Source organism: Mobula birostris, chromosome 6 (assembly GCF_030028105.1).
Source record: "Mobula birostris isolate sMobBir1 chromosome 6, sMobBir1.hap1, whole genome shotgun sequence".
Lineage (NCBI taxonomy): Eukaryota > Metazoa > Chordata > Chondrichthyes > Myliobatiformes > Myliobatidae > Mobula > Mobula birostris.
In genome coordinates, this window is record NC_092375.1 from 184,383,198 (window position 1) to 184,671,555 (window position 288,358).

At 42.5% G+C, this 288,358-nt stretch overlaps 1 protein-coding gene across 5 annotated transcripts; it reads right to left on the reverse strand.

The window, feature by feature from the left end:
- Positions 1–3,716: 3,716 nt before the first annotated feature.
- On the reverse strand, positions 3,717–239,424 carry csrnp3 (cysteine-serine-rich nuclear protein 3). Of its 5 annotated transcripts, XM_072262044.1 has the most exons (9): positions 239,145–239,424; positions 208,844–209,000; positions 204,788–204,869; positions 190,068–190,154; positions 110,242–110,330; positions 40,741–40,913; positions 27,974–28,233; positions 11,794–12,090; positions 3,717–8,967 (listed from the first exon to the last, which is right to left on the reverse strand). In XM_072262044.1, exons 6-9 carry the CDS (start codon positions 40,886–40,888, stop codon positions 7,870–7,872), a joined length of 1,803 nt encoding a protein of 600 aa, XP_072118145.1. In that variant the 5' UTR covers positions 40,889–40,913; positions 110,242–110,330; positions 190,068–190,154; positions 204,788–204,869; positions 208,844–209,000; positions 239,145–239,424; the 3' UTR covers positions 3,717–7,869. The 5 variants fall into 5 exon arrangements, with proteins under 5 accessions (XP_072118145.1, XP_072118144.1, XP_072118147.1 ...); XM_072262043.1 differs by lacking the exon at positions 208,844–209,000; XM_072262046.1 differs by lacking the exons at positions 208,844–209,000; positions 239,145–239,424 and adding an exon at positions 238,929–239,099.
- Between the last annotated feature and the right edge of the window lie 48,934 nt (positions 239,425–288,358).

Below are 288,358 nucleotides of genomic sequence, written 5' to 3' on the forward strand. Positions count from 1 at the left end.
TGCAAGCAGGCTTCTTCCGTTGAGGTTGTGTGAGACGAGAACTACAGGTCATGGGTTAAGAGTGAACGGTGAAAAGTTTAAGTGGAACATGAGGGGAACTTCAGAGGGTGGTGAGAGTGTGGAATGAGCTGTCAGTGCCAAGTGGTGGATGTGGATTCAATTTCAACATTTAAGGGAAGTTTGGATAGGTACATATATGGGAGGGGTATGGAGGTCTGTGCACGTTGATGGGACTAGGCAGATTAATAGTTCAGAATGGACTCGATGGGCTGAAGGGCCTGTTTCTGTGCTGCAGTTTTCTGTGACTATGCAAGGCAGTTTATATTAGGCCAAACTGATTTAATGTTGTTGATTAAGTTAATGGCACACAAAGTTATTTGTGAATTTTGGAAATGGTTGTGCAGCAAGAGACAGAGATAACCGAAAGGAATCCCAATTATCAAGATGTGACGGCTCTGCCTTTGTGACTCCAACTATTTATTACATTTCTTCATTACTTAAATGATGAGCAGAGAGCTAATGACATTAATGAATTTCAATACTGGTAATTGTAATGTCATTCACTTGTAACCTAAAAACTGATCAAAGCACTTTAAAAAGTGACTAGGTAGAATCAAAAGAGAGTAGGGATGTATAGAGCATTCTAATTAGTTAAGCTGATTGAATACCCACCTTTATCATTGTAGAAACTAACATTATCTCACTAGTATTTAGAAGGTAAAATGTAGATAAAAATTTTTTTGAGGTTGTGACTAAACACATTGATGAAGGTAGAGTCGTAGATTTAGTGTATATGAATTTTAGCAAGGCATTTGATAAGGTACCCCATGCTAGGCTTATTGGGAAAGTAAGGAGGCATGGGATCCATGGGGACATTGCTTTGTGGATCCAGAACTGGCTTGCCCACAGAAGGCAAAGAGTGGTTGTAGACGGGCCATATTCTGTATGGAGGCCAGTGACAAGTGGTGTGCCTCTGTTCTGGGACCCCTACTCTTTGTGATTTTTATAAATGATCTGGATGAGGAAGTGGAGGGATGTGTTGGTAAATTTGCTCACGACACAAAGGTTGGTGTGTTGTGGATAGCGTGGAGGGCCATCAGAGGTTAGAACAGGACATTGATAGGATGCAAAACTGGGCTGAGAAGTGACAGATGGAGTTCAACCCAGATAAGTGTGAGGTGCAAACAACAGGAATTCTGCAGATGCTGGAAATTCAAGCAACACACATAAAAGTTGCTGGTGAACGCAGCAGGCCAGGCAGCATCTCTAGGAAGAGGTGCAGTCGACGTTTCAGGCCGAGACCCTTCATCAGGACTAACTGAAGGAAGAGTGAGTAAGGGATTTGAAAGTTGGAGGGGGAGGGGGAGATCCAAAATGATAGGAGAAGACAGGAGGGGGAGGGATGGAGCCAAGAGCTGGACAGGTGATAGGCAAAAGGGATACGAGAGGATCATGGGACAGGAGGTCTGGGAAGAAAGACAAGGGGTGGGGGGGGACCCAGAGGATGGGCAAGAGGTATATTCAGAGGGACAGAGGGAGAAAAAGGAGAGTGAGAGAAAGAATGTGTGTATAAAAATAAGTAACAGATGGGGTTCGAGGGGGAGGTGGGGCATTAGCGGAAGTTAGAGAAGTCGATGTTCATGCCATCAGGTTGGAGGCTACCCAGACGGAATATAAGGTGTTGTTCCTCCAACCTGAGAGTGGCTTCATCTTTACAGTAGAGGAGGCCGTGGATAGACATGTCAGAATGGGAATGGGATGTGGAATTAAAATGTGTGGGCGCTGGGAGATCCTGCTTTCTCTGGCGGACAGAGCGTAGGTGTTCAGCAAAGCGGTCTCCCAGTCTGCGTCGGGTCTCGCCAATATATAAAAGGCCACATCGGGAGCACCGGATGCTGTGTGAGGTGGTTCATTTTGGTAGAATATAGCATTGAGGGTAAGACTCTTGGAAGTGTGGAGGATCAGAGGGATCTTGGGGTCCGAGTCCATAGGACACTAAAAGCTCCTACGCAGGTTGACTCTGTGGTTAAGGCGGCATACGGTGCATTTGCCTTCATCAATCAAGGAATTGAGTTTAAGAGCCGAGAGGATGTTGCCTGGATTGGAGAGCATGCCTTTTGAGAATAGGTTGACTGAACTCGGCCTTTTCTCCTTGGAGCGACGGAAGATGAGAGGTATTGATCGTGTGCATAGTAAGAGTCTTTTCCCCAGGGCTGAAATGGCTAGTACGAGAGGGCATAGTTTTAAGGTGCTTGGAAGTAGGTACAGAAGAGATGTCAGGGGTAAGTTTTTTTTATGCAGAGAATGGTGAGTGCGTGGAATGGGCTGCCGGCGGCAGTGGTGGAGGCAGAAACGATAGGGTCTTTTAAGAGACTCCTGGATGGATACATGGAGCTCAGAAAAATAGAGGGCTATGGGTAAAATCTAGTTAGTTCTGAGGTAGGGACATGTTTGGCACAGCTTTGTGGGCCGAAGGGCCTGTATTGTGCTGTAGGTTTTCTATTTTACCTGAAAGAGAACTGGTAAGGTAGAGAGAAAACATGTTAGTGATTAGATCACCTAGTCTAAAAAGTAGAGTCAGGCCTTCAAGGGGTAAGTTGAGGGGAAGAAATGATACATTGTGTTTGGAACTCGAGGCAGTTAATGTCATTTGCCTATGAGTTCCACTCTTCGCTTTGGGTCCGGTAGGTCAGATTGAAAAGGTCAGGGTGTCGGGGCTGGAGACAAAGGACAGGCCAGTTCAACTTGCTTTTATTGTTTGTATGATTTGTTTTTTTTCTTCTGCACATTGGGTGTTTGATGGACTTTTTAAAAATTGGTTCTTTTGAGTTCCTTTGTTCTGTGGCTGTCTGTAAGGAGGCAAATCTCAAGGTTGTATAATATATACCTGTACATATTTTGATAATAAATAAACTTTGAACTTTCATGCTACTACTGACACATTTTTGATAATGAAAACATAGTCAGGGATAAGACAGAAAATTAGTTCAGTCATAATCTCATTAAGATGTGGAAGGCAATTGAAGGCTCAGAGACTTCCTCCTGTTCTTGTGTTAAAATCTACCTATTTGACTGAACTTTTGATTACCTGTCCATTATCTCTCCATCATGTAACTTTCAGAATTTGTGGGAGGAAATAGAAAGAGGAGAGAGTCAGCTGCACTTATGATTACTCTTAGGGCATATTCTGGAATTAGGGTATGTAGCAAATATTAATTTCAGCAACCAATCTTTAGACCCAAATCTGGATTGTAGACTAAATTTAAAATACATTGCTGGAGAATAGTTCCCTAGAGCTGTGGACAGCAGTTAATTGAAAACAGGACAAGCTCAATTAACATTGATTTTGGGTGGCTGGGGCACGCGTGCAAAGGAGATGGGAGGATTATATGCAATTCAAAGGAAGCATTGTAGATTGATTGTAACTATAGAATTGTCCTTTGGTCTTTAGCGTATAAAATGTCATGTAATATCGTGTTGAACAGGCCTTTTCCTCCAGAGCATGTCATTTGTTGAATTAAAGACTACTTTTATATCAGCTGCATCTCTTCATGACTTCGTGCATGTTACAACAATTACCACCAATTTATAAATTGTAAGGTGTTCATTATCAACTCGACTATGTTTGCCAGTGAATAATTATTGCTGAAAAAGTGTATAAAAGAAAGTACCAGATGGGAGTGATGGAAATTCATTCAGTTCTGTATTTTGGCCTCATTTCCTACAGCAACGTAGAATAATTAAGACATAGAATTTTCACAGTCTGACCATCTATAAGCAACAGCTGTATGTGCAAAGAAGACAACGAACTTCTGAAACAATACATTGTCTAATTTTTACAGGTCCCAAAGATGCAAGTTAATTGTACAAGTATCAAGTCTGCACCTTGCAATAGCTGGAATACAAACAAGTAGACATTGGAAAACTAAAGCTCATATAATACATACAGCCATAACAATTAGCACTAATGTACTAGCAACAAAAAAGGTTACAGATATGAATTTGCAATATACTGTTGCAACAAACCACAATAAATACATCGAATGTCTGCATTATTCATTCATAATAAATACTGAACAGATAAATACTACCAAGTATACAGCTATTGGGAAAAATTTTATTACAATATATAAGACCCAGCTTGATTTCAGTTCTTGGAATTGTGTAGTAGTGTCGCCTACCTTCTCTTTTGGCAAAACTGGGATCACAGGTAGACTGTATAAAATGCAATTTCCAGAATTTTTTTTAAAACAGCAATGCAAAGTATTGCCTGTATGGTAGGATCCTGCATGAGACAACTAAACTGCTTGTCAAATTTGAGTTGTAAAATTTAATGCGATATTTTAATTCCTCTCATATTTATGCAAAATATAAAGTAGTGTCCAAAAATTGTCCTTTGGAACAGCAGTCTGTTTGAAACGTATTAGCTGTCATATAAACTTAGGTCCATTTTGATCTTAAAAAAAAATTTCTATGAGCATATGGAAAACTATCTTTCTGCAGTTTTCTTCCAGGATGAATTATTGTACAATTAACGATAAAGGAATGAACAATTTGTGATTTATATATGATTAACACTTGTCATCAACAACTGGAACAACAGCTTTTTCTTTAACACACCTTTCCTTTCCCTTAATGGCCTCAGTGCACTAGACAAAGTACTGTTCAAGACCCAGTGCTTGAAGTGATTTCTGTTAACAAAGCATTGAGAAAGAAAATCTAGTTGTAATAATCATATCTGAAATTGTCCCTTGAACTACTGACCACCCAAATTATTCATTCATAATCTCTTGTATACATATCGTGCTCCTATGGTCCACTATAAACTTAAAAGGATAAGCTCTATTTAGGTAGGGCAACATGATCTAACACAGGGGTTTCCAACCTTTTTTATGCCACGGAACAATACCGACCCCAGGTTGTGAACCTTTGAGCTTCACAGGTAGTAAATCAATCATTCAGCCTGGTAGTTTTTCCTAGTTTTATTTTGAATGTCTCAAAGGTTATTGAGCCAAGGATGATGTTTGTAAATACTGCAGTTCATAGATAGGTGCTTGTGCAAAGTATATTGTAAGTTGTTTTAAAAAAATGCTGCAATCTTGATGTTGCCTGAAGTAGTACAAGTAAATCACAAATAATTTGAAAGGTAAAGAATGTTTGTAACCTTAAGCTGTAAAATATCTAAATATTAGTTGCATATGTTGGAGGTTCAGCCAATGGAATATTATACATGACAATTTTAACTATAATTCTCTGAAATATGTTAAAGGAGAGTAGATTTTCTCATCCCTACTGAAGTTTCCCTCTGGATTTCTGAGTTTGCAGCACTAATACAAGTTTATGGTAGTATTTTCCACTCTGTTGCAGCTGTCACTGTGCTATGAATCCACTGTCAGATTTATGCCTGCACATAGACAGTAGTTTCCATTCAGATGAATGGGAGGTAACAAGTGGCAGGAAATGGATAGTTTGAAATGTTAAATGCTAACATGAAATTATCTTTTACTGACTGTTAATGCAAAGTTATCCAAAACCTGTAGCATGGACCGTCATTTAGCTCAGGCAGGTAACTGGTGGAGGTGTAGCCCCCATCAAAGCTGCTTCAGAAGTGTAGTTAGACGTCTGTGCTGAGACAGCCTTTGGGTTAGGCTGAAGTTCTGGGAGCTGACCTGCCAGAAGAAAACAGACCAACAGCAAGACCTGGATCAGGCACTTACCTACACCATCAGAGCAATTAACCATGTCAGAGATGATTGCATTTGTTTGCAAATAAATTAGTCTAGCAAAATTATAGAACAGGTTAACCTCCATGTTTCAAAATGTGATTCGAAGACTTGACTACTTTAAGCAGTAATCTACTTCTGTTTTTTTTAATTCACTTTATAAAGAATACTGAAAATTAAAGCTTGTCTGCCTCTTAAAAGCTGTATTTTAAACAAATCTCTTCATTGTTAAATTAATTTTGGCCCTTTTTAAAAAAAATACAAGTTAATCCAATAATTGATATCAGATTCAGAATTTACAACTAATAAGTTTTAGTTGCATTTGGGTTTGAAATGTTAAAAAAATGCCAATTTGGAAATCTGAACACTTGTTCCAGCTGATTGGAGATAGCAACTTGTTTCCTTCTGATACAAGCACAATGTATACAAGTAATGAACAGTTATGATTGTATTCTGTTTACATGTCAAATCTGAAATAAATTTCAGTATTAATGACAAAGCTCCAATTTAGCTTTCAAAGCAATCTAGATAATTTCTCTAAGATATGTTTGATAACTGGACAGAATTTAAAGTGCATGACTATTTTAAAAAATAAAATCATACTTTGACTTTTTGAACCTTTCAATATTTTTTTGTTAAATCGCCACCTAAAATTCAAGCTTTTATACACTAATGCAACACACTGAGCAGGAGTAGTGTTTAAAGTAAGATGTATTGTGTAAAATGAACTTGTCACCAAGAAAGGATGTACTTCCATCACCTCAGGCATAACTTCACACCCCTCTGATTGCTGTCAAAAGATATCAGGAACCATATAATGAAGTGTTAAAATGAGGCTCTCAGAACAAATGACCTTCACCAGGGTTGCCTGTATATTTTCTTCCCACTCCATAAGCATTATTACTCCCTAAAGGGAATTTGTGATGCAGTGTTTTCCTGGAATGCCTTTTGAAAAGCCAGGACTTGATCAAACATTGCACGAATTGCTTCTTGAAAATTTGTCATCTCGCTACATCTGAATGTCTGCACTATTCCATTTTGTGACCTGTTTCATGCAGTTAGACATTGGCAGTACTATTTACACTGTTAATTATAAATCACAGAGGAGTGACACAAAATAGAAATACATTGCCAGATAAAACCTCTTGACTCCCTTTCTTTAAAAAATTCAATCTTAACTTGAAAAATGTTACAATAACTATAAAGAGCAGAATCTTTCTTCTGTAGTAACGATTTCACTCAAGTTTGCTTAACAGAAGTGATATACTCTTTTAGTGATTGGTGATAACAGGAATAGATTTCTCCTCACTACCACTTCTCTGTGTTTCCCACAGAAGTATTAATGTGTTATCTGCACAATGTGGTCATTAGTTGTGGGGCAATACAGGATTTCTCATTCAGCATTGCACATGCTATAAGCTGAAATAGAAGATTCTGTTTTGGGATCGTTTCCCCACACGTAAGAGACACTTTATAGAGTTTAGCTTGTCTGCCAGTTGTTCTGCCTTTACAATTCCATTGAGTACTAAATGAAAACACAGCAAAGAAAGAGCTGTCTACGTAATCAGTTCAAAATAACTCCTTAAGTGAAAATGACGTCTTGATCATTTCAAACAATCTTTGCTGTTATCACAAATTGGATTATCAGTTTCCCTTGCCATTAATCAAAGAAATATTTAACATATACCTCACGTAATTGTACACTGACTGGCATAAATAAATTCACAAATTATTTTCACGATTTTCACATGTACAGTACATAAATAATCTTTCCACGTTTCTGATGAAAACAGGGACCTTATTTAAATTTTTTTTTTGAGATTGTCACATTGAGTAAAAGCCAAGAAGGAAGATGCAACCTGGCTGACTTGGTGTCCATTATCAGTGATGCTTATTTAACAGTTAAAATGCATTAGTAAGTCAAATAAATTATTAGTGACTTAAATGGCTTACATTAAATCACAATGTTTAATGCAGTGTTTCACAGCTGTGCATGAAACTCATTTCCAATTACATTTTTGCCGTCTTTAAACCACAGAAATTAAGTGGTATTAATCACCACTACTGATCAGTTGAACTAAAGGTGATGACTGTTTAAAAACTGTAAACTATTAAATAGTTTTTTCCCCATTGTGACAGCAACTGATCAAACTAAACAGACAGAGCTTCCACTACTGATGTTTTTGATTGTCTCTTCTAACAATGCACTACCCTCTGGGAGGATGATGGCATTTTCCAGTACCTGCTTGGGTGCATAAACATCCCCGTTTGAAGCTGCAACATAATCGTCTTGCATGTGGTTATTTAAATAGCTCTGTAGCTCTGCTCGAGAGTGGCTGGGCTGCTGCTCAGAGTATAAACCGTTACACTGTGCATTGTTTTCGTGTGCTGAGGGACAACACACGATCACCGAGGGTGTTGTAATGGGGTAGTGAGCACTGGTAAAGCTTCCCTCTGGCTGCTGTTGCGTGTATTCAATGTACTGATCTGTAGCTGAACCGTAAGGCACCAAAGAAAGTGCTCCAGTCTCCTGACTCCTCTCGGTATAGTTTGAGGTTAAGGTGGCTTCTACGCAGAAAGGCTCGTTGCCACGGTCCGTGGCAGCAGTTGTGGTGCTGGTGGTAACGGCAGTGGTGGTAGCCGTGGCGTTACACTCTATCTGATAGTACAGTGTTGACGAATTAGTATAATAAGGGACAGCCTCTAGTGGTGTGCCATCATGCACAGAAGTGCCATCAGCATAACATAACACAGATGGAAGGGAAACGGCCTCAGGCTGTGCCACAACTTTGCTGTCTGCCTCTTCGTCTGACTCGCTGGCTGCCAAGCTCTGAATGCTGGAGTCTGTGATGACACTGCACAGACTACTCCCATCGTCGTCCTCCTCTTCCTCCTCTTCCTCCTCCTCCTCCTCCTCTTCCTCGTCATCATCCGCTTGCCAATCCAGATCCTCGGCTGACTGCAGGTGCATCACCGCCGTTTCCGGTTCGTTCTCAATGTCAAAGGTTTCTGTGACAGGGTAGTCGTGGGGCTGCTGGCTTGGCACCAAGTGGCCAGTGTGGGCATTCACATCTCCCGAGAAACCGTTCTCCATTCCAAGCTGCTGCTGGTTTTTTTCCAGTTCCAGCTTCATTATTGTGTGCAAAAAGTGTGTCCGTACCCTGATAGGGTTGAACTCAATCCTGCCTGCTGAATTGCTGCACCCTTCTTTTGTGCATCCACATGGAAAAGACATACGGTCCACCTAGGGAAAATGGTACATATCAATTATTATGCACGGCTATAGGTTCCATCCCTGGGGCCCCAAAAAACCACGTTAATGTCTAATATACTGCACTCTGTAGCAGTTAATGCTGTGTGCTTTCCTGGTTTCATTTCTTAGTGCAGTATGTTATGCAGCCCCACTCTCAAATCCTACTTCTCATCTGTTTTTAATGAAAAAAAACAGGTCAGTGACACGCACAGCCTCCCCGTGGAATGTGTGGGATTTCTCTGGTTGCTCCGATCTCCTCCCACAGTCCAAAGATGTCCCAGGTAGGTTAATCAGTCATTGTAAATTGTCCTGTGATTAGGTTAGGGTTTCGGGTTTGGCAGGGGTTGCTCAAAGGCCCATCTCCGCGCTGTATTGCTAACTAACTAAATAAAAAGTTGATTTTTTCTCCTTAGGATCTGGAGAGGATGTTTCCTGTCGTGGGAGAGTCTAAGACCAGAGGAAACAGTCTCAAAATAGAGGGGCATCCTTTTAGAATGGAGATGAGGAGGAATTTCTTTAGCCGGAGAGTGGTAAATTTGTGGAATTCATTGCCATGGGTGACATCCAGAGACCAATTGTTTATGCATACTTAAGCAGAGGTTGAAAGATTCTTGATCAGTCAGGGCACGAAGGGATACGGGGAAAAGGCATGAGAGGCAAAATGGTTCAGCCAAGATGAAATGGCTGAGCAGACTCGATGGGCCAAATGGCTTAATTCTGTTCCTACATCTTATGATTTTAAGTAATGATAATAAGTTGAACTCGACAGGGAGAAGCTAAGCAACTGTATTCACCAATGACCATAGAGAGAACCCTTAGCTACTGTAACTATCTCCATGACGTGGAATTTCTGTGCACTAATATCTGCCTTCAATTCACATACAGCGTTGGCATCTAACATCAGTGAGGATGAACAGCCAAATACAACTGGGAAATTTCACAAGCAGCAAATGTTGTGAAAAGCAAGATGTTTAGCTAACATTTTAAACATTTTACAGAATTTTAATAACCTTTGGAACATTTGGAATAAATGTAGGGACTGAGCTCTGACAAAAATATCTTTAAAATAGTTCACTATATTCTATAACATTTGAAATACACAAATATAAAATTACTTTTTAAAATTGCTGATTGTCTAAGTAATGATTTTATGCACAATTTAAAAAAACTCACACCCCACAGTGTGAGTTTAACACTTTTGGAGCATTTTACAATGAGGTCAACTCAGTATTTTCATTGTTTCTTAGGTATAGAAACATAGAAAATAGGTGCAGGAGTACGCAATTCGGCCCTTCGAGCCTGCATGATTCTACAGTGGCAGAATGTTTGTGAAAGAACAGGAGATTATCGGAAGTGTGTTTAGGACTTCTGTGTATTAATTCATTTTTCTTGAATTTCATGTTAGTTTTAAATTCTAATGATAGAAAAAGCTGGTGGATTTTTCATCAGTTATAAAGTATGACTCAATTAAAAACACACACAAACTGCAGAGTATTGCAGGGGCCGCTTTTTATAAATTACTTTGTTTACCAAAATCTAGGCCTGTCAGTCATTCCACTCCATAAGATATGGGAACAGAATTAGGCCATTTGGCCCATGGAGTCTGCTCCGCCATTTCATCATGGCAGATCCATTTCTCTCTCAACCCCAATCTCCTGCCTTCTCCCTGTAACCTTTCACACCCCGACTAATCAAGAACCTATCAACCTCTGCTTTAAATGCACCCCGTGGCCTGGTCTCCATAGCCACCTATGGCAATGAATTCCAGTGATTCACTACCTCTGGCTAAAGAAATTCCTCCTCATCTCTGTTCTAAATGGATATCCCTCTATATTTGAGGTTGTTCTATCTGGTCCTACACTCCCCACCAAAGGAAATATCCTCTTCAATCCACTCCATCTAGGCCTTTCAACATTTGTTAGACTTCAATGATTCTTCTACATTCCAGCAAGTACAGATGCCTTTCATTTCTGGAATCATCCTTGTGAACCTCCCCTGAACCGTCTCCAACGTCAGCACATCCCTTCTTAGATAAGGGGCCCAAAACTGCTCAAAATACTCCAAGTGAGGCTCCAGTAGTGCTTTATAAGTCCTCAGCTTTACATCCTTGCTTTTATATTCTAGTCATTCAAAAGAAAAATGAGCTAAGAACTGCGAGCATCAAAGAATACTAATCCTATTTTATTTCCACAAATCTTTTCCAATCTTTTCAGGTTCGGGGTGAGTTTACAGTAACTGATGAACCTACCTGTCTTGGGGATGTTCAAGGATACCAGAACACTCTGAAGAAACTAAAACACTTGGAGGGAAATTTCATAGTCACAGGGAGAGCATGTAAATTCCACACAGACAGCACCAGAGGTCAAGAGCGAACCCGGACTGCTGGATCTGTGAGGGCAACAGCTCTCTAAGTGGGCATTCTGCTCCACATATAGTTCATAAAATGAAATAATGTTGGGAGCAAAAGCGGAAGAGAAAACAGCGCAAGTTGTGCATGTGAACTCAATTTCGATGTTTAAGAGAAGGATAGGTATAGGGTGATAAGGGTATGGAGACCTAGGGCCCTGGTGCAGGTTGAAGCAGTTTAAATGGTTTGGTCAGAACTAGATGGGCCAAAGGGCCTGTTTCTGTGCTGTACTTTTTTATGGCTCCATAAGAAATACTCTGAACCAGACTGGGACAAGGAAACAAATGCTCATTTGATTTGCACCACATAATAAAAGTATTTGTATCATGAACCGAGACAGGAAATAATAAAAATATATTTGCAGCTATCTTAAATCTGTTGATTTTTCTACATAACAAGTTACTGCTTACCTGGCACTTAATCCCTGCTTGACTACAAGCACAAAGTTCAGGATCACAATAAATTCGACAGTCACAGCCACAATCTTCCCTGGACACTCGAATTGCACGCAGCTCATGTTTTTCTTCTCCGTCAATCTTTTTAACACCCGAAGCTCGTAACAACGCCCTCCTCTTTTTGGTTGGCAATGGCTGTAGGAAGAAATAGTCATCTACCTCCGTGTTATCCAGATCAATGTCATCATCAGAAATATCATCTAACGTGAGTGTATTGGCCTCTTCAGATTCCACCGTTCCATTTTTCGTGAGCTGCAATGAAAAAAAGTGACTTAATGACATCCTAATTCAATAAAACTTTACCTGGTTTAGTTTGCATTGTTAAATTTAGGTTTTAAAAATATCTTTAAACAAAACTCAAGCAACACCTATTCAATTCATAACATTTCTAAAGTAGTAAATTTTCATGCATCATTATCTTAAGGATTGGTTGGCAGATTGGAGATAGGTCTCTACCAAAGGAGGTGTAAGGTGCTCCTTCCCTCTGCTGGCCTGCAGGTCACCCTTGGACAAGGTGAAGCACCTGCTTAGCCCCCCCATCAGGGTCACGTGAGGCCATGGCAGCAGGAGGTAGATGGTCATATGAGTAGCTGGTGCAGATCACAAAGCCTAGTTACGTGACCACTGACGCCAGGCAATCTCTAAAGAGTACTGATAATGACTGAGGGAGTACTGATAATGACTGGGGTCACCCATCTTGTAAAGACACTGCCCAGAAGGCGGCAATGGCAAACTACTTCTGTAGAAATACTTGTCAAGAGAAATCAATTTGCCAATCGAGCAACAGCATGAAGGGGGTCTTCCCCACAGGCAACGATTCCTCGCTTGGTAGACAGATTAAGGGATGGATAAACCATGACTGTCCACATCATATGACATGGCATGTGATGATGGGGATGTTGATGATCTTAAAAGTGTTTTAATGACACAAACATGAGGAAATCTGCAGATGCTGATAATTCAAGCAACACATAAAAAATGCTGGTGAATGCAGCAGGCCAGGCAGCATTTATAGGAAGAGGTACAGGGTCTTGGCCCGAAACATCAACTGTACCTCTTCCTATAGATGCTGCCTGGCCTGCTGTGTTCACCAGCATTTTTTTATGTGTGTTGTTTTAATGACATCCTTGTTCAATAAAACTTCACCTGGGGTTAGATTTTGTGGTTAAATTTAGATTTAAAAATATTTTTAAACAAAACTTGAGCAATGTCTATTCAATGTATAAAATTTCTAAAGTTGTATATTTTATGGGTCATTATCCTAAGGGTGTAAAGCAGGGCTTCCCAGCTTGGGGTCCACTGACCCCTTGTTTAATGGTATTTGCCTATGGCATAAAAAAGGGTGGGAACCCCTGGTGTAAAGGCTATCAGCAGAAATGGTAAAATGACAACTACCATCATGGAAATCAAGGCAAAACAATGGGGACACTGAAAAGGTTTTAAATAAAAGCTGAAAATTGTGGAAATACCCAAAAGGCTAGCCAGCATCTCTGGAAAGGGAAACCAAATAAATGTTTTGGGCCAATTGCAAACGGGAGAAAATCTGCAGATGCTGGAAATCCAAGCAACACACACACAAAATGCTGGAGGAACTCAGCAGGCCAGGCAGCAAATATGGAAAAGAATACAGTGGATGTTTCAGGCCAAGGCCCTTCATCAGGACTGGAGAAGAAAAGTTGAGGAGTCAGAGTAAGAAGGGGGAAGGGGAGGAAGAAACACAAGGGACTAGATGAAACCGGGTGGGGGTGGTGAAGTAAAGAGCTGGGAAGTTGACTAGTGAAAGAGATGCATGCTGTAGAAGCCGGGGGGGGGGGGGGAGGTGGCAGAAGGCCATGGAAGAAAGAAAGGGTGGAGTGATGGGCACATAAGGTAAGAGAGGGAAATTGGAAAGGGGAATGGTGAGAGGGGGAGGGGCGTTACTGTAAGTTCGAGAAATTGAGGGGTCAGAAATGGACCAGGTAAATTTGAAGGCAGGGTGGACGTTGGAGGCAAAGTTGATGAAGTCAACGAGTTTGAAATGGGTGCAGGAAGCAGCACCAATGCAGTTGTCGATGTAGCATAGGAAAAGTGGGGGAGTGACACCAGTTTCAGCTTGGAACAGAGACTGTTCCATGTAGACGATGAAAAGGCAGGAATAGCTAGAACCCCTGTGAGTGCCCATGGAGGAACCAAAGACGAAACTATTGAGAGTGAGGACCAGTTCCACCATGTGGTGGAGGACTGGTTAGGTCTGGTGTCCAGAAAGAAACGGGTAGCTTTGAGGCCTTCCAGGTGGGGTTGGAAGTGTATAGGGATTGGACATCCTCCCAATTCCTTCAAGCAAAAGTTGTAGCCATGGGCACTCTTCGACTTCATCAACTTTGCCTCCAACCCTTAAATTTACCTGGTCCATTTCCAACATCTCTCTTCCCTTTCTTGATCTCTCTGTCTCTATCTCTGGAGACAGCTGACCTACTGATGTCTACTATAAACCCACTGACTTGCACAGCTACCTGGACTATACCTCTTCCCACCCTGTTACTTGTAAAAACGCCATCCCCTTCTCTTGACTCTTCCGTCTCCGCTGCATCTGCTCTCAGGATAAGGCTTTTCATTCCAGAACAAACGAGATGTTTTGCTACAAAGAAAGCGGCTTCCTTTCCTCTACCATCAACGCTGCCTTCAACTGCATCTCTTCCATTTTGCACGTCACCCCATCTTCCCGCCACCCCATCTGGGATAGGGTTCATCTCGTCCTCACCTACCACCCCACCAGCCTTTGCTTCAAGCACATAATTTTCCGCAACTTCTGCCATCTCCAACAGGACCCCATATCATTCCCACCCCAACCCCCCACTTTCTGCTTTCTGCATGGATTGCTCCCTATGTGACCCCCTTGTCCATTCATCCCTCCCCACTGATCTGCACCTGCCCCTACACCTCCTCCCTCACTACCACTCAGGGCCCCAAAAAGTCCTTCCAGGCTAAGTGAAACTTCACCTGTGAGTCTGTTGGGGTCATTTACTGTATTTGGTGCTCCCAGTGTGGCCTCCTACATATTGATGAGACCCAACGTAGATTGGGAGACCGCTTCGCCAAGCAACTATGCTCCGTCCACCAGAAAAAGCAGGATCTCCGAGTGACCACCCATTTTAATTCCACTTCCCATTTCCATTCTGACATGCCAGTCCATGGCCTCCTATACTGTCGTGATGAGGACACACTTAGGTTGGAGAAGAAATACCTTATACTCCATCTGGGTTGCCTCCAACCTGATGGCATGAACATCAATTTATTGAACTTCCGCTAATGCCCCAACACCCCCCACTTCACCATTCCCCTCTCTCACCTATCTCCTTACCTGCCCATCACCTCCCCCTGGTGCTCCCCCCCACCTTTTCTTTCTTCTGTGAACTCCGTGGGTTCCAGCAGCCACAATTGTTTATCGTTCATTATGAACACCCTTCCAGGGTGACACGGGAGCTCAAGTGAGTGTGCTGCCAGCATCGCCTATTGATGAGAAGGCAAAGAGCCAATGGCAGCAGGATCCAGACCTACAGGACACGTCAGGTGATGCTGTGTTTCAGTGGGCCATGTTGCACATGGGATTTCGTCCTGACTGAAGTGGCTAGACCTCTGCTTAGTGCAGATTTCCTCTATACTCAAGGACTATTAGATGATCTTAAGAAATAACAGGACTTGGAGAGGAGATCTCGTTGTTCAGTAAACAAACACGTAGACCCCGATCCTATTTATGAGATGACACAGGCTAAATTCCATACCACAATGCACAAAGTTCACCACACGGCCAATCAGCGAAGAGATTTCCACCCCTACATCACAAATGGGTTTCCGAAATCACGTCCAATCAACTGATTGAAAAGTGTTTAAAGGCCAAGCATTCAGAGGACATACCACAAAGACCATATCAGGAAAGTTGAGAAATGTAAAAAAGTAATAAATGTGATGAGATGCTTGACTGGTAGGGAATGGGGAGCAAGTTGTTCAGCTTTGAAGAGAATGTATGTGGCTTTAGTGAGATCTGTGTTGGACTATGGAAATATAGTATATGGATCAGCAGCTAGGTCTCTTATAAGGAAACTGGATGTGATTCAGGCTCAGGCCTTGAGAGTGTGCAGTGGGGCCTTTAAAACATCACCAGTGTCAGCCCTACAGGTAGAAATGGGAATAATGCCTTTGGAACTAAGAAGGATGCAACTGATGGCAAACTACTGGGCTAACTTGCAGGGGCACAATGATTCTCACCCTGCTAAAGGAGTGTTGCAGGAGTGCTGGGAAAATGGGAGGTTTCAGAGGGATACCTTTAGTTGGGTAGGGAATGATATCGCGAAAGAATGTGGAGTGTTTGATCTGAGGATAAGTCCTTCAGTAGTTTATCCGGTTGTAGCTCCATGGAAGCTTATATGGCCTGACATAGACTGGCATTTGTTAGAGGTAAAAAGGAAAGAAAGATATAAAACAGAATTGGTAAATGCATTTAACTGTCATGTGATGGAAAAGTATAGTGATTATACTCACATTTATACAGATGGTGCGAAAGAACCTGAAACAGGAGTGACACACATAAAAGTTGCTGGTGAACGCAGCAGGCCAGGCAGCATCTCTAGGAAGAGGTGCAGTCGACGTTTCAGGCTGAGACCCTTCATCAGGATGAAGGGTCTCGGCCTGCAACGTCGACTGCACCTCTTCCTAGAGATGCTGCCTGGCCTGCTGCGTTCACCAGCAACTTTTATGTGTGTTACTTGAATTTCCAGCATCTGCAGAATTCCTGTTGTTTGTGAAACAGGAGTGACAGGGTTTGGGGTGGTTATACCAGCAAAAGAAATTGGAATCAGCAGAAGAACATCTAATAAGTTAGGCATGTTTACAGTGGAGATGCTGGCGGTGTTGGTTGCGTTGCAATGGGTGCAGAAAGCCAGACAAGTCAAAGCATTGATATGTTCAGATTCATCCTCAGTTCTAGCAAGTTTAAGGTCTTTTCACACAAACAGTTGGCAAGATGTACTTTATGAAGTCCTTCAGTTAGTTACAAGAATTGCAAATCAGGGAGGTCAGGTAAAATTTCTATGGGTTCCAGTACATGTAGGGGTGAAGGGGAATGAGAGGGTGGATGAGTTGGCAAAGAGGGCGTTAAAGAAAGAAAATGTGGAAATGCACATTAGTATCAGTAAAGCAGAGGTTAAATGTGTAATCTGGGAAAAAGTCAACCGAATGTGGCAAGAAAGATGGGACAGGGAGGGGAAAGGGAGGCATTTATATCAAATACAAAAGAGTGTTGCAGGTACTAGGGTAGGTAATGGAAACAGAAGAGAGGAAACTGTGTGGACTAGGTTAAGGCTGGGGCATTGTGCATTAAACAAAACATTGAAAATGATAGGGAAACACCAGACAGGATTGTGTGAGGAATGTCAGGAAGAGGAATCAGTAGAACATGTAGTTTTGTGTTGCAGGAAGTATGGGATACGGAGAGAGATGATGAGAAATAAATTAAGGGAGTTGGGGTGCAGGAATTCACATTAAAAGGGTTGCTGGGCATGGGTGAGAGAGCACAAGTCCGAGTACTTTTAGCGTTTTTAAGGGGTACAGGGGTTTTTTATAGGATATGACGGATAAACAGGAATAGGGTACTAGGATGGTCAAAGATGGGAGGGTAAAGTGTAGGTTTGTGTGTGTGTGTGTGTGTGCGCGCGCGCGTGCACGCGATTAGGTGATGGGATTTAGAATATATGTCTAGTGCACATTCCGGAGCAGAGGGTGGCGGTAATGCACCATTAAGCTGGATGCCAACCGCCGTAAAACAAGATACAGACAGACAGACATACCACAATCAACAGTGCACTGACAAAATCTCCTCATACGGTGACGAAATGTTTGTACATAAATTGCCAAAATTGGAGAACCATCAACCACTCAAGCGACATATCTTCAGAATTACTTCCATGGACTATTTCTTTCTATATTTAGGCTGAATGGCCTGTTTGTGATGTAACACGCGTTTCCTTTATGTGATAGCTTGTTATTTAACAATTCTTCTTACTGAAGTACATCTTTCTGAAGTAATCAATAAGTGATTTGGCAAATATTAGGTGCCATGGCAGCATAGCAGTTAGCGCAGTGTTCTTACAGCAACTCCAGCGCTGTTCTGTAAAGAGTCTCTGTCTGCCCTCACTGTGGAACGAGTGGGTTTTCTCCACATCCTCCAGTTTCTTCCCACAGTTCAAACACTTACTGGGTAGCTTTGCAAATTGTCCTGTGATTAGGTTAGGGTTAATTGGGATTGCGGGGTTGCTGATGTCATGACTTGAAGGGCCGGAAGGGTCTACTCTGCACAGATTGCTAAACAACAAAATAAAGATTTCTCCTGAAGACAGTGTACTGCAGTCACCAGGTGTTAAATGTACATTAACATGAGTAACACAAATATATCTTTAGCATCATTGTTATTCTTAGAAATCTGCACCCCTTGTGTTCTGGGAACACTATTCACAGCCAGAAAGTGCTGGGAACGTCTATGAATCAACATGGCATGTTTTTTAACAGGAGCAAGGACATTTTTGGAATAATCCACAGCAGGAAATACAGTCAATACTTTTCAAAGCTGTAGGAAATTAGGTTTAATTACAAGCACATTTCATATCTTGGTTGTAACAATGTGTGGTCTCCAGAATGACAAAACCACTGACCTCACCCTGTGGTTACATCTGTAGAACATTTGATGATATGGTTCACAAGTAATTATCTGGGAAGCAAGGTGGGGGGGAGCTACTAAACGTAAGTCACTCTCTCTTTGATAACTATCTTCCCAATACTTCTCATTTACTAAAAGGTGCATAGTTTTTGCTGAGACTGAAAAATGTGCATCAAGAAATTATACTTTTAACTTGTTACTGGTCTCCAAGCAAAGTCTACATGTGATATTCTGTGCAGAGTTTTTTTTTATTGGAAATGGAACCGGTTATTTGTAACACGATGGTGGCTCACATGGACTCAGCAGCTTCTTGTCTTGTTCATCTTTTCTATGACTGAAAAACACTGCTGAACATTCAAGAACACTAAAATCTACAAGTCCACCTCACTAGTGAGCAGAATAATGAAGGTGTTGTGCAGTGGACAGCTCTATTTTCCTTCCCATTAGTTTTATGTTTTGGAGTTACAAAGCACAACAGGGGCAACAGGCAAGTTTTAAAATGAACCTGAGATGACTACTTCTTACCTGTTGAAATGCAACACACATAAAAGTTGCTGGTGAATGCAGCAGGCCAGGCAGCGTCTCTAGGAAGAGGTACAGTTGACGTTTCGGGCTGAGACCCTTCGGTCGACTGTACCTCTTCCTAGAGATGCTGCCTGGCCTGCTGTGTTCATCAGCAACTTTTGTGTGCGTTACTTGAAATTCCAGCATCCGCAGATTCCCTCGTGTTTGCTGTTGAAATGCAGCATGTTTTTTTCTTTGAAAATGAGAAGAAATGTTTGAGTTAAAAAAAAAGTAGCATAGCAAAACCTTCAAGTCTGGAAAAAAAGTGCAGCAGGTTTTTTTGTTCAGAATGTGGAGAAAGACAGTTGAGTTAAAAGAAAGGCAGAAAACAAACAAAATTTACAGGCAAACAACAGGAATTCTGCAGATGCTGGAAATTCAAGCAACACACATCAAAGTTGCTGGTGAACGCAGCAGGCCAGGCAGCATCTGTAGGAAGAGGTGCAGTCGACGTTTCAGGCCGAGACCCTTCGTCAGGACTAACTGAAGGAAGAGTGAGTAAGGGATTTGAAAGTTGGAGGGGGAGGGGGAGATCCAAAATGATAGGAGAAGACAGGAGGGGGAGGGATGGAGCCAAGAGCTGGACAGGTGATTGGCAAAAGGGATACGAGAAGATCATGGGACAGGAGGTCCGGGAAGAAAGACAAGGAGGGGGCAGGGGGACCCAGAGGATGGGCAAGGGGTATATTCAGAGGGACAGAGGGAGAAAAAGAGAGTGAGAGAAAGAATGTGTGCATAAAAATAAGTAATAGATGGGGTACGAGGAGGAGGTGGGGCCTTAGCGGAAGTTAGAGAAGTCGATATTCATGCCATCAGGTTGGAGGCTACCCAGACGGAATATAAGGTGTTGTTCCTCCAACCTGAGTGTGGCTTCATCTTTACAGTAGAGGAGGCCGTGGATAGACATGTCAGAATGGGAATGGGATGTGGAATTAAAATGTGTGGCCACTGGGAGATCCTGCTTTCTCTGGCGGACAGAGCATAGGTGTTTAGCAAAGCCTGTAAAAATTTACAGGCTCATGAACAGCGAGTACCGTGTGATAATAATAATAAATAAAAATGCAGAAATAGATGGCTACATCAGAAAGATTGATGTGTTCAATTGCATGAGAGATAACTAGATAACTGAATGAATTGAGCAGTTATGAAGCAAATGAAATAGCCAATGCAAAGTGAGCTCATGTTGCTGAGTGTGCTTGGTGGAAAGGCATAAAGTTTGCTCAGAAGTTTAACTGCTCCAACCAATCCTGCCAAAATGAGCTTCTCTGATATCATGAGAGTAATGCAGTAAACATTTAGAACTGATTGTTGATTGCAGAATGTTTTAGGTTTCATAAGTGGAATCAAAAGGAAGAGGAGTCCATTTCAGCGTACGTGCCTGAATTGAAGAGATTGTTTGAGCATTGTCAGTTCGGTTCGGTAATGGGCTTAATGATGAACTGAGGGATTGTTTAGTTTGTGGAATCTTACAAGAAAGCATTCAAAAACAACTCCTAACTGAAGCACAACTCACATTTAAAAGAACAGCTGAAATCGCCGTATCAATGGAAACAGCAGCCAGAGACACAAATGCATTGCAGTCAGGAAGTGAGCGTAAACAAAATTGCAACTTCTAAACAGAAACCTGCCTGGCCAAACAAATTGTGTTATTGTTGCAGCAGGGGCTCACGTACATCAGTCCAATCCAGGTTTAAAAGCAAAACTTGCAGAAAATGCAACCTAATAGGACACATACAGTACTGTTCAAAAATCTTAGGCAAATATATATAAACTAGGGTGCCTAAGACTTCTGCACAGTACTGTAATAATTTTAAGTACTGCAGTGTACTGCTACCACAAAAATAGAAAACAAATTTCATGACATATGTGAGTAATGATAAACCGGATTCTGATATGGGTCTTTATTATGAACTGAGAGTGGGAAGGGGGCAGGGAGAAGGCAATCATGGATGGGAATGGGAAAGGGAGAGGGGAGGGAGTGGGAAGTACCAGAGGAACATCCTGTAATGATCAATAAACCAATTATTTGGAATCAAATGACCATGTCTAGTGTCTCAAGGCTGGGTGTGTCTGCATACCCCTACCCCCACCCCTTGGCTCTGGCCCTCCTGCCACGGCACTCCAACCTTGCTATTCCCACACCCTTTGCTCCCACCAGATTCTACAAACTCACACTCCACTCCATGGTGACAAATACAGTACCGTGCAAAAGTCTTATGCACTCCAGCTGCAGTATATCTATGTACCCAAGACTTTTGCACAGTACTGTACAAAGAGCATATCAGGCAGATAAAAATAAATGGACTGCACAGGAACAGAAAAAGATAAAAAGTCAAGCTGCAGTTTCAAAAAGAGCACTAATCTGCAGGATGTTGGTGAAAAATCTGATAACTCTGAGAGTGACACAGGACTGAGTAGTCTTGAGATTTACAGTGTGAAAATTAACAATTGACAAGCAATATGGTTTACACCAGAAGTGAACAGCAAATTAATTAAAATGGAATTAGACACTGGCTCCGCTGTTTCAGTCATTTCACAAAATGAGTTTCCACGGCAAAGATACTGAAGTGAAGACTGCACATATTCAACTAAGAAACGATACTGGGGATATGCACAATTTGACCAATTGAATGATGTGACATCAAGGAAAGCCTCATTTCCCCCTGAGGAACAGGCACCCTTGTTTGGCCGCAGCTGAGGTGAAGGGGGGGGGGGGCTAGTCAGGGTAAACTCACACAAAGCTGTGGGGCCAGACAACACACCCCTCAGGTGCTGAGGGACCGTGCAGCTCAACTAACAGAGACCTTAACAGACGTTTTTAATATCTCACTGAAACAGCCTACTGTCTACGCAGGCTTCGAGGCAGTCACCATCATTCCAGTGCCAAAGAGAGCAACAATAGTCTAAATGATTACTGTCTGTGGCATGACTTCAACAATCATGATAGTTGAAGTTGGGAATGGATCACGTTATTTCCCATCTTCCAGCTACACTGGACCCTTTCCCGTTCATCTTCCACACAAACCGGTCTACTGATAATGTCATAGCCTTGGTCCTCCAGCCCATTTTATCCCATCTAGACAAAGATGCCTCAACGCCAGGATGTTGTTCATCCATTTCAGCTCAGTGCTTAACACTATCATTCCTCAGAGTACACCGGGTACACTGCCTTCGTTGGGCACACCTTCCTCTGTAACCAGCTCTTAAACTGACTGGGGTCTTCCTGTCAAGAAGTCTGAGTTGGCAGCAACATCTCCAGCTCGGTCACGCTGAGCACTGGTCCACCCCAGGGCTGTTCATATTGCTGATTCACAACTGCACTGCCAGATCCAATTCAGACTGCGTCATCAAGTTCACTGATGTTACAACAGTGGTTGGCCTCATCAGCAACAACGATGAGTCGGCACAGAGAAAGGAGGTAGAGGGGCTTCTCTAATGGTGTGAGAATAACAACCTGAGTCTTACCATGCACAAGACAAAAGAGATGATTGTGCATTGTGGCACCGGTGACCCCTGTTTCCATCCAGGGGGTCAGTGTGGACATGGTGGAGGATTACAAATACCTGGGGATATGAATTGACAATAAACTGGACTGGTCAAAGAACACTGAGGCTGTCTACAAGAAGGGTCAGAGCCGTCTCAATTTCCTGAGGAGACTGAGGTCCTTTAACATCTGCCGGATGACGCTGAGGATGTTCTACATCCTGTGGTGGCCAGTGCGAACATGTTTGCTGTTGTGTGCTGGGGCAGCAGGCTGAGGGTAGCAGACACCAACAGAATCAACAAACTCATTTGTAAGGCCAGTGATGTTGTGGGGATGGAACTGGACTCTCTCACGGTGGTGTCTGAAAAGAGGATGTTGTCCAAGTTGCATGCCATCTTGGACAATGTCTCCCATCCACTACATAATGTACTGGTTGGGCACAGGAGTACATTCAGCCAGAGACTCATTCCACCAAGATGCAACACAGAGTGTCATAGAAAGTCATTCCTGCCTGTGGCCATCAAACTTTACAACTCCCCCCTTGGAGGGTCAGACACCTTGAGCCAATAGGCTGGTGATGGACTTATTTCCTGGCATAATTTACATATTACTATTTATGGTTTTATTACTATTTAATTATTTATGGTGCAACTGTAATGAAAACCAATTTCCCCCGGGGTCAATCAAGTATGACTAGGACTATAATTTAAGGTGGCACAGGTCAAACACTCTCCATTGCCCATCAATGACTCTACTGTGGAGAGAATGAAGAGCACAAAGTTTCTTGGTGTGCACGTAACGGATGCTCTAACCTGGGCCCACAGCACATTCTCACTCGTCAAAAAGGCACCGGAGCATCTGTACTTTCCGAGAAGACTGAGGTGTGCCCCCATCCTAACAACTTTCTACAGGAGCAGCGTCAGCAGTGTCCCGTCTGCTGCTTCATTGTGTAGTATGGAAGCAGTAAAGCATTGGACCGCAAGACCCTGCAGAGGACAGCTAAAAACCACCAAGAGGGTCATCAGGGTCTCCCTCCCCTCCATTTGTGGCATTTACTGGGAGAGTTGTAGGTGAAAGGCCTGAAGCTTTGTTGAGGATCCCTACCACCCATCCCACAATCTCTGAACCACTACTAGCAGGAAGGAGGTACAGAAGCATCAGGACTAGGACTGTCAGACTGGGTAACAGCTTTTTCCCTCAGGCTGTGAGACTAATGAATAACCTGCCACAACCGAGCTCCCATCACTAAGGCAGCAAGCTGTTTACCATTTACTATACTGTTTACCTGTGCTATGCTTTTACTACATGTGTTTTGAATAATATCTTGGTTTTTGTGCCGTGTGTGATATATGTTGTGAGGGACATCGTGGTCCGGAGGAACACTTTTCATTTGTTTGTATATACGTACAGTCAGATGACAGTAAACTTGACCTTGAATTTGTTTATCGTCACATGTACTGAGATACAGTGAAAAACTTGTCTTAGACGTCATTCGTACAGATCAGATCATTACACAGTGCAGTAAGGTAGACAAGGTAAATCAGTAACAATATGGAATAAAGTGTAATAAACAACCTATATTTATAGACCAGACTAATGACCTAACAATAAACAATTCATTCACACTCACTGTGCAGCAGCAACATTCATATTCCGCCTGGGTAGGCTCCAACCTAATGGCAGGAATATTGCTTTCTCCTCTGGTTAAAAACAATTCCCTCCCCCTCCCCTCTTCTTCTGTTCCCCACTCTGGCCTCTTACCTCTTCTCACCTGCCTATCACCTCCCCCGGGTCCTCTCCTCCTTCCCTTTCTCCCATGATCCACTCTCCTCTCCTATCAGATTCCTTCTTCTCCAGCCATTTATCTTCCCACCTTCCTGGCTTCACCTGTCAGCTTCCAGCTCTCCTCCTTCCCCTCCCCTCACCTTTTCATTCTGGTGTCTTCCCCCTTCCTTCTCAGTCCTGAAGAAGGGTCTCAGCCCAAAACATAGACTGTTTATTCATCTCCATGGCTGCTGCCTGACTTGAGTTCCTCCAGCATTTTCCGTGTGTTGCTTAGGAACTAATGGAGATTTTCCTCTGGCTTTTACCCACATCTCATAGACAGAAATGACTTTCAATAAAAGGAAACCCTTCCACCATCTATGATGGACAAATCAGGACATGAGGAATGTTCTCGGCTGGCCTGCCCGGATGAATGCAGCTCCACTGTTCAAGGTCAACACCATCCATAACAAAGCAGCCCAGTGACTGGCAATTCATCCACCACCCCAAGTACTCTGTCTCTCTATTCTTGTCACTCAGTGGTTGTAGTGCAAGCCATCTGCATGAACGTACTGCAATTACTGAGGCTACTTCGAAAGCAGCTCCCAAACCTATTAGTTCCAATACCAAAACCAGCAAGAAACGAAGGCAGCGTAGGAACTCTACTAAAAGACTCCTTTCCTGCAGCACTCCATCTTCAGGTTTCTGAGGCCTCTGTTGATCAGGGTCAACCTTGGATGTTGTGTCCCAGTTGTCTAGATACACAAAGCCAGGGCAGTACAATATGGAGAGCAAACTGTTACCCATGTAGCAAGCACCTCCCTCTCCATACATCTCATGAACCTGAAGGAACGCCAGAGACCGATACAGTTTGGAACCAGCAGCGTTGCAGGAGTTACCAATCAGCATTGAACTCAATGTAGGGTGCATTAGGGACTCCACCTCTGGACTTTTCCTCGCGGTTAACTCCCAAAGCCTTCCCCGTGAGTGGGTATAGCTGCAAGGCAGCGGATGTTTGAGATCAGAGTTTTCCTTTTCCTAGATGGCCATTGATGGCTGACGAACCCCATCCGTCCAAAGCGAGTGGTTTTAAGGTATGAATAGCCTGCCCTCGCCCTTCTCCTGTCAGTAGAAATGGTTCCACTGGGGTTAGTAGCTAAGCCACACGTGCAAGCCAGGAGTTGCACACGATTGTTAGAGGCTATTTAATGCACACTCCATGGGGAGCATTAATAGGTAGTGGGAGCTTATCCCCATTACCACGTCCGGCTATAACAACCTTATATACCACTGCCCTTCTATTACCACTGGTGTAACTCCTGGAAATCCCTTCCGCACAGCCCAGTGGGAGTACAATCAGGGAACGGAGTGCCACCACTACCTTCTAGGAGAGGGCTTCCCAATCTGGGATCCATGGCATAAAAAAAGGTTGGGAATCCCTGTTCTAGGGCAAGTAGGATTGGTATTAAGTTCTGCCCTTGCCAGAAATGAGAAGACACCAAAAATGTTGACGTAGAAATACGCCAGTTCATGGGCTGCCGTTACAGTGTGCACTAGGATGCTGATCCAAAGGTGTAGCTAAAAAAACTGCAATCAATTCCTTTCTTTGGTTGGTTACTGCTCTGATCAGCCAAGTGAGAGATATTACAGTTCGAAGAAGATCAGTGTTGCCTGGGATTAGTAACAAGACTTTTGATTAAACCATGGCACATTCATGTTTCTGTTCATGTAGATTTGGGCCCATCGGAGACAAGTTCAAAAATTTTGTGAAAAATAAGAGACCACTCCAATAAAAACTTGCAAACAATCCTTCAGGTTTTTAAAAATGTGATCTCCACAGACTATAGAACTTCCCACCACTGCATATATTTCAGGTAAGGATATATAATGAACTCTTGACAACCCAGTACCTTTGAGGCTTTGGTGGCATCAAACCAGCAGAATCAGAATCAGGTTTATCATCACCAGCATGTGACGTGAAATTTGTTAACTTAGCAGTAGTAGCTCAATGCCATACATAATATCGAAGAGAAAAAAAAATAAAAATAATAATAACAAATAAGTAAATCAATTACAGTGTATGTATATTGAATAGATTTTTAAAAGTGCATAAACAGAAATATAGCATATTAAAAAAAATTGATGTAGTGTCCAAGGGTTTAATGTCCATATAAGAATCGGATGCCAGAGGGGAAGAAGCTGTTCCTGAATCGCTGAGTGTGTGCCTTCAGGCTTCTGTATCTCCTACCTGATGTTAACAGTGAGAAAAGAGCATGCCCTGGGTGCTGGAGGTCCTTAATAATGGACGCCGTCTTTCTGAGACACCGCTCCCTGAAGATGTCCTGGGTACTTTGTAGGCTAGTGCCCAAGATGGAGCTGATTAGATTTACAACCCTCTGCAGCTTCTTTCGGTCCTGTGCAATAACCCCTCCATACCAGACAGTGATGCAGCCTGTCAGAATGCTCTCCACGGTACATCTATAGAAGTTTTTGAGTGTATTTGTTGACATGCCAAATCTCTTCAAACTCCTAATAAAGTATAGCCGCTGTCTTGCCTTCTTTATAACTACATCGATATCTTGGGACCAGGTTAGATCCTCAGAGATCTTGATACCCAGGAACTTGAAGCTGCTCACTCTCTCCACTTCTGATCCCTCTATGAGGATTGGTATGTGTTCCTTCGTCTTACCCTTCCTGAAGTCCACAATCAGTTATTTCATCTTACTAACGTTGAGTGCCAGGTTGTTGCTGTGGCACCACTCCACTGGTTGGCATATCTCACTTCTGTACGCCCACTACCAACAATGGTTGTATTGTCAGCAAATTTACAGATGGTATTTGAGCTATGCTTAGACACATAGTCACGGGTATAGGGAGAGTAGAGCAGTGGGCTGAGCACACAACCCTGAAGTGTCCCGGTGTTGATTGCCAGCAAGCAAGAGGTTATCACCAATCCAATTAATCCAATCAGTCCAATTAATATCCACACATAGTCCGAATTCACTTTTTTTTAAACACAAGATCATAAGATATAGGAGCAGAATTTGGCCATTCGACCCATTAAGTCTTCTCTGCCATTTCATCATGGCTGATCGATTTTCCCTCTTGGCCCCAGTCTCCTGTCTTCCCCCTGTATCCCTTCATGTCCTGACTAATCAAGAGTCTGTCAACCTCCGCCTTAAACATACTGAATGACTTGACTTCCACAGCTGCCTGTGGCAATCCATTCTGCAGATTCACCACTCTCTGGCTAAAGAAATTCTTCCTCTTCTCTGTTCTAGAGGGACACCCCTCTATTCTAAGGCCGCAACCTGTGTCTTAGACTCCCTCCACTGTAGGAAACATCTTCTCCACATCCACTCTATCAAGGCCTTTCAACATTCAAAATGTTTCAATAAGGTCCAATGTTGCACACAATGCACAGTAGCATAATAAATGTTCCAGTGAACCTGGTGGGGTTAAAATGAGTGAGAAATAGACAAGTATTCCAGATGCCTGGCTCTGGCCAAACACAGGGATTACTTTCTGGACCCCTGGCTCACATTCTGGACCAATGAATAAGCTAGATAGATGGATCATCAGGATTTCTAAACCACCAGATTCCAGAGTCTTAATGTGTAAAGAAATGATCCTACCTTCAGTTTTAATGAATTCAATTTCTCCTCCTTCAGATGTTCTTTCAGCATTTCTCCATGGAGTCTCTCTTGTTCCAGTGCAAATTCCCCCAGTGTGTATTGTCGTACGCACTTGTGCCTCTTGGACATCCCCAGCGTGCTGCCCCCTTGGCTGGGAACGCTGGTGAAGCCCTGTCTCCGTGTGAAGTAATACACAGTCACGTAATCAAAGCGAACATTCTTTGTTCTCATCCGCTTCTCCCTTTTCAGAATAGATGACGCTAGAAGTTGTAAAAGGATAAGTTAGTTCAGACACAATTTTCCACGTAATAACCACAATCGATGAAAGGTAGTTAGTTTACAAATCCCAGCAGACTCTTGAACCAAAGGGGACAAATTCACTCAACTTCGCATGCCCCATCATTGAAATGGACTCACTTTCAAGGACTCTTCATCTCATGTTCGATATTAATTGCCTATTTATTTATTATTATTACTTCTTTCTTTTTGTATTTGCTCAGATTGCAGTTTTCTGCACTCTGGTTGAACATCAAGTTGGTGTGGCCTTATGTCCACAAGAAAAAGAATCTCACGTTTGCATATGGTGACAATATATACTTTGATAATAAATTTACTTTGAACTTTCTTTGTTGGCAAAGTTTGCTGCCACAGAACAACAAATTTCTTGAGAGATGTCAATAATAATAGACCTGATTCAGATTTCTTTCTTTATTAAATTGGCAACACATACTCTACAGGGAACATCTAAACCTGTGGTAGATGCTATATATATCGTTCTCTGACTTAGTGAATGAAATATACTGTCTGGTGTACTTTTAGCTGCATGGATCGGGAACGTACAATGCTGAAAATCAAGTTTGTGCTGATTTGCCGATCTCAGTCAGGACCGTAATTGGCAATATCATTTCCTTAGTGTCCTCAGTGTACAGAGAATAAAATCAGTCAGTATTCCAACTTGCAAAGTTCACAAGTTCAAAATAAATTTATTATCAAAGTACATACATGTCACCATTTTCCTGCAGGCATACTCAATACATCCATAGAATAATAACCATAACAGAATCAATGAAACAATGTACCAACTTGGGCATGTAACCAGTGTACAAAACAGCGCAAAATCAAAAATAAAGAAATAGCAATAATGAATAAATAAGCAATATATATCGAGAACATGAGATGACGAGTCCTTGAACGTGAGTCCATTATTTGTGGAAACTTTTCAATGATGAGGCAAACATTACTTAATGTAACTATCCCAGAATTCCAGCAAGGGAAACTATGCGATACCCACGTCTAACTGACAGGTATTCTTTTACTGGAATCATGAAGAGACACCTCCAAGAGGACCACAGCCTTGTTGTGGGGTTTGGAGGCTTGCATGCCTCAATGACCTGGAGAGCTATCTTGGCTGGAGTCAGGGCTTTATGCTTGAGCTCTTGGTAGGGTCACCCATGCCAAACAGGTCAAAGGGTTGAAGCCAGACTAAGAGTAGTCCACCGGTCCTCCAGGTTCGGGTGTTCAGTTCAGGTCTAACAACCCTGACTGGTCAAAAGAGATTGTTACTGAACCAGCAAAACAAATAGCTGCCCGAAACACCAGTGGCGTAACAGACAATAACTAATATATATGAAGGGAATGTACTCATACCGAGTAATGTTAACAGTTGGCAGAACAGATATGGCATCAGCTGAAATTCTATGCACCTTTACTATTCTGTGCTGTTGAGCTTGCATCTATTTATGAAGCAAAGTTTGTATTTTGCAAAACGATGCAAAGGTTAAGCACAGTTCCTGATGCTTTCATTTGATTTTGTCTCTTGTAATGTTTATAACATAATTTTTGGTTAAACTTATTAAAGTACTTGGGTGCAGTGTATTATTAAATTTTGTGATATAAACCATATTATTAAAGCAAAGTTGATCCAATAGTTCATACATAACCCCAGGCATTCCACATCTTTAATACCTACCCTTCTGCTTCTGTATTCAATGGAATCTCTGCAAAATGTGAGCAGAATTGAGATGCTGATGCAACTATACATTACGATAAGCTTAATTTACTTGAATGTAGTTTAGAATAACTTAAATCTATCCTCTTAGAAATTCACCTGTACTTCCTTTACAGTTTTAAATCAGCAGTAATTGTCACTATAATCACATTTTAAAAATCTAGTGAAGAAAATTGTAAAGTTCATTAAGGGCATATTCAGAAATAGCAAGGGTCACTGGTTGAATTGTCTTTGTGAAAAGCACGTTTTCTCACTTTTCAATCTCTGGAGGTATTGAAATATCCTTTAAAGGATCACACCATAATAAAATCAGCACTTTGAGGAGTTCTAACAAGGTTGAACGAGGATAGAAAAGCTCCAGACCAGCGTTGCTGAACCTTCCTGAAAGCATGAAAACTGTCAATAATCTAAAAAAAATCACTAACGTGCTGTGCTAATTTTGAGAAGAGAACATCAGTGACTAATGAATTAATAACAATTATGACTTTTTAAGGAAAAAGGATGTCCTGTTGCTTATTTAAATGTATTCAATGCTATACTAGTAATAAAAGTATAACAGAGGCAGACTGAAATAAATGAACCATTTTAGAAAACATATTCAAAAATAATAAATCTTTTAAAAAACAATTGAAGAGTAACATTTCTAAATTATATTGTTATTGCTGCTCGTATGTAACAAGAAACCTGAACATGAAATCATAAGCATACTTTACTTTCTTGTCCTTGATCTTTTATGAACAGTGAGATGTTTGTTGCTGCACTAACAATGATGAATGCTTCATATCCAGCTTATACTTGGTAGTTTTGAGAGCTGTGTACGCAGTGCCAATTTCATCAGTAAGCCTACTCAAATAATTGGACTTGACCAAGGCCATTACTGAGAACAATGACTCACAAGAATGTTGATGAAAGTGTAAGTTGATATTGCCACTGCAAGATTATTTCAACAGTTAGAAGTTTCTGGAACAGAATTCCAGAGATTCAGAACCTGATCTCCATGGTCATCTTGTCCTTAAATACCACCCCATCAGCCTCCGCATCCAACAAATTATCCTCCACAACTTTTGCCAACTCCAAAGGGATCCTATCACTGAACACATCTTTACCTCCCCCATCTCCACTTCCCTCAGAAATAGCTCCCTCCGTGATTCCCTTGTCCATTCGTCCCTCCCCATTAATCTCCCTCCCAGTACTTATCCCTGCAAGTAGCCCAAGTGCTACACCTGTCAATATATCTCCTCCCTCAACACCACAGTCCTTCCAGGTGAGGCAACACTACATGTGCAAATTTGCTGCGGTTATCTATTGTGCAGTCTCATTTACATTGGCGAGACCAGTTGTAAATTGGGAAACCACTTTATAGAGCACCTCTGAATCATCCATCACGTGGGACTTCGCAATGGCTTAACACTTTAATTGTGATTCCCATTCCTGTTCCAACATGTCAATCCACGGCCTTCTCTTGTGCTGAGATGGGGCCACCTTCAGGATGGAGGAGCAACACCTTATTTTCTGTTTGGGTAGCCTCCAACTTGATGGCATGAATATCCATTTCTTCTTCTGGTAAACAAATTCCACCTCCCCCTCCCCCCTCTATTCCCCACTTACTTCTCACCTGCCAATTACTTCCCCAGTTCCCCTCCTCCTTCCCTTTCTCCTGTGGTCCACTCTCCTCTCCTCTCAGATTCCTTCTTGTCCAACTCTTGATCTTTCCCACCCACCTAGCTTCACCTATCGCCCTCCAACTATCCTCCTTCCCCTCCTCCCATAGTTTTGTTCTGGCATCTTCCCCCTTCCTTTCCAGACCTGAAGGCGGCTCTGGGCCCAAAATGTCAGCTGTTTATTCATTTCCATAGATGCCGCCTGACCTGCTGAGTACCTCCAGCGTTCTGTGTGTGCAGCTTTGGATTTCCAGCATCTGCAGACTTTCATCTGGAATTTGATGCCTTCAGAACCTCTTTGGATTTTGATGCTTTGCTCCAATCACGAACTGACCTCTTTCAATATTTTCTAACTCAGCTCTAAGTTGACAAATTTTTGCCTACAGATTGAGTGGCTTTACAAATCAATCAATTGCATCTCAAATGATCCCGATCACTTCATTGCAATGTTTCCAAATTCAGTCTATCTAACTTTACACTGCAGCATATGCTAATCCAGTTTACCACATCATCATCCAAATCATGAATATTGATGTGAAACAACAACAGACCCAGCAACATTGCTTGCAGCACACCGCTAGTCACCTGCCTCCAGTCAGACAGGCAACCATCTGCTACCACGCTCTGGTTTATCCTGCGAAGCCAATGTTCAAAGCTCAAAGTAAATTTATTATCAAAGTACATATATATCACCATATACAACCCTGAGATTCACTTGCTTCTGGCCATACTCAATGTATCCAGAATAGAACAACAACCATAATAGAATCAATGAAAGACCGCACCAGCTTGGGCATTCAATCAAGGTGCAATAGTCGGCAAACTGTGCAAATACAAAAATAAGGAAATAATAATAATAAATAAGCAATATATATCGAGAAGATGAGATGAAGAGTCCTTGAAAGCCAGTCCATTGAGTGTGGGAATATTTCAATGATGTGGCAAGTGAAGTTATCCCCTTTGGTTCAAGAGCCTGATGATTGAGAGGTAATAACTGTTCCTGAACCTGGTGCTGTGAGTCTCGAGGCTCCTGTACCTTCTTCCTGATGGCCGCAGCAAGAAGACAGCATGACTTGGGTGGTGGGTCCCTCATGATGGATGTTGGTTGTCTTCGACAGCATTTCATGTAGATGTGCTCAGTGGTGGAGAGGGCTAAACTCGTGATGGACTGGGCCACATCCACTGCATTTTGTTGAATCTAATTTACTACTTCATCCTGAATACTAAACAACTGATCCTTCTGGACCAGTTTCCCATGAGGGACTTTGTCATGTGCTCCATGGTTACACACTTCACATGGATTTTGTAAATCCTGAGTTCAGTTACTGGCAACTCAATGTGAATTCGGAACTGACTTTTCCTGATGCTATTAGTGGGATAGCTAACTGACTGAAGATTTGTCTAAAGCAAGTTGACTTAATGGTTTAGCAAATGCATCTCTTCACACACCTACTGTAAATAAAACTCTGCAGTACTGTGATATCAATCTGATGTTTAACTGGGATAACATGGTACTGTACAAAAGTCTTAGACATATATACAGCATATAGCTAGGGTGTTCAATCTGATGTTCACTGGGATGACAGAGTACTATGCAAAAGTCTTAGGCACATGCAGTATTACTTGTTGAAAGTCACTTAAGTCTTCCTCCTCCCAAAGATATTCCAATAGAGAGTTACAATCTCATTACCAAGGGAAGCATAAGTACAAATATCAGATGTTGCTATTATTTAAATTCTTGGTTAATAATCCAATGTTAATGAATACATAATATATTCCACACATTATTGTGGATGTACAAAAACATCCTATTCCAACAGTATTCATTTGGAAAAAAAAAGGTGCCAGTATCAGTTTTTAGGTGATTATTCTGGACTTGAAAGACAATCTAGAACATAATTTAAAACGTCTACAACAAAACACACAAAGATGCATGCTGGTCAGCAGGTTCTTCAATATGTGGGATACAATTTATGTTGTAATGACAACTTACTTTTTTTAATGTCTATTTTTAAGCTTGGTCATACGCTATCCGTGATTAAGCAACCTGCTATCAAACCTCAACCAAAATCCAAGGTTCATAAACAGTTTTTACCCCTCAACCATCAGGCTCTTGAACCAGTGGGGGATAACTTCCTTCAACTTCACTTGCCCCATCATTGAAATGTTCTCACAACCTACTTTCAAGGACTCTTCATCTCATGCTCTTGATATTAATTGCTTATTTATTTATTATTATGATTTCTTTTTTTTCTTTTGCATTGCACAGTTTGTTGTCTTTTGCACACTGGTTGTTTCTTGCCCTGTTGGGCATGGTCTTTCATTGATTCTAGTACAGTTCTTGGATTTAATGAGTAAGACCTTAGCACCCCATATCACAACCATCTATGTACCTATCCAAACTTCTCTTAAACATTGAAATTGAGCTTGCATGCACCACTTGTGCTGGCCGCTCATTCCACATGCTCATGACCCTCTGAGTGAAGAAGTTTCCCCTCATGTTCTCTTTAAACTTTTAATCTTTCACCCTTCACCCATGACCTCTGGTTACAGTCCCATCCAACATCAGTGGAAAAAGTCAACTTGCATTTACTCTATCCATACCCCTCATAATTTTGTATACCTCTATCAAATCTCCTCTCAATTTTCCACCTTCCAAGGAATAAAATCCTACCCTATTCAGTCTTTCCTTATAACTCCAGAACCGGCAACATTCTTGTAAATTTTCTCCACACTTTTTCAACCTTGTTTACATCTTTCCTTTAGGTAGGTGACCAAAACTGCCCACAATACTCCAAATCAGGCCTCACCAACTTCTTGTACAACTTCAACATAACATCCCAGCTGGACCTGTACTCAACACTTTGATTTATGAAGGCCAATGTGCCAGAATCTTTCTTTATGACCCTATCTGCTTATGATGCCACGTTCAGTGAATTATGAACCTGTATTCCCAGAGCCCATTGTTCTACAACACTCCTCAGTGCCCTGTACCATTCACTGTGTAAGACCTAGGTCCCACCGAAATGCAACAGCTTGCACTTGTCTGCATTAAATTCCATCTGCCATTTTTCAGCCCATTTTTCCAGCTGATCCAGATCCTGCTGCGAGGCATGATAGCCTTTCTCATTGTTCACTACAACCCTAAACTTGTGTCATCTGTAAATTTGCTGATCCAATTAACTACATTATCATTCAGATGACAAACAGCAATGGAACCAACACTGATCCCTGCAGCACTCCACTAGTCCCAGGTCTCCAGTCAGAGGGGCGACTATCGACTACCGCTCTCCGGCTTCTCCCACGAAACTAATTTGCTACTAAAAGCCCTTTACACTTCCAACAGTGATGTGATTGCTGATATTTAAGTATAAAAACGATGAAGATTTTGGTTTGCATGTCTTGTAATTATTTGAAGAAATATTTAGATGAAGATATTTTATGGGGAATGTGCAAACCACTTAAGAACTAATTCTGCAAGTCGCAGGTGCTGAGTACATATTTCAGGGACAAACAATAGTCATGTATATTTAAGGCAGAGGCTGATAGATTCTTGATTAGTCAGGGCAGGAAGAGATACGAGGAGAAGACAGGAGATTGGGACCGAGAGGAAAATTGGATCAGCCACGATGAAATGGTGGAGGAGGCTCGATGGGCCAAATGGCCTAATTCGGTTCCTATATCTTATGGTCTTACAATACTGGGAGTGGGGGCAGGGAGCAACCAGGGAAAAGAAGTCTCCACTCAAAAGCAAAAGACTGACCCGGATCTGGGCCGTACCCTCCAAATATCCGGACCTGCCTCTCAGTTTTTTTGCACTACCTTACTTTCTATTTTTGTATTTTGTATTTATGATTTATAATTTAAATTTTTAATATTTACTGTCGATGCGGGAAGCGCAGAATCAAATGACGCTGTGATGATTGTACGTTCTAGTATCAATCGTTTGGCGACAATAAAGTAAAACTAAGTTGTAATAAAACAAAATAACTAGAACTGAAAATACACCAACAAGATTTAGATCAAACAAAAAGCATCATAACTATTAAAAATTCAAGATAGTGATTGGGGTTGAGGAAAATAATAAATTTAACCATAATTGAGTGACGGACCAGATTCAATCAGCTGAATGGTCTGTAATTCTGCTCCTATGTATGATGGTCTTACGAAGAATTTTCTTTTAATACTGTTTAATAAACCAAGCACAGAATGCTGATAACATATCCTTCCACCTCATACCTTAATATGCATTATACGATAGATATAATCAGATATCTATACATAAACATGTTTGAAATAAGAATACTTTACTAGGAAGGAATTAAAACATAATGTCATGCAAATATATTTATAGATACAAGTACTTGTCGGTCCCAAAGGAAAATTTTTATTCAGTATGTATTATTAATTTAGCAATGCTATTATTAAGGAGAATTCTGAATGTGACCTCAGTGACACATTATTATACAGCTAAAACTTATGCCTCATTGTCCAGTCAGTTAATGTTTAGGATAAAATTTCATCTGCACTCAAATGAATATTGACACTTATGCCAAGATGAGGCCACCCTCAGGCTGGAGGAGCAAAGCCTTATATTCCATCTGGGTAGCCTCCAACCTGATGGCATTAATATCGATTTCTCCTTCCAGTAAACAAAGTTCACACCCCCTTCCTCTATTCCCTACTCTGACCTTTTATCTCTCCTCACCTGCCTATTACTTCCATCTGGGTCCCCTCGTCCTTCCCTTTCTCATATGGTCCATTCTCCTCTCCTATCAGATTCCTTCTTCCCCCCCCCCCCTCCACCTTTCCCAACCACCTGGTTTCACCCATCACCTTCTAAGCTAGTTCTCCTTCCCCTTTCTTTCCAGTCCTGAAGAAGGGTCTCGGCCTGAAACATCAACTGTTTATTCATTTCTATAGATGCTGCCTGTCCTGGTGAGTTCCCTCAAGCACTTTGAGTGTGTTGCTTTGACACATATGCAGACATCCCACCCTGCAAAAACTCATTTCAGGGAGGTAGCACCATCAATTTGCGGGAGACTTCCAGGAGAGGTGGAATGTCTGCAATAGAGTAGCTCCGTAGCAGCCAACCAGCTAGTTTAAATAACCTTAGCTATACTAATGAACTAATGACACCTGTTAAACTCACCTCAGCCTTAACCCACCATGGGCAATAGAAAAGTCACTGTTGCAAACAGCGCAGTGAGCAACACTGTCATTATTTTGACCCCTATTAGGCAGGGGTACACTTCAGTGTCGTCTGGGGTGACGTACTTTTTATATTTTCTTTTTTTGGAAAACTCTGCCATGGCGCGCGCGTTCGTTCTCTTTCTCTGTCGCTCACGCGCTCTCGCTCTCAAAAAAATTGATTTCCGTGATATTGTATATAATTTGCGGGCATCAGGGAGCCACTATTAATATGCGGAAGACTCCCAGAACTTCCGGGAGAGGTGGGATGTCTGCATATAGTCAAATATATGCCTTGTGTTTAATTCCGAGTCCTAAACAAGCAGAACGAAGGCTGCAGAAATGTTATACCAAACTAATCGTTTTAATTTGGTATGGTATCTTTAATGAGTCTTAATACATGACAAAACAATAGGTAAATCACAAAATGTTTAGAAATATAATGGAACTTGATGATGTGTCCAAACACTACATTACTGTGCAAAAGTCTTAAGCACCTTGGATTTTTCAGATGGTTTCAGATTGCATAGCCTCTGCAGAGCCCAGATCTCCACACGATCGAGGCTAACTGCAATTACCTGCAGAGACGGAGGACAGAAGCAAGCAAGACAGCCAAAGTCTGCAGGAGAACTGTGGCAAGTTCTCCAAGATCCCTGCAACAACCTAACCAGTTGTTTTCTTCTCAAACTGCACATCAGTGCGTGTAAGAGAGTTGATGCAGTTTTAAAAGCAAAGGGTGGTCACACTAAATATTAGAAACATAGAAAATAGGTGCAGGAGTAGGCCATTCAGCCCTTCGAGCCTGCACCGCCATTTATTATGATCATGGCTGATCATCCAACCCAGAACCCTGCCCCAGCCTTCCCTCCATACCCCCTGATCCCTGTAGCCACAAGGGCCATACCTAACTTCCTCTTAAATATAGCCAATGAACTGGCCTCAACTGTTTCCTGTGGCAGAGAATTCCACAGATTCACCACTCACTGTGTGAAGAAGTTTTTCCTAATCTCGGTCCTAAAAGGCTTCCCCTTTATCCTCAAACTGTGACCCCTTGTTCTGGACTTCCCCAACATCGGGAACAATCTTCCTGCATCTAGCCTGTCCAATCCCTTTAGGATCTTATACGTTTCAATCAGATCCCCCCTCAATCTTCTAAATTCCAACAAGTACAAGCCCAGTTCATCCAGTCTTTCTTCATATGAAAGTCCTGCCATCCCAGGAATCAATCTGGTGAACCTTCTTTGTACTCCCTCTATGGCAAGGATACCTTTCCTCAGATTAGGGGACCAAAACTGCACACAATACTCCAGGTGTGGTCTCACCAAGGCCTTGTACAACTGCAGTAGTACCTCCCCGCTCCAAATATTGATTTGTTTCAGTTTTTTTTAAACTGTTTACTGCTCTTTATCGTAAATCCTTTGATATTTAGCAACTTCTCATTTCACTGTTTTTGAAAGCATTTTCGCTTTTCAGAACTTTTTTTTACAGGTGCCTAAAGCTTTTGCACACTACTGTACGTTGCACAAGGATTAATCAGTGTCGCTTAAGAACCATTTTCTAATGTGTACAAAATATAATCTGACACCTGCACAAATTACACGCATCCTTATCACCTACACTACTTACAGAAACTGCACAAAAAGCGAAGTCACATGAAGTATTTATTGAGACACAGTGTGGAGTAGGCCTTACTGGCCCAGCAATCCCCGATTTAATCTTAGCCTAATCACGGGACAACTTACAATGACCAATTCACCTACCAACCAGTACATCTTTGGACTGTGGGAAGAAACCGGAGCACCTGAAGGAATCCCACACGGTCACAGGGAGAATGTACAAACTCCTTACAGGCAGAGTGCGAACTGAACCTGTGTTGCCTGTACTGTAAAGCGTTGTGCGAAGCACTACGCTACTGTGCCACCCCAGTTTTATAAGGAGTATGATTACCAGCGAGGAGTGTAATTAAGGTATCAGTTCCCAAACAGTGAGATTGCTTTTTCTGTGAGTAATCGACAGGTAAGAGCACCACTCATGTCATAAAGTTGACGCTACAATGTACCAGTGAAAAAAGGCATCCAGGGCATGTCCTTTGTCTCAAACATCTACCCACGTGTGCACCTGCTAACCCTAACGACAGGCAGGCCAGATGAAAAAAATGAAGTTATAAATGGGATTACGGTGGAAACAAATTATAATAACTTCAATATTCCCATATGAAAACCTCTGCTCATCTATCACAGGATGAGAGATAAGCAGTTTTACAGACAAGAGATAATGAACCGTGCTGATGAGCTGGAGCTGAGTCCAGTCAGCCTGTCTGTCGAAACTAATGTTGCGATTTCACATGAAGTCAGCGAGGGGTGGTGTGTGGCCAAGGAATTCGGCATCCATAAGTGAACAAGCTATTTAGTTGGCTTTGCCATCCCTCATCTGGTGTCACAGGACTCGGGAGATTCGAATGGAATCAAACCAGAATGATGGATCTACACAATATACACAAAATGCTGGAGGAACTCAGCAGGTCAGGCAGTGTGGTAAACTATGTATATAGGTTGTAACTGGGTTACCTGTCTGGACACGCCCCTCTGCTGACTGCTCCTGTGGCTCCTCCCACAGACCCCTGAATAAAGGCGATTGTGTCACTGCTCCTCCCACAGTCCAGGACAGACGTAAAGCATGGACGTGGATCCACTTTACTGTTAATAAAAGCCTTTCAGTATTTACTCTACTTCCAGTCTTTCGGAGTAATTGATAGTGCATCAATTTTATTAACAGTAAAGTGGATCCACGTCCATGCTGTATGTCTGTCCTGGACTGAGAGAGGAGCAGTGACACAATCGCCTTTATTCAGGGGTCTGTGGGAGGAGCCACAGGAGCAGTCAGCAGAGGGGCGTGTCCAGGCGTGTCCAGACAGATCACCCAGATACAACATATATACATGGTTTACCACAGGCAGCATCCTTGGAAATGAATAAACAGTCGACGTTTCAGGCTGAGATCCTCCTTTAGGACTGAGAAGGAAGGAGGAAGGTATCCGAATAAAAATGTGGGAGATGGGGAAGGAGGCTGGCTGGAAGGTGATAGGTGAAGCCAGTTGAGTGGGAAAGGTTAAGGGCTGGAGAAGGAGGAATCTGATAGGAGAGGTCATTGTAAATTCTCATGTGATTAGGCTAGCACTGAATCATGGAATGCTGGGTGGTGTGACTCGAAGAGCCAGAATAGCTTATTCTGCGCTGTATTGCAACAAATAAATAAATAAATAGATAAATAATCAAATATTTTAACTGGTACTTCCTACTCAGCATGGCTCAATTAGAATCCTTTTCTTTTCTGTGAAGCTTACCTTTTTCACACAGGTTCTGGATTCCTCACGAAGTACATCATGGTGTTTCAAACATCTAATCAATGCTTTCCAGTGCAAATCCTCACAGTCAGTCTGATGAACCACTCAAAGTCAAATGGACCACAAACGCTGTTTGATCATCGTTGACTGCATATTCCAGAATATTAATAATTAGCTCAAGGGATGCAAACCTCCAGAAGGACCAGACCCTTTGGAGGCGTGTGTGCCTCAATGACCTGGAGAGCTATGTTGGCTGAAAACTGGGCCTTGCCTTGTGTTTTGGCAGGGTCACCTATGTGGAAAAGTTCAAAAGTAGAGGCCAGACTAAGGAGAGTGCACTGCTCCTCCAGGTTAGGGGTTGAAGCTCCGTGCTAACAATGCTGACTGGTAAAAAAAAAAGTTGTTACAGAAAGAGCAATGAAGAACCCTTCTATATCTGTGTGCGACAGTATGGATGGACAGAGATGAAGGACCTTCATTGCTGCCCCAAACGTAATGGGTAGTGAGTAAGGGGATGCAATGAACACTGGCAGTTCTGAGATAGAACATTTTAAAATATACTTACGAGTAAAGTGGCTGGAAGTGGATGGGTTGACGCTGTCACCACTCTCAGCACTCTCACTCCCAGAGACTTCATCGTCTGACTCCCTTACAGAGAAACATGGTGAGGTTCCTTCTACATCTTCAAACTTTCGCTTCAGAATTCCACTCATGGTGCTTTTAAATTATTTACAGCAACTGCAACAAAAGGTACAGTAGGTTGAATAACATTTCATTTTGAATTCAACAAGAAAAAAATCACAGCCCATCACAGATCACAACTGCAATATGTGAACTGCTATCTACTGCAATAAAAACAATTAATACTGCAGTAATCTATTAATAACCAAGCCAAGACTGTAATCAAATAATAGATTTGCTTCAGTGCTCTCTATTTTTAACGCAGATAAATGAGACACACAAATTGGAGTGTGAGGTAGCACTTAGTTCCCTCTGTTAATTCTGATCCTAGTTTCCACAATCAGTAAGATCTGTAACAGTTTAATATACAGATCAGTAGTACAATCGTACAAGTTGCACACCCACTCGAGTCCGTGAGGAAAATTACAGCTCTTTAAAATTGGTGTTTTTTCCCCTATGCACTCCTAGGAATGGCATTGTTTTAGGGGAGTTAAGTGCATTAATTCATGAAAGAAAATTAGTATTTGCAATTCCTGAAAATGTGGGTTTCATTTAATTGTTCATGTTTAATTTGATCCCACATTTGGTCAATAAGCGAATATTGTGAACATTTATAATATTCAAATTGGGCACTGCAAATGGTACCATGTTTTGCAAAATAAATACAAATATTCCTGAGGTTCCTCACTTGAATGTAACTTACTACTGAATGAAAAGCCATTCCACACCCGAGTAAGATGGTTAAAATGCTGATGTGCTTCTAATTTGCAAAATAAAATGAAAATTCAACTGAATTGAATTGACTTTATTTCTTGCATCCTTCACACACATCACAAGTTAAAATCTTTACATTATATGTTTAAATGTGCAATGTGCAATCATAGAACAGTCAATGTAACATGGAAATACACTCAAATCAGCATGAGTTAATCAGTCTGATGGCCTGGTGGAAGAAGCTGTCCTGGAGCCTGTTGGTCCTGGCTTTTATGCTGCGGTACTGTTTCCCGGATGGTAACAGCTGGGATAGATTGTGGTTGGGATGACTTGGGTCCCCGATGAACCTACTGACCCCTTTTACACACCTGTCTTTGTAAATGTCCTGAATCACGGGAAGTTCACAACTATAGATGCGCTGGGCTGTCCGCACCACTCTTTGCAGAATCCTGTGATTAAGGAAGATACAGTTCCCATACCAGGCAGTGATGCAGCAGGTCAGGATGCTTTCAATTCTGCCCCTGTAGAAAGTTCTTAGGATTTGGGGCCCATACCAAACTTCCTCAACCATCTGAGTTGAAAGAGGCATTGCTGTGCCTTTTTCACCACAGAGCTAGTGTGTACAGACCACATGAGGTCCTCAGTGAAGTGGATGCCAAGGAACTTAAAGCTGTTCACCCTCTCAACCCCAGATACTTTGATGTCAATAGGGTTTAGCCTGCCTCCATTCCTCCTGTAATCCACAACCAGCTCCTTTGTTTTTGCGACATTGAGGGAGAGATCATTTTCTTGATGCTACTGTGTCAGAGACATGACTTCTTCCCTGTAGGCTACCTTGTTATTGTTTGAGATTAGGCCAATCAATGTAGTGTTGTCGGCAAATTTAATTAGCGGATTAGAGCTGTGGGTGGCGATACAGTCATGGGTATACAGGGAGTAAAGAAGGGTATTTAGTACACAGCCCTGAGGGGCTCCAGTATTGAGAGTCAAAGGGGTGGAGGTGAGGGAGACCACTCTTACAGCCTCCTGGCGATCTGACAGGAAGTCCAGGATCCAGCTGCACAAGGCCGAGGTCTCTGATCTTCTTGTCGAGCCTGGATAGAATTATGGTTTTGAATGCTGAACTGTAGACCAAGAACAGCATTCTCACACAAACATCCTTCTTCTCCAGGTGTGTAAGGACGGTGTGTAGAACTGTGGTGGATAATTTGAAGTAGGTGGGCAATGTACACTTTATTAAACTTATCTGAACTTCAGTGGAACAGAATATGTGGATTAAATACTTAATTTAACCCCCACCAATATTTTTTACTGTTTACAAACAGACAAATCCACATTAGGCACCTTTGGAATTATATGAAAATCCAACAAATTCAGCAAATAAATTCCAATGACCAAAACTTATATTTAACAACCTATTGAAGTACGTGGATAGTAACTTGATTATTTCAGCTAATTCATTATAAACTTCCAGGACAATAGGAAAGCAACATACAGAAAACACTGGAGGAACTCAGCGGGTCAGTCAGTGTCTCCGGATGGAAGTAAACAGTCCACAGCAGAAACACTGTCTGTTTATTTCCCTCCAGACATGCTGTCTGACTGCAGAGTTCCTCTATTAAATTTTTTAAAAAATCAACATTTTATGAAGAAACATGAATTTATTAACATATTAAATGAATTTTTGAAATGGTAATTGTTAATAATACTGGCTCTATTAAATGGATCTGAATTAACATACACTGTATTTGAGCTAAGGTCTTAGAACTTAAGAATTTGAGTACAAAAGTAGTAACTGAACTTGTCACATTTATACAACTGATGGCTTTGCTTTCTAACAATGCACATCAATCCACTTCATGGATATTTTTCCACCCTTATTATTTTTTCATTTCTTTACCAAATTCTTCAACGATGAGATTAAATGACCTGAAAAGTGACCTTGATTGTGTACCTGGTAGTGCACTGAAAATCTGTGCCAACCAAACTGGTGGGAGTGTTCAAGTACATTTTCAGTCTCTCACTGCTGCAGTCGGTGGACTCCACCAGCTTAAAAAGAGTAACAATCATACCAGTGCCCAAGAAGAGCAGGGTGAACTGCCTCAATATCTATCACCCAGTTTTCTACCATGATGAACTGTTTTGAGAGGTTAGCCGTGGCCAGAAATAACTCCTGCCTAAACAACGACCTGGACCCACTGCAATTTGCTTATCGCCACAGGACGTCTACAGGAGATTAAATCTGACTTTCCTCTTGGCCAATAGCAACACCAACAGTATATTAGGCTGCTGTTCATTGATTACCGCTCAGTGTTCAACACAATCATACCCTCAGTTCCAATCAACAAGCTTCAAGACCTGTGTCTCTGTACCTCACTGTACAAATGGATTCTTGATTTCCTCAACAGGAGACCACAATATCTCCCCCTTACTGTCAATCAACAGTGGCGTACCTCAAGGATGTGTGCTTAGCCCACTGCTCTACACTCTTTATATCGGCGACTGTGTGGTTAAGTACAGCTCAAATGCTAGCTATAAATTTGCCAATGGCATAACTATTGTTGGCAGAATTTCAGAAGGTGTTGAGGAGATGTACAGGAGTGATCAGCTGGTTGAGTGATGTTGAAATAGCAACCTTGCATTCAACGTCAGTAAAACCAAGGAATTGATTGTGGACTTCAAGAAGGGAAAGTCAAGGGAACACACATCAGTTCTCATTGAGGGATCAGGAGTAGAAAGTGTGAGCAATTTCAAGTTCCTGGGTGTCAACATCTCTAAAGATCTATTCTGGGCTCAACATACTGATGCAATTACAAAGAAGACATGACAGTGGCTAGATTTCATTAGGAGCTTGAGGAGACTTGGTATGTCAACAAAGACCCTCACATATCTCTAAAGATGTACCGTGGAGAGCATTCAAACTGGTTGTATCACCGTCTAATACGGAGAGGCCACTGCACAGGCTCAGAAAAAGCTGGAGAAATTTGTAAACACACCCAGCTCCATCATGGACACAAGCCTTGGATACCTTCAAAAGGTGATGCCTCAAAAAGGCGGGGTCCATCCTTATGGACCCCCATCACCCGGGACATGCCCTCTTCTCCTTGATACTATCAGGGAGGCGGTTCAGGAGTCTGAAGACACACTCAATGTTTCAGGAACAGCTTCTTTCACTCTGCCATCTGATTTTTGAGCTGAGAATGAACACATAGTAGATTCCAACTAAATGAGACACATCGAGGCCAGTACGTTTTGGCCTAATTGAGTGGCTGTTCCAATCAGCGAAAGTTTCATGAAAAAGATATAAAAAAAAATACCATTTAACTGAAAAACAAATCATATACTAAAATAAAATACAGAACCAACTAGAACAATACCAATCTTACTACTGTACTATAAAACTGTGTATTAGTTACTAATAGTTAATGATGGAAGAATTACCATAGAACCATAGAAACTACAGTAGAGAAACAGGCCCTTTGGCCCTTCTTGGCTGTGCCGAACCATTTTCTGCCTAGTCCCACTGACCTGCACACAGACCATATCCCTCCATACACCTCCCATCCATGTATCAGTCCAATTTATTCTTAAATGTTAAAAAAGAACCCGCATTTACCACCTCGCCTGGCAGCTCATTCCATACTCCCACCACTCTCTGTGTGAAGAAGCCCCCCCTAATATTCTCTTTAAACTTTTCCCCACTCACCCTTAACCCATGTCCTCTGGTTTTTTTCTCCCCTTGCCTCAGTGGAAAAAGCCTGCTTGCATTCACTCTATCTATACCCATCATAATTTTATATACCTCTATCAAATCTCCCCTCATTCTTCTACGCTCCAGGGAATAAAGTCCTAACCTATTCAACCTTTCTCTGTAACTGAGTTTCTCAAGTCCCGGCAACATCCTTGTAAACCTTCTCTGCACTCTTTCAACCTTATTTATATCCTTCCTGTAATTTGGTGACCAAAACTGAACACAATACTCTAGATTCGGCCTCACCAATGCCTTATACAACCTCATCATAACATTCCAGCTCTTATAATCAATACTTTGATTAATAAAGGCCAATGTACCAAAAGCTCTCTTTACGACCCTATTTACCTGTGATGCCACTTTTAGGGAATATCGTATCTGTATTCCCAGATCCCTCTGTTCCACTGCACTCCTCAATGCCTTACCATTAACCCTGTATGTTCTACCTTGGTTTGTCCTTCCAACGTTCAAAACCTCACACTTGTCAGTATTAAACTCCATCTGCCATTTTTCAGCCCATTTTTCCAGCTGGTCCAAATCCTCTGAAAACCTTCCTCACTGTCTACTACATCTCCAATCTTTGTATCATCAGCAAATTTGCTGATCCAATTTACCACATTATCATCCAGATCATTGATATAGATGACAAATAACAATGGACCCAGCACTGATCCCTGTGGCACACCACTAATCACAGGGCTCCACTCCGAGAAGCAATTCTCTACTACCACGCTTTGGCTTCTTCCATTGAGCCAATGTCTAATCCAATTTACCACTTTTCCATATATACCTAGCGACTGAATTTTCCTAACTAACCTCCCATGTGGGACCTTGTCAAAGGCCTTACTGAAGTCCATGTAGGCAATATCCACTGCCTTCCCTTCATCCACTTTCCTGGTAACCTCCTCGAAAAACTCCAATAGATTGGTCAAACATGACCTACCACGCACAAAGCCATGTTGACTCTCCCTAATAAGTCCCTGTCTATCCAAATGCTTGTAGATTCTGTCTCTTAGTACTTCCTCCAATAACTTACCTACTACTGACGTTAAACTTACTGGCCTATAATTTCCCAGATTACTTTTTGATCCTTTATTAAACAACGAAACAACATGAGCCACTCTCCAATCCTCCGGCACCTCACCTGTAGACAGCGACATTTTAAATATTTCTGCCAGCGCCCCCGCAATTTCAACACTAGTCTCCTTCAAGGTTCGAGGGAACACTCTGTCAGGTCCCGGGGATTTATCCACTTTAATTTTCCTCAAGACAGCGAGGACCTCCTCCTTTTCGATCTGTACAGTTTCCATGATCTCACTACTTGTTTCCCTTAATTCCATAGACTTCATGCCAGTTTCCTTAGTAAATACGGACGCAAAAAACCTATTTAAGATCTTCCCCATTTCCTTTGGTTCCGCACATAGCTGACCACTCTGATCTTCAAGAGGACCAATTTTATCCCTTACCATCCTTTTGCTCTTAATATACCTGTAAAAGCTCTTTGGATTATCCTTCACTTTGACTGCCAAGGCAACCTCATGTCTTCTTTTAGCTCTCCTGATTTCTTTCTTAAGTATTCTCTTGCACTTCTTATACTCCTCAAGCACCTTATTTACTCCCTGCTTCCTATACATGTCATACAACTCCCTCTTCTTCTTTATCAGAGTTGCAATATCCCTTGAGAACCAAGGTTCCTTATTCCTATTCACTTTGCCTTTAATCCTGACAGGAACATACAAATTCTGCACTCTCAAAATTTCTTTGAAGGCTTCCCACCTACTGATCACATCCTTGCCAGAGAACAACCTATCCTAATCCACACTTTTTAGATCCTTTCTCATTTCTTCAAATTTGGCCTTCTTCCAGTTAAGAACCTCAACCCTAGGACCAGATCAATCCTTGTCCATGATCAAGTTGATTCATCCAGTGTATGCTGCCGTGCCCATTTGCTAGACTCTAAATGAACAAAATCAGCACAGACTTCTAGTGCAGAAAATGGACTGCCTTCATTCAATGCTTTATGTTTTGTAATTCCAGAAATTAGTAGGAACAAAAACATGGGAACCCAGGAAAACATGTTTACTTCGGTTCACTTTAGTGAGGTGTGCACATGACATGGTGCCGTTATGACGTATGCCATTCACATACTTCTTACATATAACTCATAATGAATTATGTAAACAAAGAATGTTTAATCAAACTTTATATTTACAATATTACTTAAATATTAAATACACAATACTTTCAAGAATTGTATCTTAAGCTTCATTTTCTTTGTAAAATTCCAGATGATTGTTGTTACCTTCAAATTCTTTGTAGTTCCTAACTTGCTGAAGTACTGAAATTGTTTAATTTTCACTCCTTTTTGTTTCTGGCATCTCCAAGTTTGAATGCTTGAAACCACACTGAGCAAAGCAGTTCTGAATTGCCTTAATGCTTATTTCTTGCCAACTATCAATGACAAAAATCACTGCTTTTTGAACACAAACACGCACAACTGCAGTTATTTAAAAGCTGTTCAATCTAAGCACAGTGTAGTGTCTAACAGCCACACAAAGTGGACATGACTGCTGCCAGTTAAAAACTATTCGACAACAGTCTCCTGTCCCTATTAAGTAGCATAGTGCCCCAAATATACGAAGGCAATCCCATTTTTTGCTTATTTAACAGCTGTTCCAAATAAGCGGATACCCCAATTAATCAAAGGCCCAATTAACCAGAATCGACTGTATATATTTCTTATTCTAATGTATAGCTATTTTTATTATTATATACTGCAATGTACTTTGGCCTCAAAACAACAGGTTTCACAGTACATGCAAGTGATATTGAAACTCGATTCCGATCCCGAAATAAAATCTCTGACACGGATATAGTTCCTGAACTGTGAGGAGTGCCTGAGAGGAAGAGGGTAATATATCTGTGATATATCATTTGGCCACAGCAACTTGCAATGTATGAATCAATTACACTGGACAACAAAGGATTTGCTTCCTGAATACTTTTGGGTGTATCTTGTGGAATTTGGGCTGCTGGTCATGAAAGTTGGCATGAGATTTCCCGAACACACCCCTTTTTTTGAAAAAAAATTGCATATATGTGTTATTTCAACTCATCATTCAGGTCAATTCAAATGTTGTCCACAATATAAGCTGAAAAGTTTTCTATCTTGTCCAGGCATTCCTGGGCATGGTGAGGCAGGGCAGATGCTGTATGGCAGGGCAGATTTTAGAAAGGCTATAATTTCTGTGAAGGATTTCTATATTTGAGACAGATGTTTCCTAGAATAAATTATGGCAAGATTAAGGAAGGCATTTTTCGGTGGTCCACAAATCAAACAGGTTATCAATGATAGGCAATTCGAAGAACTTCTAGTGGGATTGGAGAAAATCACATAGAAGGCACTCAAGGATGTTGTTGAAAATTTTCTTGGCAACTACAGAGCACCAAACTACATGCATCTGGTTGACAGCAATCTTGGATGATTATTGTTGGACACTTAATTGACAAACCTCAGACACTGAGTACAAATGAAAATCATCAACAAAACATTTTAGCTCAGTTGAACTATTGCAAAACATCAACAGCATTATGCAATTAAATACATTATATTCAATAGAAGTTAATTCTTGTTTCTCCAAATTCCTATGTGATACAGGCAGTCTTAATTATATTTACATTCAGTATCAAGCAGTCTATCATAAACAAAACAATTCTGAGGAAGCGATACTTCTGAAAAAATTGTTGTCCAGTGCTATTTTACTCTAGTGTTTTTCTTCAACCATCCTTAGTCAATCAATAATTACTTAATATTTCTGGGTGGAAAAGCTTCCGGCAATGGTGTAAGTTTAATCCTTGAATGGAAAGTGACCCTCAACTTTCAATCATGTTTAGTTGACCATTTCTTGTGAGTAGATATCAGATTGTCCATTCTTCAGAGCATATCCACCATAGGTCTGGATATATCATTAACACAACTGCAAGAGTAACTTAACACCTCTCTCTGCTGCGTGGGTCACCCAGAGGTCAGGAATCCAGCAATTAAAGACGCAAGAGCTGTGGCGCCAGTAAGAGACTTCTCCAGCCCTCTACCATAGCCCGTCATGGATCCTTCGAACTTCTCTTTTCTGCAAATCCACTTTCCTGCACACTGTCACTATGGAAGATGGAAACATAGAAAACCTACAGCCCAATATAGGCCCTTCAGCCCACAATGCTGTGCCGAACAAGAACTTACTTTGGAAACTACCTAGAGTTACCCACAGCCCACTTACCTATCCTAGAGTCTCTTAAAAGACCCTATTGCTTCCGCCTCCACCACTGTCGCCGGCAGCCCATTCCACACACTCACCACTCTGTGTATAAAATTTACCCCTGACATCTCCTCTGTACCTACTTCCAAGCACCTTAAAACTGTGCCCTCTCATGTTAGCTATTTCAGCACTGGGAAAAAGCCTCTGACTATCCACACGATCAATGCCTCTCATCATCTTATACACCTCTATCAGGTCACCTCTCATCCTCTGTCGCTCCAAGGAAAAAAGGCTGAGTTCACTCAACCTATTCTCATAAGGCATGCTCTCCAATCCAGGCAACACCCTTGTAAATCTCCTCTGCACCCTTTCTATGGTTTCCACGTCCCTCCTGTAGTGAGGTGACCAGAACTGAGCACGGTACTCCAAGTGGGGTCTGACCAGGGTCCTACATAGCTGGAACATTACCTCTCAGCTCTTGAACTCATTCTCACTGTTGGTGAAGACCAATACACTATATGCCTTCTTAACTACGGAGTCAACCTGAGCAGCAGCTTTGAGTGTCATATGGACTCGGATTCCAAGATTCCTCAGATCCTCCACACTGCCAAGAGTCTTACCATTAATACTATATTCTGTCATTATATTTGACCTACCAAAATGAACCACCTCACACTTATCTGGGTTGAACTCCACCTGCCACTTCTCAGCCCAGTTTTGCATCCTATCGATGTCCTGCTGTAACATCTGACAGCCCTCCACACTATCCACAACACCGCCAACCTTTGTGCCATCAGCAAATTTACAAACCCATCCCTCCACTTCCTCATCCAGGTCATTTATAAAAATCACGAAGAGTAGGGGTCCCAGAACAGATCCCTGAGGCACACCACTGGTCACCAACCTCAATGCAGAATATGATCTGTCTACAACCACTCTTTGTTTTCTGTGGGCAAGCTAATTCTGGATCCACAAAGCAAGGTCCCCTTGGACCCACACCTCCTTATGTTCTCAGTAAGCCTTGCATTGGGTACCTTATCAAAAGCCTTGCTAAAATCCATATACTCTACATCTACAGCTCGACCTTCATCCATGTGTTTAGTCACATCCTCAAAAAATTCAATCAGGTTTGTAAGACACAACCTGCCTTTGACAAAGCCATGCTGACTATTCCTCATATTATGCCTCTCCAAATGTTCATAAATCCTGCTTCTCAGGATCTTCTCCACCAACTTACCAACGACTGAAGTAAGACTAACTGGTCTATAATTTCCTGGGCAATCTCTAGTCCCAACAGCTGTAATCCTTCAATCCTCCGGAACCTCTCCCATCCCGGAGAGGCTCAGCAATCTCCTCCCTCGTCTCTCACAGTAGCCGAGGGTATATCTCATCCTTTCCTGATGACTTATCCAACTTGATGCTTTCCAAAAGCTCCAGCACATCCTCTTTCTTAATGTCTACATGCTGAACCATAGAACCATAGAAACTACAGCACAGAAACAGGCCCTTTGGCCCTTCTTGGCTGTGCCGAACCATTTTCTGCCTAGTCCCACTGACCTGCACACGGACCATATCCCTCCATACACCTCCCATCCATCTGTCCAATTTATTCTTAAATGTTAAAAAAGAACCCGCATTTACCACCTCGTCTGGCAGCTCATTCCATACTCCCACCACTCTCTGTGTGAAGAAGCCCCCCCCTAATGTTCCCTTTAAACTTTTCCCCGCTCACCCTTAACCCATGTCCTCTGGTTTTTTTCTCCCCTTGCCTCAGTGGAAAAAGCCTGCTTGCATTCACTCTATCTATACCCATCATAATTTTATATACCTCTATCAAATCTCCCCTCATTCTTCTACGCTCCAGGGAATAAATTCCTAACCTATTCAACCTTTCTCTGTAACTGAGTTTCTCAAGTCCCGGCAACATCCTTGTAAGCCTTCTCTGCACTCTTTCAACCTTATTTATATCCTTCCTGTGTACCAAAAGCTCTCTTTACGACCCTATCTACCTGTGACACTTTTTAGGGAATTTTGTATCTGTATTCCCAGATCCCTCTGTTCCACTGCACTCCTCAGTGCCTTACCATTAACCCTGTATGTTCTACCTTGGTTTGTCCTTCCAACGTGCAATACCTCACACTTGTCAGTATTAATCTCCATCTGCCATTTTTCAGCCCATTTTTCCAGCTGGTCCAAGTCCCTCTGCAGGCTCTGAAAACATTCCTCACTGTCTACTACACCTCCAATCTTTGTATCATCAGCAAACTTGCTGATCCAATTTACCACATTATCATCCAGATCATTGATATAGATGACAAATAACAATGGACCCAGCACTGATCCCTGTGGCACACTACTAGTCACAGGCCTCCACTCAGAGAAGCAATTCTCTACCACCACTCTCTGGCTTCTTCCATTGAGCCAATGTCTAATCCAATTTACCACTTCTCCATGTATACCTAGCGACTGAATTTTCCTAACTAACCTCCCATGCGGGACCTTGTCAAAGGCCTTACTGAAGTCCATGTAGACAATATCCACTGCCTTCCCTTCATCCACTTTCCTGGTAACCTCCTCGAAAAACTCCAACAGATTGGTCAAACATGACCTACCACGCAGAAAGCCATGTTGACTCTCCCTAATAAGCCCCTGTCTATCCAAATGCTTGTAGATTCTGTCTCTTAGTACTCCCTCCAATAACTTACCTACTACTGACGTTAAACTCACCGGCCTATAATTTCCCGGATTACTTTTCGATCCTTTTTTAAACAACGGAACAACATAAGCCACTCTCCAATCCTCCGCACTTCACCCGTAGACAGCGACATTTTAAATATTTCTGCCAGGGCCCCCGCAATTTCAACACTAGTCTCCTTCAAGGTCCGAGGGAACACCCTGTCAGGTCCCGGGGATTTATCCACTTTAATTTTCCTCAAGACAGCAAGCACCTCCTCCTTTTCAAGCTGTACAGTTTCCATGGTCTCACTACTTGATTCCCTCAATTCCATAGATTTCATGCCAGCTTCCTTAGTAAATACAGACGCAAAAAACCTATTTAAGATCTCCCCCATTTCCTTTGGTTCTGCACAAAGCTGACCACTCTGATCTTCAAGAGGACCAATTTTATCCCTTACAATCCTTTTGCTCTTAATATACTTGTAAAAGCTCTTTGGATTATCCTTCACTTTGACTGCCAAGGCAACCTCATGTCTTCTTTTAGCCCTCCTGATTTCTTTCTTAAGTATTTTCTTGCACTTCTTATACTCCTCAAGCACCTGATTTACCCCCTGTTTCCTATACATTTCATACAACTCCCTCTTCTTCTTTATCAGAGTTGCAATATCCCTTGAGAACCAAGGTTCCTTATTCCTATTCAATTTGCCTTTAATCCTGACAGGAACATACAAACTCTGCACTCTCAAAATTTCCCCTTTGAAGGCTTCCCACCTACCAATCACATCTTTGCCAGAGAACAACCTGTCCAACCCACACTTTTTAGATCCTTTCTCATTTCTTCAAATTTGGCCCTCTTCCAGTTCAGAACCTCAACCCTAGGACCAGATCTATCCTTGTCCATGATCAAATTGAAACTAATGATGTTATGATCACTGGAACCAAAGTGCTCCCCTACACAGACTTCCATCACTTGCCCTAATTCGTTTCCTAACAGGAGGTCCAATATTGCATCCCCTCTAGTTGGTCCCTCTATATATTGATTTAGAAAACTTTCCTGAACACATTTTACAAACTCTAAACCATCTAGACCCCTAACAGTATGGGAGTCCCAATCAATGTATGGAAAATTAAAATCCCCTACCACCACAACTTTATGTTTCCTGCAGTTGCCTGCTATCTCTCTGCAGATTTGCTCTTCCAAGTCTCGTTGACTATTGGGTGGTTTGTAATACAATCCCACTAATGTGGCCATACCTTTCCTGTTTCTCAGCTCCACCCATAAGGACTCAGTAGACAAGCCCTCTAATCTGTCCTGCCTGAGCACTGCTGTAATATTTTCCCTAACAAGCAATGCTTTTCAGTTCACTGTAAGTCATCCCTACAATTGCCAAGGTCCTTTCCCGTAGTGAATATTAAAGCAAAGTATTCATTAAGTACCTCCTCTACCTCCTTCAGTTCCATACACACTTTTCCACTGTCACATTTGATTGGTCCTATTCTCTCACATCTTATCCTCTTGCTCTTCACATATTTGTAGAATGCCTTGAGGTTTTCCTTAATCCTGCTCGCTAAGACCTTCTAATGGCCCCTTCTGGCTCTCCTAATTTCATTCCTAACTCCTTGTTAGCCTTATAATTTTCTAGATCTCTGTTATTACCTAACTTTTTTGAACCTTTTGTAAGCTTTTCTTTTTGACTAGATTTTATTTTTGACTAGATATTCTACAGCCTTTGTACACCATTGTTCCTGTACCCCATCATACTTTCCGTCTCACTGGAATGTACCTATGCAGAACATCATGCAAATATCCCCTGAACATCTGCCACATTTCTGCCATATATTTCCCTGAGAACATCTGCTCCCAATTACAGCTTCTACGTTCCTGCCTGATAGTTTCATATTTCCCCTTACTCCAATTAAATATTTTCCTGACTTGTCCGCTCCCATCCCTCTCCAATGCTATGGTAAAGCAAATAGAATTGTGATCACTATTTCCAAAATGTTCTCCCACTGAGAGACCTGACACCTGACCAGGTTCATTTTCCAATACCAGATCAAGTACAGTCTCTCCTCTTGTAGGCTTATCCACATATTGTATCAAGAAATCTTCCTGAACACACCTAACAAACTCCACCCCATCTAAACATCTTGCTCTAGGAAGATGCCTATCAATATTGGGGAAATTAAAATCTCCCATCACGACAACCCTGTTATTGTTGCACCGTTCCAGAATCTGTCTCCCTATCTGTTCCTTGATGTCCCTGTTACTATTGGGTGGTCTATAAAAAACACCCAGTCGAGATATTGACCCCTTCCTGTTCCTAACTTCAACCCACAGAGACTCAGTAGACAATCCCTCCATGACTTCCTCCTTTTCTGCAGCCGTGTCACTATCTCTGATCAGCAGTGCCACGCCCCCACCTCTTTTGCCTCCCTCCTTATCCTTTCTGAAACATCTAAAGCCTGGCACTCGAAGTAACCATTCCTGCCCCTGAGCCATCCAAGTCTCTGTAATGGTCACAACATCATAGCTCCAAGTACTAATCCACGCTCTAAGCTCTTCCACTTTGTTCATGATACTCCTTGTATTAAAATCGACACATCTCAAACCATCAGTCTAAGCGCTTGCCTCCTCTATCACCTGCCTATTCTCCCTCTCACACTGTCTCCAAGCTTTCTCTATTTGTCAGCCAACCGCCTCTTCCTCCATCTCTTCAGTTCGGTTCCCATTCCTCAGCAATCCTAGTTTAAGCTCTCCCCAATAGCCTTAGCAAACCTTCCTGCTAGGATAGTGGTCCCGCTTGGATTCAAATGCAACCCAACCTTATTGTACAGGTCATGCCTGCCCCAAAAGAGGTCCCAATGATCCAGAAATCTGAATCCCTGCCCCCCGCTCCAATCCCTCAGCAATGCATTTATCCTCTACCTTACTCCATTCCTGTACTCACTGTCGAGTGGAACAGGCAGTAACCCAGATATGACTACCCTTGTGGACCTGCTTCTCAGCTTCTCTCCTAACTCCCTGCAGTCTGTTTTCAGGACCTCCTCCCTTTTCCAATCTATGTTGTTGGTACCAATATGTACCACGACCTCTGGCTGTTCACCTTCTCACTTCAGGATTTCGTGGATGCGATCAGAAACATCCCGGACCTTGGTACCTGGGAGGCAAACTACCATCCGTGTTTCTTTCTTGCTTCTGCAGAATCACCTGTCTGACCCCATAACTATAGAGTCCCCTATCACTGTTGCCATCCACTTCCTTTCCCTACCCTTCTGAGCCACAGGGCCAGACTCTGTGCCAGAGACGTAACCACTGTTGCTTCCCCAGGTAGGCTGCCCACCCCCCCCCCCACAACAGTACTCGAACAGGAGTACATTGCTAAGGGGTACAGCCACAGGGGTACTCTGTAGTATCTGACTCTTGCCCTTCCCTCTCCTGACTGTTGCCCACTTCCCCGTCACCCCAGGCCCTTGTATGACTATTTGCCCATAGCTCCTGTCTATCACCTCATCACTTTCCCTGACCAGACGAAGGTCACTCTGATACCCTGCATCCTCATGGATAACCTGCCTGATTCCAACCCCCACCCCTTATGGTGGGAAATCTATCCAGCCTCTACCACCAGAGACGGTCTCCTTCACCGTCTACCACTGTATTGTAAACGTGCTGCACTCCAGCCTCAGCGTGGACACACTGCTCAGCAACTCCTCACTGTCACTGTGAACAATCTTTTCCCAGCTGCACAATGGAGAAACATTCTTGCTCTCGGTTGTCATGAGAAACTTATCCAGCTTCCACAACCATGGACAGTCATCCCACACTCAGCCAAACTGCTTCATCAATTTTCTTCACTGACAAAATGCCCAATATTACTTCCTATTTGATACCATGTCCACACTGCATTTGTATTGACTAATTTTTCAGGGTCAGTGTCACTGGCAAGGCCAGGACCCATAGCACACCCATCATTTCTCTTAAGAAGGTGATGGCGGACGACTGCTCTTCTTTTGATGTCTGCGACAGAGGGAGTGGCAGGATTCAAACCCAGCAGTCTTGAAAGACTGTTGACTTATTTCCTGGTCAGGATGATCTGTAGGGAGTGCATCATCTCAGGCAATTGCCTTTGCCCTCCATCACTGAAAGTGATACAGCTCCCTGGTGAGGTTGCACCTGGAGTGTCATGTCCCTCCTTAAGTAAAGATATACAGATTCCTGTCCATTATTTGTCTGGTTAACCATCTTCTGTGTGGGAAATGGATTGAATTCTTTGCTTGAATCACAAATTTTCTAATTTTGTTGAGTTACACACTGAATAATACAATACAGTGAGTTATACACTGTTCAGCTCAGTTCTCCATGTCAGCCAAGATTCCCCCCGAGCCCATCTCATCAGCCTACGTTTGACCCATCTCCCTCTTACTGCCACCATTAGGCGGGAGGTGCAGGAGCCTTGAGTCTCACGTCACCAGGTTTGGGAGTAGTTGTTGCCCTGCAGCGGTTGGGCTCCAGGATCGGCTTCACGCGCCTCAGCACTTAAGCTCCTTCGTGCTAGCCTTATAATCTTCTAGATCTCTATCATTACCTAGTTTTTTGAACCTTTCGTAAGCTTTACTTTTCTTCTTGACTAGGTTTTCAACAGCCTTTGTACACCATGGTTCCTGTACCCTACCATCCTTTCCATGTCTCATTGGAACGTATCTATGCAAAACTCCATACGAATATCCCCTGAACATTTGCCACATTTCTTCCATACAGTTCTGAGAACATCTGTTCCCAATTTATGCTTCCAAGTTCTTGCCTGATAGCCTCATATTTCCCCTTACTCCAATTAAACATTTTCCTAACTTGTCTGCTCCTATCCCTTTCCAGTGCTACGGTAAAGGAGATAGAATTTACCGTATGAGAGATGACCTGATTTAACGTATGAGAGGTGACCTGATAGAGGTGTATAAGATGGTGGGAGGCATTGATCGTGTGGATAGTCAGAGGGGAGGAGCTTGTTGAGCCTCTGGCAATGATCTTTGCATCACCAATGAGGATGGGAGAGGTTACGGAGGATTGGAGGGTTGCAGATGTTGTTCCCTTATTCAAGAAAGGGAGTAGAGATAGCCCAGGAAATTATAGATCAGTGAGACTTACTTCAGTGGTTGGTAAGTTGATGGAGAAGATCCTGAGAGGCAGGATTTATAAACATTTCGAGAGTCATAGTCATACTTTATTGATCCCGGGGCAAATTGGTTTTCGTTACAATTGCACCATAAATAATTAAATAGCAATAAAACCATAAATAGTTAAATAGTAATATGTAAATTATGCCAGGAAATAAGTCCAGGACCAGCCTATTGGCTCAGGGTGTCTGACTATCCAAGGGAGGAGTTGTAAAGTTTGATGGCCACAGGCAGGAATGACTTCCTATGACGCTCTGTGTTGCATCTCGGTGGAGTGAGTCTTTGGCTGAGTGTACTCCTGTGCCCAACCAGTACATTACGTAGTGGATGGGAGACATTGTCCAAGATGGCATGCAACTTGGACAGCATCCTCTTTTCAGATACCACTGTCAGAGAGTCCAGTTCCACCCCCACAACATCAATGGTCTTACGAATGAGTTTGTTGATTCTGTTGGTTAGCCTGCTCAGCCTGCTGCCCCAGCACACAACAGCAAGCATGATCGCACTGGCCACCACAGACTCATAGAACATCCTCAGCATCGTCCGGCAAATGTTAAAGGACCTCAGTCTCCTCAGGAAATAGAGACAGCTCTGACCCTTCTTGTAGACAGCCTCAGTGTTCTTTGACCAGTCCAGTTTATTGTCAATCTGTATCCCCAGGTATTTGTAATCCTCCACCATGTCCACCCTGTCCCCCGGATGGAAACAGGGGTCACCGGTACCTTAGCTCTCCTCAGGTCTACCACCAGCTCCTTAGTCTTTTTCACATTAAGCTGCAGATAATTCTGCTCACACCACGTGACAAAGTTTCCTACCGTAGCCCTGTACTCAGCCTCATCTCCCTTGCTGATGCATCCAACAATGGCAGAGTCATCAGAAAACTTCTGAAGATGACAAGACTCTGTGCAGTAGTTGAAGTCCAAGGTGTAAATGGTGAAGAGAAAGGGAGACAAGACAGTCCCCTGTGGAGCCCCAGTGCTGCTGATCACTCTGTCGGACACACAGTGTTGCAAGCACACGTACTGTGGTCTGCCAGTCAGGTAATCAAGAATCCATGACACCAGGAAAGCATCCACCTGCATTGCTGTTAGCTTCTCCCCCAGCAGAGCAGGGCGGATGGTGTTGAACACACTGGAGAAGTCAAAAAACATGACCCTCACAGTGCTCGCTGGCTTGTCCAGGTGGGCGTAGACACGGTTCAGCAGGTAGACGATGGCATCCTCAGCTCCTAGTCGGGGCTGGTAGGCGAATTGGAGGGGATCTAAGTGTGGCCTGACCCATAGGCCGGAGCAGCTCCAGAACAAGTCTCTCCAGAGTCTTCATGACGTGGGAGGTCAATGTCACCGGTCTGTAGTCATTGAGGCCTCTGGGGCACGGCGTCTTCGGCACAGGGACGAGGCAGGACGTCTTCCACAGCACAGGAACCCTCCGGAGCCTCAGGCTCAGGTTGAATAGATGGCGAAGTACTCCACATAGCTGAGGGGCACAGGCTTTGAGCACCCTGGTGCTGACACCATCCGGTCCTGCAGCCGTGCTTGGGTTGAGACGTTTCAGCTCTCTTGGGTTCAGAGAGGCATAATATGATTAGGAATAGTCAGCATGGCTTTGTCAAAGGTGGGTCATGCCTTATGAGCCTGACCGAATTTTTTTGAGGATGTGACTAAACACATTGATGAAAGTAGAGCAGTAGATGGAGTATATATGGATTTCAGCAAGGCATTTGATAAGGTACCCCATGCAAGCCTTATTGAGAAAGTAAGGAGGCATAGGATCCGAGGGGACGTTGCTTTGTGGATCCAGAATTGGGTTGCCCACAGAAGGCAAAGAGTGGTTGTAGACGGGTCATATTCTGCATGGAGTTCAGTGACCAGTGGTGTGCCTCAGGGATCTGTTCTGGGATCCTCTACTCATCGTGATTTTTATAAATGACCTAGATGAGGAAGTGGAGGGATGGGTTAGTAAATTTGCTGACGACACAAAGGTCGGGGGTGTTGTGGATAGTGTGGTGGGACATTAATAGGATGCAAAACTGGGCTAAGAAGTGGCAGATGGTGTTCAACCCAGATAAGTGTGAGGTGGTTCATTTTGGTAGGTCAAATATAGTATTAATGGTCAGACTCTTGGCAGTTTGGAGGATCAGAGGGATCTTGGGGTCCGAGTGCATAAGACACTCAAAACTGCTGCACAGATTGACTGTGTGGTTAAGAAGGCATATAGTGTATTGCCCTTCATTAATCCTGGGATTGAGTTTAAGAGTCGAGAGGTAATGTTGCAGCTATATAGGACCCCGGTCAGACCCCACTTGGAGTACTGTGCTCATTTCTGGTCACCTCACTACAGGAAGGATATGGAAACCACAGAAAGGGTGCAGAGGAGACTTACAAGGATGTTGCCTGTATTTGGGAGCATGCTTTATGAGAATAGGTTGAGTGAACTCAGCCTTTTTTCTTTGGGAGCAACAGATAATGAGAGGTGAGCTGATAGACGTGTATAAGACGATGAGAGGCATTGATCCTGTGGATAGCCAGAGGCTTTTTTCCAGGGCTGAAATGGCTAACGTGAGAGGGCACAGTTTTAAGATGCTTGGAAGTAGGTACAGAGGAGATGTCAGGGGTAAGTGGTTCCCATTTTCGGTTGATGCCCTGTTAACATGCTCTGATACTGCAGCAATTGGAGATTGGTGGCCCTCATGCTGAGGCATTATGGAGAGAAATATCGCAATCACTTATGACTGAATAGGTGGCACTGAATTGGAGTTTTATTTGAGAGTAGCAACAATGCTTCTGTTGGGCATACATAAAAAATGAAACTTTCCTGGGTCAACTATTGAGTGTCAGCAGTGATCCTCTTGGTTATTGATTTATTTATTGACATACAATGCAGAACAGGCCCTTCCAGCCCTCTGAGCTGCACCGCCCAGCAAACCCCCGATTTAATCTGAGTCCAATCACTGGACAATTTACAATGGCCAATTAACCTACCAACCGGTACGTTTTTGGATTATGGGAGGAAACCAGAGCACCCAGAGGAAAACCAGGCAGTCAGAGGGAGAACGTTCAAACTCCTTACAGGCAGTGGCGGGGATTGAACTGGATCACAGGTACTGTGAGGCTTTGTGCTAATCACTACACCACCACGCTGCTAAATGCCTCTTAGCACTGATCCAGTGCAATCACAGATATTCCTGAATTTGCAATTTAAAACTAAACATGATTCATTCATCCCAGAATCATTAAAAATACCTTGGTTCCTAAGGAGACAAGCCCAACAGTTCGTTTAAACTGCACCGCTCTGCACCTGGCGTTTGACAAAATGCTTTACATGTAAGTGGAGAACTGTGGACCTTCTCGGATCCACAATTTCTTGGAAAATTTAACAGTGATTTATTGCAGTGATATTATTCACTTTTAGTAGGCTTAATAGATTTACTCTTATTACTTTGCAGCTTGAGTTTTGGCTCTATGATCTAATGACTGGTATTGGACATGCTGAATAATGCGTCCATTAACCCTCATTTATGAGAACGAGATAAATCCACAGTGCTATAACTTAGAAGCACAAATGCTATTTAAATTATTATGGTCATGAGATATCCAGGACAATTTTTACATCTACATTTTGATGGTGTGTTTTCAGGCTGACTGAGTGATCAGATGTATACTGTCTCTGAGGGATTGCAGGCAGGTTTTGAGCAGAGTGTGCTGTCCCAAGGCCAAGAAGCCTGAAGACAGGGCGGTAGCCTGTGATTGACTCCGTTTCTTGCCAATCTCACCAAAGCGCTCCCCCGTCCGCCGTTTGGGAAGTCGGATCACTCTTCCATCTTTCTTCTGCCGACGTACAGGCAGAACCCGAAACAAGAGGCGGCCATAGTTAGAACCGTCCACTGTTGGTCCGACCAATCGGTCTCCATGCTACAGGACTGCTTTGATGACGTCAACCGAAATGCCTTTCGTGATGAGGATGTCTCCGAGTTCACCGATGGGGTCATGGGCTTCATTGGGAAGTGCATCCAGGATGTTGTCCCCCAGAAACCGGTCACGGTCTATCCAAGCCAGAAGCCCTGTATCAACAGTTCTGTGCGAGTAGCACTAATCATGTGAGTCAGAGCTTACATTGCCGGTAACCAACAGGAACTCAAGAAATGCAGCTACGATCTACGCAAACTCATCAAGGCAGCAAAATGACAATACCGGGACAAGACCCAGACACAACTCTCCACCAGCAAGACATGCAGCTTATGGCAAGGCCTGCACACCATTGCAGACTTCAAAGCTAAGCACAATGGTGCTACCAACATTGCCGCCTCTCTCCCAGATGAGCTAAATCTTTTTTACGTTCAGTTCGATGTTGCCAACACGGAGCCCCTGCGGAGAGCTGCAGAAGCGACTTGCATCTTGGTCATCTCTGAGGCTGAAGTATGCAGGTGTTTCCAATGAGTGGACAGTCACAGGGCTGCGGGACCGGACAGCATCCCAGGGCAGGTACTCAGGATGTGCGCAGCACAACTGGCAGGTGTGTTTACAGACATTTTTAATCTCTCCTTCTCCCAGTGTAGAGTGCCCTCCTGCTTCAAAACATCCACCTTTGTCCCTGTACCTAAAAAGACCAAGGTAACTTGTCTGAAAGACTGGCGTCCTGTCACACTCACCTCAATAATAAGCAAATACTTTGAGAGGCTGGTCAAGGAATACATCTGCAGCTTGCTACCACCCAAAGTAGACGCCCTACAATTCGCCGACCGACACAACCAATCGACAGATGACACAATAGTCACAGCTCTACCCAGCGTCCTTACACATCTGGAGAAGGATGCTTGTGTGAGAATGTTGCTCTTGGACTACAGTTCAGCATTCAACACCATAATTCCCTTCAGGCTTGACAAGAAGCTCAGAGACTGCGGCCTTCACCACGCCTTGTGCAACTGGATCCTGACCTTCCTGTCAGATTGCTGGCAGGTGGTAAGGGTGGGCTCCCATACCACAGCATAAAAGCCAGGACCAAGCAGCTCTGGGACAGCTTATTCCACCAGGCCATCAGACTGATTAATTCACACTGATACAATTGTATTTCTATGCGATATTGACCATCCTGCTGTACATACTATTTATTACAAATTACTATAAATTGCATTTTGCACATTTAGACAGAGACATAATGTAAAGATTTTTACTCCTTGTATATGTGAAGGATATAAGTAATAAAATCAATTCAGATGTTCCACAACTTAGTGGTAGCCAGCTGGCTATGGCAATGAATTCCACAGATCCATGATGCTCTGGCTCAAGAAATAACTCCTCATATCTGTTTCACAGTGATGTCCCTCTATTCTGAGGCTGTGCCCTGTGGTCCTAGACTCCCCCACTATAGGAAGCATTCTCTCCACATATACTTTTTCTAAGCCTTTCAATGAGATTCCCCCTCATCCTTCTCAACTCCAGCAAGTACAGTCCCAGAGCTATTAAATGCTTCTCATACATTAATCCTTTCATTTTAAGAATCATTTTCATGAACCTCCATTGGACTCTCTCCAATACCAAAACAAATTTTTTTTAGATTAGGTGTCCAAAACTGCTTACATCACTCCAAGTGCAGTCTGATCAATGTCTTATAAAGGCTCAGCATCTAATCCTTGCTCTTATCATAGTTCAAAGTAAGTTCATTTGCAAGGTACGTATATGTCACCATATACAACCCTGAGATTCATTTTCTCGTGGGCATACTCAATAAATCCACCATAGAATAACAAACATAATAGAATGAATGAAAGACTGCACCAACCAGAGTGCAAAAGACAACTAACTGTGCAAATGCAAAAAGAAAGAACAATAATATAGATAAATTAGCAATAAATACCGAGAACATGAGATGAAGAGTCTTTGAAAGTGAGTCCATAGATTGTAGGAACATTTCAGTGATGAGGCAAGTAAAGTTATCCCCTTTGGTTCAAGAGCCTGATGGATGAGGGATAATAACTGTTCCTGAGCCTGGTGGTGCGAATCCTGAGACTCCTCTACGTCTGTGAGAAGACAGCATGTCCTGGATGGTGGGGGTCTCGGATGGTGGATACTATGTCTTATGCAGTTAGTTTCCAACAGATGTCTGTGCTAGAATTATGCTGCAGGAAGTATTGTAACCCAGAAGGTAAATAAGCTGCAATTTTAGGACCAGTGGAAGCTGTCTCTCGCAATGAACTACCACTTTAGACAGTCTGAGCAGGATAAATATCTAGGCCTTTCTACTCACAGGCCTCTGTTCCCAAGGTAGCACATTTTATGGCATTAACGGTTATACCCTCTCTACCAAGCATATCACTTCAGCCATTTGAAACAAGATACAATTGGTTGGGTTGAACCAATTACCCTCACAAAAATAGAATTTAAACAGTGTCACAAGAGTGCACATTATGTTTTTAAGTCATGGTATTGCTTTAAAATGGGATCATTAAGATGAATGAATCCTTTGGGTCCCCTTCATAGTTATTACCTTATTCCCAAGATGAATGGCAATTACTGATTATCTTGATCGCTGCATTTCAGATAGAAAATTATAAGGAAGCTTTAAATATACACAAATATTTAAGGATGCTAGTTTGCATGAAATTACATTTTGCACTACAAATATTATTAATTTTAAAAATACCAATCTTTTTTCATATTCTCATCCTAGGATTCAGCTATTGTTGATCATCTTAACCTAATCACTGTTTCAGATGGTACATATGACTTTTCTTCACGAGTAATTTACACAATAGCTAAAAGTGCCAAGGCTTTAAAATCTGATCTCAAAAACATAGAAATTGCATTTATTTATATGGTGACTATGAATATCTTTTGTTATCTTGAGGCACATCACAGAGTAACTGTTCACTGAGCCATGCGAAGGTGTGTGAGGAAGCACTGGTCTAGGAGCCACTTAAAGAAAGTAATGAGTAATGAGATGTTTGTGAAGGAAATCTGAAAGATCAGAGGCCGGTAGATGAAAGACATGAAGAAATGCTGCTATAATTACAATTTACGATGGCCAAAAATCTGAAACACAAGGAGCACTGACAGTGGAAGGGGTTGCAAAGACAAGGGCAGCATATTAGGAAGCAATACTCCCTCTAATTTTTTTTAAAGCTGCAGAATCTAACCATTGCTTTGAGGAGGAAATTTTTACACATCCTGAAAGCTGCACGGCACTTCAAATGTTTTTTTTAATAATATGCATACAATGAATGACTAGACAATGTTAATGTTCAGCAGGCCCCTGGTTTATTAACAATGAGCTACTGGCTTCCATTCTGTGTTTATTGTTACAATTTGTAACAATGTTGTAACTTGAAACACTGACAATGTAAGTACATTGAACCTCTAAAATGCTTTTAAGTAAAGGTTGAAGTACTTATATTATTTAGAAATTTTCTGGATTATATTTATTAACACAGTTAATTGCAGGGTATCTCACAATTATATTGACATGTATATAGCTAGGGTGCCTAAGACTTTACACAGTACTGTATTTGTCAACATGGTTTGTAAATCTGTCGGGAGTTAAGGATGTTAGGAATAGAGAGGGTGGCGTGCCACGGGAGTGGTGTGGGATAGGTGGAACAGAAGGAGTGCCAGGGGCAGAAGTTGACATAAACCTTGAGACAGTAGGCAAGGTCATTTGATTCCAAACAGTTAGTTTACCGATCATTACAGAATGTCTCTCTTGTGCTTCCCACTCCCACCCCTCTCCCTTTCCCATTCCCCAACCATGATTCTCCTCTCCCTGCCCCCTTCTTACTCTCAGTCCACAATAGAGACCCATATCAGAATCAGGTTTATCATCACTCACGTATGTCATGAAGTTTGTTTTTTTTTTGCAGCAGGACAGTGCAATACACAAAATTACTGCAGTACAGTGTAAAAATCTCAGGCACCCTAACCATATATATGCACCTAAGCCCTTTGCAAAGTACTATTTATTAGCATAATTTCAAAATTATATTAACAATGGCAAAATTATAGTAACATTACATAAGAGAAAATATTGGCAATAAAAGCTACGTGTATGCAGTCATTTCAGTCTCTGCACAGCCATGCAGCAGTGCAGCTTAGAGGGAACACTGCAGGGAAACCTCAGAAAAAGTGCGAAAATTATAAAATAAAGGAGCTAGTGTCGCTCAGCCATTATAATAGTGAAGGGCAGATAGGCCTCAAAGCGAGTAAGGTCAAATAATAAAGCTCTCTAACACCTCACATTTTAGCAGAACATTAGATGTTGACACTGTCAAGGGTATTGCAGCGGTTAATCTGATGCAGCAATATGTCATATGGTTATAGAGTTGAAACCGAGTGGCATACGGTAAATATGTGTTCAGATGGTGTTTATTGTTCAAGGAGCCAGACAAACTGAGTGAGCTGTACAATACAAAACATTTTTTAAACAGGTACTTCTGAGACAATGGGTACAGTTAAATGAACATAAGGGTGGAATCCTTAAAAAAAGTGCTTTATGAAACATTCCCCTCACGGTGGTTTCCTTTGTTTACATAATGGTAAATCGACGAGCAGTTCAACAAAGGAGGTGGCACCATGTTTTCCAGTACATGCGACCCAGGTTCGATTCCCACCACTGCCTGTAAGGAGTTTGTATTAGGGCTGCATGGCAGTACAACACTTTACAGTACAGATGACCACGGTTCACTTCCTGCCACTGTCTATAGGGAGTTTGCACCCCATGACCTCCAGGTGCTCTGGTTTCCTCCCGCATTCCAGAGGCATACCGGTTAGTGGATTAATTGCTCGTTGTAAATTGCCCTGTGATTAGGCTAGGGTTAAATTGGGGGTTGGTGGGCAGTGCCACTCGAAGGGCCGGAAGAGCCTGATCCGTGCTGTATCTCAACAAATAAATAATTTCCTTTATATTTAAAATGTCCAAGTTAAATGCATGATATCTTTTAATAATGACTGGATTGTAAACTCTGTATAATGGAGTTAAGCAAACTGGAGTCAGCCTTTGATTTCTAAACTGTCAAATAGTGATATCAGGCAGGGTAACAACACTGTTCGTACAATGCACGACAACTGTGACAAAACGCAACCTCATTCAGTCCGCATTAATGAAACAAATAGACATACAGTACATATTGAATGCCAGGATAAGTGTACAGATAAAGACTCACAGCATTTTCCCAAAAGCTTGGATGCTAAAACACTGCAAGTGCAGATCTGCACACTGAATTTGAAATGTGAGGGAATTTATTGATCCTTTGTGCACTGCCAAACTTGAATGGAATGTGCAATACACGGCATCATTTCCATGATAGTTAGTACATAGTAATTGTCTGCTTTCAGTTGTATCTCTGCTGTTACAACTTCATTAACAGTACTTTGACACTAACAAAATGTTGTTTGTATTGAGGTAAATCTGAATTGCAAAGCACTACACTTCCTTCGATTAGACTCTTCAAAGAGACGGCACAGTATTGTTGTGGCTAGCACAACGCTTTACAGTGCAGGTGACCTGGGTTCAATTCTCGCCACTGCACATAAGGAGTTTGTTCGTTCTCCCCATGTGACTGTGTGGGTTTCTTTCGGGTGCTCCCGTTTCCTCCGCCGGTCCCAAAGACACACTGGTTGGTAGGCTAATTGGTCTTTGTAAATTGTCCTGTGATAAGGTGTAGATTAAATTGGCGATTGCTAGGTGGTTTGTCTTGAAGGGCTGAAAGGACGTATTCTACGCTGTATCTCAATAAAATAAAACAATTTAAAAAATGAGGGAACAGTTGCTGTAGGTAGAAAACCACATAGTGACTTTTACCGGTCCTCTTAAAACATCATTTTCTTTATCACATTAACGAGAGATGTACAGTACCTTGTGTAACTTGGATTCATTGAGGTCCACAGGCACCTCCTCAGATCTGAAACCGTTATGCTCGCCGGCACAGAGAAAAATACAAGCACCATATGCTGTTATTGTTTAATGACAACAGTAACACACTGTACAAGGGCTCATTAGCTTCTGCTGCCTGAATAGCTCCAGTCTGACTCAGACTCCCTGTGCAATCACTTGGGAGGAATGTCTGAAACGGCCCGACATGCCAGCGTTCCACTGCCTGGGGATATTTTCAACAGCTCAGGGAAACATACGACGACGGTCAGCCATTATTCCACCTGAATAAATGATAGGGGCTTCCTTTGGTGTGCACTGACCCACAGAGTCTCCACTAGGAAAGTGGCTGTGCTAAAGTCGGGGAAAAAGATGAGCTTATAGCACAAATGTTGAAAAGCAAAGGAAATTTGTCAGGATTTTGCTTCAGTAACTGGATTTTCTTTGTAAAAATCTACCCTGGGTCCAACCTATCAATGCAGCAAGACAGCAGCTATATTTTGTCAGGAGTTTGAGGAGATTTGGTATGTCACCAAAGACATTCGCAAATTTCTGCAGATGTATCATGGACAGCATTCTAACTGGCTGCATCGCCATCTGGTATGGGGGGTGGGCATGCTGCAGAGGGTTGTAAACAGAGTAAGCTCCATCATGGGCACTAACCTCACCAGCATCCTGGACATCTTCAACAAACAATGCCTCAGAGAGACGGCATCCATCACTAAGGACCCCCATCACCCAGGACATGTCCTCTTCTCATTGCTACCATCAGGGAGGAGGTACGGGAGCCTGAAGGCACACACTCAGCAATTCAAGGGTCACTTCCTCCCCTCTGCCATTCGATTTCTGAATGAGTATTGAACTCATGAACACTACCTCACTACTTATTTCACTTTTTTATATATATATATATATATATGCCTCTTACAGTAATTCACAGTTTTATTACGTATTACAATGTACTGCTGACACATAACAATAAATTTCACGACATACGCTGGTAATATTAAACCTGATTCTGATCTTTTTAAAGTGAAATGCATGATGTACAAGAATGCCACTGTCAGCTGAATTCATTTACATTTGAACTTTTATCTTCAGCTTTTGGAAAGGCTCCACATTGCTCTTACTCTTTTTGTTGCTCTTCTAGCTGTAACAGATCTGGCCAATGGGAACAGTTAGATAAGTTTCTCTTGGTCTGCTTATATCTAGAGGGACACTGAAGGCCACATCTTCATCTTCTTGGCAGTGCTGCATAAATAAAATCTGCAATAAGAAAGGTAACAGGTAGCCACTGGGGGTTTCTTGCTAATAATTCTCCAGGATTATACTTTAACTGTGATAATTTGATATTTGGTTTGAAGATGGAATCTCAGCTCCAATGACTGAAGTCACTTGGATAAAAGCGACTCCCCCACTCAATTCTGGTCTGTGTTGTTTGAAGTTCAAAATACATTTATTATCAAAGTATGCATACATTATGTAACTTTGAGATTTGTCTCCTTACAAGCAGAAACAAGACAATGAAACCCCAAAAGAATCCATTAAGAATAGACCATCGAACACCCAATGTGCAGAGGGAAAAAGAAAACAAATCACGTAGACAATAAAATGAAGCAAGTAGAGTTCAGAATTGAACTTTTACGAAAGACATGAAAGCAAGCATCACGGCAGCCGGAGCAGGCTACCACCTCAGTCCATCGCAGAGCGGAGTAAACGTCGCGAGGTACATTAGCTAGAACGTCTATTAGCAATCCCACAATCACTGTTCCGCGCAGCCACGCAGTAACTGAAATGCTCCCGAGCACTTAGCCTTTGTTGCTGCACAGCTGGGATTTTCTTTTATAAAACGTCAATATAATTTTGAAAATACGCTAATATAACTTTGATAAGTATGTCAACACTGAGTCATGTCATCTGCAGAAATTCTCTGATCACTCACCGATAGTTGGGTGTATAAAGGGAGGACAGAAGGATGAATACAGGGCCCTGGTGGAGGACTTTGTCAAATGGTGCAAGCTGAATCATCTGCAGCTCAACATCAGTAAGACAAAGGAGATGGTGATGGACTTTAGGAAGTCTAAGCTTGCACAGTTCCATTGTTACTATTGATGGTGAAGATGTGGATGTGGTGAGGACCTACAAGTATCTGGGGGTGCACCTGGATGACAGACGAGTGGAACACCAACACAGAGGCTGTGTACAAGAAGGGTCAGAGTTGTTTCTACTTCCCGAGGAAACCGAGGTCATTTGGAGTATGCACGCCTCTCCTTCACATGGTCTACCAGTCACCAGTGCAATCTTCTATGCGGTGGCGTGCTGAGGCAATGGCATCAACAGTTTCAATAAAGTGATTAGAAAGGCTGGCTCTGTTACAGGGGTCAAACTGGACACACGGGACGCTGTGGTAGAACAAAGGACCCTAGGAAAAATCCTGGCGATTCTGGACAATGTGCCTTACCTTCTGCGTGCCTTCCTGGCTGAACAGAGGAGCACTTCTAGTAATAAACTAATAGACTGACAACTGCGCTGCTGCAAAAAGCGCTATGTGAGGTCATTCTTACCCTTGGCCATCGGGCTCTATAATTGGTCAATCTAGATCCAGGGAAGGGATGACCCTCCCTCCTGTTAGACTATTTGAGGTAACTCATTTTTTAATTCTTCTTTACTTCTCTTCCAATGTTTGTAATGCTACTGTGACACTGTAATTCCCCTTGGGATCAATAAAGTATCAATCTATCTACTTAATACAATTGTGAAATATCCTGTAATTAATTGTGTTAATGAATATAGTGTACACATTTTCTAAATAATGAACATACCACAACTGTTACTTTGAAACAGTTTAGCTCTTCAATGTATTTACATTGTCAGTGTTTCAAGTTACAACACTGCTACAAATTGCAGCAATGAATACAGAATCAAGTTGGTGGTTCATTGCTAATAAATGGCTGGCCCGCTGAACGCCAATGCCATCTAGGTTTAAAAGTTTATAAAACGTGAAACTCTTTCTCTGTTGTACTGTATTTCATTATACCCTTCAATTAATAGGTAAAATCAAAAAACTGTGATTTTCAATTTTCATAGATTGCATATTACAAAAAAAAAGACATTGAAAGTGCCGTGCAGTTTTCAGGCCGTGCAACAATTTCCTGATCAGAACAATGGTTGGTCCGTGCAGCTGTTAAAAAAAAATTAGGGAGAAAGTTGCATCACAATTTATGAGACCAACCAAAAGATTGTTTATTCACTCCCTGCTGGAAAATTTGGGTGATTGCTTAATAAGAATTAAACTAGACTCAGTTGTAATGCTGTTATAGTTGAATAGTTTTCATGTATTTAAATAGCCTGCCAGCACCATAAGACTCACAGATGAAGAAAAGCATTTGGGCAAAGTACCCAAGATACTTGCCAACTGTAAAACAATATCCCAATAGGAGTCAACACATGCACAAAGATGAAAGGAACATGAATCTTAGTAAAATAAAATTCTAATCTCATTGCAGAAAGCCCTGCAGTTCCATGGTATATTTAGTTATGCTTGAAGCCTTGGAAATCACTAATGTGCATAATAAGCACATGATTAGCATACCGTAGCCTTCACCCAGAAGATCTATGAGATCACTTTCAGAATTTAATTTAAACAGCAAAATTATTCCTCTGCACCTAAGAATAACTACGAGGCCCAAATTCTGCCAAGCATTCTGAATAATTTTAAGATATACCTGAAGCTAATTAATCAACCAACCAGGAAAAAATCTTATTTTATTCATTAAGTGAAGACTAAATTATTTTACTTTTATGCTTAATCAGTTCAACTGAATGAAAATAGGAATATATAAAAATATAAAATCTGAATCAGGTTTAATATCACTGGCATATGCTGTGAAATGTTAACTTTGTGGCAGCAGTACAATGCAATACATGATAAATATGGAAAAAACTGAATTACAGTAAGTATACAACTGAATTAAATCAGTAGTGAAAAAATGGAAATAGAAAAGGTAGTGAGGTGGTGTTCATGGGTTCAACGTCTATTCAGAAATCAGATGGCAGAGGGGAAAAAGCTGTTTCTGAATTGTTGCGTGTGTATCGCAGGCTCCTGTACTTCCTTCCTGCTGGCAGCAATGAGAAGAGGGCATGTCCTGGGTGATAGGGAGTCCTTAATGATGGATGCCACCTTTTTGAGGCATCGCTCCTTGAAGATGTCCTGGATACTAAGGAGGCTAGTGCCCATGATGGAGCTGACTAAGTTTCCAACTCTCTGCAGTTTATTTTGATCCTGTGCAGTAGCTACCCCCGTCCCTTTCCAGAGGGCGATGCAGCCAGTTAGAATCTGTAGAAACTTGTGAGTGTTTTTGGTGACATACCAAATCTCCTCAAGCTGCTGATGAAATATAGCCACTGTCGTGCTTTCTTTGTAGCTGCTTTGATATGTTGGCTATGTTGTCCACTGAACATTAAAATATAAATTCTGAATTACGTATCAGCAAGTAGATAATTGAATTGAAACATTAACTCTTTTTATCCCTCCAGCAATGTTGATTGTTTTATATGGCTGACTGCTTATTTATGGTATCACTTGCATACTTGTTAGATTAAAATCGGGTTTCTATACTGTAAGGCACTGTCCGGTCTAAAGTCATGGCCGTACCTGATCAAAGTAAACTCTATCAAATACTGAGGTAATTTGAACCTTTTCTACTCAACAGGATTTTCTGATTCTATTTATGCACCAGTTGAGCCATTGAAAACATGGCCACCTGTCTCAGGGCTGAATATGGTCAAGGTTTAATGGGATTCTGGTCACACTTTAACCTCTGTGTAATCAGTGAAGCTAGATTGTTTTTTCTGATAAATCCAGCTCTGCAGCTGGCAAAATGACAAATGCACCATCCATAAATTAAATAAAACTCTCAGGCTCTGAGACAATAACATCACAACTAAGCTTCACGAATTGCCTACTTGCCAGTGAATTTTCCTTTGATACTCATCACCTACTGACTTCTGAAACTCCACTGCTGTTTGCCAGCTTTAAACTGAATTTGACCGGTGAGTTGATCTGTCACATTCTGCTTCTCAAGAGTTAAAATACTAAGCTTTGGACATGAGCCTGTGTAAGCATTCTGCCCTCTCCATGACCCTTCCCAAAGATTCACCTCCACTTTACACACAGCCTGCCTGTATTGTGGGGCGACGTAGTTTGCAATCTTTCCTAACATTAGAAACTTATGTCATAGATAGGTCACTTTTACATTGAAAAGCAATTCTGAATAACAGAATTAGTTATGCTCTATTTTCGCCATGATGTTAGAAACACAAGAAAATCTGCAGATGCTGGAAACCCAAAGCAAAACACACACACGAAATGCTGGAGGAGCTCGGCCGCTCAGGCAGCAACGATGGAAAAGAGTACAGTCGACATTTCGGGCTGAGACCCTTCAGTAGGACTGAAACTTTTCAGCAGGATGAGCAGGACTCATCTCAGAGAATCTGTCCAGGGATCAGCACTTTAAGTGTCAACACAAAGAAGGCACAGCCGCACCTCTACTTATGAGAAATCTTTGTGGATTCAGCATGTCAACTAGAACTTTGACAAACATCTACAGATATACAGCGGAGAGTATCCTGACTGGCTGAAAACACCAATGCTCAGAAACAGAAAAGGCTTCAGAAAATATTGGATACAACCTAGACCATCACAGGCAAAGCCCTCCCCATCATTGAATACATTTACAGGGAGCACTTCTTAAAGAAAGCAGTATCTATCATGCAAGACCCTCACCGCCCAAAGACACGTTTCAAGTTCCTGGGTGTCAACATTTTTGAGGATCTCTACTGGGCCCATAAAATTGATTTAATTATGAAGAGGGCATGCCAGCGGCTGTATTTCATTAGGGGCTTGAGGAGATTTTGTATATTACCAAACTCCCGAGCAAATTTCCACAGTTGTACCACGTAGAGCCTTGTAACTGGTTATATCACCGTCTGGTATGGAGGCTCCAATGTGCAGCATTGAAAGAAGTTGCAGATGATTGTAAGCTCAGCAGCTTCGTCACAGGAACAAGCCTCCCCTGCATTGAGGGCATCTTCAGAAAGCGATGGCTCAAGGCAGCAGCCATTATTAAGGTTCCTCACTATCCAGGTGAGTATCAGGATGGAGATGCGTCTTTACCAAAGGAGGTGAGGCGCTCCTTCCCTCTGCTAGCCTGCAGGTCACTCTTGTGCAAGGTGTAGCACCTGCTTAGCCCTCTAACCAGGGTCATGTGAAGCCATGGGAGCAGGTGGTGGATGGTCATGTGAGCAGATGGTGCATATCATAAGTCCTGGTTATGTGACCACTAACATGAGGTAGAGAATCTCTGAAGAGTATTGATAATGGCTGGGGTCACCCATCTTGTAAAGACACTGCCCAGAAGGCGACAATGATGAACCACTTCAGTAGAAAAATTTGCCAAGAATAATCGTGGTAATGGACGACCATGATTGCCCATGTCATACGACATGGCACATAAAGATGATGATGATGGTGACTATCTAGGACATGTCCACTTCTCATTACTACCACCACGCAGGAGATACAGGAGCTAACAGCACACACTCGGTGTTTTTGGAACAGTCTCTTCCATTCACCATCAGATTTCTGAATAGTCCATGAATGACGTGGGCGATCATGGCCCTCCATGACCATGATTGTTTTTGCCAAACTTTTCCATCGAAGTGGTTTGCCGTTGCATTCTCCTGGGCAGTGTCTTTACAACCTCAGCCATTATCGATAATCTTCAGGGATTGTCTGCCTGGTGACAGTGGTCACCTAACCAGGACTCATGACGTGAACACCACCTCACTAATCCCACTTTCACACTATATTTATTTTGCCGCTTGATGTAACTGATAGTATTTTTTATGTGTTACACTGAACTGCTACCACAAATCAACACATTTCATGACATCAGTGATAATAAACAGGATTACATATATATTTTGAGAGGTAAATAATAAAAAAATTAACAGCAGACTACTCTAACAACTGTTGTTGAGAAAATACTCCACGATTAATGAAGAAGTGACCAAGCACTTTGAAAATGTCAGAGGATAAAAGAATGCTGGCGTAGATTTTAAAAAATGGAGGTCACGTTTGATGAACCTTATTGAATTTCTGACTAAAGTAATGGAGTCTATCAAGGGATGTTATTTATTTAGATTTCCGGAAGGCTTTTGACAGGTAGACTGTTAGCTAAAGCTGACATTGAAAAGTAAAGGCAGATTATTGACCTGGTTCTAAAACTGGCTGAGTGTCTGGAGACGAATGAGAAATGGGCACTTTCCTAATTGGAGGAGCACGAGACTCATGTCCTGCACTATTCAGGGCTCAACCAGTCACTGACTTTTAGGAGCAATCTGAAAATAAGTCAGTGTTAAAAGTAATGGGTTGGATTTAGTTGTAGTCAAAATTATGTGGTTATGAGAGCTTACTATTATTTTTAAAAAATTTTGTTCATTTATTGAGCTAAAGTGTGGATTAGACCCTTCTGGCCCTTTGAGATGTGCCATCCAGCAACCCCTGATTTAACCCTAGCCTAATCACAGGACAATGTACAATGACCAATCAAGCTACCAACCAGTATATCTCTGGACTGTGGGAGGAAACCAGAGCACCCGGAGGAAACCTCACACAGTCACAGGGAGAACAGGCAAGACAGTGGTAGAAATTGAACCTGGGTTGCTTGTACGGTAAAGCATTGTGTTAACCACCACACTATTATCAAAGTGTAAATTGAACACCAACATTCACAAACTTTCAGACAAATTTAAATATAAGAGTAAAAAAAACTGCTGTCTCGGTTGCTCATTCCTCCACTCGCTTTGCTATTTCACCATCCTGTCATACGGTTTGAATGTAGTTGCTTTAGCTAAATTCACTAAGCATACCAGGAAATATCAGCGATTATCCATTCTACTACTATAAGTTAAAATAAAGTAAGTGTAATAAATCTTAAAGATAACCAGATAACCGTTTTGCATTGTGAAGTCACGTTCTTCTTCAGCAATCCTGTGCTTCTATGCTAGTACTACAGATTCAGTACACAGGTGGAGGAATTTCTGTAGCCAGGCGGTGGCGAGTCTGTGAAATTCTTTGCCACAGGTGGATGTGCAGGCTAGGTCACTGGGTATATTGAAAGCAGAGGTTGACAGATACTTGATTAATCAGGGTGTTGAAGGTTATGGAGAGAAGGCAGGAGACTGGGGTTGAGAGGATTGATAAATCAGTCATGATCGAATGGTGAAGCAGACTTGTGGGTCGAATGGCCTAATTCTGTTCTTAAGTCTTCTAGACTTATGGTCTCTCTGGTGAATGATGACATCCATGAGGAACATGTGAACTCTGCCATAGGCTGGGTTAATGGTGCATTATGTTGTACATGGTTGGGTGGGTAGTATAGGAGATGGTATCTGTGTGCTCACAGCAATGCGACACAATGTCCTTTGTGTGATTCTGGATACCTCATTTCGAGCAGTCAAGGACCAAGGAATCACACGAGTCAGTGAGAATGTTATATTTCATTAAGAAAGCTTTGAGAATGTCCTGTAATGTTACTTCCCTGCCTTTGGTAATTCTTGTCATGACAAAAATCAAAGTGGGAGCCTGGTGCCAGACATAAAAACTATGTGGCCCACTCATTGGACGTGGTTGAATGTAATCAGAGCCTCAACACTGGACATCCAGGCCTGCAAGGGGAGTCCAAAGATGATTCAGTCATCCTTCTAATGGATTTGAGGGAATTCACAGAGATAGTTAACAAGATTGAAAAGCATTTTTCCCCCAGAGTTTTATCTCAAAGTTCAAAGTAAATTTTATTATCTTAAGTACATTTATATCACCATCTACAACCCTGAGATTCATTTTCCTGCAGGCAGGCTCAGCAAATCTATAGAATAGTACTTGTAACAGCATCAACAAACTGTGCAAATGCAAATATAAATAAATAGCAATAAATAACGAGAACATGAGATAATGAGATAGAGTGTCCTTAAAGTGAGATCACTGATTGTAGGAACCTTTCAACGATGGGGCAAGTTATCCCCTTCTATTCAAGAGAGCCTGATGGTTAAGGGGTAGTAACTGTTCTTGAACCTGGTGGTGAGAGTCCTGAGGCACTTGTACCTCCTACCTGATGACAGCAGTGAGAAGAGGGCGTGACCTGGGAGGTGGGGATCTCGGATGATGGACGCTGCTTTCCTAAGACAGTGTTCATATCGATGTATTCAATGGTTGGGAGGGCTTTACCTGTGATGTAATGGGCTGAATCCACTACCTTTTGTACAATTTTCCACTCTTAAGGCATTGGTGTTTCCATACCAGGCCGTGATGCAACCAAGCTCATGCTGTCAAGTTTGAAATATTTACCTGGATTTAGGAAAAGGTGTAATACAGATAAATAATTAGCCTTTGCTGCTTAAGTACCATGAAAGTGCCAGCAGTTTCTAAAGGCTGCAAATAAGGTTAGGCAAGGAAATGCTGAGGTTGATGTTAGTAATGTCCCACTGTTCCACAAATTAACCAATGCACGTTTGCAATAAAAAAAAATAGCCTCAACTTTTTTATAATTCATTTGTGTGTTGAAAACTCTTGAAAATGTTATCAAAATATCTGCAGGCCCTTGAATTTGAAATGAAAGTAAAAAGTGGTGGGAAATCCCAGCAGGTAAGGCAGAATCTATGGAAACAGAAACAGTTAATTTTTCAGAATTCTGAAGAAAGGTCACAGACCTGAAAAATTAGCTGCTTTTCTCACCACAGATGCTATCTGACTTGTTAAGTTCTTTTTCTTGAAAATATTATGCCTTATGGAATGAGATGTAATGTAACGTTTAATACTACAGAGAGCATCCTACCCAGATGTATCACAGCAACACACATCAAATTTGCTGGTGAACACAGCAGGCCAGGCAGCATCTCTAGGAAGAGGTACAGTCAACGTTTCGGGCCGAGACCCTTCGTCAGGACTAACTGAAGGAAGAGCTAGTAAGAGGTTTGAAAGTGGGAGGGGGAGGGGGAGATCCAAAATGATAGGAGAAGACAGGAGGGGGAGGGATGGAGCCAAGAGCTGGACAGGTTTCAAATCTCTTACTAACTCTTCCTTCAGTTAGTCCTGACGAAGGGTCTCGGCCTGGAACGTCGACTGTACCTCTTCCTAGAGATGCTGCCTGGCCTGCTGCGTTCACCAGCAACTTTGATGTGTGTTGCTTGAATTTCCAGCATCTGCAGAATTCCTGTTGTTTGCAGATGAATCACAGCTTGGTATAGCAACTGCCCCACCCAAGACTATAAGAAATTACAGGGTTGAGGACACAGCTCAGTCTGTCAGGAAAACCCACCTCACTTCCACAAACCCAACAGAATCAGAGGCTTTATTAATGATGACATATGTCATGAAATTCATTGTTTCGCGGCAGCAGTACAGTGCAAAATATAAAAAATACTTTCAGTTACAACAATATATAAAAATAAATAAAAGCATAAAAAGAGAGTAGAATAGTGAGGAAACATTTTAATTCTGATTCCCATTCCCATTCTGACATGGACTCCTCTTGTGCCAAGCTGAAGCCACTCTCAGGGTGGAGCAGCAACACCTTTTATTCCATCTGGGTGGCCTTGAACCGGATGGCATAAATATCCATTTCTCTTTCGGGTAAACAAGTTCAGCCCCACCCTCCAATTCCCCACCCTGACCTCTTACCTCTTCTCACCTGCCTATTACTACTCCCGGGTCCCCTCCTCCTTCCCTTTCTCCTATGGCCCACTCTCCTCTCTTGTCAGATTCCTTCCTCTCCAACTTTTTACCTTTCCCACCCACCTGGATCACCTTCCAGCTAGCCTCCTTCCCCTCCCCCCCACCTTATTATTCTGGCATCTTCCCCCTTCCTTTCCAGTCCTGAAGAAGGGTCTTGGCCTGAAACGCTAACCGTGTACTCTTTTCTGCAGATGCTACCTGACCTCCCCCTGGCTTCCCCCTCCCCCTCCCCCTTTTCCTTCTCCCTGGGCCTCCTGCCCCATGATCCTCTCATATCCCTTTTGCCAATCACCTGTCCAGCTCTTGGCTCCATCTCTCCCCCTGCTGTCTTTTCCTGTCATTTTGGATCTCCCCCTCCCCCTCCCACTTTCAAATCTCTTACTAGCTCTTCCTTCAGTTAGTCCTGACGAAAGGTCTCAGCCCGAAACGTCAACTGTACCTCTTCCTAGAGATGCTGCCTGGCCTGCTGCGTTCACCAGCAACTTTTAAATACTGAAATGGTTGACTGAACACTGGGCTCAAGGACAGCTTCCATCCGGCAGTTGCAAGACACTTATGTGGACCTATTGTAGGATAAAGCTGAATACTTGCTGTCACAATCTAGCTCGTTATGGCCTTACTCTCACTGTCTTAGTGCACTGTGTTTTCTCTGTGACTGTAACTGTGACTGTATTCTGCATTCTGTTATTGCTTCTCTCTCGAAACCTGGGGTTCGCAACCCTTTTTATGCCAATACCGTTATACAAGGGGTCCGTGGACCCCAGTTTGGGGACACCTGCTCTGGTACTATCTTGATCTGTATGGACAGCATGCAAAGCAAGATCTTCCACTGTTCCTCAGTACATGTGACAATAGTAACTCATTTACCAACAGGAGAAAATCTGCAGATGCTGGAAGTCCGAGCAACACACACAAAATGCTGGAGGAGCATCTATGGAAAAGGGTATACAGTCAACGTTTTGGACCGAGCCCCTTCACCTGTCCTGATGAAGGGGTTCAGCCCGAAATGTCAACTGTTTACTCTTTTCCTTGGATGCTGCCTGATCTGCTGAGTTCCTCCAGCATTTTGTGTGTATTGCATGAATCATTTACTGTTTATTTCAAAGGAGTCCAGTTGAAGTACCTAACACATGGAGCAGTATCTTTTGGGGGAGATATGACATGTTACACCTGAATTTGAGGGGCACCAATATCCTTGTGGGCACATTTGCTGGAGTTGTTGGGGAGTAGACTAATTTGGCAGGGGAATGGGAACTGAAGAGAGAGAGGGCTGGGGATGGGGCAGTTGGCATACAAGTAGATGCAATGTACATTGAGACTGCAAGGAAGGACAGGCAGATGTTAGGGCAAATTTGCAGTCAGTGGGATGAGTTGAAGTGTAACAGGGAGGGTAAAATTGAAAAAGGTAATGAATACAGGACTGAATGTGTTATATTTGAATGCACACAGTGTACAGAATAAGGATGATGATCTTGGAGCACAGTTAGAGATTGGCAGGTATGACATTATGGGCATCACTGAGACTTGGCTGGGACCTTAATATCCAAGGACACACATTGTATCGAAAGGACAGGCTAATAGGAAGAGAGGTTGGGTGCCTCTGTTGGTAAAAAATGAAATCAAATCCTTAGAAAGAGGCGACAGAGGATTGGAAGGTGTGGACTCTTTGTGGGTAGATACTGTAATGGTAAAAAGACCCTGATGGGAGTTATATACAGGCCTCTGAACACTAGCCAGGATGGGGGCTACAAATTATAACAGGAAATACGAAGGTAGATTGGGAAAACTTGGATTACAAGAGAGGCAAAAAGCATACAAGATGGCTTTTTAGAGCAGGTTGTGTTTGAACCCACTAGGTAAAAGGCAATTATGGATTAGGTGTTGTGCAATGAAACAGATTTGATTAGGGAGTTTAAGATTAAGGAACCCTTAGAAGGAAAGAACATAATATGCTAGCTAGAATTCACTCTGCTGTTTGAGAAGATGAAGCTAAAGTTAGATAATATCAGTATTATAGTAGAGTGAATTGAATTGTAGAGGCATAAGAGAAGAGCTGGCCAAAGTTGATTAGAAGCAGACTCTAGCAGGGATGATGGAAGAATGGCAATGGCTGGAGTTTCAGAATGTAATTTGGAAGGCACAGGATAGATATATCCCAAAGATGAAGAAGTATTCTAGAGTGAGAACGAGACAACCGTGGCAAGTCAAAGACAGCATTAAAGGAAAAGAAAGGGCATGTAGTATAGCAAAAATTTGTTGGAAGTTAAAGGATCAAAGCACAAAGAGAGAAAAAATGAGCATAAGTTCAAAGTTCAAAGTAAATTAATTATCAAAGTACATACAGTATATACCACCATATACAACCCGGGGTTTTATTTCCATGTGGGCATACTCAATAAATCTATTGAATAATAACCATAACAGAATCTTTGAAATTCAGCCAACTTGGGTATTCAAATCAGAGTACAGAAGACAAAAAGGTAGCCAATAATATAAAAGTGGATTCAAAAAGTTGTTTCAGATATATAAAGAGAGGCAAGAGTGGATATCGTACTGCTGGAAAATGAAGCTGGAGAGGTAGTAATTTATTCGGTTTCGAGCCACACCACTCAGCAACCTACAATTTAATGCTAGCCTAATCACAGGGCAATTTACAATGACCAATTAACCATTACGTCTTTGGACTGTGGGAGGAAGCTGGAGCAACAGAGAAAACCCATGCATTCCTCAGAGATGATGTTGGAATTGAACTCTGAACCCCAGTGACCCGGGCTATAATACTACCATGCTAACCACTACACTACTGTGGAGCCTCGTGGGGGCCATAACAAGTCTGAACACTTAATTAGTTTGACTGATCATATCCGTAAAGAAGTGGCTAAAATATATCAATCTGATGGATGGGCTTTCTCTGATTGGGTTCATTTAGGTCCTGGAAGCTGGGGTACTCAATGTGATGTCGTATTATTCAGACTAATATACTTTATCATACTTTACATCTCTTTTACTTGCATAAGAATCATTAATAGACCAGTTCAAATTCATGTAAGTCTGCCTTTTAATCTGCCAAATAATGACATTATCCTATAAATACTTTGAAGAATATACCCTATACCGACCTTGAACACCTAATGATCAAATGCCATCTGTTCCATATACCAAGGGAGCTCTCACCCATGATTCTGACCGCTGTTTGCATACCACCAGCAACCAAGTGCTTGAGATACCGCATGATGCCATCTCCAAACAAGAAACAGCCCATCCTCACACATTTCAAATCATAGTCACATTCAATCAGGCACATTTGAAGAAATCCCTGCCCAGTTACCGTCAGCATATAACCTGTAGTACCAAAGGTCCCAACGCACTAGACCACTGTTACATCAAGATAAGGAATGCCGACTGTTCTGTGCCCAGACTGCATTTTGGGAAGTCTGCTCTCTTGCCAGTCCCTCTCTTATCTGCATTCTGGCAAAGGCTAAAGAGCAAAGTCCGAGACATCGGATTAACAAGGAGGTGTTCTGGGAGGCAGAGGGGCTGGTCGTGGGATTGCTTTGAGCTGATGGCCTGGGCTGTGTTCAAGGGGCAAGAATGAAGAAAATCTTTAAATTTCTGTATCCAAGCTTAGTCACTGCAGGACAAAGATTGATATCTTCTTAAATATTATGGGAATCAAGGGATACAGGGCGAGTTCAGGAAAATGGTACCAAGGTGAAAATCATTCAAAGGTGGAGCAGGCACAAAAGTTTGTATAGCCCACTTCTACTCCTACGCTCTCAGATATTCAGATGTTTAGAAGCTGCACAACTGATTAACAGGGACAAACACTGACACTTCTAGAAATGCCAAGATGGAACAGAGAAGCAGAAAAAAGCAGCCAAGTGACCTACTCCCTTTTCTGCTATTGGGCAGCACAGTAGCGTAGTGGTTAGCACAACACTTTACAGTACAGGCGACCTGGGTTCAATTCCCACCACTGCCTGTAAGAAGTCTGTACGTTTGCCCCATGACTATGTGGGTTTCCTCTGGGTGCTCTGGTTTCTTCCCACAGTCTGAAGACCCACCAGTTGGTAGGTTAATTGGTTATTGTAGATTAGGCTAGGGTTAAATCGGGGGATTGCTGAGTGCCAGCTCGAAGGACTGGAAGAGCCTATTCCGCACTATAGCTCAATAATGAACTAAATAAAATTTTTCTTATGCCCTAATGTTTTAGTCATTTCCATTTGATATAAAAAGAGAAAATAGTAGAAACACTCTACATAGCAGACAGTGTCTACTGAGAGTGAAAGAGGCTAACATTTCCATTCTGCAAAGATGCTTTCAGATATACTGTATTTATGAGACAATATGTAGGTTACACGGTCGGCACAACATTGTGGGCCGAAGGGCCTGTAATGTGCTGTAGATTTCTATATGCAGTTTTATTTCTATATTAACTAATTCTACTCAGGAAGTAATCCACATTGTAGTACCAATTCCAATTGTATCTCTCTAACTGCAGAGTCATGTTTTCAGAGACTCATACGTATCAAAACCAAATGCAACTTCCAAGTCAATCATTTTGCCCCGTTTTTTAACCCACTTCAACATCTACGTGTGGATAGACGAAACTACGCAATAGTACAGAAGTGGTTTTGGTATTCAACTTTAAATAACAGACATCCCACCTCTCCCGGAGTCTCCCGCATATTAATAGTGGCTCCCTGATGCCCGCAAATTATATACAATATCACAGAAATCAATGAGAGTGAGAGTGAGAGTGAGAGAGAGAGAGAGAGAGAGAGAGAGAGAGAGAGAGAGAGAGAGAGAGAGAGAGAGAGAGAGAGAGAGAGAGAGAGAGAGAGAGAGAGAGAGAGAGAGAGAGAGAGAGAGAGAGAGAGAGAGAGAGAGAGAGAGAGAGAGAGAGAGAGAGAGAGAGAGAGAGAGAGAGAGAGAGAGAGAGAGAGAGAGAGATATGTTCCACGAAAATATGCAACGTACAGCACCCCAGACTACACTAAAGTGTACCCCTGCCTAATAGGGGTGAAAAATAATGACAGTGTTGCTCGCTGCACTGTTTGCAACAGTGACTTTTCTATTGCCCATGGTGGGTTAAGACTGTAAAAGACATGTTGAGGTGAGTTTAACAGGTGTCATTCGTTCATTAGCATAGCTAACGTTATTTAAACTAGCTGGCCAGCTACTAAGGAGCTACTCTATTGCAGACATCCCACCTCTCCCGGAAGTCTCCCGCAAATTGATGGTGCTACCTCCCTGAAATCAGTTTTTGGAGGGTGGGATGTCTGAAATAATTTACAATCAGAAAAGAAACTTAGGGTTGATAACATATGATTTAATATCTCAAAAAAATTGATGAGAAAAGAAACACAAGCTTTCAGTGACAGTTCTCTTGTCACCATGACACACACAAGAGATCAAGTAACAATAGTGATGGTTCCTGGAGACATGTATGTTCATGGTTTGAGGGCAGGTCAGTCCATTGTACCACAGATATAAGGGCTAATGCATAGCACTGTAACCAGTCACTTACACACAAAGAAATTCAAAGAGACAGCAGGCTCCATCTGCTCTTATGGCAATTGGGTATGTGGCTCTAAAACACGTTACCACTCAGGAGCCACTATTAAACATTCGAACAGTCAGAAATGAAGGTAAGCAGTCAAACATTAGAGTAAGGATTGTGCAAGGGATGGGATTACAGGAGATGAACATTATTTTGTGCATACACTGAATTTAGTGACATATAACGCACTAGAGAAGTAGAGGAGAAATACATGCCAGTACACCAGTGCTCTAAACAACTGTCCACATTCAAAACCCTTCCAAGAGCCAAAGAATAGAAAGCATCAGATAAAAAAAAACTCCCAATACAAAATGTACAGCTACCTAGATGAGGTGTTCCTCTATAGGATTGCTTTTATTAGGTGAAGCACTGAGTTCAAAAGTCAGGAGTTTATGATGCAACTTTATGAAACTGTGATGAGGCCACATCTGGAGTATGGCATTCAGTTCTGGTCACCCCATTACAGAAAGGACGTTGAGAGGGTGAAGAAGAAATTTACCAGGATGCTGCCTGGTTTAGGGGCTATCAAAAGCAGTTGCATAAACCTGGGTTGTTTTCTCTGGAGCACTGGAGGCTGAGGGGAGATCTGATAGAGGTTTACAAGATTAGGAAAGGCACAGATAGAGTGATTAGAGAGTATCTGTTCCTAGGACTGAAATGTCTAATACCAGAGGGCATGTATTGAAGGTGAAAGAGGGTAGGTTCAAGGGAGATGAGAGGAGTAACTTTTATACTCAGAGAGTCGTGAATACCTGGAGTGTGGTGCCCAGTGTGGTGGTGAGGCAAATACATTACAGGCTTTTGAGAGACGTTTGGGTAGGCACATGGATGTGAGGAGGATGAAGGGTTCTGATTTGCTTTTTAGTTGGCTTGGCACAATATTGTGGGCCGAATGGACTGTTCCTGCGCTGTACTCTTCTTTGATCTATGATTAGTTGTTTGTTTATATGACTGTGGCAGGTTTAAATATACTGTACGTGTTCTTGTTAATACAATAATATAAAAACAATATTGTAGCATTTCATACAAAGACAGTTATTCGAATGCAGACATACAATTCAGGTTATTTCTATAATCAGGGAGAAATTACTTATTCTTATCCTGTAAATGGACCGCAACACAGGCATTCTCCCTAGTCTCTGCCCATGAAGACCGAGAGGGCACAAATTTGACTGGGTGTCATTGAAAGTCATGGCAAAAGCAAACATGCGTTATGCAAGAGAATTCCTAGAATCATGGATTTCCACAAACAATTCTGTAAACAGATATGTAGACCTCAATCCTATTTATGGGCCAGCTTGGGCAAAACTCCAGACCACAACGCACGGGAGTTCACTACACAACCAGTCAGCAATGAGATTGAGTTTCTGTAATGATAACCAATCGGCTGATCGATAAGTATATAAAGGCCAAGCATTCAGAAGAAACACCACAATCAACCTCGCACTGATGATATTTCCTCATATGGTGATGAAATGTTTTGCAAGTAAACTATCAAGATGAGAGAACAACTCAACCCAACAATCAACCACCCGGGCTACACATTTTCCGAATTATTTCCAACACACGCATTCAATTAGGGTCTATCTTGGATACTGGTAGAAATCTCTGAACACCTACCAATCCAATCCATTGTTGAATAATTGGAATCCAAGGGTGAAGTGTTGATATGCTGAGATACCCCAGCACTATAGAAGTATCTGTCTTTCACATCCCACACTCCCATCCTACACTAGCACAGGTTCAGAGATCCTATCAATTTGTATGGGGGTTCATGACCTGGAGTTTAAGATTAAAAGGTTAAACTATTTATTTTTACTCTTTCCTTATTTTGTTTTTTTTAATGTATTTCGGTTCTCCATGACCACACCCACCAACCCCTCCCCTCCCCCACCCACACCAAACACCCCAAGGAAAATACAGGTTAGGAAATCGATTCGCTACTGTAAATTACCACTTGTGTAGTGGTGGTAGGAAAATCAGAGGGCAGTTAATGAATATTGAAAAAAAAAGAGGTTTTAATGAAAGAAGTGCAGGAATGGGATTAAAGAGGTTGTTCTGAGGACTAGCACGGACCTGATGAAGTAAACAGCCTCCTTCTCTCAGGAAATATAATTGTTTTTAAAGTATAAATTAGGAGCAGGAGCAGATCATGACATCTAAAGGCCTGCTCTGGCATTCAGTGAGATTAGGGCTGATCTGATTGGTAACTCAGCTCTGCATACTCATCTTCCTGTGGTAATCTTTTCAAAACCTTATTTATCAAAAATCTAATTGCCTCTGCTTGAAAAAATATTCAATAGATGCTTCTAGCTTATTTTGAGGAAGAGAATCCAAAGACTATTAGAAAAAAATCTACTTATTTTCATCTTAATGGATGACCCCATTATTTTTAAATAGTGACTCATAATTCCAGATTGTCTCACCAAATTAAACATTTTCTCCACTAACACCTTATATTTACATTAAGATTCCTCTCACCCTTCTAAACTAAGGAACAATTGGCCTAGCCCGGCCAACTGATCCTGAGAAAGCAATCCACCTACTCCAAGTACATACATCTGAAAAAATCCAGGTACAGTAACATGGTTCCATAAATAATACTATATACTCCAGTGAAGATTAGTTGGCAGAAATATTCACAAACAACTTTAACCACTCCCTGCTCCAATCTGTGGTTCCTATCTGCTTCAAGAAACTTCCCTCATCGTGGTAACAAAGAAGAATTCAATTCAATTCAACTGTAGAGGAATACCCATGAATAGTTGAATGAAACAGCTTTACTCTGGGGCCAATGTGCCTGCATGCGCGAGTCCATGATGATGTCTTTTTCATGGCTTTTACAAGGCGCAGAGCGAGAGAGAGACTGTGTGGCGCACCATTCCTCACACAGACACTTTCGCAGTATTTTTCCCTTTTATTTTACGAGGTCGAGTTGCGATCTCAACACTCAACCTGGCACAGATGGAAAGTGTACTCGGGAGCGGACCCGACTGGTTTCGAACGTCTGGCGCCGATGTCATTGCGCCGCCAGCCGGCCCAGGAAGAAGCATTCTAAAGACACAACTGTCATTAACAAGAGAAATCAAAACCAACATAAAGGGCAAAAAAAGGACATACAGAGCAAAAATCAGTGTGAAGTTAGAGGATTGGGGAGCTTTTAAAAAAAACACAAAAGGCACTGAAAAGTCATTAAAGATGGAATACAAATGTGAGCTCGCCAATAATATTAAAAAGTTCCGTCAGATATATAAAGTGCAAAATAACACTAAAGTGGATATCAGACCGCTGGAAAAAAAATGGCGGAGAGATAGTAAGGTGGAATACGAAATGGCCGACGAACAAAATAAGCATTTTGCAGGTCTTCACTGTGGAAGACACTAGCAGAGTGGTGGAAGTTCCAGGTCTCAGGCGTCATGCAGTGTATGAAGTTACCACAACTAGAGGGAAGGTTCTTGGGAAATTGAAAGGCCTGGGCCAGATGGTGTAGGCTCCAGGGTTCTGAAAGGGGTGGCTGAAGAGATTATGGAGGCATTAGTAATGATCTTTCAAGAATCACTAGATTCTGGAATAGTTCAGGAAGACTGGAAAATTGCAAATGTCATTTCATTCTTCAAGAAGGACAGAGGCAGAAGAAAGGAAATTATAGGACAGTTAGTCTGATGTCAGTGGTTGGGAAGATGTTGGAGTCGATTGTTAAGGATGCGGTTTTAGGGTACTTGGATGTAAATGTTAAAATTGGCATAGTCAGCCCGGTATCCTCTAGGGAAAATCTTGTTGGACAAATCTGTTGGAATTCTTTGAAGAAATAACAAGCAGGATAGACAAAGCAGATTTGGTTGATGTTGTGTACTTGGATTTTCAGAAGGCCTTTGACAAGGTGCTACACGCAGCTGCTTAACAAGCTACGAGCCCATGGTTTTAAGACCATAGGATAGAGGAGCAGAATTAGATCATTTGGCCCATCGAGTCTGTTCTGCCATTTCATCATGACTGAACCAATTCCCTTTCAGCCCCAATCTCCTGCCTTCTCCCTGTAACCATTGACACCTCGATTAATTAACCTGACAACCTCTACCTTAAACATACCCAATGACTTGGCCTCCACTACAGGAGAGATTCTAGCATGGATAATGCAGAGGCTGATTGGCAGCAGGCAAAGGGTGGGAATAAAGGGAGCCTTTTCTGGTTGGCTGCCAGTGACTAGTGGTGTTCTACAGAGGTCTGTGTTGGGACCGATTACTTGTACGTTATATGCCAATGGTTTTGATGATGGAATTGATGGCTTTGTTGCAAAGTTTGCAGATGATATGAAGATAGGTGGAGGGGCAAGCAGTAGATACAAAATGCTGGAGGAACTCAGCAGGCCAGGCAGCACATACAGAAAAAAGTACAGTTGACGTTTCGGGCCGAGACCCTTTGGCCCGAAACGTTGACTGTACTTTTTTTCCATATGCTGCCTGGCCTGCTGAGTTCCTCCAGCATTTTTTGTGTGTGTTGCTTGAATTTCTTGCTTCTGCAGATTTTCTCTCGTTTATAGGTGGAGGGGCAGGTAGTTTTGAGGATGTAAAGAAGCTACAGAAGGACTTCGCTTAGGAGAATGGGCAAAGAAGTGGCAGATGAAATACAGTGTCGGGAAGTGGTCATGCACGTTGGTGGAGGAAGTGAAAGGGTTGCCTATTTTCTAAATGGAGAGAAAATACAAAAAATCTGAGGTACGAAGGGTCTTGGGAGTCCTTGTGCAGAATTCCCTAAAGATTAATTTGCAGGTGAAATCTATGGTGAAGAATGCAAATGCAATGGTAGCATTCATTTCAGGAGGACTAGAATATAAAAGCAATGATGCAATGTTGAGACTTTATCCATTACCGGTGAGGCCTCATTTGGAGTATTGTGAGCAGTTTTGGGCCCCTTATCTTAGCAAGGACATTTGGAAACTGGAGAGGTTTCAAAGGAGGTTCAGGAAAATTATTGCAGGTTTGAATGGTTTGTCATACGAAGATCATTTGATGGCTCTAGGCCTGTATTCACTAGAATTCATAAGAATGAGGGGTGACTTCATTGAAACCTATCGAATAGTGAAAGGCCTTGATAGAGTAGATGTGGAGAGAATGCTTCCTATGGTGGAAGAATCTAAGACTAGAAGACACAGTCTCAGAATAAAGGGGCGTCCTTTTAGGACGGAGATGAGGAAGAATTTCTTTAGCCAGCGAGTGGTGAATATGTGGGATTCCTTGCCACAATCAGCTGTGGAGGCCAAGTCTTTATGTATATTTAAGGCAGACATTGATAGATTCTTGATTGGTGAGGGTATGAAGGGATATGGGGAAAAGGCAGTGGACTGGGACAGAGGAAATTTGGATCAGCCATGATGAAATGGTAGAGCAGACTCGATGGGCCAGATGGTCTGATTCTGCTCCTATATCATATGGTTATGGCTTCTGGTAAAACGTAGCTGCTACAATTATTTTATGCAGTTAACCTGCCAAAATACAGTGGATTCTAGTTAATTGGGACACATCAGGACCAGTACATTTTGGCACAATTAAACAGCTGCCACAATTAGCCACACATCAAAGTTGCTGGTGAACGCAGCAGGCCAGGCAGCATCTCTAGGAACCTGACCATTTTCTCGATTCGTTTTTAAGGAAGATTTATTCCAAATATGCAGCTGTCCCGTTGAACTGATGGTCCGATTAACCAAAATGCATTGCATACACTGACGTGCTTTTGATTCTGCAAAAGGTTTGCTTGCCGTGTTTGTGATTTCATTAGAACAATGTGTTTACCATTATATTTTATTTTTAATCAATTATCCACCTTAGAAGGAAAACAGAATGTTTCTTCAGACAAAACCATCAGGCCAGACAGATTTTTTTTCTGAGACATGCACTTCCTTGTCTCATTCTCAGCAATAAGCACAGCCTCATAAACTACAGAGTCTCTTCATATATCAGACTGCCAATTATAATAGATTGTCATTATAACTAGACCTACAGGCAGAGTTGATGGCCTCTAATTTAATAAATAAACTCAGTTCTTGGTAATTCTGACCCTAGCAGATATTTTCTAAAAGAAAGCAATACATAAAGTTATAATCACATATTTCCATTTTTTCCAATATTCCACACTTTTTCAAAAAAGTTTCCCTTTTTTTCTTACTAAGATACAACATTTCAAACTGCAGAGTACCTTGGATAAATCCTTCACGTCTGAAATCAGCAGACTCTTTGGACTGTTCATCGTGTTCAAGCCATTTCTGACGTAGTTAATGGCAAGACATTCCAATGAAAACCATTGAATAACAATCAAGAGAAAGTTTGCTGCCTGATTTTCCTGTCTCCATCCTGGGGATATTGAAACCAGTTGTGGCCTCAACCATTTCCCCGACTGAAATCATGTAACTTAATACAGGTGAGGATTAAGTTGTGACTAACTGCAAAGTCTTTCCCGTTTTAGTTTGGTGCCAGAAATGCTGACAAGTGTTGGACATACTTTGAAGATCTGATGGCTTACTACATAATCACCTACCTCATCTCAGAATCAAAATGGCTGAAAAACATCCCTTGGTTATCGCACCGCTTGCAACAGACAACTCCATTGCATACTTTTTAAAAAGTTGAACATGTGAATCAATTCACATTTCAGTGGTTGTTAAATATTCGTTTCCACTTACTTCTGTATCATATTACTGAGCACATTGTTTGACGTAACTAGGACATTAGAAACTCTAAATAGAATAATTATTCTGTGCTGTTCAATTACTGAAAATATCTGTTAACATTTTACCAAAAGCAGAACATTATACCATTTCAAAGATCAAAGCTTTTGTCATCTACGCGCTTGACTGGCCGGTTCAGAATTGCATTTCAACACAATGCCATAATCCTGTAGGTAAAAATACTTCGTGTCTTACATTCTGAGGGAAAAAAGGCCAAAGGATTTGGGAAGAAAAACAGACACCAGCTTTAAATACAAACAAACTTGCTTTCACCGATTTTTAAATTACATGCTAGGAGCAACAAACACAAAATGCTGGAGGAACTCAGTAGGCTAGGCAGCAGCAATGGAAATTGTAAACAGTCGACATTTTGGGCCAAGACCCTTCATCAGAACTGGAAAGGAAGGGGGAAAGATGCTAGAATAAAAAAAGTTGGAGCAAGGGAAAGAGGATAGCTAAAAGGTGATGGGTGAAGCCAGATGGGTAGGAAAGGCAAAGGGATCTGCTAGGAGAGGAGAGTGGAGCATCGAAGAAAGGGAAGGATGAGGGGACCTAGGGACAGGTGAGGGGCAGGTGAGAGGCCAGAGTGGGGAATAGATGAAGAAGTGAGTGGGAGGGAAAAATTTTTTACTGTAAGGAGAAATCTATATTCATGCCATCAGGTTGAAGGCTACCCAGATGGAATATGTTGTTCTTCCACTGAAGCTGGCCTCATTGTGGCACAACTGGAGGCCAAGGACAGACATGTCAGAACAGGAATCAGAATCAGAATTAAAATGTTTGGCCACTGGGAACTTCCAGATTGCATGTGGCAGTTAAAATGTGTCAACTATGAAACAGCATAACTTTCAAAATCTCTTATACTGACTGAAAATATGCTTTCACCTGCCATTATATTGTTGCCACAAGGGATTTGTCCATGAGCATACAGAATTTTATGTATAAAGAAATGGAATCAAGCTTTTTTTCCAGTATTCATAAATTTTGTTCAATATTTTATCCAGACACATGCTACTTCAAAACAAAAGGTGATTAATTTTCAAAGATGCTGCATTAAAGAAGTTTGCTCTTCATTTGGATTTCCTTGTACAATGCACATCTATTACATGTCTTTTACAGCAAGTGTGGGCTAACATCTTCTTCCCAGCGGCATAAGAAGGTAACCTAAAGAATCCCAGGCAGCTACACATTGATGTCCTATATAATACGACCGCCAAGTAAAACCTAATGGAACTTTCCATTTGCTTATATAGAAGTTACAAGTTGTTCTCTTTATCAAGGTTAATAGCAACATCTCTTTTAAACACTACTTTTTCCAATTCCCCATACAGTTTTTGTAATTCCCCTTTTCTTCAAACTTCCTTCATCAGCGTCCATCATGAGTGATCCCCACCACCCAGGCCATGCTCTCTTCTCATTGCTGCCATCAGCAAGGTGGTACAGGAGCCTTCAGAGTCACACCACTGGGTTCAAGATCTAAAAACTAAAGCACGTGGAGGCTATGGAAAGTACTGTGCAAAAGCCTTAGGCATTATATATATAATTGCACTATACTACTCCCACAAAAAACAAATTTCATGAAATACTGTATGTGAGTGATATAAACCTGAAACTGGTATGAACTGATAGTATTGTGGACTGAGAGTGGAAAGGGGGCAGTGAGAGGGGAATCATGGTTGGGAAAAAGGGAAGGGAGATAGGAGGGAGCAGGAGGCACCAGAAAGACATTCTGTAGTGATCAATAGACCAATTGTTTGGAATCAAATGACCCTGCCTGGTGTCTCAGGGCTGGGTGTGCCTGCACCCACACCACCCTCTGCCCCTGGCACTCCATCTCTGCCACCAGTCCCACACCCCTCCCGTGATGCTGCACCTCACCTTTCCCAACATCCTTCACTCCTGCCAAATTTACAAACTCACTCTCTGCTCTACATTAACAAATACAGTACTGTGCAAAAGTCTTAGGCACCCTAGCTAGATATATGTGCCTCAGACTTTTGCATAGTGCTGTAGGTTTAAGAGCGAGAAGAAGTGGTGGGTGCCTGGGACTTGAGTTTTTCTACTTAGGGAACATTGATATTGGTGGAACCTTAATACAGTATTAAGACTAACTGCAGTATTTCTCAAAGTTACAAGTTACTTCACTAGCTCTAATCCAATCACAAACAAGAGAAATTCTGCAAATGTTGGAAATCCAATCAACACACCCAAAATGCTGGAGGAACTCAGCAGGCCAGGAAGCATCTATGGAAAAAGGTACAGTCACTGATTTGGGCCGAGACCCTCCGGCGGAACTGGAAAGGAAGGGGTAAGACATCCTGCCAAAGGGTCTTGGCGCGAAACATCAAAGGTATTTTTTTTCCATAGATGCTGTCTGGCCTACAGCATTTTGTGTGTTTCACTCGCTGTAAAGTATTTGATGTTGTGAAAAGTTAATACTTAAACAAATTGTTTAGTAAAACAAGCTGACTATTTGGTCAGGGCATGAAGGCGTATGGCAAGGCGGCAGGAGATTGGGGTTGAGAGGGAAATGGATCAGCCATGATGAAATGGTGGAGCAGACTTGATGGGCCAAATGGCCTAATTCTGCTTCTATATCTTATGGTCCAAGTCCTTTACTTTCATTACATGCCAAGGTCAGGTGTGGTTATGGAGAAGATCAGTAGCCAGATTTGTATGGACTATCCTTTCGTTCTAACTGTACTCTGTCCTTCTGCTCTCAGTGTTCACTAACAGCAGCATGTCACAGCTTTTGCAACTGAAGGTAAAAGGCAACAGCCTGTTATTGCACAAAGAATCAGATCTGCTTTATCATCACTGACATGAAGTGAATTTTGTTGCTTTTATCTATCGCGTACAGTACAATACATTAAAATGACTATCAGCTACAATAAGAGATAAAAACAAGACCTGTGTTAAAAGAGATGAAAATAGTGAGGTAATGTTGGTGCTCCATTCAGAAAACTGATGGCGGTGGGGAAGGAGCTGGTTTCTAGAACTTTTGAGCGTGCATTTTCGGCTCCCCCCCGATGGTGGTAATGAGAAGAGAGAACACCCTAGACGATGAGGGTCCTTAATGTTTTTACCACCTTCTTGAGGCAACGCATTTTGAAGGCGTCTTTGATGGTGGGATGGCTCTTGTCTGTAATGGAGCTGGCGGGGTTTACAACTCTGCGGCATTTTTTTCCCAATGTCTTGCCTGATATTACTGGCTTGATACTCTTGCAACTTCTGGCTGTTATGGGTATTCCTTTCTGAAGACACGCAGTTGTTCTGAGTTTCAGTGCTTTTAGTACCTTATACATAAGGCCATAAGACATAAGCAGAATTAGGCCATTCAGTCCATTGAGTCTGCTGCATTTCATCATGGCTGATCTATTGCCCTCTTAACCCCATTCTCCTGCATTCTCTGCCATAATCTTCCATGCCCTGACTAATCAAGAACCTATCAACCTCCACCTTAAAAGCACTCAGTGACCAGGCCTCCAAAGCCACCTGTGGCAATGCATTCCACAGATTCACCACCATCCAGCTAAAGAAACCCCTCCTCATTTCAGTTCCATTTTGAGGCTGTGCCCTCTGGCCACCAAAAGAAACACTTTTTCACATCTATCCACTCTCTCTAGGCCTTTCAGCATTCAATAGGTTTCATTGAGATCTTCCCTCATTCTTCTAAATTCCAGCGAGTACAGGCCCAGAGCCATCAAATGCTCCTCAAATGATTAGCCTTTCAATACAAGAATCATTTTCATGAAGCTCCTTTAAACCCACTACAATGTCAGCACATCCTTTCCAGCAAATATAGGCCCAGAGCCATCAAACACTCCTCATTTAACCCTTTCATTCCCAGAATCATTCTCAATTTATCCACATCATCTGTGTAGTTGAACATGGCCTTTACACGAGAATGCAGTCCAAATTGCAAAGGCATGAACTCTCTCCTTATGGAAAGAAGATGACTTATTTCTCAGCCTTGGGCAAGCTATGATTTATAGTCCAGAGATCCTGTTGAAGGAGGTTTCAAAGAACTGCGATCATCTGGAGAGGCACTGAATTCTTCTTTCTTTGATCTAGGAAGGTGATGCATGACTGGTAGACCCTGTGCATTGAATTTAGAAGCTGCATATGGAGTCCCTCAACTACTTAGTATTTCATCCACTATCTTCAGAGTTCAGATACTGGTGATGGTGATGACAATTGAAGATATAATTGACCCTCCACGTATTATGCCTCTCAGAAGAGAGCAGCAAGAATGGCTTTCATTATAGGTAAAGAGACTAAAGGGATGTGAAGCAACAATATATAAAAATCATGATCTGTACACTGGAATTTGTCCTGGTGATTAAAACCAGAATGATGGTAGTGTGTTTCTGTGAAACTAAGCCCCTTTTAACTGCTGCACAAATTCTCAGATTCCAGCTCTGGTAGCTTCTGTGCATCAGGAACAGTGGCGTATCTAAGGTATGGCAGGTATGGCACATGCCCTGGGCGCCACTTGAAGGGGGTGGGGGGGCGCCACTGAGCAGTTTCTATTAAAGTCAGACAAGCCATCCTCGGATAGTGAAAAAAGAATTTTCTTCAGATGTATGATCTGTCTTTGATTATCATGGGTGAGAAGCACTGGGATGGCCTTATTTCAGAGCATTGTGTAAGAAGACCATGAAACGTTTCTTCATGAAGAAGGAAAGTGGAGTTGAAGGACGGAAGAGACAAAAGTTGGAGGCGGAGGAGGAAGCCAAGAAGTCGAGCAAGTTCTTTATGCCCTTCTTTGAAAAGCCCGGAACAAGTAGTTCGACACGTTCCAGGAGTCACCTGCACCTGCTACAAGTCTGTTAGAATCCGAACGTGGATCAAGTACAAATGCGTCACAAGCCAAGGAGGAAGTCAAGTCAGATAAATCAGAGTATGATGAGATTAAGAGTGAGGCTGCCACAGAGAATGTGGACATGACAGGAGGGAAAGATGATGGAGGTGGTGGTGATGTTGAGTTTATTGATGAGATTTTACCTGACGAGATTGAACCTGACGACACTGAACTAGAGAACTGGATGGTGTCAAAGAGCCTCGAAGTGTCACACCGGAAGTGACTGAACAGCATGACATTGGACTTCTGAAGTTCCACAAGGATACAGGAAAAGCAATTCTGCCTGATGCGCTGGGAACAGAAATAATAAAGCTGGGTTCAAAGTATTTCCAGAACAGTGAGGGGCCTTTCCCACCAACAAATAACCGCTCGATGAAAAAAACTTGGTTCGAGAGGAAATTGGGAAATAGTCATGGTGAGGAAGTGACCTGCTCGTGGCTGGTCTATTCCCCTTCTAAAAAGTTTGCATTTTATATCTGTTGTCTTCTCTATTCCCAGTCAGACCATCAACCCTCATTGGAGCAGGAAAGTGGATTCAACCAGTGGAAAGCACCTGAAAGGATTAGTGTTCATGAAAATGCCAAGAATCATTGGGAACGCCTCACACAGTGGAAAGAAATGGAAAGAAATTTAGCTGGACACAGAGGAGTTATTGACACAGTATTTCAGTCACAGATTGAGAAGGAAAAGCAGAAGTGGCGTGATACCTTGACGAGAACCCTTCACTGCATAAAATTCCTTGCGACTTTGAACCTGGCTTTGCGAGGGGACAGGGAGTCACTTCAGCTAGACGAGGACGCCAATGTGGGAAATTTCCTTGGCTTACTGAAACTACTGGCCATCTTTGACCCTGTCATAAAAGAACACCTTTCATTTGAAAATTATCCTGGATCCACGTCTTATCTTTCACCGGGTGTCCAGAACAAATTCATCCACATGATGGCATCCACTGTTTGCCAGAGTTTACTGAGAGGCATTCGTAAAGCCAAATACTATGGTTTCATGTTCGATTCGACTCCTGATCAGGCACACCGTGAGCAGATGTCAGAAGTAGTGAGATATGTGAAAGTTGATTTTGAGAGGAAAACAGTCCGCGTTAGAGAGTCCTTTCTTGGTTTTATCCAGATTAGCCAGAAGGATGCTGAGAGCTTGGCTGAAGACATCTTGAAACAGCTAGAGAAGGACGAAATGGAACTACAGGACTGTCGGTCACAGTGCTATGACAACACTGCTGTGATGGCTGGACATAGAGGTGGTGTTCATCAAAGAATAAGTGAGAAAAACAACTGGCAGTGTTTGTGAATTGTGACAATTACTCACTCAACTTGGTGGGTGTACATGCAGCCAAGCAAGATACAATGGTGGCCACGTTTTTTGGAACCATCGAAGCTCTCTACGTGCTTTTCTCTCGTTCAACACAGCGATGGGAAAAACTCAAAAACGCCGTGCCTGTGGTTGTTAAGTTGAAGTCCAAAATCAGGTGGAGTGCAAGGACAGAAGCAGTGAAGCCCGTCAACAAGTACCTTGGAGATACTTCAAGTTCTCCAGGACATGATAGACAGTAAAAATGAGACCAGTGAACAAGAAGTGACGCAAGGCAGCTGTACAACCGCATGTTGAGTTACGCTTTTCTGATTTTGCTAGGATTTTGGAACAAGGTACTCATTCACATTGACTGTATTCAAAAGAGGCTGCAGGATCCTAGCATGACCTTCCACGATGCTGCCCTGGATTTGAAAGCCCTCCCAGATTATTTTTATGATGAAAGAGAAGTGTTGGTCAGTGAGTCACTCGAAGAAGGTGTCAGTCTCTGTCAAGAATGGAATATTGAAGATGAAAGACGTCAAAGATGAAAGAACCGAATGGCTGATGAGAACTCGAGAGATGCTGGGTTAACAGCTAAGCAGGAAATAGAAAGAATCATGAAGGGAACACTCGACAGTCTTCACATAGAAATGGACGAAAGGTTCTCTTGCTTGCACGACACTGATGCCAAGTTTGGGTTCCTTCTCGATGTGGACTGTGTTACGGCACCAACAGTAATGACCTAAAGAAGTACAAAAATCTGGGTGAATTGTACAGCTCTGATGTTGATGGACAGCAACTATATGAAGAAATTTTGGATTGCAGAATGTTGCTAGTGGGTAAACATGAAAATATCAAGACCTGAAGAGCTTCTTGAGTTTATGTTCAGTAAGGAGATGAGAGTGTCTTCCCCAATCTTTGCATTGCTATTCAGATAATGCTAACCATCGCAGTTTCCATCACCAGCTGTGAGAGATCATTCAATAAGTCAAAACTAATAGTTTCGTATTTGAGAGCCTCCATGGGTCAAGGCAGACTCTGTGATCTTGCTCTGCTGAGTGTAGAAAGAGGAGACACTGAAAAAACTGACTTTGATCACATCATAGACCAATTTGCATCAGTGAAAGCAAGGAAGGTGCAGTTATAATTTTCATGTAGTGCCATAATTTATTAATTAAAAGATTAACATGCGTGACTTGTATTTTTGAGCTGATATTATGGGAAAGTTATCTAAAGGATGGGTGTCAGATGTTTGGACAGGGGCGCAATTTCAGTGCTTGCCATAGGCACTATTTACAGCAGATACGCCCCTGATCAGGAAATCAAGTTAAACACAATGGTAACCAGCATAACATCACTGGAGAATGTTTTCTAATTAGAAGTCTGCTTCCCTGTGTCTGAGGTCTGAACCATAGCCCTAAATGTCTTTTAAGATCTTATGAGTTGGGAGTGTGTGGGGGTGGGGGGGGGGGGGGTGGTTGAATACTTAAAACCAGTCTTCTCAGTGCAACTGAAAAGACTAATTTCACTCAAATATGCACACTGCAACATAAGTTGTTCTTATTGGAAGGGAAGGGGTCACAAGGGACTGTCAAGTTAACAGTCAGCTATTTTTAACAGCAGTCACTCAAGCACTTAAATCATTATGGAAGTACGAGCCACGTATCTATTTTCTGCCTGAATTGTATTTTGTGTTATGCATTTATAATGGGTAATATGCCATGTGGGTTGCAGGAGGTAGAAGTGAATGAGTGTGGTTTGATACCCATGTTTTGTCTAAATCAGTGTAGTCTGGTTAGAGCCAGCCAGGGGGTTGGAGGTGATTTATTTTTGTTGACCTCAAATGCTTAAGTTCACTATTATATTGTTATTAGTGGGCTTATTTTGTTATATCGCTAGTTTCAGTACTTTTGTACAATATCATGTTACACTACAAGAATCTGGAAAACTACAAAAATCCTAGCAGAAACACAAACAACAGATGAAGTGAATTCTTAGAAGCTTGGTTCTCAACAGAAGACTCAATTAACAAGTATATTGAACTGGATGCAATTTACAAACCTATGTGTCTGCGGGATTGGGACCAAGGGATGAGCAGTGGGCACCTGAAGAGCCAATGCTCACAATGACTGATAACCAGGGATACAGGCCAGCGGAGATCACTCAGCTACACAATTGGCTGGGACCCAGTCTGTGAACCAACCCACCAGGACAATGAGTCAGGCCAATATAAACGCCAGCACTCCTCAGAAACAACGCTCATTTGCACACCGATGACGTCACCTTGACTGATGACAAAACGTTTGCAACGTAACCTCCAGGCTCAATGAACGAATTACAAAGAAGATTTTATAAGTTGCAATGAGACTACCTCTCATTCTATTCAATGTACCCTCAAACTAACAACCTGACATCACTAGACCAGTACAGTGAATCTCTGCTACACTCCCTCTATGGGAAGGGAATCCTTTCTTCATTACGGAGTGCAAAGCTGAACACAATACTCCAGGTCCAGTCTCAGTAAGGCTCTATGCCATTGTAATGAACTACTTCTTTGATAATGGTTATTGTTATGTTTTGTAGCTCCAAAAACTACAAAGGGTGATTGATAAGTTTGCGTCCTAAGGCAGAAGGAGTCTAACTAGCACACTTATTTTTCAACATAGTCCCCTCCTACATGTACACACTTAGTCCAGCAGTTGTGGAGCATACGGATCCCTTCTTTGTAGAAGTCGGCGTCTTGGACCTCCAGAAGTGGTCCGCAGCAGGGGTGATTGACACATTCGTGGCCTAAGGTAGAAGGAGATGAGTTATTAACTTCAAACTTTCTCCAATTTCACTCAAAGAGTTGAACTGCATATGCATGTAACAACAGCGTATAACTCATCTCCTTCTACCTTAGGCCACGAACTTATCAATCACTGCTGCTGTGGACCACCTGGAGGTCCAAGACGCTCCCATTACATGCACGTGCAGTTCAACTCTTTGAGTGATAACGCAGAAAGTTTGAAGTTAATAACTCATCTCCTTCTACCTTAGGCCATAAACTTATCAATCACCTCTGCAGTGGACCACTTCTACAAAGAAAGGATCCGTATGCTCCACGACCGCTGGACTAAGTGTGTACATGTAGGAGGGGACTATGTTGAAAATTAAATGTGCTAGGTTTTCTAAAATTGACTCCTTCTACCTTTAGGCCACAAACTTCTCAATCACCCCCCGTAATTAAAAGAAAAACACAGGAGCCAGGGATAAACGTGTCTACTTCAAAGATGCTGGAGGAATTCAGCAGATGAGGCAGCATCTATAGAAAAGAATAAACAGTCAACGTTCGGGGCCGGGACCCTTCTTCAAGACTGAGAAGGAAGGGGAAAGGCGCCAGAATGAAAAGGTGGGGGAAGGGAAAGAGGCTAGCTGGAAGGTGATAGATGAAGTGAGGTGGCTGGGAAAGGTCAAGGGCTGGAGAAGATGGTGGAGAAGGCAAGCTCCCAGGAAGGATATCTGGCTGTGGCCCCTCCCTCCATCTTTTCACCCTTCCTTCTCAGTCCTGAACAAGAGTCTCTGCTCGAAACTTTGACTGTTGCTTCATTTCCATGGATGCTGCCTGACTTGTCGAGTTCCTCCAGCATTTTGTCTGTGTTGCTTTGGATTTCCAGTTTCTGCCAACTTTCTCAAGAGTATGTCTACTTGGTTTAGTTTTACTTTGGTGAGGTGCACACACGTGATGTGGTGGCATAATAACAGATGCCAGTCATGTACATTTACATGTAACCCATAACGAATTATGTAAATAGTCGTAAAGTAGTACAGCACAGAACCAGGCCAATCGCCCCATCGAGTCCATGGCAAAACCATTGAAACTGCCCTCTCCCATCAACCTGCAACCGGGACCATAACCCTCCACACCCCTACCATCCATGTACCTATCTAAACTTCTCTTAAATGCTGAAATTGAGCTCGTACGCACCACTTGTGCTGGAAGTTCATTCCACTCTCTCACAACCCTCTGAGTGAAGAGGTTTCCTCTCATGTTCCCAATAAACTTCTCACCTTTCACCCTTAACCCATGACCTCTTATTGGAGTCTCAGTGGAAAAAGCCTGCTTGCATTTTCTCCCATCCATACTCCTCATAATTCTGTATACCTCTATCAACTCTCCTCTCAATCTCCTACGTTCTAAAGAATACAGTCCTAATCTATTCAATCTTTCCATATAACTCAGGTGCTCCAGACATGGGAACATCCATGTAAATTTTCTCTCTACTCTTTCAACCTTATTTGCATCTTTCCTGTAGGTAGGTGACCAAAACTGCACACAGTACTCCAAATTAGGCCTCACCAGCATCTTATAGAATTTCAACATAACATTGCATCTCCTATACTCAAACATTGATTTATGAAGCCCTAAGTGCCAAAAGCTTTCTTTACGAACTTAGACGTCACGCTTAATGAATTATGAACCAATATTCCCAGATCCCTTTGTTCTACCAGACTCCTCTGTATTTCTTTGCTTTGTGGCCGTCTGCAATAAGAAGAAAATCAAGGTTGTATACTTTATATATACTTTGATAATAAATGTATTTTGAACTTTGATGGTGCACAAAAATTTTGTTTCAAACTTTACAGCATCAAATGAGAGTCAAACTGACCAATATAATTTAAAATTACTGCACGTGATTTTATTTGGGCCCAAGACCAATCAAAATTCCAAGCAATCGCAGTAGAAAATAACCTCTATATTTTCTTGGTGAGAAAATACAAACTTTAATTTTCCTTCCCGCTCCTATTCTGACCTATTGACCTGTGGCCTCCTTCCTGTAGAGTCACAACGAGGACTGAAGCAGACTTACGGATCAGCATATCATACTTCATCTGGGCACACTGAAGCCTTCTGGACTCCATACCCAATTCAACAACTTTGGTAACCTGATTTTTGTCTGTATCTATTTGAGACAGTCATTCAACCTGTTTGTGTTTTCCTTCTTTTTCCTCCTCTGGCAGTGGAAGACATGCCCTGCCTGGTCTACTGGTCATCTCTTCCTGATCTATACTTTGCAACTCCTACATTCTTTTACTGATGTTCCACTTCCTGACGGCTCCCATTCAGTGACCAGATAACCTATATATAAGCTCATCAACTTTTCCCCTGTCAGAAACATTCCACCACCCTGTCCACTCTCGCTGCAGTTAATCAACTTTCTTTTATCTCCTTCTCAGTTCTGACAAATTACCTTTGAGATGAAAAACTACAATATTAAATCTTATCACCAAACATACCATTCCCTCTCTCCACCCCCCCCCCCCCAACTTTCTGTAGGGATCTGCGTTTCCTTGTCCATTCATCACTCCCACTATGCCGGCTATGTAGAAGTCTATGCTTGAAGACTTCCCCAGTAATACTCTCCAATTCTTCGACAATAAGACACTGGAGCAGAATTAGGCCATTCAGCCCCTCGGTTCTGCTCCGCCATTCCATCATGGCTGATCCCGGATCCCACTCAAACCCATACACCTGCCTTCTCACCATATCCCTTGATGCCTTGGCCGATCAAGAAACAATTAACTGCCTTAAATATACCCATGGACTTGGCCTTCACCACAGTCTGTGGCAGAACATTCCACAGATTTACTACTCCCTGGCTAAAAAAGAAAATCCTCCTTACTCCTGTTCTAAAAGGTCGCCACTCAATTTTAAGGCTGTGCCCTCTACTTCTGGATACCCCTACCACAGGAAACATCCTCTCCACATCCACTCTATCTTAGTCCTTCAATATTCGGTAGATTTCAATGAGATTCTCACGTATTATTCTAACTTCCAATGAGTCAAGGCCCAAAGCTGCCAAAAGCTCCTCATATGTTAACCCCTTCATTCCCAGAATCATCCTCATGAACACCCTCTGGACCCTCTCCAATGACAACACATCCTTTCCTCTTCTCCACTGACGACTGCATTGGTGTTGGTTGATGTACCCATGCAGAGCTCGTCAACTTTCTCAAATTTCCCTGTAGTTTCTACTCTGCCTTTAAATTTGCTTGGTCCATCTCTGACACCACCCTCCCCTTTCTTGATCTCTCTGTCTCAATCTCTGGAGACAAACTGTCAACCGACGCCTTTGATAAAATTACTGACTCCCACGCTTATCTCGACTATATCTCTTACCGCCCTGTCTCCTTTAAAAATGCTATTCCCTTTTCTCAGTTTCTTCTCATCTGCATCTGTTCCCTGGATGCTGCTTCCCATTCCAGGACATCAGAGATGTCCTCCTTTAAAGAACAGGGTTCCCTTCCTCCACTGTTGATGCTGCCCTCACCCACATCTCCCCCCCTCCACCCTCCTTCTATTCCCCACTCTGGCCTCTTACCTCTTCTCATCTATCAGCTGCACTTGGTGCCCCTCTTCCTTCCCTTTCTCCTATGCTCCACATTCCTCTCCTGTCAGATTCCTTCCTCTCCAGCCCTTTACCTTTACCTTTTCTACCCACCTGGCTCCATCTCCTAGCTATCCTCTTTACCTTTTTCACTCTGGCAACTTTCCACTTCCTTCTCAGTCCTGGAGAAGGGTCTTGGCCTGAAACATTGACCGAACGCATGACCAAATCATTTACATGAACGCTGCCTGACCTGCTGAGTTCCTCCAGAATTTTGTGTGCGTTGCTTTGGATTTCCAGCATCTGCAGACTTTCTCATGTTTAATATTAAACCTATTTCGCTTCTCTGTGTGTGACCAAATCTGCTGAGTGTTTCCAATATTTTCTGTTTCTATTTCAAACTTCCTGCGCGTTTAGTTTTTTCTCCCAATTTTCAAAATAACTAGTCAAGTTTGCAAAGTACAGTTCCATGGTACACTATTTATTTAAAATAAGATAAAACTTTATTTGTCCCAAAGGAAATTATGGTTGCAAGGTTGCTCAGTCAGAAATATATACTTTAAAATATGATATGTAACATTGAGGTATGAAAAAAATACAAAATGTGAATTTAAAAGTAATAGTGTAAAATAAAGATGTGTAATGCAACCATATACTTATATATTTAGGGAGGAGGAGTTGTAGAATCTTATAGCCACGGGGGGAAAGGATCTCCTGTGACGTTGAGTGGTGAACCTCGGTGGAATCAGTCGGTGACTAAAGGTGCCAGTGTTTGTCCAGTATGTCATGGAGGGGGTGAGAGGGATTGTCCATAATGCTCCATAACTACTGCAGCATCCTCCTCTCAGACACAACCATTTATTGAGATACAGCACAGAACAGGCACTTCCGGCCCTTCGAGCCACGACACCCCACAGCCCGATTTAATCCTGGCCTCATCACATGCAATTTATGATGACCAATTAACTTACCAACTGGTACATCTTTGGACAGTGGGAGGAAACCGGAATACCCAGGGGAAACCCACACGGTCACAGGGAGAACGTACAGACTCCTTACAGGCAGTGACGGCCAACAAGCTCTGGTTGCTGGTAATGATAGTGCCGTGCTAACCACTGCCCTATCATGTCACCTTTTCGATGAAAGTCTATCATACAAAGAGAAAATCCATCATATTGCTGCATAAACTCTGTCAACCACTGTGGAACTTCTGCTAAATCCAGGAAGCTCATTTATTGAAATAATGACAATTCTATGTACAGGGTCCATTTATTCTGTCTGATCTCAAGCTTGGTATTTTGTCTTCTGTTGATATTCTCAGTGGTAATAAAATCTCAGTTGTTTTTATTCAACGAGAACCATGGACTTTGCTAAGTTATAGAATTATTTTAAAAACACTACAGTGGTAACAAAGCAGCAGCAACAAAAAATATTTTTAAATATTCACAAGTATCTAATTTCTTCTTTTAAAAATATATTCATGTTATGGAGAAATTTTCTGGCAGTTGTAAAAGAATTGTTTACAGAGAGATTCCCTGAATAACTTTTAACTGACATGATGGACTCCACTGGTTGTGGTCGACCATGGCTGTTGTGCCCTAGCTGTTGAAGTCAATATGCGAGCCAGGATGGTGCGACTTGCGATTTGGAGAGCAAGTTGTTACCCGTGCCGCAAGCTCGCCTCTCCATGCAGCTGATGAATCTAAAGGCATGATATAGTGTGAACTCAATGTAGGACGACTGCCTTAAGGACTCCAGCTCCGGAATTTACCTCAGGGTTTACTCCGGAAGCCTTCCCCCTGAGTGGGTATAGCTGCGAGCCAGCAGAGGTTTGAGGTAAGAGTTCTCCTTCTTCTAGGTGAGCCAACAACTACGGCTGACAAGCCCCATCTGCCCGAAGCACCAGTAACCCGCCTTTGGCTCTTCTCCTGTCAGTTGAAACGCATCCAGCAGGCTTCGTGGCCAGGCCACATGTGAAGGCCGGGAGCTGGGCTTGGTTGTCAGAGGCTATTTAAGGTGCACACCATTGGGAGCATTTAATAGGTAGTGGGAACTTATCCCCACTAGACCCCCGGATATAATAACCTTAAGGAACCTAATTAACAAAAGGTCTATGAAATACCCAATGATTGTAAATTTTGTTGTTGGACATATAAAGGATTACATTATATAAAAAGAAAATAATGACTTTAAACATGTGCCTTGCCTTCAATTTTCTTTTGCTTTCTGCTTGCCATAATGAAGGATTCATCTTACTGCCAGAAAGCTGAGTTGTTCACACAGTTAAAGCATCTTCGATGTACTGCACATTTTGTATAATGTATAAAAGGACGAGGAAAGCAACAGGGCACTATGGTGAATTTAAATTAAATACATTATCTTGTAAATCAGGTAAGTGCCTGATTTGTGAACTTTTAAACTACCCAGGCAGAATACATTCAAATTTACAAACCTTCCTCAAAAAATATAATTTGATTAACCCATTTCATTGCCCTATTTATGATCCTCAAACCAAAATGAGGTTTTTGCTTAGCATTACAACATTAACCTGCCAAAATGAAGAAAAACAATTTGAAGTCTGCTACCAAATCGACTAAAAGCTCAAGCTGAGTTTAAACTCTGAACAAAACATCACTAAAATTGTGATGTCAAACCAATCTATTTGTAAACATATAAAGCGTTTCCAATCAGCTTGCGTCAATCAAAAGGGAAATTCAGCTCCTAAATATTGGCCTGTCCCTATTATCAACATTTTTTCACATCATTATTCCCGAGGAAGGTCAAATTATGAGCTACTAGGCTTATGTTTACTGAATGAAATTGTAATATCCTTGCTGGTCTGGTGCCAGCTCAGAGGTTCAAGATTGTTTGCTGTCATTGTTCAGTACATGAGTGTAAAGAAGAACCAAGTTATTCTGGATACGATGCAGCATAAAATAAATATAACCATAAAACAATCCTACAAAATACAATGTATAAAATCAAAAATGGCAGCACACAGAGACGCAGCAGCTTCTCCGGCTCCCATCAGTGGCTCTTCAAGATGTCACCAGTGATCAATGTGACCCAAGGTGATGTCCTGCAGACAGGTCACAAAACTGCTATTTCTACTTCTTCTTCTTCTTTCAAATATGCTTTTACTACTAAGCTGCGTGTGACTGGAACCTGTGACTTTGGGCTGATTGAGCAATCTGGTACCTTGCTGTCTCTGATGGAGCTTGGTGAGGTTGGGACCAGAGCATGCGGCCAGAAGCCTGGAGATGGGCCGTGAGCCATTGATTTCTCTGACTGAGGCGTTGAGCTAGGATGAAGTCGACGAAGGTGACAGTGGAGGATGAGCAGGTGCTTGGTGCCATCTGCCTGTGTTTGACTGGTCCTCTCTCTCGCTAGCTACTGTCAGAGGAAAGTGGAGGAGTCTTAGGTTACATGTTATAAGGACTGATTGGCAAGGCTCATGACTGGAATCATTTTTGGGGGGAACTTTGATACTTATGTTGCATGTGTTTCTAGATTCTGGTGACATATTTTTGCAGTTTTTGAGTTGTTTGATCCGAGACAATTGGTGCAGACTGGGGCACTTCGGAGAAGACAGATCTGCAGTCACCTTGTGGCATGGAGCTGAGCTGATCCAGACTGAATACTACTGGACTGCTGGTTTGATGTTTGATGTTCTATGTGTTGTTCACTTGCTTTTTGTTGTTTACGCAACTTGTTCTTCTTTTCACGTGATGGGTGTTTGATGTTTTCTTTGAACGGATTCCATGGTGTTTCTTTGTTAACATAGAATAGTACAGCACAGTACAGGCCCTTCAGCCCACAATGATTGCCTGCAGGACAAATCTCCGAGTTGTATTTTGTAGACATACTTTGATGATAAATGTACTTCGAACCTTTGGTGCTAGTCTTAAATTCTTAGATAGTGTTTCAAAGTTTCTAGCGAGGAATTTCAGTCAACCAACGCTCTTGCACATACGGCACCACCGAACTCTTAGACAAAATTACTTATAATCCATCAGCCACAAAGTTACCATATATTCTGGAGTATAAGCCGACCTGGAGTATAAACCAACCCACCCCCCCGCCTCCATTTTCAAGGTTAAAAAAGTGACCTTTTCATGTTATCTTTGTATAAGCTGACCCCTTTTGTAGAGGTTTTTGATTTAACTAGAAAAGATCACAAGATCTCACATGCTGGTACTCAGCTTTGCTGGATCCGGAACCTGGAAATTTTGCGAACCAGTACCTGCTAAGAAAACAGGCCTACACATTGTAGAGCGTTATAAGCGAATTCTTAATAAATAAATCAGGGAGGGAAATTTTGGATTAGGTCTCCAATGGTAAAGAATCCTCTGGAATGTAACCCCTGTGAAACTATTTAGCGCCCATCGTAATCTCGCTAAAACATAACATGGGGTGTCGGGATCAGTACATGTACTCAGTATTGAGTTTGCGACCACCATGTACAAAAGACTAAAACAAATGCGGTATGATGCTGGCTTCAAGCTGAAGGTTGTTGATTTTACTAAAGGAATGAATAATTCTGCAGCTGCTAAGAAGTTTAGTGTAAACGAGGAACAAGTGAGAGAGTGGAGAAAGACAGAGGACACGCTGAGGGAAATGTCAAAGACAAAATGTGCAAACTTTGGGAAAACATGCCAGTGGCCAGAACTGGAAGAAAAAGTTTTAGAGTGGGTGAATCGCCAGCGATCGTCTGGATACATTGTTACCAGAGAAATGACTCGAGTTCAAGCATTGAAATGGGACGAAAAACACCGTGAGGGCAGTGAAACTTTCAAAGCTACGTGAAGCTGGTGCACCCGATTTATGAATAGACGTGATCTTGTGTTGAGACAAAAAACAAAGGTTGCTCAGAAAATTCCCACAGGGTGTTGTTGTTTACCTCCAAAAACACTACTGGACGGACGAAGCGGGTTGCTTAAAGTGGGTTGAAGAGGTATAGCGTCGACATCCCAAAGGTTTTGGGAAGGAAAAGTCGCTACTTGTCTGGGACATGTTCAAAGTGCACTTGTCAGGTGAGACAAAAGCAGCATTGAAAGCTGAAAATACGGACATTGCAGTCATCTCCGGTTGTTTGATGTCCGTGCTCCAGCCACTAGATGTGAGTTTAAACAAACCATTCAAGGAATTCATGCGTCGACAGTGGAATGAACTTGACTCAAAAACAGCCGATAAATACAACCTGTCTTCCGTGTATTCATTTTTCCAAAGTTGACATCCTCTGTGTAAGCCGACACCCCTAATTTTACGACCAAAATTTAGGGCCAAATTTTCGGCATATACACCGGAATTTATGGTAATAGTGGTGCCCAAGGGGCTAGGGATTCTATGGATACCAGGCCCGTTGACTGCAACCTGGCCGAGGCTGCTTAGCCAAAGGGCGCGGCAGATGCAGAGGGTGCGAGGGGAAGCAGAAAGGTCACAAGAAAGTCGGGGTTAGCTGGGCTCTCCCAACCAGGTACTATCACCTTTCCCGGCCGATGCCCACATGCTAGAAAATAAAATGAACTCACTGAGACTGAGAATGAATGCTCAGAAAGAGATGAGAAATTGCCACATTCTGGTTTTCACCGAAACATGGCTAAACAACAGCCAGAAAGTACCCACCCTCGCCCCCCCCCCCCAGTCCCCTTTCAGGTGAACAGTCACTTCTTGTAACAGCAGCAGACGTGAAGAGGACTGCAGGGAATCAGCACCAGTAAGGCTACAGGGCCAGACATCATCCCAGGCCGAATACTCAGGGATCGTGCACACCAGCTCAGTGATGGACATTATCAACACTTCACTCATCCAGGCTACTGTCCGCTTCATGTCATCTACCATCATCCCTGTACCAAATAACTGTACAACTTCGGAGCTGAACGACTACCGCCTGGTAGACGTACAATCAATGCACATCAGCTGTCTTATGTAATGATATCTATTGTGCTTTTTTACTTGTGTTCTTTAAGTCATTGCATTTTGTTTTGTGCTGGGTTGGATCTGGAGCAACAATTATTTCATTATCCTCTGCACTTGTGCGCTGGAAATGATATTACACAATCTTGAATCTTGAATGTACAAGTAACGTAGCAGAGTGTGTTGGGGTGGGGGATGAAGGGTGCTGAGCAGCTGTGGAGAAGAGTGGCCTACGTGGATGTAGTGGAGATGTTGATCAGCTTGAAGGTTTGGTGGAAGTAACCACTTTTGTGTCCAATGGTGCGGGAAGAAGGATTTGGAGGCTGACGTGCCTGATCCGTTTTGCTTGTTTTTTTTGTGCAGGAGGAGGGATTTGGGGAGGATTGATGTGCCTGATCCATTCTGTTCATTTTTTTTTTGTGGGTGAAGAAGGATTTGGGGGTCGATGTGCCTGATCCGTTTTGCTTGGATTTTCTGTATGGAAGGGAATTCGAGGGTCGATGTGCCTGACCTGTTTTGTTCATTTTTTGTGTAGGAGGAGGGATTTGGGGGTTTATGTGCTGGATCCATTTTGTTTTGTTTTTGTGCAGGGAGGGAAATTTGGTGGGGGTCGATATGCCTGATGTGTTTTACTTGGTTTTTGTGTGTGAGGAGGGATTTTGGGGTCAATGTGGCTGATTTGTTTTGTTCGGTTTTTGTGTAGGGAGAGGGTTGATGTGCCTGATCTGTTTTTGCTCAGCTTTTTTTGCGGGGATCTGGGACTTGGGCAGGATGATCATGCTACCCTTCTCTTCTTTTCTTTTCTTGGCTTCATGGCGACCTGGAATTGAAGAATTTCAGTGCTGTATACTTTGTTAGTAAATAAACTTTTGAACATTTGCTGTGGATACTGCATAGCCTCTTCTCTGATGGGAGCAGGACAAACAGTCCATGAATAAGCAGGATGGGTGTGATCTTTCATGATACCTTTTGTAAAGCTAATTTTGGTATAATTATTAAATCACAATATAGTGAAGCTTATCAATTACCTTTCAGATCCATCTGAGTTCAACTCCCCATCACAATGGGCTGGATGTTCTCACTATAGTACAGTGCATTGAGTCCTGTCTCATTGAATTTATTGTGTTCCCAACAAGTCTTCTTGGAATGAAGGTCACTGAACAGGCAGGGGAAGGTGCTCCAGTGGGATTCCTGTCACCACAAGGAGTCCGCCAGTCAGGAAGGGAAATCCTGTTGGCATTCCATTTGTAGTCAGAGAGCAGGAACATAGCACCATTGAGCCCTGAGAAGAATTCTGGTAAACTATCCTCACTGACGGCAGATGCAACTTGAGACCGTAATATCCCAACCAAAATGGTTCACTTGAATAATCGGAGTAACTCATTTGCAACTCAAAGCAGACATTATTAATATTTCATGAAAGTGAGCTCACCTTTGAAACTTGATAATCTGGATCTCACTGAGATTTCCCAGTTAGTTCCCGCTCTTTTTCTGCCTTCATCCTTCTGCTTCGTGTCGCACCTGAAATAGCAATTTAAATATTAGCTAACATGCTGCCACATTCAAGTTCACAGTTCAAAGTAAATTTATTATCAAAGTGTATATACATGTCACCAAATACAAACCTGAGATTCATTTTCTAACGGGATACTCAGTAAATCCAGTAACAGAATTAATGAAAGACTACACAACTAGGGTGTTCAACCAATATGTAAAAGACACAAACCGTGCAGATATAAAAGGAAATAAATAAGTAATAGATACCAAGAACATGAGATGAAAAGTCCTTGAAAGTGAGCCCATATGTTGTGGGAACATTTCAGTGATGGGGCAAGTGAAGTTATTCACTTTGGTTCAAGATCCTGATGGTTGAGGGGTAATAACTGTTCCTGAACCTAGTGGTGAGAGTCCTGAGGCCCCTGTGCCTTCTTCCTGATGGTAGTGGTGAGAAGAGAGCATGTCCAGGGTGGTGGGGGGGGGAGGACTCTGATGATGGATGCCATTTTCCTGTGACAACGTTTCGTGTTAATGTGCTCAATGGTGAGGAGGGCTTTAATCATAATGGTCTGGGCCATATCCACTACTACTTGTAGGATTTTCCGTACCAGGCCACAATGCAGGCAGTCAATACTCTCCACCACACTTGTATTGAAGTTTGTCAAAATTTTAGATTATCATGCCGAATCTTCACAAACTCTTAAGTAGAGGCACTGCTGTGATTTCTTCGCAATTGCATCTTTTGGATAAGCAGTAATGAGATTGCTTTATAAGTATATGTCAAGCTTTGACAATATTATTCATCCGCGACTTTAGCTGTTTTATATTCACTGAGTCCTCTCAAATTTATTTTAAAGCACCTATTATCCGCCAAGCCTACAATTTGTTACATTGCATTTGAGGAACAGACAAAAGCCTAAATGGCAAATCAAGACTGAAAAGTGGGGGCTCAATTTGATTTCCTAGCAGGAAGTGAATGGGTCAAGAGTAATAGCCACTTAGGTAAGTGATGTTCATGCTGAAGGTTAAGTAATAGTACGAGATGTGCTACCCACAGGCAGTCATAGTTGTAGGCCTTTAAGATTTACGATAAGTTAAAAAGAGATGAACAGAAATGCAGTTCCTTAAGGTTGTAATAGCAGGGGGAAGATAGTGGTGATAAGCTCCCACTACCTACTAAAAGCTCCAATGGTGTGCGTCTCAAATAGCCTCTGACAACAAATCCAGTTCCTGGACTTCATGTGTGGCTTAGTTACTCTGCCCAGCACTGTTCCTACCGACAGGAGGAAGGGCAAAGGCAGTTTACTGGTGCCTTAAAGCTAGTCACTTTGGGAAGAGGAGACTTGTCAGCGGTGGTTAGCAGCTAAACACTGATCTCAAATTTCTGCTGCCCTGTGGCTATACCCACTCATGAGGAAGGCTTCAGGAGTAAACCCCGCAGAAAAGCCCGGAGCTGGACTTGCTAAGGCAGTCCTGTGTTGAGTTCAACACTGGCTGGCAACTCCTGCCACGCCGCTGGTGCCGAACTGTATGGGTCTCTGCCGTTTCTTTGGGTTCATCAGCTGCGTGCAGAGGGGGAGCCTGCTGTACGGGCAACAGCTCGCTCTCCGTATCGTACTGCCCTGTAGGCAACTGAGAGGCAACATCCATTGTTGACACTGACCAATGGAGGGTCTCACGACAAACAGAGATGCACATTTTATGGTAAAAAGACAGAAGCACCGTGGAGATGCCAGAGGATGGTGAAATGCAGCAGGATTTCTAGCGAAGGTCTGAGCTTCTCCAAAGAATACTAATGAAAGAATTGAGAATAACAAGCCGGTGTCCTTTTCGACCAGCATAATTTTGTTCATTTAGATTATGAAGACACACAGTCCTCTTTTATTGTCATTTAGTAATGCATGCATTAAGAAATGATACAATATTTCCTCCGGTGTGATATCACAAAACACAGGACAGACCAAGACTGAAAAACACTAACAAAACCACATAATTATAACATATAGTTACAACAGTGCAACAATACCATAACTTGATGAAGAACAGTCCATGAGCACAGTAAAAAGTTCAAAGTCTCTCAGATGTCCCACAGATGTCTCTCAGATCTCATGCAGACGGGAGAAGGAAGAAAAACTCTCCCTGCCATGCCCGACCACAGTCCGACTCTGAGTCGTCCAAAAACTTCGAGCCTCCGATCAGCTCTTCAACACCGAGTACCGAGCACCAACTCTATCCGAACGATTCGACCTCAACCTCGGTCGCCAACAGCAGGCAAAGCCGGGGATTTTGGGGCCTTCCCTCCGGAAGATTCTCGATCGCGCAGTACAACAGCAGCGAACCTGCATTTCAGAAATTTCTCCAGATGTTCCTCTGTGCTTTCACGTCTACGTCTCCATCAAATCACAATTGTCCACAGCCCCTATTTAACGAATACGATATCATTTTCACCGGAGGGCTGCACACGTGGTTTAGCTCGATTCTCAGCTGTTTTGTCATTGTTAAGGAATCAATAAAAATGTTTTTTTTTCTTCAATTTTCAAGGATCTACCATTAGCCCATTAATACTTCTCCAAACATGCTGCTCTCAACAACATCATAGTCAGACAGCACAGAAACAGGTTCCTCAGTCTATTACATCCATGAAAGCCATCGGATACAGTACTGTGCAAAAGTCTTCGGCAGATATATACAGCCAGACTTTTGCACATACTGTAGTAATTTTACGTATTGCACTGTACTGCTGCTGCAAAAAAAATCTAATTTCATGGCATATGTGAATGATGATAAACCTGATTCTCATATGGGTCTCTGTTGTGGTCTGAGAGTGTAAATAAATAAATACATAATAGAGCAAAAGAGGAATAGTGAGGTTGTGTTGATAGAAATCTGATGGCAGAGAGGAGGAGACCATTCCTAAAATGTTGAGTGTGGATCTTTATTCTCCCGTGCTTCCTCCCTGACGGGAGTAATGAGAAGGGGGAAGGGGCATGTCCTGAGTGGTGAAGGCCTTTAATAACAGATGTCATCTTCTTGAGACATTGCGTTTTGAAGATACTGTCGACGGTAGGGAGCATTGTGCCTGTGACGAGACTAGCTCAGCCTACGACCCTCTGCAGCTTCCCATCTGCATTCAGTGATTCACCTTTGAATCTGGATGAGCATGCTGCAGTTGTTACTCACTTAATTAAAAGCTGCGTGGATGAGTGGGTGCCTACAAAAACTTGCTGTATATTCCCAAACCAAAAGCCATGGATGAATCGGAAGGTTCATCGTCCACTAAGGGCTGGATCTCTGGCATTTAAATCTGGCGACCCAGGTCTGTACAAGAAAGTCAGGTATGACTTGGAGGGCTATCTTAAGAGGAGCGAAGTTGGAAGCTACATCGGATGCACGTCAATTCTGGGAGGGTCTTCAGGACATTACTTCCTACAAAGAGAAACCCAATAGCATGAAAGGCAGCGATGCTTCACGACCAGACAAGCTCAATGCCTTCTATGTCCACTTTGAAAGGGAGAATATAACTACAGCTGCGAAGATCCCTGTTGCACCTGGTGATCAGAGGCTCACGTCGGGATGTCTTTCGGGAGGGTGAACCCTTGCAAGGCAGCAGGCCCCGATAAAGTATCTGGTAAGGCAGTGCAAACTTGTGCCAACCAACTGGCAGATATTTTCAAGGACATTTTCAACCTCTCACTGCTACGGACAGAAGTTCCCACCTGCTTCAAAAGGGCAAAAGTTGTACCAGTGCCCAAGAATAGTAGTGTGAGCTGCATTAATGACTGTCACCTAGTAGCACTCATATCTACGGTGATGATATGCTTTGAGAGGTTGGTTACAGCTAGAACCAACTCTTGCCTCAGCAAGGACCTGGACCCACTACAATTTGCCTATCACCACAAAAGGCCTACAGCAGATGAAATCTCAATGCCTATTTACACCAGCGGTCCCCAACCACCAGGCCGCGGACCGGTACCGGGCCGCAAGGCAAGCGCTACCAGGCCGCAAGGAAACAATATGATTTGGCGATATGAGTCAGCTGCACCTTTCCTCATTCCCTGTCACGCGCACTGTTGAGCTTGAACGCATGCGAGGTCATTACCCGCGCGTCGTCCATGTCAGCGCGGGAAGGAGATCAACTCCTCGAGTTTGCAAATGACGGTGGGCTGAAAATTATGTTTGACATTAACATCTCTGCCGGCATTCTGGATCAAAGTCAAGGGCGAATATCCTGAGATAGCCACAGAAGCACTGAAAACGTTGCTTCCATTTCCAACATATCTCTGCAATGAATGCAACGAACACTAAATTGCAGATTAGACTGGACATGAGGAACCCATTCGAGTATCGCTGTCTCCCATCACCCCTCGATGGGGCCGTCTTGTTGCAGGGAAACAAGCCCAGGGCTCCCACTGATTCAGCAATATTGGTGCGTTGCAATGATTTTATATGTTCATACGGGGAAAATATGCACTGTGTGTTTAATATCCAAACGTTACTTAAAATGTTATGATGCTATTGACTTACTTATATAACCATATAACAATTACAGCACAGAAACAGGCCATCTCTGCCCTTCTAGTCCATGCCGAACGCTACCCTCACCAAGTCCCACCGACCTGCACTCACCACATAACCCCCCATTTCTTTCCTGTCTATATACCTATCCAATTTAACTTTAAATGATAATATCGAACCTGCTTCTGCCACTTCTACAGGGAGTTCGTTCAACACTTATTTCAAGACCCCCTGTCCTCCCCTGATAATTGACTTATCGCTATATTCATGCGAGGAAAATATGCGCTGTGTGTTTAATATTAAATTTGTTAGATAAACCCTTTTAGAAACAAAATTGAGTCTATTAACCACTTAACACCGATATTCCAGTCGTGATTAACAACCCCCCACCCGAACAGAATTACCAAAAACGATTTGTAGCAAAAAACGGCATGCGCACGCATACGCAAGTCACGCATGCGCACTGGTGCCCGCGCAAGGCTTCATGGTCATTGTAGTCTATTCGGGGTAAACACAACGTATTTGACTGCTACTGTACTCTTGTCCGTTGGCAACCATCAACCACCCCCCCACCCCCCACTCGGCCGGTCCGCGAGAATATTGTCAATACGAAACCAGTCGGCACTGCAAAAAAGGTTGGGAACCCCTGATTTACACGGCCCAAGATCACATGGACAACACAAACATCTTTGTCAGGATGCTGGTCATTGTCTATAGCTCAGTGTTTAACACCATCATTCCTACAGTCCTGATCAATAAGCTACAGAACCTGGACCTCTGTTAGTCCCTCTGCAATTGGATCTTCACCTTCCTAAACAGAAGTCCACAATCTGTGTAGATTGGTAATAATATCTCCTCCTTGCCGATGATCAACAATGGCCCACTGCTCGACTCTCTCTGTACCCATGACTGTGGCTAGGCATAACTCAAATGCGGTCTATAAATTTGCTGATGATACAACCATTGTTGGCAGAATTTCAGATGGTGATGAAAGGGCATATGATGGTGAGATATACCAGTTAGTTGAGTCATATCGCAGCAACAACCTTGCACTCAATGTCAGCAAGACCAAGGAGCTGATTTCAGGAAGGGTAAGATGAGGGAACACAATCCAATCCTCAGAGGGATCAGAAGTAGGGAGAGAGAATAATTTCAGGTTTCTGGGTGTCAATATCTCTGATAACCTACTGCTGCTGATGCCGCTACAGAGAAGGTAAGAGAGTGGCTAGATTTCATTAGAAGTTCAAGAGATTTGGTTTGTCACCTAAAACACTTGAAAACGAAAGGAGGTGAAAAAGAACACAAGGGTTATGGCAAAGGACCTGCAAAAGTCTCTGTTCATGGAAAGACACCACTTAAGAAACCACTGCTCTTCAAAAAGAATTTTGCTGCACATCTCAAGTTTGCAAAAAAACACCCGGATATTCTACAATGCTTCTAGGACAATGTTTTGTTGGCGAGATTAGACAAAAGTTCAACTTTTTAGCATACCACTATGTTTGGAGGGAAAAGGGCACCACACACCAACACCAAAACCTCATCCCAACTGTGAAGCGTGGTGGAAAGAGCATCATGCTTTGGGGCTGCTCTGCTCCCTCTGGGCCTGGACAGTTTGTAATAATTGAGGGAACAATGAATTCAAAATTGTATCAAGACATTTTACAGGAGAATGTCAGGGTAGTGGTCCGTCACCGGAAGCTTAATAGAAGTTGGATGATGCAACAAAATAATGATCCGAAGCACAAGAGTAAATCAACAACAGAATGGTTTAAAAAGAAGAAAATATGTGTTTTGAAATGGCTAAGTCAGAGTCCAATCCTTAACCCAATTTAGATGCTGTGATATGACCTGAAGAGGGCTGTTCATGCAAATGCAAGGTATCCCAGAAGAACTGATGAACTGAAACAGTTTTGTATGGAGGAATGGTCTAAACTTCCTCCTTCGCATTGTGCAAGTTTGATCAGAAGCTACAGGAAACATTTGGTGGAGATTAATGCTGCTAAAGGAGTTTCCTCCAGTTATTAAATATATACTTTTCCCACCCTGGACTGTGAATAATTAAACAATGTGTTCAATAAAGACATGAAAAGTACAATTGTTTGTGTGTTATTAGTTTAGGCAGACTGCGTTTGTCTATTATTGTGACTCAGATGAAGATCAGACTATATTTTATGATTAATTAATGCAGAAAACCAGGTAATTGCAAAGGGTTTACAAACTTTTTCTTGCAGCTGTGTGTATACTTGCTGTAATTGATTTTTTTACATTATCATGTATTGTATTGGATGTACTGCTGCTGCTAAATTAATACATTTCAGACTTGTCCCAGTGACGTGAAACATGATTTTGATTCAAATTCATTCAAAATTTATTTCAGATCCTGCAATATCACCCAACTCCTTCCCTGCCTTGGCTCAACTGTATCTGGAAAGTCTGATCCCCACCCTTTTCACCTTTGGAGTCTTAACAAAGCCCAATTATCCAAAATTAATATTCGAAATCCCATTTACTTACACCCTTTGATAAATATTTGTTAGTGGAATCTATTACACAACGATCATCGCAAGCACAGGTGAACATTTGGAAAGGTGGCATCATATGGGGAAATTGGAATTAATCAACTTTGATATTTCATGAGATCATAAGACGTAGGGACAGAATTAGGCCATTCGGCTCATCAAGTACACACCACTATTCCATCATGGTTGATTTATTATCCCCATTCTCCTGCCTTTTCCCTTTGACACCTTACTAATCAAGAACCTAACAACCTCCGCTTTAAATATACCCAATGACTTAGCCTCCACAGCTGCCTGTGGCAATGAATTCCATAGATCCATGATGCTCTGGCTCAAGAAATTCCTCCTCATATCTGTCCCACAGTGATGTCCCTCTATTCTGAGACTGTGGCCTCTGGTCCTAGACTCTTCCACTATAGGACACATCCTCTCTACATCCACTCTATCTAGACCTTTCAAAACTCAATAGGTTTGAATGAGATCCCTCATCATTCTTCTAAACTCCAATGAGTACAGGTCCATAGCCATCCAACGATCCTCCTATGTTAAACTTTTCATTCCCTGGGTCATTCTCATGAACCTCCTCTGGACCCTCTCCAATGCTAGCACATCCTTTCTTAGACAAGGAGCTGAAAACGACTCACCATATTCCAAGTGCGCTCAACCAACACTTTATGCACATCTTGATACTTTACTCCATCTGCCACTTCTTTGACCATTCTCCATTACCTGTCCTTCTACCTTTGTATCGTAGTACTCAAAAGATCAGTACTAATGCTTCCACCATCACTTCAGCTACCTCTTTCAGGACCCTGGGGTTGTAGTCCATCAGGTAAGCCCAGGTGACTTATCTACTGTACCTTCAGACCTTTCAGCTTCCTAAGCACCTTCTACTTAGCAACAGTGACCACAGTCACTTCTGTCCCCTGACACTCTTGGATATCTGGCATCTTAAGACTACCATCTTAAAAGTATTGCAAGGGTTGAAGGGCTGATGTCTCAGCAAGATCCAGAAAAACTCATCCATGCATTTATTTTTAGTAGGCTTGACTACTATAATGACGTTTTCACAGGTCTCTGTAAAAAATCTGTCAGACAGCTGCAGCTCATTCGGAACGCTGCTGTTAGAGTCCTCACTAAGACCAAGCAAGTAGAACTCATCACTCCAGTTCTCAGATCACTACACTGGCTTCCTGTCCATCAGAGGATTAACTTTAAACTATTACTACTGGTTTATAAAGCACTGAGTGGTCTAGGGCCAAAATACATCTTCGATCTCTTGCTGCATTGTGAACCTTCCCGAGCTCTCAGGTTGATTGGGGTGGGTCTGCTTATCGTCCCCAGGGTCAAAACTAAACACGTGAAGCAACTTTTAGTTACTATGCTCCATATATCTGGAATAACCTTCCTCAGGATTTGAAGTCAGCTCCAACTTGAAGCTCTTTTAAATCGAGGCTTAAAACTTTCCTTTTCACTGTAGCTTTTAATTAGAATCTCCTGCACTCTAACTTTTATTGCTTTATTTTTATGTGTGATTTTATTTTCTTTACATTGTCTGAAATTTGATATTTGACTTTTATATCTTTTTTTTTGTAAAGCACTTTGAACTGCCTTGTGTTTGAATAGTGTTATACAAATAAACTTGCCCTGCCTTGCCTTACTGCTGGTGTCTTCCACAATGAAGACTTATGCAAAATACTTATTCAGTTTATCTGCTATTTCTGTGTCTCACATTTCTATCTTTTCAGCAGTCCAATATCCACTCTCGCCTCCCTTTTACTCTTTATACAGTATACGTATATGTAAACATTTTTAGTGTCCTGTTGTATATTATTGGCTAACTTACCTTCCCATTTCATCTTTTCTCTCATTTTTTTGAGTTGTTTTCTGTTAGCCTTTAAAAGTTTCCCAGTCCTCTGATGCCAGTAATTTAGCTATATTATATGTCCTCTCTTTTGCTTTTATGCCTTGACTTCTCTTTTCAGCCATGGTTACTCCATTTTCTCATTAGAATACTTCTTCGTTGGGATGAATCTATCCTGCAGCTTCCGAGTTACTCCCAGATACTCCAGCCATCATTGTCCTGCCATCATCCCTGCTAGTGTCCCCTTCCAATCAATTTTGGCCACCTCCTCTCTCACGCCTAATTCCCTTTAATCCACTGTAATACTGATACATCTGATTTTAGCTTCTCTCTCTCTCTCTCTCAAACTGCACAGTGAATTCTATCATATTATGATCACTGTCTCTTAAGGGTTCCTTTACTTTAATCTCCCGAATCAAACCTGGTTCAATACACACCACCCAGTCCAGAATTGCATTCTCCCTAGTGGGCTCAACCACAAGTTGCTCTAAAAAGCCATCTCGTAAGCATTCTACAAATTTTGTCTCTTGGGATCCAACATCCAACCTGATTGTTCTAGTCTACGTGCATATTGAAATCCCCCATGAGCATCGTAACCATGTCCTTTTTACAAGCCTTTTCTATCTCCTGTTGTAATTCATATCCCACGTTCTGGCTACTATTCGGAGGCCTGTATCCAACTCCCATCAGGGTCTTTTAACCCTGCTGTTTCCTTAGCTCTTTCCACAAGGATTCTACATCTTTCACCCTATGTCCCTTCTTTCTAAGGACTTGATTTAATTTTTTAATCAACAGAGCCACACCACCCCCTCTACCCACCTGTCTGTTCTTCTGATAAAATATGTATCCTTGGACGTTAATCTCCCAACCGTAAACACAAAATACTCTGCAGATGCTGGGGTCAAAGCAACACTCACAACACACTGGAGGAACTCAGAAGGTCAGGCAGCATCAGTGGAAACAATCAGTCAATGTTTCAGGCCGGCCCGAAACGTTGACTGATCGTTTCCACGGATGCTGCCCGACCTGCTGAGTTCCTCCAGTGTGTTGTCAATCTCCCAACTGTGATCTTCTGTCAGCCACGACACAGTGTCATGCCCACCAATTTCTAACTGCACTAAAAGATCATCTATTTTATTCTGTTTGCTGCAAGCATTCAAGGTTTAAGGTTCAGAATTCAAGGTACATTTATTATCAATGTATGTACGCTGTATACAACTCTGAGATTCGTCTTCTCCAGGCAGCCACATAGCAAAGAAAACCATAGAAGCCATTCAAAGGAAAAACATCAACTCCCTCCCCCATGCACAAAAAATAAATTGTGCAAACGGCAAGAACATCAAACCCCCCCAGCACAAGTCACACAAATGACAACAAGAGCATTAAACTCCCCCATACGCAAAAAAAATTCCACAAACGGAAACAAGAATAGCAAACACCCCCCCATGTGCAAAGAAGCAAATTGCTCAAGTGGCAACAAGAATATCAAACCCTCCATGCATTAAAAAAACTAATCACGTAAACAGCAACAAGATCATACCCCGCCATGAGCAAAAAAACCAAATCGCTCAAACGGAAACAAGAACATCAAACCTCCCCAATGCGCAAAAAAACGTAAACAGCAACAAGATAGAACGGCAAACACAAGATATAAAAGAGAATTGAAAGAGTCCAAGCGAACTACAGTCCAATCCATATAACACTTTCCAAATCTAACACCTTTCGGCCTTCATTTCTCATCTGATTAATGAACATTTGTTAAATTTTCAACACTTGTAAGATAAAGTAGCAATTAGCAATCATGCTGAAATAATTTTATTTTCCACAACACTAAAATTTTGTATTTCCGATTTTATTTTTTCTCTGCAAGAAGCCCATGCCATAACTAAATAAATGTCATGATGTCCTTGGTCACGAGCCACATCACAAGGCGAACTATGCATTTCCTCTTTAACTGATAGTTCAAGTTTTTGGAATTCACAGTGCTGTTATGTTATTCCTTCTCTCACTCTGGAGGGAGCTGTCTGGCACAGCATTGCCTCTCTTCAGCAGATGCCAATTCACAAGCAGATGCTGGCAACCCCAAGTGATTGGTAGCCCTGGTGATTAAACCCACCGCCATCTGGTTTGAACGTAGATGCACAATCATCTGCAGGGTCAGGTTTTACTCGCAAAAATTAGTTTGACTTACTGCTGTCCGTGCTCCAAGTTATCCTTAAATCCTTTACATTTCTACTAATAGATGATTAAAAGTGCCAAAAAAAAAAACAGGCTATAATTATACAAAGCAACACACACAAAATGCTGGAGGAACTCAGCAGACATCTTCAGATGCTGGAGGAAACCAACTCAGTCACAGGGAGAATATACAAGCTCCTTACAGACTGGCAAGATTGAACCCCGTGAGGTGATGCACTAACCACCTGTCTGAGAACCTCACAGATTATCAGAGACATTCACTGTTTCATAGTACTGTACATGCAATTCTGTGTCTAGACAGTTACACGCAAAGATGTTCAGTCCTTGGTGTAGCAGTTACATTAAAACAACTAAAACTGCTCCGAGACCAAGTACAGGTGGGGGGGGGAGGGGTGATACTATATGATGCACGCAACACACCACATCAAAATTGCTGGTGAACGCAGCAGGCCAGGCAGCATCTCTAGGAAGAGGTACAGTCGACGTTTTGGGCCGAGACCCTTCGTCAGGACTAACTGAAGGAAGAGTGAGTAAGGGATTTGAAAGTTGGAGGGGGAGGGGGAGATCCAAACTGATAGGAGAAGACAGGGGGGGGGAGGGATGGAGCCAAGAGCTGGACAAGTGATTGGCAAAAGGGATATGAGAGGATCATGGGACAGGAGGTCCGGGAAGAAAGAAAAGTGGGAGGGGGGAAAAAACCCAGAGGATGGACAAGGGGTATAATCAGAGGGACAGAGGGAGAAAAAGGAGAGGGAGAAAAAGAATGTGTGTATATAAATAAATAACGGATGGGGTACAAGGGGGAGGTGGTGCATGCACTCTCCTTTTGATCCTTTATTGAGAAACCAGCAAAGACAAACTATCTTGCAATGATAAAAGTCACAAAACTAAATAAACTGTCTAAGCGTATTCAAACGTGATTAAGCGTTAGCAGAATTAAACATCCTAAGCCAGGTACTGCATTCTTAAATACATATAAACGATAAGTGAAGTGATGAACAAAAAATATAATTTCCCCCGACGTACTCTCTACACCAACCAGACTAAAAAGTGAACCAAAGACAAAACATAAATACTTAACTATACTCCTCATCTCTACCATGCTCCCCCCAGCCATGACACAAATTACCCATAATAAACATACAACACAAAATAAAAAAGGCAGAAAATAGATGCACGTCTCCTACACTCAGGCAATCCGGGGAGAGTCAGCCTCCTAGTGAAAGAAAGCGTCCAATGACCCACTCCCAAGTACAAGGGCTTTCAGGGTAGGTGACAAAAGAGTTTGGGTAATCTCCAGGTAATGGACAATTCTAGTCACTAAATCATTATGACTGACATCGTAAATCATCCGTTTCCGTACTGGCACCATAATGGCTGAAGAGGCTGGGTTAGAGGGGCACACGTGGGGAGACACCCGCTACCAGCAGGCTGCGCTTCAGCCAGAAGGATTTCCTAAAGGATCTAAGCACACTGCCCTTGAGGACTCAAATGATTGTCCTGTATATAGAAAGGTTGATGCAGATGCAGGTAAAAAAAAATGCACTTGGTATGTTAGTCATTACTCAGCCTGTCTGACAGAGTGCAAGAGATGTCAAGGAGCAGAGGGGAGTTCATCGCTAAACTCTCCCAGGAATCAGTGTGAAGTCTGGAGCACATAATTTCCAGTCTGGAAGCGTCAGCCAGCATTGAAACTCCATTGGGACACTGGTAGCTGGAAAAGGTTTCTATTTCCTTTAAGCAATAGGCAGAGTCATACAAAACTTTGTCTTCAAGGAGCAGTGACTTAGCAAGGCCGTGTCCATCATTAAGGACCCCCACCACCCAGGACATGCTCCCTTTTCATTGTTATCATCGAGAAGGAGGTACAGGAGCCTGAAGGCACACACTCAGTGATTCGGGAACAGCTTCTTCCCCTCTGCCATCCGATTTCCGAATGGACATTGAACCCATGAACACCACCTCAATACTTTATTTACTTCTGTTTTTATTTTGCACTACTTATTTTTAACCTAACTATTTAATAGACATATAGTTATTTTAATTATTTTTCTTTCTCTATATTTATTTATCGTGTATTTCATCGTCCTGCTGCCGTAAAGTTAATGAATTTCATGACATATGCCCGTGATATTAAACCTGATTCTGATTCTCATTGGAGTTTCAGACCATTTCCATTAGGATTGGAAGCTTTTTGCTGGATTGGTGATCAACATATCATCTCAAACATTTACTCTCTCTCTGTACAGATGTCCAACGAGTTTTCCAGATCTGGGAAGCGTATCCTTATTTCAGCTAATGCTCAAAACATGTGGTTCACGGCAAATGCCAAGCCTCTGATATCACTGCAGGTTGAATTACATGAACCACACAATTGTCACATGGGGTCTATGATTTTGAAATTCATGGGTGAGAAAAATACTGATTTTTAACAAGTGCTGCACTTAAGGCCAGAATCAAAATCAGAATCAGATTTAAAATCACAGGAATATGTCGTGAAATTTGTTGACTTTGTGGCAACAGTAAAATCCAATACACAATAAAAGAAAAACAGCTATGAATTATAGTAAGTATATATATAAAAAAAAAGTTAAATAGGTAGAGAAAGTTAGAAATAAAAAGCAATGAGGTAGTGTTCATTCAAAAAGCAGATGGCAGAGGGGAAGAAGCAGTCGCTGAATCACTGAGTGTGAGCCTTCAAGCTCCTGATGGTAACAATGAGAACGAGGTATGACCTGTGTGACCGGGGGGGGGGGGGGGGGTCCTTAATGATGGATGCCACCTTTTTGAGGCATCATTCCTTGAAGATGTCCTGGAAACTACAGAGGGTAGTGTCCATGATGGTGCTGACTGAGTTAATGACTCAATGTAGCTTATTTCCATCCTATACTCGTGTAGGCACGTGACCAAGTGGTTAAGGCATTTGACTAGCGATCTGAAGGTTGTGAGTTCGAGCCCCAGCCGAGGGAACGTGTTGTGTCCTTGACCAAGGCACTTAATCACACATTGCTCTGCGACGACACTGGTGCCAAGCTGTATGGGTCCTAATGCCCTTCTCTTGGACAACATTGGTGTCATGGATAGGGGAGACTTGCAGCATAGGCAACTGCTGGTCTTCCATACAACCTTGCCCAGGCTTGCGCCCTGGAGAGTGAAGACTTTCCAGGCGCAGATCCATGGCCTCGCAAGACTAACGGATGCCTTTATTATTATCCTACACAGTAGCTCCCCCCCACCTCCCATACCAGATGATAATGCAGCCAGTTAGAATGCACTCCAAGGTAAATCTGTAGAAAATTGTTCAATATTGTCTCATTTCTGAGCAACAGTTTATTCAGGTTCTTTTATATTTAAACATACAAATAAATAAAGGTGATTTCACCTTGCCCCTCCCCCTCAGTCTGGGGCAGACACTCAGCATGGAAGTATTATTGTACAGCGAATAAAAGCCTTTCAGTATTTACCCTACTTCAGTCTTTTGGAATTATTGAAGGTGCTTCAAAGGTCAAAACCCACGATAAATTCTGAAAATGCTGGGAATTCAAAACAACAAAAACACACCCAAAATGCTGGAGGAACTCAGCAGGTCAGGCAGCATCTATGGAAATGAATAAGCAGTTGACGTTTCAGACCGAATTTAAGGTGCAGGGGAAGAGGGAAGGGAGTGGAAGACAGAAAACAAATGAGGCCTACAACAAATGGAGATCAGAGGAGATTAAACAACAGTGCAGGGTGACAGAAGGCAGGAAAGGATTGGTGAATAGTAAAGGACAGGGTGGAGAAGTAAACAATCATTTAAAGCAGGGGTTCTCAACCTTTTTTGTGCCATGAACTCCTACTGTTAACTAAGGGGTCCATAGACCCCAGGTTGGGAACCCCCGTTCTGAAGTAGCAAAATTGTAAAACACAAATGCTAAAATTGTTGACCAACTGAAAATGTTGAACTCATCAGGTCCAGATAACAGTTGGAATGAGGTGGTTTTTTTCCTAAAGGTACATGCAGCCTCACCAAAGCAGACATCTCACCTCTCCCGGAAGTTCCAGGAGTCTCCCACATATTAATAGTGGCTCCCTGATGCCCACAAATTGTATATACAATGTCCCGGAAATTGATTTTTTTTGAGAGTGAGCGTGAGAGAATGCGTGAGAAAGAGCGAGACAGCGAGCGCAAGAGCAAGAAAGCAAGCGCGAGAGAGCGAGCACGAGTGAGAGAGCGAGAGAGCAAGAAAGCAAGCGCGAGACAGTGAGCATGAGAGCGAGAGAGAAAGAAAGCAAGCGCGAGTGAGAGCGACTAGAGAGAGAGCGCGACAGCAAGCGAGAGCAAGAAAGCAAGCGCGAGAGAGCGACAAGCAAGAGAGCGCACGCGAGAGAAAGCAAGAGCAAGAGTGTTCCAAAAAAAGAAATGAAACGTACGTCACCCCAGACTACCCTAAAGTGTACCCCTGCCTAATAGGGGTCAAAAATAATGACAGTGTTGCTCACTGCACTGTTTGCAACAGTGACTTTTCTATTGCCCATGGTGGGTTAAGACTGTAAAAGACAGGTTGAGGTGAGTTTAACAGGTGTCATTCGTTCATTAGCATAGCTAACGTTATTTAAACTAGCTGGCTGGCTGCTAAGGAGCTACTCTATTGCAGACATCCCACGTCTCCTGGAAGTCTCCCGCAAACTGATGGTGCTACCTCCCTGAAGTGAGTTTTTGCAGGGTGGGATGTCTGCCAAGGCAGCCAAGAAAATCCGGGCCAGAGGGCCCAAAATGAGTGTGGGGTGGAGATAGAAAGAGGCAGCTCACTGCAAACTCAGAGGATGCAACTGATGTCTGGTACAGGAGAAACCACATCCATTGGAAAGGAAATGGAAGAAGAAATCTCCAGAAAGATTAGGATACAAATGTATTACTCTGGGAAAATTTAACTATTCACCTAGAAGGCGTCCTTGAACTGCATGCTTGTGTACTTGCATCTGGAGAGGTCTCTACAGTTTCAGATGCAAGTAATGAAAATAAACTGCTGGATGAGTTACTAGGACAATGTGCAAGATTAAATTAGAAAGATTTATTATGAGTATTATTCCACACACTCTATTGTCATGTCAGCATATTATAGTCTCCAACCTTTCCTACCCACCTGGTTTCACCCATCACCTCTCAGCAAGCCTCCTTCCTCTCCACCCTCCACCTCTTTATTCTCGCGTCTTTTCCCTTTCCCGTCCTGAAGAAGTGTCTTGGCCCGAAACGTCAATTGGTTATTCATCTTCATAGGTGCTTCCTGACCTGCTGAGTTCCTCCAGCATTTTGTGCGCGCTCATAAGGCCAAAACTCTTTAACATTCACACAGCCAAAGAGAGAACACCTCATGCTGTGTTGTGGCTCATCTAGTAGTAACAAGAAAATGGCTCACTTATAACATGTACTTGCTTCTTAAAACCTCCCAAGCCAATGGAAATGAATGAGTTATTGCAGAGAATGAGAATAATCTTTTTATTAAAGATAATTATTATAATAGAAAACACTAATTAATTTAAATTTTTATACCATGTATAAATTATAACACCTTACCTCACTTTACCTCAGCATAACTACAAATGGATCCTCTACTTTCACCACTGAATACAGAACTGGACATATTTTTTAGATTAACTCAAAGGATTGATTAAAGATATTAATTAAAAATTCCAACACTGAAAATATATTAGTGTGAAATTTATTGGGGTTGGATAATTAAATTGACATTTTATTGTTACACATTTTTCTTGAAAGGTGGTATTTTAAAATAAACCAATAATCAAAAGAATGTTAATTGTCATAGTGTGATCAACTCCGTAAGGTGCTTTTTTAATTGTTTTTGATATTCTTAATTATTATTCTTGTATTCTTCCATACAATTAATCCTGCCACCCTCCAGTAACTTGCTTTCGGCAGATTCCCATCGATTTTAATTTAATGTTGGTGAATTATTAATATATTACCAGACTATTTCTGATGTTAGAGTTAACCTATTACAAGGTTTGAAAGAGAGGAAATATTATTACTAAATCTTGGATTATCCCTTTCAGTGTTACACATTGACAAATTTATGCAGGTAAATACATTTTATTTCTTTATCCGGTTTAAAAATAAATGCTTGGAAGTCTGCATCTAGAGCATAATCAAATAAAAAAAATGTATTTTCTCCTAAACTGACATAGTGTCATCTATTGGTTGCTAGGCAACACAATGCAGTGCCAATACTATGAAGATGGTGTGCATTTTGTTGAAATTGTTAGTTCTGACACCTAATTTATCATTTCAGCTTGGTAAGCATTCTGAACAAGCAAACCATTTCACTGAATGGTCAGAAGTTTTAGCTTTTTTATAACATAGCTGGTCTAATGCACATTGCAATGATTTTAATATTCTGCTGACATGCCTTGATGAAGGTCTCAAACACAAGAAAATCTGTAGCTGCTGGAAACCCAGAGTAACATTCACAAAAAGCTGCAGGAACTCAACAGGCCAGGCAGCACCTATGGAAAAGAGTAAACAGTCGATGTTTCATGTCGAGACCCTTCATCAATTTACTTACGGGGAAAACAAGAGGTTAGATCTGAGAGTTTGAATCTCCAGGACTCTCTAATCATGGATATTAATACTGATACTTGCAGCCACATAAAAGCCAACACATCCTGAATGGAACAATTGATTAGCGGTAAGATGGTGATGTGCTCGGATACAGCAGCTTCTATGGGGCCAATCAAAGGTGTTATTGACTTTTTTAAATGTATCTTTTTTTTTACAATCGCAAGTCCCTGCTGGGCATTAAGAACTTAAAGTACTGCAGTTCTTCCCCCGTCAGTGAGTTGCTCGTTGGTGGAGAAACTGAAGGAGTTGGACCTTGTGCAGACTGTATGGTTGTCCGTGTCAGAGAAGCGTCAGAGGAGTTGATGCATGAAATGGGTGTGCAGTCTAACAGCAAGTGATCACCCAGTCACTACTCTTGTGATTGCAAGACCCTGTTGGACTTGGTTAACGTGGAATGCTGCAAGTCTGTTTCACTGATTAATTGGTGGACGTCAGGGGAGCAGTGCGGCCTCGATCGCGGGGAGGACTAGACCTGAAACTGCGGAGTCACCTGTTTAGAGCCGCCAGGAGAGAGGTAGTCATAGTCATACTTCATTGATCCTGAGAGAAATTTGGTTTTGTTACAGTTGCACCAACAAGAACAGAGTATAAATATAGCAATATAAAACCATAAATAATAATAATATGTAAATTATGCCAGGAAATAAGTCCAGGACCAGCCTATTGGCTCAGGGTGTCTGACCCTCCAAGGGAGGAGTTGTAAAGTTTGATGGCCACAGGCAGGAATGACTTCCTATGACGCTCTGTGTTGCATCTTGGTGGAATGAGCCTCTGGCTGAATGTACTCCTGTGCCCACCCAGTACATTACGTAGTGGATGGGAGACATTGTCCAAGATGGCATGCAATTTGGACAGCATCCTCTTTTCAGACACCACCATCAGAGAGTCCAGTTCCATCCCCACAACATCACTGGCCTTACGAATGAGTTTGTTGATTCTGTTGGTGTCTGCCACCCTCAGCCTGCTGCCCCAGCACACAACAGCAAACATGATAGCACTGGCCATCACAGACTCGTAGAACATCCTCAGCATCGTCCGACAGATGTTAAAGGACCTCAGTCTCCTCAGGAAATAGAGACGGCTCTGACTCTTCTTGTAGGCAGCCTCAGTGTTCTTTGAACAGTCCAGTTTATTGTCAATTCGTATCCCTAGGTATTTGTAATCCTCCACCATGTCCACACTGACCCCCTGGATGGAAACAGGGGTCACCGGTGCCTTAGCCTTTCTCAGGTCCACCACCAGCTCCTTAGTCCTTTTCACATTAAGCTGCAGGTAATTCTGCTCACACCATGTGACAAAGTTTCCTCCCGTAGCCCTGTACTCAGCCTCATCTCCCTTGCTGATGCATCCAACTATGGCAGAGTCATCAGAAAACTTCTGAAGATGACAAGACTCTGTGCAGTAGTTGAAGTCCGAGGTATAAATGGTGAAGAGAAAGGGAGACAAGACAGTCCCCTGTGGAGCCCCAGTGCTGCTGATCACTCTGTCGGACACACAGTGTTGCAAGCACATGTACTGTGGTCTGCCAGTCAGGTAATCAATAATCCATGACACCAGGAAAGCATCCACCTGCATCGCTGTCAGCTTCTCCCCCAGCAGAGCAGGGCGGATGGTGTTGAACGCACTGGAGAAGTCAAAAAACATGACCCTCACAGTGCCCGCTGGCTTGTCCAGGTGGGTGTAGACACGGTTCAGCAGGTAGACGATGGCATCCTCAACTCCTAGTCGGGGCTGGTAGGCTGTGCGCGACAGTGGAGCGCCAGGAGCATTGTGGCACAGCGTCCATACTGGAGTCGTTGCTGCCCTCAGTGTTCTCCGCTGAAAACAGGCCATATCATGTCTGGCTGCAGACAGCCGCGACAGTCACGGACTCAGGGTCTTTTTGTGTGCCTGTATTTTACTGATATCTTAATTGTGCCTGCTATCTTATATGTGCTATATATGCCTTGTGCTAGTACTGTGTTTTGCACCTCGGCTCCGGAATAACACTCTTTCACTCAGCTGTATTCATGAATGGTTGAACAACAATTAAACTTCAACTTGAATTCGATGAATCAAACCTAAACACACTGATGAAACAGCGTTGTCTGCTATGCTATGCACAACGTGTGCTTTTTCCGTGCACAGTTTAAATATCTCATTTTATTGTCGATTCCAGATACCAATGGGTGATATTTATCAACTCTGCCAGCACTTTGCCTTGCATATCCCCGAAGACCAGTCTTCCAAAATCAATATACTGAAATATTTTTAAGATGTATATTAAGAATTACACATTTCATATATATGCAATTCAAAAACAACCTGCTAGCACGGATCCATATTTAATGTTTTTATTGTTGCAAAGATGAGGAAAAGTTTTATAACTGAATATATAACCATCTATGATACATAGCATATTTCAATTACTGAGAAATCATCTGGACAGGGATGGCGAGGTGTTTTTACTTTTATTGGTTTACACGTGCATTTATATTGCCCCTCTATTATTAATGATTATTTAATCGCACATCAGATTTAAAACCTGAAGGTTTTAAAAAGTTTGAGAATAAAAATAACAGAGTCAGAACTAGGTGAAAAAATCTGAGCCCCATCATCAGAATCCATTCATAGCAGATAGAGGAATTAATGGCATTAATAGAAAAAAAAGGGTCTGAACCTCCACAGCATTTGGTGACCCTGTTTTCTCTGCCTCAGAGGCCGATGTCACAACATTCTTCAGGAGGGTGAACCATTGCTAAGTGTCAGATCCCGACGGTTTACCTGTAACAGCGTGCCAACCAACTAGCTGCAGTGTTCAAGGACACCGTCGTTCACTGCCATGGTCTGAGGCTCCCACTGCATCAAAAGGGCAGCAATCATTCCCGTGCCCAAGAAAAGCAGGGTGAGCTGCTGCAGCGACTATTAACCAGTAGCACTCACATCTACCGTAAGGAAGTGCTTTGGGAGGTTTGACATGACTAGAATTAACGCCTAAGCAACACAGATCAGGCCAGCGAACGTTCAGCGGCATCTACCAGCCTCTCACTCGCTGCTGCTGGAGAAAATGTCCGTGTGTGATGGTCTCTCTCTTGCTGCATCAATGCAGTAAGGTTGTTGCGTTCAGGTGCTCTTTCCTCCCCTCGATGCTGTTGGAGAAAGTGTCCGCGTGTGGCGGTCTCTCTCTTGCTGCATCAGCGCAGTAAGGTTGTTGTGTTCAGGTGCTCTTTCCTCCCCTCGATGCTGTTGGCAGATGGTGCCAGAGTTCCTGGGCAAGGTTTACTCAATGCAGATTATAGGTTGGACTCAAATTCAGATTTTAGGATGGGTTTTTGTTTTACTTCTGGTTGTTCCTTTTTCTGACTACTCTTGGGCAATTTTTGAATCAGGGTGGCCTGCAGATAATGAACTTCACTGAAATATGCCTTTTGGTTTTGTGTTTTTGCTAGTTTTTGTTTGTTGTCGTCTATGCTATTTTTTTTGCATGTGGGGGGAAGGAGGGTTGATATTTGATATTTTTCTTTGAACTGGCTGGTTCCATGGTTCATTTTGTGGCTGCTTGTCGGGAAGCTGAACCTCGGGCTCTATACTGCATACATACTTTGATAATAAATGTATTTGGAATCTTTCAATCTATGGAAGTGAATAGTCTACATTTCAGGCCAAGACCCTTCTTCAGCACTACTTATTCATTTCCATAGATACCATCCAACCTGCTGAGTTCCTTCAGTATCTTGTGAGTGTTGCTTTGGATTTCCTACATCTGCAGACTTTCTCATGTTTAGAATTAATTCCTGCCTGGACCCACCACAATTTGCCTGTCATTGCAACAGGTCTACGGTGGATACGATCTCATTGGCTGATCACTTCGAGTTGGAGCACCTAGACAACAGCAAAACATGCACCAGGTTGTTTATCGATTACAGCTCAACATTCAATACCATCATCCTTCAATATTAATCACCAAGCTTCTAAACTTGGGCCCTATACCAGCTTCTGCGACTGGATCCTCAGCTTCCTCACTGAGGGACCCCGGTCCGTACAGAGCAATATTAACATCTGCTTTTCACTGATAATCAACACTGGTGCACCTCAAGAATGCATGCTTAGCCCACTGCTCTACTCCCTCTAATTCCATGACATTGTGGCTCAAACACTATAAATCTGCAGAAGAGACCACTATTGTTGGCAATGAGGCGGTGTGAGGCATCATCAGAACCTCAAGAGAACACACCCCGGTCCTCATTCAGGGTCAGTAGTGGAAAGGGTGAGCAGCTTTAATTTCCAGGATGTCAACACTGCGGAGGATATAACCAGGACCCAGCACATCTATGCAATCGCGAAGAAGATACGCCAGCGGCTCTACTTTGTGAGGAGTTACAGGAAGTTTGTTATGTCAACAAAGACTTGTGCTAATTTTTATACAAGTACAGTGGAGAGCATACCGATGGGCTGTATCACAGCCTGGTATGAAGCCTCGAATAGAGGATCACAAGAGGCTGCAGGGGTTTATACACTCAACGGGCTGCATCACAGGCTCAACCGGCCCCACCATCGAGGGCAAATTCAAGAGGCAGTACCTCAAGAAGGCAGCATCCTTCATTAAGGACCCTCGTTCTCCAGGGCACGCCCATTTCTTATTACGGCCATCAGGGAGGTGGTATAGGAACAGGAAGACTCGTACACAAAGGAGATTCTCACCCTTGCCATTAGATTTCTGAATAAGTCAATGAATGCTACCTCATTACTCCTTTTCCTTGATTTTGTAATGTAGAGTAAATAAGGTTGAAGAGTAGAGGGACAATTTACAAGGATGTTGCCAGGTCTGGAGGACCTGAGTTATAACAAAAGTTTCAATAGGTTGGGGCTTTATTCCTTGGAATGCAGAAGATTGAGGGGAGATTTGATAGAGGTTTGCAAAATTATGGGGAGTACAGAGAGGGTAAATGCAAGCAGGCTTTTACCACTGTTGTTGGGTGGGATTACAATCAGAGGTCATGGATTAAGGGTGAAAGGTGAAAAGTTTAAGGGGTACATGACGGAAACTTCTTCACTCAGAGGGTTGTGAGAGTGTGGAATAAGCTGCCAGCATAAGTAGTACATGCAAGCTTGATTTCAATGCTTAACAGAAGTTTGGATAGGTACATGGATAGTAGGGGTATGGAAGGCTATGGTTTGGGTGCAGGTCGATGGGAGTAGGCAGTTTAAATGGTTTGGCATGGACTGGATGGGCTGTACTTTTCTATGACTCTAATTTGATGTCTTTGCACTGTACTGCTGCAGCAAAACAACGCATTGCATGTCATACAAACTTGATTCTGGCCCAATAACCATAACAAAGATATGACCATAGAACAAGCAAGAATAGAAATTAAATATGCTAAAATAACTATAAATATAGGAGATTAGATAAATGGGAACAAAGAGGATCAAACTTGAGAATAAAGGATGGAATAAAGAGTCCAGAGAGAAAGGAACTTTGCTTGGAAAGGCAAGTAGTTGAAACAGATAGAGTGGAGCTAAGTAGTAGTAATGGTTACGTGGGGCATAACACTAAGAACAAAATTAGAGGCACCTGTAACAAGGGAAATACAATATTCACAAGGGACTTTAATCTTCATATCAATTGAGCAATCTATATTAGCAGCAATACTGTGGAGGAAGAATTTATAGAATATATCTGAAATGTTTTTTTGTCTCAGTATTAAGAAACCAACAAGGGAATAGATGATTTTATTTATAATAATAAGGTTTGAGAAAGGTTAATTAAGAATGGTAGTAAGTGGCCTTCAGGGAAGAGTGATCATACTACGGTAAAATAATTTATCATGATCGAAATCGACTTAGCTCAATCCAAAATAAGGGTTCTATACAGTATCTCTCTCTCTCTATATATTATCTTTATCTCTCTCACTCCATCTATATATATATATATATATATATATATATATACTATATAATGTATTGCAATGTACTGCTGTTGCAAAGCAACACATTTCACAATAATTGCCAGTGATAATAATCCTGATTCTAAATCAAGGACGCTACAAAAGTTATGAAGCATAACCTGATTATGTAAAATTGGTAAATACATTGAAAAGTGGGACAGTGAACAAACAGCTGACATTGAATAATTAATATATAGCTTACACTAATATTCATACCTCAGATAAAATGGATAATCAAAAACATACAATGTACTTGTGGGTAATTATAAAGTTATAATAAAGCATAATAATTTTTGAAAGGCAAATCTGACTCCCCTTTGCATACTAAATCTGTGCTCTACAAACCCAGTTGAAACCAGTGGGGCTTTGAATTCTGGACTTAGTCCAATCACTGAAAAGGCAGTTTCCCTGAAAGATATTACAGAATCTCTAAGTCTAGAATTGCTCCCACTTCCCATCCTCCCCCAGCCCCATATCCCTTCCCTTTCCCACAACCCTCCCACTGGACTTCACGTTTCAACTTCTGAATGCCAGCAAATCAGAACCACCGACAAAAGTCAGCTGGATCCAGCCACTCTTTACAGAAAGTAGCTCTGTCACTAGGCAACCAGCCATTAAATTATTGCACAAAGGCAAATAGTGGGATGGTGAACAACTGACATCAAATAAAAGCATCATTGACAAACCTGTGCAATATACTGCTGGTCAACACACACCCGTTGAACATTAAGACAATGGTCATATTTATCACAAATTAAACCCCTGATTTCAAACAGCAGGATAGTAGCTAGGAAATTTATGCTTATACAGCTTTAATATTTTTGCAGAAGCAAATAGGATTATTTTACACCAAAATTTAATAATACCCAACTTTCATCCATAATTGTAAATGAATAAAATTGCATATTTCAAAGTGGTGTTGGTGAAATCTGTCTAAAACCTCTGTTATTGGAATGGACAAATGCCAATTTAAACTAAAGGAGGATTTAGTGCCAAGCTCAACGCCACCTCCAAAACAAAATGCAGTCAGTATATTATTCCTCCTACCAGCTGTACATCCAGCCCTCTGTTTCATCCCTCTTGATCACTTGCATAATACTTACCATCTGTTCAAACCACTCTAATTGAAACCTTCCAAAATAATAAAACACTGTTCAGGCACACTAATGTAAACTGTGCCCACAAATAGCACCTGGCTTTTACACTCTGTGGTGCATAGGCAAAAAAAAATATTTTAAGAAGAAAAAGTTATGAAAGAATTCTAGATGATTGGAGCATTTTAAACCATGGGATTTCACTTTGTCCACATTTCTATGCAATCATAAGATATAGGAGAAGAATTAGGCCATTTGGTCCATCGATCCTGCTCCACCGTTTCATCATGGCTGATCCATTTCCCCCTCAGCCCCAATCTCCTGCTTTCTCCCCATGTCCCTTCATACTCCGACTAATCAAGAATCTATCAACCTCTGCTTTAAATGTATCTAATGGCCGCAACAGCCACCTGTGGCAATAAATTCCACAGCTTCACCACTCTCTGGCTAAAGAAATTCCATTCTAAATGGACAGTCCTCTATTCTGAGGCTGTGTCTTCTAGCCTTAGATTTCCCCACCATAGGGAACATCCTTTCCATATCCACTCTGTCGAGGCCTTTCAACATTCAATAGGTTTCAATGAAATCCCCCCTCATTCTTCTGATTTTCAGTAAGCACAGGCCCAGAGCCATCAAACACTCCTCATATGACAAGCCTTTCAATCCTGGAATTATTTTCATGACCTCCTTTGAACCATCTCAATTTAAGTTAAAGCAATAAAATTTTATCATTCTCATATCTGAAATGTGATGTCAAGTTATCCTGAACATAATTGGGAACTGAACTTAATTTATTGCTTCCCCTGATACACCAGGTCAGATATAAACAAAAAAGATTCTGCAGATGCTGGAAATCCAGAGCAACACACACAAAATGCTGGAGGAACTCAGCAGGCCAGGCACTGTCTATGGAAATGAATAAACAGTTTATGTTTCAGGTCAAGATCCTTCAGGACAAATCAGGTATAAAACAGGTCTTTGAGACATCATGATGAAAGAACCAACAGGGAGACATAGAGAAGAGTCTCGGCCTGAAACGTCAACAGTTTACTCTTTTCCATAAATACCACCCGGCCTGCTGAGTTTCTCCATCATTTTGTGTGTGTTGCACAACCCCTGTATTTTGTTCTATTTGGCTGTGCATTTTGGAAAGTTTGGCTTGGAGGCAGGAGAGAAGCCTTATGGGGAACCTCAGTGAGAGGCAGTTAAGGTGATGTGGGTCAGGAAGAAGAGGCAATTTAACTGGAAATTGGATGAGAATTCTCAGGATAACCGGAATCCAAAGCCAGATTTGACACAACCTCAACATGAGGCAGAGACAGTCAAAACCAGCACTTGGAAGGAAACGCAAACACGAGGAATTCTGCAGATACTGGAAATTCAAGCAACACACATCAAAGTTGCTGGTGAACGCAGCAGGCCAGGCAGCATCTCTAGGAACAGGTACCGTCGACATTTCAGGCCGAGACCCTTCGTCAGGCCTTCCTTCGCCCACACCTCAGCGAGTTCCATGTTCCCTTCGCCCACACCTCAGCGAGTTCCGTGTCCCCTTCGCCCACACCTCAGCGAGTTCCGTGTCCCCTTCGCTCACACCTCAGCGAGTTCCATGTTCCCTTCGCCCACACCTCAGCGAGTTCCGTGTCCCCTTCGCCCACACCTCAGCGAGTTCCGTGTCCCCTTCGCTCACACCTCAGCGAGTTCCATGTTCGCCATGATGCGGAACTTTTCTTCCGCCGTCTCCGTCTCCAAGTCTACTTCTTCGGCAAGGACTCTTCCATCCCCACCGATGACCCCTTCTCCCACCTTCAACCCTCCTCTTCTTCATGGACACCCCGCCCTGGTCTTCTGCCTGCTCTGGATCTCTTTATCGCTAATTGCCAACGGGACATCAATCGTCTCGACTTCACCGCACCTTGTCCCCATTCTAACCTCACTCCTTCGGAACGCTCTGCTCTCCACTCCCTCCGCACTAATCCTAACCTTATTATTAAACCCGCCGATAAGGGGGGTGCTGTTGTAGTCTGGCGTACTGACCTCTACCTTGCCGAGGCACAGAGACAACTCGCGGATACCTCCTCTTATTTACCCCTCGATCGTGACCCCACTAAGGAGCACCAGGCCATTGTCTCCCACACCATCACCGACTTTATCCGCTCAGGGGATCTCCCATCCACTGCTACCAACCTTATAGTTCCCACACCTCGCACTTCCCGTTTCTACCTCCTACCCAAGATACACAAACTTGCCTGTCCTGGCCAACCTATTGTCTCAGCTTGCTCCTGCCCCACCGAACTCGTTTCTGCATACGTCGACACGGTTTTATCCCCCCTTGTTCAATCCCTTCCGACCTATGTTCATGACACTTCTCACGCTCTTAAACTTTTCGACGATTTTAAGTTCCCTGGCCCCCACCGCTTTATTTTCACCATGGATGTCCAGTCCCTATATACTTCCATCCCCCATCAGGAAGGTCTCAAAGCTCTACACTTCTTTTTGGATTCCAGACCTAATCAGTTCCCCTCTACCACCACTCTGCTCCGTCTAGCGGAATTAGTCCTTACTCTTAATAATTTCTCCTTTGGCTCCTCCCACTTCCTCCAAACTAAAGGTGTAACTATGGGCACCCGTATGGGTCCTAGCTATGCCTGCCTTTTTGTTGGCTTTGTGGAACAATCTGTGTTCCGTGCCTATTCTGGTATCTGTCCCCCATTTTTCCTTCGCTACATCGACGACTGCATTGGCGCTGCTTCCTGCACGCATGCAGAACTCGTTGACTTTATTAACTTTGCCTCCAACTTGCACCCTGGCCTCAAGTTTACCTGGTCCATTTCCGACACCTCCCTCCCCTTTCTAGATCTTTCTGTCTCTGTTTCTGGAGACAGCTTATCCACTGATGTCTACTATAAGCCTACTGACTCTCACAGCTATCTGGACTATTCCTCTTCTCACCCTGTCTCTTGCAAAAACGCCATCCCCTTCTCGCAATTCCTCCGTCTCCGCCGCATCTGCTCTCAGGATGAGGCTTTTCATTCCAGGACGAGGGAGATGTCTTCCTTTTTTAAAGAAAGGGGCTTCCCTTCCTCCACTATCAACTCTGCTCTTAAACGCACCTCCCCCATTTCACGTACATCTGCTCTCACTCCATCCTCCCGCCACCCCACTAGGAATAGGGTTCCCCTGGTCCTCACCTACCACCCTACCAGCCTCCAGGTCCAACATATTATTCTCCGTATCTTCCACCACCTCCAACGGGATCCCACCACTAAGCACATCTTTCCCTCCCCCCCCCTGCATTCCACAGGGATCGCTCCCTAAGCAACTCCTTTGTCCATTCGTCCCCCCCATCCCTCCCCACCGATCTCCCTCCTGGCACTTATCCGTGTAAGCAGAACAAGTGCTACACATGCCCTTACACTTCCTCCCTTACCACCATTCAGGGCCCCAAATAGTCCTTCCAGGTGAGGCAACACTTCACCTGTGAGTTGGCTGGGGTGATATACTGCGTCCGGTGCTCCCGATGTGGCCTTTTATATATTGGCGAGACCCGACGCAGACTGGGAGACCGTTTTGCTGAACATCTACGCTCTGTCCGCCAGAGAAAGCAGGATCTCCCAGTGGCCACACATTTTAATTCCACATCCCATTCCCATTCTGACATGTCTATCCACGGCCTCCTCTACTGTAAAGATGAAGCCACACTCAGGTTGGAGGAACAACACCTTATATTCCGTCTGGGTAGCCTCCAACCTGATGGCATGAACATCGACTTCTCTAACTTCCGCTAATGCCCCACCTCCCCCTCGTACCCCATCTGTTACTTATTTTTATACACACATTCTTTCTCTCACTCTCCTTTTTCTCCCTCTGTCCCTCTGAATATACCCCTTGCCCATCCTTTGGGTACCCCCCCCACCTCCTTGTCTTTCTTCCCGGACCTCCTGTCCCATGATCCTCTCGTATCCCTTTTGCCTATCACCTGTCCAGCTCTTGGCTCCATCCCTCCCCCTCCAACTTTCAAATCCCTTACTCACTCTTCCTTCAGTTAGTCCTGACGAAGGGTCTTGGCCTGAAACGTCGACTGCACCTCTTCCTAGAGATGCTGCCTGGCCTGCTGCATTCACCAGCAACTTTTATGTGTGTTGCTTGAATTTCCAGCATCTGCAGAATTCCTGTTGTTTTTATTTCTGAGTGGCCATCCAGTTCAACTCAGCTTTCCATTCCCATACCAATGTGTCTCCACTGCCACAATATGGCCAAATTCAGACACGAGGAAATCTGCAGATGCTGAAAATTCAAGCAACACACACAAAAAATGCTGGTGAAGCGCAGCAGGCCAGGCAGCATCTATAGGAAGAGGTACAGTTCAGGTTGGGGCAGGAACAACTCGGTCTTAGTAGTCTTCAACCTGATGGCATGAACTTCGATTTCTCTAACTTGTTTTCGAAGGGTCTCAGCCTGAAACATCGACTGTACCTCTTCCTAGAGATGCTGCCTGGCCTGCTGCATTCACCAGCAACTCTTATGTGTGTTTCTTGCCCCTCCTCCTTGTTTTACCTTATTTTGGTGGCCCTCTCACCTCTTTTCTTATCTTTCCCCTCCCTCATGACCTGTTCATTACCTCCCACTGGTTCCCCACTGCCTTCTCTTAATTCCATCATCTACTAACAGATTCCTTCTTCTTCACCCCATCACCTCCCAGCTTCTCACATTAATCCACCTTCCCCTTCACCTGGACTTACCTATCACCTTCCCCTTCACCTGGACTTACCTATCACCTGCCGCTGTGCTCCTCCTCCTTCCCTACCCCCACCCCCACCCATTTATTGCCTTCTGCACCCTTCTTTTCCAGTGAACATTGACTGTTCATTTTCCTCCATGGCTGCTGCCTGGTCAGCTGAGTTCCTCCAGCATTTCATGCCTTTTATTATAATTTAAGAAGTTGGAATCTGTTAACATTAATTTCACCTGGAAGTCACTATAAACGAATAAAATAAATAAAGAGATGACTAAGTATTTAGCTGAGTGCAAATTACAAATGGAGCATTTGGCTGCTGTAGTACTACTGCTGTTTAAGCATCATGGAGCTGTATGTATTGATTTAAGATTCTGGAATAATGAGGTAAATGGCCCGACTTAGCTTCCAGCCTCATAAACCTGCGCAATACTGGAGCCAACTGAAAGAAACATGTTCCAACAATAAAACAATTGCAATCTTACCCAAGTAGATTGATTCTCCGCATCAGCCTGAATCATGCTATCGTTACCAGACCTGGAGATAATCTACAACTCCCGATGCCTAAGGCGCACTCGTAACATCATTAAAGACCCATTCCATCCTGGACACTGTCTGTTCAATCTCCTGCCATCTGGTAGGAGATACAGAAACATTTTAGCCAAAACAGCTTCTTCCCAACGACTGTTGTGTAGCTATACCCCAGCTTGCCAAAGGCCTTTGAGTGTTATGGACTATCAAAGTCAGTTGTTGCACATAAATATGGGAAAATATTATTTTTTAATTAAACCATACTGCAAGCATTGTAAATATCTGTTTTGCCCAGACTGGAGTAGCATCGTAATCTCATTGTCTTGAGTAATAAAGTTCTGTTCTATTCTATAGTACCGTAACTTGACGAAATTGAGGATCTTACAGTTTATAATGGTCTACTTCATGCCGTTAATCCAGGTTGAACACACAGGTTCATACTGCAGTTAATACTGTACCAGCAGCTCTCACACAGCAAGTGAGCGACTGCCAGGTTTTGCTTTTGAAAAGTTGTCTGGCAAAGAAAGCCAGCTAGGTCTGATGTTAGTATCACTACATAACAACACAATAAATAAGGGGGCAGACTTCATTTCAAACGCCAAAAATGCAAATGCTAAATTAATGTGCAAACAGCAAGCAAGATGTACTGTCTACTCATTGTTTACTGGTGGTTTCTGAATTTTAATGGCTGCAATACAAATTTCCTCTGAAAGAGCCAAACTAATGAACAGTCTCATCAGGTGTCAAGGTTTGAACAGGAACAAACAAATTGAGAGAAAATATTAGCTTGTGACACGGTGGTATGATCAGTGTCATTGTTTAAATCATACTAGAGCCCAATTAGGACCAGAAAAACATAAGATCGAGGGGCAGAATTAGGCCATTTGCTCCATTTCATCATGGCTGATCCATTTCCCTCTCAGTCCCAACCTCCTTCCTTCTCTCCATATCTCTTCATGCCCTGACTAATCAAGAATCTATCATCCTCTGCCTTATACATACTCAATGATTTGGCCTCCATAGCTGCCTGTGACAAAGAATGCCTCAGATTTACCACTCCCTGGCTAAAGAAATTCCTCATCTCTGTTCTAAATGACATCCCTCCGTTGTAAGGCTGTGCCCTCTTGTTTGAGACTCCCCCACCACAGGAAACATGCTCTCCACATCCATCCTATTGAGGCCTTTTAATGTTCGATAGATTTCAAGATCCCTCCTCATTCTTCTAAATTCCAGTGAGTGGAGGCCAAGAGCCATCAAACAATCCTCATATGATAAGCCTTTCAAACCCAGAATCATTTTTATGAGCCAAAATTGTGAAAAATACAAAAAAGTAAATCAAAACATTTTTCAGTAGTTGCAAACGATTGAACTAGTTCACCATAGAGAGTGGATTAACAAGCTGGATTTTGGATTGCTAGACAGGAAGCCTGGAGATTGCTCATTCCCTGCATGCTGTGGAGTTTTAACTCAACAGCCTGTATGTTATGTGCTTCACAGGTTTCCTGGCCAAAAGTCAACCTGATTACAATACTTGGCTTTCATTCAGGTGGGACAGGCTCTGCAGCACACCAAAGGAGCAGGCAGCTTCAAATCTCTGACTTTGGCAGGATCGTATCCTAAACTGGTGCGGGGAGGTTAGTCTATATTGCTAGAGGAGCATGCCTGCTCTTCCTACATCACGAGTGGAGACTACTTACTGAATCTGTGATCTCCGTCCTCCAGCTATTGGGCATGCTGAAGCCCAGAAATACTTGCTGGCAACTACTATATCTTCCAAAATTAAAATGTTCAAACAATACTCACATAGATCCCTTGAGATAAATATCATTTCATCAAGGGAAGATGTGGCGTGCTCACAGAAGATCTCTCTGGACATACAGCCCGGTTGTATCTAAAGGCATTGTAGTTTATTTGAAGAATCCACTCAACTAGGGGGACAACCTGATGGAAGGCCACCGCAATGAACAATCAGCAACAAGATATCACTGTGCCACACTGATCCGGCTTATGGCGATCTGTATCAGAGAAGTCCCGCTATTTGTCTCCGATCTTGATAAGTGAGAGATGATTTCAGTAGCAAATATCAGAGGTGGGTAATCAGTTGTCTTATTTATCTGCTGAAGCCCAGATTACAGGAATACCAGCATGGCTCAAAGACGCAGGCAACAATGAATTCAGCAGTTGGAGGCTGAACGTATGCAGAAGAGGTCAGATCCTCCATTCCAGCACCCGTACTCTTTACCTGTGATGGACTGGGCCGTATCCACTACTTTTTGCAGGATTTTCCATTCAAGGGTTCTGATGTAGCCAGTCAATATACTCTTCATTACATATCTATAGAAGGTTAACAACATTTTAGAGGACATGCTGAATATTCACAAGCTCCTAAGGAAGCAGAGGTGCTGTTGTACCTCCTTTGTAATTGCACTTACAGTACATGCTGGGCCCAGGACATGTCCTCTGAAATGATAACACTGAGGACTTTAAAATTACTGACCCTCTCCACCCCGATCCTCTGATGAGGACTGGCTCATGGACCTCTGCTTTTCTCCTCCTGAAGTCAACATTCAGCTCCTTGGTTTACTGACATTGAGTAAGAAGTTGTTGTTGTTGTGGCACCACTCAGTGCTTCCCATGAGTGAGATTCTCCATCTCAGCCATTTTTTTTTTACTGTCACTACTCTCTTAGTGTGGAAAAAGCCTTAAACTTCCATGTGGAAAGCTTTGCATAGACACCTCTGTGGAACTGTAGTGGGACTCCCCATCCATCTCGACATCTCACAAGACTCTTGGGCAGGCCAAACAATATCCCATATATTCCCATGCCTCTTTTCATTGGTCTTTGTGCAAGCATTGTACATGATGCTCCACCATTATCCTCACTTTGATTTCTCTGGGCCAAAAATTATGGTTGGCCCTACCTTTGGGAAGCAAGCACATGGATAACCCTTGTGACCTGACTCCATTCCACATACAGGACCCAGCTTGGAATCGCCGACTATTGTATGGAATGTGTATAGATCAGAGTATGTGGATGGGATAAACAGATTGAGTCAAATTTAAGGTGGAAGTTGATCAATTCCTGATCAGTTAGGGCGTCATAGGAAATGGCGAGAAGGCAGGTATATGGGGTTCAGTGGGATCTGGGATCAGCAATAATGGAGCAGACTCAATAGGCTGAATGGCCTAATTCTAATATGTTTTATTGTCTTATGTGCATCTGATTCCTCCTACTCTGATCCCTTGTGGTTTCTGTTATGTTTTGTAACTTCGAAACATTAAGCTAATTCCAAGGAAGGCATGAGAGTCTAGGAATATGGGTGCAACTTCGAGTTTACTTTAAGCGATGTGTTCACATATCATCTGGTTCTTTTCAGATTATTATTGTTGCTGGTTTTTTTCTGTGGGGGAGTGGGTAGGGGATTCTGGGGTCTGTGAGTTTTGTTTCTTTTACTTTTTCATATTTCATGGCTATCTGGAGAAGACAAATATCAAAGTTGTATTGTACATGCATACTCTGACAATAAAATGAACCTTGAATCTTGGTAGCATGAAAGAGTATGCATGATGGTATATGTATTTTTACATATAGTCCACTTCTCTACTCTCTCTTCACCCATGACTGCACTCCTGCTTATGCTACAAACTCAGTCATCAAATTTGCAAACTATTCAACTATGATTAAACAAATCACAAACTTCAAGTCTGTACATAGAGAGGAGGTGTGGAAATTATCCAATTGGTGCAGGAACCACAATCTATCACTCAATACCAAGACGACAAAAAAAAAGATAATTGACTTCAAGAGGGCAAGAGGTCCTGAACAAGTCCCACGATTCATAAATGGTGAGGTAGTGGAAAGGGTCTCTAGTTTCACATTTCTGGGCATGAAGATCACTGAGAGCTCTCTTGATCTGTCAACACAACCTTAAGGAGAGCTAATCTGCTCCGAAAGTTTTATCGATGTGCGACAGAGAGCATACTGACATACAGAATGATACTGTGGTACTCTGGCTGCAGCAAGACAGATCACAAAGACGGCTCAGCACTTCACTGGGACTCAACTACTGGACCTGCAGACCATCTAGAACGTTTGTAAAGTTAAAGACCCATCCCATCCCAGACATTGTCTGTTCAACCTCCTGCCATCGGGTAGGAGATAGAGAAACATCTTAGCCAAGACTGTAAGACTGAGAAACAGCTTCTTCTTGAGGACTGTTGTGTAGCTGAATAATACTATACCTTGGCTTGCCAATGGCCTTTGAGTGTTTCCGACAAGTCACTTGTTGCATGGAAATATGGGATTGTTTTAAATTAGGCCTTACTGCAAATATCTGTTTTACATGGACTAGAGTAGCACAGCAATTTTGTTGTCCTCAGCAATGAAAGCTCTAATCTAGTACATTCTAATCTATTCTAACTGGATGTCTGCATGACTTCTTGTGGAAACATCGTAACTGTTTCAAGTGCAAATGATGAAAATAATCTATTGGATGAGTTAACACGATAAAGTGCAAGATTAAATGAAAAAGACTTAGTATTAAGCCATGCCAGCATATTATAGTGTTTTTTTTAATCCATTCCACCAACTTCAGTGAAGCAATAAAACGTGGTAGGTAAGTTGATGGAGAAGATCCTGAGAGGCAGGATTTATGAACATTTGGAGAGGCATGATATGATTAGGAATAGTCAGCAGGGCTTTGTCAAAGGCATGGTCGTGCCTTACGAGCCTAATTGAATTTTTTGAGGATGTGGCTAAACACATTGATGAAGGTAGAGCCACAGATGTAGTGTATATGGATTTCAGCAAGGCATTTGATAAGGTGCCCCATGCAAGGCTTATTGAGAAAGTAAGGAGGCATGGGATCCAAGGGGACATTGCTTTGTGGATCCAGAACTGGCTTGCCCACAGAAGGCAAAGAGTGGTTGTAGACGGGTCATATTCTGCATGGAGGTCGGTCACCAGTGGAGTGTCTCGGGGATCTGTTCTGGGTCCCCTATTCTTCATGATTTTTATAAATGACCTGGATGAGGAAGTGGAGGGATGGGTTAGTACATTTGCTGATGACACAAAGGTTGGAGGTGTTGTGGATAGTGTGGAGGGCTGTCAGAGGTTACAGCAGGACATTGATAGGATGCAAAACTGGGCCGAGAAGTGGCAGATGGAGCTCAACCCAGATAAGTGTCAGGTGGTTCATTTTGGTAGGTTAAGTATGATGGCAGGATATAGTATTAATGATAAGACTCCCGGCAGTGTGGAGGATCAGAGGGATCTTGGGGTTCGAGTCCATAGGACACTCAAAGGTGCTGCGCAGGTTGACTCTGTGGTTAAGAAGGCATATGGTGCATTGGCCTTCATCAATTGTGGGATTGAGTTTAGGAGTTGAGAGGTAATGTTGCAGCTATATAGGACCCTGGTCAGACCGCACTTGAAGTACTATGCTCAGTTCTGGTCGCCTCACTACAGGAAGGATGTGGAAATCATAGAAGGGGTGCAGAGGAGATTTACAAGGATGTTGCCTGGATTGGGGAGCATGCCTTATGAGAATAGATTGAGTGAACTTGGCCTTTTTTTCTTGGAGCGGCAGAGGATGAGAGGTGACCTGATACAGGTGTATAAGATGATGAGAGGCATTGATTGTGTCGATAGTCAGAGGCTTTTTTCTCCCCAAGGTCGAATGGCTAGCACGAGAGGGCAGTTTTAAGGTGCTTGGAAGTAGGCACAGAAGAGATGACAGGGGTAGTTTTTTTTTACACAAAGAGTGGTGAGTGCGTGGAATGGGCTGCCAGCGACGGTGGTGGAGGCGGATATGATCGGGTCTTTTAAAAGACTCCTGAACTGGCACATGGAGCTCAGAACGATAGAAGGCTATGGGTAAGCCTAGTAATTTCTAAGGTAGGGACATGTTCGGCACAGCTTTGTGGGCCAAAGGGCCTGTACTGTGCTGTAGGTTTTCTATGTTTCTATGTGACTCTATAGTCTGTTTACTGACACCAACAAGGGATTGCAATAGACCGGAATGGGATATACTTTAGCAGACATCCCACCTCTCCCAGAAGTTCCGGGAGTCTCCCACATATTAATAGTGGCTCCCTGATGCCCACAAATTATATAGAATATCCCAGAAATCAATTTTTTTTGAGACAGAGAGAGACAGAGAGCAAGAGAGCGTGAGAAAGAGTGAGCGCAAGAGCAACCATGAGAGAGAGTGAGCGTGAGAGAGAGAGAGAGCGCAAGAGAGCGTGCGCGTGAGAGAGCACAAGAGCGAGCGCCATGGGAGAGTGTTCCAAAAAAGAAAATTTATAATGTACAGTACGTCACCCCAGACTTACCCTAAAGTGTACCCCTGCCTAATAGGGGTCAAAAATAATGACAGTGTTGCTCGCTGCACTGTTTGCAACAGTGACTTTTCTAATGCCCATGGTGGGTTAAGACTGTAAAAGACATGTTGAGGTGAGTTTAACAGGTGTCATTCGTTCATTAGCATAGCTAACATTATTTAAACTAGCTGGCCAGCTACTAAGGAGCTACTCTATTGCAGACATCCCACCTCTCCCGGAAGTTCCGGGAGTCTCCCGCAAATTAATGGTGCTACCACCCTGAAATAAGTTTTTGCAGGGTGGGATGTCTGCTTTAGAAAAGTGAGGAGAAAAATCAAATGAATGGAGGCATGAAGAGAAATGGACCAAAGAGTTGAAAGCATTTTTGTTTACAAAACTGAGAGAAATGCAGAATGTTAAAGATTATTTTAAATTGCCGAATGATATGGAGTAATAAATGTGACAAGTACAATCTGAATGTAGAACTAAGTAGTAAAACTCAGAATATTGAAGAAAATGTTGATGAGAAAGAGCATGTGTAGTAACATTCAAAGTTCAGGGTTCAATGTAAATTTATTATCAGACTTCATGTACATCACCTCATTTTCTTGTGGGCATACTCAAGAAGTCTATAGAATAATAACCATAACTGAATCAATGACAGATCGTCCAACTTGGTTGTTCAACTAGTGTGCAGAAGGCAACAAACTGTGCAAATAGAAAAAGAATAATAAAGAAATAAGCAATAAATATCAAGAACATGAGATGCAGGGTCCTTGAAAGTGAGCCGCTAGGTTGTGGGAACAGTTCCATGATGAGTAAGTGAAGCTGTGTGAAGTTATTAGCATTAGAAGAGTCATTTAAACTAAAGAGACACCTAAGTGGCAGGAGCTGATGGGAAACATTCAATGGCAGAACTCATAGAGGTCTTAAACATTATATTCCACAATCGTATTGAGGTTTGATGAGTGTTGACGGTCTGGAAAGTGACCAACATAATACATATTTTAATATAATTAAGTCTTGGGGCTAACCCGGTCAAAGTACCATTAAGCGGTTGTGGAACAGAAAAATTTGAAGCCTTTAAATATCCAGATTAAAATTGAATTAGTCGAAAGTGGGGGGAAAAAAACGAGATTGGCCTTAATAAACTAGATGGAAAATGAAAATTACATTATGGGAAGAGAGATCCATTCAAGATGCTACAGAGAAATATGAATACTTCCACCACTTGGTCTCTTGCTATAGAGTATGAGAAATTACTACTGGCTTTGTGTACTCAAAACCACTTAAACTCTGAGTGCATTACAGAGGGAGCATATTTAAGATGTTGTATATATTTCATTTACCTGCTCGGAAAACAGATAGAAGCACTAGTTTATTGTTGTTTTGTGGGGGAAAATGTTGCATTATAACACTTAAGATTTCCTTACTAGAAAATAATGTCAGAATTGTGGCAACTTTGTTAGTATTAAACATTAATTATTCTAGTACTGCTAGTGAATACGAAACACTGTAATGAAAAATAACTAATGAGGACACAATCTGTAAAATCATAAAAATAATTAGTAAAGGGAAAGAAGGTTATGGGGAGAAGCAGGAAGATTGGGTTGAGAGAGATAATAATTCAGCAGTGGTCCAATGGAAGACCAGACTCAATGGGTTGAATGACCTAATTCTGCTCTTATGGAAACATAGATTAGTTGGTATTGACACAACCTCATTAAAAAAAATTTGTATATATTATATATTATCCAGTCCTGGCAAAGGCTCTCAGCCCGAAACATCAACTGTACTTTTTTCCATAGATGCTGCCTGGCCTGCCGATACGCTCCAGCATTTTATGTGTGCTGCTTGGACTTCCAGCATCTGCAGATTCTCTCGTTTCAGAATGCATTAAGTTTCTTTTAACTCAGAATACAGAAGCACTGAGCTGCTGTTTAGTAATTTTCTCTGATTCATTGCTAATAGATGCAATCACAAAATAATATGTCAAGATTAAAACACACAGATCAAGGATGATTGTTTTTCCCCACAGCCACCCTAACTGCTTGTAATCAAGGGAACAATGAAAAGCTGAAGTTCCTTTCACAAGTGCACTGTTAAACACATGCATGTCTGCCAGAGTGACTCATCTATTTATTTTGTATTAGATGCAAGCGACTGTGACACAGAAACACTGCTGGAAGTAAATCAACTAAATTAGCATTCATTCCGTTTCCTCTTCCAGACTATTTGATCAATTTTGTTTCAATTTTTTAAAATATGTGTCTAACTATTTACTAGCAGGTAAATCTTTTCAAAAACCTTCTTAGGATGAATGTTTTCAATTTATTGAGAAACAGCTTTTGGAATAGGCATTTCCGGCCCTTCGGCCTGTGCCGCCCAGCAACCCCGATTTAACACTAGCGTAATCACGGGGCAATTTACAATGGACAATTAACCCACCAACTAGTACGTCATTGGACTATGGGAAATAAACCTAGGTCGCTGGTACAGTCAAGCATTGTGCTAACCACTACGCTACTGTGTCGTCCATATAATTCGACTTAACTTTCACCGTAACCTCCTCCTTTATGGTGAAAACTCTCAGTTAAGAGCTTTAATAAATAAACTGGTGGTACACCAAAACCACCAATATGTCCTTCTTGAAACTCAACTACTGGTTCTCCTCCAGGTTGTGTTTGAGCTAGAGAGGGCGCAGAAAAGATTCACATGGATATTACCAGGAATGGAGGCTTGAGCTGTTATAAGAGACTGCAAAGGCTGGAACTGTTTTCCCTGGAGTAAAGGAGGATGATGAATGACCTTAAAGAAGTTTATAAGACCGCAAGATACAGGAGCAGAATTCGGCCATTTAGTCCATCGAGTATCAAGTCTTCCCCTAAGTTTCATCATGGCCAATCCATTTCTCTCTCAGCCCCAATCTCCTTCCTTCACCCCATACCCTTTCATGCCACAGCCGCTCCTCATAAAGTGAGGTTTTCAATTCCGGAGTCATTTTCATAAACCCCCTTTGAACGCTCTCAAATGCCCTCCCCCGCTCTCCTTCGCCATTCTGTGCACCTCATCTCCTTAACCTGCCCGTCACCTCCCACTGGTGTTCCTTCTCCTTACCTTTCATCCATGGTCTTCCGTCCTGTCTTATCAGATTCTCCCTTCTCCAGCCCTTTCTCTTTCACCAGTGGGCTTCCCAGCTCTTTACTCCGCCCCTCCCCACCTCCCACTTTCACCTATCACCTCCTACCTTGTAACACACATCAAAGTTGCTGGTGAACGCAGCAGGCCAGGCAGCATCTCTAGGAAGAGGTGCAGTCGACGTTTCAGGCCGAGACCCTTCGTCAGGACTAACTGAAGGAAGAGTGAGTAAGGGATTTGAAAGTTGGAGGGGGAGGGGGAGATCCAAAATGATAGGAGAAGACAGGAGGGGGAGGGATGGAGCCAAGAGCTGGACAGGTGATAGGCAAAAGGGGATACGAGAGGATCATGGGACAGGAGGTCCGGGAAGAAAGACAACGGGGAGGGACCCAGAGGATGGGCAAGAGGTATATTCAGAAGGACAGAGGGAGAAAAAGGAGAGTGAGAGAAAGAATGTGTGCATAAAAATAAGTAACAGATGGGGTACGAGGGGGAGGTGGGGCATTAGCGGAAGTTAGAGAAGTCGATGTTCATGCCATCAGGTTGGAGGCTACCCAGACGGAATATAAGGTGTTGTTCCTCCAACCTGAGTGTGGCTTCATCTTTACAGTAGAGGAGGCCGTGGATAGACATGTCAGAATGGGAATGGGATGTGGAATTAAAATGTGTGGCCACTGGGAGATCCTGCTTTCTCTGGCGGACAGAGCGTAGATGTTCAGCAAAGCGGTCTCCCAGTCTGCGTCGGGTCTCGCCAATATATAAAAGGCCACATCGGGAGCACCGGACGCAGTATATCACCCCAGTCGACTCACAGGTGAAGTGTTGCCTCACCTGGAAGGACTATTTGGGGCCCTGAATGGTGGTAAGGGAGGAGGTGTAAGGGCATGTGTAGCACTTGTTCCGCTTACACGGATAAGTGCCAGGAGGGAGATCAGTGGGGAGGGATGGGGGGGACGAATGGACAAGGGAGTTGCGTAGGGAGCGATCCCTGCGGAATGCAGAGAGAGGCGGGGAGGGAAAGATGTGCTTAGTGGTGGGATCCCGTTGGAGGTGGCGGAAGTTACGGAGAATAATATGTTGGACCTGGAGGCTGGTGGGGTGGTAGGTGAGGACCAGGGGATCCCTATTCCTAGTGGAATGGTGGGAGGATGGAGTGAGAGCAGATGTACGTGAAATGGGGGAGATGCGTTTAAGAGCAGAGTTGATAGTGGAGGAAGGGAAGCCCCTTTCTTTAAAAAAGGAAGACATCTCCCTCGTCCTAGAATGAAAAGCCTCGTCCTGAGAGCAGATGCGGCGGAGATGGAGGAATTGCGAGAAGGGGATGCCATTTTTGCAAGAGACAGGGGGAGAAGAGGAATAGTCCAGATAGCTGTGAGAGTCAGTAGGCTTATAGTAGACATCAGTGGATAAGCTGTCTCCAGAGTCAGAGACAGAAAAATCTAGAAAGGGGAGGGAGGTGTCGGAAATGGACCAGGTAAACTTGAGGGCAGGGTGAAAGTTGGAGGCAAAGTTAATAAAGTCAACGAGTTCTGCATGCGTGCAGGAAGCAGCGCCAATGCAGTCGTCGATGTAGCGAAGGAAAAGTGGGGGACAGATACCAGAATAGGCATGGAACATAGGTTGTTCCACAAAGCCAACAAAAAGGCAGGCATAGCTGGGACCCATACTCCTACCTTGTACTTCCTGCTCCCCTCCTCCCACCTTCTTACTCTGGCTTCGCATCTTTTTTCAGTCCTGACGACGGGTCTCAGCCCGAAACATCAACTGTTTACTCTTTTCCATAGATGTCGACTGACCTGCTGAGTTCCTACAGCACTGTGTGTGTGTTGCTTGGATTTCTGGCATCTACAGATTTTCTTGTTTGTTGTAGCTTGTTAATGTATATTAGAAGACCCAGCCGAACTGTACATGACAACAGCACATCACATTGGACACTTTTTTTAAGAAAGACTGCCGTACTTTTGAAATAAATGCTCTCGATTTTTTCTCAGACTAGGATGGATAAATCTGGTTAAATTACTCCATTGTTGCTGATACCAATGCATATGTCAGAATTCAAATATGTATTGAGTTGAAGCCATTTTGAAATCTCCCAGCTTCTGAACTGCTGTGGTACAGCTTGAGCAGCAGATAGTCGGGGAAAAAAAAACAGAATGGGCACTTTCTATTCATCTCCTTTGAATGGAATTAAATTGCATTTTAATTATTCACCATGTACTGAAATAGGATTTAGGAATACATTGGACATCACAGGAACTAATAAAATGAATTAAGGCAATCAAAAGTTTATTGACATTCTGAAATCCGATTGCTCTATATTGATCGGTTCTGTGCTAAATTGAAAATTCTCTCAAAAGAAATTGCTTGCTAGAGGATGAGTGACCACAAATTTCAAGAAACTAGCTTTCTTCTTGCCAGTTCATAAACCATATTTTAAATCCTGGGCTCCATGGACCCCACATTTCATGGTAGTGGGTCCATGACATAATGTTGAGCGTGTGCCTTCAGGCTCCTGTACCTCCTTCCTGATGGTAGCAATAAGAAAAGGGCATTTCGTGGGTGATAGTCATCCTGAAAGATGGATGCTGCCTTTTTAAGGCGTTGCACCATCAAGGCGTCCTGGATACAATGTAGTTTAGTGCCCATGATGAAGCTGATTAAGTTTACAGCTCTCTATCTAAACCGCACAATGTTCTGCTGCTTCCTGCTTTGTACTGCTTCATTTTAACGGGCTAAGAGTAAAATAATTTCCTCCCAGCAAATTAATATTTTACTGTGACATAAAAGAACATATATTTACCCATATATGTCATATTGTCTTCGGTACAATTTTGGGACCATCTGTAATAAAAGCTGTTAAGGGTATTTTTCTAATGGTATGTAGCTGGACTAAGGACTACAAAAGAGGAGCCTCCAGCATAGAAATTAGCTGTTGCTAACACTAGCAACAATTGTGTTTGGAAATCTTCTTTCTACGATTTAGCAGACAATTTAATCTATTTAAATAACAGCATATGCCCACGTTAAAGTAATGGACAAATGAAAAATTCAAAGTAAATGTTTTATCAAAGTATACATATGTCACCATATACAACCTGCAATTCACCTTCGTGTGGATATACTGAATAAATCCATACTTCATACTTTATTGTTGCCAAACAATTGATACTAGAGTGTACAATCATCACAGCAATATTTGATTCAGCTCTTTGTGCTCCCTGGAGTACAAATCAATAGTAAATATTAAAAATTTAAATTATAAATTATAAATAGAAAATAGAAAAGGGAAAGTAAGGTAGTGCAAAGAAACCAAGAGGCAGGTCCGGATATTTGGAGGGTACGGCCCAGATCCGGGTCAGGATCCGTTCAGCAGTCTTATCACAGTTGGAAAGAAGCTGTTCCCAAATCTGGCCGTACGAGTCTTCAAGCTCCTGAGCCTTTTCCTGGAGGGAAGAGGGATGAAAAGTGTGTTGGCTGGGTGGATCGTGTCCTTGATTATCCTGGCAGCACTGCTCTGACAGCGTATGGTGTAAAGTGAGTCCAAGGACAGAAGATTGGTTTGTGTGATGTGCTGGGCTGTGTTCATGATCTTCTGCAGTTTCTTCCAGTCTTGGACAGGACAACTTCCATACCAGGTTGAGATGCACCCCAGAAGAATGCTTTCTACGGTGCATCTATAAAAATTAGTGAGGGTTTTAGGGGACAGGCCAAATTTCCTTAGCTTCCTCAGGAAGTAAGGGCGCTGGTGGCCTTCTTGGCAGTGGACTCTGCTTGGTTGGACCAAGTCAGGTCATTTGTGATATTGACCCCGAGGAACTTGAAGCTTTCGATAACAGAATCAATGAAAGACCGCACCGACTTGTGCATTCAACCAGTGTGCAAAAGGCAACAAATTGTGTAAGTACAAAAATAAATAACAATAATAAATAAATAAACAATAAATGTTGAGAATATGAAATCAAGAGTCTTTGAAAGCGAGTCCACAGATTGTGGGAACATTTCAATGACGGGGCAAGTGAAGTTATCACCTTTGGTTTAAGAGCCTTCTTTCATGTCAAAGTGTTTCATATAGATATGCTCAATGTTGGGCACATGGCCAAGCGGTTAAGGCATTCGACTAGTGATCTGAAGGTCCTGAGTTCGAGCCCCAGCCGAGGCAGCGTGTTGTGTCCTTGAGCAAGGCACTTAACCACACATTGCTCTACGACGACATTGGTGCCAAGCTGTATGGGTCCTAATGCCCTTCCCTTGGACAACATCGGTGTCGTGGAGTGGGGAGACTTGCAGCTTGGGCAACTGCCGGTCTTCCATTCAACCTTGCCCAGGCCTGCACCCTGGAGAGTGAAGACTTTCCAGGCGCAGATCCATGGTCTCGCAAGAATAACGGATGCCTTTATATATGGGGAGTGTTCAATAATAGACTGGGCCATATCCACTACTTTTAGCAGGATTTTCCATTCAAAAGCATTGGTGTTTCTATACCAGGCTGTGATGCAACCAGTCAATATACTCTCCACCACACATCTATAAAAAATTGTCAGTTTCAAATGTCATGCATAATCTTCACAAACTCCTAAGGAAGTAGAGGCACTGCCGGACTTTCTTCATAATTGCACTTACACCCTGGACAGGTCCTCCAAAATGATAATACCGTGGAATATAAAGTTTCTGGCCCTCTCCACCTCTGATCCTCCAAAGAGAACTGGTTCATGGGCCTCTGGTTTCATTCTCCTGAAGCCAATAACCAGCTTCGTGGTCTGGCTGACATTGAATATGAGGTTGCTCTTCAGGCACCACCCAGCCAGGTTTTCAATCGCCCTCCTATATGCTGAAGATTTTCAATCTCCCTCCTGCATGACGGTCGCTAAAGAGAGAAGTCAAAACCAACTCAAAAGCCAAAGAGAGGGCATATAATAGAGCGAAAATTAGTGGGAAGTTAAAAGAATTGGGAAGCTTTTAACGACCAACAGAAGGCAACTAAAAAAAAGTCATTAAGGTAAAGATGCAATATGAAGTAAACTCGCCAATAATAGAACATAGAACAATACAGTACAGGCCCTTCGGCCCACAATGTTGTGCTGACCCTTAAACCCTGCCTCCCTTATAACCCCCCACTTTAAATTCCTCCATATATACCTGTCTAGTAGTCTCTTAAATTTCAGTGTTCAGATGATTAAAGATGTTAATAAAGATGTTAAAGATATTAAAGATGATACCAAAAGTTTCTTCAGATACATAAAGTGTAAAAGAGACAAGAGTGGATATTGGACCGCTAGAAGACGATGCTGAAGAGGTAGTAAGGGGTCAATGAAATGGTAGATGAACTGAATAAACATTTCACATCAGTTTTCACTGTGTATTTTGTGTCCGTCTTCACTCCCTCCTATATGCTGATTCATCCCTATTTTTGATTCGGCCTCTGACAGTAGACACAGTTATAAGTGTAAAACGAGCAGCATCGGGGGCTAAGCACACAGTGTTGTGGTTGAGGTGTATTTGCACTGATGAAATTGTGGAGATGTTGCCAATCTGAACTGACTGGGATCTACAAGTGAGGAAATCGCAGATCCAATTTCACAAGGAGGTATTAACTCCTAGATCTCGGAGCTCATTGATTAGATTTCAGGGGATAATAATATTGAATGCAAGCTGTAATTGCTAAGGAGCATCCTTATGTATGCAACTTTGCTGTCCAGATGTTCCACAGTTGAGTGGAGAGTCAATGAGATGGTATCTGCTGTGGACCCGCTGTGGTGAAAAGCAAATTGGAGTGTACAGAAGTTGTTTTTCAGGCAGAAACTGATACTTTTCATCACCAGCCTCTCAAAATACTACATCATTATGGATGCAAGTTCTACTGGACGATAGCCATTGAGAAATGAAAACCATAAACTGCACAAAGCAAGTCACACTGACTAACAATGGTTTCTAACAACTGGTGGGAAGTGAAGGCAATGACATGGCCCATCTGTATTGTACAGAAATTGCACATTTGATCAATAGATGACAGAGAAATGTGAACTATTCATTCAAACATGGCTCTTGGATCTCTAGCCAAGGTAGAAACTCTAAGTGCTAGCATAAGAAATTAATCTGAAGGATGAAACTCAGACAGCTCACTGTGCATTGTAATACACATGACCGCCTTGCTTTGCCAAGAAACACTTAAATTAACATTTCTACCAGATCCTAATTCTCTAAGTGCAAGAGAATGAACAGAGATCATTAACTAACCCAAGGCCTGATGCATATTGAGCCCCTTTAAAAATTATTCCTTATTTCCTCCTTGTTTTGCTTCTTTTATGTCTGTTTTTCGCCTTAAATGTGTTTCTGGGACTATTGGAACCCATGGAGATCACTAGAGTGATCCAGTGCTTTCCTGTCTCTGAGAAGATTCCGGGAAGTGAGTGTGTATTTGGACAGCCTCAAGGCAAAGACACCGAGAGAGGATGCGTGCTGATGTTTGACTCCATTTCACCGGTCAAAGTGACCATCAATCGTCAATTAAAGTGTCAAGGAAGATTGAGATATCAAGGCGAATGCGGAAGGTGACAGAGAGTTTAGTGCCCACTGCCTTCCTTTTGATCAGTGCCGGAGGAGTGTGGAAGCAGCCTATCGCTGTATGGCTCACTGGGGCAGGTGGGTAGGCCCCTCTGCTTCCGGCGGCATCCCTCTCTTTCAATGAATGTGGGTGATAGCGTAGGACGATATAGTGGTTCTGCGTTTATGGACAGTGGACTTTTTCAGACCTATGGTTTTTATATTCTATGTTTTAACACCCGTTCCTTTTCCATTTTGTTGTGTGAGGGGAGGGGGTTTGGGGGTTGATGTTCTGTTGTGTTCTGTTAGTTTTTTGGTGTGGGGGAGGGGTTGTTTTTTGGTGGTAGATGCTCCTGTTCTGTTTCGTATGGGGGGGTGGGGGGCTTGGGAGTTGATAATCAGGATAATAATGGTCTCATTTCGGGCCAAGACCCTTCATCAGGACTAACTGGAAGAAGAGATAGTAAGAGATTGGAAAGTGGGAGGGGGAGGGGGACATCCAAAATGATAGGAGAGGACAGGAGGGGGAGGGATGGAGCTAAGAGCTGGATTGGCAAAAGGGATACAAGGCTGGAGAAGGGAGAGGATCATGGGACGGGAGGCCTAGGGAGAAAGAAAGGGGGAGGGGAGCCCAGAGGATGGAGAGCAGGCAAGAAGTTATAATGAGAGGGACAGAGGGAGAAAAAAGAGAAAAAAAACACGGAATAAATAAATAAATAAATAAGGGATGAGATACTAAGGGGAGGAGTAGAGAAGTCAATGTTCATGCCATCAGGTTGGAGGCTACCCAGACGGAATATAAGGTGTTGTTCCTCCAACCTGAGTGTGGCTTCACCTTGACAGTAGAGGAGGCCGTGGATAGACTTATCAGAATGGGAATGGGAATTAAGATGTGTGGCCACTGGGAGATCCTGCTTTCTGTGGCAGACAGAGCGTAGGTGTTCAGCAAAACGGTCTTCCAGTCTGCGTTGGGTCTCGCCAATATACAGAAGGCCACATCGGGAGCACCGGACGCAGTATATCACCCCAGCCGACTCACAGGTGAAATGTCGCCTGACTTGGAAGGACTGTCTGGGGCCCTGAATGGTGGTAAGGGAGGAAGTGTAAGGGCATGTGTAGCACTTGTTCCGCTTACAAGGATAAGTGCTGGGAGGGAGATTGGTGGGAAGGGAAGGACTGGTCTCCCCTCCCCCTTTCTTTCTCCTTAGGCCTCCCGTCCCATGATCCTCTTCCTTCTCCAGCCTTGTACCCCTTTTGCCAATCAACCTTCCAGCTCTTAGCTCCATCCCTCCCCCTCCTGTCTTCTCCTATCATTTCGGATCTTCCCTCCCCCTCCCACTTTCCAATCTCTTACTATCTCTTCTTCTAGTTAGTCCTGATGATGGGTCTCAGCCCAAAATGTCGACTGTACCTCTTCCCTATAGATGCTGCCTGGCCTGCTGCGTTCACCAGCATTTTTTGTGTGTGTTGCTTGAATTTCCAGCATCTGCAGCTTTCCTCGTGTTTACAATTCTCTTTTGTATGGTGGGGGTTGGAGTTTGATGTTTCTGTCTGACTGACTTTCATGTTCTTTCTTTGTTCTGAGGCTATCTAGAGAAGACAAATCTCAGAGTTGTATATGGTTACATATTTTGATAATAAATGAACCTTTGAAGACCATAAGACATAGGAGCATTTGGTCCATCAAGTTTGCTCCACATTTTCATCATGGCTGATCTATTTCCTTTCTGCCCCAATATCTTGCTTTCTCCCTGTATCCCTCGATGCCCTGACCAATCAAGAAATTATCAGCCTCTGCCTTAAATATACCCAATGACTTTGCCTCCACAGCCAGCTGTCGCAATGAATTCCATAAACTCACCATCTTCTTTCTAAAGAAACTCTTCCTCCTCTCCATTTTAAAAGAACGCCCCTCTATTCTGAGTCTGTGTCCTCTGGTCTTTGACTCTCCCACCACTGGAAACATCCTCTCCATATCCACTCTATTGAGGTCTTTCAACATTCAATAGGTTTCAATGAGATCCCACCTCATTCTTCTGAATTCCAATGAGTACAGTACCGGCCCACAGCCATCAAACTTTCCTCATATGATAAGCCTCATCACATACTAAGTCAATTTGTTACTGGGGAAATGTGGTACTGCTGGAAATGTTGACTTCCACTTGAGAAATTAAACCAATGGCTTTGCCCACTCTCTTCTGTAAGATTATTTCAGAAAACAGCATAGAGCTATATCTGACGCTGTGGACAATATCTAACCTTCAATCAACGTGACTAGAAATGACTCCCATTGCTGTTTGTCAGCATTACCCACATTCAAATTGACTGCCACATTTCCTATACGACATCTTAGATTGGGTCTGGATTGTAAAATGTTTGAGGCTACCTGTTAGGGATGTGAATAGTGATATACAAATGCAAGATTCTTCCCGTTCTCTCCAAAGTTACCGTCTTTCTGATAGTCCTCAATCAGGCATTTAATGCATTTCCCAGAAGCTTTCATACATCATTAATATTTCCACTTTTTCCTTTGCTTTGTCTCATTTATTATGTAAGCAATTTGTCATAAATCTTTTTGTTTCAATTCACACACATACTCAGACCCTTCTCATGGTGCAAATGCCTGGCCTCATCCAGGTTCAACCAGGGACGATGAAATGGCTTCCTGATAGCAACATATAGATGCTCCAGGAGAATGATTTGCCTCTGACTGACATTAACGCATCTGAAAGAGAATGGTTACCTGAAAGCAGTTCAGAATAACACAAAACATCGGACCATCGTATTCTTATTGCAATTATATAACAACAATTATTTTAAAATTTCATAATCATCTTCATAATCATCTTCTTTCCCTATTTATTAGATCTAAACTCTCTCCCCTTTCCTTTGACCCTCATGTCCAAATGAATACCTTTCATCATCGGAGGGGTTAGCCAGGCAGTCTATTGCCAGCTTTGTTCATGTTGCTCTGTAACCAGTTGCTAGGAGATAAGTCAGAGCAGTGCAAGCTGCCTTTCCTAGTACTCTCATTTTCAGTCCTCCATCTGAGAACAAAATCTGTTGTCAGCATTTCCTTCCGCCAAATCAATGTCCTGAAACTGCCACAGTAATATGGAGCACGTACAGTGCTGTGCAAAAGTCATAATACAAATGGCCCAAGACTTTCGGACAGTACTGTAGCAGTTTTATGTACTGCACTGTACTGCTACTGCAAAAAGAAACAAATTCCATGACATATGTGAGTGATGATAGACCTAATTCTATTGTGGACCGAGAGTGGGAAGGGGCTGGGGAGCGGGGAATCATGGTTGGGAAAAGGGGAAGAGAGAGGGGAGGGAACAGGAAGCACCGGGGAGGTGTTCTGTAATGATCAATACACCAACCGTTTGGAGTCAAGTGACCTTGCCTGGTGTCTCAGTGCTGGTTGAGTCTGCAGCTGCACCACCCCCTCCCCAGCGCTCCCTCCCTACCACCTGCACCACCCCTTCCCACGGCACTTCTCCCCTACATCCTCCCCCCACCCCCTCCCACAGCACTCCTTTCCTACTTCTTGCCCAACGCCTCCCACAGCACTCCTTCCCTACCTCCTCCCCCCACCCCCTCCCACGGCACTCCTTCCCTACCTCCTCCCCCTACCCCCTCCCACAGCACTCCTTCCCTACCTCCTCCTCCCACCCCCTCCCACGGCACTCCTTTCCTACTTCTTGCCCAATGCCTCCCACGGCACTCCTTCCCTACCTCCTCCCCCCACCCCCTCCCACGGCACTCCTTCCCTACCTCCTCCCCCCACCCCCTCCCACGGCACTCCCTTCCTACCTCCCCCCCCACCCCCCGCGGTGCTGCACCTTCACCATACCCAACATCTTTTGCTCGCGCAGGATTTTCAAACTCGCTTTCCACTCCAGGTTGATAAACACAGTACCGTACAAAAGTCTTAGACACCCTAGCTATATAACGTGCCTAAGACTGTAGATAGCTGCAGACACAAGTACACACAATCATCACTTCCTTATCCCCACAATAATTCAGCAATTGGTAGATTTAGACTAAGGTTCCAACTATCATGTGACTAACAGAAGCATAATAGTTTTACTGTATTCTAGATATCTGTTTATTTAAGATATAGCAAGGAATAGGCACTTCTGGACCTTGGAGCTGGCTGCCCAGCAATCCCCTGATTTAACATAGCCTAATCACGGGACAATTTACAATGACCAAGCAACCTACTAATCAGTACATCTTTGGACTGTGGGAGGAAACCCGTGCAGTCATGGGGGAATGCATAAACTCCTTACAGTCAGTGACAGGAATTGAAACACTGGCTCCAGCTTATGTTCAATTCAAATATAGCTACTCAAAATGGCGACTTCTCTCTGTTCAAGCACAAGAATCCCATGGGGATATGCACTAATTAATTCATTTATAGCCCTTTTTAGGAAGAAAATTGATCCAAAGATATTCAGGGGATAAAAATCAGCCACCAAATTATTAGGCTAGGCCTGCAAGGAGCACATTGAAAGGATGAGGAAGGTTGGAAGGTCAGGGACATGGGGGTGGGGGGGTGGGCAGTGAAACAATGGAAGAGGTTGGGAGATTCACTTTTTATTAGAAATTCTATAATTAGGATCATAACAGATAAAGGTATACCACAAATGACAAATGAGAAGTACAAACATTTATTTATTTATTGAGATACATCAAGCTGCATCATTCCGCAATCCCCCAATTTAACCCCAGCCTCATCACGGGACAATTTACAACGATCAATTAACCTACCAACTTGTCTTTGGACTGTGGGAGGAAGCCAGAGCACTTTAAGGAAACCCACACAGACATGGAGAGAATGCACAAACCCCTTACAGGCAGTGTGGGAATTAAACCCGGGAAGTCTGTAAAGTACTGTGCTAATCACTACTCTACCGTGCTGCCCCACAGTATACCTGATCAAAGTCTTGATCAACTATGCAAAGGTGCATATTTTTCTCCCGTTTTCCTCCATTTTTACATACCCGATAATTCCTGCTGTGGATAGCAGACGTTTCATCCCTCACTGTAGGGTGTTTGAGGACTTCTTGCCTCAATTCCATTCCAACATCAACAGACACAGATTGTGGAGGAGACTAAATAATTTGAGGCAGTGCACCTTAAATTTTATTCCAGTTCATTATTTATACTGCTAGGTTTCTTATGAACAGATAAACAACTAGATAACACCAAAGCAATGATGTTTGCAAGCTGCAACAATAGGCAAACAGCAAACCCAGGCCCAGAAACCAACGTCCCACCTGCATCCTCCACACTAAATGTTCAACATCTGGCTTGCCTTCTTCTTGTCTTCCACTTATTTGCTCTCACTATACAGAGGTTTATGTTAAACGTTCATTTGCAATGAAACATGATTTGTTTTATTGAATCTAAATATCACAAGCATTTTCTTCTCAATTTTGAAAGGTGGGTCAGGGGTCGGGGCGGTGAAAGTGCCAGAACGAAAAAGCCCTGTGGAATTTCAACCCTTTTCCACGTCTTGGCTCAACTACATGCTCTAACCCAGCAGGTACTGGCACTTGGCCAATTGATGGCAGAACAGAATGTTAGGTAGCTACAGGCCGTTTTCAAAAGCAATGGAGTCCATCGCTATAACATAGAGACAGGACTTCGATCAGATTTCACCAGCACGGAATGATGGCGATTTGGGAGAAGACCCAAAGGCACTCCCAAATTTCTGCAGATATACCATGGTCAGCATTCTAACTGACTGCATCAACATCAGGTATGGGTGGGGACACTGCACGGGATCAAAATAAGGCTGCAAGGAAGTTGTAAACTCAATTAGCTCCATCATGGGCACTAGCCCACCCAGCAAAAAGGCGGTGTCCATCATTAAGCCCCTCCCAATGCCCAGGACATGCCCTCTTCTCATTCCTACAATCAGGGAGGAGGTACAGAACTCTGAAGATACTCACTCAAGGATTCAGGAACAGCTTCTTTCCCTCCGGCATCAGATTTCTGAATGGACGTTGAAGCCATAAACACTACCTCACTACTTTTATGCACAATTAAATATAAAACAAGAAATTTCACAACATGCCAGTGATACGAAACCTGATTCTGATTCTGAAATATTCCTCACTGAGACCATGTAATCAAATTGTGGGAAAGCATATTCAATTAAGTCAAGAGTGCTCCACGTACAGATTCGATGCTCACATGTAGTGATTCATAAAATATTGACAGGATGGGAAGAAGGGCCCATTTAACAATATGTTCATTTTATTTGGCAGCTTTGATAAACTTCGTCTTTCTTCCTATATTTCCTGTGGCACACAGCTGCTGCCTGTGTCAGTAATAAACTACAAAGCCATCAGCTGCAAAAAAAGCAATGTCAGTTTTAAAGGCTCTCTGCCAAAACCATGAAAACTGTTCTTGAAGGACACAAATCACTAATATGAGGCCTGTAGATGGAATGAAAGGACTTTTGCCAGCTTTTTGCATTACTGAATGGATTTGAGTGCTTGATGTGACAACAGTGGCTGTGAATTTGGTAAAAAAAAATTGACTAAGGTGTCATATGCAATGTAATCTACGAAGGAAAGGCCTTAAGGATGATGTGTTCTGGATGCTTTCTCAGCCTTTCATAAGAACACAAGTTATAGGAGCAGAATTAGGCCATTTGGCCCATCAGGTCATCTCTGACATTCCATCACAGCTCATTTATTATCCTTCTCAACCCCATTCTCCTGCCTTCTCCCCGTAATCTTTGACATCCTAGTTGAGAACCTATCAACCCCCACCTTAAATGACTTGGCCTGCACCGCCGTCTGCGGCAATAAATTCCACAGATTTACACCCCCTAGTTAAATAAATTCTGCCTCATCTCCATTCTGAATAGACATCCCTCAATACTGAGGCTGTACCCTCTGGTCCTAGACTCCCCCACTATCAGAAGCATCCTCTCCATATCCATTTTATCGAGACCTCTCAATATTCAACAGGTCTCATTGAGATCCCCCTCAATCTTCGAAGCACTTTAATTATACCTTAGATTCAGATTAATTTGTATAGACACGTACATCAAAACATACAGTGAAATGTGTCATTTGTGTTAAGGACCAGCACAACTGAAGGATGTGTCGGCAGCAGCTCGCAAGGGGCAATGCACATTCCAGCACAACATAACAAACTTACCATATTCACAGAACACACCAGCTAAACAAGCCTTGTTAGACAAATCTTACACCTGAAGAATTATACAATGCAGGTTTTACGATACTGTTTTGAACAACTTCTCAAAGAATTAATACATAAATTATAGTTTATTGATTGAGATACAGCGCCACCCAGCAATGACCTGAATTAACCTGAGCCTAACCACAGGACAATTTATAATGGCCAACTAACCAGCAAGTCTTTGGACTGTGGGAGGAAACAGACGCAGTCATGGGGAGAACGAACAAATTCCTACAAATAACGGCAGGATTGAAATACTGGTTCCAATTAATGTTCAACTGTGAAACCACTTAAATATAGCTACTCAAAATTGTGACTTCTCGCCATTCAAGCACAAGGATCATGTGGAGATAGGCACTAATTAATTCATTTAATTATTACAAATCTTTGAAATTAGCTAAATTATACTGAACATTCACACTTACATAGCCTTTTTAAGGTAGAAACTCAATCCAAAGTAATTCAGAGTATAAAAATGAGCCACCAAATTATTGAAGGGGGGTATTAAACTAGTCCTAATACTGTATCAGGCAGCAGCGGGAATTGTACCCAGATGGCTGGTACTGTAAAGCAATGTGCTAACCACTACGCTACCGTGCCAACATAGTTTTTGTTTGTTTATTTATTATCCTCTAGCATAGAGTTAATTAAATCAAAACAATTCCTTGCATCACATTATCCACAGAATAGTTTCAGGAAATAATTCTCCAGTGTTAGGCCCTAGATCCATTGTCTGCAGAATCTATCTGGTTCATATTACAAAGCAACTTTTAGACTGGCCAGAAAGATTACTGGATCCCCTGTTTGGCTAAAAACATTAACCCTCAGAAGACCATCAACCCGTCTATAGGATATAGATTTTACATCAACTGTTAGCTTAGTATTTTTCTATGAGGAGCAATCTAGAAAATGGGATGTGTCTGATCTCGACACAGACATAGACAATTTATGTTTGCACCACTGACCTACATCATGTTTTTTAGTGATGCTTTGATTAGTCTTAGTGACGCTCCCAGCCCAAGTTGATTTTTTTGGAAAGATTATTGTATTGGTGATATTAAATTACGTAGTCTAAAAAAATTCTAGATAAAATAAGTCATTAGTTTGGATCCAGATTTTGACTGATATTCCACTGAAGTGCTGGCAATATTTTGCCACACAAAAATGGATCCCTGCATGGTAAACAGAGTCTGTCAAATATTTGGGCATCGGTATGCCAAAAGATTTGGCAAAATTATCAGAATGCAATTATCAGCCTATATATAAAAAATTAAGGAAGATATAACAAGATGGAACCTAATTCCTTTTCTTGGTCTCAGTTCAAGGATTGAATCTATTAAAATCAATCTACTGCCCAGACTACAATATCTCTTTCAGACCCTACCAATAAAGATCAACCAAACTCAATTCAATGAATGGAACAAGATGCTATCATGATATATATGGCAAAGTAAAAGGCCTAGAATTAGTCTCAAAATTTTGCAATTAGCCAAGGAAAAGGGGGGATGGGGCCTACCTTCTCTTAGAAATTACTATTTTGCAGCACAGTTGAGAGCTGTGATATGCTGGTGCAATCCATCATATGGCGCTCAATGGAAAAACATTGAGGAGAGGATACTTTCCATCCCCATACAGGCAATTTGGGCTGATAACAACCTACAAAGTTACATAAATACTATTGATAACCCATGGGTGAAATGGACTCTTAAAATATGGAAAACTATTATAAAAGAATATAAACTGGAGAGAGACATTGCAATTCTTAAATGTTGTGCATATGACTCGGATTTTACGCCGAACAAACTGGATGCTAGATTTAAGGACTGGACAGCTAAAGGAATAATAGCTATTTGCAATATAATGAAAGAAGGAACACTGCTCAGTTTTGAAATGCTCAAAGAGAAACACTTATTAGAAAAACAAGACTTTTATCGATATTTATAAATGCAACAGTATGTTAATATGATGGTTAAAATGTAACCAAGGCAAATACATGCTTGATAGAGCTATCTAGAAAACCATATAATTCAGACAATGGTAGTAGAGTAATTTCAAGCGTGTATAAGGGTTTGTCAAATCTTAAAAGACATTCGACTTCATACATTAAAACAAAATGGGAGAAGGAAGGAGGGATAATAATATCTGAGGAAGAATGTACAATAATATGGAGGTATCAATGGAAGTGTACCATTTCACAGAAATGGAGGGAGTTCTGGTGGAAAAACTTGATAAGATATTTTATTACACCCTCTCAGAAATCCCATTATGATAGTAACCTCCCCGTTTGCTGGAGAAATTGTGGAAATCAAAATGCAAACCATTATCATATTTTCTGGGAATGCCCCATTATCAAAGACTATTGGAGTGGGATACACAATGCCCTACAAGACACCTTTAAATGTGAAATACCCTTACAGAGTAAGACCATATAGTTTGGGTATGTACTTCAAGAATGGTTGAAAAGAGATAAATATTTAATGAATATACTGCTGGTGGCTGGTAAAAGACCCTTATCAGGAAATGGTCATCACAGGAGAGTCCAACTTTAAATGTATGGATGGAAATTACAATGGGCATTTACAAAATGGAGAAGATAACAGCATCTGTTAATCATAAGTTGAAGCAATTTGATTCATACTGGGAAAAATGGTTTAACTACATAACACCTCATAGGCCTGATTTTATTCTCACAAGTCAATATGTTGTAAAAAAAAATCACTCCCTACTTTGTACATAGTTTTCTTCTTTTGATTGTTCTTTCTTTCCTCTCCTTTCTATAAGTGTATACCTCAGATAAATATTATGTGGGGATTTGTGACAAATATGACTATATGATATATATGTACAGTATCTGAAATAAATCTTATGGAAAGTTTTGTTTGATGATGAACTTCAATAAAAAATAAATTACAAAAAAAAATGGACCCCTGGTCCCCTCCCCTCTTCCCTTTCTCCTATGATCCACTCTCCTCTCCTGTCAGATTCTTCCTTCTCCAGCCCTTGACCTTTTCCACCCACCTGGCTTCACCAATCATCTTCTAGCTAGCCTCTTTCCCTTCCTCCAACCTTTTTATTCTGGCATCTTACCCTTTCCTTCCTTCTCAGTTGTGAAGAAGGGTCTCAGTGTAAAACTTTGACTGTTTATTCAGTTCCACTGATACTGCCTGACCTGCTTGTGCTCCTCCACCTTCCTGTGTGTGTTTCGAAATAAATGCAACTTCATTTTGTTACTGTTATGTAATGTAAATTTTCACTTGGAGACAACAGTTTTCGTGAATTTCTCTTTTCAACATGAGGTCTGTGTATGGATTCCAGAGCCTAAGCTCTCCCTTCCCAGGTTGATTTGAGTATTTGCATGTCAGTTCCAAACACTCAAGGCCAGGTTCTTTTTTACACTTCATTAGATTGTCTGTCATTTACTTTGTTTAATTATTAATCTTAACCACCCACTGTTTCTTCTTCAGAGAAAACCAAAGCAAAGTCTCCATTCCATAACCTCACGATGTTTGTATCATATTCCTCGCTTGGTAACCTTATCCCTTTATTTTGACTAGTATAATGCCATCACAGGTAAAGCCGTCTCCATCATGGAGCACATCTACACAGAACATCGTCGCAGAAAAGCAGCATCCATCATGAGTGATCCCCACCTCCCAGGACATGCTCTCTGCTCACTGCTGCCATCAGGAAGGTGGTCCAGGAGCCTCAGGACTCCCACCACCAGCAGCAGGAACAGTTATTACCCCTCAATTATCAGGCTCTTGAACCAACATGGATAACTTCACTCAACTTTATTCACCCCATCACTGAAATGTTCCCACAACCTATTGACCCACTTTCAAGGACTCCATCTTACGTTCTCAATATTTATTGCTTATTTATTTATTATTTATTTTTTTCTTTTGTATTTCCACAGTCTGTCATTTATTTTTTGCACAATGGTTGTTAGTCCATCCCTGCTGGGTGCAGACTTTCATTGATTCTATAATGGTTACTAATCTATTTTGGATTTACTGAGTATGCCTGCACGAAAATGAATCTCAGGGTTTTATATGGTGACATACATGTTCTTTGAACTTCAGTGTCACAGATTCCCACATTGCCTGTTTCATTCCCTTTGATATCTTATTTATTTTACTGTCTGGTGAAATCTATAACAACATACTTATTCATTATACTGGTACCAACACAAAACTTATAATGTGAGCAGATTATTTCAGTTTTGAGAACTGTACAAAAAATACTTTATAATTTATTGTCACCAAACAATTGATACTAGAACCATACAATCATCACAGCGATATTTGATTCTGCGCTTCCCGCTCCCTGGAGTACAAATATTAAATATTAAAAATAGTAAATATTAAAAATTTAAATTATAATTCACAAATAGAAAATAGAAAATGGAAAGTAAGGTAGTGCAAAAAAAGCGAGAGGCAGGTCCAGATATTTGGAGGGTACGGCCCAGATCCGAGTCAGGATAAAAAGTGATACAAGCATGGCAAATAATAGATAATAATTTTTGAAGCAGATGAACAAATAAGCAACTATGTTGCTGCGTGTTTCAGTTTTTTCTTCAAATTATTTATTCTTATCTGCATTTTATTTCTTGACACTTCATCATGTAAAAGTGCCACTATTGCCTCAATAAAATATTTAATATTAGAGAGAAGCACAACATGGTTGATGCTCAAAATTAGTTTTCCTGGATTAGGGCAGACAGAATCTCAAGGTAATGAGTTTGTCCTTTTTAGGGCTGAAATTCCTTCATTCTGAGCACTGTAGATCTTTGAAATTCTCGACAGCAGAATGCTGTGGATTCCTACTGCTATTTACTCAAATCTACAAGCAACAGCCTTTTAGACTCCAACGAAATGAAGGGATTTGGAGATTGGTTAGTAAAGGTTCGTTGAGGGCAAAATCAATTATGATCTAAATGGCGTGCCATAGAGACCATGTGACCTGCACTCACTTCTATTTCATATAGACCTAATTTTTGCATGAAAATCCCCTACAAATATTGACATACTAATTATTCCAATTCATTTTAATTTTAAAAGATAGGATCAAGTTTGAAGTATAATGATAATAAAGTGGCATTACCAATCCCACACCTCCCACCAGGAAGGTGGCTCACTATTTCCTCAAGGGCAAGAAATGTTTGCGTTATACAAATCGTTCACACATTCTTGGCCAAATATAAAAGGCATGATCCAAGCTGTTTAATTTTTTACCAGTGCGTGCATAAATGTTGCTGTGAAGCATCAGGTCATTTAAAATTTTTTTCAACATACCACTCATGGGAGAAAAATCTAAAATTAATTTTGAAACAAAATTCACTGCCACAGACCCCGTAAAGTCTATTTTGTGAGAGGAGAGATCAAGATTGAAAGAAGATACAGACAGCAAATAAAGAAGCAATTGGTGTAAATCTGAATGTGATACACACACTGAGTAGCTCAGAGAGCATCATGAATAGAGAGAAACTGTTTATGTTTCAGGCTGAGAATACTTAATCCAAGACGTTGGGCAAGTATGTACATCACTGGGTGATAACCTGGTCAATTCTAAAACTACAAGCAAAGGAGCAAGTTGGGGTAGTGATCTCATAGTCATACTTTATTGATCCGGAGGGAAATTGGTTTTCATTACAGTTGCACCAACCAAGAATAGAGTATAAATAAAGCAATATAAAACCATAAATAATTAAATAGTAATATGTAAATGCCAGGAAATTAGTCCAGGACCAGCCTATTGTCTGACCCTCCAAAGGAGGAGTTGTAAAGTTTGATGGCCACAGGCAGGAATAACTTCCTATGACGCTCCGTGTTGCATCTCGGTGGAATGAGTTTCTGGCTGAATGTACTCCTGTGCCCAACCAGTCCATTATGTAGTGGATGGGAGACATTGTCCAAGATGGCATGCAACTTGGACAGCATCTTCTTTTCAGGGACCACTGTGAGAGAGTCCAGTTCCATCCCCACAACATCACTAGCCTTACGAATGAGTTTATTGACTTTGTTGGTGTCTGCTACCTTCAGCCTGCTGTCCCAGCACACAACAGCAAACATGATCGCACTGGCCACCACAGACTCGTATAACATCCTCAGCATCGTCCGGCAGATGTTAAAGGACCTCAGTCTCCTCAGGAAATCTCAAGAACACTTTGCATTTAATCCATTAACTGAATATATGAACAATTGTAACTTCTTCTCAATATTTTGGCCATGGAACTTTCTCCATCAGAAGCAGTGCTCTTGAGATCACTACCCCAACTTGCTCCTTTGTTTTACAGCTCTAGTATATGTGGTGACTATGTAAATAGTCATTTCAACCATTATGAGAAGCAAACTATAATACTAACAAATATCCAAGACTATTATGGTGAACTCTTATTAACTTGCAAGACAAATAAGATTTCCATGTTGTTATCACAATAGATATCGAGAAAAGCATCAAGGATTCAAGCTTTATAATTCTTGTACTCACTGGAATTCAGAAGAATGAGGGGTGACCACATTGAAACGTAACAAATGTTAAAAGGCCTCAATAGAGTGGATGTTTCCTATGGTGGAGGAATCTGAGACCAGAGGAGGCTGCCTCAGAATAGATGGATGCCCTCTGACAACAGAGATGACAAGGAATTTCTTTAGCCAGAGAGTGGTGAATTGGTGGAATTTGTTGCCACAGGCAGCTGCAGAGGCCAAGTCATTGGGTATATTTAAGGCAGAGGTTGATAGATTGTTGATTAGTCAGCGAATGGATAGGGGGAGAAGGTAGGAAATCGGGGCTGAGAGGAAAAATGGATCAGCCATGATGAAATGGCAGAGCAGACTCGATGGGCCAAATAGCCTATTTCTGCTCCTATATCTTATAGCTTATAACAATGACAAATTAGGTTCAAAAATGTTGGATGCTATTATTAGTCAATTTTTTGTGGGTGCAGTCAAGTGATTATCAACAGAGCACATGCAATACTGCACCAGTTCAACGCAACAGACGCAATAGCATCTTTAATTGGTTATGCAGTCACAAGTAATCTCCACCAGTGATTAACGTCATCAGTCATTTGAGCTGTAAAAATTAGCAACGTGTCTAGGGAACTGGCTTGCAATAGATTTCTATACATAGATAGGAGTTACAAATTTCAGTAAGCAGACAGCTACACTGAGGTCCAGGGGAGCAGCTATGTCAGACTGATCATTCTTCAAAAAGCAATTTGTTGTTACTAATTTAGTAACAGAAGGTTCAAATCACTGCTTACCAACCTTTTAGCATTGTATATGCAATATTTCAGAATTTTATGGGATATAGTCAATATGCGATAATTATGCATTATATCTTTTTTGCTACTTCTAAATTTTCATTGAATAGACAAAAACTGTTAAGCAAAGTTATTTTGCCAAGTGATATTACATCAGTGATCATCTTTGCAACTTCAAGGCTAGCAAAACTTGGAAAATTTCATAGGACCATCTGAACTTTAAATAGAGCAACTTTAAATTCCTCAGTGTTCTAATTTCAGAGGACGTGTCCTGGGTCCAGCACACAAGTGCAATTACGAAGAGGGCATGGCAGTGCCTCTACTTCCTTTGGAGTTTGTGAAGATTCAGTATGATATCTACCACTTTGACAAACGTCACAATGCGTAGTGGCAAGTATACTGACTGGCTGCATCACAGCCTGGTATGGAAACACCAATGCTCTTGAACAGAAAATCTTGTGAAAAGTAGTGGATACGGACCAGTCCATCACAGGTAAAGCCCTGCCCGCCATTGAGCACATCTACATGAAACGCTGTCATTGGAAAGCAGCATCCATCATCAGGAACCCCCACCACCCAGGACATGCTCTCTTCTCGCTGATGCCATTAGGGAGAAGGTACAGGAGCTTCAGGGCTCACACCATCAAGTTCAGAAACAGTTACTACCCCTGAACCATCAGGCTCTTAAACCAAAGAAATAACTTCACTTAATTTCGCTTCATCAATGAAATCTTCCCACAACCTATAGACTCACTTTCAAGGACTCTTCATCTCATGTTCTCAATATTTATGAATTTTTTAAAATTACTATTTCTTCCTTTTTGCATTTGCACAGTTTAATATCTTTTGCACCCTGGTTGAGCTCCCAAGTTGGAGTGGTCTGTCATTGATCCTGTTCTGGTTATGATTAAACCATAAGAAATAGGAGCAGAATTAGGCCATTCAGCCCATCGGGTCTGCTCCACCATTCCGTCATGGCTGATCCTGGATCCCACCCAACCCCATGCACCTGCTATCTCACCATATCCTTTGATACACTGACCGTTCAGGAAACTATCAACATCCACCATAAATATACCCACAGATTTGGACTCCGCCACAGTCTGTGGCAGAGCATTTCACAGAGTCACTACTCTCTGGCTAAAAAAAATTCCTCCTTATCTCTGCTCTAAATGGCTGTCCCTCAATTCTGAGGCTGCACCCTCTAGTTTTGGATACCTTCACCATAGGAAACATCCTCTCCACATCAAACCTATCTAGTCCTTTTAACATTTGGTAGGTTTCAATGAGATCCCCCCACATTCTTCTCAATTCCAGTGAGTGCAAACCCAAAGCTGTCAAACGCTCCTCATATGTTAACCCCTTCATTCCTGGAATCATCCTCATGAATCTCCTCTGGACTCTCTCCAATGGCAACACATCCTTTCTGAGATATGGGGCCCAAAACTGTTGACAATACTCCATGTGCAACCTGACTAGTGTCTTATAAAGCCTTAGCATTATCTCTTTGCTTTTGTATTCTATTCCCCTTGAAATAAATGCCAACATTGCATTTGTCTTCTTTATCACAGACTCAACCTCTGAATGAACCTTCTGGTAGTCTTGCACAAGGACTCCTAAGTCCCTCTGCACCTTTGTTTGAAACTTCTCCCCATTTAGGTAATAGTCTGCACTATTGTTCCTTTTACCAAAATGCATTATCGTACATTTCCCAACACTGTATTCCATCTGCCACTTTTTTGCCATTCTCCCAATTTGTCTAAGTCCTGCTACAATCACATTACTTCCTCAGCACTACCTACCCCTCCACCGATCTTCATATCATCCACAACCTACAGATTTATTAAGTATGCCCACAAGAAAATAAATCTTAGGGCCGTACATGGTGATATATATGTACTTTGATAACACACTTACTTTGATCTTTGAATATGCAGTCCCATTACACACATTTTTGATAAGACAGACTTTTTCGAAGATCTTAGTAATGATGAAAAGAATTCTACAAGGGGTGACTGATAAGTTCATGGCCTAAGGTAGGAGGAGTCAATTTTAGAAAACCTAGCACATTTATTTTTCAACATAGTCCCCTCCTACATTTACACACTTAGTCCAGCGGTCGTGGAGCATACGGATCCCTTCGTTGTAGAAGTGGTCCACAGCAGGGGTGATTGATAAGATTGTGGCCTAAGGTAGAAGGAGATGAGTTAGCAACTTCAAACTTTCTGCATTATCACTCAAAGAGTTGAACTGCCCGTGCATGTAATGAGAGCGTCTTGGACCTCCAGGTGGTCCACAGTAGGGGTGATTGATAAGTTCGTGGCCTAAGGTAGAAGGAGATGAGTTATACAGCTCTTGTTACATGCACGTGCAGTTCAACCCTTTGAGTGAAAATGCAGAAAGTTTGAAGTTTCTCCTCATCTGAGTTGCAAAGGAGCTTGGGAGTCCTCGTGCAGGATTCCTTAAAGTTTGGGTCAGTGGTGAGGAAGGCAAATGCAATGTTAGTTTTCATTTCGAGATGACTAGAATATAAAAGCAGGGGGATGTAATGTTGAAGCTTTATAAAGTACTAGTGAGGCCTCACGGAGTGTGGTGAGCATTTTAGGGACCCTTATCTGAGAAAGGATGAGCTGACATTGGACAGGGTTCAAAGGAGGTTCATGAAAATGATTCTGGGATTGAAAGGCTTGTCATGTGAGGTGTGCTTGATGGCTCTGGGCCTGTACTCACTGGAATTCAGAAGAACTAAGGGGGGGAAATCTCATTGAAACCTACCAAATGTTGAAAAGCCTTGATAGAGTGGATATGAAGAGGATGTTTCCTATGGTGGGGGAATCTAGGACCAGAGGGCACAGCCTCAGAATAGAGGGACGTCCATTTAGAATGGAGATGAGAAGAAATTTCTTTAGCGAGAGGGTAGTGAATCCATAGAATTCATTGCCACAGGCAGCTGTAGAGTCCAAGTCATTGGGTATATTTAAGGCAGAGGTTAATAGATTCTTGATTGCTCAGGGCATGAAGGGATACGGGGAGGTATCTTATGCAATGTAACAATTACTATAGTAATATCAGTTTACTAAATTTCATTAATTTATTGAACTAATATATCGTTAGATCTTTTAAAATTAGACATTTTGTAAATCATTTTCAGCCCAAGTACCTGATGATGAAATGTTCATGAGTTTGAGTATGCTACCTCAACGAGACAAATTCAAATGAGCTACGGATATATTTTGCAATGTTAACAGAAGCAGTCAACATGTTACCATCATGCAATATAATATCTGGGGTGTATGGGGTGGTTTGGTCCTGACTAAATATCAGGAAATGCCAATAGTGATTATATAGCTTCTCCCACCCAAGACAACTCCGCCTTCATGTAGGACTTAGGTCCGGGTGCACCCTGTCTCGCTGAAGAAGCTCTGTCTATGGGGAGTATTTGGCACCAGAAAAATAACCAGACCAATGGTGGTGGTGTCACCTAAAATCACTGAAGTCTTTGGCAGCAGGGAGATGGATTCCAAGCTTTGGTGGAGGATTGTCTTTGTACAACAACAGCAGAGGTTGGGCGACGTCCAGTGTATGATTCCCAATCAGGAACACCAGCAGAGGTCAAATGCTCTAGTTAGATGAGCGCTGCGGCAACAGAAGGCAACGGCAAACCACTGTTGTAATTTCTGCCTAGTCAATCATGGAAAGAAACAAAAGAAGGGAACCAGACAACAGCGTGAATGGGTTGATTCTAATCCACAGAACAACACCTCGCTCGGTAGGGGTAGTCATGTGCCGCAGGTGACACCAGACCGTCATCCAGAGACCGTAAGCAATAGGGAAAGGCTAAGGGTAGCAACATGGAGCATCCATACACTTTACCAGAGAGGAAAGTTGGACAACACATTAAATGAAATAAAAAGGTTGCAAGTTGATATCTTAGGCCTATCAGAAATTAGATGAACCGACAGTGGCAAATTCACTAAGAATAGTTCTCTGATAATATATTCTGGAGGTCAACAGCATATGTATGGAGTTGGAATTACTTTAAACAAACAAGTATCAAAATGTCTTCTGGGATATTGGGCCATATCCGACCGGCTGCTTTTAGTTAAATTAAGGGGTAACCCTTTTAACATTAGCATAATCCAAGCCTATGCGCCAACAAATGATGCGGATGATGAAGATGTCAACAAGTTTTATGAAGATCTCGACAATGCTTATGAGCAATGTCAATCTCAGGATATAAAACTAGTCATGGGAGATTTTAACTCCAAAGCTGGACAGGAAAGGGTTGATAACATCATAGGAACTTTTGGATGAGGGGAGAAAAATGAAAATGGAGAAAGATTTACTGATTGGTGTGTCAGAAACAACCAAGTGATCACTAATACTTGGTATAAAAACCATCCACGTAGATTGTGTACATGGATTAGCCCTGGAGATAGAACAAGGAATAAAATAGATTTCATTGCTCTACTTTTCTTTATTATCGCCAAACGATTGATACTAGAGCGTACAATCATCACAGTGATATTTGATTCTGCGTTTCACGCTCCCTGGAGTATGAATCGATGGTAAATATTAAAAATTTAAATTATAAATCATAAATAGAAAATAAAAAAGGGAAAGTAAGGTAATGCAAAAAAAAAGAGAGGCAGGTCCGGATATTTGGAGGGAACGGGCCAGATCTGGGTCAGGATCCGTTCAGCAGTCTTATCACGGTTGGAAGAAAGCTGTTCCCAAGCTGTTACCATCAATGAACACCTTGGAAATAATATCACAAATTCTAAAGCCTACCCAGGAGCAGACTGTGGTTCAGATCACCAGCCAGTAATAACTACCACCAAAACAAAATTGAAGAAACTTAAACGTGGAAAAAAAGAGAAAGAAGTACATGTTGGGAGAATTTAAAAATGATAGCATAGTTAAGCAACAATTCAAGACAACTGTAGAAGAACAAAACAACACCTATTTGGGACAGATTTAAATATGCTATACAGCAATCAGCAGAGGAGATAATCCCAGTACAAGAAACCCAACACACCAACAAGGGGTGGATAACCCAAGAAATTCTAGATTTGATGGAACAAAGAAGGTTAGTGAAGAATAATGCAGTGCAATACAGAGAGCTAGACAGACAGACCAGACAATGGTGCAATATTGCAAAGGAAGAATGGCTGAATCAAAGATGCAATGAAGTAGAAGGCCATATTAACAACAGCAAAGAAATGCACAAGAAAATTGAGGAAATTATTGGAATTAAGAAAACCTCCTCTACAGAATGCATAAGATCAGCAGACGGATCCATACTATCAGATCCACATAAAGTATGTGGGAGGTGGATTCAGTATATAGAGCAGCATTTTGAAGATAATAGAGGGGAACCCCCAGATATTAGACACTCTAATTCTGGCCCACCTATCACCAAAGAAGAAATAACTAAAGCATAAAGCCACTGGACCTGATGAAATTTCAGTGGAAATGATACAAGTCCTAGAAGATCTGGGCATAGATATTCTTTTTGAACTGTTTAATGTCATATATGAGTCTGGTATATTGCCTAACGATCTCTTGAAATCAATATTTATAACTCTGCCAAAAATTCCTTGAACTATTGACTGCGAAAATTATAGAACAATTAGAAATCGAATGCCTTACATTACAAGGCCGCATGCCTGGGAAACGTGGAAGAGGAAGGCAAAGAAGAAAATATATGGCCACTGTGAAAGAACTAACAAATCTAAATGTGCGAGATATCATTGACACTGCGAGGGATCGTTCTATGTGAACAGCCATGATCGCCCAAGCGTGTAACGCGCAAGGCACGTGAAGAGGAAGAATATAATATCCATATCTGTGTTTTTTGCTGCTTCTAAACATCTTGGATGTAGTGACAATTATAAGCACTGAAAATGATACTGTTAAAGTAATATTGTGAAAGGAATACGGTATACTTTATTCATTAAAATGAAAACATTTTCATGAACAGACAGTAAACTAACATGACAAAGGAATGAGTTACACAATGAGTTTGAGTGAACAGGTGATAAAGCCTGATGGGGTGGTGGAAATAGATTTAATAGGCTAGATTACACTGATTTTAAAGTAGCAGTTCTAAAAGGTAATGCACTCTGACTTCCAAGCTTTTGTGAAGAAAAGCAGGAGTCAAGGGTATTCTGCAGGTTAAACCTCAGAACAGACAATGTCTTCCTCAGCTGCCACGCTCTGCAGTGAATCCACGATGGAGCTTAGCTGTGATGAACTGAGGGGCCAGGAACAGTTCACATCCATACACCCAACTCTATACAAGAACCTGGCTGCCATATTGAATAAGACCTTATTGATCTGAAAGGAATCAGCGGCCTCAATTGAAAAGGAAAATTCAGATATGCATTTTTAAAATTTACAGTTGAATTAATGGCCAAAACTTAAATCTTTTCCTAGGTTAAGGGTTGATAGTGTAGCAACTCCTTGAAAACAATCTAAAGGTTCTTGAGAAGCGAGGTGAGGGAGTATGACACGCTTCCAACTGAATTCCGCGTCAAAAAAATATTTTAATCCCTTATTAAGAACCAACAATAAAATCATTTGACTCTTCCATAATTTACATCAAAGTAATTGGATCAAAGAAGAGTGAACTTGTTGTAAGGAACGTCTGGCAGCTCTTGGGCTGTATTCCCTGCAGTTCAGGAGAATGACAGGGGATCTCATAGAAACATTCCAAATGTTAAAAAGCCTGAACAGATTAGATATGACTAAGTTATCTCCCATGGTAGGGAGTTCTAGGATGAGAAGGTACGACTTCAGGATTGAAGGACGTCCATTTAGAACTGAGATACAGAGAAATTACTTTAGTCAGAGGATGGTAAATCTGTGGAATTTGTTGCCACGAGAGGTTGGGGAGGCCAAATCATTGGGTGTATTTAAGGCAGAGATAGATAGGTTCTTGATTAGCCAGGGCATCAAAGGGTATGGGGTGAAAGAAGGGGATTGGGGATGACTGGATGAAGTGGATCAGCCCATGATTGAATGGTGGAGCAGACTCGATGGGCCAAATACTTCTGCTCCTAAATCTTATGGTCTTATGATATTAGAAATTAACAAACTAAATTAGCAGTATAGCGGAATAAGAGTAACTAGCATTCAAATTAGCATAATTACATGGTCAACACAAAAAATATCAGCCCTATCCCTGGCTAGATCTAACTAACAAACTAAACTAACAAACAAGGACTACTATTGTGTTCTTCCCCCCACCCCACCCACCTTTTAACTCTACTCCTCATCTTTTTTTCTCCAGCCCCGCTGAAGGGTCTTGGCCCAAAACGTCGACTGTACTCTTTTCCATAGATGCTGCCTGGCCTGCTGAGTTCCTCCAGCATTTTGTGTGTGTTGCTTTGGATTTCCAGCATCAGTAGATTTTCTCTTGTTCGTACGAGGACAAAGCACGAATACGTAACTGTACTCACTTGCTTCTACAACGCCCCGACCCAAGTGACAAATCAGCATGACCCATAATAAACGCCCAACACAGAATACAATACAATCAGAAAATAGACATGTTGCTCCTATCATGAGCAATATACATAGTATGTGCAAGTCAAATTAAGTACAATTTGTAGCAAGTTAGAAGGAACAATTCAGTGAATCTTTGAAGGGAAAATTGTACAGAGCAATGGTGACTGAGCAAGGGGTGTGATTCACTGACTGACTTTACCAAAGAAACGGCGCAGGGACGATCACTTCATTCTGTGCCACATCTCAGAGCGTTCATAAGGGGTTGAAATCAAATGTGACAGATTACAACCAAACAGAACATAATACAGCAACAGAGTACAAAACCGGAGGGCATACATTTCAGGCGAGAGGGCCATTTCAAAGGAGATGTGCAGGACGCCGTTTTTTAAATACAGAGAATGTTCGGTGCCTGGAATTCCCTGCCAGGGTAGCGGTAGAGGCAAATATGACAGAGATGTTCAAAAGAGATGTTCTTGGATAAGAGCATGAATGTGCAGAAACTGGAAGCATATGGATATTGTAGGCAGGAGGGATTAGTTTTGCTGCACATTAATAATTTAATTAGTTCAGTGAAACATTGTACTCTGTTGCTATACTATACTGGGAAAAATACACAGGCTGTCTACTTAATGCCTCTCACCATCTTATTGACAGTTTATTTATTGAGATATGGTGCGGAACAGGCTGTTTCGGCCCTTCGAGCCAGTCCTTCAATTAACCCTAGCCAAATCAAAGGACAATTTACAATGACCAATTGACCGACTAACCGGTACATCTTTGGACTGTGGTAGGAAACCCAAGCAGTCACGGGGAGAATATACAATCTCCTTACAGACTGTGGTGGGAATTTGTAACTTGAGTCACTGGTACAGTAAAGTGTTGTGTTAACCACTGTGCTACCATGCAGCCCCAAACCTCTAATCTTATAACCCTCTAATAGATCTCCCATCATTCCCTGACACTCCAGAGATAACAACTCAAGTTTGTCCAACTTTTCCTTATAGCACATGCCCTTTAAACCAGGTAGTATCCTGATAAAACTCTTCTGAACCATCTCCAAAGCTCGACCGCCTTCCTATAATGAGGCAACCTGAACAGATTGCAACACTCCAGAATCAGAATAAGTTGTGAAATTTGTTTTTACTGCAGCAGCACATTGCAATACATAATAACAGGAAAAAATGTGAATTATAGTAAATATATATTAAATAGTTAAATTACATAAGTAGTACGAAAATAAAAATTAAAAAGTACTGAAGTAGTGTTTATGGGTTTAATGTCTGTTCAGATATCAGATGGCAGAGGGGAAAAAGCTGTTCCTGAATCATTGAGTGGGTAGGATCCAACTGAGTTTTATAAAGTGAGAACAGAATTTCTGAACTCTTTAACTTCGTGTCAGACTAATAACGTCCCTTGGAGACTTGGATGCCACAGGGGCAGGAATGGTTACATCAAATGCCAGGCTTTAGATGTTTCAGAAGGGACAGGGAGGGAGGCAAAAGAGGTGGAGGCGTGGCACTGCTGATCAGAGATAGTGTCACGGCTACAGAAAAGGAGGAAGTCATGGAGGGACTGTCTACTGAGTCTCTGTGGGTTGAAGTTAGGAACAGGAAGGGGTAAATAACTCTACTGGGTGTTATTTTATAGACCACCCAATAGTAACAGAGCCATCAAGGAACAGATAGGGAGACAGATTCTGGAAAGATGTAATAATAACAGGGCTGTCGTGGTGGGAGAATTATTTTCCCAAATATTGATTGGCATCTCCCTAGAGCAAGAGGTTTAGATGGGGTAGAGTTTGTTAGGTGTGTTCAGGGAGGTTTCTTGACACAATATGTAGATAAGCCTACAAGTGCAGAGACTGTACTTGATCTGGTACTGGGAAATGAACCTGGTCAAGTATCAGATCTCTCAGCGGGAGAGCATTTTGGAGACAGTGATCACAATTCTATCTCCTTTACCATAGCATTGGAGAGGGATAGGAACAGACAAGTTAGGAAAGTGTTTAATTGGAGTAAGGTGAAATATGAGGCTATCAGGTAGGAACTTGGAAGCATTAATTGGGAACAGATGTTCTCCGGGAAATGTATGGAAGAAATGTGGCAAATGTTCAAGGAATATTTGCGTGGAGTTCTGCATAGGTACATTCCAGTGAGACAGGGAAAGGATGGTAGGGTACAGGAATCGTGGTGTACAAAGGCTGTTGTAATTCTAGTCAAGAAGAAGACCTTACGAAAGGTTCAAAAAAAAAACAAAAAAAAAAAAACTAGGTAATGATAGAGATCTAGAAGATTATAAGGCTAGCAGGAAGGAGCTTAAGAATGAAATTAGGAGAGCCAGAAGGGGCCATGAGAAGGCCTTGGCAGACAGGATTAAGGAAAACCCTAATACATTTTACAAGTATGTGAAGAGCAAGAGGATAACACCTGAGAGAATAGGACCAATCAAGTGTGACAGTGGAAAAGAATATATGGAACCAGAGGAAATAGCAGAGGTACTTAATGAATACTTTGCTTCAGTATTCACTACTGAAAAGAATCTTGGCGAGTGTAAGGATGACTTACAGCAGACTGAAATGCTTGAACATGTAGATATTAAGGAAGAGGATGTGCTGGAGCTTTTGGAAAGCACCAAGTTGGATAAGTCACTGGGACTGGACGAGATGTACCCCAGGCTACTGTAGAAGGTGAGGGAGGAGATTACTGCGTCTCTGGCAATGATCTTTGCATCATCAATGGAGACTGGAGAGGTCCTGGAGGATTGGAGGGCTGCGGATGTTGTTCCCTTATTCAAGAAGGGGAGTAGAGATAGCCCAGGAAATTGTAGACCAGTGAGTCTTACTTCAGTGGTTGGTAAGTTGATGGAGAAGATCCTGAGAGGCAGGATTTATGAACATTTGGAGAAGCATAATATGATTAGCATGGCTTTGTCAAAAGCAGGTCATGCCTTATGAGCCTGATTGAATTTTTTGAGGATGTGACTAAACACATTGATGAAGGCAGAGCAGTAGATGTAGTGTATATGGATTTCAAAAGGGCATTTGACAAGGTACCCAATGCAAGGCTTATTGAGGAAGTAAGGAGGCATGGGATCCAAGGGGGCCTTGCTTTGTGGATCCAGAATTGGCTTGCCCACAGAAGGCAAAGGGTGGTTGTAGATGGGTCATATTCTGCATGGAGGTCAGTGACCAGTGGTGTAACTCAGGGATCTGTTCTGGGACTCCTACCCTTTGCGATTTTTATAAATGACATGGATGAGGAAGTGGAGGGTTGGGTTAGTAAATTTGCTGATGACACAAAGGTTAGGGGTGTGGTGGATAGTGTGGAGGGCTGTCAGAGGTTACAGCGGGACATTGATAGGATGCAAAACTGGGCTGAGAAGTGGCAGATGGAGTTCAACCCAGAATAGTGTGGTGTGGTTCATTTTGGTAGGTTAAATAGAGGATCAGAAGGATCTTGGGGTTCGAGTCCATAGGACACTCAAAGCTGCTGCACAGGTTGACTCTGTGGTTAAGAAAGCATATGGTGCATTGGCCTTCATCAATCGTGGGATTGAGCTTAAGAGCCGAGAGGTAATGTTGCAGCTATATAGGACTCTGGTCAGACCCCACTTGGAGTACTGTGCTCATTTCTGGTCGCCTCACTACGGGAAGAATGTGGAAACCATAGAAAGGGTGCAGAGGAAATTTACAAGGATGTTGCCTGGATTGGGGAGCATGCCTTATGAAAATAGGTAGAGTGAACTCGGCCTTTTCTCCTAGGAGTGACGGAGGATGAAAGGTGACCTGATAGAGGTGTATAAGATGATGAGAGGCATTGATCATGTGGATAGTCAGAGGCTTTTTCCCAGGGCTGAAATGGCTAGCATGAGAGGGCAGTTTTAAGGTGCTTGGAAGTAGGCACAGAGGAGATGACAGGGGTATGTGTTTTTTTTTAAAATACAAAGAGTGGTGAGTGTGTGGAATGGGCTGCCGGTGACAGTGGTGGAGGTGGATACGATAGGGTCTTTTAAGAGACTCCTGGATAGGTACATGGAGTTTAGAAAAATAGAGGGTTACCCATAGCCCTAGGTAATTTCTAAGGTAAGGACATGTTCGGCACAGCTTTGTGGGCCAAAGGGCCTGTATTGTGCTGTAGAAATTCTATGTTTCTAAAGGCAAGCATGCCATACGCTTTCTTTTCCACCTGATCATCTTCTGGCTACTTTCAGAGAGCTATGGATTTGAACCCTAAGATCCCTCTGCATATCAACTATGTTTAAGGGTCTTACCATTTATGGTATACTGTCTCTTTACATTTGAACTCTCAATGTACAACACTTCACATTTACACAGGTTAAACTCATTCTGCCAACTCTCTGCCCATATCTGTAACAGATCTATCTTCTACTGTATCCTTTGACAGTCTTCTATGTTATCAACCATACCGCACATATTCATATCGTCCGCAAAGCTACAAATCCATCTATATACACTTTCATCTGGATCATAAAAATCAGAGGTCCCAGTAATGGATCACCAAGGAATACCCTGAGTCACAGACCTCAAGCCAACATTAGACCCATTGACCTTGAAATGGATGGACTATATCAGCAGAAGATCATGAACATACACAGAATTAAACTACATGCAATACCTCTCTTAGTCATCCAGAAGGTTACATTAAAAGGTATCTTGTGACAGGAAGTAGGCGGCCAAAAAAAAGCATCATATTCTGAATATAATCATCATCATTATGTGCCATGTGATATGACATGGGCTATCATGATCTTTCATCTACCTTTAATCTGAAAAGTTCTAATAAGCTCTTCTATACTTTTGCCTGTCCATCCCTTGATGTAATTCAACAATGTCATGCACTGTAACTACAACTTTTTCCTTCATAAGTTTTTCCTATCACTGCAAGATGTTCCAGCTTCTCTTTCCTCGGTACGTGTCCCAGAACATAATATCAATTCTAAAATGTGAGATCATTGTAAAAAAAAGATCAGTTTGCAGACAACAGAAAATAGTGAGGATATAGATAGTGAATATAGTTTATAAAGGGTACAACAGGATTTATGCAAACACGAGAAAATCTGCAGATGCTGGAAATTCAAGCAACACACACAAAATGCTGGTGGAACGCAGCAGGCCAGGCAGCAGCTATAGGAAGAAGTATAGTCACCAAACCTCCTGTACCTAATAAAGTAGCCACCTAGTGTTTGTTCATGGTCTTTTGCTGCTGTAGCACATCCACATCAAGATTTGCCTCATTATAGGGAGGATGTGGAGGCTCTTGGATTATTCAAAGTTCAAAGTAAATTTATTATCAAGTGCTTCAAAGTACATTATCAAACACTGCACCTACTTGGGTGTTTAACTACTGTGCAAAAGATGACAAACTGTGCAAATACAAAAAGGAAAAAAATTAATAAGCAATAAATATTGAGAACATGAAATGAAGAGTCTTTGAAAGTGAGTCCATAATTTGTTGGGACATTTCAATGATGGAACAAGTGAAGTTGAGTGAAGTTATGCCCTTTGGTTAAAGAGCCTGATGGTTCAGGGGTAATAACTGTTCTTGAACATGGTGGTGTGAGTCCTGAGGCTCCTGTACCTTCTTCCTGATGGCAGCAGTGAGAAGAGAGCTTGTCTGGGTGGTAGGGGTCCCTGATAACTAATGCTGCCTTCCTGCTCAGTGGTGGGGAGCGCTTTATCCGTGATGGACTGAGCCATATCCACTACTTTTTGTAGATTTTCAATCCAAGGGTAGTGGTGTTTCCACACCAGGCTGTGATGCAGCTAGTCAATATACTCTCCATCATACATCTAGAGAAGTTTTCAAAATTTTAGATGCCATGCCAAATCTTTGCAAATTCCTACAGAAGTAAAGGCTCTGTCATGCTTTCTTTGTGAAAACACTTACGTGCTGGGCCCAGGACAGGTCCTCTGAAACGATAACACTGAGGAATTTGAAGTTGCTGACCTTCTCCACCTCTAATGCCCCAATGAGGACTGGGTTATGCGCCTCTGGTTTCCTCCTCCTGAAGTCAATAACCAGCTCCTTGGTCATACTGACGTTGAGTAAGTAGTTATTGTTCTGGCACCATTCATCCAGATTTTCAATCTCTCTCCTATATGCTGAAGATCTTCAATATCCTTCCTAAATGACACAACCATGGCTAACAAGGTAAGTCAGAGCCAACATAAAAGCCAAACAGAGGGCATATAATTGAGCAAAAATTAGTGGGAAGTTAGAGGATTGGGAAGCTTTTAAAAACCCACAGAAGGCAACTAAGAAAATCATTACGGTAAAGATAGAATATGAAAGTAAGTTAGCCAATAATATTAAAGAGGATACCAAAAGTTTCTTCAGATACATAAAGTGTAAAGTGACGTGAAAGTGGATATCCGACAATTGGAAAACGATGCTGGAGAGGTAGTAAGGGGGAAATATGAAAAAGTAGATGAACAAAGTATGTTGCATCAATCTTCACTGTGGAAGACACTAGTATAATGGTGGAGTTCCAAGTTTCAGGGCTCATGAAGTGTGTGAAGTTACCATAATTAGAGAGAAGATTCTTAGGAGACTGAAAGGTCTGAAGGTAGATAAATCACCTGGGCCAGATGGTGTACGTCCCAGGTTTCTGAAAGAGATGACTGAAGAGATCATGGAGGCATCAGTAATGATCTTTCAAGAATCACTAGATTCTGGAATGGTTCTGGCAGACTGGAAAATTGTAAATGTCACTCCATTCTTCACAGAAGAAAGGAAATTATAAGCCAGTTAGTCTGACCTCAGTGGTTGGGAAAATGTTGCATTAAGGATGATGTCTCAGGGTATTTGGAGGAAATGATAAATTAGGCCATAGTCAGCATGGTTTCCGAGGGAAAATCTTGCCTGACAAATCTGTTGGAATTCTTTGAAGAAATAACAAGCAGGACAGACAAAGGAGATTCTTTGGATGTTGAGTACTTGGATTTTCAGAAGGCCTTTGACAAGGCACCACATGAGGCTGCTTAACAAGCTACGAGCTCATGGTATTACAGGACAGATTCTAGTACAGATAAAGCAGTGGCTGATTGGCAGGAGATAAAGAGTGGGAATAAAAGGAGCCTTTTCTGGCTGGCTGCGGTGCTACTGGTGTACCACAGGGGTCTGTATTGGGGCAGATTCTTTTTATGTTCTATGTCAATGATTTGGATGATGGAATTGATAGCCTCATTACAAAGGTTGCAGATGATATGAAGATAGGTGGAGGGACAGGTGGTTTTGAGGAAGTAGAGAGGCTACAGAAGGACTTAGATTATGAGAACAGGCAGCAAAATGGCAGATTGAATACAGTGTTGGGAAGTGTACGGTTAGGCACTTTGTTAGAAGAAATGAACAGGTTGACTACTTTCTAAGTGCAGAGAAAATATAAAAAACTGGGGGGCAAAACTGGGAGTCCTTGTGCAGGATTCCCTAAAGGTTAATTTGCAGGTTAAGGCCTTGGTAAGAAAAGCAAATGCAATGCAATGCAAATGAAAGGACTAGAATATAAAAGCAAGGATGCAATGTTGAGACTTTAGAAAGCACTGGAGAGGCCTTGGAGTATTGTGAGCAGTTTTTGGCCCCTTATCTTAAAAAGGATGTGCTGACACTGGAGAGGGTTCAAAGGAGGTTCATGAAAATGATTTAAAGATTGAATGGCTTGTCATATGAAGAGCATATGATGGCTCTGGTCCTGCATTCACTAGAATTCAGAAGAATGAAGGGTACCCTCATTGAAACTTATCCAGTGGTGAAAGGCCTTGATAGAATGGATGTGGAGAAGATGTTTCCTATAGTGGGAGAGTCTAAGACCAGAGGACACAGCCTCAGAATAGAAGGGTGTCCTTTTTAGAATGGAGAAGAGGAGGAATTTCTTTAGCCAGAGGGTGGTGAATCTGTGGAGGCCAGGTCTTTATGTACATTTAAGGCAGCTGATAGATTCTTGATTGGTCAGGGCATGAAGCAATATGGGGAGAAAGCAGGAGATCGGGGTTGAAGGGAAAACTGGATCAGTCATGATGAAATTGCAGATCAGATTCGATGGGCCAAATTGTCTAATCCTGCTCCTATATCTTATGGTCTTATATGCATCACTAGGATGTGCTAGGAGAGGTTGGACCAGCTAGTTTTGTATTCTCTGGTGTGCCAGGGGATGAGAGAAGATGCAACAGAAGTATATGATATGAGAGACACAGATAGGACAAGAGTCTTCTTATCCCCAGGGTGGAAAAGTCAGATAGCAGAAGGCAGAGCATTAACATTAAAGATTTACAAGCTAGTTTTTTTATAATGTGAACACAGAGTGATAGATGGCTGCAACATGCTTACAGGAGTGGTGGCAGAAGCAAATATGGTATAGTAGTGGCATTTAGACAGATAGGTGAACAGGGAGGGAAAGAAGGGAAATTGATCCTGTGTAGCAACTGGGGTTAATTTAATTTGGCATTGTGTTTGTCACAGACATCATCCTCTGAAGGCTTTGTTCATGTGCTATACTCTTCTATGTTTTTGAATGGCTGTCTTTGCCCTTAACCATGACTTTCTCTAAGATAGTGGACAGAAACCTGATTGTATTTGTGGCCCTCTCCACCAACGTCCACCTCACCCTCAAGAAAACAAAATATCACCTTTCATCTATGTTTTTTCCAACCCTGCACAACTCAATGTTGGATTTTCCAGCTTTAAGTATGCAAAGAGCAGGTTACCTATCCGTCATTCCCTATTTGCCTGCCATTCGTCTCCATCGTCACCCACCTCTAACCCAGCTGCCCAATATGCTTTCATTTGGCACATCTCAGTGTAGCAGACTATTACATTAAACAGACTTTACATTACCAATACATTGCACAAGCAAAGGACCTTGACTGTCTCTTATCCCCACATTATTTTACATTATCACTCTCCCCCAACCATCCCCCACCTTCTCTGCTACTGACAGTGACTAGTAGCCCCCTTTCTCAGTTCTGATGAAGGGCTCCAGATCTGAAGCACAAACTGCTACTCTATCCTCACAGCCTAGTTTACCTATTGATCTGTGACAGTATTTTCAGTTTTTTTTAAAAAGTTCATTTACATTTAAACTGTAAACTACTTTGGTCATATGAAAGTAGAGTATAAAAGTTTTGGTCAACTCAAAATAGAGTTTAACAAATTCTCCACAAGAGACACTTCATGTTTTCAAGCTGCTAGGTATTTAGAAACTCAGATATTAATAAAGTTAATGCATTTTCCTTCTCACTGCATTGCTAATGTCTGCTGGTGAGGAACATTGAATACATTTTTAATATTTTCATAAATTAACCAGGCTTTGTGATTGATAAAATATATTATTTTCAATAGTTATATAGTCATGTACTCAAATGAAGCATCTTACTGCCAGTTACGCCGCTGCAGTTTACTGCCAGTCTACCTTTGGCCATTCAGACATAGGATTCTTCAGTGCTCCTTCCATAACAGCCTTGATTTACCAGTCAGGTTTGTCAGACATGAGCTGAACCCCCGAACCTCGAGGACTGGTGGACACTCTTGGTCTGCCTTTTTTCCCTTTGACCTGTTTGGCATGGGTGACCTACCAAAAGTCAAAGCATAAAGCCCTGACTCCAGCCAACATAGCCCTCTGGGTCATTGAGGCACACAAGCCTCCAAACCCCACAACAAGGCTGTGGCCCACTTGGAACAAATTAAGCATCATTTTAGGTTAATCTGCAAAAATAAATTACAGTGCAATTATATATAAACTGTATCTTGTTTTTTCTGATCCCCCTCAATGACATATTTGGCTAATATGAACTCTCGATTAAACATGAAGTATTTTACTTTTTATAACTCAAGTTGTTGAAATTTATCATGCAGCCAACAAAAGACAAACTGATTGGGTTTCACTGATCAAAGAAAGCAAGTTATAGAGTGAGAGGATAGATTATGTGTAATTAAAAAGTGGGACATGGTAGATGAAATGAGGTTGCTTTCAATAGTTGAGAAATAAAAAGCAAATGGCTAGAGATTCAATACTAACTGCAAGCAATTTACAACAAACCAAAGATACTTTGCAGAGAGTGGTTAGGCTGGGAAATTGGCTTCAAATATTAATTGAGGCAGCAAAAATGCCAGTAATCAGCATTTGATTCAAATGGTGGATCAAGTAATTTTGGGGGGGGGGGGGGGAGAGAGTGAATACAGTCAGGACTGCTGTACATCTGTAGGGTTGACATGGGCCGGTTGCAATGAAATGTCCAAGGATTGCATTCAATTCCTGGCACCATCCTTACAAAGATATTAAAACTTAATGTAGTTGAGTGGTTTGAAGTATTCATGACTTCATCAGCAGAAGAGACTACTGAAGCAACTATTATTCTCTTTAGAGCAGAAGTTCTGCAGCCCACAGAAAGTCACCGATGATCGCTGGCGCCATCTTGTCACCAACCTATTCTGTAGATTTGTTGTGTATGCCATAGGAAAATGAAGAAAAGAAGAGAAATTGCCTTTAAACTCATGAGAGAGCATAGGCCATCAACTTTTTGCTGTTGATGTTTCTGTAGCAGGCAATTTCTTTTTTATGAGGTGGAGTTGCTAGTTCGACACTCAACCCAGCACGGATAGAAAGTGTGCACAGGAGCTGGCTGGATTCGAACTCAGGACCTTCCTCCCCAAAGTCCAGCACTGATACCACTAAGCCACTCGCCGGCATAGGAAAATGAACCTCAGGGTTAAATGTTTATTTTTTTTTTACTGAGATACAGTGTGGAATAGACCCCTCCAGCACTTCGAGCCACACCACCCAGCATCCCCCTCCCCACCCCACCAATTTAACCCTAGCCTAATCACAGGATAATTTACAATGACAAATTAACCTACCCACCAGCAAGTCTTTGGACTGTGGGAGGAAACCAGAGCACCCGGAGGAAACCTGCGTGGTCATGGGAAGAATGTACCAACCCTTACAGGCAGCGACAAGAATTGAACCCGTGTCACCTGTACTTTAAAGTGTTATGCTAACTGCTAGCTACTGTGACACCCTTTGCAGGCAGCCACCAAACAAAGTAACATAATAGAACCCATACAAAAAAAGACCATCAGACACCAATGTGTGAAAAAGAGAACAAATCATGCAAACAATATAAAAGTAAACTAATAACACACAGAACATGAACTGCAGAGCCCCCGAGAGTGAGCACAAACAGACACGGAGATAGTTCAGCGCTGCAGATGGTCCAGGAGTCTGAAGACTGCAGACCACAGCCATGGAGCCAGTTCAGTGCTGAGGCAAGTGAAGCTGGTCCAGGAGGCCGAAGGTTGCAGGTCACAGCCACGGAAGCAGTTCAGTGCTGAGGCAAGTGAAGCTGGTCCAGGAGGCCGAAGGTTGCAGGCCACAGCCACGGAACCAGTTCAGTGCTGAGGCAAGTGAAGCTGGTCCAGGAGGCCGATGGCTTCACACCACAGGCACAGAGCCAGTTCAGTGCTAAGGAAGTGCCAATGGTTGCAGGCCACAGCTGCAGCGGCAGCTCAGGGCTGAGGTGAGCAACTGGATACTGTAAACTGCTCCAGATAAGCGGAAGAATTCCAAGAATTTGTGGGAGTGGGGGGTGACACTAATGGAAATGTGGGAATAAAGGGGGATGAGTGCAAATGGATGCTTGATGGTCAGCAGACAATCAGTGGGCTGAACGGCCTGTTTCCATGCATCAGATGCATCAACAACCAGACGGCAAAAGCAGAGATTAGACTTATTTTTAATTAACATACCGTATTTCTTCGATTAACTCATACAAGGGATGTGGATGTTACTGGCAAGATCTTTGAACTTCAGGGCTTCATGAGATAGTTATAAACCTGGAGTCAAATAGGATAAAGACTTTCTTTCAAAGATGTAACTTAACCAAATGAATTTTTATGCATAAAAAAGTGATTTTTAAAGTCATTATTACCAATACCAGCTTTCCATTATATTTAACTAATAGAATATAAATTCTTCAGCTACAATGGTGCAATTTAAACTCAGACACCCAAATCAAAAATTCAATACATTTAAGACGCTAGCCGATTGCTTATTGACGACAGCTCCACCAGACTGCAGCTTGACTCAGGCTCAGGAACCAAAGAGGATAACTTCACTCGATTTCACTTGCCCCATCACTGAAATGTTCTCACAAACAATGGGCTCATTTTCAAGGACTCTTCATCTCATGTTCTCAATATTTATTGCTTATTTATTTATTATTTCTTTTTTTATTTGCACTCTGGTTGAGTGCCAAATTGGGAGTCTTCCGTTGGTCTTGTTATGGTTATTATTCTACAGATTTATTGAGTATGCCCAATAATTCAGATTGTATTCATTAGAGTATAGAAGAATAAGAGGGGATCTCATAGAAACATTTCGAATGTTGAAACGGTTGTACAGAGTAGATGTGGAAAGGTTGTTTCCCTTGGTGGGTGAGTCCAGGACAAGAGGCCATAGTCTTAAAATTAGAGGGTACCCAGTTAAAACAGAGATGAGGAGAAATTTTTTTAGCCAGAGGGTCGTGGATTTGTGGAATTCGTTGCCACATACAGCTGTGGAGGCCCGATCATTGAGGGTGTTTAAGGAGGAGATTGATAGGTATCTAATCAGTCAGGGTATCAAGGGATATGGGGAAAAAGCCAGAAAATGGAACTAGATGGGTGAATAATTTAGCTCATGGGGGTGCTGCGGAGCAGACTCGATGGGCCGAATGGCCTACTTCTGCTCCTTTGTCTTGTGATCTTGTGAAGAAAACGAATCTCAGGGTTGCATATGGTGACGTATATGTAGTTTGACAATAAATTTATTTTGAACTTTGAAGCTGAATTCCAAGCAAACTCATCTCCAAACTTCAAGACCTGAGAATCAACACCTCCCTTTGCCACTGGATAGTCTGCTTCCTGACCAACAGACTGGTGCCCCATAAGACCGTGTCATCAGCCCTCAACATTATTCCCTATGCACTCATACCTGCGTGGCTAGATTCTGTTCGAACGTCATCTGCATGTTTGCAGATGACACCACAGAGGGCTGAATCTGAAATAACTGAGCTGGAGTAAAGGAAGGCGACAGAGTGCCCAGCGACATGGAGTCACGACGCCCACCTATCCCTCGATGTTAGCAAAACAGAAGAGCTGGTTATTGACTTTGAAAAGGGTTGGTGCACATGCTCTGTTTACATCAGCGATGCTGAAGTTGAGAGGGTTGGGAGTTAAGTTTCTTGGAGTGAACATCGCCAACAGACTGTCCTGGTCCGACCACAAAAACAGCATAACCAAAATTATGCTGGAGGAACTCAGCAAGTCAGCCAACATCTATGGACATGAATAAGTAGTTGATGATTTGGGCAGAAAGCTTCTTCAGGACTGGAAAGATGCCACAATGAAGAAGTGGGGAGAGGGAGGGAGAATAGTTAGAAGATGACAGGTGAAGCCTGGAGGGCTGGAAAGATAGAGTGCTGGAGAGGAAGGAATCTGATAGGAGAAAGGGAAGGAGAGAAGTGATAAGCAGATGAAAAGAAGCAAGAGGCCGGGGGGGGGGGTGGGGGGAAGAGAACAGAAGGAGGGGATTTTTTAAAAAAAATATACACACATAAGTAAATGGAAGTGGGTGGGGCGGGGGGGGGGGGGGGGGGAGACGACATTCATGCCTTCAAGTTGGAGGCTACCGAAACAGAATACAAGGTTTTGATCCTCTGGCCTCACCTTGGCACAAGTTGAGGCCACGGAATGACATGTCCGAATGGGAATGGCATGACCATGAAAGCTTACATCACCTCTATTTCAGAAGGCTAAAGAGATTTGGCATTTCCCCTTTGACCTTCACCACTTTCATTGCGGCACCACCAAAAGCACTTTTTCAGGACGCACCAGAGCTTGAGAGAGCAACTGCCCGTGACCAGAAGAAATCAGAGAGTATTGTGGACATCCCTCAGCACGTCACTGAAACCAGCCTCCTATCCTTACATTTCCTACTACCCTGGTAAAGGAGCAAGACCCCACGCCCCCTCCCATCAGGCAAAAGATACACAAGCCTGAAATCACCTACCACCATGGCCAACTGCAGCTTCTGTCCTGCTGTTATGTGAACAGACCCTAGTATGAAGAAATGGACTTCTGACCTCATAATCAGCATTGTTATGACCTTGCACCTTATTGTCTATCTAAATAGCACCTCTGTAACATTTTATTCTATATTCTGTTATTGTTTAACCTTGGAGAGCCTCAATGCATCATTATAATGAATTGATTGGTATGAACGGTATGCAAGGAAATATTTTCTGTACACTTCAGTAAATTTTCTTAATTTGGTAACAGTGTATTTTTTTTATAAATTCTATTCTTTTTTTTTTATTTTCCTGTAAATGCCTGCAAGAAAATCAATCTTAAGGTAGTACAGTCGTCGCTCGGTATGGACAAGGGAATGGCCCCCCCCCCGCTTTATTTTCACCATGGATGTCCAGTCTCTCTATACTTCCGTCCCCCATCAGGAAGGTCTCAAAGCTCTCCGCTTCTTTTTGGATTCCAGGCCTAATCAGTTCCCCTCTACCACCACTCTGCTCTGTCTAGCGGAATTAGTCCTTACTTTCAATAATTTCTCCTTTGGCTGCTCCCACTTCCTCCAAACTAAAGGTGTAGCTATGGGCACCTGTATGGGTCCTAGCTATGCCTGCCTTTTTGTTGGCTTTGTGGAACAATCTATGTTCCGTGCCTATTCTGGTATCTGTCCCCCACTTTTCCTTCGCTACATCGACGACTGCATTGGCGCTGCTTCCTGCATACATGCTCAGCTCGTTGACTTTATTAACTTTGCCTCCAACTTTCACCCTGTCCTCAAGTTTACCTGGTCCATTTCCGACACCTCCCTCCCCTTTCTAGATCTTTCTGTCTCTATCTCTGGAGACAGCTTACCTACTGATGTCTACTATAAGCCTACTGACTCTCACAGCTATCTGGACTATTCCTCTTCTCCTCCTGTCTCTTGCAAAAACGCCATTCCCTTCTCGCAATTCCTCCGTCTCCGCCGCATCTGGTCTCAGGATGAGGCCTTTCATTCCAGGACGAGGGAGATGTCCTCCTTTTTTTAAAGAAAGGGGTTTCCCTTCCTCCACCATCAACTCTGCTTTCAAACGCATCTCCCCCATTTCACGCACATCTGCTCTCACTCCATCCTCCCGCCACCCCACTAGGAATAGGGTTCCCCTGGTCCTCACCTACCATCCCACCAGCCTCTGGGTCCAACATATTATTCTCCGTAACTTCCACCACCTCCAACGGGATCCCACCACTAAGCACATCTTTCTCTCCCCCACCCCCTCTTTTCCGCAGGGATCGCTCCCTACGCGACTCCCTTGTCCATTCATTCCCCCCATCCCTACCCACTGATCTCCCTCCTGGCAATTATCCTTGTAAGCGGAACAAGTGCTACACATGCCCTTACACTTCCTCCCTTACCACCATTCAGGGCCCCAGGCAGTCCTTCCAGGTGAGGCAACACTTCACCTGAGTCAGCTGGGGTGATATACTGCGTCCGGTGCTCCCAATGTGGCCTTCTATACATTGGCGAGACCCAACGCAGACTGGGAGATCGTTTTGCTGAACACCTACGCTCTGTCTGCCAGAGAAAGCAGGATCTCCCAGTGGTCACACATTTTAATTCCACATCCCATTCCCATTCTGATATGTCTATCCACGGCCTCCTCTACTGTAAAGATGAAGCCACACTCAGGTTGGAGGAACAACACTTTATATTCCGTCTCAGTAGCCTCCAACCTGATGGCATGAACATTGACTTCTCTAACTTCCGCTAATGTCCCACCTCCCCCTCGTACCCCATCCGTTATTTATTTATATACACACATTCTTTCCCTCTCTCTCCTTCTTCTCCCTCTGTCCCTCTGACTATACCCCTTGCCCATCCTCTGGGTCTCTCCCCCCACCTTTTCCTTCTCCCTGGGCCTCCTGTCCCATGATCCTCTCTTATCCCTTTTGCCTATCACCTGTCCAGCTCTTGGCTCCATCCCTCCCCCTCCTGTCTCCTCCTGTCATTTTGGATCTCCCCCTCCCCCTCTCAAATCTCTTACTAACTCTTCCTTCAGTTAGTCCTGACGAAGGGTCTCGGCCTGAAACGTCGACTGTACCTCTTCCTAGAGATGCTGCCTGGCCGGCTGCGTTCACCAGTAACTTTGATGTGTGTAATCTGTACATGTTCAGTACAGACGCAACCATCGTAGCTCTTCTGGGACGCTGATGCTGCCTCGGCATCAGCCGCTGCCGATTCTCCCGCGATCTTTAAGTTCTTGAGGCTGTAGCACTTTACGTAGCCAGCCAGCCATCCCTTACTGGCCTTAAACTCCCTCCTCTCACTCTCAACACCAGTAGCGAACGAACGAGACGCGAGGTGAACAATGCTCAGACAACGAGTGCTGGAGAGAGACTGAGGATCTGTGAAATGGTTGGAGGCTACAGCAGGATATGTATGCCTACACATCACTTCATTCGCGTGGATTCAGCGTAGTGCTCGGCGCACGGCAAACTCAAGTTTTGCTTTTTGGAATTTCCTGGAATTTTTTTCAAATACTTTCAATCCGCGGTTGGTTAAATCCACCAATGCAGAGCCCGTGGATATGGAGGGCCGACTGTACATGGTAACATATGCATACGGAGGGGGGGTGGTGGGTGTTAATCATGACCGGAGTACAGGTAATAAGTCAACTACAAGTCACTTATAAGTGGCTAATACACCCAACTTTGTTTCTAAAGGGGTTTATCTCACGAATTTAATATTAAACACACAGCGCACATTTTCCTCACATGAATATAGTGATAAATCAATTATAACAGTGGTCGCCAACCTCTGGGCTGCAGACCGATACATTGCCGTGAAGAATACAGCAGTGGTCGGAGCATACCCAGTACATCTTTAGGAAAAAAACCAAAATAAACAAGCTATTTGATTAAGTGCTGCCCGGCACGTAAATGTTGGCCCAGATCAGAGGCAACGCAATCAGCAATCGCCTCTGAACTGGGCCGACATTTACATTCCGGGCAGCACCTAATTAATTAGCTTGTTTATTTCGGCTTTTTTCTTAAAGATGTGCTGGGTGTGTTCCGGCCACCGCTGTACCCCTGCATGCTTCACAGCCCGGAGGTTGGGGACCACTGATAAGTCACTTATAAGTCAATAGCATCATAACATTTTAAGCAACGTTTGGATATTAAACACACAGCACATATTTTCCCCGTATGAACATATAAAATCATTGCAACACACCAATATCGCTGAATCAGTGGGAGCCCTGGGCTTGTTTCCCTGCAACAACACAGTCCCATCGAGGGGTGATGGGAGACAGCGATACTCGAAGGGAGTTCCTTATGTCCAGCCTATTCCACAATTTAGTTTTCGTTGCATTCATTGCAGAAAACCCCACTTCACAGTGATATGATGTTGGAAATGGAAGCAACGTTTTCAGTGCTTTCATGGCTGTCTCAGGATATTCAGCCTTGACTTTGATCCAGAATGCTGGCAGAGATGCTATGTCAGACATACTTTTCAGCCCACCGTCATTTGCAAGCTCAAGTTGATCTTTTTCCCGCGCTGACATGGATGATTCACCGGGGACATTCACAAACCCATTCCTTTGCACATCTTGGGTCATCTGCATCTAGGGTCACTGATGACCTCGCATGTGTAATGACCTCGCGTGTGTTCAAGTTAAACAGGGAATGAGGAAAGATACAGCTGACTCATATCACCAAATCATATCGTCTCCTCGCAGCCCGGTGGCGCATACTTTGCGGCCCGGTGGTTGGGGACCACTGTCCTAGATGAGCCACCAACCATGGCAGACAAGCCCAAGGTGACTGGTTTTAAGGCACCAGTAACCCACCTTTGCCCCTTCTCCTGTCAGTAGAAACTATTCCACCTATTTTATTAGCTAAGCCGCGCATGAGAGTCAAGAGTTGGACTTGGTTGTCAGAGGCTATTTGAGGCACACGCCACTGGGTGCATTTAATAGGTATTGGGAGCTTATTTCTCCTAACTTCCATGGCCATGCCAACCTGAAGGAACCAACCAATAGAATCAATCTAACCAAGCAGTGGTTTGATCCTTTTGTAACGTCCTTATTAATTGGTTCCTGATAGTTATTGAATTTATCTTCTCATCAGGATAAAGAATAAACTCTGCCCATTTCAGCATATATTTCCTCTACTGATTTAGTCATTACTTGTTTTTCAGACTGGAAGTTTTGCACACAATTGAAGGTCCAGGGTGTCTCAGAGCGGCTGCAGAAGATTATCAAGAGGGAGGTTTCTCCCCATCCTATTACTGCTATCTTTAGATTACATAAAACTTCCAGTAATCTTTCCCCTTCAGCCCGTAGAATAATTGCATTTCTTACTTTAATGGCGAAAATATGTATTTTACAACATTGGAAGGAGATTAATGCCCCAACTACGTTTTTTTGGTTTTCTCAAACGATACTATGTTTAAATTTGGAAAAAATCAGAAGTAATCTTTATGATACTTCAGTTAAATTTGAACAGACCTGGAGATCTTTTATTCAACATTTTCATTTAATGTAACTTTTTTTTTCTCTTTGACCATATTTACATTCCCTTCTTGGTTTTTAACTGTTATTAATGGAGGTCGGGTTTGAGGACGTGATTGTTTAAGTTGCTTAAGTCTACTTGGTACCTAGTTAGCCCATTGCTTTGCTTTGCTTTTTAGGTTAGTTGCACAGCGGGTTTTTTGGGGGGGCATTTTTTGGGTTTTTTTCTTCTCTTTATTGATATATATGGAAAATTAGTACTCTACTATATTACCTCGTTATTTTATAACTAAACTGCACTGTTTGTACTTTTGTTATGTATTAATATCTCTTGTAAATTTATATTGCAACAGTGTATTAGTTTCTATATGTTTTACCTTTTGTGTACTAATTCAATAAAAAGATTTAAAAAGAAAGAGGGAGGAGGAGCTAGAGGTCATAGTACACTTTGACACCAATGACGTAAGTGGGGGGGCTGGGGAAGAGGTCATGCGCAGTATGGTGTCTCAGAGATGAGAAAGAAAAGCAATACTTTCAAAATAGTGATTTCTGGATTACTCCCAGTACCACGGCTAGTCAGGGCAGAAACAGGATGATAGTACCGATGAGTGAGTGTCTGTCTGAGGGAGTAGTCCAGAATTTCATATTTCTTGATCATTTCTGGGGAAGGTATGACCTGTACAAAAAGGACACATTACCCTGAACCCAAGGGAGGGGGATGGATCAATATCCCTGCAGGCATACAAGGATACAGCTGTTGGGGAGGGTTTAAACTAATCTGGGAGGGGGGTGGGAACCAGGGTGATCGGGCTGAGGATGGGGCAGTTGGGGTACAAGTCAATGCATTGTGTTGTGTGCCAGTGATGAAGGACAGGCAGATGATAGGGCAATATTGCAGTCATGGGATGAATTGAAGTGTGACATGGGGGCAAAATCAAAAAGGTTACTGAGTACAGGGCTGAAGGTGTTATATCTGAATGCACACATAAGTAGACGATCTTGTGGCACAGTTAGAGATTGGCAGGCATGACGTGGCAATTACCGAGTTGTGACTGAAAGCAGAAGATAGTTGATAGAGTCTTGGCTAACCAGGGCAAAGGTTATGAGGAGGAGGCAAGAGAATGGGATTGAGAGGGATAATAAATCAGCATTAGTGGTGCAAACTCAACGGGCCAAGTGGTCTAATTCTGCTCCTATGTCTTATGTAAAGGACAAAGGGCATCTCTCCAATACAGCGAGACTGAGGTTCTTCTGTAAATACTTCTTTTGAAATATAATCCTTTTAAAAAAATTGAAAAAATATGAAACTGGGTTTGGGAAATTAACTTGGTAGGTTTAATGTCATAATTCATTTTCTAACACTGGCTTTACTCATTACAAAATAGTAAACTCTTGCTACTAATGGATAACAGTCAAATAGAAATAATTACTTGGCCTGATTACAAAATCTTACTGTTCTTCAGATTCATCAAAACCTTAATCATCTAAACAATTCAAGTCACATCAATACAAGGTGAGACAGTGAAACCCTGTTTAACAAATACATGCACTTCTCCCTCATTTGCAGATATAAAAACACTATACAGGTGTCCCCCGCTTTTCGAACGTTCGCTGTTACGAAAGACCTACATTAGTTACCTGTTTTCGCTAACAGGTGTTTTCACTGTTACGAAAAAAGGCAGCGTGCGAGAAAAGCAGCGCGCGCCCCGAGCAGCCACTCTCCCCCGGATTCGGAACGGCATTCTCATCGGCATTGCTTAAACACGTGCCTGTGAGCATCCGTTAGCAAGATGAGTTCTAAGGTATCGGAAAAGCCTAAAAGAGCTCGTAAGGGTGTTACACTTAGCGTAAAACTAGACATAATTAAGTGTTTCAATCGTGGTGAATGAAGTAAGGACAAAGTGAGTTTGGCTTATGGAAGTTGACGAAGATGATGTTGAAGAGGTTTTGGCATCCCATGACCAAGAACTGATAGATGAAGAGCTGATGCAATTGGCAGAGGAAAGGATAACAATCGAAACAGAATGCAGTAGCGAACGGACCGAAAGTGAAGTCGTCCAGGAACTGAACGTGAAGCAACTGCATGAGATTTTCGCTGCAATGATAAAGTACAACTTTACTTTTGAAAGGATACATAGGTTTAGGGTATATTTGCAAGATGGTTTGAGTGCTTACAAAGAACTGTATGATAGAAAAATGCGCAAGGCTAAGCAGGCAAGCATACTGTCGTTTTTCAAGCCTTCCACATCAGCCACAGCAGATGACGAACCTCGACCTTCAACATCAAAGCAGGCAGACATAGAAGAAGATGACCTGCCTGACCTGATGGAAACAGACGATGATAAGATGACACCACAGTGTCCCACCACCCCAACCCCCAGGCTGAGGACTGATACATTGCCGCGGAGAATGCAGCGGTAGCCGGGACGCACCCAGCACATCTTCAAGGAAAAAGCCAAAATAAACATGCTAATTAATTAGGTGCCACCCGGCACATAAATGTCGGCCCAGATCAGAGGCGATTGGCAATTGGCAATGATTATAGAAAAGTATTTCTACTTTATATAGGCTGTGTATTTATCATATCATTCCTGCTTTTACTATATGTTACTATTATTTTTGGTTTTATGCGTTGTTTGGAATGACTTGGTAGGTTATTTTTTGGGCCTGTGAACACTCACAAATTTTTCCCATATAAATAAATGGTAATTGCTTCTTCGCTTTACGACATTCCGGCTTACGAACCATTTCATAGGAACGCTCTACCTTCGGATGGCGGGGGAAACCTGTAAAGTTACATCAGTATTAGGTTCTGCTCGCAAAATTTGCCTCAGAACCTACTGACTGGGGATACATTTCTTGACAATTCTTTGCTGATTTGAAATTAAGTAAATAAATAGTAACTGACATATTAAGATATAATAATCATCAAGACAAACCACTTTGAATAATTTTGCTGCTTTGCAAGGTCTCAGGATGGTTGCAGAGAGATTCACCAGGATGTCACCTGAATTTTTTTTTATCTTATTGAACGAACAGGCCCCTCTGACCGTTATTTAACCCTGGTCTAATCACGGGACAATTTACAATGACCAATTAACCTACCGACTGGAACGTCTTTGGACAGTGGGAAGAAACCAAGGTTCCCGGAGAAATCCCAGGCGATCACAGGGAGAGCGTACAGCCTCCTTGCAGGCTGTGGCGGGAACAAAGAGCATGAAGTACAAGAAAACTTAGATCGCTTTCTCTGGAGCACTAGAAGCTGAGAAGTGACGCGATTCAAGGGCCGATCGCCAGCGCCTTCTCCAGGTGGAAAAGACAAATACTGGAGGGCATAGCTTTAAGGTCAAGAGTGAGAAAGTTTAAAGAAGATTTACGAGGCAAGTTTGAAAAATAAGTGCTCGGTGCCAGGGGGGAGAGGTGGTGTTTAAGAGGCAGTTGGGCGAGCATGTGAACGTGCAGGGCAAGAAAAGTTTTAGACCAGAGGTTCCCCACCAATTTTATACCATGGGCCAATACAATTAAGCAAGGGGTCCATGGATCCCAGGTTGGGAACCCCTGCTTTAGAAACAAAAAGATAGGACGTTATTTAATTTAGCATCCTAGCCAACAGACTTTGTGGGCCAAGGAGCCCAACTGTGTGTTGTACTGTTTTATTGTCAAGTTCCATTCTGATTTGCATCACTTGGCATAAAATCACTTAATTATTTTTAATCCATTTTTTTCTTATTTTAGCGATATAGTGTAGAGTAGGTCCTTCGTGGCATGTTGCCCCAGCAAACCCTAACAAACCCAAACAACCCAAAACTAATCACAGGACAATTTACAATGACCAATTAACCTACCCTTACAATGACCAATTAACCTACCCAGGACATCTTTAGACTGTGGAAGGAAACCGGAGAACCCAGATGACACCCATGCCTTCAGAGAGGAGAACGTTTAGAGACTCCTTGCAGAACAGCATCGGAATTGAATTCCAAACTCCAGAACACCCCACCATAAATTTGTGCCTCAAGTGAAAAAGTTGTAGACCCAACCCTCACTTCATGGCCGGGAACAAAAAAGAGTTATCATTCATCTAGAAGGAACATTGTGGTTTCAGATGTTCCATTCTTTTAGTAACATATTAAATAACAAATTGATGCTCGGTTTATAGGTGGACAGTTGCCAAAACTCAAAGAAAACTATGTAATTTCTCCTGGTGTCAGGGTTGGATTCACCCCTTAACTAGCAACACTAAAAATTAATTGTACCATATAGCCTACCGTATAACATGGGACTATTTTACATCGTAGTAACACGTTATTGAGCATGCGCTATGAGGTGCGTATTGATCTGTATTCAGTTCGGGTTCTGTAAGTAAGAAGCCCCTGTTAACTTAGCTCCAGTCTCTAGTGTTTTTATTTACAGTTTTGTTGTGTAACCCGACCACATACACAACAAATTGGCAACGAGGTTAATGAACCTGCATCGTATCGGAACACCGTTTTAGTTATTAACGGCACTCAGAAGAGGCAGGGTAAGGCCGCGAGTCTGAAAAGAAGCGAGAGTTCAGCCAGAGTCGGGAACGTCAGAAGACTGAAAGACAGAGTCGGAGCCGCGACGCATCCAGGTGAGACTAAAGCCGGCACTGAACCCCAGGGCTGAGGGTCTGCCTGCCTCAGGAGGGAGATTGAGGACCCACCTGATGTACCTGTGGAGGCTAATTCCCCAAATCAAACGTTGCACAGCAGACGTTACCCAGAGAGGCAAAGAAGGCCCCCCCAGAGATTTGAGTTCTAATTATAATTATTATTACGTTATTTTGTTATAATTTCATATTATTACAATACTAATTAAACAGTTGGCGGGCATTTGTATATTAAGGGCACACATACAGTATTTGTTTCGCGTAGTGCCCCCGTTAACTTAAAAAAGTTGATACACTTTTAAAATAAAAGGGAAGGAGTGTACCATATAGCCTACTGTATAATATGGGACTATTTTATGTCGTAGTAACACGTTATTGAGCATGCGCCATTAGGCGCGTATTGATCTGTATATATGTGTTCAGTTCGGGTTCCGTAAGTAAAAAGCCCCTGTTAACTTACCTCCAGTCTCTAGCGTTCTTATTTATAGTTTTGTTGTGTAACTCGGCCACACACACAACACTGATTAACAGGTCAATCATCTTATTACAGCTTGTGGGATATTGCTGAGTGTGAATAAATTAGCTAGTCACAGAAAACAGAATGCCAAGTGTAGTTGCTGGTTGTCAGATGGTTCAGGACTGACCATGAGGCAAATATGACACATTGTGTGGATCAGTGTGTGAAGTCATTGACCAAGCAAGGGAGCTTTGTACTTAGTCAACACAGATAGTTATTCTCTGCGGCACATATTTTGCAATTGGCAGTGAAACAATAGAACTCACCTCTGACCCCAGGAAAATTTCCCAGTGAGGAGCTGATGACCTCTTCAGTGATAACATCTCTCTTTCTACTGGCTGGTACTAAAAGCTGTCACCAAGCTGATTTAGAAGCAAGTTACATGGAAAAATTCTCACAGATGTTAAAGTCGGAAGGAACACTATAGATCTGAACATGTACAAATGAATAAAGAAGAATCCGGAAGGGGGAAAAGTAGTATTTTAACATTGATTATACTTTCAATTGTGTATATGAGAAAATAAGACCATTTGCTTTTGATTCGAGAGAGCATGCCAAGTAGAAATTATGGCTTAATACACCACGAGCAATTCACAGATCTCGTGCAATAAACCACTTGAAAAAATATGGTGATACAAAGATACGTGGAGTGGCAGATAGTGTTTAGGAAGCAGGGATAGATTAGGAGAATGGGCAAATAAGTGACAGATGGAAAACAGTTTCAGGAAGTGACTGGTCATGTGCTTTTGCAGAGGAATAAAGGTGCAGACTATTTTTCTAAACAGGGAGAAAGTTCAGAATACAGCAGTGCAAAGGGACTTAGGGGTCCCTTACTTATCATGTATTGCATTGAACTGCTGCCACAAAGTCAACAAATTTCACAGCACATGCCAGTGATATTAAACCTGATCTGATTCTGAAGTGTTGTATTCCCTAGAGAATAACGTGGGAAGAGATGGTAGTTAGGAATGCAAATGCAATGTTTGTTTTCATTTCCATTGGACTAGAATACAAAAGCAAGGATGTAATGCTGACACGTGAAAATCTGCAGATGCTGGAAATTCAAGTAACACACACAAAATGCTGGTGGAACGCAGCAGGCCAGACAGCATCTATAGCCCGAAGTACAGTCGACGTCCTGATAAAGGGTCTCGACCCCAAATGTCGACTGTACTCCTTCCTATAGATGCTGCCTGGCCTGCTGCGTTCCACCAGCATTTTGTGTGATGTAATGCTGAGACTTTTAAGGGTGTTAATCAGACCACATTTGGAGTATTATGAACAGTTTTGTGCCCCATAACTAAAGAAGTATCCTACAAAAAGTAAAGGGTACGGCCCAGTGCATTACGGGTAAAGCCCTATCTGAGTTCATGGGGTAGAAATTTGGGCAACTTTATTCTAGATACGAGATGCCACATCTCAGAGGGAATTGAGCATTTGGTGAGCAATTCCAGTAGTTTTGCTGCTTTTGTGTTTCCTAAATATCCAGTGACTAATCAGGAAGGAGTGCATTAGTACCTCCCTGCATTACAGAATGGCAAAGTGGTGGATGCTGCCTTGTGGTGGGAGGTGCTATGATACAGTTCTGAGGATGGTGTTTGAGGTTGCACACTGGACCAACGGGTCAGATTGCTGAATTTGTACGAGGATGCCATACCACAGCGTGGAAGGGATGCCACTGATACTGAACACTTTGACAAAGAAATACTGTTGGGGGAAATTATCTGGCTGCTGGGGTTTCCGCATTTGGATTTGGTGGGGGTGGTAGTCTATTTCAGCCAAACTCAGCCCAGGGTATGATAACAAACTTAAGGGACTGAACTGCTCCTGTAGCGTAAGTGCTTTAAGGGCTGGTATTTCCCTACGTATCATTTGTTTAATTAGAAGGTCCTGATTCTTAAAGTGATTTCCGCACCCGACAGAGTGTTGGCGTAGGTGGTATGTAGAGTACAGGTACAAGGTGGATGGCAAGTGTGAGCAGGAACAGTATCCTGGGACGGCTGTAACTATGCCTAATGGTGTTGTGAAGGTGGGCATTTTCTGGGTGCTGAATGGCACTTACTGGATATCTAGTTCCTAAGCCTACCCATGGTTCCCACATGGTGATGCCATTGATATTTGGAGCCATATGTATGTCACTCCAGTGCCCAGGATGAGCACTTTGACCATGCTGGTTGGTGAGAGGGCTATTACAAAGGAAGGCAGAGTCTGAATGACAGCCTTTCTCAGCATGGTACGGCCAGACTGTCCCGGGAACTGATTTCGATGACCTTAGATTATCACAAAGGAAGGTGGCACTTGTACTGTTCATAGTCATAGACCACGATCACCTATGTCATAATGAGGATGAGTTGCAAATACAACTGATAGCATAATGGTCAGATTAAGGATGAATACACATTTGTTCCTAATTGTTTTGCATTACCCGTTCTCAATTACTCAAATTGAAATATTAGTGCAAGGGCTGATCTATTCTGGCTGTGTATCAACAATAAAGAAAAAGGGAAAAAATGGCACAAGGCAAGGAAAGCTACACCCAGTTAATGACCTTATTATCCATCCACTGTTGAAAACAAAATCACTGTACTGAATGGAGTCTGGAAAGAGATCTCTTAACATAAGTAGGTGTTCTTAGCATGTTCTATTTTCAAAGTGCCCGGTCACTCACTATAGTTGCTAAAGCTGTAAGAGAGATTATAGTGCAATTCAATCCCATACTTCTTTACAATATTTAGTTTTTATAAACACAGAACAATAAAGCTACCTCAATTCTCCATTAAACTTGACTCCCTTCAGTTGGCATATTCTGTTTAGTCCTGGTATGGCATTTGAGTTCTGTTTTTCATCTAAGAGAAAGAGAAAAGAACAAGGAGATTACTCTAATTTCCATGGAAGCAGGCCAACATTATCTATAAAGAACTCAGCAGTGCAGGAAATACACTTGAAGGAAACATTTCTTCAATATATAACAGCCTGGAAGATTAAAACAAAATTCAAAGCATTGAGTATGTACCTATTCCTACAATTATTTTGCACAACATGGGAAGATCATCCTCAAATGACTGGAATTAAAGAACAACATTATTGTCATACTTTGCTTCTGCAATTCTGTTCTTTAAGTCACTTTGATCGATTTTCAAAGACGGAGAAGAACATGCTACATCTACCATTTTGCATTAGGATTAGGCCACGAGACCATAGGACATCGGAACAGAATCTATCGAGTCTGCTCTGTCATTCAATCACAGTTTATCTTCCCTCTCATCCTCACTCTCCTGACTTCACCACATAACCTTTGATACCCTTACTAAGTACCCAACAACATCCACTGTAATATGCCCCGTGACTTGGCCTTGATGGCAAAGAATTCCACAAATTTACCACCCTCTGACTGAAGGAAGTTCTCCTCATCTCTGTTCTAAAGGGACATTCTTCAATCCCTGAGGCAGTGCTCTCTGGTCTTAAAGTCCCCCACTATAGGAAACATCCTCTCCTCATCCACTGTCAAAGCCTTTCAATTTTCAGAAGGTTTCAATGAAGTCTCCCCATTCTTCTAAACACCAGTGAGTAGAGGCACATGACAATGATTAATACATTAACAAACATAAATTAAACCTTTCATTCCTGGAATCATTCTCATAAACCTCCACTGGACCCTCTCCAATGCCAGCACATCCTTTCTCAGATAAGGGGCACAAAACCATTCACAATATTCCACGTGCGGTCTGACCGATGTCTTACAAAGCCTCAGCATTTATATGCTTTTATATGTCAATCCTCTCAAAATGAATGCTCACATTGCATTTGCCTTCCTCACCACTGACTCAAACTGGAAGTTAACCTTTAAGGAATCTTGTACCAGGACTCCCAAGTCTCCAAACATCTGACTTCTGAATTTTCTATTTAGAAAATAGTCTATGTCTTTATTCTTTCTACCAAAGTGCAAGACCATCAACATCCTCACACCGTATTCCATCTGCCACCTCCTCGCCCATTCTCCTAATCTGGCCAACTCCTCCTCAGACTACCTGCTTCCCCAACACTACTTGCCCCCAGTACTGTACTTGGAAATGTCAGAAGTCTTTTCAGTCCACAGCGAGATTTTACTCATTCTGAATGAAGCCATTGTGATAAAGTCCTGGTACTGCTGCTCTGTCACAATCTGTTGTTCATGTGTCTCACTTTACAGATGGCCACACAGAATTTGCAATCATATTGATAGTGATACGACTGGTGTTTACTTTCATTACTCTGAGAGAATGACTGCAGCTTCAAGATTTCTGCATTTTAATCTGTTAATGAAAAGAGCCCACTGTTTCACTATTTCTTTACAATACTGCTTGATAACACCTCCTCTATTGAATATAACATGGAGAGCAACCAAATCATGTGAACTTGGGTTAAGAACTTAACTATTCCAATGCTCTCCAGCAAATCTGCACGGCCCATGGAGAGGAAAAAGTAATGGAAGAAACATGAGAAAAAAAAATAAGGAGGTAGATTCTAAATACTTGTATCACTGATTATCAAAAGAGATGATATAATACAATGCAAAAGCCTTCAGCACATATGTACATAGCAAGGGTGCCTAAGACTTTTGCACAGTACTGCATCTGTCAACATGGACCGAAGAGCGAGTTTGTAAACTGACAGGAGCAAAGGGTGTTGGGATTGGTGAGGTTGGAGCGCGACAGGAGGGGTGTGAGACAGGTGGCAGGCGGGCTGGAGGTGGTGCAAGTGCAGACACACCAAGCCCTGAAACACTAGGCACGGTTATTTGATTCAAAACTATTGGTTTATTGATCATTACGAAATGTTTCTCCAGTGCTACTCACTCCCTCCCCCCTTCCCACCATGCTTCCCCTCTCCCTGCCCCTTGCCGCTCTTAGACCACAATAGAGACCCATATCAGAATCAAGTTCATTATCACTCATATGTCACGAAATGTGTTTTTTTTTTGCAACAGTATAGTGTTGTAATGCATAAAATGACGACAGTACTGTGCAAAACTCTTAGGCACCCTATATATGGTGTTACGTACCCCGTAACTGGGTTGCCAAACCAGCAGAAATGGATCACTTCGTTGGAGTCTGGATTACTAGAACTAAGAAAGTTTTATGAAAGAAACAAGCAACACAGTACTCTAATCAAAAGGATAATGAATGCAACAGTTCAGCAATGATAAACATACATGTACACAGAATTAACATAACAGGATCAATCAAGCTCTATCGTTGTCTAGGAGTAAATGACCAGTTTCAAAGTGACGCAAAGTTCAGTTCAATTTAGTTCAGTTCAGTTCGCAGTAATCGCTGCCGTGGCGATGGACAGTGGGGAGAAGGGGAGAAGGAGAGAGAGAGAGCAAAACGAATGAATATTCAAGGCTTCCACACAGACCTTCGCAGTCAGCTTTCGGGCGAGTCCTTTGTGATGTCATCTGAGGTCACCAACCGTGACCCCACCGTTTCCAGATACGATCGTTTACGATCGTTTCCCTGCGGTGAACCTGGCACCCAGGCAAGGGTGGATACACACCAGGTTCCCGCCGACCGTGCCTTTCCACCCTGTGCATCCATGGCCCGGTACTTCCCACCGACTTGTGAGAGACGCACTGCTTCCAGGGTCTTGTTACCTCGGGTGTCGTGTGTGTGTCTTGCCTTAGCGAACCTGTCCCTTTTTATCCCCCTGCTGGGGTATCACCTGTCCATCACTTCAAACAGTTCAGGGTTCAAAAGGGGAGCCGATCTTGACAGCTCTCCTTCCCCTTCATTAACATCTCCAAGTGCTGCTCCATTGTTTCCCTTATCTCGCTCTCTCCTGAAGACAGATGGCAGACCAACTGCTGATCCCACTGGTGCCAGCACAGGACAGCTACATCTTAATCTATGTGTATTCTTGTCACAATGAGGCTAAGACTTTTTGCACATTACTGTAATTCATGAAGAACACTTTTCAATATTTATGAACGATATCAACTAACTGCCATGGGTGGTGAGAAAAGTAGTCAGAAGCAAATCATACTTGCTCAGATACACAAACTTAAGTTACAAACATGAGAGAATCTGCAGATGCTGGACAGCCAAAGCAACAGACGCAAAGTACTGGAGGAACTCAGCAGGCCAGGGAGCAGCTATGGAAGGGAATAAACAGTTGACAGTCGGAGCGGAGCGGAGACCCTTCATTAGGACTGCCTGACCTGCTGAGTTCCACCAGCATTTTGTGTGTGGTAAAATCAGATTGTTTATCCAGGGGCCACTGAAGCCAAATGCAAGAGTGCAGATGCTCAAGTGGTTTTGTCCAATTTTAACTCACTTATTTCACCAGCTTCTTCCCTTTTAACCCAATGAGAAGGTCTATTAAATATTATTACCTTTCAGAATCCAGTATTTGAAACTCTTCAACGTGTTCCCTACCTTCTGCTGTGCTAACAAGGGGAATCTAGAGTTGTTAGAGATGTATTAAAAATTTCCAAAGAATGTTAATGATTTTTTTTAAATGTTTGTTTTTTTTTAAAATAGTATGAGGATATTTTAGCACTGCACAAAGTGTGATATCTGCTACATTTTGTTACTGTTTTCTGCTGGGTTTTGGACCTGGTTGCCTTTCGTCATATCATTTCTCTGGCAGCATAATACTATAGCACACAAGGCACCACTATATCCTTTCTTGGAACGTGCCTCCATTGCCAACTTACTCCAGTTGGCTTTAGGCCCTTTTGTCTATCACCTGTCCAGCTCTTGGCTCCATCCCTCCCCCTCCTGTCTTCTCCTATCATTTTGGATCTCCCCCTCCCCCTCCAACTTTCAAATCCCTTACTCACTCTTCCTTCAGTTAGTCCTGACGAAGGGTCTCGGCCTGAAACGTCCACTGCACCTCTTCCTAGAGATGCTGCCTGGCCTGCTGCGTTCACCAGCAACTTTTATGTGTGTTGCTTGAATTTCCAGCATCTGCAGAATTCCTGTTGTTAATATTTTGTTCTGTTGGGTGGAGAATGATTCAAAATAAGAATAAAACTTTAATTCGAGATACTGCTCAGTACTGTCAGCTCACTGGAGACCACAAAATCTAGGCCAATATCAAATTTAGTTGACTAGTGGTAAATTTGATTTGATCCTTCTTATTATTGATGGCATTTTATTTTATAAGTCTTTTTATTACTATTTAGATTATGAAGACACGTAGTCCTCTTTTATTGTCATTTAGTAATGCATGCATTTAGAAATGATACATTATCTCCTCCGGTGTGATATCACAAAACACAGGACAGACCAAGACTGAAAAACTAACAAAAACCACATAATTATAACATATAGTTACAACAGTGCAACAATACCATAACTTTATGAAGAACAGTCCATGGCAGAGTAAAAAGTTCAAAGTCTCGCGAAAGTCCCATAGCTCACGCGGACGGGAGAATGAAGAAAACTCCCTGCCATGCCCGACCACAGTCCGACTCTGAGTCATCCGAAAACTTCGATCTCTGATCAGCCCTCCGACACCGAGTACCGAGCACCATCTCTATCCGAATGATTCAACCTCAATCTCGGTCGCCAGCAGAAGGCAAAGCCGGGGATTTTGGGGCCTTTCCTCCGGAAGATTCTCGATCGCGCAGTAACAACGGCAGCGAACTGGCGTTTCAGCAATTTCTCCAGATGTTCCTCTGTGCTTTCACGTCTGTCTCCATCAAATCAGAATTGTCCACGGCCCCTATTTAACGGATACGATATCATTTTTCACCGGAGGGCTGCGCACGCGGCGAGCTATCTCATCCTCCTGCCTATTATTGTTCAAATGGAAAGAAAAAATAAATAAGGGCATGCGCTTACTACTGTTTTCTATACAAAGTAAATATTATCAGAGTGAATGTGTATATATTTAGTGTAGTGATCGCTGCAGGACCACTGTTCGGCTTGCCATGCAGGTGGTCACTCACAAATGGCCTCTCCTACACTACTGTGTCCACAGCAAGGCCTTCACATGATGTCCCTGTTCTTTTTTATTTGCGTGTGCCTGTGTGCGTGCAAGTCTGTGCGTGTGCGTCTGTGATGATGTCTTTTCCTTGGCTTTTTCAAGGCGCAGAGAGAGAGAGAGAGAGACTGTGTGGCACACCACTCCTCACACAGACATTTTCGCAGTATTTTTCCCTTTATTTTACGAGGTCAAGTTGCGATCTCGACACTCAACCCGGCACGGATGGAAAGCAAACTCGGGGGCAGACCCAACTAGTTTCGAACCCGGGAACCTCCGCTCCCGGGTCCGTCGCCAATGTCGTTGCGCCACCAGCCGGCCGTGATGTCCCTGTTCTTATTGAGCTTGCAATGTCATGACGTGACCGAGTGTCCAATATATAACTGGGCAGATGGTCTGGGCTCATCAGCTTTGGCTGGCACCCAGCCTAGGAGAAGGACAACTCCGATTCCAAACCTGGGGAGATGGACTCATTAGCCTGGCCAGGCGGTCTGTCTAGGAGAAGCAATACTCAACCCACAGCCTTGTGGTCGCCACAGTCGCTGCAGCTCGCTGTGTCATTGTGGAATGCTCCCTGGCCTGCACGCACCGATCCTCACAATAAACCTACGGAGCGTAGGCGGGAAGAAAAGTCCTACAGTGATGGAGTTACATACATGTCACTACATACAGCCCCGAGATTAATTTTCCTGTGGGCGTACTCAGCAAACCTGTAGAATAGTAACTATAAACTGGATCAATGAAAGATCAACCAGAGTGCAGAAGACAACAAACTGGCAAATGCAAATATAAATAAATAGCAATAAATAATGAGAACACAAGATAAAGTGAGACCACTGGTTGTGGGAACGTCTCAGTGGATGGGCAAGTGAGTATAGTTATCCCCTTTTGTTCAAGAACCCACTGATTGTAGGATAGTAGCTGTTCATGAACCTGGTGGTGCATATCCTGAGGCTCTTGCACCTTCTACCCAATGGCAGCAACAACAAAAGAGAATGGCCTGGGTGGTGAGGATCTCTGATGATGGATGCTGCTTTCCTATGACAGTGTTTCACACAGATGTGTTCAATGGTTTTTGTAGTAATTTTGAAAACAACTACTTGGAAAGCAAATGTAATGACCAGTCGTAGATAACTCCGAGATCAGCACTGGAGTTGGACAAGTTTTGTCATCATCATATGCCACGTCGTATGACGTGGGCGATCACGGTCCCATGACCATGATTGTCCTTGGCAAATTTTTCTACAAAAATTGTTTGCCAATGCCTTCTTCTGGGAACTATCTTTACAAGATGGGTGACCCAGCTGTTACCAATACTCTTCAGAGATTGTCTGCCTGGCGTCAGTGGTCACATAATCAGGACTTGTGATATGTATCAGCTGCTCATACGACCATCAACTACCTACTTCCATGGTGTCACATGACCCTTATCAGGGGGGCAGAGTGCTAAGCAGGTGCTTGACTTTACCCAAGGGGGCAGCAGCACCTTACACCTCCTTTGGTAGACATACCTCCAACCTGCTATCCACGATTGAGTTTTAAAAAAAATGTTTTAAAAAATTAAAGTAGAACTTTCAAAATGCAGCAGTTATGGGACTACACATTGAGCACCCCTTATATGAAATTCCAAAATCAGAAATATTTTTGAGCGCTGACATGATGTCCCAAATGGAAATTCCAGAAGGCACTGGGAAGGTTCCCAGGCAGTTCACAGCTCTCTGCATACTACAGACAGTTCTGAGAAGTGACCTCACGTTGTAATGAACAGAAGTTAATGAAAAATATAAAAATATTGCGTAAAGCAAAAAATGAAGATCTCGATCCTTTATTGAAAGAGTGGATTCATCAGGGCTGGAGTGAATATATGCTGCCTAATGGTATGCTGATCATGAAACAAGCAAAGATCTATCACGACAAACTCAAAGTTGACGGTAATTATGAACATTCAGCAGGCTGGTTGCAAAAATTTTTTAAAAATGCAGTGCACAAAACTATTAAAAATGTTATATGCAACTACCTTCAGGGTATATGTACAAGCTGTATGTGCAAGTTAAATGGACTTCGTGTTTGTACGTGGATCCCATTCCCAAGGTATCTCATTATATACTTTATAGTCGCCAAACAATTGATACTAGAATGTACAATCATCACAGCGATATTTGATTCTGCGCTTCCCGCTACCTGGATTACAAATCGATAGTAAATATTAAAAAATTAAATTAAATTAAGTTAATTACGTATGGATGTAAGTATTCCAAAATCTGAAACACACCCAGCGCCAGGCATTTTGAATAAATGGTGCTCAGCATAAACTAGTCTGTGTTGTTAGGGATCCAGAGAGGACAGCCCTGATCAATATGCATAGTCACAAATCAGAGGCCTGCTGTTTAGCCATGGGAGAGTACATGGAGAAACTGGTTACATCTGTGAATGAGTGATGGGACATACTTTACCAATTGGTAAATGTACAGAAGATTAGATTACAGTTAGAAAGAGCATCAATGTGAATTTATTGCCTTAAATAATCAGTGAAGTTAAATGAATGATTGCAATACAAAGAGGAGTTATGATAATTTATGCAATTCAGGGTCAGATTACAGTTAAAATACAGCAACAGATAGTTCTGGATACCACATGTCGGAAAGGATATATTGATTTTAAGGACTGTAGTTTCAGTTAAATCTTCCTAGGCTTCAAAAGGCTAACTTATGAGGAAAGATTACAGAAACTGAGATTGCATTTCCTGCCTTCAGAAGGTTAACATGCTTGGTTAAGTTTTTCCAGGTTTTAGACCACGAGACCATAAGATACAAGAGCAGAAATAGGCCACTTGGCCCATCAAATCTGCTTCATGGCTGATCCCTTTTCCCTCTCAGCCCCAATCTCCTGCATTCTTCCCACATCCCTCCATGCCCTGACTAATTAGGGATCTACTAACCTCTGCCTTAAATATACCCAATGACTTGGCCTCCACAGCTCCTTGTAGCAATGAATTCCACAGATTCACCACCCTCTGGCTAAAGAAATTCCTCCTCTCCATTCTAAAAGGGCACCCCTCTATTCTGAGGTTATGTCCTCTGGTCTCAAGACTCTCCCAGCATAGGAAATAGCTCTCTACATCCCAGGCCTTTCAACAGTCGATAGGTTTTGATAAGGTCACCCCTCATTTGACAGGCTTTTGAGGAATGGAGAAGAAATAACTAAATGCTGATTGGCAAGTTTTGGACAAAGATCCATGATCTGCAGCTGGAGGATAGCCATTCAGGAACACCAAGTCAAGCAAAAGTTCTAAAAGAAATGTGAATGAAATTCGAAACCCTCTACCTAAAACAAACATTGCAGGCCAGGCAATGGATGACTTTCAACCTGGACTGATCTTTGAGAACAAAAGCTATTCTGAGAAAAGAGGAAAAGGCAGGTCAATGAAGTTAAGTTACATAGTCAGCCATGATATCACTGATTGTTCACTTATTCAATGGTCAGCTTGGGCCCATGTACCAAGCAGTCTTTTCTATTTTTTCTTTGCACAGTCTTGCCATAATACTTCTTCTCTTGTTTCTCCTTTTTTTCCCCATAAATTAACACTAGCAGTTAGTAAACTGGTGTTGCTGGAGTACTGCGAAAGTTAAAACGCATTTTCAATTTTTTTATTATTCATCTTCAATTGTGGTGACATTTTTGGGACCAACTAATTTTAACAAAACTTTAATTATCAGGGTTATTTTTAATACTGATTTTTATTCAATTATTTAAAGAAAGTGACTGCAGCAATCTCAAAGTTCAAAGTACATTTATTATCAAAATATGTATAGTTTTTATAAAACCTTGAGATTCATCTCCGAACAGGCAACCACAAAACAAAGAAACACAAAAGAACTGTGGTAAACCATGTATATATAGGCTGTAACTGGGTTACCTGTCTGGACACGCCCCTCTGCTGACTGCTCCTGTGGCTCCTCCCACAGACCCCTGAATAAAGGCGATTATGTCACTGCTCCTCTCTCAGTCCAGGACAGACATACAGCATGGACGTGGGTCCATTTACTGTTAATAAAAGCCTTTCAGTATTTACTCTACTTCCAGTCTTTTGGAGTAATTGATAGTGCATCAAGAACCCATCAAAAAAAAAATGGACAAATGCCCATGTAAGAAATAAAAGTAAGGAAATAGCATTTAGAATGGAAGTGATTCCTCAGGCATGAAGCCTGGAGCAGGCCACAGCCCCAACCTCAGTTCATCGCATAGCAGAGAAGATGTCGCGGAGCTCGCAGACACGGAGTCCGGAGCCACAATTTCAGGGTCAATGTAGTGAAGAGCTGAGTAAACATTACGGAGCAGTGAGCAAAGCCAGCTTGACCCTTGCCTCTGGGCCCGACACCCTGCCTTTCAATCCATCTGGCCAGGTGTTTAAATCACCCCAACATCATGTCGCTCCTCATTCTGGGCCCTGGGCCCTGTCACATTAATACAATCTGGGCCTGGACCCTGCCACCACATTTTAGCCCTTTCCTGACCTTTCCAAATCAGTCCGGCACTTAGATTGGTCAAACCTTCCTCTAGGATTAGGTGGACAGGCCTCAAATCTGCCTCCCCTCCACTCCACTCCGCACACCCCGACTTTGTTTCAAATACGCCTCAACCTACATTATAATATAGACCTACAATCTGCATTTCGGGTGTCATTTATATTTGCCTTGCTAATGTCACAGTCCAAAGCGTTCAACCTCCTGGCCAAATAGCAAATATAGCTACAGGATTTAAAGACGAATAAATTTTAATCATGAAGAACCACCAGAATATTCATAGGCCACTTCACAGCAGAAACAATATAGGAGGTAGAGGCTGATGAAATTGCTGCTTAGAATTCTGAAAGATCACTTGGTGATTCTGAGAGCTGGTGCATAAATATGCAAATCACAATAAACTCTTTACATAACATTACCTTTGGGAGTCATAAGATAACTATGTAATAGTGAAGGGCCCACTGTTACAAGAATGTTTGTGTACTTCTGTTATTAAAGAATCATAAATAAAATCTGTTGTATTATGAGCTTCCTGTAACAGTTTCTCTTAAAGACTGCAGAACCCTACTCCAGTGATTTTCCATTGTTGACTTTGTCCTAAAATAGTACTTGCTCGGGCACTGTCATCTTCCCTTTGTTGTGCAAATTTATAGTGCAAAAATAACTGAGCTCTTCCAATAAATCATCTCTGCTTATTGTGTAGTCTCAAACGACTGAATTCACATTGATTTACTTACTTTTTGATTTAGACACTGCCCGGAGTATGATAAGCATCTTGATGTGTACATTACAAGGAATACATCTTTTACCCTACAACTGGAATTAAGATGCAACTCATGAAATAAAACGTAGGTTAATATTGGTAAATTGAACTAAATTTCTGAGGAAAACTTTCAATAATTATAGTTTCCAAAAAAAATACTGAACAATAAAAAGTGTTTCTCCCCTCCATTTAATATCGGGACTTTATAAGTCAAGTTTATTGTAATTTAACTATATACATGTACACCATCAAATGAGACTATGTTTCTCCAAACCAGAGTGCACTTTAGTACACATAACACATAATAACTTATGAAAGTAAGGATGAAATCGACAGATGGGTTACACATAAATAAACCGAAGTGCATTAATTAAATATTGTAAGGTACAGCGCAGAATAACCAGTGACATTTTGAATATGACACGGCAGGGAGTTCAGAAGCCTAACGGCCTGAGGGAAGAAACTGTTACTCATCCTGACCATTCTTGTTTTTATGCATCGTAGTCTCCTGCCTGGTGGTGGAAAGTCGAAGACGATGCTGGATGGATGGGTGGGATCCTTGACAATACTACGGGCCCTGCATATGCAGCAGTCCTGACAAAGGTCTTTGATGGATAGTTGGGAGACTCCCATGATATCGTCAAGCCACTCTCAGTCCTTTTATAGGGACTTGCAGTCCCATGCTAACTTAGTACAAAGCTCCTGGTAAATGCAAAAGGAAGACTAAATGAATACTCCTTCCCTAGTAGGAAAATAATCCCTTTCTTAATGGATAACAATTCAGACCAAAACCACATCTTTGTTACACTCTGCTAATACTGTAAAATCTCTGTATTAGGATTTACTTTGGATTAGGACTATTTTCAAATGCAAGTTATCCAAATACTCAAGAGCACTTAAAATAAAAGCATAACATATTGGTGTGTCTATTGTGAGCATAAAAAATAGCTTTTAAAGAAAATTGAACAGGAAAAAAAAGACAATAAAATGGATAATTTGTGCAATATTTAATACATGCAATAACTTTTTAAAAAATTTCTTAGCCCTACAAAAAGCCAGCACAAGAACGCGAGAATATTGTCTAGAATTCAGATCCAGTAGATGGGTGTCCAGTATTTGCAGAGTGCACTATTTCCTAAAATAGATCTGGAGCAGGAAGTTAGATAAATGATAAACTCAAATAAAGAATGCTTTTTTTCCCTGTTTTAAGTGATAAATTATATTCCTTCATTTGTCAGAAATGCAATCAATTTTACATTAAAATTCAGCTTCAGTGGTGTACTACTTTCGACAAATCAACCATCTCACCCAATATTCCTTTCTAGTGACCTAAATAGTCAGATCTAAGATGAGCAGCCAATTTATTGTAACCCCATTTATGTGTCCACTGAAGTTCAATTGTTGTGCATTTGTAAGTGATGAGAGAAATTGAAATTGGGACTGGCTGCTCTGTTTAGATACTTGTGGGAACTTTAGTTGATTCTTAAAACATTCTATGAACAGAGTTATACAACTGTCACAGCACAGAAAGAGACCATAAAACATAGGAGCAGAATTAGGCCACTCAGCCCATCAAGTCCACTCTGCCATTTCATCATGGCTGATCCTGGCTCCCATTCAACCCCATACACCTGTCCTCTCATCACACCCCTTGATGCCCCACCCACTCAGGAATCTATCAACTTCCGCTTTAAATATACCCACACACTTCGCCTCCACAGTCTGTGGCAAAGCATCCCACAGATTCACCACTCCTTGGCTGAAAATATTCCTCCTTACTTCTGTTCTAAAAGGTCACTCCCCAATTTTGAGGCTGTGCCCTCTAGTTCTGAATACCCCCATCAGAGGAAGCATCCTCTCCACATCCACCCTATCAAGTCCTTTCAACATTCGAAAGGTTTCAATGAGAGCCCCACACATTCTTCTAAATTCCATTGTGTACAGGCCCAAGGCCGCCAAATGCTCCACATATGTTAACCCCTTCATTCCTAGAATCATCCTTGTGAACCTCCTCCGGATTCTTTCTAATCATCCTTTCTGAGACAGGGGGCCCAAAACGGTTGACAATACTCCAAGTGCGGCTTGACTCTCGTCTTATAAAGGCTCATCATTATCTCCTTGCTTTTATATTCTATTCCCATTGAAATAAATGCCAACATCGCAATGCCTTCTTTACAGACTCAATCTGTAAATTAACCTTCTGGGAGTCTTGAACAAGGACTCCTAGGTCCCTCTGCACCTCTGATGTTTGAATTTTCTCCCCATTTAGATAATAGTCTGCACCATTGTTCCTTTTACCAAAATGTATTATCATATATTTCCTAACGCTGTATTCCATCTGCCAATTTTTTGCCCATTCTTCCAATTTGTCTAAGTCCTGCTGCAAATGCATTGCTTCCTCAGCACTTCCAAGAGGCCAAACAAGAACAAAATCTGCAGATGCTGAAAATCAAATTAACACACACAAAATGCTGGAGGAACTCAGCAGGCGAGGCAGCATCTATGGAAAAGAGTAAACAGTCAAGGATTCGGGTCAAGACCCTTTATCAGGACTGGGAAAATTTATACTTCTTCAGAATAGACATTCGTGGAAGAGATTTCGCAGTGTGGTAGCCAATACGCAGTCCAGCTGAAGGGGACTGAGTATCGGCCCGAAACGTCGACTGTTTACTCTTTTCTGTAGATACTGCCTGGCCTGCTGAGTTCCTCCAGCACTTTGTGTGTACTACAGAAAGAGGTCAGTCGGATTACTAAGTGTATGCCAACTCTGAATAAAGAATTTCACAACACAGACAGCTGACATTGTCCTCTTTACTAATCAATTTCTATATGTGTGACCGTGTCTCTACACCCCCATCTCCTACCGGGTTAATTACTTTATTTCTCTATATTGCTTCTACAACACCTATAAAAAGTACTCAACCCCCCCCCCCCACTTTAGAAACTTTCATGTTTTATTATTTTATAACCCTGAATTGCAGTCGATTTAATTTGGCTTCTTTTGACACTGAACAACTGGGGGGGGGGCGGTGAATAATTTTTAAATTGGCACTGTATTTATCCTCTATGCTATTTTTCTTTCTCTGGTTTGACCTCCTGCTCCGATGCTCAGTTTATAACGTGATAGTTGCTTTATAGAGAAAGCTGTGATGCAGCACAAAAGGGTGTAGTAGTTAGAAATAATTCAGAAGAGGTGTAGCTCAGGTGACTGATAGTTGGGTAGAGTTGGGCTGTTCTCCGATCTTGGCAGTCTACTTGCAAACATTTCGTCACCATGCAAGAAGTATGAAAAGCATATAAAGGCCAAGCAATCAGAGGACACACCACAGTCAACATCACACTATGTCTCCTCACACGGTGACGAAACATTGGCAAGTAAATTGCCAAGATCACAGAACACTCAACCCAACCAGGGTATAGTTGTCTTCAAAATACAGATTTCCAAATCAGGATCATGCTATGACCAATGTGACCTGTGTAATGCAAACTGTGTTCCCTGATCCATCAATCACATTATAACCAATTTGCATCATGGGAACACACGAGACAGTGGATCTGTATGGCAGACATCCCACCCTGTAAAAACTGACTTCAGAGAGGTAGCACCATCAATTTGCCGGAAACTTCCGGGAGAGGTGGGATGTCTGCAATACAGTAGCTCCTTAGCAACTAGCCAGCTAGTTTAAATAACGTTAGCTATGCTAATGAACGAATGACACCTGTTAAACTCACCTCAACAGGTGTTTTACAGTCTTAACCCACCATGGGCAATAGAAAAGTCACTGTTGCAAACAGTGCAGCGAGCAACACTGTCATTATTTTGACCCCTATTGGGCAAGGGTACACTTTAGTGTAGTCTGGGGTGACGTACGTTTTATATTTTTTTGGAACACTCCACCATGGCGCGCTCTCTCTCTCAGTCGCTCGAGTGCTTTCGCTTACTTTCTCTCTCGTTCACTTGCTTGCTCTCTCTCTCGCTCACACGCTCTCGTTCTCTCTCGCGCGCACGCGCGTTCTCTCTCTCGTGGTCGCTCTCATGCTCTCTCTTGCTTTCTCTCTCTTGCTCTCAAAAAAATTGATTTCCGTGATATTGTATATAATTTGCGGGCATCAGGGAGCCACTATTAATATGAGGGAGACTCCCGGAACTTCCGGGAGAGGTGGGATGTCTGTGTATGGACTTAAGTACTTTTATTGTGACTTGTAAATATGTCTTTTCTACCTCTCCTTAGAGCTAAGTCTGCTCTTCATTTTCCAGTTGTTATTTATGAGTCTATGGGATTCACAAATATTTTTGTATTTTTTTGCAAATTTGTTTATAGTTCTCTTTGGTTTCCTACATTTAAGTTTTTTTTAAATTATGAGGACACTCAGTCCTCATTTATTGTCATTTAAAAATGCATGCATGCATTAAGAAATGATAAGATGTTCCTCCGGAGTGAAATCACACAAAAAAAACAAGACAAACCAAAGACTAACACTGACAGAACCACATAATTATAACATATAGTTACAGCAGTGCAAAACAATACCATAATTTGATAAAGAGCAGACCATGGGAACGGTAAAAAAAAGTCTCAAAGTTCCGATCGACTCCTGACAGTCCCCATAGCAGGTGGCAGAAGGGAGAAACTCTCTCTGCCATAAACCTCCAGGCACCGACAACTGTCGATGCATTGGAAGCACCCAACCACAGCCGACACCGAGTCCGTCCGAAAACTTCGAGCCTCTGACCAGCCCTTCGACACCGAGCACTATCTCTGCTGAGCACTTTGACTCTGTCCCGGTCATCGAGCAACAAGCAAAGCCAAGGACTCGGGGCCTTCCCCTCCGGAGATTCTGAATCACACAGTAACAGCGGCAGCGAAGCAGGCATTTCAGAAGTTTCTCCAGATGTTCTTCCGTTCTCTCATGTCGGTCTCCATCAAATTAGGATTGTGCACGGCACCCTACTTGACAGGTAACAGATGTCATTCACAGAGTGGCCGCGCAAGCTGCGTCGCGCCGCCATCTTCTCCTGCTGCTCGTTGTTTTGTTTCTTTTCTAACGTCTTTTTATCTTGTGTCCTAGCACTAAGCTTTTTTTCCTCTGTCTGCACAACTTATTTAATTTTTAATATATACTTACTGTAATTTACATTTTATTATCATTTGCTATGTACTAACTGTCTCCTTACAGGTAGCCAATTAAACAAAGAAACGCAAAAGAACCCATATAAAAAAAAGACCATCAAACACCCAATGTGCAGAGAGAGAGAAAAATCAAATCATGCAAACAATAAAAGCAAGCAAATAGCACTCAGAACAAAAGTGAATGCTTAGACATGAAGCCGGGAGCAGGTCACAGCTCCAGCCTCAATTCAGAGCAGAGCTGATTAAATGTAGCAGAGCCCTCCGACACGAGCCCAGAGCAGGCCGCAGCCTCACTTCAGCCCAGAGCAGGCCGCAGCTTCATTTCAGCACACAGCCGAGTAAACATAGTGGAGCCTTCAGATGAGCCCAAAGCAGACCACAGCCTCATTTCAGCCCACAGTGGAGTAAGTGTAGAGGAGCACTCAGACACGAGGCCAGAACAGGCCGCAGTCTCATTGCAGCCCAGAGCAGAGTAATCACAGTGGAGCACTCAGACATGGAGCCAGCCACTGTCTCATTTCAGTGCACAGCCCAGCAAACGAAAAGGAGCACTCAGACATGATCCTAGAACAGGCCGCAGCCTCGTTTCAGAGCACAGTAAACGTAGTGGAGCGCTCAGACACGGAGCCAGCCATAGCCTCAGCCTCACTCAGCGCAGAGCTGAGTAAACATCTAATTCCATGGCATACGCCAGTGATATTAAACCTGAGACACGAGAGGTACTGCAGATGCTGGAAATCGACAGCAATAAACGCAATGTGCTGAAGAAGCTCAGTAGGTCAAGCAGCAGCTATGGATGGAAATAAACAAGTTGACGTTTTGAGCTGAGACCCTTCATCAAGACTCACGACGAAGGGTTTTGGCCTGAATCGTCGACTGCTTATTCCTATCCATAGATGCTGCCTGACCTGCTGAGCTCCACCAGCACAGTGTGTGTATTAAACCTGATTCTGACTGATTTTTTTTCGCCCCTTAAGCATTTTAGTTCAAAAATGATTTCATAATTAATTTAAAATTCCATGATTAATTAGTTGTCTATTTCTACATAAGCTAATTAATCATAGACATTCTACATTGATTTTGAAGTTATTGATAATCTTTTTCCAATATTTTCTACTGCTGCTTTACATTTTCATGCATTGTGGGTATTATAGATTCAATAAATAGAATGGCTCCATTCCAAGGACCAAGCCTCCCTACTTCACACAGAACCCAACTCTGCTTCTTCAAATGCCTTGCTGGCTTAATGCCAAGAGCTTACTGCACTCATGTTGAAACAGCAGAAAAATACAATGCCAAATTATTCATCTTGATCCTACATGGAGACTGCATATGTAACTGAAAAGAATGTATTTATGAAAGTGACCTCTCACCTTAGTAGACGAGATCCCACAACATTGTGTTTAGGATACAAAATTAAATGCTGAGAACAGCATTAACCCTGTTTCAAACAAACATGGCACTACAAAGTAATTCTATACTTCTACACCTTACTCTGCACTTACCAGTGCAAAATTATGAACACTTACAAAATACATATAATCAGAATCAGGTTTAATATCACTGGCATATGTCGTGAAATTTGTTAACTTTGCAGCAGCAGTACAATGCAATGAGAGAAAAACTGGATTACAGCAAGTTTACAGTAAATACATATTAAATAATTGAATTAAGTAAGTAGTGTTCCTGGGTTCAATGTAATTTCAGAAATCAGATGGCAGAGTGAAGAAGCTGTTCCTGAATCGAGTGTGTGTCTGCTGGCTTCTGTACCTCCTTCCTGACGGTGGCAACGACCTGGCTGATGGGGGCCCTTAATGATCGACGCTGCCTTTTTGAAGCACTAACTCTAAACAAGAGTATACAGGATAGATGCAGAATATTCTAATATTAATTCCCTAATCCCACTACATTTATGACAACAGATTTTTTGATAAGTTAATTATGTAATTGCACCTGAAAAGATGACATTCCAGCCCTGTAGTATTTTTAGATAAAGCTCAAGTAAAGACTTGAAATAATTTGGAGCAATAAGAGGTAATTTTCATTTTAGGTCAAGTTATTATAATCCTGCTCTACGTTAAGGAGGACTGAACCAATGTATTGACCTTGTTCGAAGCAATGAAGTTATATTGAGTGAAGATAAAATTATGAGCTACTGATTCAGCTAACCTCCACAGTGAGGATTTTTATCCAATGCTGGAGGAACTCAGCTGGTCAGGCAGTATCCACAGAAATGAAGAATTCAGGCTGATACCTTTCATCAGGACTGGAATGGAAGGGGAAAGACGCGAGAATAAAAGGCAAGGGAGGGGAAGGAGGCTAGCTAGAAGGTGATAGATGAAGCCAGGTGGGTGGGAAAGATAAAGGGCTGGAGATGTCCCTTCTATGAAGTCTGGGAAAGGAAAGCCTCATCCTGGGAACAGATGCGGCAAAAACAAAAGAGCTGATTAAATGGTTGCAATGGTTGGAAAAATTACAAGAATTTTAAGGGCATCTGGTTAGAATCATTTTCCCAGCTATCATATGCAGTTTATGTTCTTGTTAAACAATGTTAATGTATGTAATTATTAAATTTCCTTAATGAACATCACACATATATGGCAGGTCTCATTCTGCAATCTTATTCCACTGAATAAAAAGGCAAAATATATTTTCTCCCAACCACACAGATAATAGATTAGATTACATTCAACTTTATTGTCATTGTGTGGAGTACAGATACAAAGCCAGTGAAATGCATTTAGCAACTGACCAGAAATGCAAAGAATAGTGTTACTTACAAAATAACTGCGAATAAAAAGTAAGTGCTACAGCACACAAATATAAAAGTACTGAGACAGTACAATATGGATGCAATACTGCTTAGCGCTGTGATGTGAGGTTCAGCAGTGTCACAGCCTCAGGGAAGAAGCTCTTCCTGTGCCTACTGGTGCGGGAGCGGAGGCTCCTGTAGCGCCTACCGGATGGGAGGAGAGTAAAAAGTCCATGGTTAGGGTGAGATGCATCCCTGATGGATAACTGATTTTTTAAAAAAAAAAGAGTACTGGGAATTATTAACTTGTTTTATTTTCCCAAGGTTTACAATAAGATTTAATGAATTTTACTTAGTACCTTTATTTCAGAGCTTGCCCTCAGTACATTTGGTATTGCACATGATACCAAATCCTTGAATGATAATGATCAAGCAGTTGGCATTCATTGGATGATAACATGTGTACATTTTAAAAAGGATTACTGGAATACTGCATCTCTTGCTTTGGATTTTGCAAATACACACTCAACAATAAATCTATAAAGCCAATTTGAAAAATAACACAGATCTCCTGAATATCATTTTAAAACAGAAGTAACTGTACAGACGAGCAGACACTGGGAAGACTCAGTGAATAAATAATTGTTTCGTCATCATTGTGGTAGGGACAAGAATGATTGCTTAATTAAAATGTTTTAGAGTTTCCATTAATCCAAGCAGGATATTGTTGAAACTCGCTGAATTCTGAATCGATTTTGTGTAACATTCCTGGAATTTAGCACAAAGCATTTGGCTTAACATTAGCCAAGAGACCAGATAAAGCTGACCTCTTCTCTGCAGTATAGTACCACAAAGTACTGTATTTTAAATGAACTACTCCCTCAGTTACATTTGAAATGTTACATTAGCAGTCCTAGGGAGCAGATCAGAAAGTAAACAACGTGGAATAAAAGGCATGACAAAAGGATGTATCTGGAGACAACACTGACAAAACTTAGAAAATAATAAACACACCAGCAATTAGCTAGAGTCAGAACAATTTACAAAATAATGTTTAAAAAATGAAAACTATAAAAAAAAGTAAAATCTGCATATAGTAAATGAGCATCTTATCAGATTTATAACTTCACCAATATATTCAAAATTGGATCCAAAATTAGACCTTTAAAACTATGTCACTTTGAAAACCATCTTTTGATTTCATTTTCCTTAGTTTAATCATGCCTGTCTAAGCACATACGCAACAGACAAGCCACCTACAGTCTGTAACAGAATGCAGATGACTGAGGGGCCCAGTAATGCCAAAAGTTAAAATGTCTGCAATCACTGGTGTACTCAGTTACCTCTGCTATTCATATCTGGTTTAAAATCAGTTTTCCTTCCCTGATGGAGATCATGCTGAATCGAATACACCATAACCAACGCCAATGACTTGCATTATCATCAAAATATTTCTTTTAAAAAAATGCACCCACATTTTACATCTGACACCTGTTTTTTTTTAAAAAGTGACGGGATCACATAAATTTAATTCAGTTAAATACATTCTGCTAATGTATTTATCAAGCTGAATCCAGAATGAATTAAAACTGGTATATAGAATGGAGTTATTGTTAGGCATTTCAGTTCTAAAAAAAATAATATTGGTCACTATTTGCAAAGAATGTAAAAGGAAGACTGAATCATGAAGTAAATTTACCAAAGTATATTTATAACCATGAAGAGGAAAGACATGGCAAAACTATTTCCATCTGCAGAGAAGTCAAGTTCAAAGTAAAATCATTGTCAAACTATATGTATGTCAGTATATTTTCTTGCAGACATACTCAATAAATCCATAATGGAATAATAACCATAATAAAATCAATGGAAGACCACACCAACTTGGCTGTTCAACCAGTCTGCAAAAGGCAAACTGCGCAAATGCAAAAAGAATGAAATAATAATAACAGTAAATGTGATAAATATTGAGAACATGAGATGAAGAGTCCTTAAAAGCGAGTCCATAGGCTGTGGGAACATTTCAATGATGAGGCAAGTGAAGTTATCCGCTTTGGTTCAAGTGTCTGATGGTTGAGGGGTAGTACCTTCTTTCTGATGGTAACGCGAGACCAGAGCTTGTCCTGAGAGGTGGGGGGTCCCTGATGACGGATGCTGTTTTCCAGCATCAATGCGTCATGCAGATGTGCTCAATGGTGGGGTTGCCTTTACCAGTGATGGACTGGGATGTAAAAATAATTAAGTATAAATTGCTGGTGATAATCTAACATGATCCCATGAACTGCCACAATGGGAGCTCTTTAGCAACATACTTCCAACTTACAAAAAAAAACCTGATTTGGTATGAAAGAGTTTACATTTCCAGTGAAGCTTGAATCTCTTCATTTATGAGACTGGCTCAACAGCTGAAGTTGTGGAACATTTTGGGTGGCATTCTTCCCAGGAAAACATGAATCAATGCAGTGAGTCAGTTATTTATTTATAATCACACTAACAGTAAAGCTTATTGTGCAGTACCACACTCGCCAGTCAGAAGATTCTTGACATTTTCTTCACTGCCCTGAGTACAGTCAATAACTAAAAGGTTCTCATCCTAGAAGTCGTCACAGATCAAATACGTTCTTCATGATCTCAGAAGTGCTGTACTTATCAAGCAATATGCTGTATTATTTCTATAATGTGTAAAAAAAAGTAAAGTTCCTCTCTGCACCTTGTCTGCTGCATTGCGTGGCGAACTTGCTGTTTCTTTAACGTTTGTCTGTTTTACGAGCCAAGTTACTTGCTCAGCACTCAATCCATCATGATGGAAAGCATGGAACACACATCAAAGTTGCTGGTGAACGCAGCAGGCCAGGCAGCATCTCTAGGAAGAGGTGCAGTTGACGTTTCAGGCCGAGACTGAAGTTAGTCCTGACGAAGGGTCTCGGCCTGAAACGTCGACTGCACCTCTTCCTAGAGATGCTGCCTGGCCTGCTGCGTTCACCAGCAACTTTGATGTGTGTTGCTTGAATTTCCAGCATCTGCAGAATTCCTGTTGTTTATGATGGAAAGCATGCAAGGAGCCGGCCAGATTCAAACCAAAGTCCAGGTGTGAATATGGCTACACTACATCACCAGCACAGCCTCCATAATGTGACATAGTCATTAATTTTCAACTAAATTTGCATCATTACCTTTACATGAAAATTTACAGAATTTTTAAAAATTTCTCTTTACACTACTTTAACAATGCTGCTGTTTTAAATTGTGCTGGCTTTTCATGAAGAATACAAAATGTCTCTACACACGTCTCATCTACATGATTGGATAAAATGGTTCATCGAGAAGATGCAAGCCTGACCTCATTAATTAGCACACATTGAAAGCTTTCCCCATCTGTACCACACGTACTCTTCACAGACCAATCAATCACAGCTTTTGCAAGAATCATTCAAACAGCTGACGAGGAATGGCAATGTGTGTAGGCGCCCTGCTGGCATTATAGGAGGTTCTGAAATCTGCAGAGCAGAGACTCTGCAGTTAATCAAGCTTCACACAGCCTAAATCCTGTGCATAATGCCGGGATGGACATGCTGCAGTACACTTACTACAAAAAGGTTAATGGCAAAAGACAGTACACAATATCAAACATTTAAATCCTTCAGTATTAAGAGGAGCATTGTTACACTCACTTCCAAAACGTCACAAAGCCAGAGTGATGACAACTTCAATAGACTAAAGTTGCAGGCTATCACATCTGTAAACATACAACGCAAATATAGGATGCAAACTTTTTAAATAATTAGTAATATTTTGTTATTCATAAACTTTAGAAGTTCACCAGCTTAGCTGACTGTATTCTGGCTTTTGACCCTGATAATGACCTGGCTGCCTCAACAGAGCCACACACACCCCCCCTGCCATCTTCCACCCCCAAATCCTCATTCATTCAGAATTCACCTATCGGTATCCCAACCCAGCTGACATTGAGATTGCCTGCCACTCTGTATTCCATATTAGTTTGGCTTACCCCAAAATAAATTCTTATCCCCACTGGAAAGCCTCCTGATGGCCTCAACCCTAATAGTCTATCTACAAAATTTAAGTCCCTCTTCATTATGACACAAAGTGCTCTCCCTGTGGCATTTTCCTCAACTACGTAATTCTGCCTCTTGTGTTTTGCTTCCCATACCTTTGATGTCTCTGCACTCCAGCTCTCCACTACTTACTCTTTCAAACCTCATCAATTAACCATGGGTGGTGGGGTGGAGATACGCCTCTACCAAGAGGAGGTGTAAACCACTCCTTCCCTCCGCTAGCCTGCAGATCATCCTTGGGCAAGGTGTAGCACCTGCTTAGCCCCCGATCAGGGTCACATAAAGCCATGGGAGCAGGCGGTGGATGATCGTATGAGTAGCTGGTGCATATCACAAGTCCTGGTTATGGGACCAGCGATGCCAGGCAGACAATCTCTGAAGAGTATTGATAATGGCTGGGAACAGCTGTCTTGTAAAGACACTGCTCAGAAGAAGACAATGGCAGACCACTTCTGTCGAAAAATTTGCCAAGAATAATCATGGTCATGGAAAGACCACGATCGCCCATGTTATATGACACAGCACGTAATGACGACAACAACTATTGACCAGGATTTGAGGCACCCAATCAGCTACCACCTTCTCGGTTTGTTGTTTTTATTTCTGCAAGCCCTCATTCGGTTCTTAGCTGGGACAGAGATCATATTTTATCAAAAGCAACCAGCTTAACAGTGTATTAACCTCTGTGTTAGTAGATATGTGGATGGATATATGACCCTGCAAAATTGCAATTTCACCCTTTCTTGGTATGCCAAGCATGCATTGAATGTAGTTCTTACACCCAATCAGGTTGCTGCAAGCGAAAATGGAGAAACTGGAGGAAATCTCGTAAGGGTCACAGTATTGAAGGAAACCATTTGGCTCATTCCATGCTGAATTTGTGAAAGCAATTCATCTTGTTCCCATGCCATTTCCCCACAGCCCTGCAAATTCTTTCTTTTCATACACAGCCTGTACTGTTCTATATTCTATATACTCATCCACTTCCTGTTCGAATGTCACTAATGGACTCACCTCAACAACTACCCACCTCCGTGCCAAATTAGTTTCCTCATGACATCTTAAAAGCACACAAGGGTGCATAAATCCACTGGTCCTGACCAAGTGTATCCTAAAGGATTGAGGGGAAACTAAGGAAGAAATTACTGGTGCCCTGATACAGATATTTGGTCTGTATCATTAGTCACGGATGAGGAACCAGGAGATTGGAAGGTGGCCATTGCCATGCCTTTGTTGAAAAAGGGCTGCAAAAACAAACCAGTGTGGGAATTTAATGGAGTGGATTCTGAAAGGCAGGATTGATTAGTAATATAAAAAGCAAGGATTGATTCATAATATCAAAGGCAAGAATTGATTAGTAATAGCCAGCATAGTGTCTCATAAACCTACTCATTTTTTTCTTTGAAGAGAAGATCAAGAGGACTGACTCTTGGAGTACTCTGTGCAGCTCTGGTTACCTACCTATAGGAAATAAGTCACTAGGTTGGAAAGAGTGCAGAAATAACTTATGAAGATAGGACTGGAGGGGAGTGCTTGAGTTATAAGCAGAGTCCAACCGTACGTCCCCGTCATGAGCGGTGGAAATGGGTAAGGCTGGCCAACAGGGGTCTCATGAAGCTGTACAGGCCAATCTCCTGTACAGTGGATACAATGGATTATAGAAACATTGATGAACTCCAACCATACCATCGACTTCAGAGGACGATGAGATGGGAGGTCATGGCCTATGCTCCACTTGAAGCCAAGGGCCCAAGCCAATAAGGATAAGCTGGGGCATTTTTCCCTGGAGCTTAGGAGGCTGAGGGACGACGTATAGAAATACACAAAATCAGGAGAAGCAAAGACAAGGTAAATGATCACAGTATCTTTCCAGAGTAGGTAAGTTTAAAACTAGAGGGGAAAGGGCCAAGGTGAAAAGGGAAATAGTTAAGGCATACCTGAGTTACGTCAAAGGGTCTCCTTCCATGAGCTGTAACTCTTTTACTTTTATTCTCTTTACCAGTCATTCTTAATCCAGATTCCTAACACTTTCAAATTATTATTTCAGAGGATCTGTCCTGGGCCCAGCACACAAGTGCAATTATGAAAACACGGCAGCACCTCTTTTTCATTGTTAGAGAAGATTTGGCATGACATCCAAAATTCTGACAAGTTTTTATAGATGTGTAGTAGAGAGTATACTGACTGGCTGCATCACAGCCTGGTATGGAAACACCAATGCCCTTGAATGGAAAATCTTACAAAAAGTAGTGGATAAAGCCCAGTCTACCATGGATAAAACACTTCCCACCACTGAGCACATCTACATGAAGCATTGTCGCACGAAAGCAGCATCCATCATCGGAGAACCCCATCACTCAGGACACGCTCTCTTCTCACTGCTGCCATCAGGAAGAAGGTGCAGGAGCCTCAGGAACAACACCACTGGGTTCAGCAATAGTTATTACATCAGGCTCCTGAACCAAAGGGGATAACTTCACTTGCCCCATCATTGAAATGTTCCCACAACCTATGGATTCACTTTCAAGGACTCTTCATCTCATGTTCATATTTATTGCTTGCTTGCTTATTTATTTATTTATTATTTTCTTTCTTTTTATATTTGCAGTTTGCTGTCTTCTGCACACTGGTTGAATGCCCAAGCGGGGGCAGCCTTTCAATGATCCTGTTATGGATATTACTCTATGGATTTATTGCGTATGCCCATAAGAACACAAATCCCAGGGCTGTACATGGTGATATATATATCCTTTGATAACAACCTTGCTTTGAACTTGACTTTTTTGCAGATGGGAACAATTTCTCCATGTCCATTCCGTCTCTGCTCTACATTCTTTTAAATTTGCACAAGCCTAATTTTTTCAAGAAACTAACTCCAACTTTTCCAATCTATCCCTGTAATTTAAGTCACTCTTCCCTGGAATCATTTCAGCAGTTGTGTCTGAACCAATGATTGTAGGAAGGGAAATGAAGGCGGCATTTGGAATGCACGTCTTCAGAGGCTGAAGCAATGAGCATCACACTTAGGATGTCAGTTTCAGACTGGGGTGGATGAGATCTACAATGAGATCTACAGTGAGATCCGACGGCCAGGTTGGCAGGACTGCAATGCTCCATGGACAGCGACGGGCATGGCGAGGAACAGAAGACATAATGGTCATCCACTGCAACCAAGGAAGACCGCAGTTTGTAATCCTGGTTTGTACCACCTGGACTTAGGAGGTCGAGGGAGTGGAACTGTCTCAGTGTAACGTCTTTTCCACTTTAAAAAAAACCGTCACGCACAGGCTTCCTGCCGCCGTCCGACACAATGGCCAACCCGCTGTTGCAGCTGAACAAAACTTTGTTTAGACTGCACTTGGAATATTGTGTATACTGTACCTCTGCTTGCCAATCCACTAAAGATGTGGTAGCAAGCATTAAAAAGAGCGCAGAAAAGATACACAAGCATTTTCTGTGGAATGGAGGGTTTTAGTTACATGGAGAGATTGGATAGGCTGGGATTGTTCTCACTAGAACGCAGAAAGATAGTGGGGGGGTGAACCTTATCAATATTTGCTCTCCATCTTCCTCTAGTGCTCCCCTCCCCCTTTCTTTCTCCCCAGCCCTCCCGTCCCATGATCCTCTCCCTTCTCCAGCCTTGTATCCCTTTTGCCAATCAACTATCCAGCTCTTAGCTTCATCCCTCCCCTCCTGTCTTCTCCTATCATTTTGGATCTCCCCCTGCCCCTCCCATTTTCAAGTCTCTTACTATCTCTTCTTTCAGTTATTCCTGATGAAGGGTCTCAGCCCGAAACGTCGACTGTACCTCTTCCTATAGATGCTGCCTGGCCTGCTGCGTTCCACCAGCATTTTGTGTGTGTTGCTTGGATTTCCAGCATCTGCAGATTTTCATGTGCTTATCGATATTTATAAGGTTACGAGGGGTTTAGATAAGATAGTTGTTGAGAGTTTCCTCCCCCAGGTTAGGGAAGTCCAAAAACTAAAGAGTATAGGTTTAAGATGAGAGGGAAGAAATTTAAAGAAGATCTGAGAAGCAAATTTTCCCAAAGAGAGGGTGGTAGAGGCAGAAACGATTACATTTCAAAGACGTTCGGACAGGGAAGGAGAATTGGGACAAGGGCTTACTGCAGGCAAATGGATTAATATGCGAAAGGTGTTGCACTTTGGGAGGACCAACCAGGGTAGGTCTTACACAGTGAGCGATAAGGCAATGAGGAGTGCAGTGGAACAAAGGGATCTGGGAACACAGGTCCATAAGTCATTGAAAGAGGTGTCACAGGCAGGTAGGATCATAAAGGCGGCTTTTGGTACATTAGCCTTTATAGATTTAAGTACCGAGTACAGGAGATGGGATGCTATATTGAAGTTGTATAAGATGTTGAGGCCTAATTTTGAGTATACTGTGCAGTTTTAGTCACCTACATAGAGGAAATGTGTAAATAAGATTGAAAGAGTACAGTGAAAATTTACAAGGATGTTGCTGGGATTGGAGGACCTGAGTTATAAGGGAAGATTTTACAGGTTAGAATTTTATTCCCTAGAACATAGAAGATTGAGCGGAGATTTAATGGAGGTATACAAAATTATGAGGGTTATAGATAGGGTAAATGCAAGCAGGCTTTTTCCATTGAGGTTGAGTAAGACTACAACTAAAGATCATGGGTTAAGAGTGAAATGTGAAATGTTTAAGGGAAACACAGAGGGAAACTTCTTCACTCAGAGGGTGGTGAGAGTGAGCCGACAGCATAAGTGGTGCACGCGATTTTGATTTCAATGTTCAAGAGAAGTTTGAATAGGTACATGGATGGGAGGGGTATGGAAAGATGGAGGGCTATGGTCCAGGTGCAGATCGATGGGAGTAGGCAGTTTAAATGGTTTAGCATGGACTGGATGGGCCAAAGGGCCTGTTTCTGTGCTGTGCTTTTCTATGACTTTAATATACTGTAGATGGTGATCACAGTCAGTATGAATGAGTTGTACCAAGGGGCCTGTTTTCTGTGCTGCACAGCTCTATGTCTCAACTCTAATGGTTTATCATGACTTCCTTGCTTTACCTCTCAATGCAACTTACATTTCATTTGGAATCACTTTCTCAAACTTTCTGTCACTGCCAACAAATTGTGCTTTGGCACCCCACTGATCTCTCTGTTTTTGTCTCTTTTTAGAATTTAATAACCCTGTATATTTTCCCAGGTTATAACATTAAGGTGAAATTCACAAATTGTGTATAGTTCCCAAATTCATTTGCTTGTAGGTTCGTATTTTAACAGCCATGTCGTTCCCACTGTGTATAGGAGCATTGTTATCTCTAAGAACTTCTCACCATCTGCAGAAAAGGCTTCTATGGCCTTGAGAGAAACTACTAGACAGGGTGGGGTAGGGGGGGGGGAAGATCAGGAAAAGAAATTTCTTCTCACAGGATTAGTAACCTTTAGAGTTCTCTACTCTAGATAGTGGCATAGACTGAATCATTGAATATACTCAAGCCTGAAATGAACAGATTTTTGTTCTACAAGAATGTCAGAGGTTATGGGAAACACTCAGTGACGTGGAATTGAGGCATATCATATTGACTACAATCTTACCTAAAGGCTGGGTGCACAAGGAGCCACGACAGCAATGTTGGCTGGCTGACTTCTTACGGGACACACAGCATTGTTGTTAAGGTTCCAGGATCGGTGGAATCCAAAGTGCAAAGTAATGATGCAACCATGGGTAGGTAACTTGTAAATCACATCTCTCTGCTACAAGACCTGCTCATGATTCTTTTATGAATTTTACTGGTTGCAAGTTGGTGTTTAACAGCAATCACTTTTGAAGAACATGGAAACAGTTATCACACACTAGATATTATCAATAAATCAGAATCCAATGCCGGGAAATGTCAAGCCTGGCAAGTTGAATTGAGCTGAGAAATGTCCATTCTAATTTCCAGATGGCAACTAAACAGCTGGAAATTATGGCTAGTGTGGTCAAATGTGCGCAAAATGGCTTTATGGACACTTTTGCATGTAAAGCGCACACACAACTTGGTCCAATGTTTAGGCAGTGACATGCCGCCAAGAGGATAACAACCTTGATATGGCTTGGAGGCTTGCATGCCCCAGTGACCCAGAGAACTATGCTGGCTGGAGTCAGGGGTTGTTTCTTTGGCTCTTGGTAGGGTCGCACATACTAAACAAATCAAAGGAGAGGCCAGACTAAGAGTGGCCCACCAGTCCTCCAGGTTCGGGGTTCAACTCAGGGCCAACAAGGCTGACTAGTAAAACAAAATTATTAAGAAAGCAGCAATGAAGAATCTGTCTGATTGTGACGGTATCCACCTCAGGAATACCATCACTCGCATGACTGACAGTAGTGAAAACCAAGAGGAAGCTATTGACATGATGAAGAAAGCCATGAATGCTGCCAGAGATGGAGACCAGCAGCATAATGGGCAGTAAGTAAGAGGTGCTTTCTGTTAAATTGTACAACAGATAACCAGAAGCATCTTCTTTGCTTGTCCCATGTCCCTTTACCTCCATATTTGCCTCTTCACCTCCTTCACCCATTCATAATGGGCCATGTCTTATGACATGGGCAATCATGGTATTTCCATGACCATGATTGTTCTGGCAAATTTTTCCATAGAAGTGGTTTGCTGTTGCTTGCTTCTGGGTAGGGACATTACAAGATGGGTGATCCCATGCATCATCTATATTCTACAGCGATCGTCTGCCTGGTGTCAGTGGTTGCATAACCAGGATTTGTGATATGCACCAGCTGCTCATTCTACCATCCATCACCTATTCCCATGGTTTCACATGACCCTGACTGGTTGGGTGGGGGGGGGGGTGGGAGGCTATGCAGGTACTACACTTTGCCTAAGGGTGACCTGCATGCTAGCGGACAGAAGGAGCTCGTTTGGTAGGGATACATCTCCATCCCGCCACCCTCTTCGTCTTCTACGGTCCCTATAATAAGTCGGGAAAGTGTCTGAAAATGATGCAGATTTTATTCTTTATTTATTGGTTATTGAGATACAGAATAGACAGGCCCCACCCCCGGCCCTACAAGCTGCGCTGCCCAGCAATTCCCCAGTTTAACCCCTAGCCTCATCACAGGACAATTTGCAATGACGAATTAACCTACTAACCATTACTTCTTTGGACTTTGGGAGGAACCCAAAGCACCCAGAGGAAACCTACATGGTCACAGGGAGAACATACAAACTTCCTCACAGGCAGCATCGGGAGTTGAACCCAGGCGCTGTGTTAAACACAGACAATTGAGAAAAAATTCTCTCGATTTATTTCATTCATAAATTTCCAATACCAATATTAATCAAAAAGATTCTTATTTCTCACTACCACATTATCAACTGTAGAGTACCAGAAACCTAATATGCTGTGGTGAACACCACAGACAGAAAGACACAAGGTCAAAGTATCAACCTTTACTGTCAAAAAGGGCTATTGGCATAAGAACACTAACACCAGGCAGCAGACAACATTTGAGCTTTTAAGAGGCAGGGGCAAAACAGGAATGCAGAGGTCATGGAAAGGAACGCTTTGGAACTTCTACAAGAGCAAAACTACCTATTCGACCTTCTGAACTAAACACAATTTTGGAAAATACATTTGCAACTCAACTGTTAGGTGGCCGGCACTAAGATCAAGGAATCCATTTTTATTCAATTTAAGATTAATGACCTGCAGAGCTTTGCTGGAGGTCTCCATAGTGATCACATACCACCTGATCATGATGTTATGGTTATGTTGAATTCAAAACTCTCTCACAAATTCATACAAACTTGGAGACTGGTACCTGCAATAGCGTATACAAGTCCTCAGTTTAACCTAGAAACACAAGTTTTCATTAGTTTCTGAGACCAAAAGATGACAGATCTTCAGATAACCAATACTTCATGATGAAAACACGAGGAAATCTGCAGATGCTGGAAATTCAAGCAACACACACAAAATGATGCGTTCACCAGCGTTTTTTGTGTGTTACTTCGTGATGAAGGCTGGTATTAAAGAGTACAGAATTTATAAAGATTATAAAATGCATCGGATGTGAAGTAATGTTCAAAAGGACAGTAAAGCACAATTTGAAGGTAGAACAGAACAATCTACAACAGGGGTTCCCAACCTTTTTATATGCAATGGATCAATATCATTCAGCAAGGGGTCTGTGAGCCCCAGGTTGGGAACCTCTGATCTAGAAAGTATGACTGTGAAATAGGGGTTCCCAGCTTTTTTTAATGTCACTCACCAATATCATTAAGCAAAGGGTCCATGGACCCCAGATTGGGAAACCCTGCTGTAAAGTATGAAAAGGGTAAGTGTCTATCTGTGGTGCTATGATATTGTCCATGAACTTCATGTAATAAACCTTTATATTTATAAAGGTTTGTCCCATGTCTGATCCTCCAGTGTCTACAAATAAATAGACCACATCTTGTCAGGTATTACTCAAGTTATACTAGTACATTAATTTGAGGCCTCCATTGGTCAGGATTTTTCATGGACACTGCATCCAGGGCAGTACAATACAGAGAGCAAGCAGGTGCCCACGTAGCAGGATCCCCCTCTTCACACATCTGATGAACTCAAAGGAACGGCAGAGACCGATGCAGTTCGGCACCAGCAACGTTGCAGGAGTTGCCAGTCAGCGTTGAATTCAACATAGGACTGCCTCAGGGACTCCAGCTCCACATAGCCTGAAGGCAGTCGAGGTTTGAGACCAGCGTTTGCCTTCTCCAGTACATTCATACATTACAATTAATTGCTGATTAAGATCACTAATAGTATGTCAGCTTCACGTAAAAAGTGCACAATACAAATTTACATTGGAATAATAAGCAACAAAATGATGCAAAAAAAAAGCCACCTCAATAACTAATAATCAGAGTCAGAGTCATAAACACAAGAGATTCTGCAGATGCTGGAAATCTTGAGCAAGCAGACACAAAATGCTGTACGAACTCAACAAGTGGAGTGCACTAAACAGTCGGCATCTTGGGCCAAGAAGGCCTCCATTGGTCAGGATTGTTCATGGACATTGCATCCCAGCTGTCTAGATATGCAAGCCAGGGCAGTACAATATGGAGAGCAAGCAGGTGCCATCTAGTCAACTACTCAATCCTGTGCTGCCTGACTTGGCAAGTTCCTCCAACACTTTGAAAGTCAGACTCATGCACCATGGACGTAGGCACTTGCCCATGTTTGCCTCAAATCTCTCCAAACCTGTCTTATTCGTGCACAATTTTGCTCCAAACATCTGAGAACTGCAGAAGGAAGAGTAAGCAATAAAGTTTTTCCAAAAAATGACAACTATTAAGATCACAAACAAGAAAAAAATTTGCAGATGCCAGAAAGCCAAGCAAACACACACAAAATGCTGATGGAACTCAGCAGGCCAGGCAGCACCTATGGAAAAGAGTACAGTTGACGTTTTAGGCCAAGACCCTTTGCCAGGACAAATATTAAGATGGTGACTCAAGACTACAATTTTCTGTAAGTTTGAGTTCCTGATCTCCTTTCATTATTGAAAGAAAGCAGTAAGCAGAACCAGGCATTTTTCCATTACTGATAGAATGGAAGTCAACAAACAAATTGCCCTCATGCACTCAGTTTAAAGGCCAATTCAACAACATTACAGTCAGGTGACTGGAAAGCAATTAAATTCCATTTTGAATCCATATTTTGCTGCAATGCATTTTATCAGATCAATCACTCTCAAAGTAATGTTAGCATGAATGATCTCAAAATAATTACTGTATAAGCTACTCTAAAATATTTACTAAACACGAGAAAGTCTGCAGATTCTGCAAATCCAAAGCAATGCAACACACACACACAGAATACTGGAAAAACTCAGCAGACCAGGCAGCATAGAATGATAGAAAAGTACAGCACAGAAACAGGCCCTTTGGCCCATGTAGTATATGCTGAAAGGATTTAAACTGCCTACTCCCATCGATCTGCACCCGGACCACAGCCCTCCATATCCCGAAGAAGAGTCTCGGCCTGAAACGTCAACTGTTGATTCATTTCTGTAGATGATTCAGCATTAGTTCTATAGGTCCTTCAGCATTCCACATGTGTTTCTAAGATATTTAATTTGAGAATCAATGTTAAAATATACTTACAGAAAGAAAAAAACCATCAAATTTTAACACTGAAGCTGACATATGTTGGTCGGAAAGCTCAAGTTGCAATTTGGTCAGAATCTTGATCAACATGGCCCATAAGAGTGGTCGAAACAATGAGTGTGCGTACATAGAACATCTACCTGATCAACAAGCAATAGTGCTGGAGGAACCCATCAGGTAAGGTAACCTCTATGGAAATGAGTAAAGAGTCATCATTTCAGGCCAAGACCCTTCTTCAAGACTGAGGGGGGCCAGATAAAAAGGTGGGGGGTGGGGGAAGAGGGTAGCTGGAAGGTGATAGGTGAAACCAGGTGGGTGGGAAAGGTCAAGGGCCAGAGAAGAAGGAATCTGATAGGGGAGGAGAGTGGACAATAGGAGAAAGGGAAAGAGGAGGGGACCCAGGGGAAGGTGACAGGCAGGTGCGAAAGTCAGAGTGGGGAACAGAAGGGGGGAGGGGGGATTTTTTTAAACTGGAAGGAGAAATCTATATTCATGTCATCAGTTTGGAGGAATAAGGTGTTGCTCCTCTACCCTGAGGGTGGCCTCATCTTGGCACAAGCGGCCACTCATTAACAAAGTTGCAGCACGAGTCCAGAGCCCATGCCAGCTCAAACACTTGCAAAAACATTGTCTGCTTCTCATTATGAAGAAATACTCTCCAAACTATCAGCTGCCACTTTTCTGTTCATCTGATTCTTAAAGAACAGTAGCCGTGTCACTGTTTATAAATCGTTTATCCTTTGTTTTAAATCAATGATGTAAAATAATGGGACTGATTATGATTACTTATTCAAGAGTAAACAACGTATCATACAAGTTACAATTAGTTTATTCTGCCACGGCATTGATAGAATGCAAAGAGTGTATAGGCAATGGGAATAACCCTATTGCCCACAGTACAGCTTTTTTTAAAACTGCATTTAGAAAAGCAAGGGCCATATTTTTAAAGCCTTCGGTATTACAGATGATAATTTCTAGCTGGATACAGTTCTGTTGGTAATCTTGTTATGCTTTCATAGGACTGAGGAAAATGTACTGCAGAGGGAGCGAAAAAAAAATAAAACCGCCCTACTAATTATACTGCTGCAGCACTGAAATAAAGCTGCGTTATTTCCAGAATATGCAGCTCCAGTCTGCAGGTTAAACAGCAAGTGAAGCTGAGGCTGCCTAATTCCAGGAAGCACAGCCTGCGACCCGACTGCGGGCGCACTTAAAACAAAACGCCTTAAACATCTTGCGCTTTAACATCCTGCCGACTGTTCGCTATAAAACAATGTCAAAGAAAATATGTTCCAAACTCGCACACTTGTAACGCGAAAATACCTAGTAATTAAATACAAAATGCACTTAAAAGCTTTTAGGGAGAAAAACGACCACTGGAAGACTCATTCAATTCCCTTGCCTTCAACTTTCATCCCTCCAATTAAAATCACTTAACTTCGATCTCTTTTTTTTTGGAAGCAAGTTTATAACGATGAAGCTAATTTGACTCCTTTCACTAATCACTTGGTGAATTGATGCCTCTGTCCACGACTGCTTGACATACTTACCAATGATTCACATGCTAAAACCTCCGAGTTTCAATGGTTACTTTCATTAGCACCAGATGGCCAGGTTGACAAATCGTTCAGGAGTCACCAGCAACAACGCAGCCCTGGATAAATAATCTTCCTCCTCTTTAATATTTAAATAGCGTCAACCCCCTAAAAAATTTAAAATATTAGTAAAAGATAAAAGTCTGACTCTATCCAGTCGACATTACGTACTTTTTGCTGTCTTCCCCTCCCCTTGAAGAAAATCCTGAAGATCAAATGTTGAACAGGAGCTTGGTCACGACGTACAGGCAAGCCCGAGGCTGCTGATCCGAATCTGCTTTTCACATCGATCTTTGCCTTTTTTTTAATGTGCAAAAGCATTAGTCTGCAAGACGTGACAGCTGCAATTTTTTCGTCCCTTGTTCTTACAGACTTCGCGGCGCGCACATGAAGGGAAGTAGCCCCACACTGACACAATAATCCCAGCTGGAAATAGGAAAGATCTTCCGCCTCTCAATCGAAACAATGGAGCGACTCTGCATCGGTAGAAGAGCAGTAGGCTTCAACGTGACTCACCAAGAGCCAATCAGGACCGCCTCAGATGAACTATATAGGAGGCACTTGGTTCACATGAGTACTGTGCTTTCGGTGCTGGGCTATGGAACGAGCCGGAGCAGAAGGCTCTGCAGATGTCCATGCAGCGCCTCGAAATCACTGAAACGGCACTGTTTTACTGCAATGTACAATGAAATTATTATGAGACCACTAGCCAGTTTTCTTTCTCCAGGTCGTATTCTCGAATCAGGTTTATTATCACTGATGTATGTTATGAAATTTATTGTCTTGAGGCAGTAGTACAATGTAAAACATAAAAATAACTATTAGTTACAAAAAAAGTTCAACAAATATATTGTTCCAGGGTTCATGGACCACTCACAAATCTGGTGGTGAAAGGGAAGAATCTGTTAAATGTGGGCCTTTGGGCTCCTCTACCTCCACCATGATGGTAGTATTGAAAAGAGGGCATGTCCTTTGATGGTGAGGGTCTTTAATGATGGATACTACCTTCTTGAAGCACTGCCTGCTGAAGATGCCCTCCGTGGTGGGGGAGGGACGTGCCAGTGATGGAACTGGCTTGGTTTACAACCCTCACCAGTTTCTTTTGACACAACACGTTGGAGCTTCCATTCCAGGACGTGATGCAACCAGTCAGAATGCTCCCCACTGTACATCTGCAGATATTTCCGAGTTCGGTGACATGCCAAATCTCCTCAAACTCCCAGTGAAATAGAGCCACTGGTGTGCCTCCTTTGCGATTGGATTGATGCAGTGGGTCTTAGACAGATCTTCTGAGATGTTGATGCTGAGGATCTTTAAGCTGCTCAGCCTTTCCAGCACTGACCCCTCAATAAGGACTGGTGTGTGCTCTCTCAACTTCCCCCTCTAGGCCTACAATCAAAGGTGGAGAGGATTAGATTCTTTGGCAATGCCATTTCAGAAGATCTATCATGGGACCAGCACGTAAGTCCCATTACAAAGAAATCTCTACAGTTCCTCTACTTACTTAGAAGTTTGGGCTGGTTCAGTGTGTCACCTAAAACTCCAACAAACTTCTTTAGCTGCACAGTGGAGAGTATCCTGACTGGTTGCATTGTGGTCTGCTATGGAAAAAAACAATGCTCATGAATGGAAAAGCCTTCCAAAAGGAGTGGATCGAGCCCAGTCTATTATAGGAAAAGCAGCCACTACCATTGAGCACATCTACTAGGAGTGCTGCCATAAGAAAACAGCATCCATCACCGAGGACCCCCACCACTCAGACCATATTATTTTATTGCTGCTGCCATTGGAAGCAGATACAGATGTTTTAGGTCCCACACCAACAGGTTTGGGAACCGTTACTACCCTCCAACCATCAGGCTCCTATTTACACAGTTTGTCTTCTTTTGCGCATTGGTTGTTTGTCAGCTTTTGTGTTCAATTTTTTTATTGATTCCATTGTATTTTTTTGTATCTACTGTGAATTGCCACAAGAAAATTCATCTAGGGGTAGTATTTGTGACACACAGCACTGTGCAAAAGTCTTAGGCACATATATATAGCTCGGGTGCCTAAGACATTTATAGTAGTATTTTTATGTATTCTGATTTATGATTCTGATATGGGTCTCTATTGTGGACTGTGAGTGGGAAGGGGGCAGGGAGAGGGAAGCACCAGAGAAGACATTTTGTAAAGATCAATAAACCAATTGTTTGGAATCAAATGACCCTGCCTGGTGCCTCAGGGCTGAATGTGTCTGCACCTGTGTCAGCACCACCCCCATCCCAGCACCCCTTCTCTGCCACCCATCTCACAGCCCTCCCACCCTCACCACTCCCAACATCCTCTGCTCCCACCAGATTTACAAGCTTACTCTCCACTTCACATTGACTCATGCGGAACTGTGCAAAAGTCTTAGGCACCCTAGCTATATGACTTTCGCACAGTACTGCATATGTGCTCAGATATTAAATCTACTGAGAGCTTTGAAATTCCATGATTTGCTGATGGTGAGTGCAAGGTTGTCAATGCGATACCACCCAACCATCCAGTCTATCTCACTCCCGTATACCTCCTCATCATAACCTGGTATTCTTACTGTGATATCATATTGTACTGAAACTACTGCCCAAACCTAGCTGTTACACCACGTTCCATTGTAAAATAATAAATAAGTTGCTCCCAAAATGGCTACTGTAGCTCTGAGTAATACAGTTTGAGAAATTTACTTTTAAGAGGAGTTGTCTAAATCAGCTTGCTAGTTTAAGGTCACTTTTAAATCTTGTAATTTTAGACAGAAATAGAGATGTGGTTACATTGTAATACCAAATGTTTCTCACGGTGACTATTCTTCTAGGAAAGTTGAAACATGATATTATGTTTTGAAACTCCAGAAGCTATCAAAAGAAAAACAGGAGCTGGGATACTTGTCTACTTAGCTTTTCTCTCCCGTCTTTTTTAGTGAGGTGCTCAATATGATGTTTGCGTAATGACATATACCATTCATGTACTTCTAACATAGAACTCATAATGAATTATGTCGTCATCATGGCTATCCCTCGAGGTCGAGCATGATGGTCTTCGTTCTGAAGAAGTGGCCCACAGAGTGAAGACGCCTGTGCATGTATTTGTTTAACGTGTACTTGATGCTGCACTTTAAGAAGCAAGCGATACTTCACAAATCAACCAACTGATTCCAATAGCATGGAAACCACAATGATTGGAGCTGATGGATTTATTGCAGCCTTCATCCGCCTTCACAGCCGTTGAGTTCGAAGTAACTTCGTCCGTCTGTTCCACCGTTGAGGTCTTGGTTGGATTGTTCTTTGTCAGGGATCTCACCCTCGACCTTACCGCCATGGGTGACCCTACCAGGAGCATAGCTCCAGACGGTATCGCTCTTGGGATCACAGGACCACACAAGCTTCTCCACCACAACAAGGTGACAATCCACAGAGTGGATTGTGTAAACCGAATGCTTCATCAAACAATATGCTTATAATATTACTCAAATATTAGTAAAATATTAAATACACTACTAATGAGTTTAGAGATTTGCTCTTGTTCTGTAAGTTTGGATGAGTGTCAGTCCCATATAGCATATCCAAGGCCGGAACCCTTCGTCAGGACTGTAGGGAGAAGGGGCAGAGGCCCTATAAAGAAGGTGTTGCTCCTCAACAGACAGGATCTCCCAATAGCCACCCACTTCAACTCTGCTTCCCACTCCCATTCAGATATGTCCATACATGGCTTCCTCTACTGCCATGATGAGGCTAAACTCAGGTTGGAGGAGCAACACCTCATATACTGTCTAGGTAGTCTCCAGCCCCTTGGTATGAACATAGAATTCTCCAACTTCCGGTAATTCCCTCCCCCTCCCTTCCCCTATCCCTATGTCACTCTGCCCCCTCCCCCAGCTGCCTACCACCTCCCTCATGATCCCGCCTCCTTCTACTACCCCTTGTGTTTTCCCCTATTCTTTCTTCACCTTTCCTGCCTATCACCTCCCTGCCTCCCTTCCCCCACCCCTTTATCTTACCCCTTACTGGTTTTTCACCTGGAACCTACCAGCCTCCTCCTTCCCACCCTCCCCCCACCTTCTTTATAGGGCCTCTGCCCCTTCCCCCTACAGTCCTGATGAAGGGTTCCGGCCCGAAACGTCGACTCATCATTTCCACGGATGCTGCCCGAGCTGCTGAGTTCCTCCAGCGTGTTGTGAGTGTTGCTAGTGCAATTGTTGATGGATTTGAAGAGTGTTAAAATCTTGTTGATGTCTCTGACATCTTAAGGTCTACACAATCAGGAAAGCTCACCAATGCCTCTACTTTCCGGGGAGGCTGAAGAGAGCTGGACTATGCAGATCTATACTCACGTCATTCTACAGTAGAGAGCACCCTATCAAGCTGCATTGCTGAATAGCATGGAAACTGCACCGCAGCAGACAGGAAGGCTCTCAATGGCCAAAGCTGCCCAATGTCTTTCTGCCATCAAGAGCATACAGTACTTACAGACAGATGCCCAAAACCATCATGAACGATCCCACCCACCCTGCTGATGCACTCCCATTAGGGAGGAGGCTACTTAGCATCCATGCCAGGACCACCAGGCTCAAAAACAATTCCTTTCCCCAAGCAGTGAGACTGATCAACACCTCTACCCACCAACACACCCTTCCACTACTATGTTATCATTTTCTGTCAGTCACCTAATGTACAGACACTCCTGTACCTAGCATCACTTATGGACATACAATCAATCTGTATAGGTAAGCTATCCTATGTATTTATACGTATTGTATTTTTATGATTATTGTGCACTTTATATGAGACCATGAAATAGGAGTATTCAGCCATTCGGCCCATCAAGTCAACTCTTATTGTGTTTTAATTTGCTGCATCAGATCCAGAGTAACATTTATTTGAGTCCTGACGAAGGACCTCGGCCCGAAACGTCAACTGTTCCTCTTCCTAGAGATGCTGCCTGGCCTGCTGCATTCACCAGCAACTTTTATGTGTGTTGCTTAACATTTATTTTGTTCTCCTTTGCATTTGTGGACTGGAAATGACCTTAAACAATCTTGAATCTTGACGTTCCAAATCATTTAAAAATTCAAAAAAGCAAACTGTGAAGTTATATAAAGAATTCATCACTGGAACACCAAACAGTTAAATATGTTAAAACCAATCAGTCAAATATTTAATTAAAAACATAGTAACCTCACTCAGAAACTTTGTAATCACACTCCTTCAAGCTGTTCTCTTCATTCAACGGTTAAAGTAAATTTATTATCAAAGTACATATACGTCAATATATACAACCCTGAGATTCATTTTCTTGCGGGCATACTCAGTAAATCCAATAACCATAATAGGATCAATGAAAGACTGCGCCGTCAGGGCAGACAACCAAAGTGCAAATGACAACAAATTCTGCAAATACAAAAAGAAAGAATAATAATAATAAATAACTAAGCAATAAATATCAAAAACATGAGATGAAAAGTCCTTGAAAGTGAGTCCAAAGGTTGTGGGCTGTGTTCAATGATGGTGCAAATAGTTGAGTGAAGTTATCCCCTTTGTTTCAAGAGCCTGATGGTCGAGGGGTAATAACTTCCTGAACCTGGTGCTGTGGGTCATGAAGAGAGCATGTCCTGGGTGGAGGGGGTCTCTGATGATGGATGCTGCTTTCCTGCAACAATGCTCTGTGTAGATGTGCTCAGTGGTGGGGAGTGATTTACCCATGATGGGCTGGGCTGCATTCACTACGTTTTGTCGGATTTTCCATTCAATGTCATTCAAATGAACGGGCTACTGTGCCAATTCAAGACCACTACAGATTTAGTAGACGGATGGCCAGAATTAAGTATTGTAATCATTGGATGTTCACAAACCGGCCTGATCTCCATGAGCATCCAACATTGGATGGTCATCAGAAATTACTGGCAGTAGATCAGTGATTAGGCTGATCAATGCCTCCACCCATTAACCCATCCCTCCACACTCCCCAACACCACTATTTTATCATTTTCTTTCAGAATTCTCTTATGTACAGATACTCCTGTACCCGCTGTCACTTTACGTACACACCGTGATCTATGTATAAATAAGCTAATATCTTGTAATTATATTGTCTGTTTTATGCTTACCAATCCTCATAGAGGGATCAGAAGTGGAGAGAGTGAGCAGTTTCAAGTTCCTGGGTGTCAAGATCTCTGAGGATTTAACCTGGTCCCAATATATAAAGAAGGCAAGACAGCAGCTATACTTTATTAGGAGTTTGAAGAGATTTGATATGCCAACAAATACACTCAAAAACTTCTATAGATATACCATGGACAGCATTTTGATGGGCTGCATCACAGTCTGGTATGGAGGGGCTACTGCACAGGACAGAAAGAAGCTGCAGAAGGTTGTAAATCTAGTCAGCTCCATCTTGGGTACTAGCCTACAAAGTACCCAGGACATCTTCAAGGAGCGGTGTCTCAGAAAGGCAGCGTCCATTATTAAGGACCTCCAGCACCCAGGGCATGCCCTTTTCTCACTGTTACCATCAGGTAGGAGATACAGAAGCCTGAAGGCACACACTCAGTGATTCAGGAACAGCTTCTTCCCCTCTGCCATTCGGTTCCTAAATGGACATTGAAGCTTTAGACACTACCTCACTTTTTTAATAAATGGTATTTTTGTTTTTTGCATGATTTTTAACCCATTCAATATATGAATACTGTAATTGATTTACTTATTATTTATTATTATTATTTTATTTTGTTTTTTTCTTCTATATTATGTATTATATTGAACCGCTGCTGCTAAGTTAACAAATGCAACATCACATGCCGGTGATAATAAACCTGATTCTGATTGTGAATGTCAGGTTATGACGTGGAGGTGCACAAAAGTGGTTGAGTGGTGTCGCAATGATAACCTTGCACTCAACATCGGCAAGTCAAGGAATTTCAAAGTTCTCAGTAAATTTATTATCTAAGTACATATACAGTACTGTGCAAAAGTGACTTTTGCACAGTACTGCATTTATCAATGTGTAGTGGAGAATGAGTTTGTAAATCTGGTGGGAGCAAAGGATGTTGGGAATGGTGAGGGTAGGAGGGGTGTGACAGGAAAAGGGTGCTGGGGGCTTGGAGTGGGTGACGATGGCACGGGTGAAGACATGTCCAGCTCAGAGGCACCAGGCAAGGTCATTTGATTCCAAACAATGTCTTCTCTGGTTCTTCTCTCATCATTTGAGGGGTTGATAGTGTTGACTGCAGAGCTGTAGTCAGTGAAGAGCATCCTGATGAATGCATCTTCACTATCCAGTGAGGAGCCAATGAAACAGCATCTGCTGTGGGCCTGTTGTGAAGGTAGACAAATTGGAGTGGATTCAATTACTTTTCAGGCAGGTGCTGAAATGTTTCATCGTCATCCTTTCAAAGCATTTCATCACAGTGGATGTCAGTAATACAAGATGACAGTCATTGAGGCAGTTTAACACATTCTCGAACCCCAATATGATTAAAGCCTGATTTAAGTAGGTGGATACTTCCGACTGCTGAAGTGAGAGGTTAAAGATGTTAGTGAACAGACAGTTGACTAGCAGAGGTCTTCAGTTCTCAGCCAGGTGCACTGTCTGGGCCAGAGGATTTCCATGGGTTCACCCTCTGAATCTTGCAGAAAGCTCTCATGTTGGCCTCAGAGACAGGGTTGTTGGGGAGATGGGAGGTCATGAGGGTGCCTCCATGTTCTATCTGTCAGGGTGAACATAAAAGGCATTGAGTTCACCTGGGAGCGAAACCTTGTTGCCAACTCTGTATTAACTTTGTCTTACTTTGTAGGAGATGGTAGCATTCCAGCCTACCACAGCTGCCGAGCATCCTTCTGTGATTCAAATCTGGTCCAGAACTGCCACTCTACTTGTAAGATGGCCTACAGGAGGTCGTACCTGGACCATTCAAACTTCCCTTGATCACCAGAGCTGAACACCAATGATCCAGCCCTCAGCAGATTGTGGATGTCTTGGTTCATCTCTGACTTCTGGTTGATTCAAAGATTCTAAGTACATTTATTATCAAAAAATTTATTAATTATATGACCTTGAGATTTGTTTGCTTGCAGGCAGTCACAAAGCAAGGAAGCCAAAAGAACCCAATTTAAAAAATAAGATCTACCCCCAATGTGCACAGAGAAGGAGAAAAACAAGACAAAAACAGATCACATAAATGACAGAAGTGAGCAATGACAGCATTCCAAACCAAATTGAGTCCTAAGATCCAAATCCCTGGAGCAGCCTGGAGCAGGCCTAAACTATCAGTATTCAGTTCATCATACTAGCGGGGCAAATTGCTGCAAAGTTCACAGACGTAAAGCACAGCTGCCAGAGGCAGTCTCACAGCCTTAGTATCGTGGAGAGAAGATCCTCCTGTCTGTCTGGAATGATGTTTCAATTGTTCAAACAGTGGATCATACCTTGCATTATGGCCTGGGCTCCGCTGCAGTGAATCGCTCTGGGCTTAGATTTCACTGCTGACGAAGCCGCTCTCGACCTCTCCAAATCAGCTCGGTGCCCAAAGCGATCCAACCTTATCCAACTCTCGACCCCCTGCTGGTGTTTAGTCGATCTGTGCTGGCATTTAAATTGTCCAAACAGCGAATTGTGCCTCGCCTTAGGACCTGGGCTCCGCTGTGGTGAATGGCTCCAGCCCTAGAACATGCCGCTCTGGACCTAGGTTTCACAACTGAAGAAACCATTCTTGACATCTCCAAATGGGCTCATTGCTTTGAACGGTCCACCCTTGGACCTGGGCCAGGCGGACGGGTAGCGGAGCTCTGCTGCCTCGTCTTGTCCTCTCCGAATCATTCACTTGAACCAGCTCGGCTCCAACTCCAAGTGTGTTGATTTTGCCGGACACTGGCAGGGCACATCCCACAAACTCACTTTGCCTTCACTCATCTCTTCATTGTTTGTAGTGATAGTTTACCACAATTTACTTCAAAAAAGTGTTATTAATAATGTTTTTAGTCAAATTCCTTTGCTTTTGAACTACCAGTAAAATCCCACAAGCCTTCAGAAGTGCTATCTTAAACTGGAAAGATTGAGTGATAATGTAGGAACAGATTTGTCCGTGAGGGTTTCTATGAAGTCCGTGACACTGTGGTGTATTCATTCAGATCCTGTGATGAGTCCTTGATCATGGCCCAGTCCGCCGACTCAAAGCAATCTCAAAATCTCCTATGACCACCTCTTTGTTGCCGTTACCTCTGGTGCCTTGCTCTTTAGCCTCTGCCTATATCGAGGTGGGAGGACAGCCAGATGATCAGATTTCTCAAAATGTGGTTTTAGTGATGGAATAGTAAGCGTTCCTGATTGTAATGTAGCAGTGATTGAGTGAGATGGGACCCCCGGAGCTGTAGGTGACATGTAGATGATAATTGGGAAGAGATTTCTTTGAGCAAGCCTGCAAACAAACAAGCTCCAAGATCTTGGCCTTAATACCTCGTTGTGCAGTTAGAACCTCAATTTCCTCACTTGCAGACCCCAGTCTGTTCGGATTGGTAACAACATCTCCTTCACAATCTCCAGCAGCACAGGTACACCACAAGGCTGTATGCTTAGTCCCCGGCTTTACACGCTCTGCACTTATGACTATGAGGCTAAGCACAGCTGATAACACTGCTGTTGTAGGCCAAATCAAAGATGGCGATGAGTCAGCATATAGGAGGGAGATTGACGATCTGGCTGAGTGGTGCCATAACAATAACCTGTTACTCAATGCTAGCAAGATGAAGGAGATGATTATTGGCTTCAGGAGGAGGAAACCAGATGTCCATGAGCCAGTCCTCATTGGAGGATCAGTGTTGGAGAGGGTCAGCAACTTTAAATTCCTCTGTGTTACTATTTCAGAGGATCGGACCTGGGCCAAGCATGTAAGTGCAATTATGAAGAGTACACGGAAGCACATCTACTTTGGCATGACTTCAAAAACTTTGGCAAACTTCTACAGATGTGTAGTGGAGAGTATATTGTCTGGCTGCATCACAGCGTGGTGTGGAAACACCAATGGTCTTGAACAAAAAATCCTATAAAAAGCAGTGGATACAGCCCAGTCCATCATGGGTGAAGCTCTCCCCACCACTGAAACTCTGGTGCAGGAAAGCAGCATCCCTCATCAGGGACCCCCACAGCCCAGGACATCCTCCCTTTTCACTGCTGCCATCAGGAAGAAGGTACAGGAGTTTCAGAGGAGAATGGGAAAAGAAATGTCAGATGGAATATAGTGTAGGGAAGTATCTGGTCATACACTTTGATAGGAGGAATAAAGGCATAGACTATTGTCTAAATGGGGAGAAAATTCAAAAATAATACATGCAAAAGCACTTGAGACTCCTTGTGCAGGATTCCCTAAAGGTTAACTTGCAGGTTCAAAAGTTCAATGTTCAAAGTAAATTGATTATCAAAGTGCATATATGTCACTATATACAACCCTGAGATTCATTTTCTTGCGTGCATACCCAATAAATCCAATACCCATACCAGCTGACCCTCTCCACCTGACCACCCCCCCCCCCAATGAGGACTGGCTCATGACCCTCCGCTTTCCTCGTCCTGAAATCAATGATCAGCTCCTTGATCTTGCTGACAGTGAATAAGAGGTTGTTGCTATGGCACCACTCAGCCAGATTTTCAATGTTCAAAGTTCAAAGTATGTATGTTATCAAAGTGTGTATAAATTGTACAATCTTGAGATTTGTCTCCTTAGAGGCAGCCACAAAACAAGAAACCCGAAAGAACCTAATAAAAAAAGACAAACACCCCATGCAAAGAGAGAGAGGAAAAAAACACAAATAGTGCAGCCAACAGCTTCAGCTCTGAAGTGAATCCAGAGACATGATGCCTGGAGCAGCCAGAGCAGGCCAATGCCTCAGCCTTAGTGCCATGGAGACCGGAATGAGTGTCGCAGAGCAGCAAGCAGAACAGGCCCGACCTGCACCTCCGGTCCCAACACCCTCCTTTTTCAATCTGTACAGCCCGGCATTTAAATTGTCCAAACACCGATTGTCCCTCGCACTAGGACCCAGGCCCTGTGGTATCGATACGCTCCGGGCCCAAACCCTGCCAATTATTAATAAAGTATTTAGTTGTATTTCCTGCTTGATGAACCACCAATAAGCTGTCACCTGTCTTCAGTAGCGCGACCCTAAACTGGGTCAATTTCCTGCCTATGAGCTGATTCATCGCCACCTTTGATTCAGCCTACGACAGTGGTGTTGTCAGCAAACTTCAATATTGGCATTGCTTAGCCACACAGTCATAAGCGTAAAGCAGGTAGAGCAGGGCTAAGCACACAGCCTTATACCGTCTTACTCCTTAGACAGCCTTAGACCACACATGCATTGACCACCAAAGCATGGAGGAACCATCATAAACTCCACAGCACCTGGTGATCCTTTGATTTCACCCTCTGAGGCCGAAGTGTGAACACCCTTTTGGAAGGTGAACCCTTGAAAAGCATCCAGCCCAGACGGGGTACCTGGCCAAGTACTAAAATCCTGTGCTGATCAGCTGGCTGCAGTGCTCATTGAGATCTTTAACCTCTCACTTTGGCAGTCTGAGATTCCATAGAGGGTAACTGATTTTTTTTTTTCTCCATTAGGTATCAGAAATGTTAGAGTCTGTTTCTACTTCAGAAACATGGTCAACTTTACATCAATGCCAGGGTCTTTCTTGTTATTGGTGTAAAGTCTGATTTGTAATTGGAGCCTGGCCCTGAAAAGGGATGGTAGGGTTAGTATTGCAATCAATGCCATGCATTGATCAAACATTCTGCTTGTCACAAATCTTTTTGCAATGGATTAGGATGCGTTCAGTCTAAGGTCAATTTCCACATTGGAAGTATTTACTCTACTCCCTGTACGTGCATAACTCTGTGGCCAGATTCTCCTCTAACTCCATCCTCTAAGTACGATGAGTTGATGGCGCTAGCCAGGAGTCAGAGAACATTTCGGGAGTGCAGTGTTATGTGTTTTACTGAAACAGGGCTGCATGAGGACATACCCGACCAAAAGTTTTCCATGGAGGGCTTCCAGACCATTCAGGCTGACTGGAAGTGCACTGAGAGTGGTAAGCGTAAAGGAGTTCGGGGCTTGCTGTTCTGGTTAACAACGGATGGTGCAATCCTGGTCATATTACGATCGAGGAACGTGTTTGTAGACCGGATATTGAACTTTTTGCTGTTGGACTCCATCCATATTCCACCGAGATACAACACTGGGTGTAATGAGAGGTTGTTCCTGCCTGTGGCCATCGAACTTTGCAGCTCCTCCCGTGGAGGGTCAGACACCCTGAGCCAATAGGCTGGTCCTGGACTTATTTCCATCTGGCATAGTTTGCATATTGCTGTTTGATTGTTGGCGGTTTTTGTATTGCTATATTTATGCTCTATTCTTGGTTGGTGCAGCTGTAACGAAACCCAATTTCTCTCGGGATCAATAAAGTATAACTATCTACTATCTATCTGTAAGTTTTCAGATGAGACCATCTGTAAGTTTTCAGAAGTGTGCTGCATCTCAAATAACGATGAGTGGGAGCACAAGAAGGAGTTGGAGAGCTTTGTGACATGGTGTCACGAGAATAATCTTTCCCTCAATATTAGCAAAACAAAAGAATTCAGAGAAGGGGGCAGTGCGCAAGCTCTTGTCTACATAAACAGTGTTGAGAATGAGATGGTTAAGAGCTTCAAGTTCCTCGGTGTGAGCTTCACCAATAGACTACCTCCAAAGTTCAAAGTAAATTTGATTATTAGAGTATGTCACTACATACAACCCTGAGATGCAATTTCCTGCAGGCATTCTCAGCAAATCTATAGAATAATAACTAAAAGGGTCAATGAAAAATCAAGTAGAGTACAGAAGACAACAAACTGTACAAATGCAAATATAAATAAACAACAGTAAATAACAAGAACATAACATAACTAGCTAAAAAAAGTTCTTAAAGTGAGATCATTAGTTGTGGGAACATCTCAATGGAAGGGCAAAATGAGTGTAGTTATCCCCTTCTGTTCAAGAGCCTGATGCTTGAGGGGTAGCAACTGTTCTTAAAGTTGGTGGTGTGAGTCCTGAGGCTCCTACGCCTTCTGCCTGATGGCATAGTCCAAGCATGTTGACAAGAAAGCTCACCAATGCCTCAACTCCTTGAGGAGGCTAATGAAATCCGGCACGTCTCTGTTGACTCTGACCATATTTTATTGAAACAGCATTGAAAGTATTTTGTCTGGATTCATAAGAGCTTGGTATAGCAACTGCTCTCTACATGACTACAAGAAACTGCAGATAGTTGTGGACAGAGCTCAGTGCATCACAGGTACTTGTCTCTGCTCTGTAGGCTCTGCCTACACTCCTCACTGCCTCAGTAAAGCAGCTAGCATAAATTAAAGACCCCACCACCCTGACAATCTCTCCTCTCCCCTCTCCAATCTTGCAGAAGATACAAAATTCTAGAAGCACATACTGCCAGGTTCAAGGCTTCTATCTCTCTGCTATCTGAATCTTCAGTAGACCTCTTGTATGATAGGATGCTCTCACAACCTCCCTTGTTATGACCTTGCACTTTCCTGCACTGCATTTGTTCAGTAGCATCTACACTTCGTTCTGCATTGTTATTGTTTTACCTTTTTCTAGCTCAATGCACTGTGTAATGTTTCAATCTGTATGAACAGAATGCAAGACAAGGTTTTCACTGTATTTTGTAAAAGTGACAATAATAAACCAATCCCAATTTTGTTACTGCCAATGTCAACAGAATAGGTGTTTGTCTCTGCCTCCTGGGAACTGATAATTATCCAGATATGCTGGCCATTTTCAATGAGGCTACTTGTGTAATGTTGGTGAATACTGTGACACCATCACTGTCAGTCCTCTCCCACACAACCAACAAAATCAGTGAGCTTGTGTTGTAAGAGAAACCTTGAAATTTTCCTCCATTGGAGAATGGAATCCAACTTATTACTGCTTGGACCTCAGAGAGTCGCAGGGTAATACAGCACAGAGACAGGTCCCACAGTCCATTATATCCTGGCAACCATTGTAATTATCTATCTATACTCATACCATTTAGCAGCATTTTTCTGTGCTCTATTTTTCTATGACTTTATATGGCCCAAGCAGTAAAAATTTGAGTCTAGATACTTCTTAAACTTTATGAGAGCGTCTGTCTGCGCCAGCCCTTCAGGCAGTGTGATCCAGATTTCAACCATTGTCTGAGTGAAAATAAAGTTCATTTATTTATTGATTGATTGACATATAGTGTGGAATAGGCCCTTCCAGCCCTTTATGCCGCAAGGCCCAGTAATGCCCCAATTTTTAAAAAAATCTTTTTTATTAATTATTATTGAAAATCAACGTCAAAGAAAAATTCATCAAGGTAATCAAGATAACATATCCATATGTAGAATAAGAGTTAAACTATCAACCAAACTGAACAGTTTATCAATAATAATAAAAAAAATCAAAATGGTAAAGCTATTTTTTTTTGGAAAAAAGAAAGAAAGAAAAAAGAACCCCTACTAACTAAAACAAAAAAAAACCCTAATAACAAAAAAACGGGGAGAAAAAAAACATTTGGAGCACAAACCCGGAGCTATACGCCATACAAGCTTCCATAAAAAAAGACATCAATCCGCCAACCAAATCCATGTATCCAAGCATCAGAAAAGGACCATCTTAATTAACTCAAATCAAATGATAATAACGGGCAAGAGAACCCCACCTTTTCTCGAAGTCAAATCTAGGATCAAAAGTTTGACTTCTAATTTTTTCCAAACTAAGACATAACATCACCTGAGAGAACCATTGTATCAAAGTGGGAGCAGAGGCACCTTTCCATTCTAATAAAATAGCCCTTCTAGCCAATAATGTGACAAATGCAATTACATGTTGGTTCCCCAATTTAATCCTAGTCTAATTATGGTACAGTTTACAATGACAAGTTAACCTACCAACTGGTACGTTTTTGACTGTGGAAGCAAACCAGAGCACCCGGACGAAACCAATGCAGCCATGGGGAAAACATTAAAACTCCTTACGGGCAGTGGTGGGAATTGAACCCTGGTCACTGGTGCAGTAAAGTGTTGTGCTAACCATTATACAACTGTGCTGACCCTTGTACCTCACCTGAATCCCTCTGGTTATAAACACTCAGGGGAAAAAGTTTCTATCATCTACTCTATTTATGCCTCTTATAACTATTTATATCTGGTGTTGATGGAGAACATTCTTGTGTGTGTTCACATTCAGCTACCTGATCTTCTCATTGACATTTAGCTGAGGGCTACGTGCACCAACAGAAGGCATCTTGACATCAAATGTGACCTTGATTTATTGTCCATCTCCCCAGTCCAGTGAAGCATTAACTTACTTCAACAAGATAAAACAAGAGCTCAGAGATTCAGTACCTCCAATAATTTTGCAAGAACTCTGCCTATAACCTCTCAGTCGGAGGCATGGTCATGACAGATGCTGTCGCCGTGGAAATCCCCCAGAGTGATAAGCCTGGGCTGCGATGAAGCCAAGAAGCAGGTGTGATCTGCTTCTTCTCTGGCAAGTGGAAGCAGAACCGATGGAAAATCTTCACTGCCTGCACACTGCACCAGTGCCAACTGCCACTGATGTTCTTGTACCTTCTTTTATGTCTCTAGATGCCAAATGGCCAAAATGATTAAAGCTTTAAAATCTGTAATTGGGACCTTGTATTTGTGCAGAGACATTTCAAAGTATTTCACTCACTGTTGTCATAGCTACTTCAATACCTAAGCAGAGGCAGTAGCCAATTTGTGCTCAAACAGCATTAAAGTCTCATTGCAGACTTTCCACATAGACCACACCTTGCATGGCTTCTTTCTTCTTTGTTAATGGTGTATAACAGCTTCCCTGAGATGGGATGATATTGTAATGACATGCAAAACTGAATACAATAGTATTCAACTTAATGCATTACAATCAATGTTATTGTATTTCAGGGGCGATAGGGTGAAATTTTTTCACTTCATTTATTGTGGCTCTTCCTCATAGGAAGCAGAACCTTGGGAATATTTTTAAAGCTGAGATTGACAAATTCCTGTTAAACAACCCACACAAAATGCTGGAGGAGCTCAGCAAGTCAGGCAACATCTATGGAAATGAACAAACAGTCAATGTTTTGGGCTGTGACCCTTCATCAGGACTGAAAAGGAAGGGGTAAGATGTCGGATGGGGGAGGGAGGAGAAGGAGGATAGCTGGAAGGTAATAGTTGAAGCCAGGTGGTTTGGAAAGGTTAAGGCTGGAGAATAAGGAATCTGATAGGAGAGGAGAGTGGACCATAAGAGAAAGGGAAGGAGGAGAGGACCAGGGGGAAGTAATAGGAAAGTGAGAAGAGGTAAGAGAGCAGAGTATGGAATAGAAGAAGAGGGGTGGAGGAGGGAAATTTTCTTTTACCTGAAGGAGGAATTGATATTTATGCCCACAGGTTGGATGCTACCCAGACAGAATATAAGGTGTTGCACCTTCCCCCAAAGGGTGGCCTCATTGTGGCACAAGATGAGGCCACGGACCAACCTGTCAGAACGGGAATGGGAATTAAAGTGTTTGGCCATTGGGAAGTTCCGCTTTTGGTGGATGGAGTGAAGGAGCTCGATGAAATGGTTCCTCAATTTATGACAGGTCTCACCTGTGTCGAGAAGGCTGCGTCGGGAGCACCAGACACAATAGATGACCCTAGCATATTCGCAGGTGAAATGTGGTGTCACCTGGAAGGTCTGTTTGGGGCCCAGAGTGGAGATGAGGCAGGAGGTGAATGGGCAGGTTTAGCACTTTGGCTGCTTGCCGAGATAAGGGCCAGGAGGGATGAATGGTCAAGGGAATCACTGAGGGAGTGATCCCCACGGAAAGTGGAGAGAGGGGTAAGGTAAAGATATGTTTGGTGGTCAGATCTCTTTGGAGAATTTGCAGGGAATGATGTGTTGGATGTGGAGGCTCATGATGTGGTAGGGATGTACAAAAGGAACTCCATCTCTGTTAAGGAGGCCGGAAGATGGGGCAAGCGTGGATGTCTGGGAAATGGAAGGGATGTGAGTGGGAGCAGCATCAATGGTGGAGGAAGGGAAAACCTGTTTTTTGAAGAAGGAGGACTTCTCTGATGTCCCGGAAAGGAAAGCCACATCCTGGGAATGGATGTGGTGGAGGCAAAGGAACGGAGAAAAGGGAATAACATTCTTACAGGAGACAAGGTGGGAAGAGGTATAGTCAAGATAACTCTGGGAATCAACAGGTTTATAAAATATGTTGGTTGACAGTTTGTCTCTGGAGATGTAGACAGAGATTGAGAAAGGCGAAAGAAGTGTCAGAAATGGAAATTGCTGTTAAACAAGGGGTTAAAACGTCACCTTGGTTAGATGGTAATATGGAGTTAGTGAAATTATTGGCCATGATTTTATCAAACAGCTGAGCAGATTTGACTGGCTGAGTGGTTTACACCTCCAAATTCACATGTTTACATATATTAATTAAATAAAATATGATGGAAAAAAAATTACTTCATAGCAAGAGATGCCAAAATTTCACTGATGGATTCAAATTTACATGCACATATCATTAACGTTCATCATACAGTTGCTTCTTTTTCAGGAACAGGTGAGAGTGGACTTGCCTGGCTAGCTTGCAAAACTTGTTTTCCTACTTCCCTCTACATCACCAGCGTGATACTGTATTTCTGAGCGATTTACTGCCAATCCTCTGACTCTTTTGAAGTCAATATCAAGGTGAGGTAATGAGTTAGATTCCACGACGTTGTTGCATCTTCGTTTCTGTATGTGCTTCATGTCCTGATCTCATATTTAACCGCTGTGTCAGCTGCTTTTCAGGTGAGAAGTCTGACAAACAATATTGTTGTTGAGATGTAGCCAAGCTACCTGCCAATGAATAGAATGAGCCAAATATGTTCCTTACTTAACAGCTGCTTTCCTACAGGCAAAACTAGATATGCAAACACTGCAGTTTTACTTCCAAATTCACCATCAGATTGCTCCTATTTTATGCAGTTTTAAAGCCAATCACCATTTAAATAAGTTCTAATGTAAATGCATTTCACTATAAGACCATAAGATACAGGAGCAGAATTAGGTCATTTGGCCCATTGAGACAGCTCCAGCATTTCATCATGGCTGATCCATTTCCCTCTCAACCCCAATCTCCTGTCTTCTCCCCATATCTCTTCATGCTCTGGCCCATCAAGAATCTATCAACCTCTGCCTTAAATATACCAAACAACTTGGCATCACAGCCACCCGTGGCATTGAATTCCACAGATTCACTACTTTCTGTCTTAAAAAAAAATTCTCCTCATCACCGTTCTAAAAAGACGCCCCTCTATTCTGAGGCTGTGTCCTTTGGTCTCAGACACTGACGCCATAAGAAACTTCTATTCCACATCCACTCTATCAAAGCATTTCAAAAATAGGTAGGTTTCAATTAGGTCACCCTTCATTCTTCTGAATTCCAGTGAGTAGAGGCCCAGAGTCATCAAACACTCTTCATATGATAAGCCTTTCGATCCTGGAATCATTTTCGTAAACCTCCTTTGAACCCTCTCCAATGTCAGCACTTCCTTTCTTAGGTAAGGGGCCCAAAACTGCTCACAATACTCCAATTGAGGCCTTAAAAGTGCTCACCAGCATAACATCCTCACTTTCATATTCCATTTTTAATTTTATGTAGTGTTAAAGCCAAATGCCACATACAAGGGGTGATTGATAAGTTCATGGCCTAAGGTAGAAGGAGTCAATTTTAGAAAACCTAGCACATTTATTTTTCCTACATGTACACATTTAGTCCAGCGGTTGTGGACCATATGGATCCCTTCTTTGTGGAAGTCGGCATCTTGGACCTCCAGAGAGTGGTCCACAGCAGGGCTGATTGATAAGTTCATGGCCTAAGGTAGAAGGAGATGAGTAATTAACTTAAACTTTCTCCAATTTCACTCAATGAGTTGAACTGCATATGCACGTAACACGAGCGGTATAACTCATCTCCTTCTACCTTAGGCCACAAACTTATCAACCGCCCCAGCTATGGACCACCTGGAGGTCCAAGACGCTCTTGTTACATGCATGTGCAGTTGAACTCTTTGAGTGATAATACAGAAAGTTTGACGTTAATAACTCATCTCCTTCTGCCTTCGGCCACAAACTTATCAATCACCCCTGCTGTGGACTAGTGTACTTTTACAAATGGAATCCGTATGCTCCACGACTGCTGGACTAAATGTGTACATGTAGGAGGGGACTATATTGAAAAATAAATGTGCTAGGTTTTCTAAAATTGACTCCTTCCACCTTAGGCCACGAACTTATCAATCACCCCTCGTAAATAAGCTCACTCAGGAATTTATACTGTCAATACATTTCTATATGAACCAAGCATAAATTCTTGTCTTTTTCAGATAAAAGCAATCTGGAAATTTTATTTAAAAGTTTGGCTGTGAGATGGGTTCATAAACTGTCAGAGAAAAGCTTAACTAATTTTCTGTTGTTGGTTAAATTTTGAATTAAATTTGTTGTTCAGTTTGGAGCCTTGCATGCCTCAATGACCCGGGAACTATGCTGGGTGGAGGTCAGGGCTTTAGGCTTTGGCTCCTGGTTGGGTCACTCATGCCAAACAGGTCAAAGGGTAGAGGCCAGACTGAGAGTCCTCCAGGTATGGGGGTTTGGGGGTTTAGCTCAGGTCTAACAATGCTGACCGGTAAAACCAAACTGTTATGGAAACATCAATGAAGAATCCTTCAACATTGAGGGGATGGTATTCCTGAGTCTCCTCCCGGGACTTGCATGAGTGACAGTAGTGAAACCTGAGGGGAAGTGACTGAAATGATGAAGGAGGCCCTGGACACCGCCAGAGATGGAGGACCTTCATTGCTGCCCTAAATGCCAGCGACGTAATGGCCAGTAAGTTAAATTGCAATGCATATTGTTAGTTTTGCACCAATTAAAACAATTGCTATACCTTTAACTAGGGTGGTGGGGTAGAGATATATCTCTACCAAAGGAGGTGTAAGGCACTCCTTCCCTCCACTAGCTTGCAGGTCAACCTTGGGAAAGGTGTAGCACCTGCTTTGCTTCCCCCCCCCCCCCCACCCCCAACCAGTCAGGGTCAGGTGAAGCCATAGGAGCAGGTGGTGGATGGTCGTGTGAGCAGCTGGTGCACATCACAAGTCCTGGTTATGCGACCACTGATGCCAGGCAGACAATCTCTGAAGAGTATTGACAATGTCTGGGGTTACCCGCCTTGTAAAGACACTGGCCATAAGAAGGCAATGGTAAATCTCTTCTGTAGGAAAATTTTTCCAAAATCAGTCATGGTTAAGGAAAGACTATGATTGCCTACATCATACGACACGGCACACGACGATGATGACGATGCATTTATCTATTATAAGCTAAACAATATATTGTTCAAAGATCATTGATAATATATAAACTCATAAAAATTAATTATAGTTATCTATCAAGATCTAGTATTTTTTAATGTTTTGCAATGTACTGCTGCCACAAAACAACAAATTTCATGACATATGCCAGTGATATTAAACCTGATTCTGATTTGAGATCTGCTTCAAGGGCAATATTTAATTGCAACAATGTTTTGATGGGATTGCAATAAAACATATGCATTAGCTGTCATTGTATGTATAATTGGAAAGGTGCTCTGTCTATATTCCAATATATTGGCTTAAATCTGTACAAGATTAGTGCCTACTCATATATCAGCCAAAGTTCAGTGTTAGCTCTAGTAATGAACTCATCAGCTGAAAACATTCCAGATCTTACCAGGACTAGAGTATAAAAGTAAGAATGTAACATTGAAGCTTTATAACACACTGGTGAGACCTCACTTGAGCAACGTGAGCAGTTTTGGGCCCTTATCTGCGAAAGGAGGTGTTGACATTGGAGAAATTTCAAAGGAGGTTCACAAGAATGATTCTGGGATTCAAAGGCTTGCCGTATGAGGAGCTGAAGAATGAATGAAGAATGAACTTTAGAAGAATGAGGGGTGATCTCATTGAAACCAATTGAATGTTGAAAAGCCTCGATAGAGTGGATGTGGAGAGGATGTTTCCTGTGGTGGGGAATAAGACCAGAGGACACTGTCTTAGAATAGAGGGGCATCCTCTTAGAACAGAGATGAGGAGGAATTTCTTCAGCTAGAGAGTGGTAAATCTGTGGATTCATTGCCACAGGAGGCTGTGGAGGCCAAGTCATTGGGCATATTTAAGGCAGAGGTTGTTAGTTGGGGCATGAAGGGATATGGGCAGCAGGCAGGAGATTGGGGTTGACAGGGAAATGGATCAGCCATGATGAAATAGCAGGGCTGATTCGATGGGCCAAAGGCCTAGTTCTGCTCCTATGTCTTATGGTCTAACATTAGTGTCTTCTAAGGCAGAGACATATCTTTTCCCAACACCCCTCCCTGCCCATAACCTCACATCTCAGTCGTCATTGCCACTGACTTGTTTCCTTTTCTATGGCGTTCTCTAATGATCTTTCCAAGCACTGAAAGCATGTGACTCTCTGACCTTGGAGAGTATACTCTCATTCATTGTGAAACATTTTACAAGGTATTTCCCATGGCTCTGGAAAACACATTACATTTAATAGCCATCCACAAGCTCTTGTGACAAAGAGGTCAGGTGGCATGCTGTGAGTCTGCATTTCGTAACAGCTCTATGTTATGGTTTCCAGCTGGCAGACAGACTAAAGCTGTGTATTACTTCTAATGTTCCAATGATATTAAAATGAACATTCATATATTGCTAAAATGTTACGCTTTCGATGCAATGCTTAATTAATTTGTAGGACAATAATATGGATCTTTGGATATAGTAAACAACACAACTGCATCTTTTGATTTGGTTTACAAATGCCATATTTGAAGTTACTAGTTTTATGATATAATGTCTTTATTAATGTCAACAATAATCCAAATTATAAACATGAGATATTCTGCAGATGTTGAAAATCCAAAGAAACACACACAAAGTGCTGGAGGAACTCAGCAGGTCAGGCAGCATCTATGGAAATGAATAAACAGTCGATATTTCGGGCCGAGACCCTTCTTCGGGACTGCAAAAGAAGGGGGAAGATACCAGAATAAAAAGGTTGGGTGAAAGGAAGGAAGATAGCTGGAAGGTGATAGGTGAAGCTAGGTGGTAGGAAAGGCAAAGGGACAGAGAGGAAGGAATCTGACAGGAAAGGAGAGAGGGCCACAGGAGAAAAGGAAGGAGGAGGGGATCCAGGGGGAGGTGATGGACAGGTGAAATGAGGTAAGAGACCAAAGTGGGGAATAGAAGAAGAGTGGAGGGGGGGTGAGATTTTTTTTAACCAGAAGGAGAATTCAATATTCGTGCCGTTATTTTGGAGGCTACCCGGATGGAAGATAAGGTCTTGTTCCTCCACCCTGAGGATGGCCTCACTGTGGCCTAAAAGGAGGCCATGGACTGACATATTTGAACAAGACTCCAGATTTTGCATTCAATAGCGAGTGTGCTGTTGGCCTCACTGGCATCTGTCTCATTGCCTGGAAAGCAGAGAAATTGCAGACACATGAGATTCTGCAGATGCTGGAAGTCTTGAGCAAAATGCAGTAACTGCCGGAGGAACTCAGAGTGTCAGGCAGCACCTATGGAGGGAAATAAGCAGTTGACGTTTTGGGCCAAGACTCTTCGTCAGGATTACGATCAGGATTCCAGAATGAGCTTTGTGCTGAATTCTTTAAAGCAGATACATATGCATTTTGTGGAATTGTCAGTCAACCCACACCTAAAAATCAGACTAAATTGGCAGCTTAAGAGGATATGACTTAACTCTGTTTGGACTGCCTGGAGTGGTAAACAGTACTTCTATATCATGAGATAATTCTTCAAACAAATTCAAATTTTTTATAATTCTAGTGCTAAATCTTTAAAATGTGCTTAAGCGTTATTTAATTTGTATAACAAACACAAAATGCTGGAGGAACTCAGCAGGTCAGGCAGCATCTATGGAAAAAGTACAGTTGACGTTTTGGACCGAAACCCTTTGGCAGGACTGGAGAAAAAAAAATCCGAGGAATAGATTTGAAACGTGAGGGGAAGGGAAGGAGAAATGCCAGGTGATAGGTGAAACTTGAAGGGAGAGGGAAGAAGCAAAGAGCTGGGAAATTGATTTGAGGAGCTTCAGAGGAAGGTGATTGGCAGGTAAGAACATAACAAGAGAGAGGGACAAGGGGATGGGAAATGGTGAAGGAAGGGCATGGTGGGAGGCATTACTGGAAGTCTGAGAAATCAATGTTCATGCCATTAGGTTGGAGGCAACCCAAACAGAATATAAGGTGTTGTTCCTCCAATCTAAGTGTGGCCTTATCCTGACAGTGGAGGAGGCCATGGATGGACATATTGCAATGGGAATGGGAAGTGGAATTAAAATAGGTAGCCACTGGGAGATCAGGCTTGTTCTGGCGGATGGGACGTAGATGCTCGGCAAAGCAGTCTCCCAATCTACTTTGGATCTCATCGATATACAAGAGGGCACACCAGGAGCACTGAAAACAGTATATGACCCCAACAGATTCACAGGTGAAGTGTTGCCTCACCTGGAAGAACTGTTTGTGGCCCTGAATGGTAGTGAGGGAGGAGGTGTAGGTGCAGGTGTCGCACTTGTTCCGCTTGCAAGGATAAAATGCCAGGAGGGAGATCAGTAGGGAGGGATGAATGGACAAGGGAGTCGTGTAGGGAGCAATCCCTGTGGAAAGCACAAAGTTGGGGGTAAGGAAAGATGTGTTTGGTTGTGGGATCCAGTTGGAAGTGGCGGAAGTTTCAGAGAACTATATGTTGGATGCGGAGGCTGGTGGGGCGGTAGGTGAGGACAAGAGGAACCCTATCCCTGGTAGCACAGCAGGAGGATGGGGTATGAGCTGATGAGCATGAAATGGAAGAAATGCGGTTGAGGGCAGCATTGATGGTGGAGGAAAGGAAGCCCCTTTCCTTGAAAAAGGAGGATATCTCCTTCATTCTGGAATGAAAAGCCTCATCCTGAGAGCAGCTGCAGCAGGTATGGAAGAATTGAGAGAAGGGATGGCATTTTTACAAGTAGCAGGGTGGGATGAGGTGTATTTGTATAATTATTTTTTTATTTTAATTTTTTTCAAAAATTTGTATAATTTAACAAGACTTAAGAAGGCATTTAGAATAATTAAGTACTTAACTATTAAAAGCTAATCACTAAAAACATGGAGGCTAAATATTTTAATTCCCGTTCCCATTTCTGTTCCGACATGTTATTCCATAGCTTCTTCTCTGTTGCTCTGGATTTCCATCATCTGCAGACTTCCTTGTGTTTACGATTCACGAAAAATATGGTAAAGATTTTAATGCCTCTTTGGAAATAAACACACAATTATTAATATTGATATGTTAAATTTACAACCTGGGTTTCTTAAAGCATTTTGTATTTCATTCAAATCTTCTCTAAGTACCCATCATCTCCAAGGGTGTATACAGTACTCAGTCATCTTTAAACAGTACAAATTCCTGCTACCTCGGTGATTTCCAGATTCATCTCAATATATATTGGGTAAGTCCTGTTCTTTGAAATCATTCTTCAACTGAAGGATGAATATTAAGATTGATTTAAATTGGTTCAAGAACATGTTATTTTGTTATATACTCTGTTGCCCTCTAGTGGAGTTAAGTTTTGATAGTATTTCAAATGGAGCTTTCAGTCTGCAACTTCTACCTGTGGTTCTTCCTTGGCACACTAATCCAGCAGAGATTCTTAGGTATTCATGTATGTTTTGACCCTTACGCATTGCTGTCAAGATTCCCTGTGCGCTACGTGCTGAACGTAATGTAATATTGTTAATATTAAACTGGTCCGCAGAGCAAAAAAGGTTGGGGACCCCTGCTCTAAGTAACCATTCCTGCCCCTGAACCATCCAAGTCTCTGTAATAGCTGCAACATCATAGCCCCAAGTACTGATCCACGCTCTAAGCTCATCCGCTTTGTTCATGATGCTTCTTGCATTAAAATAGACACATCTCAAACCATTGGTCTGGCCACATCCCTTCTCTATCAACTGCCTATCCTCCCTCTTGCATTGTCTCCATGCTTTCTCTATTTGTGAGCCTTCCTCCATCTCTTCAGTTCGGTTCCCACTCGCCAGCAATTCTAGTTTAAACTCTCGCCAATCGCTTTAGCAAACTTCCCTGCCAGGATATTGATTCCCCTCAGAATCAAGTGCAACCCGTCCTTTTTGTACAAGTCACACCTGCCCCAAAAGAGGTCCCAATGATCCAGAAATCTGAATTCCTGCCCCCTGCACCAATCCCTTAGCCACGCAGTTATTCTCCATCTCATTCTATTCATATTCTCACTGTTACATGGCACAGGCAGTAATCCCGAGATTACAGTCTTTGAGGTCCTGCTTCTCAACTTCCTACCTAACTCCCTGCAGTCTGTTTTCAGGACCTCCTCTCTGTTTCTACCTATGTCATTAGCACCAATATGCACCATGACCTCTGGCTGTTCACCCTCCCACTTCAGGATATCGTGGACGTGATCAGAAACATCCCAGACCCTGGCACCTGGGAGGCAAACTACCATCCATGTTTCTTTCCTGCATCCACAGAATCGCCTGTCTGACCCTCTAACTATGGAGTCCCCTATCACTGCTGCCTTCTTCCTTTCCCTACCGTTCCGAGCCACAGGGCCAAACTCTGTGCCAGAGGCACGGCCACTGTTGCTTCCCCCAGGTAGGTCTCACCCCCACTACAGTACTCAAACAGGAGTACATATTGTTAAGGGGGACGGCCACCGGGGTACTCTCTAGTATCTGACTCTTGCCCTTCCCTCTCCTGACTGTTAGCCACTTACCTGTCTCCCGCGGCCCCGGTGTGACTATGTGCCTCACCTCCTCACTTTCCCTGACCAGACGAAGGTCATCGAGCTGCATCTCCAGTTCCCTAACCTGGAGCTGCAACTCAACATACCTGGTGCAGATGAGGCCTTCAGGGAGGCTGGGATTCTCCCGGATTTCCCACATCTGACACCCAGTACAGAACACTGGCCTGACAGACATACTTCCTGTTTCTATTCTTCACAGAGAACCCACCTGGCCTCGACCTATTATCACTGAAGCCCCATTGAACCAAAGCCCTCCTACACTGTCCCTCTCTGCTCTGCGACTTACAAGTAAAATAAGCAGCTGTACATTTGTTCCTCACCTCTCTGTCTCTCGCGTGATTTATTCACGGCCACCTGGCTTCCTAGTACTATAAACACAATAACTGGCAAAGAGGTGACAGGTCCTCGCATCCTATTTGTTGTTTTGCTCTCTTTGGCAAAATGTGCAATGCTGGCGGTGTACTGCCGCGTAAAGCAGGTGAGAGAAAAGAAGATGTCATACGCTATGAGAAGATGGCTACATGAAGCGTGGTGAGTGATGAATCCGGGGATGAGAACGAGGACTGGACAGTTAAAAAAAAACAAATAAGAACGAGAGAGAGAGAGATATCAGACTAGTTCACTTCAGTTCACTTCTCTGGAATGTGATTGTGTTTGAAAATGGCAACAATATCTGAAAGTTTACAGCCGTGTAACAAAACGACACAGCAATGGAGCTCATGCACTGAAAAATTTGAATATTTTGCACTAGCGATCAAATTCCAGTTGATGTTCATGTTTCCACTCTTCAGCCTGTGACAGGTGCAAAAATGTTTAATTTATTGTGCAGTCTAGTGCAACCTGCTAAGTCTGATGAATATGATAAACCTGTCCTTCTAAGCCTTATGAGGACATAGTTAAAACCTTAAGGACCACTATTCACCTAAACATTTGACCATTGCTGAGAGGTTTAGATCTCATAAACGGAATTAAGAGGAAGGTGAGTCTATTTCACAGTGTTCAGACATTGTTTCAGAACCACCACAAACTGTGATTTTGGGTAGTCACTGAATGACATCTTATATGATAGGCTCATAAGCAGTCTGTGTAGTGAGGCAATTGAGAAATATTTGCTTGAAGAAGACAGACTAACATTACAGAAGGCAATTGAGATTAGTACATCATGGAGATGGCAGCTAAAGAAGCACAGCTATTAGGAGCACCTTCCCAAGCTCATAAAATTTCTTCTGACTTTAAGAATAAGACATCTTTTGGCAATAAATGTTAAGATGTAATGATGCAGCTCTATAAAACTCTGGTTAGGCCACAATTGGAGTACTGTGTCCAGCTCTGGTCGCCTCACTATAGGAAGGATGTGGAAGCATTGGAAAGGGTACAGAGGAGATTTACCAGGATGCTGCCTGGTTTAGAAAGTATGCATTATGATCAGAGATTAAGGGAGCTAGGGCTTTACTCTTTGGAGAGAAGGAGGATGAGAGGAGACATGATAGAGGTATACAAGATATTAAGAGGAATAGATAGAGTGGATAGCCAGCGCCTCTTCCCCAGGGAACCACTGCTCAATACATGGCTTTAAGGTAAGGCGTGGGAAGTTCAAGGGGGATATTAGAGGAAGTTTTTTACTCAGAGAGTGGTTGGTGTGTGGAATGCACTGCCTGAGTCAGTGGTGGAGGCAGATACACTAGTGAAGTTTAAGAGACTACTAGGCAGGTATATGGAGGAATTTAAGGAGGGGGGGTTATATGGGAGGCAAGGTTTAAGGGTCGGCACAACACTGTGAGCCAAAAGGCCTGTAATGTGCTGTACTATTCTATTCTATTACCGCCGTACCAAAACTGAATATTCAGCAAAAGGAAGCACGTTTAAGGATTTAGACTGCTGAAGCTGTGGCAAAAAGGGACATATTGAACACGTCTGTAAAAATAAAAAGACATTGTCAACCAAAAACAATAAAGAAAAAATGACTTTTGGAAAAACAAAAATAATCATGCTCTTTTCTCACTGGCACCATCAGGTAGAAGGTACAAGAGCCTTATGACTTGTACCACAAGGCTCAAGAACAGTCACTAGCCCTCAACCATCATGCTCTTGAATAAAAGGGGATAACTGCACTCATGTGCCTATCATTGAGATGTTCCAAAAAACAATAATCCTACATGAAGGACTCTTTATCTCATGCTCTCATTATTTATTTATATTTGCATTTGTACAGTTTGTTGCCTTCTGTGCTCCACTTGATCTTTTATTAATATTGTTTATGTAGTTACTATTTTATAGATTTGCTGAGTATGCTCACAGGAAAAGAATCTCAGGGTTGTACGCGTGACATATATGCATTCCGATAATAAATTTACTTTGATCTTTGAAATGGCTGGCACTAGAGGGCAGAGTTTTAAGGTGAAGACTAAGAGATTTGGAGAGCATCTAAGAGGTTCAAAAGATGGATGCAATCTTGAACACACTGTTTGAGGTGATTCTTTAGATACTCTTAAGAAAGTACCTGGACAAGCATGAATTTCCAATTCATAGTAGTCTACAGACCAGATGCTGTGAACTAGTAGTGCATAGATAGGTACTTGATGGTTGCCATGGATATGGTGAGCCATTGGGATGTACTACATTAGACCCCTACCCGTTTGTATATCATCCAAATTGATCCACTGATGATGCAATATCCCCTACCTTCTACTCAGTCCTGTCCCACCCGAAGAATGGTGTCAACTATGTCAGAATGCTGTTCATCGATTTCAGTTTGGTGTTCATTACAATCATTCCCTAGAAGCTGGTGGGTAAGCTGTCTTTGCTGGGTCACAACACCTTCCTCTGTAACTGGATCTTAGACTTCTTGACAGAGATATATCAGACAGTCTACATTGCTGGCAACATCTCTATCTCCATCACACTGAGCACTGGTGCTCCCCAAAGCTGCGTGCTCAGCCCACTGCTAATGCACAACAGTACTGCTAGATCCAGCTCTAACTATATTATTAAGTTCGCCGATGACAAAACAGTGGTTGCCCTCATCAGCAACAATGAGGAGTTGGCATAAAGAGAGGAGGCAGAGTGCAAACGTACAAACTTGAGTCTCAGCATGGACAAGATGGAGGAGATGATTGGGGACTTCACAAAGGTTCAGGCTGACCACTCCCTTCTGCACGTCAACGGTTCCACCAAGCTTCCTGGAGAAGACATCACAAATTATATCACCTGGACCCTCAACATCATCTCTTTACTCAAGAAAGCACAGCAGTGCCTTCACTTCCTGAGGAGACTGAAGTCAACTATGCTCCCCTTCCCCATTCTAACCACATTCTATGGGAACGCCATGGAGAGTGTCCTGACTAGCTATGTCATCATCTGGTATGAGATTTGCAAGGCAAGACATTGCAATGGATTGTGAGGCCTGTTGAGAGACTCACCGTGATTATTCTTCCCCCCCTCGATCCAGGGTATACACCAGAACCGTTGTGTGTGCAGGGCCTTTAGCATTGTCAAAGACCCCTCTCCTCTGTCCCACAATCTCTTTGGCCTCCTCCTGTCAGGCAGAAGGTACCACAGTATCAGAACAAGGACTGTTAGGCTGGGCAACAGCTTCTTCCCCCAGGATGTGAGACTCCTGAACACCCTGCTACCACCCAGTATACATTCATTATGTCAGTAATAATACAGCTGTATACTTGACTTTGTGTCAACTTGTACATCTGCAGGATGTGTTTTCATTTGTTAACCTTACTGTGTTGATATTACTTTACGTGTTCTATGTGATATATGTACTACGTTTTGCAGCTTGGTCACTGAAGAACATTGTTTCGTTTTGCTGTATACATCTGTACAGCTGAATGACAATAAGCTTGAACTTGAACTTCATCTGCTGCATGTTTCTATTGAACCAAGTCCACGATAATTGTCAGTCATGTGCCAAATTCTGGCTCTATATCCATTATGTTTCCAAAAGGGAGAAATTGGTTTGTAATTGACCACAGGATGTTTCCTTTAAACCAGGGGTTAAAAGCCTGAAGTCCATGGACATCTTGCTTAATTTTATTGATCTATGGCATAAAAAGGTTGGGAACCCCAGCTTTAAACAGATTGAGGGATGCAGTCACCAGAAAAATAAGCAAATAATGAACTGCTGGGGGAACTCAGCAAGTCATACAGTATCTGTTAAAGTGTGGTGGATATTTACTTTCCAGGGCCTGAGAGGCTTTTTGCTAAACTCAGTTTTCTAACACAGGGGTTTGACCTTACCAAAGGATCAGAGTTGATGGCAATAAAGTTAAACTTTTAGCAAATATACTTCACTCAGTTTATGTTGTAAACAAGATTAAGTCTCTATTTCTTAAAGTAAGTTGCAAGCAGCAATCAGTTTGAAGTTGGATGCACAGCTTTGCAAACAGTGTTACAGGATACCGGCTGCCACCCCAATGCAGATGCCCGCCGCTTTGCAAAGTGAAGCGCCCAGGAGACTTGTCTGTATCAGTTAAATGCCGCACAACGGGGTTATGTCACTTAGCACATCAAACATGATTACAGGTTGGGCTGTTTGTGTACTCAGAGAGTCAGCCCTCACAGCATTAACTGTGAATGTTCAGAATCTCTGTCACCAGAAGCTTCTCATACCATCTGTGTGAGTTACTTTGTCCCAGCAAACGTATCTGGAAAACATCATATGCAGATGATGTCATTTAGTAGAAACAGCTTCTTCCATCTTCCCCTCTGCCATCTGACTTTTGAATGGATATTGAACCCATCAACACTACCTCACTACTTACTTTTTCTCTCTTTTTGCACGACTTATTTAATATAACTTTTGTAAATATATATAGATAGCATTTGTAAAATACTCCCCTTGTGGAAGTTTTCATGTTTTATTGTTTTACAATATTGATTCACAATGGATTTAATTTGGCTTTTTTGACACTGATCAACAGAAAAGAGACTCTTTTGTGTCAAAGTGAAAGCAGATCTCTACAAAGTGATCTAACTTAATTACAAATATAAAACACAAAGTAATTGATTTGCATATGTATTCACCTATGTATGACACACCAAATCATCACTGATGCAGCCAATTGGTTTACAAGTCACATAATTAGTTACATGGAGGTCTGCTTTAGGAGACCTGTGTGCAGTCAAGGGGTTTCAATTGTTTATAGTAAAAATACACCTGTATTTGGAAGGTCCAACTGCTGGTGAGTCAGTCTCCTGGCAAAAACTACACCATGAAGCCAAAAGAACACTCCAAGCATCTCCGCAAAAAAGTTATTGAGAAGCATTAGTCAGGAGATGGATACAAGAAAGTTTCCAAGTCACTGAAGATCCCTTGGAGTACAGTTAAGTCAATCATCAAGAAATGAAAGGAATATGACACAGCTGTAAATCTGCCTAGAGCAGGCCGTCCTCAAAAACTGAGTGACCGTGCAAGAAGGGGTCTAGTGAGGGAGGCCACCAAGTGACCTATGACCACTCTGGAGGAGTTACAAGCTTCAGTGGCTGAGATGGGAGAGACTGTGCATACAACAACTGTTGCCCGGGTGCTTCACCAGTCACAGCTTTGTGGGAAAGTGGCAAAGAGAAAGGCACTGTTGAAAAAACTCACATGAAAATCTCAGCTAGAGTTTGCCAGAAGGCGTGTGGGAGACTCTAAAGTCAGCTGGAAGAAGGTTCTATTGTTTGATGAAATCAAAATTGAGCTTTTTGGCCATCAGACTTAATGCTATGTTTGGCATAAGCCAAACACTGTACATCATCAAAAACACACCCTCCCAATTGTGAAACATGGTGGTGACTACATCGTGCTGTGGGGATGCTTCACTGAAGCAAGACCTGGAAAGCTTGTGAAAGGAGAAGGTAAAATGAATACAGCAAACTACAGGGGAAACCTGGAGCAAAACTTAATGTAGTCTGCAAGAAATATGTGACTTGGGAGAAGATTTGTTTTCCAGCAAGACAATGACCCCAAGCATAAAGCCAAAGCTACACAGGGATGACTTAATGTCCTGGAGAATTTGAGGCTGGACTGAAAATTACTGTTCATTCATGATCCCCATGCAATCTGGCAGAGCTTGAGCAGTTTGTAAAGAAGAATGGGGGAAACATTGCAGTGTCCAGATGTGCAAAGCTGATAGAGACCTATCCACACAGACTCAAGGCTGTAATTGCTGCCAAAAGTGCTTCTACTAAATATTGAATTGAAGGGGGTGAATCCTTAGGCAATCAATTATTTTGTGTTTTATATTTGAAATTAATTTAGATCACTTTATAGAGATCTGTTTTCACTTTGACCTGAAGAGTCCTTTTCTGTTGTTCAGTGTCAAAAGAGCCTAATTAAATCCACTGTGATTTATGTTGTAAAACAATAAAACATGAAAAATCTAAGGCAGGGTGAATACTTTTTATAGGCACTGTATATTTACTGTAGTTTACAGTGTTTCTTACGTATTTCAGTGTAGTTCTGCCACATGACAACAAATGTCATGGCGTGTGCTAGTGACACGAAACCTGTTTCTGATTCTGATTGGGGGTTGTTTGGGATGACAGGAAGAACAGAAAGATAAGATTACAGAAAGAAGAACTAGAGTTCATTCCTCAACATTTGCTTTCTGCGACAAATGTCTGCAACTCATTTGTATGTTCTTCTAGTTTTTAATCATTTGTACTTTGTAAAACTTCTGTAATTCAGAAATGGTTCATAAATTAAAAGTCCCTTGTGAGTGTTAAATGTGTGTTAAGGACAATTTGTCTCAATTTAAACTTGTATCAATAAAAATAAAATTACTGTGGGTAAACTACTCATGAGCTGGAATTATCTCCTCCTCAGTGGGGCGGGTCGACCCTCCAATCAAGCAGTGGGTATTGGTATCTAAATCGCACCATGGAGACTAGATGGGGAAGTAAACTGGTGTTTGAAGAATCGGTGGATACAGTATAACCTCCGAATAGTGACGGTGCCTCCCAAAGTCCAATCTTACGTAACCATTGTGAGAGGTGAAACAGGTAAGGCTGGTCACTGGGGGTCTGGTGAAGCTGTACAGGCCAATCCCCTGTGAAGTGGACGATATGGGTTGCAGAAGCATTGATGAACTCCAACCTGGGGCAGCAGGCTGAGGGTGGCAGACACCAACAGAATCAACAAACTCATTCGTAAGGCCTGTGATGTTGTGGGGATGGAACTGGACTCTCTGATGGTGGTGTCTGAAAAAAGGATGCTGTCCAAGTTGCATGCCATCTTGGACAATGTCTCCCATCCACTACATAATGTACTGGTTGGGCACAGGAGTACATTCAGCCAGAGACTCATTCCTCCGAGATGCAACACTGAGCGTCATAGGAAGTCATTCCTGCCTGTGGCCATCAAACTTTACAACTCCTCCCTTGGAGGGTCAGACACCCTGAGCCAATAGACTGGTCCTGGACTTATTTCCTGGCATAATTTACATATTACTATGTAACTATTTATGGTTTTATTACTATTTATTATTTATGGTGCAACTATAGCGAAAACCAATTTCCCCCAGGATCAATAAAGTATGACTATGACTATGACTATGACATAACATCAACTTCAGAGGACGATGGGGACGGGAGGTCATTGATGGCCTGAGCTCCACTTAAGTATAGTGAGGGTACCTGTTGATAGGGCTTAAAATATTCTTTTGAGTTCAGGACTTCAAATAGTTTAAATAGTTCACGTTTAATTGTCATTCAACCATACATGAATACCCATGGATACGCAGCCAAATGAAGCAGTGTTCCTCTGGGGCCAAGGTGTAACACGCACAGTACAAACAGTCGCACACAGCACATAGCACACAGAAGGTAGTGAGCACATGTCAGATACGAGTAAAATACCATCACTTACAGAAAGGGGTTTTGCAGATAGGGAACACAATACCATCACAGAGGCAAAGTTTGGAGACAAGACCCGATATTGATATTACATCAACTGCCTTGATTTCTTCAATATCTTCAGGAGTACTCCACTGGATAAATAAGGTTTGGTTTTAGAAACTTTAGAGCAATCTTTCTCCTCTTGGCTGCACAGCTAAGGTGTAACACCTCTCCAAGTATCTTTGATCAATAACATCACCCACGCATCTTTTTATCTTCATGTAATGAAATGATGTACTTTGTTTTTTTTTCAGGAATATGATAAATTGAGATGGGAAGAGAAAATTCTTTCTATGAAGGTATTCAATCTGCAGAGATGAAGCTAGATTACCACAAGAGGCCGCTTTTATACCATTTTTGAACAGTCGGCGCTGTTAAGAATGATAAGCATCTCTCGTGAAATAGGTTCTTCATGCATTTGCTGTTTAATTATTTCTCACCTAACTCTAAAGCAGTTTAACTTACTCAAAACCAGAGCAGAATATGAGAAGGCCAGTGCAGGAAAGAGTGACTCAATGCCAGCACCAGCTTGCAGGAGACCTGGGGCATTTAAATTATTTAGCCGTCATTTTGTTGAGAATAAGTAACACCTATCTGAGGTTGTAGCATTTACGTGGTGCATTTTGCCTGCACGCCATCATGGCAGAGTTGTCGTTGGTCCTTTCGGCACCTTGTGGCGTATCAGGTGGCATTCCTTGCTGTTTCTCCGCATGTTATTTATTTTTTCGGAGGCCAGGTTGCTAGCTCAACCCAACGTGGATGGAAAGCATGCAAAGATGGATTCGACCCCAGGACCACTCGCCTCAAAGTCCAGTGCGGATGCCTCTACACCACCGGCTGCCTATATCACATAAAACTGGGTTCTTTCAGACTGAGATTTGAACACCTATTCCTTAGATATCATAACCTGTATTTTACACACTTCAGAACTTTGTTCTATTCTGGTTTAAAACATTACTTTGCCTAGCAACGCTGCCATTTTAGAACCACTTACAGATATCATTCAATTTCTTGGCTTGTGCATGGTGATAATCCCCATCATGGGCCATTCCTGTTAATTAGGCAGAGTTTAAAACAGGCAGTAGACTCACTCCTATATATAAGTGCAAGTGAACCTTCAAAATAACTGTATAAGCAGGTACTAAAAATATAGGTACATAAGTAGCCATTCAGCTCATTTTAGCCATGAAATTTCAAAACTACAGTAATACAAAACTAACCTCATTTCCTCTCTTCTATAGCCGCAGATAAGTTTGTTAAATCAGACTCACAAACTCAACATCTTCAGTGGGTTCATATCTCTTATAAGAATATTGCTGGGGTCACCTACTGGAAGAATTCACACCTGTTGTATTGACTACCTGGGACATTCAGAATGTATCCGCCATGATACAAGCTACTTGGATTCTGGATTCACTTTTTCCCTAATCAACAGAATAATTATTCAGTTTTGATAACTTGATTATTTATTTATTTAGAGATACAGTGTGAAACTGGTCCTTACAACCCAACAAGCCCAGCAACCCACCTATTTAAAGCCGGCCTAATGACAGGGCTTAAGGTTGTTTTAGCTGGGAGTGATAATGGCCAAAAGCTCCCACTACCTATTAAATGCTCCCAGTGGCGAGTGCCTCAAATAGCTTCTGAGAACCATATCCAGCTTCTGGACTTCACATGTGGCTAACTGCTAAACTCAGCAGAATTGTTTCTACTGACAGGAGAAGGGGCAAAGGTAGGTTATTGGCACCTCAAAACCAGTCGCTTTGGGCAGATGGGGCTCACCAGCTGTGCTTGGTAGCTCAGCTAGGGGAAGTAAAACTCTGATCTCTAACCTCCGCCGCCTTGTGGGGAAGGCTTCGGAAGAAAACTCTGAGGGAAAAATCCGGAGCCGGGTTCCCTAAGGCAGTCCTCCATTGAGTTCAATGCTGACCGGCAACTCCCATGGCACTGCTGGCGCCAAACTGTATCAGTCTCTGCTCTTCCTTTGGGTTCATCAGATGAGTGGAGAACAGGAGCTTGCGACATGGGCAACAGCTTGCTCTCCAATTGTACTGCCCAGGATTGCGTATCTGGACAGCTGAGATGCAGCATCCATGGTTGATCCTGACCAATGGAGGCCTCTAACATGGGACAACTTACAATGACCAACCAACCTAATAATCAGAATATCTTTGGACTGTGGGAGGAAACCAGAGCAACTGGAAGAAACCCACATGGTCACAGGGAAAATGTACAAACTCCTCACTAGGGGTTCTGGAATTGATCTCCAAACTCTGACGGCCCAATTTCTAATAGCATCATGTTAAACACTACGCTACTGTGGTTTCCTTAGTGATAATTTACATTTCCTGTGTCTAGATCTTTTTCTCCGATAATGTGGGTATTAGTTTCATTTTGCAGCTTATCAACAAAGATAGTGTCAACAGCTGATGCCTTCATGCTTTGTTGGGCTGAGTTTTGCTCTAAAGGATCTGTTCTTTGGTGGCAGTGAGATCACTTAAGATTAGAAAATGGTGCTCATATAACAAAGAGATTCACACTGTATGCTACAGTACATTGTTAAAGAGTTTAACATATTCACACATGATGTTAGCTAGAGTGAGCACAGCAGATAGCTCATGATGATTAAGGGACACATTAGTGATAAGATACCAGAACTTAGAAGAGAAAAAATTAGGAGGAATTTATTTAGCCAGAGAGTGGTGTATCTGAGGAATTTGTTGCCACAGGCAGCTGTGGAGGCTAAGTCATTGAGTATATTTATGGCAGAGGTTAATAGATTCTTCATTGGTCAGGGCAATGTAGAACATACAGGGTTAATGGTAAGGCACTGAGGAGTGCAGTGGAACAGAGGGATCTGGGAATACAGATACAAAATTCCCTAAAAGTGTCGTCACAGGTAGATAGGATCGTAAAGAGAGCTTTTGGTACATTGGCCTTCATTAATCGAAGTATTGAGTATAAGAGCTGGAATGTTATGATGAGGTTGTATAAGGCATTGGTGAGGCCGAATCTGGAGTATTGTGTTCAGTTTTGGTCACCAAATTACAGGAAGGATATAAATAAGGTTGAAAGAGTGCAGAGAAGGTTTACGAGGATGTTGCCAGGACTTGAGAAACTTGGTTACAGAGAAAGGTTGAATAGGTTAGGACTTTATTCCCTGGAGCGTAGAAGAATGAGGGGAGATTTGATAGAGGTATATAAAATTATGATGGGTATAGATAGAGTGAATGCAAGCAGGCTTTTTCCACTGAGGCAAGGGGAGAAAAAAACCAGAGGACATGGGTTAAGGGTGAGGGGGGAAAAGTTTAAAGGGAACATTAGTGGGGGCTTCTTCACACAGAGAGTGGTGGGAGTATGGAATGAGCTGCCAGACGAGGTGGTAAATGCGGGTTCTTTTTTAACATTTAAGAATAAATTGGACAGATACATGGATGGGAGGTGTATGGAGGGATATGGTCCATGTGCAGGTCAGTGGGACTAGGCAGAAAATGGTTCGGCACAGCCAAGAAGGGCCAAAGGGCCTGTTTCTGTGCTGTAGTTTCTATGGTTCTATGGTTCTATGGCATGAAGGGGTATGGGGAGAAGGCAAGAAGATTGAGTTTGAGAGAAAAAATGAATCTACCGTGATGAAATGGTGAAGTAGACTCAATGGGCCAAATGGCCGAATTCTTGTCCTATGTCTTATGGTCTTAACTCCAACTCTCAAGGTACAGGATATGCCCTTTCTTAATATCCCATGCTTTGATTTGCTTAAAGCGTTTGAATGACTCCACCACTTTCGTACCCATCCAGTGTTACTCTACGAGTTATTAGGTACCGAATTATGATTTCTAACTGTTGTCTAATCCTTTTCTCTGGGTCCTTTATCAGACTTTGATGCTTTCATGTCCCTGCTGAGGAGTGGTTTGACTGATATTCAGCATTTTCTTTGGTAATTTAAAGATGCACACAGACAGGTTAAGTCCAAACAAGGGGGGGTCTTCTCAAACTTCATTTTAGACTTGGCTATGTTTGGCAGATAGAACTGAGCTGGGTTGATGGAGAAGGAGGTAGAGAGAGAAGATCTCTTAGTAGGTGCCCTTTCTTGCCTAAGGACAGGAGGAAATCAGCAGGTCAAAGTTTAAAGTACATCTTATTTTCAAAGTACATATATGTCACCATGTACAACCCTGAGATTATTTTTCTGCAGGTATACTCAGCAAATCTATAGAAAAGTAACTATAAGAGGATCAATGAGAGCAAAAGACAACAAACTTTGTTGCAAATATAAATAAATAACAAGGACATGAGATAATGAGGTCCTTAAACGGAGTCCTTAAAGTGAGATTATTAGTTGGAGAATATTTCAATGATGGGGCAAGTGAGTGTAGTTATCCAATTTTACTTCCAATGTACTTCCAGTGATTTGTTGTTTGTTGAGAATAAATATATTTTTTCATCTCAGAAATAAAATATAGTTCTATTCAGTAAGTTAGGCATCATCTATGCTGGAGAATAAATGATCAACTGTTTATTCCCCTACATAGATGCTGTCTGACTTGCTGAGTTTCTCTAGAATTGTTGTGTGTGTTGCTCTGAATTTCCTGCATTGTCAGTATCTCTTGTGCTTATGGAGCTCAGCAGCCCTCCGCCTTGTATGCAGCAACCTCCAGCGCAAGTTTCGAGAGATTCAGAACATGTGGTGGACCAACCTCGCAAAGAGAACTCAGCTTTGCGCAGACACCGGTGACTACAGAGGGTTTTATGAAGCCCGGAGAGTGGTGTACGGCCCTTCGCACCAGGCCCAGAGTCCCTTGCGCAGTGCAGACAGTCAGGCGCTCCTCACAGGCAAGGCGTCCATCCTGAACCGGTGGTCGGGATGTTTCCAGACTCTCTTCAGCACCATCCGCATGGTCCAAGACTCGGCAATTCATCGCATCCCACAACAGCGAGAGAAATCAGAACTGGACAAGATTCCAACCCTAAAAGAGACAGTCAAGGCCATAGAGCAGCTGAAAAGTGGCAAGGCAGCGGGAGTTGATGGAATCCCACCTGAGATTTGGAAGCATGGGGGCCCAGCGTTACACGCCAAACTCCACGAGGTCTTTGTCTGCTGCTGAAAACAAGGTAAACTACCACAGGACCTCCATGACGCAGTCATCATTGCCCTGTATGAGAAGAAGGGGGAAAAGTCTGACTTCTCCAACTACCGGGCGATAACTCTGCTTTCTATCGCAGGAAAAATCCTCGCAAGAGTATTCCTGACCAGATTGGTGCCCATCATTGCAGAAGAACACCTCCCAGAGAGCCAGTGTGGCCTCAGAGCCAACAGGAGCACCACCGACATGGTATTTGTTCTCAGGCAGCTCCAAGAGAAATGTAGGGAACAGAACAAGGGATTGTACGTGTCGTTTGTTAACCTTACCAAACTGTTCGACACTGTGAGCAGGGAAGGTCTGTGGCAAATCATGGAACGACAGGATGCCCCCCAAAGTTCCTCAGCATGGTCATCCAGCTACATGAAGATCAGAGTGGCCAAGTCAGACACAACAGCGACCTCTCAGAAACCTTCCCAATAGGCAATGGAGTAAAGCAAGGCTGTGTCCTCGCGCCGACTCTCTTCACCCTCTTCTTCAGCATGATGCTCGAAAGGGCCACAGAAGACCTTGATGACGAGGACAGTGTTTACATCCGATACCACACCGATGGCAGCCTGTTCAACCTGAGGCGACTACAGTCCCACACCAAGACATTGGAGCAACTCATCCGAGAGCTACTCTTCACCAACGATGCTGCCCTTGTTGCCCACACAGAGACAGCCCTGCAGTGTATAACATCCTGCCTCGCAGAGGCTGCCGAGCTCTTCGGACTGGAAGTCAGCTTGAAGAAGACAGAAGTTCCCCATCAGCCTGCACCTCAGGAAGATTACCACCCTCCCCGCATCGCCATCGGTGAAGTAGGGCTGAATACAGTAGCTGAGCTACCTGGGGTGCACCATCTCGTCAGATGCCAAGACCGACAAAAAGATTGACAACAGACTGGCAAGGGCAAACAGAGCATTCGGCAGGCTGTACAAAAGAGTCTGGAACAACAAGCATCTGAAGAAAGGTGCAAAGATCAGCGTGTACGGAGCCGTTGTACTGACCACCCTCCTGTACGGCTCCGAGTCGTGGGTCACCTACCGTCAACCACCTATGACTCCTTGAGCGTTTCCACCAGCGCTGCCTCCGCACCATCCTCAACATCCACTGGAGTGACTTCATCACCAACATCGAAGTCCTCCAACAGGCGGAGGTCACCAGCATTGAGGCCGTGCTGTTGAAGACGCAGCTGCGCTGGGCAGGGCACGTCTCCAGGATGGAGGATCATCGCCTGCCCAAGATTGTGCTGTATGGCAAACTCTCCACCAGCCACCATGACAGAGGGGCACCGAAGAAGAGGTAGAAGGACTCTCTGAAGAAATCCCTTGGTGCCTGTCACGTTGACCATCACCAGTGGTCTAATCTAGCCTCCGATCGCGAGGCCTGGAGACACACCATTCACCAGTCTGCCTCTTCCTTCGAGAACGCACGTAGGGCTGGCATTGCGGACAAAGGGAGAAGGAGGAAGAACCGTGACACAGCAGCACCAAACCCAGAACAGAATTTCCCTTGCAGCCGCTGTGGCCGGACCTGCCTGTCCTGTATTGGCCTCGTCAGCCACCAGCGAGCCTGCAGCAGATGTGGGCAGCCCCTTTCCTAAATCTTTGTTCGCGAAGCCAAGCCATAATGATGATGATTTGTTTTGAGATGTTGCAAAAAAAATATCAGTAACAATAATTTCAAATTATAAAAATATTTCCCAGTTTTAATAATAAAATGATTGCATATTCAGCTGGGGAAAAATACCTTCAAAAGTGTACACTCAGTGCATGTAATACAATCTCAATCAGTCAAGCAGTATCTGTGAGAGGAAAGGAATTGTCAATGTTTTGAATTGAACCCTTGCATTGAGATGGAGGAAAACACTAAGGAGATTATGGCTATAAAATTTCTGTATTGGAAGGAAACATCAGCAACATCTTGCAGTTTGCAGAGTAATGCTGGATAAGAGAGAGCACACCCTCTGTGTGGAGAGATTGCTAGCCCTAAACATTTGCAGCTGTGTTATTACTGACACCTTCTTGTAGGGTCAGAAATGTTTCTTTCCACTGTTAAAAGTCTTTTCACATTCCAATTTTTGATTGAACTCATCATCGTGGCACAAATTAACTGCATAATAGTGATTGGCCACTTCCCCTTCTCTGAGAACATGTTCCAACCACTATGCAACTTCCAGAACAAGATGTAATTAGGTACAGGGCCACAGACACTGTACGTAGTAGCCATTAGTAATCATTGGTACCTCAGTCACCTACAAACAACATCTATCATATTTTGCTGGTGAACGCAGCAGGCCAGGCAGCATCTCTAGGAAGAGGTACAGTTGACGTTTTGGGCCGAGACCCTTCGTCAGGACTAACTGAAAGAAGAGCTAGTAAGAGATTTGAAAGTGGGAGGGGGAGGGGGAGATCTGAAATGATAGGAGAAGTCCAGCTCTTGGCTCCATCCCTCCCCCTCCTGTCTTCTCCTATCATTTCGAATCTCCCCCTCCCCCTCCCACTTTCAAATCTCTTACTAGTTCTTCTTTCAGTTAGTCCTGATGAAGGGTCTCGCCCGAAACGTCAACTGTTCCTCTTCCTATAGATGCTGCCTGGCCTGCTGCATTCACCAGTAACTTTTGTGTGTGTTGCTCGAAATTCCTGCATCTGCAGATTTCCTCGTGTTTGCGTCTATCATATTTTGTTTGGAAATCTGATTGTCAATAACAAGAATGTTTCCTTCAGTGAGTAGACTCCAGATGTTCATGAAACTACTTCTTACACGTCTTTTACAACTTTTTCTTTCAAATGTGGGTTCGTTAGTGTTGGAGACTACATTTTGGTGGTGTGATTTTGGACCGATTGTGCAATCTCACACTCTGCTCCCTCTGAGGGTGTTCTGTGAGGTTTCAAGTGAACCGTGCGACATTGAGGCCAAGAAGTCTAGAGACAGGGCACAAGCCCATGATTGACTCCATTTTCCACTGATCTCACTGATTAACGCATCGAGGAAGTTTGAAATCATCAAAGTGGAAGTGGAAGGTGAGCGGGCATTCAGCGCCATCTACCACCTCTTGTTCACTGCTCCCAGAGGAAGATGTCTGCGTGTGACAGACTCTCTCTCTCCCTCTTGTTCACTGGTCCCAGGGGAGGGTCCCAGTGTTCGAATGGTCTCTCTCTCTCTCTCTCTCTCTCTCTCTCTCCCTCTTGCTCGATGCTACCAGAGGATTATGCTGAAGTCCTGGGTCATGGGCAAGGTTTAATTGATGCGATTTGTGTTTTGGACTCTGTAGTTCACACTATGATGTGTTTCTGGTTTCTGGTTGCTCCCTATTTTGTTGCTATTTTGGGTGATCTTGATCCGGACGACCTGCAGATCACGAGCGACACAGCGCTAGATTGAACTGAACTGAATACATCTGAACTCTTTCAATTTTATATTTTATATTCTGTGTTTTCGCTTGTTTTTTGCTGTTTAGAAACATAGAAACATGGAAAACCTACAGCACAATACAGGCCCTTCGGCCCACAATACTGTGCCGAACATATACTTACTTTAGAAATTACCTAGGGTTACCTATTGCACTCTATTTTTCTAAGCTCCATGTACCTGTCCTGGAGCCTCTTAAAAGAACCTATCATATCCGCCGCCACGACCGTCACCGCCCATTCCACACACTCACCACTCTCTGCGTAAAAAGCTTACCCCTGACATCTCCTCTGTACCTCCTTCCAAGCACCTTAAAACTGTGCCCTCTTGTGTTAGCCATTTCAGCCCTGGGAAAAAGCCTCTGACTACCCACACGATCAAGCCCTCTCATCATCTCATACACCTAAGCAGTTTGGGGGTTTTTTTGCACATAGGGAGGGGTTTGATTTTTTTCTTTGAATAGCTCCCAGGTGTTGTCCTTGTTTCACGGCTGCCTGTAGGAAGATGGAACTCAGGGTTGAAAACAGTATACAAACTTTGACAAGAAATGTATTTTGAGTCTTTGAATCAAAATAATAAAGCACTTCACATAATTTTGGATCTCTCGTATTGAGATCAGCAACCCTTACACTGCTATGCCTATTCAGCTGAAAGATTGGCTTAAGAATATAGTGCCCATAAGGATTAATAGAAATCTATCAAATAGAAAGCTGGTAAAGAAGAAGAAAGGAAATTGGAAAATGGAGATATTTGAAAATGAATAGGTTTAAGATACCTTTCAATGGGGCAAGAGAAAAAGTTTATAACCATATAAACCAATGCTTCTATCATCTATTTCAGATATGCATTCATGTGTCTGGGTGGCGAGTGGAGATACATCTCTACCAAAGGAGGCACAAGGTAGTCATTACCTCCGCTAGCCTGCAGCTCACCCTTGGGCAAGGTGTAGTACCAGCTTTGCCTCCCCCCTCCCTGATCAGGGCCACATGGAGCCACGGAGCAGGTAGTGGATGGTTGTATGAGCAGCTGGTGCATATCACGTCCTGGGCAATCTCTGAAGAACATTGATCATGGTTGGGGTCACCCTTCTTGTAAAGACTCTTGCCCAGAAGAAGGCAATGACAAACCACTTCTTAGAAAAATTTGCCAAGAACGATCATGCTCATGCAAAGACCTTAACTGCCCACATCATACGACATGGCACATAATGATGGCAATGATGATAATCATGTCTTGGGATATATGAGGTATTTTTGGAGGGGTAGCACCTCTGGTGTAGGGGTTTGTCATATCTTTTCTGGGGCAACGCACTCACCTTTGGTCCTCACCAAACACACAGTTCTCACCTGTGGCTCCAAGTGACCGTTTGCATGCAACAGCGGACACATTCCGGTACTCCGCTTTGACAGGCAGGCTAAACCAGGTGAGGGTGGCCGGCAGCCTCAAACCCCATTTGAAAGGGACATGCCTGTCCTTACATGTGAAGTCAGCTCTGGCCGACTGGGTGGATGAGATCTACAATGAGATCCAACGGCCAGGAAGGCTGTTCTGCAACACTGCATGGAAAGCAGAGGACGTGACAAGGCACAGAAGACGTCATGGTCATCCGCTGTAACCAAGGAAGACCCCAGATGTGACACTTGTTCGTACCACAGGACCCAGACTTCTGAGTGAGAGAGACTGAACCACCCCAGTGCAACAGCTTTTCCGCTTCGAAATCTCTTCCAAGCAAGTTTCCAGTTGTTGTCGGATACGCAGACAGCTACCACATTTGCACCTGACAAAATAATGGATAAACAGCATCAGCCAGGAATAAATGCAGATACAGACATCTCCTTTGTCACTGCTGTGTCTAATGCAGATTAACTATGGATGCTTGCAATAGGTGGCAATATTGCACTGACGTTCTCTGCTCATCCAGATTTTTTAAAAGGCAGCTTTCTTTGTCTCTGAACAATCAGCCTAACTCTCCACTAAAGAAAGTCGGAGTTTCGTTGTAGCAATTTATGACCTCTTAAATTATCTTGGAAGTTTTGTGCCAGATTAACTTGGTTTAAGTATTTTTATTTTCCAAATATGTTTGCTAATGAGAACTCATCAGAAGATTTTTCAGCCTATTTGGTCCAAGTCACCTCCTGCATTGCAGTCACAGAAGTCCTGTGCTACCTTCTTTCCCACCTTCCTTTGACTTCAGCTCAAAATGTTGTGCCAAACTTATGAAATTAGCAATCAAATGGCCAACCTAACCAATCCCTTCAGTTTACACAATGTCCATATCCTTCCATTTTCCTCACATTCATGTGCCTATCTAAACATCTCTTAAAGATCTTCAATATTTCTGCCTCTACCACCACACCAGGCAGCCACCACTCTCTATGTAAAAAAAAAACTTGCCCCTCACATCTCCTTTGAAATTACCCACTCTCACATTAAATGTATATCCTCTGGTATTAGACATTTCAACTCTGAGAAAAAAATATGGCCTGTCAACTTAATCTATGTCTCTCATAACCTTATAAACCTCTATCAGGTCTCCCCTCAGCCTCCACCACCTCAAAGAAAACGACCCAAGTTTGTTCAACCTCTCGTTATAGCACATGCCTTCTCATCCAGGCAACGTCCTGATAAACCTCTTCTGTGCCCACTTCACAGGCTCCACGTCCTTCCTATAATGGGGTGGCCAGAACTGTATGCAATACTGCAGATACAAGCTAACTAGAGCTTTATAAATCTGCATAATAATGTCCTGACTTTTGAACGCAATGCCCTAATAAAGGCAAGTTTACCATAAAATTTCTTAACTATCTCGTTGAGCTGTGTAGCCACCTTCGGTACACCTCTGCTCATCAGCACTGTTAAGGATCTTGCATATGACCGGCCAAGGCTCAACACTTCACACTTGGGTGTGTTAAACTCCACTTGCCATTTCTCTGCTCATATTTGCAAATGATCTATATCCCATTGTATTAGTTGCCAGTCTTCTACGCTATCTGCAACACCATCAATCTTGTGCAAGCTACTTTCTGTCAGATGCCCAGTAACTCTTTTTGGCATTTTCACTAAGGGGTAACTTAACCTTTAACCTCCCAGTATAGCAGTGGGAACTGGGGAAAAAACCCACATAGTCACAAAGCGAATATTTAAGCTCCATATGCACAACAGATTCTGTCGATGCTGGAAATCTTTAGCAACACACACACAAGATACTGAAGGAACTTAACAAGTTAGGGAGCATCTAAAGAAATTTCGAAGTTCAATGTAAATTTATTATCAAAGTACGTATATGTTACCATATACAATCCTGAGATTGATTTCACTGTGGACATATTCAGTAAATCTACAGAATAATAACCATAATAGAATCAATTAAAGACTGCACCAACTTGGGCGTTCAGCTAGTGTGTAGAAGACACACTCTTGGTGATGAAAAGCTGTCAGTAGTGCTGTCTTTCAAATATCTGGGGAGCATTCTCTCTGAGGATAGCGGCATTGACAACGACATCCAGAGCCACATTAAACAGGCATCAACTGTCTTTGGGAGACTTCGGCGTAGAGTCTTTCAGAACAGGAGCCTTTGTCCCCCCACAAAGGTTGCCGTATACCAAGTGGTCTGTTTAATAACCTTCCTTTATAGCTGTGAAACTTGGGTAACCTACAGCCGTCACATCAAGTCCTTGGAGTGCTTCCACATAAGTTGTCTCCAGCGCATCCTGGGAATCACCTGGCGTGAGTGGGCGCCTCACACTGAAATACTTGTAAAGACCAACTGCAGGAGTATTGAGGCCGTGATCACCCAGCGTCAGCTGCAGTGGCTGGGGCACGTGATAAGGATGTTCCCATGTTGGCTACCCCGCAGAGTGTTATACGGCCAGCTACATCATGGTCGACGCTCAGCTGGAGGGCTGAAGAAGCGCTATAAGGATCAGATGAAGAATGCTTTAAGGAAGTGTGAGATCAGACCCGAGGACCTGGAGGATGTCGCTGCTGACCGTACCACTTGGCGACAGCTGTGTAGGGATGGGGTTCGTATTCTAGAGATGGAAAGAACAACCAGAAGACAGCAGAAGAGAGCCAGGAGAAATGCAGCCATGGTTGCCACCACGACCACATATACATGTCCCACCTGCAATAGAGCTTGTGAGTCCAGGATAGGACTGTATAGTCATCAAAGATCTTACTGTTAAAGGAGTGGACGTCGTCATCGGATTTCAATAGACAACCGAAGAAGAAGAAGACAACTAACTGTGCAGATATAAAAGTAAATAAATAATATTAATAATAATAATTAAATAAATAGGCAATACATATTGAGAACATGTGATGAATAGTCCTTGAAAGTGAGTCCATCAGTGATGGGGCAAATGAAGTTGAATGCAGTTATCTCCTTTGGTTCAAGCACCTGATGGTTGAGGGGTAGTAACTGCTCCTAATCCTGCTCATGTGAGTCCTGAGACTCCTGTACCTTCTTCCCAATGGCAGTAGTGAGGAGGGAATATGTCCTGGGTGGTGAGTGTCCCTGATGATGGATGCTGCTTTCCTGCAACAACATTTTATGTAGATGTGCTCAATAGTTGGGAGAGCTTTATCCCTGATAAGACCATAAGACAATAAGAGATATGAGCAGAATTAGGCCATCCAGCCATTGAGTCTGTTCTGCCATTCTGTTATGTCTGATCCCGGAACCCACTCAACCCCATACAGCTGGCTTTTCACCATATCCTCTGATAGCCTGACCAATCAGGAAATTATCATCTTCTACTTTAAATATACCCATGGACTTGGCCTCCACCACAGTCTGTGGCAGAGCATTTCCACAGATTCATTACTCTCTCGCTAAAAAAATCCTCCTTACCTCTGTTCTAAAAGGTCACCTCTCAACTCCGAGGCTGTGTTCTCTGGTTCTGAATACCCCCACCAGAGGAAACATTCTCTCCACATCCACCTTATCTAGTCCATTCAACATTTGGTAGGATTCAATGAGATCCCTCCACATTCTTCTAAATTCCAGTGAGTACAGGCCCAAAGCTGCCAAACGCTCTTCATATGTTAACCCTTTCATTCCTGGACTCATCCTCGTGAAGCATTCTTCAAATCCTTCCCCCTCCTTCTTTCTTCAGTCCTGACGAAGGGTTCCGGCCTGAAACATCGACTCATCGTTTCCACTGATGCTGCCAGACCTGCTGAGTTCCTCCAGCGTGCTGTGAGTGTTGCTCGTGAACCTCCTCTGGACTCTCTCCAATGACAACACATCCTTTCTGAGATATGGGGCCCAAAACTGTTGACAATACTCCAAATGTGGCCTGACTAGTGTCTTATAAAACCTCAGCATTATCTCCTTGCTTTTATACTCTATTCCCTTGAAATAAATGCCAACATTGCATTTACCTTCTTTACCACAGACTCAGCCTGTAAATTAATCTTCTGGGAGTCTTGCACGAGGACTCCTAAGTCCCTTTACCCCTCATGAGTTTGAATTTTCTTCCCATTTAGATAATAGTCTGCACTATTATTCATTCTGCCATTCTCATACATTTCCCAACACTGTATTCCATCTGCCACTTCTTTGCCCATTCTTCCAATTTGTCTAAGTCCTTCTGCAATCACATTGCTTCCTCAGCACTACCTACCACTCCACCTATCTTTGTATCATCTGCAAACTTTGCCGCAAAGCCATCAATTCCACTATCTAAGTCATTGACAAACAATGTGAAAAGTAGTGGTCCCAATGCTGACCCCTGAGGACCACCACTAGTCACTGGAAGCCAACCAGAAAAGGCCTCTTTTATTCTCACTCGCTGCCTCCTGCCTGTTGGCCATTCCTCTGTTCATGCCAGTATATTTCCTGTAATGTCATAGCATTTATCTAGCTAAGCAGCCTCATGAATGGCACCTTATCAAGTAACTGACATCCACTGCTGATGGACTGGGCTGCCTCCACCACGGTAGGATTTGTAGGATTTTCCATTCAAGAACATTGGTGTTTCCATACCGGGCTGTGATGCAGCCAGTCAATATACTCTCCACTACACATCTATAGAAGTTTATCAAAGTCTTAGATGTATGCCAAACCTCCGCAAACTCCTAAGGAAGTAGAGGCACTGCACTGCTTTTTTCATAATTGCACTTATGTGCTGAGCCCAGGGCGTGTCCTCCGAAATAATAACACTGAAGAATTTAAAGTTGCTAACCCTACCCACTTCTGATCCCCTGATGAGAACTGGCTCATGCACCTCTGGTTTCCTTCTCCTGAAGTCAATAATCAGTTCCATGAGGAAAACAAACAGGCAATGTTTCATGCTGAGACCCTTCATCACAGGAAACTCCACACAGAGAGCACCCAAGGTCTTTATTAAACCCAGATTCTTGGAGCTGTGAGACAGTAGCACTGCATCTTGCATGTGCTTCTGCATTTCTTTAAGGCTGGGGACACAGCAGACTGCATCAGAAGAGAAAGTAAGCTGATGGAGGAACTCAGCGAATCAAGCACCAGCAATGCACTTAAGGGTTTATTTTGTTTTGTAAAATGATAGACATAAGGCCAAAAGACATAGGAGCAGAATTAGGCCATTTGGCCCATCGAGTCTGCTCCGCCATTTCATCATGGCTGAACCATTTCCCTCTCAACCCAGTCTCCTGCCTTCTCCTCGTAACCCTTCACACGATACTTGTCAATGCTGTGTGAATAAACAAAACATATATGGAGAATGGATATGTACTAATTACATTATAATCTACATTGCTGAGTTATGAGCAGTTGTAGATTACGAAGTGACTGATGGAGGAAATGTGGTTACAACTGTTTCATTGCACATTTTGATACTTCAGATTCAGCAAGGGCAGTTATACTTTGGTGATACTCTACAGCAGGGGCTTCCAACCTGGTGTCCATGGACCCCTGGTTAATGGTAGGGGTCCATGGTATAAAAAGGTTGGGAACCCATGCTGTATAGCTTCATCGAAGGAACATACACAATAAAATACAAACTTTAAATGACAAGACACATAAAATGCTGGAGGAACTCAGCAG

Excerpts from the sequence above, each read along its gene's own strand:
- csrnp3 (XM_072262045.1), bottom strand. The coding sequence starts at position 40,888 with ATGAGTGGAATTCTGAAGCGAAAGTTTGAAGATGTAGAAGGAACCTCA. Across the intron at positions 28,234-40,740 it reads CACTTCCAGCCACTTTACTC|CGTCATCTATTCTGAAAAGG; the intron begins GTAAGTATATTT and ends TACAACTTCTAG. Across the intron at positions 12,091-27,973 it reads TGAATTCATTAAAACTGAAG|CTCACGAAAAATGGAACGGT; the intron begins GTAGGATCATTT and ends TTTTCATTGCAG.